Raw genomic sequence first — 231,124 nt, 5'->3', positions numbered from 1 at the left:
CACTCTCCCCACACAGTGAGCGACTCACTCTCCTCACACAGCGAGCGACTCACTCTCCTCACACAGCGAGCGACTCACTCTCCTCAGCTGGTGACTCACTCTCCTCACATAGCGAGCGACTCACTCTCCGCACACAGCGAGCGAGTCACTTTCCTCAGCTGGCGACTCACTCTCCTCGCACAGCGAGCGACTCACTTTTCTCACGCAGCGAGCGACTCACTTTCCTCAGCTGGCAACTCACTCTCCTCACACAGCGAGCGACTCACTCTCCTTACACAGCGAGCGACTCACTCCTCAGCGAGCGACTCACTCTCCTCACTCTCCTCACGCAGCAAGTGACTCACTTTCCTCAGCTGGCGACTCACTCTCCTCACGCAGCGAGCGACTCACTTTCCTCACACAGCAAGCGACTCACTTTCCTCAGCTGGCGACTCACTCTCCTCACACAGCGAGCGACTCACTCTCCTTACACAGCGAGCGACTCACTTTCCTCAGCTGGCGACTCACTCTCCTCACGCAGCGAGCGACTCACTCTCCTTACACAGCGAGCGACTCCCTTTCCTCACGCAGCGAGCGACTCACTTTTCTCAGCTGGCGATTCACTCTCCTCACGCAGCGAGCGACTCACTTTCCTCAACTGGCGACTCACTCTCCTCACACAGCGAGCAACTCACTCTCCTCACGCAGCAAGCGACTCACGGTACGGATCCACTTTTGCAACGCCTCCCCTCATTTGTATGTTGATGGGCGTTCCTCAAGTTTACCGTTATGGGTGTGGTTTTGAGCCAGCGGCTCATGATTCCCCCAGTCTCCATGTGCTCTACTTCTATTGGATAGTCGCATCACGTTCAACGGATAAATTTCCATAAAGATGGGCATCGGAAAGCATTCCGGGAAGGCGGCGCTTCATTTGGAAAAATGCTGCGCGTCAAAAAGCTGGCCGATGCCCATCTTTATGCAAATGAATTCCGTTGAACGCGATGCGACTATCCAATAGAAGTAGAGCAAATGGAGACGGGGGAAGTCTCTCGCAGGTCCTCTGTTCTAATACGCAACATTTCCCGCTTGGTCACTATAGGTCACTATAGGGCTTTTACAAATCAAATTGAACTCTGTATCAACGAAAATCTTTTTCTTTTCACTGGAGAGAAAACAGAATCTGCATCAGGAGGTGGCATTTAGATGTATAAAATGTAATATACAAATATGCAAAACAAGCATAAATACCTGGCTGTAAAGCTTTTGTGGATTTTACTAATGTAATTACATTGTAGACGCAATATTGACTGTTCTTGTTCTGTTTCAGCAGTGAAAATAGTTCCAAACAAAGATCACAGCAGAAGGCATCTCACAGCAACACACAACCCTGTTTTCATTTCTGATTGATTCAGTGTTTTGAATGAATCGGTTGAGTCAAAGATTCAATGACCCATTCATAAAGAAATGCCTCATTCTTGAATGAATCAGTCGTTTGAACAAATCGTTTGAATGAATGATTCATTGACTCGCTCATTAAGACGGTCGCCTGCCGCCACCTACTGGTTTAAGTGTTATGTTTAAAAGTATCATTCTTTCCAACATTTGTTATTTGTATATTAAAAAATATGTAAAACAATCTCATAACATTATTTAATGCAATTGTAATTTTTCAGTGTAAATTATTTAATTTGATCAGCCCTGGGTAACAGCGCTATAGTGTCTTATTAATTAAATGTATTGATCAAATTTAGGAATTTGAAATGAAAGATGAAGCATACATTTAATAAGATTAGGGAGGGAAATGCCCTTTAAAGGTGCAGATATGACTAAATATATATAAAAGCATATTGAACACTGATGAGAACATTGCTTCAGAAAAAATTATATTTGCAAGCCTTAGGCTATTATTATTATTTTTTCAGACAAGCAACTTTTTGGAAATTTGGAAATGACAAATTTGGAAATTCCGAAGGACAGGCACGTGAAAAGGCTTAATGTCGAGCCCTGGATCTAAATGCCACCTCTGATAAAGATTCTGTTTTCTCTCCAGAGAAAAATAAATAAAAAGAGTTCAATTTGATTTGTAAAAGCCCCGTAGTGACTTATTCTAATTGAATGTACTGATAAAATGTAAGAATTTGACATTAAAGATGACAGCCTAAGGTTAGGGGGAAATTGCCTTTATAATGGTAAAAAAAAAATGCAATGAGAATCCATTTAAGAGGGCATAAACAAATATGCTGATTTAAGTAGGCTACAGCTTACAGAACATTGATGGGAATATTGGTTTGAATAAATGACATTTACAGCACAACAATTTTAAACTTTACTGAATGTAGTTAGTTATTGCACAATCACAGTATTTTAAAAGGGTATAGGGATTTTATTATAATATTAGGTCAATGTACATGAGTGAGTCGCTCGCTGTGTGAGGAAAGTGAGTCGCTCACTGTGTGAGGAGAGTGAGTCGCTCGCTGAGTGAGGAGAGTGAGTCGCCAGCTGAGGAAAGTGAGTCGCTCGCAGCGTGAGGAGAGTGAGTCGCTCGCTGTGTGAGGAGAGTGAGTCGCTCACTCGCTCGCTGTGTGAGGAGAGTGAGCCGCCAGCTGAGGAAAGTGAGTCGCTCGCTGCGTGAGGAGAGTGAGTCGCCAGCTGAGGAAAGTGAGTCGCTCGCTGTGTGAGGAGAGTGAGCCGCCAGCTGAGGAAAGTGAGTTGCTCGCTGCGTGAGGAGAGTGAGTCGCTCACTCGCTCGCTGTGTGAGGAGAGTGAGCCGCCAGCTGAGGAAAGTGAGTCGCTCGCTGAGTGAGGAGAGTGAGCCGCCAGCTGAGGAAAGTGAGTCTCTCACTGTGTGAGGAGAGTGAGCCGCCAGCTTAGGAAAGTGAGTCGCTCACTGTGTGAGGAGAGTGAGTCTCTCGCTGCGTGAGGAGAGTGAGCCGCCAGCTGAGGAAAGTGAGTCGCTCACTGTGTGAGGAGAGTGAGCCGCCAGCTGAGGAAAGTGAGTCGCTCACTGTGTGAGGAGAGTGAGTCTCTCGCTGCGTGAGGAGAGTGAGCCGCCAGCTGAGGAAAGTGAGTCGCTCACTGTGTGAGGAGAGTGAGTCGCTCGCTGCGTGAGGAGAGTGAGCCGCCAGCTTAGGAAAGTGAGTCGCTCACTGTGTGAGGAGAGTGAGTCGCTCGCTGCGTGAGGAGAGTGAGTCGCTCACTCGCTCGCTGTGTGAGGAGTGAGCCGCCAGCTGAGGAGAGTGAGTCGCTCGCTGCGTGAGGAGAGTGAGTCGCTCACTCGCTCGCTGTGTGAGGAGTGAGCCGCCAGCTGAGGAAAGTGAGTCGCTCGCTGCGTGAGGAGAGTGAGTCGCCAGCTGAGGAAAGTGAGTCGCTCGCTGCGTGAGGAGAGTGAGTCGCTCACTCGCTCGCTGTGTGAGGAGTGAGTCGCCAGCTGAGGAAAGTGAGTCGCTCGCTGCGTGAGGAGAGTGAGTCGCTCACTCGCTCGCTGTGTGAGGAGTGAGCCGCCAGCTGAGGAAAGTGAGTCGCTCACTGTGTGAGGAGAGTGAGCCGCCAGCTGAGGAGAGTGAGTCGCTCACTGTGTGAGGAGAGTGAGTCGCTCGCTGCGTGAGGAGAGTGAGTCGCCAGCTGAGGAAAGTGAGTCGCTCGCAGCTGAGGAGAGTGAGTCTCTCGCTGCGTGAGGAGAGTGAGTCGCTTGCTGTGTGAGGAGAGTGAGCCGCCAGCTGAGGAAAGTGAGTCGCTCACTGTGTGAGGAGAGTGAGTCGCTCGCTGCGTGAGGAGAGTGAGTCGCCAGCTGAGGAGAGTGAGTCTCTCGCTGTGTGAAGAAAGTGAGTCGCCGGCTGAGGAAAGTGAGTCACTCGCTGTGTGAGGAGAGTGAGTCGCCAGCTGGGACAAGTCATTAGTCTTATTTTTGGACCTTCCGGCCCGTCATATATTATGGGAAGCATGGTGAATTGTGCTAATACTCATAGACTAAAAAAATAGGTTGTGCATGTAGTTTGTAAAATTGCACAAAATTACCAATATTATTATTTTGAATCTGGCAGCCGAAAAATCTGTTATTTAAAACCATGTGAAATCCCAAATGCATGATTGACGTAACTCCCAATTGCATGATTGATAATTTACTCACTCTCATTTTGCCCTGAATCTAAAGATGTTTCTTTCTGTCATGAAATACAAAAGCAGGAGAGAATCCCCTTAAAAGTAGTTACAGTGTGTGTGTGTAAAATAGTTTACATTGTTACATTTTTATGTGTACATTTTTACACTTTCTTTTCATCAAAGAATCTTAAAAAATGTATCAAAAATATTCCAACAAAAATATTAAGCAGAATAACTGTTTTAAACTGTGAAAATAATAAGAAATATCTCTTGAGCATCAAATTAACATATTAGAATAATTTATGAAGGATCATGTAAATAATGGCTGCTAAAAATGTTTTTGAAAATAAAAAAAGTTACCCCCTTCCTAAGATAGATATGTGTATGTATGTATGTATGTATGTATGTATGTATGTATGTATGTATATAAAGTTTAAATATTTACTTTTGCAAACAACACACACACAAAGTAAATAATCCAGCTTTATATATAGGCTATTATATAGCCTAGCCTATTTATATAAGTATTATCTGGACAATATTTACTTACTTTGTATTAAGGAGACAGTGTATCTTCTTCCATCCACTATTTATGTAAGCAAAAAACAAAAAAACAGAAACAGTTTCAGTTTACATGTTTGTTTATTAAGCATATTGTTACTAAGCAGCTTTACTGAGAATATTGCCATAAAACGATTTAGCAAAGCTAAAGGTGACTGGCAAGGTGAAAAGTATAAATTCTTACATAATCAACAGTAATAAATGTTCTGTGTTCCGCAGAAGAAAGAAACTCAGAGGTTTGGAATGACATAAGGGTGAAAAATGTTCATTTTGGGGTGAACTATTTCTTTAATTAACTTTAGATTCACTTTAATTCACAGATATATTTTTTGCAGAAAATGTGAGAATGAGGGTTAAGAAATGGAGAGGCAAAGTGAAGGGACAGATGGAGAAAGTAGAGGAGTGACAAGATATGTTATGCTAGAGGGAATGAAACGACAGAGTGAAAAGTAACAAGTCTCAGAACCCTCTCTTGTGGTAAAGTTTAAAAAGATCAAAGTAATGATCTTTCTAAAAGACCAGATGTCAGGAAAATAGATCCCAATTTATTCAAGGCAGCCAACGTCTTGAATACACCTTAAATTGCACCCCTCTTGGCCTGCCAGCCACGTAAGATAGAGCACATTAGAGAGGAGAAAATAGACCTATTTTGAGGACGGCGATACATACACAGTTTCTAATTTGTATAAAATGTTCTCATGGCGAGAACAAGAGATCAAGGTTTTCTCATTACAAAGACGTGACGTATAGAATAACAAATTTTCAGTGCTTTAATGTTTTACGCTTTCCACTTTCCATCTATCTCCATCTCTAAATATTTATCTAAACAACTGTAAAATCTTCTTGTCTAGATTATTCTCTTGACTCGGTTAATGATGATTACCAGTGCTGTTCATTACCATGAACTGATTGTGTGGCAGATAATGTGCAAAATTTTTATAGCTATAGAAAATTGCTTTTATTACTTTAAGCACACTACTTTTAACAGCTTTTCCCTCTCCCAAAAAAGAAAAAAGTGTAATATAAACACAAGAGCACCATGACATTCCAAGAGCTCCGATCAATACATCATGGCAGCATGTTTTTCCATTACTTTAACTCATTGTAATAATTTAACCAATTTCAACTTAATTTTGACTCATCTCGGCTGTACAAGTAATTTCAACTTTGATAATATTTTATAAATACATTTCACAATTTTGTTAAACTCAATTTCAAAATATATTAATTAAGTTGAAATTACTTGTATAGTTAAATTTTATTACTTAAAAAATGTAAGGCTGCAGCTGAACATACGTTTTTATTTTTCAGTGTGAGGGAATTTGACCCTGTGACCTCCGGCTCTGCTGACATCATCAGCCCCTGGCCCTGTTCGGGAGCTGTGAAGGGTCAAGAGACAGGTCAGCATGTTTAAATGTGTCAGATTCAGTGAGATCTTCTCTAAAAGGCTTTCCCCTGTTCCTATCTGACTGTTCAATATACAGCGGTCGGTAGTGTAACAGATCCGATGAGGGCACGATAGCCGCTGGAAAAGAAGAAAAACATGCGGAAAGTATTTCACAGAGGTCTGCACCAGCACATTTATTATTTACAACCCGCCGCTCGAGCGCAAATAATCCTCCTCACCCCTCACTAACGTGAAACTTTTTCAATGCATCGCCCTCTCAACAACAAACCGTCCCCGGATCAAACACGTCCACACACCCACACGCCAGCACAAATGCGGAAGGAGTCAGCGTGTTTGTGTCATTGTCTGCTGCTTAGGACAGGACTTCAAATGGTAAATGTCAGCAGAAGATCAAGGCGAGGAGGCCTTATGGGCGAAGCCTCAGTATTGTCACTGACAGCAGCTACAGGTAGACAGGTGGAGAGAGACAACATGCTCGTCAGAGACAGAGGACGGGAGATATCAGAAATTTTGCCTCCTGTTTTCTTGGCTGTAAGTCTGTGCTTTTTTGTGTTGTCAGAAGACTCTTGAAAATAACTGCCTTGGCTGATTTTCCCACTGTCATTGCTTCCCACAGTTGAGGGAATCGTTCACTCAAAAATGAAAATTCTGTTATCATTTACTATCCCTCACTTTGTTCCAAACCTGTTGAATTTCTTAAGTCCTAAGGTATTTTCGTGGGCAAAATCCAGTTATTTCAGTTGAAATCCATGCATTTGGTAATTTTGCATGAGGGCAAAAGAATTTCCTTTAGTAAATGTTAATTATTATTACTCAGTACTTCAATGTATAATTATAATTAGTATAATTTGCTGATGTGACTGCACCGTTAGTGATTTAAAGAAAGTCCAAGTGGTCCAATGTTGTTTTAGGCTCTTTTGACTTTCATTGTAATAATAAAAAAACAGTTGAAACGTTCTTCAAAATATTGTCTTTTGTGTTCATGCAGGTTTGGAACCTCATGAGGGTGAGTAAATGATAATGGATTGTGTATTTTTGGGTGAACTATCTATTTAAGTGCCGGATAACACTGACATACATTTTCTGTTCTGTTGTGATATGCAAGTTAGGATGTTTTTAAACTTGTCAGGCATAAAGGAGGTGATACTGAAGCTGAAGGACGACGTGGGTCAGAGACTCCATCACTTTTCTTTTCCTCTTTCTTAAAACAGTGCCCTTCAAAGCTCAACAGATACACAGACACACGTACACACACACACACACACACACACAGAGGAAGCCTTGGCAGCAACACCAAACATTCCCGCGTGGATAAATATGTCCATTTATGCTTTGACTGGCTCAGTTCTGCTTCTATGATAGAGGAGGGATAGTCTCTTTAATATTGGACTCACATAATGTTTCTGTTGTGCTGTCTTGCCTAAGAGAAATGATATAAATGTGGGGGGAAATGCAAAGAACTGCACTCACCCGATAGTCTATTACCATAATAAGGGAGTAATGATGTTGTAAATTGTGATGATTGCAAAATTATAGGATTTATTTTCTATTATACATCGGATTTCTGTAAGAGATAGTTGTCATGATTGTTGTGATAGGCTGCAGACTGCCGAGAGCGAGGGAGAGTGAGTACGTGATGAGGGATTTTAAAACAGTCGTTTTATTATGGGAGAGAGAGGGAAAGGGAGAGAGCGAGCGAGAGAGATGCGATAACAGCGTTTGCCCTGTTCATATTTGACTCAGTGCTTGTCATTGAACACCGACAGACTCACACAGCGCAGGAAGAAAGTCCACGCATTAAGATCGACATTACAAGGTAAAATATTCATTTTTTTTCTTGATCGCTCGGGATGAATTTAACACGAGCTATCAAAGCCAGAGCTTCTGTCTCCTTCATATTTTAGAGTCTATTTTTTGAATGTTGGGTTAAGGAATAAGCAGCCCAGTGCGCCGCACGAAAGATTTATTTGCAAATGTATTAATTTCAAATTAAGTATAGCCTACATGTATATATTTTTGTGTTAGTTCCCTAATTTATTATTTTGGCTTTAAAGCGTTGTGAATAAGAAGAAACACCATCGTATTGTGTTGTGTCCGCTTGCATTTTTTACTGTCCATCTAAAGTCCACTACGATTGTTTTTAACAATGTATAGATCATTCAACAAATAGTCAATACAAAAGTAGCCTACCGATGTTTCCCATTGACAATGTCCAAAAACTCCAGTAGACTACTCCTGACGGACTAACTGGGTGATGCATACATGCATGCTGTTCTTCCTATAGTATAAGTGGTGGTTTTGTGATATATGAGTTATTAAATACTGGACTCACTCTTGGGAAACGGACATTCCACATGACTGGGCGCGCGAAGGAATTGAAGCAGATGGCGCGCGCGCTTCTGTCTGTCACCGTTGAGGGACGGGGCAACAGCATACACGTTTACCGACACCCCGGTGCTCGCCGGGCACACATTAAACAGTTAGTCCTTTCCTAACGACGGCTTCACTGGTGACACTCATTTGAGTCCCTGATAATGTTTTTAGTCGCAAATTAAGTGAGTGTGGCTGCGCGTGAGCGAGCGCGCGGCGGCAAGGATGGATACGCTCTGCTGCTCGTGCCATGTGTTTACCCAAATACATTATTAGCGCGAATGCCATTTTAGTATTCCAGAATGCCCTTTTAGTATGCCAGACGTTTTTTTTTCTCTCCATGTTTTTTGTAATAATGATTAGCCTACAGTTGGCTGTAGATTTGCTGCCGCTTTCATTACCCATGGCCATGGGTTGCGTGAAGTAGCCGACATATGATGTTTTTGGGTTAAGTGCACTTAAAAGGTCTGACCTCCCCGATTCAATCTTAACCCCCGAAAAAAAGTCACAACATAAAACCTTTCGGGGGTTAAGATTGACAGCCACAAAAGTTAGAGTTAGTCAGAGGAACCTTCTAAATAAGTCGCGTTCGTTTGAGGAGGTTACCATAGCAACAGCAGGCTGGTCCATAACTTTTCGTTACGGTATGGTACGGTAAGGTACTTCGACAAAACATAAGTAACATAGGCTACCTCAAAAAGAAAAGAAAAAAAAAAGTAATCTCTTGACTAAAGTCATTTCATATTTTGCAGACTTTTGTTGTGATTACCTAATTATGTATCATCAGTATTGGTTGAGTGTTAGTCACCATGAAATCAAAATTGATCCGTATAAATTGCAGTATTTATTAAAAACTATTTATCCGTGCACATTATTATTATTAGGGGTTCAAGCATGAAATGCTGAAACCCTATTGTAATTGTAAGGATTTTTAGGGGTTCAAGCACGAAGTGCTGAAACCCTATTGTAATTGTACTGATTTTTATTAGGGGTTCAAGCATGAAATGCTGAAACCCTATTGTAATTGTACTGATTTTTATTATTATTATTATTCTTCTGCCGTAAAACGCATCGTGCAGCCCAAACCGTAAGTGCTAGAGACTTGAAACTTGGCCAGAAGGTAGTACAAAAATCGAGGAGAGGTTCAGAGAGTATGACCCCGATTGGCCCATAGGTGGCGCTATAGTGCCAAAAACCAAAAAAAATCACGGTTTTGCTTAAATCTCCTTAACCCTTTGTCACAGACTCAAGTGTCTTATATCACTGTAATCCTTGTCTCAAGACGGACAAAATGTATATCTTCAATTTCATTTCCGGTATGCAAATTTTTCCGCCATTTTGAATTTTGTCTAAAACCTACTTTTGCAAACTAGTAGAGGGTTTTTTTGGCCAATCGGAACCAAACCAGTGCAGAAATGTTCTCTGGAGTCTGATTATCAGTAATTATCGAAAAAAAGTTGAAATTTCGATCCACGGTTGCTAAGGGGCGTCAAAACGTTTGCAGGAGGCGGAGCCAGTTTACTAAAATGGTTATAACTCATGAACGAAATTAGATATTTTCACCAAACTCGGAACACATATGTATGAGTTCAATCTGGGGTCACAGTAAAAAAATCGCGACGATTGAACACTAGGTGGCGTTATAACATGAAAAAAACATGAAAAGGGCTATAACCACCTGACCGTTAGTCCAATTGACTTGAAAATTGGTATGCAGTCTCATGGTCCAGGGTGCCATGTATATCTATGATGACATTGGCGTATCTCGAAAAACATGGCCGCCATCAGCCAATGAAGTTGAGCACCTATTAGACAAGGTTAACGGAGGCCGATCGGAACAAAACTCGATGGGCATGTTCAACTCATGGCCCTAGAGGTATGTAAGATTTTTGAAAGAAATCGGCCACTAGTTGGCGCTAACGAGTTTTATGGCTCTGTAATCACGTGGTGTTAAACTTATTGTCACATTATGCATATCATTTGATAGATCTGCTCATGCTGAACAACTTTGCCTCAAGAACCACTACTGTCAATCAAACTGTTCATTAAATATTGGCAAACATGTTAAAAACCTACTTTTGCGAACTAGTCCCTGGTTTTTTGCCCGATCAGAACCAGACCAGTCTAGGGTAATTCTCTGGACTCTCTAGATCAATAATTATCGAAAAAAAGTTGAACTTTTGCATTTGGATGGCTGTAATAGGGTCATTTATAAAATGGGCGTGGCAAAATACACTAAAAAGCCTATAAATCCTAAATGAAAACTCAGAACTTCACAAAAATTGATGAGCATATGTGACATAACATGCTAAAGAAGCATGGACATTTTTATGGAGATCGGAGCATAGGTGGCGCTATAACTGTTAAAATGCTTTAAAGCCATATATTTCCTATGGTAAATTGCCTGTATTTGCTGTAAATGGTGTCTTCTATCTATTATCGTATAATGTTCATATCATAATGTTCAAAACCAGTGCAGCACAATTCTCTGAACTCTCTAGATCAATAATTATCAGAAAAAAAGTTTAACTTCTTCAAAAGGTGATTTTATATGAATATAATGACATATTAAGCCAATAAGTGGTATTTTACTGCCCCCTGCTGTCATTTCATCATACTACTCCCTAATATTGTTATAAAATTCATATTTAGACTTTATAAAATCATTATTTTAACATTTACAATCACATTTTGTCAAAACTCATCTATTGAGTATTACTATTGACAATTGTGTTACACTGAGATATGGAAATGGACGAAAGTAAGTGAATGAAATGAAACGAAAGTATAACGGCATTTAAGCCACGCCCCCGAATACAAATTCATTCATAACTCGAAAACGGAAAGTCGTTGCGCGCTCAAATTTTGATGGTGAGGACCTCTCCGGGCTCTTGATCGAAACGTGTCCTCGCGGGCCTCGGGAGCGCGCCCCCCGCGCATCGCCAGCCCGCGGGACCCCCGATTTTGAACGGCCATTACTCCCGACCCAGACCACCCCGAACATTGTGTAAGAGCTCGTTGGAAAGGGCACGTCCTTGGCTAGCTTCGATTCAAATGTGGTGTTATCTGCCCTGGGCATTCCAGAGATAATAGCTCGAATAGATATGCCTTATAACAGTCATAACTCCCAGCCCCAATCGCCCAAAAACACCCTGATGGTCTCATTCAACAGGGCTCCTCAAGCACTATCTATGCTCTGAGTTTCAGAATTTTTCGCCTTTTGGTTCCTGAGATATAAGTAAAAAAACAAATTCCCATTCATTCATTCAAACACCTCAACTGTAAAATGTAAGCTATAATACCACTGTTGTCCACTAGAGGGAGCAGCAGGATTACGCATGATCTTTTAATTCGCTTCAGTATTGGGAAATAAACAAATGCTTTAAGAAGCAATCTTTTTTATTATGATGTTTTTTTTATTATGATATTTGTATATATTTTATTTTTTTATTATGATTATGAACGGTTTGATTGACATTAGTGATTCTTGAGGCAAAGTTGTTCAAGATGAGGAGATGAAGATATTTTCACAATATCACATCATAAAAACATTGAAAACATATTTGTCTTTGTGTGTGTGTCTGTGTGTGTGTGTGTGTGTGGATGGATGTGTTTGTGTTTGTGTGTGTGTCTGTGTGTGTAAGCATGCTTAATGGAAATAACATGGAGAAACTGCTTTGTTTTACTGGTGGATAAAAAAGTCTTTCAAATGAAAGTGAGTCAATTAGTGGTCTTCTCCTGCCCTCTGCAGGACATTCTACTTAATAAAATATTTTCATCTGTGCTTTTGCATTAGTTTTTGGACTATATAAAATTACTTGCATGAAAATCACCTATTATAACACAGTCATGTTTTGTCAAAGTTTATCACTTCATTTTTACTGAGCTCTCAGTTTGAACAATTCTGCCTCTCAGTGATTAATTTGAAATCTGAAAATGGTGTTATACAGAGGAGATTTGCAATTATCATTTTGTTACCTATCTTTTATTTTAAATATCTACATCTACAAAAAAAATTGTGTGCATGCGTGTGTTCAAGCATGGTTAGTGTATTAAGTATTATTGTTTAAGTATTATTGTTTTCATTTACATTTTAACCACCAGAAGAAGAACACTCATTGGTTCATTCTGCTCACTAAAATATTATTTTTCATTTTTTTTCCATTTGAAATATTGTTTAAACTTAATAAAATCATTAAAATAACATTTCAAATCATATTTTGTCTGTTTATAAATCCCACAGACTCACATTGGCTGCAATACTAATGTTTTTGTAAAACACAGACCTGATAGTCTAATCTGTGTGTATTGTGCATATATTATTGATATTATTACTATTGCAAATCATGTTATTGTAACTCATATCTTAATAGAATATTATTTGTAATTTTAATTCTTTATTTCTTAATTGTTTTTTTATGATTACTACAGATATTATCACCAAAGATATCAACTACACCTTCACTTTTAGTATTGACACGCTGCACACACAGCACAATCACACACTCACTAATGCATTCAAATAAATGTAATCTTACTGTGCTACTTTATTTGTACATGATTAGAATGAACAGAAATCTAAGAATATTTTTCTTCTTTTGTTAAAGCCATTTCAGACTCCAAGTAAGCATTATATTACTAATCATCTATTTTACAGGTGCCATACAATTGAAAACTGTATTTATCTTGGCATAGTTGAATGATAAGAGTTCTGGACATGGAACTGACATACCGTGAGCCTCAAACACCATTGTTTCCTCCTTCATGTGTAAATCTCCTGTTTGCAAAAGACCGCTGAAAAATGAGTGAATCCCACCATAACACCGACTGTGACGTTGGAGTCAGGATCATTAATATTTATACCCCCCAAATTTGCATTTTCCAGTCCATGTTCTAGGCCAGGCAGTGTTAATGTGGACCTGCACAGCCGAATCATCAGAAGATCTGCAGGTATTGTGAAGAAGCAAGCAAGGACAATAGTGAAAATGGCAGATCATGGATATAAATGTTATGTCTGAGGCTGTGCTGTGGATTTGAGAACTTTTCATTCCCTTCCCACAAAACTGTCAACAGGCATGGTTGATGTTTACAACAGGATACCTCACCATTTTAATTCAAAGCTGTTAGTTTGCTCTTAACGGAGGCCGATCAGAACGAAACTCGATGGGCATGTTCGACTCGTGGCCCTAGAGGTCTGTAAGAATTTTGAAAAATCAGCCACTAGTTGATGCTAACAGGTTTTACGGCTATGTAATCATGTGATGCATATCATTTGATAGATCTCCTCATACTGAACAACTTTGCCTCAAGAACTACTGCTGTCAATCAATTTGTTCATTAAATACTTGCGATTATGTTAAAAACCTACTTTTGCGAACTAGTCCTAGGTTTTTCGCCCGATCGGAAATATACCAGTGCAGTACAATTCTCTGGAAGCTCTAGATTATTAATTATATAAAAAACTTTAACTTTATCCATTGGGTAGCCATAACAGGATCATTTAGAAAATGGGTATGGCAAAAAACACTCAAAAGCCTGTAAATCCTAAACAAAAACTCAGACAACTCACTAAACTGCCTTATGTGCTTAAAGACCCTAAATGCTTGAACCCCGCTAAATGCTGCTTGCAGCTTTAATTATTATTATTATTCTTCTGCCGTAAAACGCATCGTGCAGCCCAAACCGTAAGTGCTAGAGACTTGAAACTTGGCCAGAAGGTAGTACAAAAATCGAGGAGAGGTTCAGAGAGTATGACCCCGATTGGCCCATAGGTGGCGCTATAGTGCCAAAAACCAAAAAAAATCACGGTTTTGCTTAAATCTCCTTAACCCTTTGTCACAGACTCAAGTGTCTTATATCACTGTAATCCTTGTCTCAAGACGGACAAAATGTATATCTTCAATTTCATTTCCGGTATGCAAATTTTTCCACCATTTTGAATTTTGTCTAAAACCTACTTTTGCAAACTAGTAGAGGTTTTTTTTGGCCAATCGGAACCAAACCAGTGCAGAAATGTTCTCTGGAGTCTGATTATCAGTAATTATCGAAAAAAAGTTGAAATTTCGATCCACGGTTGCTAAGGGGCGTCAAAACGTTCGCAGGAGGCGGAGCCAGTTTACTAAAATGGTTATAACTCATGAACGAAATTAGATATTTTCACCAAACTCGGAACACATGTGTATGAGTTCAATCTGGGGTCACAGTAAAAAAATCGCGACGATTGAACACTAGGTGGCGTTATAACATGAAAAAAACATGAAAAGGGCTATAACCACCTGACCGTTAGTCCAATTGACTTGAAAATTGGTATGCAGTCTCATGGTTCAGGGTGCCATGTATATCTATGAGGACATTGGCGTATCTCGAAAAACATGGCCGCCATCGGCCAATGAAGTTGAGCACCTATTAGACAAGGTTAACGGAGGCCGATCGGAACAAAACTCGATGGGCATGTTCAACTCATGGCCCTAGAGGTATGTGAGATTTTTGAAAGAAATCGGCCACTAGTTGGCGCTAACGAGTTTTATGGCTCTGTAATCACGTGGTGTTAAACTTATTGTCACATTATGCATATCATTTGATAGATCTGCTCATGCTGAACAACTTTGCCTCAAGAACCACTACTGTCAATCAAACTGTTCATTAAATATTCGCAAACATGTTAAAAACCTACTTTTGCGAACTAGTCCCTGGTTTTTTGCCCGATCAGAACCAGACCAGTCTAGGGTAATTCTCTGGACTCTCTAGATCAATAATTATCGAAAAAAAGTTGAACTTTTGCATTTGGATGGCTGTAATAGGGTCATTTAGAAAATGGGCGTGGCAAAATACACTAAAAAGCCTATAAATCCTAAATGAAAACTCAGAACTTCACAAAAATTGATGAGCATATGTGTCAGAACATGCTAAAGAAGCATGGACATTTTTATGGAGATCGGAGCATAGGTGGCGCTATAACTGTTAAAACGCTTTAAAACCATATATTTCCTATGGTAAATTGCCTGTATTTGCTGTAAATGGTGTCTTCTATCATCATATAATGTTCATATCATAATGTTCAAAACCAGTGCAGCACAATTCTCTGAACTCTCTAGATCAATAATTATCAGAAAAAAAGTTTAACTTCTTCAAAAGGTGATTTTATATGAATATAATGACATATTAAGCCAATAAGTGGTATTTTACTGCCCCCTGCTGTCATTTCATCATACTACTCCCTAATATTGTTATAAAATTCATATTTAGACTTTATAAAATCATTATTTTAACATTTACAATCACATTTTGTCAAAACTCATCTATTGAGTATTACTATTGACAATTGTGTTACACTGAGATATGGAAATGGACGAAAGTAAATGAATGAAATGAAACGAAAGTAACGGCATTTAAGCCACGCCCCCGAATACAAATTCATTCATAACTCGAAAACGGAAAGTCGTTGCGCGCTCAAATTTTGATGGTGAGGACCTCTCTGGGCTCTTGATCGAAACGTGTCGTCGCGGGCCTCGGGAGCGCGCCCCCCGCGCATCGCGAATCCGCGGGACCCCCGATTTTGAACGGCCATTACTCCCGACCCAGACCACCCCGAACATTGTGTGAGAGCTCGTTGGAAAGGGCGCGTCCTTGGCTAGCTTCGATTCAAATGTGGTGTTATTTGCCCTGGGCATTCCAGAGATAATAGCCCGAACAGATATGCCTTATAACAATCATAACTCCCAGCCCCAATCGCCCAAAAACACGTTGATGGTCTCATTCAACAGGGCTCCTCAAGCACTATCTATGCTCTGAGTTTCAGAATTTTTCGCCTTTTGGTTCCTGAGATATAAGTAAAAAAAAACAAATTCCCATTCATTCATTCAAACACTTCAACTGTAAAATGTAAGCTATAATACCACTGTTGTCCACTAGAGGGAGCAGCAGGATTACGCATGATCTTTTAATTCGCTTCAGTATTGGGAAATAAACAAATGCTTTAAGAAGCAATCTTTTTTATTATGATGTTTTTTTTTTATTATGATATTTGTATATATTTTATTTTTTTATTATGATTATGAACGGTTTGATTGACATTAGTGATTCTTGAGGCAAAGTTGTTCAAGATGAGGAGATTAAGATATTTTCACAATATCACATCCTAAAAACATTGAAAACATATTTGTCTTTGTGTGTGTGTGTGTGTGTGTGTGTGTGTGTGTGTGTGTGTGTGTGTGTGTGTGGATGTGTTTGTGTGTGTGTCTGTGTGTGTAAGCATGCTAAATGGAAAGAACATGGAGAAACTGCTTTGTTTTACTGGTGGATAAAAAAAGTCTTTCAAATGAAAGTGAGTCAATTAGTGGTCTTCTACTGCCCTCTGCAGGACATTCTACTTAATAAAATATTTTCATCTGTGCTTTTGCATTAGTTTTTGGACTATATCAAATTACTTGCATGAAAATCACCTATTATAACACAGTCATGTTTTGTCAAAGTTTATCACTTCATTTTTACTGAGCTCTCAGTTTGAACAATTCTGCCTCTCAGTGATTAATTTGAAATCTGAAAATGGTGTTATACAGAGGAGATTTGCAATTATCATTTTGTTACCTATCTTTTATTTTAAATATCTCCATCTACAACAAAATGTGTGTGCATGTGTGTGTTCAAGCATGGTTAGTGTATTAAGTATTATTGTTTAAGTATTATTGTTTTCATTTACATTTTAACCACCAGAAGAAGAACACTCATTGGTTCATTCTGCTCACTAAAATATTATTTTTCATTTTTTTTTTCCATTTGAAATATTGTTTAAACTTAATAAAATCATTAAAATAACATTTCAAATCATATTTTGTCTGTTTATAAATCCCACAGACTCACATTGGCTGCAATACTAATGTTTTTGTAAAACACAGACCTGATAGTCTAATCTGTGTGTATTGTGCATATATTATTGATATTATTACTATTGCAAATCATGTTATTGTAACTCATATCTTAATAGAATATTATTTGTAATTTTAATTCTTTATTTCTTAATTGTTTTTTTATGATTACTACAGATATTATCACCAAAGATATCAACTAAACCTTCACTTTTAGTATTGACACGCTGCACACACAGCACAATCACACACTCACTAATGCATTCAAATAAATGTAATCTTACTGTGCTACTTTATTTGTACATGATTAGAATGAACAGAAATCTAAGAATATTTTTCTTCTTTTGTTAAAGCCATTTCAGACTCCAAGTAAGCATTATATTACTAATCATCTATTTTACAGGTGCCATACAATTGAAAACTGTATTTATCTTGGCATAGTTGAATGATAAGAGTTCTGGACATGGAACTGACATACCGTGAGCCTCAAACACCATTGTTTCCTCCTTCATGTGTAAATCTCCTGTTTGCAAAAGACAGCTGAAAAATGAGTGAATCCCACCATAACACCGACTGTGACGTTGGAGTCAGGATCATTAATATTTATACCCCCCAAATTTGCATTTTCCAGTCCATGTTCTAGGCCAGGCAGTGTTAATGTGGACCTGCACAGCCGAATCATCAGAAGATCTGCAGGTATTGTGAAGAAGCAAGCAAGGACAATAGTGAAAATGGCAGATCATGGATATAAATGTTATGTCTGAGGCTGTGCTGTGGATTTGAGAACTTTTCATTCCCTTCCCACAAAAGAGAACTGTCAACAGGCATGGTTGATGTTTACAACAGGATAAACTCACCATTTTAATTCAAAGCTGTTAGTTTGCTCTTAACGGAGGCCGATCGGAACGAAACTCGGTGGGCATGTTCGACTCGTGGTCCTAGAGGTCTGTAAGAATTTTGAAAAATCAGCCACTAGTTGACGCTAACAGGTTTTACGGCTATGTAATCACGTGATGCATATCATTTGATAGATCTCCTCATACTGAACAACTTTGCCTCAAGAACTACTGCTGTCAATCAATTTGTTCATTAAATACTTGCGATTATGTTAAAAACCTACTTTTGCGAACTAGTCCTAGGTTTTTCGCCCGATCGGAAATATACCAGTGCAGTACAATTCTCTGGAAGCTCTAGATTATTAATTATATAAAAAACTTTAACTTTACCCATTGGGTAGCCATAACAGGATCATTTAGAAAATGGGTATGGCAAAAAACACTCAAAAGCCTGTAAATCCTAAACAAAAACTCAGACAACTCACTAAACTGCCTTATGTGCTTAAAGACCCTAAATGCTTGAACCCCGCTAAATGCTGCTTGCAGCTTTAATTATTATTATTATTTTTCTTCTCCGCTAAAACGCATCGTGCAGCCCAAACCGTAAGGGCTAGAGACTTGAAACTTGGCCAGAAGGTAGTACAAAAATCGAGGAGAGGTTCAGAGAATATGACCCAGATTGGCCAATAGGTGGCGCTACAGCGCAAAAAACAAAAAAATTGCACATTTTTGCTTAAATCTCATTAACCGTTTGTCACAGACTCAAGTGTCTTATATCATTGGAATCCTTGGGTCAAGCCGAACAAAAAAGGCCTCAAGGATTTCATTTCCGGTATGCAAATTTTTCCGCCATTTTGGATTTTGTCCAAAACCTACTTTTGTGAACTAGTCCTAGGTTTTTCGCCCGATCGGAACCAAACCAGTGCAGAAATGTTGTCTGGAGTCTGATTATCAATAATTATCGAAAAAAAGTTGAAATTTCGATTCACGGTCACTAAGGGGCGCCAAAACGTTCGAAGAAGGCGGCGCCTATTTTACTAAAATGGCTATAACTCCAGAAGTAAATGAGGTATCTTCACCAAACTCGGTACACATGTGTAAGAGGTCAATCTGAGGTCACAGTAAAAAAAACGCGGCGATTGGCCACATGGTGGCGCTATAACATGACAAAAACATAAAACAGGCTATAACCACCTGACCGTTAGTCCGATTGACTTGAAAATTGGTATGCAGTGTCTTGGTCCAAGGTGCCATGTATATCTATGAGGACATTGGTGTATCTTGAAAAACATGGCCGCCATCGGCCAATGAAATTTGAGCACCTATTAGACAAGGTTAACGGAGTCCAATCGGAACGAAACTCGATGGGCATATTCGACTCATGGCCCTAAAGGTCTGTAAGAATTTTGAAAGAAATCGGCCACTAGTTGGCGCTAACGAGTTTAATGGCTCTGTAATCACGTGGTGTTACACTTATTGTCACAAAATGCATATCATTTGATAGACCTCCTCATCTTGAACAACTTTGCCTCAAGAACTATTGCTGTCAATCAAACAGTTCATTAAATATTCATGAATATGTTAAAAACCTACTTTTGCGAACTAGTCCCTGGTTTTTCGCCCGATCGGAACCAGACCAGTCTAGGACAATTCTCTGGACTCTCTAGATCAATAATTATCAAAAAAAAGTTGAACTTTTGCATTTGGATGGCTGTAATAGGGTAATTTATAAAATGGGCAGGGCAAAATAAATAAAAAAGCCTATAAATCCTAAATAAAAACTCTGAACTTCACAAAAATTGGTGAAGATATGTGAAATAACATCATTAATAAGCATGCCAAATTTTATGGAGATCCGACCAAAGGTGGCGCTATAACTGTTAAAAAGCTTTCAAACCATATATTTCTTATGGTAAATGGTCTTTTTCATCTATTATGTCAGTAGTTACATGCATGCTAAATAAATCTTAATAACTTTTGATGGTTTTATGCTTACAGGCCTTAAAGGCCTTAATTGCTTGAACCCCGATAAATGCTGCTTGCAGCTTTAATTATTATTATTATTATTATTTATTAATTTCAAGTGCCCTCAATCTTTTATCAAAATAACTTCCCCTCTTGCAACAACATCCCTTCTCTGATGATGTTTACTGGCTTAAGGGCAGGAAGAACTGTCACTCAGATTGCCTCAAACCACAATGATCGATCCAATCAATTCCCGATGGACAAAATGAAGTCATGTCCTAAATCTTGTTTGAGAAGCCATTTCTCTTGGATATACAGTATGCAACTATAGGGAAGAAAAGATGATCTCAACTTCTGTTTCATGGCGACTTTAAATGTGTAATGTGCTTGTATATAAAAGCACTTTTTATAAATAATCTATTCTCATAGTAATCCTACTTATAGTAAGTCCAATAAGTAATTCATGGTGGATTTTCCAACATTATGGCTTTACAATGTTTTAGCATCTTGACCAGCTGGACACTAAACTATTTACCCAAACAATGGAGTGAATTGTGGGCGGGACTAGCCTGTTAGTCCGACCACTGGGAAATGAAGGGAATGCATTTCTGTTTGTTGTCGCTAGAGGCAGAAAAGTCATACTTTACACATCTCTAAAGGAGCGGATGAATGTGGATATTTTCAGATGTGGGGAGATGGGTTTTTTTGCATTGCATTGTCTGGTTTTAAGTTATATTTTTTGGGATTGTTGTATAAATACGCACTTGAAGAGCAGAAAGGAAGCTTAAAGAAGGGCCAAAAAGAAGACAAATAACTATTGAGTCTCTGTACTCCAAATGTGTTTTTACATATCTTGTATTATGGGCTTATGATGTCCATATACACACCTTTCTTATTTTTTTCCATGTGGTCCTTTCTTGTACAGTAATTGTCTGTGTGTGCCTTGAAACAAAATGCATTTTTCTCCTTTGATGATTTTACTCTATCAAAGGGACCCAGATACAAATTGATTTTTGTTGTTGTTTTTATGTGAGTATATGCAGATTTTTTTTTGTGATGCACAAAATCCCTTTCAGCTTGGCTAAGCTTCAGCAAGGGGAGGTTCACTGTTACAAAATGGGCCAGGCAGGAGGCAGCTTGCAGTTCGGGTGAACACTCCTCTGATTTTATTTAACGCGACTCCAGCAATCTGTGTCAGCAATAAGCTTGTAATTGTTTACACACAAGGAGCTCTTGCATTTACCAAGGGAGAAATGGAGAAGAAGAGATGGTGTGAGGAGGAAATGTGAAAGGCATGTTGAAATAGACAAGACATTGGCTCAATGACTTATGTTGGACAAAGGCTTTCCTTGCAAGAGACGGCAATAGATAAATATGGGATTGTCACAGGGAAGACTGACTGACTCACAGCCTTAGGCATTACTTTAATTTACAATAGATGCAGCGATGAGCACATGCAAGGAGGAGAACAAAAAGAAGTGAGGAATGGTGAGTGTAAATGTGTTTATGTTGTAAGATCCAAACCTGAAATATTTGCTGTCATAATTAAAGAAAAGGGCCCATTATACAACCTCTACACACCCTTAGCAATTTGGAAAGCAAGTGTTTCTGTTTCCACAGAAAAAAAGGGAATTGTTCCTCTAAAGAGCTAACCATCTACAGCAGGCCACTTGAGTAAAATGAAGTCGACAAGCTTTATCAGATAAGAGGCCCTCAGAGACTAAGTTAAAGTGAGTATTAAAGCTAACATGGGGCTCTCTTTACCATCCTGAATCAGGTTAGTATCATGCGGATTGTCTCTTTGGATACTAACAGACTGCTGTGCATCTTTTTGACATGGCACTTAGTGTCAACAATGTTATAGCTATTTTTTTGTATTCATTAGTGGAACATAACAAGCTAACTAAACACAGAAACCTTTTAACGGATATTTTAAACCTTCTCTAAAAGAAACAGTGTCCCTCTGAAATTTGTTGGTGTGACCTCATTGGTTCACCATGAGAAAGAGTTCGGTGAAGTGAGCAAATGAGGTGATGCTTTCAATCTAGAGAGCTTGCTGTGATAAGTAAAAAGCTCATGTGCTGGTAGCAAGAATCTGCGTATTATTGTGATGCACTTCAAACTGTTTTATTATTTTGTCATTTTAATGTTTTTCTGAATATATTGTGGGAGCCAGAAGTGCTTTTCATGCCAAAGGCAGGAAGTGGTCTCCACTGATAGGCAGTAAGTGGGACTGTTGTATGCTGTTGAAGTGAAAAATAAAGTAGCGCTTTAAGAGCTATTGGCACTGAGAATGAATATTCTCCACTAGAAATTAAAATGAAACAATTTATTCCCATGGACCTAACCACACTGGGGAATGATATGTGTCTGTCTGTCCGTCCATCCATCCATCCATTCAAATGCCCAGTGGTGTAGCGGATTGGCACACAGGGAACGTCCTGCAAACATGTGGGGCGCCACGATAACGGACACCACCACCCCGGAACACGCTTTCTATCGAGGGAGATTCTCGAGTTTGACTGTGGAACAACTCCGGTGTCTGATCATGAAAGAATTTCTCTATCCCAAACCTTGGTCCTTGTTCCTTGTTCCCAGGTATCTTCTTAATGTTGCCAAATCCTGTTCAAGGCAAGTCATTCCACTCTGCTGCCATCTTGGCAACGACCCCAGGCAGCTATTTTTGATTATTGTGATTAATACAACTCCTGTCTGCTTGAATGGGGAAAGACTGAAATCTCCAAAATAGTTTGCGCCTCAGTAACATAAAATCAGCAATAAAATCTAGCAAAAATGGTATCATACATTTTATGTCTTTGCGCAAATATTGAGTGTTGTGGTTTCTCCCATTCATTTATCTACAAGTAGGCTCCAGCACTCCTCTGAGACCGACATAAGATATAGAAGATGAATGGATTTATCTTCAAGTGGTCCATCTCTTTCTCCTTACACTGTCTGCTATGTGGCCTAATCTTACAAGGGCTGAGAATGAGGATGATCTGGTTGATTGGTTAATGCCATTCTAGCAGTCAGACAAACATTTGAATGACAACTATAAATCCGACACTATGATTAGTGCCACTCTGTAATACAGCTCTCAAACATCAGCTGCTCTACCAAGCGAGAAGTATCATCTATTTTGATGGTGTATTATAATCCAATTGATTTCACAATCTCTTTGACACTAAGGCTACTCAAATCTTAAAGAAATATTCCAAGTTGAGTACAAGTTAATTACTTGTTAATACATTTGTGGTAAAGTTGATTACAAAAAAAAAAAAAAAAAAAAAACGACGTCCTTTGTTTCTTTAATTTCTTTTGCATAAATCGATATTATCTGGATACTTACAATGGTGAATAGGGCCTATTTTTGGAGTACTTAAAAGTAGAAATATGAAGTATATACTTTTATAAAAGCACTTACATGAACTATTCTGGTAACTCTGTATTGATTGTAAAGCTGTTTAATGTTTATGACATTGGATAGAATGTAGAAAACTGGATAGAATGTCATACAGAAGTATTCACACTAAAATCATCTAAAATCAACACTAATATTGTTTGTTTTGTTACTGTACTATTGAAACAGTGAGTATTTTAAAGTTTATTGATTGTCCCCATTCTCCTCTTTGCCAGTACCTCACTGTAACCCAGATTTGTGCTTCTTTTAAAGATGTGTAAATTAAGTATTGTAGTAATTAACATTATGACACGCTTACCCGGAATATTCCTTTAATCTGGAATATTGCTGAGTTTTCATGCAGAGAGATGTGGACATTACAGAATCTCCATCGGTAGGTGTCCAGATGTCTTGTATTGACAATATCTCTAATCTGCGTGTGATGTTTGCATTAGACTGAAGCCTCTCTCTATGAGTGTGTGAAAGTAAGATTGTTGTCTAGAAAAATGTGTGTGGTCATGAAAGAGACTAATGTGTCTCATGAAAGAGACTAAACCCAACCCCTAACACGAACGTCCAACAGGAATTGTGAAAATCCTATTGTAAATTTGCCTACTCTTCGAAGATAATTGGCTTATTTCTGTGTTAAATTGGTCTGTTCTACAGGATGTTGAGTGGGTTTAACACGCTCTCACTGCAGACACAGTATGTCAGTTTCTGTGGGACTCAGACTGGTATTACACGCAGAATTATTGTATGACAATGATGGACTGATAGCTGTGGAGGGCCTGAAGCAGAGGAAGAATGTGCGATGGCACATGGACTGGCATTCACTTTATCAGACAGACAGACAGATGTATTCCCCCTCACACACAGTAATGCCTTCCTCTCTGGAAGAGCACAAATCACCAGTGAGATGGCTGCCTGGCTGGCTTTGGCGAATTTTAAATGTGAAATGTCATTTTCAGTTGCCATTTTGGCTCATATACAAGGAAGGTTGAACTTCATCTTGTTTACTTGCTGTCAGTTGCTTGCTGTCCTCCTACAGAAACCCATGCCAGTCATGAACACAACCAAGTTACCACCAATTTACCTGGCCTTATTAGAAAGTAGAAAAGACAAAAAATGTCTGTTGCATTTTTCCCCGCTAGTTGAGATTGTATGCTAGCTACGGCTTGAGCATTTCAAGTCCAATGTTCTAAACAAAGCATATAATAACCTAGACAACCAGCCCTCTCCAGTGCCTGAAGTCCCAATTATGTCACAATTGACTCTGAGTCAAACTTCCAGTGACCCTGACAATCATCTTTCCTCACCTTGTGTTGAGTTTCAGATATCCGTCTCAAAATCTTTCCAATTTGCAGTCGAATGGAAATGTTGTCTCGCTATGTACCTTAATCATTATCTCCACATCAAACGAACAGAGCAGGCCTCAGTTTATGGCTTTGAAGATTTTTTTCTCATCAGTCTTGTGCCTCAAGGAGCCTCTAGATAAGTGTGTGTGTTCTCATGTACGCTTTAACCCTTTAAAGGAATATTTCAGTTCAATACTTAAGCTCAATTGACAGTACTTGTGGCATAATTTTGATTAACGCAGAAATTACTTTTCACACGCCCCCCTTTGGTTACAGTGAGTCACTTACAATGGAAGTAAATGGCACGCATATGTAAATGTTAAAATACATACTTTTTCAATAGTATAGCAACAAGACATTTAAAGGGTTAGTTAACCCAAAAATGAAAATTTCTCACCCTCATGTTGTTCCAACTCCGTAAGACTTTCGTTCATCTTCGGAACACAAATTAAGATATTTTTGATTAAATCTGAGAGCTGTCTCACTCCTCCATAGGCTTCTTTGTAATTGAAACTTGCTGGCCCAGAAAGTTAGTAAAGACAATGTTTAAAATAGTCCAAGTAACTACAGTGGCTCAACCATAAGTTTATCAAGCGACGAGAATACTTTTTGTGCGAAAAAACAAAACAAAAATGGCCAGCATCACACACTCATGACCAGCGTCGGCCAATAGTGAGCCTACGTTCTGACGCACAACCCAGAAGTGCTGCGCTGTTACGCTATGTGTACTCACTCAGAGGCCCACACAGAAGAAAATGAATAGTTGAATAAAGTCGTTATTTTAGGTTTTTTTGAGCCACTGTAGTCACTTGGACTATTGTAAACATTGTCTTTACTAACTTTTTGGGCCGACAAGTTTCGATTACAAAGAAGCCTATGAAGGAGTGAGACAGCTCTCAGATTTAATCCAAAATATCTTAATTTGTGTTCCGAAGAGGAACGAAAGTCTTACGGGGTTGGAACAACATGAGGGTGAGTAATTACTGACAAAATTTTCATTTTTGGGTGAAGATTTTGAATGAAATAAGTATTGCTAACCTTCTCAGTGCAAAGTTATATACAATTTTACTACTTTGTTACCATAATAATGTAACACCTAAAAGCCTAAAACAACCATAAAAATAATCAGTTCAACAGCTCAAACAATACAGGTTTTAACATAATAATTAATGTAATTGGTTTTATAAAATTATAAGCTTTGCATTCCTTAAAAAATTGGCCCCAATTTCTTTCATTGCAAGGGATGCAGCATAACCTTTTTTTAGAAAAAGAGGGTAAAGTCAAAATAATTTCCTGTGGTAATCAACATTACACCACAAATTCTGTCGACTGAGCTCAACTTGTACTGAACCTGGAATATTTCTTTCAATGCAGTGAAATCCAAATTAAAAAAAAGAGGCCTGAGCTCAGATAGTTAACATTAAGAGCCCTGAGGCACGCACAATGTATCGCATGTACACACTTACACTGGCAAATGACAGATGAGTTTGTCAGCAGTTGCAGCTGCTTGCAGGGATAGAATTAGACAGCAGCATTTATGAATGCAAGAGTTCCGTAAACAAAAGTAGAGAGGCGTCGTATTAAAATAAAACTTCTCAATGCAAAATTAATTTGGATGAAATAAATATGTACTGTTTGCTTGATTTCCACAGACAAGTTAAGGACAAGTAGGACAATTGTGAGATATTTATTTAGCAGATAAAGGAGCAATAAATTACACAGTAGATGCTGTAGAGTGTTGCGTGTTGAACCAACATCGTTCTTCGTCCAATCCTGCGCCTGAAGGGCCAAAATCCTACACAGTTTAGCTCCAACCAGCTTCAACACACTTGCCTGGAAGTTTCTACCAAAGCCACTTGAATGCAAGCCTCCAAGGTTAGCAAAAAAGCGTAACCTGCTAATGTAACATTTTAGTTTTTGCAAAACAAACAATTTTTGATATATAACGTGGGTTATTGGCGCTGACTAAAAACATTTTTTGAAATATATTTTTTCAAAAAATATATTTTAAATATCTAATAAATTTAAGCCTAACAAAACACTTTTTAAATATAACATCAGTCAAATGCAAAATTCAAAATCTACTCGCATTAGCACTTTAATTTAAAATGTCTTAAATGTCTGTACTGACTACTGTGATCTGTATAAATAATACACTGTAAAACATTTCTAACCCTCCCAAATCAAAAATTTCAAGTGACCGATAACATCTAAATTTTTCAATTGGCCCAAGTGAAATTCTGTAAATTTCAATTGGCCCAAGTGAAAATCTGTACATTTAATTTTATAATTTACAGAATTTCACTTGGGCCAATTGAAAAATTTAGATGTTATCGGTCACTTGAAATTTTTGATTTGGGAGGGTTAGAATTTTTTTACAGTGTAGTTTGGTACAAGATCAAAATGAATGATCTACATTTCTCTTGAAATCGTTCCTTAAGTGTTTTAGAATTCTCCACCGTTGCTTTTACTTACTGACGGTTATAAATACGGCGGCTGTGAGGATAAAAATGACGTGACTGAAACTGAAACAGATGAATGTGATGGGTACTTGGAGGGGCTGAAAAATAAAAGGGCTTGTTGGCATAATCTAGACAGGAAAGTTGTTGCAGAGGCGGAGTAACATTCTGATGAAAGATTATGAAAACATTCAGTTTTTAATAACATGCACTGAGGAACATGTATAAAGAAAATAAATACGGTTAATTTTGTTTTCATGTTGTCTTAAAGCAGGTGTATCACTACATTTAAGTAAAAAGCTGACAAAGATCATTTAGAAGCTCAAAGATCCAAGTCAGTGATTGTTAATTTTTTTTTCCAACATTAGTACAACAGAGTTTCTGTGCTATTATATGGTCTTCTGTTTGTCAATGTGTACAAAACCACAAATGCGTCACCCACGCTATTGTTTAACAGTGTTCAAGTACCAACAACCCCCCTCCTTAACCACTTTTTTTCAATTTGATGTAGAAAATGTGCCTTGTCAGTTCGTGTGTGTGTGTGTGAGGATTTATTCCTACAGCTCTGTTTACCAGTGTGAATGATTATCCTCGTTTGTTAAAGTATGACTCTGATTATGTGAATCTCCAGTGGAGAGAGAGAGAGACTGAGATTCTAATAACCAGAAGAGGAGTGTTGTGAACCTGGTTCATTGGAAGCATAATTAATGGAGTGCGGTTCAGTTGTCATGCGTGATATTTCAGCTCTGGATATACTTGAGGAACTCTTTTGATGAATAGGCAATTAGAGAGAGCCCCCCTATGTCTGCTGCCTGACTGATCTCCTTTTAACAGCATTTCTGTTTCTCTGATACAATGCAAAATGAATCATCAATACCTGGGTCCAGGGAACGCTGAGCCTGTGATTTTAATTGTAGTAGGGTGTCGCGAACTGCTGGTAAATTTATATATGTGTGTGTGTGTGTGTGTGTGTTTCTGGCCCTTGATTACATTTGCAGTGAATTATCTGAAGCCATCAATAAATATGCATTTCGAATTTTTATACCTGAATAATTCTTGGATCTGATTCAGTGTTGATGTCTCTAGGTTGCTGTGTTTAATGCTGATGCGTTATCGCTTGCCAAAGTTTAGCATAGTCTTAATTAGCATAGTATTTTTTTCTGATGCATTAATCCTGTCTCACAATCCAGTATTTTCATCCCCTTCAGATTGATTCTTATTAAAAAGGCTCATCACTCACTTCAATTAGAGAAGGGGGGTGGTGGGTTTGATTTTCAATGGCAGGCTTAAATCTTGTTTCTTGCTTCTTCTTTTTTTGAGGCCTTAATCGTAAAAGTGTTATATTATACATAATTGATGATCCTGCTTGGAAAAGAGGAACGCAATAAACAGCCGCCTCCTAAATGTTCAAAGGAGAAATCTGCTTGCGTTCCTCTTTATTGTGCGTTCCACTGAGACGGGGACTGATTCAAACAGAGAGGGGATAAAGTGAATGAGTTGTTTGAACTTTTGCGGAGAAACGAAAAAGCACTACACCGCTCAAGCCAGCCGGTCGAATAGCACACTCATGTAACGCACACATTTCTCAATCCGCCATGCTCAGTAATTCACTCAGTAATGCCATTTCAGTTTCCACAGACACTGAAGCTGATAGAATGATGAAGATGGCAGACTGAAGCTCAAAGGGCAATCCCATCAGGCTTTGCTGTTGCTGTGGTGATGGGGCCAGTGATAGGTGCTGGAAGGACTCACCAACAGTAATTGTAATTGTTTTATTGTGGTGAAGGTAGAAGAATTGAGAGGCTATTTTATTGTGTGGAGCATCTTGTCTTACAGAGGTGAAATACAGCAACTGCACAACACTGAAACGTTTTGTCTGAATCTGAGTTTAGTTGAGCCAAACCTGTCTGCTGCAGGACAGATCATAGAACAGGGGTTCCCAGACTTTAGGACACAAAAAAGAGGTTTAATCTATTTACTTTAAAGGTATAATCAAGTATGCCTACTTTCTTACTATAAGGCTTAAGCTATAGATAAGAGGATCATTTATAGATCCTATGTATTGAAATAAATATTCTTAGGATATAAAATCCAAAAGTAAAATAGATTCTAATAATGAAACATACTGTAGGATCTTTCTTGGTGTCACAGCAAGTAAGAACAGGCTAATTGATTGAAGTAATGATGCATTCACATGGAACTTGGAGTCGTGTTGATTCAGTAGCCCTTCTGAATGATTCATTAGTTCATTTATTAAAGGTTTCATCAGACTGATTCAAACCTGTAAGTACTAGTTTGTAAGACCAAATCATAAAATAAACAGCTGTTTGCTTGCGAATCCTTATGAGCTCCATTGCTTCAAGGGATAGTTTACCCAAAAAGGAAAATTCTGTCATAATTTACTCACCATCCTGTCATTCCAAACCTGTATGACATTCTTGCTTCTATAGAATACAAAATAAGATATTTTGATGATTATGTTGGTAAGAAAACAGTTTTGGTTTCCATTGACTTGCATAGTATTTTTTTGTCCACACCATGGAAGTAAATAGGAACCTTCACAGTTTACTTACCAACATTATTCAAAATATCTTCTTTTGTGTTGCACAGAAAAAGTCATACAGGTCTGGAATGCGGATGAGTAAATGATTACAGGATTTTTAGGGTTTACCATTCCTTTAAAAGCACTACAGGCACGGTGTCATGTGTGAAATATGTAAATATAAGGTATGCCCACCAATGAACTTGCTAATTGAATTTGAGAACTTACATTTTTCATATTTCGCACATGAATGCACCACAATTCTAACACTTTGCACGGCCCACAGTTTGAAAACCACTGGTATAAGAGACCCCATGCGGTTCTAACTAAATTTTGTTTGCAGTTTTTTTCCTTTGCAAGTTAAATGCACAATCACAGACTCAGAATCACAGATGATTCTCATTTATTTTTCATTTGCTTGCAAATGGCCTAGACTTCAAAGGTTTGATTGATCCATACCTGGTAGTTTGGCGTGGCAAATATTTTTGTGCCTTCGGATCACGTTTTTTATGATGGGTCATATAAGCGTGGAGCTCTGCAGTGACCTTAATCTGGGGGAGGTCTTGAATTTTGAGAGCTTCGTTGTCTTTTTCCACCACAGTCAATTTCCAGGAAGCTGAGTGTGAATGATCTTGTGCTTGTTGACTTAAAGATCTAGTAAATCGCAAAGCATTGCTTTCCTTAGTACATAGCTTTCTGAGTCTCCGCTATTTATATGCAACCAGAACATAATATCAGAATCAGAGAACACCAGCGGTTATGTACACAGTTGCGTACACAGAAAGCTCTGTCCAAATCACTCGAGGGTGAAATTTGCTCAGAAGTAATACATCACAGAGAGTTTCAATATCATTTCCATCAACTCTAATGCCACACAAACGCACGCTCATTGGAATTCTTTTCCCATTTGAGATCGGAAAACTCTTATCGATCTCATCAGTGCAATAAAAGCTGCTAAATGCAATGCGATACACATATTCTGCCACAAGCTACATGTTGAAAGGACTATATAAACATCTCCCTGTGGCCCAGGTATGTTTGAATAAACAGGCTTTCTAGAGAATGCCATTGACTCGTATGACAAATACATGGCCTAAAGTAGTGTACATTTGACAACTTCTTCTAATAAATGCGTTCTATCTCTATATGTATTCATAATGTGTATATATACTACTGGTCAAAAGATTGGAATAATTAAGACTATTTTTTAATGTAAAAAAAAGAAAAAAAGAAGCCTCTTATGCCCACCAAGGCTGCATTTATTTAATCAAAAATACAGTAAAAACAGTAATATTGTGAAATATTTTTACAATATAAAAGAACTGTTTTTTATTTGAATGTATTTTAAAATGTAATTTATTCCTGTGATGGCAAATCAGATTTTTCAGCAGTCATTACTTCATTGTTATGATCCTCATTCTAATATGCATTCAAATAAATGCATCCTTGGTGAAACTCTTAATTAATCCAAACCTTTCATCTGTATATATAATATAATATTTCATTATATATATATATTTAATTTTATAACTGCAACTAATAACTTCTAAATATTCTTTGTTACCTGGTTGACTGATGAAACCTTTCTGAGATTTCTGTCAGATTTGAACCCTTTTTGTATGCATTATGCATTAGTTGGGTCATGAATGTTCAGTGGGCATTTCATGGGCAATTGGGCATGCTGTGTCAGGCTGAGACTTACCATTTTTATTAATATTGACCACATTTAAATCTCTTACAAATATTTTTTAATATCAGGTCATTTTTATAACTATAAATATGCATGGTGTTGAGATAAATCATAGTGCTCCATAAAGTACCACTGTAATTTCCTTGACTGGCCAAATGCCCCCACTATAACAGAGTCAAGAGATCAACACACTTTAAGCATGTCATTTGGAAATCGACCATTTAGTTGCTCTCATATTTTAAGATCTGAAAGAATAACATCTTGCCTTCTGCTGTTTTCTTTTTTGCATGCAGCATAAAACTATGACTCTCGACCCTGAAAATGGACCCATGGCTATATGCTAAAGTTTAAGTGCTGAGGATTTGCCAATTGCTAAAAACAGACTTCAGGATTATTGTGCTGTAAACGTTTTTATTGCGAGTATAGGCAACGTTTGCAGAGACTTAAATCCAGAAATAAAACTCATCCCACGTGCGAATGAGTTAAAATCAGCTTTTACATTAGCATTCCAATTTTGGCACTAAGGTAATGCGAGTATTGTTGACTCTTGCTTGTGATGTTTCTCATTTGTAAGTCGCTTTAGGTAAAAAGCATCTGCTAAATGACTAGATGTAATTGCAAATGTGAGCAAACTGTAGAGCCTGCATTTGAACATTAAAGCTGCAGCCTGATTTGGTTAAAACTGCCTTTGGAGCAGTGTTAGTTTGAGCTGCAGTCCTGAAATAGAGAAATAGACCTGTCCTCCTGTCCAGTCAGACGTGAAATCACTAGACTCCTCTCTCCAGCTCCTGCCCGCCAATAACCAATATCCTAGTCAAAGCTGAGAGCCAAAACTTGACAAAAAACTTGACAACTCACATGACAAAGTTTTATGAGTAACACCTGCACATGTCCACGTGACATTCTGTGCGCAGATGTGGGTTGGTAGGTGTGTTCTGACAGATCTGGGTAAAGAGTCTTGCATTGCATTGTGTCCTGTCATCTGTCGTTTTCCACATGCTGGCTGCTGCATCTACAGCTGTACTGTTAAAAGCACGATGACACCAGGCCATGGCTGTCATCACCAGGAAAAGAGAGTGAATCAGAGCATGGAGAAAGAAAGGGAACAGAGATGGAAGTGAGGGAAGGAGAAAGAGCAGCTGAGATTTTATGACACATTGTTGGGGGAGTTTTGGTCAAGAGCCAGATGGTTGTGGCAATATAAGTGTGCGTAAGACAGCTGTTTGCGAACAGAGTTCTTGATCATGGTATATGTATGCTGTATACAAATATTAGGGCTGTCAATTGATTAAACATTTTGTGAATTACATATCGATATTAATTAAATTAATTGCATGCAATATAAATGTCTGATGAATGATTTTTGGGGAAAAGACTTTTGGTTGGGCTTATGTACATGTGGCATTTTATACTTATATTTTATTTTACATAAATTTTATAATTTAGTATATTCAATATTAAAAAAAAACCCCAATTAATTAAATTATTTAATTATTTAAATTAAATTAATTATTTTTGCAACATTTTACATGTTAGGCCTAATGAAATTAATTGCATATACATGATCTATTTTTGCAGAGTGATGTCAATGAAGATGCTGCAATGGGATTATGCAGCAATGGCATTTTATACTTGTATTTTCATTTTACATTAATGTTATATTTTTAAAACAACTCAAATTAAAGCAAATAAACTTGGTTATTTTTATAAATGTTGAAAATTGTTATTTTTAACGTGTTTTTTAAAAAGTAGCCTATATATCATTTTTTTTTTATTCTTAACATTGTTAAAAGAATTAATGACTAAATTATATTAATAAAAATGAATAATAATTCATATAAATAATATATAATTCATTATAATTAATAATTTAAGTTTTATGTTTAATTTAAAAATACTTTTTTATTAAATGAAAGTGTTAATTGACAGCTCTAATAATAAGTACGCATATTTTTTCCCTATTTAAACTGTATCTGGTATCCTTTCAGGGTCTGGCGGTCTATACGTGTAAACCCAGGATTGTTTTGAGGTTAGAAAGACATGTCTGATATTCCCATTCAAAGCTATTATCAAGCAGTGGGAGATTAAACAGTAACACCTCTTACCTCGTCTTTGTTCCCTTTCACTCTTTCCTTTTTAGTTACCGGTTTCTTTTTTTTTTTTTTTTGTCTCTTTCTTGGATTGTCACCAGCACTGCGTCTTCTTTCATAACTGGTCTCTGGACACTCATTCACATTCATCTTATTATCCGCATCATTTCTGAATAGTCTCAAAGCCTAACTTCCCTTTTTCTACGTAATACTCCTTTCAGTAGTTCAATACCGCTGCTCAAAGTAATTACCCAGGACATCTCCATCTCCATCTATCTTTTTCATCAGACTTCGGCATGGTGCTCTATCGTAACCTTTGATCTGCTGCCTAAACTTTGTCTGACGTTTCATCACAGCACTATCGAGTGGTTTATTTTCGTTTGCGTGACGGTTTGCACGAAAACTCACTCCAGGCCTGTGCTGCCAACACGTCTCGAGGCCAAAGAAAAGAGAAATAAAAGCTAATTTCTGCCTGATTCATCATATGAAGATTGCCCTGCATTTATTGATAATTACTTTTTTCCGTTTAAAAGGATGGCGTTAAAATGTCATTCGAGTAAACTCTGAGAAACGCAGCTGTCGCTGCAATTAACTTCTCGCTTTCCTTAATGAAAGGATTAATCCACTGGCAAATCTCTCGGGTCTTTACACACATCTATTCATTTCTCTGTCAGCAGCATAAAGCCGACCCGTGTGGTGAAAAATAGGACTATCTGTAGCCGGTGCCAAAAGCGGCATTCAGCTTCGCGGTTTGATGTCGCTTCAACTTTGCCCTCTTAGCTTTATGCCCATTGACTATTAACCATAGCCGCTCTGTCACAGCTTCCTGTCGATGTGTCTCTGCTTATCTGCCTCCTTAACACGCTGCTGCTTTCCCACACTTCAGCTCAGAGCTTCCTTCTTCGTCACAGCGGGACGTCTTCCTGCTCTTTGTCTCTAACCTTCAACAAACATAGAGCCAGACAAACACAAGTTCACGTATGAATGCTTTCTGTCGTGAGTAGTCTAAAGTTCACGTGTTCCGAGTTGCACGCACTTGATCAATTTCTAATGTCACTCGACGGAGAGCAAGAGGGGCCTCGGGCGATCGATCACCTCATTGATCTGGTTTTCTTTTCATCACGCTGTGACACACACACACACACACACACACACACACGCACACAGGTTAACCTGATAAATCAGACACTTGGCAAATGTCGATCAGTCATAGTTTTTTAGTTAATCCATTGATCAAAGCTCAAGACTTTATGGCTCTCATTACAGCAAAGCTGTTCTGCCTGTATCGGATAGCGTCTGTTGAGGTTCAATACTCTGAGACCGGAGTGATTCATTATAGACAGCGCTGTAACTCCAGAGATGTCTGCCGTACACGAGGGCCGGGGTTGAGGTAGGCTTTTCGGTGTCTGTCAGTAAATCATTTTCAGACTGGCATTCAGTATTGTTACTGAACAAACTTTGCAGGTTTTTGCCCTAGAGGGGATCGAACCAAATCTTTTATGCATTAAAATCCATTGTGTCCTAACTGTCATCATCACTGTCACCTTACCTGAAGAAGAGACACAACATTGTTGGAGATTTGGGCTTCTTTACAATTTTACCACAGAGATTGAATTTGGCATGTTATTTAGTGATTAAAATATATGCAAATGCTGGTATGCTGAAGCAGCAAATGACGTAAGAATGACACAACAAACTTACTGCTACAAGTCTTTCTTGTAGAACTAACGCATAAGCTTCCCTTTTCACCTGAGATTTGACATAAATTATGATAATTCAAGGACTCTGGTCATCATGACCGTCTCTGCGCCAATCAGACTCAATTTCCCCTCACTGCCACAGTTGATATCAGTAGATTTGCATTTCTCTGAAGCATTGCACGAGCCCTGAAGTCACAAACTAACCCTAACTAAATGTTGCAGATCATTAGAACCTAGTTGCTTATATCCATCACATACACTCAGAAGTGTGGTTGCTTGCTATATGGCATCACGGTGTTTTGATCCAGAACAGGTGGTGACAAATCTTGACACCTTGCGCATGCGAGTGCTTCTCCGATCATCTTTTATGCACCACTTTTCTCTAAAACAGAGTGTAGCAGCCTTATCTTCTCTCAGAGTGAACTCTTTAATGCATCTGCCAACTCATTCACTGGGCATCTCTCCACTTTTACTTAGGTTACAGGGTAGCTGTCTGTCCAGAAAGAATGGAACACTATTTCTGGAGCTTTTAGGTCACCGTCTCTAAATTGTGCAGGCTCGGGTGCCTTCTGTTTAGAGCACATCCCTGACTGCAGGATTTCTGGGTTGATACAGTTTAGCTCTTAGCCTGAACATGCTGATCTAAGCCTGATTTCTAGTAGCATCTCCCCTAAGGACTATAGGGAAGTTATTCATTTAAAGGGATGTTTCAAAACATCGATCAGTGTACTTTCTGGGACCTGAGGATGTGTACCTGGAGGGAACCCAGAGCCAGTGGAGATGTTCTCACTTACAACTGTCACCTCTGGTGCTTCTGACTCGAGAGTCGAGACAGAGTGAGATAGAAAAAATGCTTGTGTGTACATATTCTTCTACATGTCACCCATTCTTCTACATGTCACCCATACGTTACAGTCCAACTGGTTAAAGGAAAGTGCGCTCTACAAGATGTTGTTGCTTGATGTTTTAAGCAGAGATAATCATGCTTTTCTACTCAGTAGATCAGGGGTTTTGCAAGCTTGCCCCATCTTTTCCCATCCTGTAACCTACTCACGCCCCCCCGGGAGAGTGTCCGCACCCCCCAGGGGGGTGGGCCCCACCGGTTGAGAACCACTGCAGTAGATCATTAATTCTATGGCTTTTCATCACTAATCTCATGGCTGATAACTGGCAAAAAAAGTTAAAAGCATGTTTCTAACATTACTTTTTATCATTAATAATTTGTCAACAATATAAAAACACCAACAATAATAATACTAACAATAATAACAATTATTATTAAAATAACACATTATTGTTATTATTATTAAAATCACGGTCTAAATAACACTTTTTATCATAACTGATTTTGTCAACAACAACAACAACACTAATAATAAATATTATTTTATTATTATTATTATTATTAGAATCATGTTCCTAAAATTATTTTATGATAATTGAGATTGTCAACAATATATATTAATATGAATTATTATGAATATAAATACTATTAGAATAACACATTATTATAATTGTCATTAATAATAAAAACAATAATTATATTTATAAATACTATTATTAAATATTATTACTTTTACTATTAAAATTAATTTGTCAATATATAGTAATGAGAATTATTATTAAAATACTATTTAAGTAACACATCATTATTATGCACACTGTCCTATGTGAGTTTTTCTTGAGAAAGAATGTCAGGAACATAAAATGAGCACCAGCACAACTGCTTTAAAATATGTGCAGAATGACTTGTGTGTTTTACCTTTCTGTAACCACAGTTTGCATTTTTTATTTCTTTTTGCATTTAAAAAAAAACTGAAGTACAAGTTGAAATAATTTTCTATGGTAATTGACATTTATCACGACATGCTGAAAGCTGAACTTGTCTTGAACTTCATTTGTAGTGTCTTCATAACAGTTGCTGGAGCGTACTACTTGTACGACTACGCAAAGTTAGTTGATTGTGTAGCTAACTTCCCCTGTCCTCTACACTTGTCCGTGGCCTTCTCCTTCATTCAAACAACGTTCTTCTTTCTTCAGTCTCCCTCGAACTCTTTATCTGTCTGCCCTTGCTAAAGTCATACATCCCTTCACCCGATTTAATTTCAAATCAAGTTCGGTTTTATTGGCATGATGGGAAATGAACACAGTTAGCTAAGGGGAATGAAAGAGCATGATTTTACGCACGCTCGTAACTCCATGTTCTCTCTTTCTTTTTGGTCTCTCCGTGTCCCTTCCACACGTACACACACACACACATAGAAAACCTCATTCTCACGCCTGAATGATTTGCCTTCTTCGTTCTCTCTGCTCCGTTCCTTCTGTGTGGAAAAAAAAAGAGCTTGGCGCGGCTGCAGTAGATATAAACTAATGACCGCCTGATTAATTCATTAGCCTGACACCCTCCTTACTCTTTCATGTGGGCAAACCCATTTACCCATCACTACTTCAATCCAAAAGCAGGGCATTCTGGGAAAAAATAGCCCTCTCTCTATGAAATTGCTTGAAGAGTGCAGTTTTTTTCCCATTTGTTGAAGTTTTTCCTGTTAAAACAGGAAGTTAGGATGGGACCAATGGAAGGGCTCTTTTTTTAAACCATAAATAGTTTTCAACATAGGCTCATTGGACAAACACGCCTCTAACTACATTTTCTACACTACAATGTAACTACCTATTCAATTCACTGCAGTTTCCAGCTGAAAGGCAATACAACGCCAATTATGATTGCAGGGGCAGATTATTTACTAATAAAGACTCACGGTTCCTTGCACAATACTATGTTGTGACCTCAAAACATGCTTACCATACATTGATTTTGACATTTACATTACACAACTTGCTCCATATTTGTGGCTGTTCTAAGTATTGCACTTCCACTGCAGAATGCTCGGGGTATGATTCTCGAGAAACATGAGTCACGATAAAAGAAAGAGCTGAAAGATTTGGTGAAGCAAGCTAAAATGGCATGGTTGCTTCAGCAAATGCTTTGTTAACACTATCAGTTAGCTTTGGTGTACTGTAGATTGGTACGTTATTTTCAAATACAAAATAGCAATAACATTTTAGCTCCAGTCACTGGACATATTTTATTTCCAAACTGCCATGATACGTAATAAAACATTGCCAGATTCCCATTCAGTTGTTTTGGATAAAACTTAACATGTTTTTTGCACCACTCACTGGACATTTTACTTTGAAAGTGTGAGAAGCCATGTAAAATAATTTTGCAGAAATGCCGCCATGGGCACATTTTTCAAAGGCTCCTGGGTTGATAATCTTTATTAGGCTTTAATCAGGTCACAACTATGAATCTTCTGCTACTGTACTCCCCCAGAGTTAAGTCCTGCGTAATAATCAAGAAACTTTGCTGCCGTACCATGGGTCCAGCAGGCGTAATGATATGACGCAGCGCCTGAAAATAGTCCCCAGCTCGGTAACTCCCAATGTGACCGGGACTAAGTTTGTCTAACCTATTAGACCTATTTTCAGGCGCTGCGTCTGCGTAATATCATTACGCCTGCTGCACTCATGGTACGGCAGCAAAGTTTCTTGATTATTACGCAGGAATGAGAGTATAGTTCCTAGCCATATCAGCCTAGAAAATCACAACTTTACATTTTCCGTCGGTCTTAGTACACGATGTAACTACAGAAGAGTCAAGTTTTAAATAGGAAAAATATCGAAACTCTTTGGTAATTTTTTTTGAGAGAGATGCTAATGGTCTTGTCCGATTCAATGATCTATGCTAAGCTATGCTAAAAGTGGTACCGCCAGACCTGGAGATCGGCTGAATGGATTCGAAAACGGTAAAACTCAACTGTTTAACTCTGGGGGAGTTGTAAAATGAGCCTATTTCCAAAAAAAGTCGAGTATCCCTTTAAAACTGTTTACACAGAGGTATTCTTGATAGTAAACTTTTAGAAAAAAGTACCATCTTAATCCCCCCCCATGCGAGCCGGCTGCAGGTGAGGGAGGGACTTATTTTAGAGAGCCTTTGATTGGACAAAAAATGTGTAGTGCAGGATGAGTCATTCATATTTTTGGTCCATTTCACTGGATGTTTTTAATGCATTTATCTACAGAACATTTTATTTTGTTTGTTTTTCCAAAGTTTTTTTGCCTGCTACAGACTGTGCGATTTCAGCAATCCTATAAGATCATTACAAATCACACTGTATAAATTCTAATAAACTTGGGTACGACATGCATGTAGAGTGTTGATGACACATATGGAATCGTAGGCTACGACACAAGATACTATAGCAGAATAAAACATCATCAGTATGCGCTAGTGGTGAACAAATAGAGCGAGATGAATCACACTAGCAATGTGGCTGAAAAAAAGATGAGGAAGCGAAAGAGGCAATTGCTAGAGAAAAGAGGCAAATTTGACATGCAAATCTTGCAAATGGAGCTTGAGGTAAGTAGTTGAGTTTTATGTTACGTTGATCAATATTTCATGTTGTATTTTTATTGGCTAGTCAGTAGACGTAGGTCGTAGCAACACAGATGATCATGCTAAACTTCTGACACTGTCCGAAAATTATTGCAGGCAATCTTTGATCGCAAGACCGTGACAACGGCAGTCTTTGAACCTCTCACTATACAATGGACCACCGTTTAGAAGCCACGACCACAGAAATCTCCACGATTGATCATCTTTCATCTGGGACAGCTCAAAATTGTACAATGTGTACCAGGCATTAGAAGTACATAGTATTAGCATCAAAGCTAACAGACATAAGCTACAAAACACATTTTTTGTTTTTTGATGGGGCTTTTAAAGGGATACTCCACTTTTTTTTGGAAATAGGCTCATTTTACAACTCCCCCAGAGTTAAGTCCTGCGTAATAATCAAGAAACTTTGCTGCCGTACCATGGGTCCAGCAGGCGTAATGATATGACGCAGCGCCTGAAAATAGTCCCCAGCTCGGTAACTCCCAATGTGACCGGGACTAAGTTTGTCTAACCTATTAGACCTATTTTCAGGCGCTGCGTCTGCGTAATATCATTACGCCTGCTGTACTCATGGTACGGCAGCAAAGTTTCTTGATTATTACGCAGGAATGAGAGTATAGTTCCTAGCCATATCAGTCTAGAAAATCGCAACTTTACATTTTCCGTCGGTCTTAGTACACGATGTAACTACAGAAGAGTCAAGTTTTAAATAGGAAAAATATTGAAACTCTTTGGTAATTTTTTTTGAGAGAGATGCTAATGGTCTTGTCCGATTCAATGATCTATGCTAAGCTATGCTAAAAGTGGTACCGCCAGACCTGGAGATCGGCTGAATGGATTCGAAAACGGTAAGACTCAACTGTTTAACTCTGGGGGAGTTGTAAAATGAGCCTATTTCCAAAAAAAGTGGAGTATCCCTTTAAAACTATTTACACAGAGGTATTCTTGATAGTAAACTTTTAGAAAAAAGTACCATCTTAACCCCCCCCCCCCCCCCCCCCCCCATCTCTTCCCTTTCACGTTATGAATCTCGGTACGAATCTAATATCAAGGCTCATTATGATTTTGTGTTATTTATTTTCCAGCTGGGAAAGTTCGCTAAAGAAAGCTGGTTTCTCTGATAGTTCTAAAAAAAACATCCCTTGCTAATTTAATGAGCCTCATTTCACCTTCCCGCTGTGAGATGGAGGACCGTGATCTGATTGGCCATTTGGCTACCTGCTGACACATGATTGGTTGGAGGTATTAGCATGCGTGAGAGTGGCTTGGCTGTGTCGCCAGGGTCAGAAGTTGAGGGGTGAGAGAGTATACCAAATGTCGCTCAAGCTTCCGAACGGAAGGACGACACTACATGCAGGATGAGATGACGGAAATGCACCGCCTGCCCTAAAGACAGAGCGAAGGAGGAAAAAAAGAGGAGCTGAAGCATGCAGAGATTAAGACGGTCTGGAAGACACAGAGCGAGAAAGCAAGACCAAGAAAGAGCGGTTTAAAGAAAACACTAGGCTCAGCAAAGCAAAAACTCACCGAAAAGAGAGAACGGAAAAAGAAAAACGAAAGAATCCCTAGAGCTAGTCTTAGTCTGGAAGAAAGAGATAGAGTGCAGCAGATGGGTGAGAGTGATAGAGGGACAGATGGATAATTAGATAGATAGATGAATGCTGAGAGATGGCGATGCCGAGATCGAGATGAAAGTTAGTCCAGCGGGGGCTATGGTAGGGGGGATTGTTAAAGTGGGCTATAATGCTGTCTGTCAGTAAAAGGGACCTTGCATCTTTTAGCAGCCTGGGCCGGTTCTGTTCCTGCCACACATACCGGGCTATTTTTAATAGAATTAAGCTCGTCTCGTTATCAGTGGAGCGGCGAGCAAAGAGTGAGGAGAGATTGAAACAGCGATTTCCAATTTGAGATTGTGTCACACACATCTCCCTGCACTAAGATAACATCGGTGAATCAACCACCATCATCATCTCTCTCTCTCTTTCTCTCTCTCTCTCTCTCTCTCTCTCTCTCTCTCTCTCTCTCACATTGTAGCGCTCGCTCAATCTTTCGCTCTCTCTTTAACTTCCCCTGGCCTTAATTTGTTCCTCTTTCTAATCCCTCTCTTCTCTTCCTGGCTCGCTGCATTCGCAGTTGTACTTTCATAACTCTTTATAATTTATCATTTCCTTCGATTTCTCTCCCTCTCTCACCCCGTCAATCTTAAGGTGTAATTCAGCCGCCGACTGTCTCTGAAATCAAACCATTCGCGAATCAATCTGCCTGTATGTTCTTTTCTCATTTGCTGATCTGTGGCACTTTTCTTCCTTTCCCTTCCTACTCTCTACCGTTCTCTTTGTTCGTTTCCGTCGCCCTCACTTTCACTCGCTTCCCCTATTTATTTCCACCCCCTCCACCTCTTCCTCTCTCAGGCTCAGCTTTTCTTTATCCGTTTCTCTCGTAATTTCTTTGACTGAGCGCTTGTGAGTGTCAAGGCCCGACTGGTACCTCTCATCCTGACGTGCCTTGGTTTTCTGTGTAGAATAATGGCATGACCTTCCATTAATCCACTGTGAAGAATTTCAGAACATTGAGGCCTTGCCATGAGAGGCCTTTTAATAAGCGACGTCTTTGAGTGTTTTTTTCTCTGCGTAGCTTGGGTCTTGCTATAGACTGGCATTGCACTGTGGCAGAACCTGATTTCACCAAGTGCAACATGTTCCTGGATCAACATCTTTATTGATTCTGGAACAACATTCCAATCAACCAATCAGATTTGGTGGACAAGTTTAAAGTTTGTGACAGTGTTATTCACCTATCATTTCCATCTGATTTTAGGCATAAGTTATGGGTGTAGGGTTAGGTTTAGGGGTAGGGATATGGTTAGGATTACATTTTCGGACAGGAATGTTGTTCCAGGATTAACAAAATATGTTGACCCAGGAACGGGTATAACTTTGCCAAATCAGGATGGGCAAAACTGTGACAGGAATTGACAGAAGCTGTCACAGACTCGCTGGTCACAATTGAAATGTGATCAAAACTAAACTAAACTATGCCTATATAATACAACTTTCACATTTCAGAATAAGAGTCATCAAAGTGATAAAAACAACGAAATATAAGTATTGCAGCGAGTAAAATAGCAAAGAGACAAAAATAGTCTGATATTTTAGCTTCTTTAAAGCTGGTTATTACAATTTTTCGAATAATTTTAAATGTATTTTACATTTTTATGAAAACGTTTTAAATGTGTCTATTTTTATTTATTTTTCTACTCTATTTATGTAGTTTATAGTTATTTTTAGGGTCATGGAAATGTATTTTAGTTTAATTTCCATTTTCCCACATATGTTACTTATAAGTTAAATATTAAGGAGTGAAGGAGTTCACATGCATGGCTGGAGACTTTTTCTTCTTTTCCTTCCTTTTCGAGTCCAATTTCACTCCTCATGCATTTTTTAGTCTTGTACAGAAAATTGTATAAAGGAACAACTTGTATTTGTCTTCAACACTAACTTGTGGCATTTATCTTAAGACTGTAGCATGATCAAATGATCTTTAAGACGAGAAACATTAATATAGGTGTTTCCAAACTGATACTTTATTCTCCCTTTTCAAACAAATTGTCAACAGGCATGAAGCGACAGCAAACTTTCAATGTGACATACTATAAATAACAGCCTGTCAAAAAATATTTGATGTACTGCTAGTGGAGCGGGACTTTAAGTCAATAGATTTCACTATGGATGGAGCTAGTCAGCAAAAATAGAAACCAAGTGATGGACAGAATGTCTTGTCAAACATCACATGTTGCAGTCATGGCTTGTTAGGACATAGATGCGAAATGATTTATCACTTGTCACTTTATCAAGTCACGCTTTGTTAAAACATGCTGTAAAGCCTGATCCTGCCATCTCAGTATGTACGGAGCCGAGAGTCACACATATTAATACAGGGGGTGGCGTGGCCTTTTGGTTAAAGATCTTTGATTGTAACGTTTACCAGTTTGATCTCAAGAAATAAGCCATGACCCTTATCCCCTTTATGTATTCATTTATTTATGCAGTGTATTATTATTTTTAATTTTTTTTAGAATTTGTTTTGTGTTGTATTTGGTTTAATTGTCTATTTATTCTTTTTTAAAATTTTTTTATTACTTTACAATTTATTTTAGTTTTTGGTAGTTTTCACTTTACAAATGTTTAGTTTTATTTTATTATATTTTATTTTATTTTAGTACTTTTTTGTAGAATTTTCCAGTTTTAGTACACATTTTTGTATTGTAGTTTTAGTATTTTAAAACTACAATAAATAAATGCTGCCAGAGTTAAGGCACTAACTGATATAATGAAAAATATTTGTACACATTATTCACATTATATTCATTTGCAGAATTTTTTTTGTTAATTTTGGAGTATTTCGGGTTTTCGCAGCTATGTTATTCTTTTCTATAGTTTTTAGGTTTTCAGTAGTCAACAGTCCCAAAGCTTCTAGGTTTAGTGTTGTTCAGTGTAATGCATTGTGTAAAAGGAACGAAACCAGATACAGTTGTAGTTGTTCATTGTTGAGTTCCAGCATGTTAGTTTTGTGTGAACCACCTGCCTGAGGTAATTGCTGATCTATCCACACCAGCTGGGTGATGCTCCAGCAGAACACCCTCCAGCGGCCACGGCCTGGCCCTCGTGCCCAGCCAGCCAGTCATCGAGCCAGCCAGCCAGCCTGCCCGCCAGCCCGGGGGGGAGCTAAGGAAGGGTGAATAATATGCTGCACTAAGGCCCACCTAAGGGCTCTTTGGAAAAAGAGGAGAGGGAAGGCTAATCGGGCCTGGAGGTTTGGAGGAGCACGGCCAAATCTTTTAATCCACATGTGTATCGTGTCGAAACACACACTCTCTTAATTATGAGCACTAACTGTTTGCTAATAAGATATGTGCGTGCATGCTTAGGCACCATCAAAATCAGCATGATCAGAAGTTGGAAATTTTGCATAAACACGCAAACAAGTAAATACATGCATAGTGTAGTGGCACTCAGAGATGCGCTCACACGCGTGCAGTCTGTCAATTTCCCAGTTTCTGAGAATCATGAATATTCCAGCATCACGAGAGGTGCAAGAAATATTTAGGAGTCTAGGAAAGCTATGATTAATATTTTTCACTCACAGACAGCAGATGATGTTTCACTTGGCCTGCTTATAATCATTGCCCTGTGGAGTTGTCGTGAAGAGGTCCTCAGGGGACGATGCAGTGAGATCATATTTTCCCAGAGTCCCCAAAGGGGGCGCAGATCCCATCATGTCGTTTTTTTTGCAATGCAACCATTCTTAAATTCAAAATATACAGTATATTTAAAATACAATTCTATCATCAACCTCAAACCCTATATTAATCAGTGATTTATAAGCCTCAAAATGACAAAAAGCACCGTAATAGTATCATTGAAGCCGTCCATATAATTCATTAGAAATATTCTGATTCTTCCTAAGTCATATGATAGCATTGAGTGTGTGATGTTTTGTCACAAGACACACAAGAACCAATGATGTTAGGCATTAGTCTTTTTATAGTCCATATAATTTTGTTTATTCCAGAGTTCTGCGGACAGTAAGATTTTCAGTGAATAATGACATTAAGAGTGTTTTGCAGAGCTCAGCTCCGCTCTGGCCACTTGAAGCCTGGAGGATAACTCATCACTTCCGCTCACATCTATTTCCCCTACTTCAATGAACACACAGTCCTTTACATCCTACTTCACTCGCTTTCTTTCTGCTACATCTCCTTCCTTACTTCACTCCTTTGTCTCTCTCCTTCCCCCTTTCTTCTTATCCATCCTTCTCTTCCTCACTCCCTTCATCCATCTCTGTTGTGCAGAGCAGTTTAATCAGACTCAGGAATATCTAAAGCCTTTTCCCAATTAAAACGCCCCCTTCATTTAGAAATCTTGGCAGCACCAACTCCCTTTACTTACAAAAAGGTTTAATCCTCATGGCCTCAAAGGACCATAGGGGAAAGGGGAAAAGTTAAATGAAAAATGCTGCTTTTTTAGCTCCCTTCTTTTTTCCACTTTGAAAACCCAAGTGCCTCTGTGTATTTTTAACGCTAGATTCATTTCAATGCTGACAGCGAACTCTCCCGCACAAATCTACTCCATTACAGCAGAGGTTTCGGGGGTTGTGTGCGCGGGCTCAGGTTTATATTATACGTGCACAGCTGATGATGAAGAGTGAGTAGGTGTGCATGTGGGGCAGATAAATTGTTTTGTGTTTGCAGGGTGTGCTTGATAGGATCATGCAATTGGTTCTCTCTTTGGCACCAAAGAAAAAGGTTCATGTAGGTGGATGAATGTTTCAACTGTTTTCGTCCATAAAATGAAAGTCAGTGTGGCCCAAAACAACATTTGACCTTTATTGTATGGATATTTCTTCAAAATGTATTCTTTTGTGTTCCACAAAAGAAAAAAAGACAAAGAGTTTTGGAGTTCTATGATTTCTTTAGTCCTTCATTCTCTTGTCGGTGTGCTTCAAATTTAGTAGTCTAATGTATTAGGTAATCAAATAACGTAACACGCAGAGACCTTCTCATTTTCACTAATGACCTTGGTCTGGTTGAAAGCTCTGCTCTCAAATTACACACTTTCTCTCCCTTTCTTTTTTATAATTTAAGAGTTCCTGCAATTTCATGAATTCAAATTCCCACTCAATCAATCTACTTAACCACAAACTTCCTCACAGATAGGGATATGAAAGTAAACTAGCCTATTTTTATTCTCTGTGGCAAAAAACAAACCTGACAGCTACTTTGTGCATCTCTGCCAAAATGTTTTATCTTTCGGCACAGATTTAGGCACTCGGAAATTCCTTGGTATGCAAGACTAGTGCTTTGGATACCACTGGCCTTGAGGCAGTTGCGAGGCAGAGGGGACGTGTTAAACAATGGTAATTGAATGTAAATTGTGGTTAACTTCGGGCATTAACGCCTTAACGCCTGAGTCTGAGTTCCTCTGTTCCCTAAGAGCAGGTAAGAACACCACTTTTGCCAAGCCATGTGCCTCCAGCGCGAGGCCGAGGGTTCACACTCATGATGACTTCGGCTTTAGCCTTGAACTTCTTCGTTAACTCAGAGAGATTTAGAAATGTTATTACCGGGTGTCTGTAAAATCCAGTTTCTTGCTGTGAACACATGGTGTGAAAGCTTTTGCTTTTGTACAGATTAATCTCAGCAGCCCTGCTGGCCATCTGTCTATCAGACATTATAAAGGCTTCACTACAATTACAGAGCTCACCATGGTCTTGTAATGCAGAAATGTCCGAGACTGTCATATGAGACCAAATGGAATGGTGCAGAGTTGTGTGATTCCACTTGGAGCAAGGGGTGGGATTTCTTCTCAACAGGCGTAGAGAAACTTGCAGATGAGATCCAAGTTATTTAAGGGCCTAAGACAAACGAGACTGAACGACAGGACTAGCTATATTTTAACTATACAGACTATTTAAACTTATCAGAGACATCATCTGTGTACGGGAACATAACTGTTAGCAAATATAATCATACATAAATTCTGCAATCTACTACAATACGACAGTAGTTTATTGGTTTGAGCAATATTGGTTTACATATTACTCATGGACGAAAAATGTATAATTATGGATAAAAGTTTATGGATTGCCGGATGGATCTGAACTTGAAGTATTGAATATGTATATATAAAATGTAAAATATAATTAACATTAACTATATATATATATATATAAATGGGGTTAATGTATATATTTTTATATATATTTCAATGGGGTTTATTTCAATTCTAGTGGTGTTAATAGTGATAATATAATGTTAATTTGAGAATAGTATTTTTTTTCAATTAGTTTTATATATTGACCTTGATAGTGCTTGGTATCAGAAAAGAAAATTAGTACTGTTGCTCATCCCTAGTTACATTAATGAGCTGGAGTAGGAAATGAAAAACCTGGAGTGGAGCTAAACTGTGATTACAGCATTAAACATAGAGGTCAAGTGAGCAAATGTGTGGATTTGTGATGACAGGGTGAAAATATGACTAAAAGGAAGAGAGCTGGGATTGCCAGTGATGCAATAGGGGCCTCTTTGGCTTTCGTTCACGAGTGGCCGTTTCCCTCTTCTTAAGCTAGTTTCCACCAATTACATCCATGTCACTGTGCGTCCTCAATTCCAAATGTAACCGGAGCCTTCAGGGCAATTCTGTCTGTCACACCCTTATTCATCTCTGAATCTTTCTCTGTGCCTGTACTGCTTCTCCTCCATTTCCTCTGCCTCTATCGTCTAAGTCTTGTAAACATACACACACACAGAGCCCACGATGATGCACACAAACCAACACTCATACGCTAGCCCACCCTCATCTCGCTCTCCAGGACTCCAGGGTTTCCATTCATCTCTTCCCTCTCTCATTTATGACAGTTACGCTGTTTGGCTGTCCTTTCCTCACCCTCTCCCTCCATCTTTCCTCTAGTCTAGGGTGGCACTGCTATGGCTGATTGCTGAGATGGAGATAAGGGCTGGCACTATTGATGGCTCCTTGCATGACAGCAAAGACAGAGGTGCTCTATTATTAGTGAGGACAATAACAACAACAGTGGAAGGCGTAATTGAATGAAAAGTGCCCGCGGCTACGCGACCTGATGACAGGGACTGAGCGATCAGACGCATGCAAAACCAAACGCGGGTGTGAGGGGACAAGATCTGACCTTTTGGGGCGATGGTGGAAGGGCTCAGGAAAATAGGACGTTTATAATTAGTCTGGCTCATAAACTGAGTTAAAAAATGATCGGAGTGTGAAGGAGAGATGAAGCTTGAGTGGTTGACGAAATTGTTAGAATTGGTCTTTTTTTGAGTGAGATTTGAAAAGGAGACACCGTTGGGGGGAGGAGAATAGCAGAAAGTGTTAAATCAAAAGACAGATGGGATGGAATGGATGATTTATGATATCATCCATGGCCAGTTTTAATGCAACTATTAAAACTAACTGCACCTCAAACTGGTGGCACTGAGCTCTAAGCTATGCCAAATAGATTTATTATGTGCACAAAGTTTCTGAAACTGTCACTAGTTATCAGTGCATGTAAACAACAACATCTCACTGGGTTTCATTCTCTAACCATATGCACATTGGTGCATAAAACTGTTTGCAAATATTGTAATGCAGAAATCATAAATGTATTAATAAGTTTGCATATTTTTTTCTTAATTTCCGATGGAATATTGAGTCAACTCAAACCACATGTACTCTAAAACACTGTTGGCCTTGGAAATATTTAATGTGCTAATATTAATGAATTAATGTATTTGTGACAAAATAAAACAGTTATTATAGTTTGACCAGGGATAAGTTCTGTATAAAAATGCTGCAGAGTAAACAGTATAAATGGTATATTGGGAACCTTTTTAACTGATTCTCAGTTAATCAAATAATAATATTCCCAAACCGAAATATGGGTATAATAAAATATGAAATATAGCCTGCATACTTGATTTTGATTGGTGGACATCTATCGTAATAAAAAGTGCATCATATTGCCAGAAATCAATATGTGCACTGAGCAGATACGAGAAAAAGAGGGAGGAAAACAAGGTGTTGGTGAGACGACACAGTTGAAAGTAAAAGCTTTATGGAGGGGTCAGACTATTATGAGGAAGATGGAGATGTTAACAGAGTTTGTGGAAGAGGTCAGGTGACAAAGGAAAGGGGGCAGACTGATGAATATTGATGAGAATGTGATAATGTGTGTTGTTTAAGTGCTGTTGAGGAAAAAAAAAGAAGAGGCCTAGCCATTACTTTGGACCTTATACTGTTAGATGAAAGAATTATTTAAATGACGGTAAAAAAAGAAATTTCCTAGGCTTTTGGCAGGTTGGCACGTAGCATCTCTGTCATTAAATTATTCACAACCATGTTAAGGCGAGATGGCCTTCTCTCGCTCATTTTTATAACACCCATGTTCTCGGCTAAAATGCTTTTTTTATTAAAAGTTCCTCTTGCCTTGAGGAGATGGAAGAAATGAAGTGCATGCAAAGGAGGAGTAGGAGAAAGGATGAGTGAGTTTATGGCTTATTTGCCATTGCAATGGCTTGTGTGTCTTAAGGCGATGTCTGTTTGCTATCTGTACTTGCACTGATGGATCATGGGTATTGTAGTTTTGATGGATGAGTCCCATCATTTCTTTCTCAGGGTCATGGTGAAGGTCATGACTATTTGTCCAAATGCTGAACACCACTTACAGCCAGCACTCAAAGAATCTTCTTTTTCTAAAAAAAAGAAACCCTTCATTGGGCACTTCAAAGTCGTAACTTAATTTTTATAAAAACCTGGGCAAAATATTAAAGAGCGTCGGGATTAAAAGAAAACCTTTTCATGTTATTTCAACCAATCTTTAATCTTCAAAAGTGGAGAAATAAAAAAAATACAAAAATACAAAAAATGCAATTAAGTGAATAAAATGAGAGCATTTTATTCTTTGCCTTCCCTATGGTAAACATTCCGGTTTGGATCAATTAGCCACGAGTTAATGAGCAAAGAGGGGCCCGTCTCAATATCTTTCCATTGTTCGTTTGCATTTTTTAATTAATGGGTTTTTGAAGTAAAAAATCATAAAAGTTTTAATTGTTTTCTTGTTTTATATTTAGGAGGGGTAGATCAGAGTGTTAATTATAAAAATGGCTTTAAAGTGTGAGGGATTTAGAGTTTTAATTAGACAAATGTATTAGGACTAACATAACTGTTGGTTCACATGTGCCACAAACGTCCCTTCACTCCACTCACTTCCTCTTACCTCTCTTCATCTTTCTCCCCTTCCTGTCTGTTCTGTCATGTTATGTTGCGCATATAGTGGATGCAAGCATCGGATTAGCACGCGGGAGCTGAGGAATGGGAAGGGCGGAGGGTTCAGTCACTCACCAGGATTGCAGAGATTGAATTAGTGAGCTAGAAGCAGTGGAGTTTCATGAGACGTAAAGTATCGCCAGTCTTCTTTCTGCCTCCAGCGTTCTCTCTGCCTGCACCTCCTGTGGTTTCACCCCATCATTTCCCTCATAGATCTCTGTCTTTCCTTCTTCTCACTTTTCTTTTCTTCTCAGCCAAAAATGAAAATTCTGTCATCGTTTATGTACTCTCATGACTTTTTCTCCTATGTGGAACACAAAAAGAGTTATTTACAGCAAGATGTCAAGCTGCTCTTTACCATACATGCAAGATTTTCATGGCAAGGTTTTCTCAGAATAAAGCCTGTTTCTCATACGAAGCTACTTTTATAATGCTTTTGGGGTGCTTTTTGGCCTTTTTAAAGCATGAAAATAAATATTTATTTTTACACATTTTTCATTTTTTACACACATCTGTGATGTTTCTGCCACACTGCCTCAATCTCTTTCTATTCTCTCGTTTTCTTCCGGAGAAGCTTTTTTTTTGTGTGGCTGTGGTAAATTAGGCTGAAGTGATTAGCTCATTTTGATTACAGTGCTTTGCTTATTTTGTTGGCAGATGCCCTTAGCCATGGAGACGTTTTGTAGGTTACATCTTTACACGTGCCCTGCTTGCACAGCTGGGGATTTCACCAGAGAAATTCAGGTTAATTGCTCAGATCACAGATCTGCATCTCCAACATGAGCTTAATACCGACTTCTCTACTTACACCAGCCAGAATTATTATTTTTTTTGCTTGATTATATGTTTATATATTTTTCCACCTTGTTTAAAATATAATGAGTCTAAAACTGCTGTTTAACTGCTGTTAAATTCTCTGTGATTAATTATGTCTCTCAGTTATATTCTTAATGCTAATAGGGGTAATTTATAATGACCTCTCCCAGTCAAATGCAATAGATTATATAAAACGAGACTGGTGTTGTCACACTTTTTATCTCAGTGAATATTTCTCTCAATTTTGTGTTCGAACACACCTTTAAGGGGTAACCTACTTCACCACTGGCAAAATGGGCTTTCAATAAAACGGCTGCCTTGCCAATACAGTAGAAGGGTGGATTTTTTCTTTTCTTTTTTTTTCGTGCTATCTGACTAGAGAAAATAGAGAAAATAGGGAAAAAAGGCTGTTGTCTTCCCTTTTGCCAAATAGGTCGAGCTTCAACACCCATAATGCACAGGGCATGTTGCCGTCAGAGGCCATTTCCACCAGTATGCGATATCCTTACCAGAGTCAAAAATCCTACTTTGCTTTAGTAGCTAATACTCCTTAGCAAACTTTTAGTCATAATGGTTGACTAGTATTGTTCCCGGGTGCAAGAATTCAAAGAGTAAACGTTTTAGCGGGAGTGAATTACTTTCGTTTTCCATTGAAGGATCCAGCGCGTTGTATAGGTGGCAGCTAAAGGCTCGCTAAATGGAGAGAACGCTGCAACGGGAAATCATTGTAGTCAATATTTCAAACTGGATGACTACGAGCAAAGTGTTTTAGGCTAAACAGAGGGGAAAACTGAAAGAAACTGCCATTCTGTCTGTTCCACCCAACCCCCGAAGCAAAACGCCGTCTCATACAGGTAAGAAAACGGTTGCCATAGTGTTCCATTTTTACCATAATGCTGTTTAAAGAGTAGACAAAGTACGATACAATTTTCAGTGATAAACCTACCCTTGCAATAACTGTTCTATTAACCCCCTGTCGGTCCGATTGTCCATGAAAAATGCGGAAGTATAATAGTTTTCACAAAAAGGTCTGATGACTTTTGCTGACAAATAATCGTGAATTTCTTGGTCCATGTTTGGCGTAGTCAGACCGAGTCAAGCCGCCTTTCCAATTCCTTTCCAAAGGAGAGTAGTACGGGAGCTGCGTGGAGTTCTGATCATATTCCGAAATTTCGGATCCAATTTGAGCTTCGGATGAGTTGAAACGTAGTGTAACAGCGCAGCGCGTCTGGGTTGTACGTCACCACGTAGGCTCACTATTGGCCGACGCTGGTCATGTGTGTGATGCGTGTGACGTACAACACTGTTACGCTACGTGAATTCATTCAGACCCACACAGACGAAAATGAATTGTTGAATAAAGTCGTTATTTTTGTTGTTGTTTTTTTTGCGCAAAAAGTATTCTCGTCGCTTGATAAACTTATGGTTGAGCCACTGTAGTCACTTGGACTATTTTCACGATGTCTTTACTAACTTTCTGGGTTTGCAAGTTTCGATCCCATAGAAGCCTATGGAGGAGTGAGCCAGCTCTCAGATTCAATCAAAAATATCTTAATTTATGTTCCCGAAGATGAACGAAAGTCTTACGGGGTTGGAACAACATGAGGGACGGGTGAGTAATTATTGACAGAACTTTCATTTTTGGGTGAACTAACCCTTTCAGACTGACGGCAGAAGTTCAGCCAACGCTCCGTGATGTGCGTGACGTCTGAAAAATTAGGCTAAGGTACGGTCCAGGTAACAAGGAACATTAATACTACCGACATTAAAACAATATAAATCGGATTTTACAGTTTTTTTATATACAGTTCATTCAAAACACCTTTACCTTTTGTGACAACATGCCCCAAAAGAGGGTAAAATGCTTCACTGTAAAACCTAAAATAATTAATGGAACAGCAAAAAAATTGACATTTTTGAAAATAATTAAATATTTCAGTTGTTAATTCATATTCAAGACAGTGTGGATTTATTGTGTTCATTTGTTACTCAAAAGCTATAGCAAAATATAAATGTAGACCTATTGAAATTTAAGTTTGGAGGATGAAATTCACAAAAAAATTTATTCTCATTGAATTGGGGTTTGAACTCGGCTTTTGACGCCAACGGGCAAAACGAATGCTAGAAATTGTGTAATTGAACTTTTGTCACTTGATCCAGAGACAGTATTGAAGGGCCCCACACAGTCCATAATGTAAACCGCTCATAGACTCTCAGTAGCATTTAAAGTGGCAGTTCTTCTCCTAGGTACATCCTTACAGATCAACTCTTACAAGTATTTGGGAAGCAGACTCTCAACTTGCAGTACTCCCGATGCAATACGATGCAATATACTTCTCATATTTTTTTATTCTTGCCACATCTTTATTTTACGTCAGTAACAGAAGGATGTGTGTGTCTGTTCAAGGGGGAGCTTGAGGAGAGAAATTATTCCGAATTGTATTTCGTATAGCTGCTGGATTTCTTAGGTGAAGGGAAACGAGTTACGTTTAATCACCGGACCGCTGAAAATGGAAGGATCATGTAAGCGGCAAAGTAAATGAGGTGGCCTCACATTTTTCTCTCTCTTTCTTCTGCTAATGCTCTCTGTTTTCTTTGGAATGACAGGGAAAAGGGAGGATTACGTCTTATCGGCTGCCAGTCTCTCATCTCATCTCTCTATCTTATTTTTTTACTTCGCTTCGTCGCCTGCCACGTGCTTGCTCTCCTTATCTGTTTATCCTTAAACCTCTAATCTTCATCTTCTTTCTCCCGCTCATCGCATTAATGTTGTTTCTTGCTCCAATCTTGATTTCTTTTTATTTTGTCCGCTCTCTTACTTTCTCCTGCGCCGGTCTATACCTCTCATGACTCCCATCTCTCTGTCTTTGGCTTTCTCTATCTATTTCTCTGTCTGTTTCCATCTGTGTACCTGCTGCTGAGCACATTGTGTATTCATTCAGCATAGGCATTTGTAAAAGAAATGTCTGCGCACATCAAAGGTGCTGTCTGTCACCTCTGTACCTTCAATCCAGGCCACAGTGGTAAACTCAACAAAAATGTACAGAGAGAAGAAAGTACAGCGATATGATAGCGTTCCTGGGATATAGGCCAGGTTTGTTATTTATTGAAGTCCCTTTAGTGGGATTGTGAGGATTGGTTTGTCTAAAAAAAGGACGTGGAGCTTTTGAGTTCTCGTCATTCCTTTGTAGAAACAATGACGTTCGTCAGATTTCTAATTAAAGAGAGGGTAGCTTCAGCTTGGTTTTGTTTGTAAAGATTTGTCATTTTTCATTATTTGAACGTCTGTGCAATTCGTTGCAATTTTGGTGTCATTTGTAAAGTTTTGCAAGTATTGTGCAAGATGGTGTTCAGGAAGCAACTTCTAAACCTTCAAACTGTCGTGAGCAACACGTTTTAAAGCTATAATCTGTCAAGCTACTTCATAGTAGTTAAATAGTAGGTAGTTCAGGCTTCTAACAATTTTATTTTAAAATTAGTGCTGTCAAATCGATTAATCGCGATTCATCACATCTGAGTTCAAATTTGTTCACATATTATATGTGTATATTATTATATTTATAGCCTACTGTATGTCTGTGTGTGTGTACTGTATATACACATATTTATGCATATATACAGTACATGTATATGTACACAGACACCCACACACACATATAATAATATAATAATCATTTATAATATATAAATATAATAATATATTTCGCGAAATTAAATCGTGATTAATTGATTTGACAGCACTATTTAAAATCTATTCTATTTGACCATTTATACTTTAATCAATGCTTTGTTGTTTTCGATGCTGAGTTTTCTGTATGCATCACAATTCACAGTAAATACAAAAACAACGTACACTATATAAAAAAATAGTGCTGATAGTATTTAACTAAATATTCCTCCCATAAACTTGTGATTTTTATTGCCCGTCATTTCCAATCAAGCTGTAATTTTGTCAAAATATGCAGAGGTTGGAAAATATTGTTTAATTGTGTGTATTTAGAATACATTCAGTATATGAAATTAGCCATAGAAAAGATAAGTGCTGGCCATTTTATTCCAATAATGTTTTTTCAAATGCTTTTGAAAATACTTTTACCATAGAAAATTATTTTACCATATATTATTAGTGAAGTCATGTTTATTTATGAAGCGCTTTATACAATATAGATTGTTTCAAAGCAGCTTTACAGTAAAAAAACAGGGGGAAAACATCTGTGGGAAACAGTAAATTCAATTAACTTAATTCAAATTAATTATAAAAGCTGCTCTACAGAAGACCTCAATTCAATTGACTTATTCTGTGTTTTTAATAGTCAATTACAGTAAATTGATACAGTTTTCATTGTATTAAATGTTTTAAACACAATACACATTTAGAAATATGATTGAAACAACTGTTGGAAATGTTCACAATGTTTGTTTATTTATGAGTTCACAGGGTGAACCATAGTTGAAGAAACACCCTCATATGCCCTTGTATTGTGATTGACAGGATTAAATTAACATGCTTATTCAGAACTTTAGTGTGGGGGTAAGGACAAAGAGAGGTATAGTAAGAAAGAAGTGCAAGAAAGAAAGGTAGAAATAATGGATATGCAAGTTTCAAGGAGAGAAAGATCTCTGATCTGACTGAGAACCTGAAAAGGTGGAGAAAGAGTCAAGACCAAAGGAATAACGGTGCGAAAAATTACAAATGAGGGAGAGAGAGTAAAGTTAAATGGCGAGAGAGGTACAGAGCTGGCTGGAAGGGTGTGAGAGATTGATGAGAGAGAGTGAGAAACTAATTCTCACTTCACTCTGGGCTGGAAGATTAAGGAAGATTAGAGAGATAAAGCGAGGGCAGGAGAGATGGAGAGATAACTTTTACTGCATGCCATAGAGAGAGAGATCTTTGAATGGCTAATATGCCGAGAGAGGGAAAGATGGAATATATGGGTGATAAAGGGATGAAGGGATGGATCTAGAGAAGTAGAGAAAAGCTGACTCCAAAGACTCTTAATGGCAGCAGTGTACTAAAAAGAAGCGATACCCTGCTCGCTATAATGCCCTTATTGATATGCGCATGGAGAGAGAGGGGCCTAAAAACAAAGCTCTTATGTTGTCCATTCATAAGCTATAGCCATAAGCGTGCCGAATACCTGTCCAAGCGGGAGAGAGCACACACATTAAAATTAAAGGGGGATCCATCAAAAGGAACGGCAGAGTCAATCCATTATGCGGGATTATCGAGTAAGCTTCTCCTCGGTAATGGATGTGGCTTTATAAACAAGAAAAAGCGAAGGAAGGCTAAACAAAGCACAGGGATTTCAGAAAAATAGGACGTGATCTCTGTGCTCCCAAGATTGGGAATCTCCTCATCAAAGAGCGCTTAGTTGTGCAGTATGCAGTATATGTGCCATGCTCTAAATCTCTTATCTGCCGCTGCCCTTTGTGCTCGGGGATGACCTTGAGTGGTCAGAGATAGTCGCTCAAGGGGTGGGAGGAAATGAGAAAACGATGAGGAGGAGGAGGAGGAGGACACTGTCTGGACGTCTACGGCAGAGTTACTACCTCTTGCTGAAGCCGAGCCAGACTACACAAATTTGACTCTCTGAAAACGACCCTGAAATACAACCGAACACAAAGCGGCGCTAACTGAGGCTGCCGTGGTCTCGCTAAACTGAATTACTGTTGCAGAAGGTTGCGGGAAAGTATATCAGCATAACTTGCACAGAAGAGCGCGACATAAAAATGAATCTATCCTCCACAAAGCCCCATACAAGCGCTACTCGGCTCCCATATAGCCTTTTAAATCTCTATCAAAATAACTCAATAAAAACGCTACGCTAACCAAAGGAACAGAACTGTACTTTATTGAGTCGCATGCTCGGTTGTGCAAAAACGTGTAAGTTTGATGCGGAAAAACAACAACAACAAAAAAACAAGCCTTGCTTTGCACAATGTATTATATCTGTCCACAAATAAACTACTACTAAAGATGTAAAAGCATCCAAATAAAACCAGCAGGCTATTAGAATGACTCATAGTTCACTGCAAAGTATCAGCAGTAACACACAGCCCAGCCAAACCCGTCCTGAGGCTCAATACGCTGTAAAGTAATACATCAAAATATAACAATAAAGAGCAAGCCGGATCATTCAGCAAATTTACATCTGCGCAAACAAACCAAAGGAGCTTTTACCTTCAAAAGAGCTATTACTTAAATGGGAGATGATTGATTTTATCTGCTGTTTTGTTAATCAAAATCTTTTTTTAGATGTCTTCCCATTATGTTTCTTTCTCTGCTTTTATCCATCCAAAATGCTCATGTATTTGAATCTGCTCTCCTGGTCTTTTTACTGAAAAACTATTTTAAATCAGTATTTTTGTCTAATGCGAATATCTCTTTTGAACAAAATAAGTTTACTTGAGAAGTCAAACTACGTAAGATAATGAGAGTTTAATAATATACAGTACTGGTGATTTTAATAATTTTTTTCTTAACCTCTTCGACAATTGTTCATACTGCAAAAAAATGCTTTTCTTATTTTGTATTTTTGTCTTGTATCCAATTCAAATTAAAATAACATAAGATATTATGTTAACTAAATAAGTGAGTTTTTGCTTAAAACAAGCTAAGAAAGAAATATTATTTGCTTATAAATGAGCTTATTATTTGCTTATAAATGGTAATTCAAGATGATTTTTCTTACCCCATTGGCAGATAATTGAGCTTGTTTTAAGCAAAAACTCACTTCATTTAGATTTTTTTCCCACCCAGAAAACAAGACATAATTGACATTTTGTTGCTTATCTATTAAAAGCATCTTGATTAAAGATTTTTTTTTTTAGATATTTGAACAGGAAACAAGACAAAAATACTAAGTAAGAAAAGCATTATTATTATTATTATTTTTATTTTTTTTGCAGTGCACAAACAGTGAGCTTAATGCTCGAGGCAAGAGAAAACAATTTGCCGGTGGCAAAAAGTAATATTTTCTGAAAACAAGCCTTGTTATCTTATGCAATTTTGCATCTCAAGTACAGTACATTATTCTTGTTTTAAGGATGTTTAAGTAAAACAAGACAAAAATACTGATTAAGATAATGAATCTTTGCCGCGCTGCCTAACAGAAGAAGAATGTACCTCCTGAAAATGACCCATATACGGAAAATAACAAAACAGAAAATGCATTAGAGATTGGGGCAAAATCATTAGAATTACAAAAATAACTGTCAACAGCTTGCTAAAGCGCAAGAGGACCAGAGAGAATGAAAGTCACCCGTACAGGGAGATATGCTAATGAGGCAGGGCGCGCTGTGACTCCAACCAGGGGGATTAAAAAGAGAAAGCAGATGAGTTTTATAGACCTGCATGCTGCGGTTCTATGCTGCACTGTCTACCTATAGTGTTTTGTGGAGTATAGAGAGCACCACTGTAGCAATTGTGCATTTATGAATGTATAACCTAATCCTAGCTTCCTTTTGCTTGTCATATATCACTGCGTAGCTTGTGTAAGCTTTTGTGTTGGTACAAAGGACCATGTACATCAGCAATCACCAGTATGAGACATCATGAAGCTGCACTTTCCTTTTTAACGAGTCTAATTCTCTCTGTTACTGAGTGTATTACTCTGAAATTCCACGTCTTGCATAACATGACAGTTGAATGGAAGCTTTTAAAAGAACTAAAGAGGTGTTTCAGCTCTGACTTTTAGCTTGAACATCTGATGTGAAGACAGCACTGCAGATATTTAGCACTCCACTGTAGCTGACGCTGCAGGATTGTCAATACGCCAGTATGCTAACATTCCATTTCAGAAAGTGTTAGCATTACCCTAGAGGGGTGCGTGAGACTGATTTTGTTTTGACTCCGCTCCCGCGAGTTTCATTCCACACGCACCCGCTTCCAATTTCTTTACTCCGTGTCCATCCGTTCCGGACCTATAGTAATTTTCTTCCTACACGCTCCTGCATGGAACTTACCTAAACATTTTTTGGTTATATTTTTCCGCTGTTATCAGAAAGCTGTATATTCTTCTCAATAATGCTATAAAAACAGTATTAGCATATAATAATTTTTATTGAAACGCTTTTGTCTTCAAGCACCATAAACACAAAATGGCTCCCTCTCATATATTAAATAGCAAATTTGGTAGGTAAACATAGAAGTTGAATGTTAACAATATTCCTGGAAAAATGATGTATTTGAACAACCATCTGTAAACCATATGTTGTTCACTAATGATTTTATCACAAAACACTATTTTGGAAGGAGTGAGGATTTATTCATGAAATAAAATGAATAATGTTTAGAAATGTGTTATTAGAAATGTTGCTTTGGCATCAAACTGAAATGAAATAAGTTGAAGTTGAAACACTAAAAAAAAAAAAAAAAAAAAAATTACAAGCACAAAAATTACAAAAAAAAAAAAAAAAAAAAAGCAATATGAAAATACTAAAAATCACTGATGATTACTTCCGTGGACACTCTTGTGCGATTATCATTATTTCTTCCTCTATTTTTCTTCTTTTTAAACGCCTGCCCGCTCCAGCCGAAATCTGAACAACAAATATAATCATGCAACCTGCCACACACACTTGTGTGGTTTGTGGGGAAAGGGTGGGTTTAGCAATATAGAAACAAAAACGCCTCAGGCCTCACAAAACCCCAAAACAAACTTAAAGTCTTATTTTTTAGCACCCCACAACACTAGCATTCAGCTAGCACTGCTCTGAGCTTGTTAGCTTGATCAGTAGCCTACCTGCAGCCTTTACAGATCCCTAAAGCTTAGAACTAAGCAAGGGTAGTTTTAATGACAGAGCAAAAACCTGCTCTAGGCTACAGAACCCCTCACAAATAAAAGGTGATATAGTAAGAGAGCGTGTGATTCGGTTGTATTTGGGTTCACGTAAGATGTCAGTTCTGAGCATTGATAGCAAGGCTATCCAACAGACAGCTTGAACAAAGCCAATCGATCTGTGTTTGCTGAAGAAGTTCACTTTATTGTCATTCAGCTTGAGGATGTGCCCTGTGGAGATACTGTACTGGTTTTTTTTTTTTTTTTTTTTGCTCTTTTCATAGAAGCTTCAGAGACTAGATTGTAAGGCAACAATGGAAGCATTTGTTGTTAAATGAACTTGCGTAGCCTTGGGGTTAAAGATCTTGGCTGGTAATCAAAATGTTGTAGGTTGAAACCTCATAAGGATTGATCAATGGATCGTGCCCTTGAGCAAGACACTTTACCCCAAGTTGCACCACAGGGGACCTTCCATAATAAGCGTATTGTAAATTGCTCTGGATGAAACCATCAGCTTAATGACGAACGAGTAGTAATTAGTAAAATGAGCTATTAATTCTCTTTCAGGCTTTATGACAGGGGTCTTGTCTTTTTCTTAGGGACTGTATAGTGTTGTAAATGTTTAAATGTAGTGGTTAACCTGTCCTGAGGCTATTTGGATGTATTCATCTGCCTGTCCGGCTGAGCTTCTACAAGAATATTTACTGAAAGAAAGGGTTCTCAGAGAGTGGAATGAAATAAACAGAATGAAGGCACTTTAATCTGTTTAAGGAGTTTATGTTCTGTTTAGAGGTTGTGTCAAGTATTTTATAAGATACATGTGTGAGAGAGACTGCAGTCATTCATAGTTAATTAGGTGTGTCATTTTAACATGTTAATTGAGTGAGAATAAATATAAAAAATAAAATAAAATAATGTAATTAAAAATGATGAAAAATTTCTAAAACAATTAAATTTGAAGTACCATCTTCATGTTTTTGGAATGTTAACCACACATACAGAGAATGTTCAAAAGTTTAAAGACTGTACCTAAAAAGCATCTTAAACTAGCCTAAAATGGTTTGCTGGTTTAACTGGTCTTCAACTGACATGGTCAGAATGGTCTGTAGGATCGTTTTAGAGGGGGTTTGGCCAGTTTCCAGCTGGTCAGGCTGGGATTTCAGACAGATTAGCAGATTACCAGCTTTGCAAGGCTGGAAGACCAGCTTAAACCAGTCTAGTTTAGGTGTTTTCTTCTTTTTGCCTATTCCAACACATTCTCTAATTCATAACTATACATTTTTGTTTCTAAAAAAAATGGCATGTTTCAGTATGAATTACATCTAAGAAAGGAATATGAAATTGCCACCTCGTAAAATACTTAAATTTTCTCATGATATCAGGTTGTCTATTCAATGGATTCATCTACCGCAGTAATGTAGATAAAGTCTTTGAATTGTCTTCATTGGGTGGGTGTTTCTCAGCAAATATTAATATACCAATAATTGCACTGTATTCGATTAACCATATCATATAAATAATTCAGTTAAAATGTAATCAGTTAACATCATCTTGACATATTTGCCTTTTTGTTAACTTTGTGTAAGCAGATAGTGAATCCAAACTAAAGTGGAAAGTGGAAACATAGAGCTTTTGCTGAGTGGATAGAGGCAAAGATTGCAGACCATTCAGTAAAATGTCAGGCGCTGTTCTGAAGGGATCAGATAGCTTTTTGATGTCAAGAGCCACTGAGGCAGAAGAAGAAGAAAGACTCTTGATGGGCATCAGGTGTAATTTCAGCAAATGTTTCTGTACTTTCTGGCTCACCAGCAAATCCTTTCTGGCAACTCTCTGTCTGTGAAACACTGGCATACATGAGTCGCTAAAACCATTGACTGAGCAGAAGTTATCATTATAAGATGCAACTAGACAGTTTGAAAGTCCAGTGTATAATGCAGCATAAAAAATATAATCGTAACTCCTCGCAATTTATCTCGGTCGACTCTATTAGAATCTTTAAACCGTAAGACAAACACAGAGGCGAATGGAAACTTGTTTTGTGATCAGTAAATAAAACAGTTACTCGCCAGTTTACTGGAACTGCAACATAATACATTTGGAAAATCTCAATGTAAATGACACAAGCATTTCGAATCAATGACACAAATGATTGCTAAAAACTGCAAGCTCAGCTTTTTTCATAACTGTTTACCTTTTGAGATTTAAACGGATATGAACTTTGAATCTGTTATTTTATGCTAATAAGAAAGTGGTTAATTGAGGTTTTTAGGGGGGCCATTGTGAGGGTTTTGAGATTAATGGACGTGGGCTGGGGTTTGTTACATGACAAAACTTTTATAATAAAAATAATGCAAAATACCTGGCATTGACAAAAGGTTAATTTTAGACTGCAAACTCGTCAAATACCAAAAGGTCTCTTATCTTATATCTTGCTCTGTTTGCTAACCCCAATGCATCTCTTGTTGCTGTGTATGAATTATTAAAAGCTCAGTAATGTGTGTGAATACTGATTATGTTATTAACGAGGTGCTTATGACAGTGGGGTCAAAGTGAGGGCATGTTTATCATTTTCCCACTGTACTTTTAGCGCCATCAGCCATAATCAGATTACGGATGGCGAGATTTCTCCAGTTGGCTTGTGGTGTGGGAGGCAGATTGATTGTCTCTTATAGGCTGTTTTGTAACAGAGGGCTCAGAGATTGTTTATCTGTCTCACTCTTGTCCCGTTTCATCTGCCGATTGCTGAGTTTTCATTTCCTCTCCTCCGCTCGCCCTGACGGAAACGCTCATAGCGTGCCGAGGCCCTGTGCGGTTTTAAGCCCCTTTTTGTCTTTTGTGTTAAAATGATCCTTTTATATTAATCCTCCAGACGGGAACCACCCTGAATTGGACTTATCCTTGGCACTTATCGGAACGTGAAAACCATCTAGATTATGCTCCCTCTGTCCATTTCTGTCGACGATCATGTTTTTTTTTTTCACCCCTTCCAGCATGTTTCTCGAGTGTCCCGAGAGAGCCGACATTTTAAAAAAACACCGGTCCCCCGCAGACTGGCGTAGTCACAGCATACTGATCAGTGCTTTGACAATTTCACCTCAGGTAAAATACAAATGGAGGAGGATGGATTTTATCCATTTAGATGTAGATACATCCTCCTTTTGCAAATAGAATGCCTCATGCATTATCCCTCAGCGCTTTGGCAGATTTCCCCCGTTGCTCTCAGATCTCTTGTTTCACACTCAAGCTTTTGTGAGGGAGGAAAGACCGACTCTCTCAAAGTCATTTTTGTACTTTTGTGCCGCTGAAGGTCTCGCAGCAGGGAGCACCTGCAGCCACCATACACTATATTTGTAGGAGGAGCTGTTTTTTTCTCTTCAGTGGCAATAAAGAGGCTTTTTCTTTACTTTTTTTTCCCCATTTTGGTCCAGAAGGTTCTTCCCTGGAGCACTACAGCAGGAGAGGTAAAAAAAACACAAACAAAACAAAGCGAGCTTTATTTATTTCCCCTGCCATGTGTGGGATAATGTTTCCTAGAGTTAGAGTGCGCTGTGTATTTTTGATCTGAAATCCACTGCGGATTGTGCATTATGAAGAGTTAGTGTTATTTTCAAGAACACCATAAGCAGCCTTGCTGCCTACATATTAACTGAAATACAACTTCATAAGTGACTGATTTTGAGAGCTTTAATGTAGGTAGGTTGCAACTGTGCACATCATACAAATAGCACTCTGCAATTCCATTGTAAACATACATGGACCCTTTTCACATTTCCGGGTTTCTTCAAAGCGGAAGTTGTCATAGTTGGATAAACTTCTGTAGCGGTGAAAGAGAGACTACATTAAATATATATTTTTGTGTTCGCATTTGCTCAAATTAGGGTTAGGGTTGAGCTTTCTGCTCAAATAGCAAAAGAAAAACTTTCAAAATGAGGAAAAAAATAGAGAGAGATTGATAACAGCAGTCAAAAGAGAGAAAGATGTCAATTGTACCATCACCGCTGCTGTAGAAACACCCTCACAGCAGCGTTAACTAGATTTTTGTCATTTGATGCAAAGGTAATGTAATACAAAGTACAGGCCCGGTTTCACAGACATGTGAAATAAGGACGTTTAAGTAGCTTTTATAAACATGCCTTCGGCATGTGTGCGTCTTTAGACAAAACAATGGCATTGACATATTTTAAGAAATCTCACCATGTTCGGATTCATCAATCAGAATGAATTCATGCAACGTAGTGTATCCCTATTTCTTTATTTTTTTTTTTGTCCGTCATCTTGGGTTTGTTTTTTCTGAACTTCTCATATTGCATACTGGGATTTGGGAAGGATACATGTTGCTGTGATGTTGCTTACATTTTTTTAAAGAAGTGTAATTGTGTAAGTGTAATTAAAGGGATAAATGAAATTTTGTCATCATTTTTGGGTGAACTAACCCTTTAATTTGCCTGCTTTTTTAACAGCCCTCATTTTGAGAGCGTGCGTATTTCTTACACGCCCAAATAATGTTTTGGAACGGAGCGTATATGTTGCACAGTGTTTGACTGAATGTGTTTCTGGCTTTCTGGTTGAGAACAGTGTTTTTTTGGGTAGGTGTTATGTGTGTGAGTGAGAAATAAATAGCGAGCAAGGAGTACGGATGAGAATCGTAATTAAAATTTTCAGTCTCGTTAAGTTGGTGACAGCCTTCACTGCACCACGGGTTCCAGCGATCGATGAAAAAGATCTGCCTCCAATACTAACGAACCAAGGGATTCCGAAGCCCTGGGGAAAAGAAAAATTTATTAAAACTATTTATGGCCCCAATTAATCAGTTCAGTGAGATACTCTGATAGTCCAGGGGGCGTATGGATGCATGTCGCATGAAGTGAAAGTAAAGCCTCAAAGTGATCGGATGCTGTCACGTTCTGCTGTTCACACTCACACACACTCCAGCCTGAAGAGCGAGTGTTCCCGACACCTTCAGCCATACACTTTTGCCCTGCATTGATTTAGCATCAGAGACCACATAGTGACGGGGACATTATGCTCAGTCTGTCTCCCTTGCATATGCTGTTCGTGTCGAGCAAGAGTACACTCCCACCGCCACCGCAGATGTGACAGTGTCCATACGCTGGTTTACTCTACGCTCTCAGCATGTTGCCCTGGTGCCCATGACAATAGCGAAATCCAACCACCTGCATTTTACGCCCTTTGTGTGGGCAAGACCCATGAGCAATTATTGAACGGGAATAAGCATGGCATCATTTCACGTCCCCACCACTTTATGAAATAGCTTGCAACAGGGATGTTTAATACAATGGAAGCATGGTTGTTGCAAGGATAGTAGCAATTTTGCCTTTTAGACACAACTACATGCTTATGTATTGCACAATTACATTAAAAAAAAATACTACTTAAAACTTGATTGGCTTTAATGGAAATTTTTATTATGGAATTTACATACAGGTCATGCGGCAAAGCGGCATGATGAATCGCATACATTTTTTTTCATGCTACTTTCTTAATAATTAACTACACTGGTGGTTAAATGAACAGCACTAAAATAAATGTTAATGTGTCAGATATACAGTATATTGTAAATGGTTTATTAAAACAAAAACTAAATTTAGGGCAAATCAGAACCCCAAACCCATGTATTCAAAGCGAAAATGTTTCTATGGTTTTCATATAAATATATCACAAGTTTAAATTAAGCACTTGAATTGGTCAAATTTTTTTTAATTGAACATATATTCTATTTTAAATTATTTTAGCATAATCGTATTAATATTCATGAGCTGTCTCCATGACCATTCAGGTGCCATCATCTCATCCACTTTCCATACAAAATTCTGCCCATGGGCATGAGAGTGATTAACATTTAGCAGAGGTATTCGTTTGCTGAGTTTGCTTACTTCACTGCTTAATTCTTCTTCATTCTTCAAGTTGGCAACAGCTTTATTGATTTCTGCCCTAGAAAGGGCTCTTCGTAGCTTTTTGTAGCCTTAAGAAATTCCTCTTTTTTTGTCACTTGGCTCCATATGTGGAGCGTAGGCAGAGCAGCATCAAAACACCTAATGAAAAAACAAATATCCAGAAATATTGTAATGGATAACCTTTTTTTCTGCTGAAGTAAGACGTGTTACTTGTACGAGAACTATTCAGGCTTACTCAGGGCAGAATTTTGAAACACAAATGGGAGCCTTTTTTTTCCACAAAGTCCAGATTTGCACGTATATTTGTATACTGTAGATGGGTGAGTAAATAGGCTGAGCGAAATAAGCAAAGACAATTTGAGCTACTTATGATACTCTATGTGCATATTTTGGGGATTGGAGCATGAAAACTGTGTTATTAAGATACACCGATTTTAAATGTATTCAGCATGGTTACTTGTCATTTTTCAGACATTTTATTTAAAGAAACACTGTAATTGGAGGGACAGGCTGCCTGGAGCAGAGGCACTTAAACAAGCTGGTGTTGTTAAGAGCCTTAGTCAGGGGCAGAGCGAGGTTAAGTGTCTCACTCAGGAGCACAACAGTGCTAGAGCAAGAGTGCTGTCACAGAACCTGTCCAGTGGGACGCACCTTCCTTGAAATAAACCAGCGACCTTTGTGTTTGCAACCTGGATCTTTGTAGATCTTTCTAGACTGCTACTTTTTCCCCCACCTATGATTACATTAGGTAATCTGTTCGATGTCTGGAGCTAACTAGAATATGGCCTACCTAATGATATAGTTTAAAAAAGTTTTTTAACATTGACTTGCCAAACTGTACAAATGCACAGGTAGATACATATGCATAAATCCCCCATTATTTGCATACCCCGGGTCTTTAGTGACCCAGGACGTCATTCTCTACCCTCCTCATTAATTTTTTTTAAGTTAGACATCAACCAATTCATTATAAACAATATATAAAATAATAACAATAATAAATTATAAAATAATGCCTAGTTGTTTTCCCATTCATTTTTGTAAAAATGTAATAGGGTCGCTAACGACCCGAGGTGTGTATCAGTGTAAGTATATTTTTCCTGCACAACAATAATTGAATCTTTGAAGACTGAATAAGTGCAATTCACCTTTATTCCACAAGGTGGAAATATGACACACAATGATGAAGTGACGTTTCACTCATAGTTACTGCAGACAGAAAACAAAAGAATAGGAAGTATCATCATCAGCGAATCTCGAAATGGCTCAGTGATTTACTGCAGAGCAAGTACTGTCAAGTAACGCAATCAAATATTAGTGTCACTGTCACTTTATGGTGGATCTGGTGAAGAGCTGTCAGCGATGAAAATATTTGAAATTGATAGTTTTGAGAATATATTTGAGATCGCGAATATGTGCCAGATGCTGAATGTACTGGGAAATGAGCTCTGACGTGGACAGAGATGATGGTATAAAACATCTGCTCAAACTGAACCCTTCCAAGCTCCAAAAGGTAACAAAATATGCTTTATTTTATTGTTACTCTGATATCAGCAGAGTTTTATATTATCATGACAGGTAGAGATCCATCCGTGTTAGACACGAATATGTAATAATGATTGGCGATTATTACATATTCGTATAATGACTTTGCCCTTTTTTTCAGCGGCAAAGAAAAGTTGTTTTAGAGGAAGTTATTACGTTTAGGTTAAAGATCACAAATAAACTGTTTTGATTCTTTGAGATAATATATACAATTAGTGAAACACAACTCTGGATAAATTATTATTTTTTTGTTTTGTTTTGTTTACTACCTTTAAATGTTCAAATAATACACAGTTCTTTTACAGGTTGGCTCTCGTTCTTTATTTTATACAGTGCAAAATAAATGCATTTAATTCCATGTTTAAAGGCAGTTTGATTTCATAAAATGTAACATCTGTACTGTAACTAAAAAAAATAATATATATATATAAAGAAACAGCTGTTGTGTCTTATGAAAAATGACACACCAGACTTTTATTGCATTCAATACTTACATTATTTACCAACATCACTTCAAATATTCTTAGGCATATTCTACAGTCTATTGCCTAGAAAGTCGTCTCTACTGTCCATATCCAAATCTGCGCCCAAGCTGTGACCATCTAGCCATCAATAATAAGTCAGCCAGTGTGAAAAAAAGTTCCTATCTAATGAATCTAATCTAAAGAAACTGTCACTGCTGGCAAGAATGTTTCACTGCCTCTGCAATTTTTGCCTCACCATTGTTTTCAAGCTTGTTAAATTCAGAGCACAACAATCTATCAGCAGTTTCCTATCAACTCTATCTGCATGAATGATTTTTTTGGCACATATTCATCTGTTGTTCAAGCAAAAACAAATCCATTTTTGTATGAACCTTAACTGCCATATACAGTACCCTGCAAACAGCTGTTTAGTTTGTTCATTGTATAAATCTGCTGCTGGGCAGACTTGGATCCCGTTGTAGCATGTTAACGTGTTTTCATTTGTATAATCTATAAGAATCACCGGTAAGACTCTCAGCTTCAGTTTGATTTAGTTTAGGAATCAGTGCAGGTGCCAGACAGCCGTCAATCCCAATGTCAGTGCGGAGATTGGCTGATTGATCGAAGCGAGTCAAAGCGCAGAAGGTGAGAGAGGTTAAAGAACAATCATGATTGACGTGGAGGTAGCCGAAGAAAAGGAGAGAGAAGCAGAGGATAACATATTAAAACAATGCCGATAAATGGAAAGAGAGAGGCAGAGAGAGACAGGTGGTGAGTGGGAGGAGGTGACGAAAGAGAAAATATAACATGAATAGAAAAGCTTTTAGGAGATGGGAGGAATATTTGTTAAGGAATGAAGGCTTGTGTGAATAATCAGGAGGGAGCGGGAACCAGGAATTTTGGGGATCCTGTGAGGATACGCAGGACTCTGTTATACTTCAGTGGGCATGTTGACAAGACCAAGAGCGCCGCTACTTTACTTGCATGTCATAGCATTTACAGTGGACATGCATAACATTCAACGCATTACTCCGCAATTATGTGAATCACAGCTGGGCTTCTTACACTTGGTTAATGTAATCCTTGGTTATTTTATTCATGTTTCACACTGTTCAGGGTTGCCAGGTCTGCACAACAAAACCAGCCCAATTGCTAATCAAAACTAGCCTAATCTCAGCCAAAACTAGCATAATGGTGTTTCGAGGGTGGGGTGTCGCTTCAACCCACGGACTACAATAACAACCCACGGCAATAGTGTAAAAGTAGCCCAATTCCATGGAAAAAACGTGGACTTGGCAACAGTGCATACTTTATTCATGGTTATTAATTCATAGATTTCACACTGTGCGTTTGTTAATGCTGGGTTAAAGTTCTTATTTGCATATGCATGAGGTCATTAACATTGATTGGCAGGACATGACCTGTATTAATAACCGCTTGTCTATTTTTAGGAATGTCATCGTGTCTCTGCTCTGGTTGTCTTGTGTCTTCTGAAACATTCCTCAAAATAATAGTGTGTCTTTATCTATCCAGTTAAAGTTGTGATAAAACAGAAGGAGCGACAGAACTTTTCTTCTGAATTGTATAGTACAAAAGATCAAGTTATGACATTTTGATTAAAAATTATGAGGTCAAGAAGAAAATTAAACGAATGCATGAATGAATCATTCCCAATGAGAGCAATAACATGCATTTAAAAAATAGATTGGGTGGATTTTTATTTTATGCCGACTTGAACACATTTGTCGTAACTGTTTCCCTTAGATATGGGGGCATGGATATTTTCTGCAACTGTATGAAGCACATGCATATTTAAAGAGGCAAGTACTGAGGCTGGTTATGAATGGTTGTCTGTTGCTAAACAACTCCCCATGGCATTCTAGCATTACATTGTATGCATTTAGTGCAATATTTTGGGGTTATACTTGCAAAATCTGTGCTAAATCCCTTTTAAAAATCACAAGTGAAATGTTGATTAACCCAGGGTTAAAACTGGCCTTTACCTGGTGTTTAAAAAGACATTAACCCAGGGTTAAGTGTAGTTTAGAAGCCCTAGTGCATTCCTCCACAGGTAAATCTGTAATACTGTCTGTTTGCTCACTCTCTGCTTTTTTTTGGGCTATAAGAATGGCTGAAATCACCATTTTTGGGCTGAATGCACTTTCCAGGACTGTAATCACAACACACTGTTCTTGGGTGAAAGTAGTTCTGCAGTTATAGTCCACAGTTCTTTGTTTTGCAATTATATATCCTGCAGGGATAGCACATACTCTTTGCACATACACAACCCACCATGCAATGTTATGCAGTTTTACCATTACCATCATTCAACTTACTGTTCATTACTCTTCATAAACACAACTCACACTGCAGTGCCTCATTGTTCATGTCTATACAAATCAGACAGCCTCATTCAACATCAAACTTAAACTGTAAAATTGCACAGTTCCTAATGTATTGTGGTAGAAACCGCTTCGTTTCCAGGTAATTGCAAAAATCAACCTGTGAAATGATGCATCACCGACTGCATGCTTGAATGCTTGAGAAGACTGTCATTCATTTCACCAAAAATATACTCAAATGTTTGGTGTTATTTTTTTTTTATTTTTTTTTTTGAAGTTAAGCTGCATTCTCTGAAGGAAAATGGATGACCTCAGTAAGGACATGCTTGAATAGATTTTTATCAAAACCAATTTTAATGGGTATTTGTCTTGTTTGCTCAAAAAACAAACAAACACTTGAATTGGAAGGTCTTGAACAATAAGGGAAGGCTCAAAATGAGGTGCTGAATTTTAAAAATCCCTTCAGTTGATTGCATTAAAATGCACATAGGTCACCCAAAAATGATATAAAATAACTATCTGGTTCTCAACCTTTTCAACTCCAAGGCCCCTGATTGTCAAAGACAATATTTGAAGTCAAGGAGGCAGGAACCAGCGAACATTTAACGACTTTAATTAATAAACAAATACAAAAAGAAAGTTAAGACGGCAGCCCCTCACGGCCGACTGCTGCGCACACACATAATAAAACATAAACTAAACAACGTAAAGTCCAGGCCTGTCCTCTCTCGTCCTTCACTGTCATCGCGCCTCCTTTTATGCTTCCGTTCCTCCGTGAGAGATACGAGACCGGTGCGTCGCACAGGTGTCACTCATTATTAATCACGCCGTTCTTTCACGGCCCTCTGCCTCGTCCTGCTCGCCACAAGAAGCTATTTAAATATCTTGAACTAAGGCCAAATCCTGGCTTAATCTAAGCCCTGTTTGTAAAACCAGGCCTTACTGTAACAAAAAATGCTAATTTTAAACCTTTTTTATTTAAAGAAAGTGGGAGTGGCAGTATATTAAGATAAAATAATCAAATTCTAGAAGTTTCAATAACTGAATAATATTCAGGGTTTACACTTTTTACTACACTTTTTATGACTTTTCTAGTCATTTGTGATTACATGGTTTTACTCACAAATAGCAATTTCTATCCCCAAAGAGCTTTGACATAACTAGACAAATGTGTCCATTGGAACATTTTCCATAACTTTAAGATTAATAAGATTAAGATTCCTTTTATTGTCATTGCATGGTACTGTACACACTAGGGGTGTCGCAATATAACTGTACTGGCGATAACCGTAAGTGGGTGGCAGAGCAGTCTTGATGTAATTGAGGACCAGTCTTTCCAGGCGCTACATGATCACTGGTGTTAATGCCACTGTCCTATTATCATTTATAAGGTTTTATTCATTTCCATGACTTTTCCAGGTCTTAAAATCACACTTTTAAAATTCCTTCATACATCCAAGTTTTCAAAGACCATGAGATCCCTGGTCTGTCTGTTTGAGCTTATTTTCAAGCTTGTTTAGTCTTATTCTAAATCATTTTAAGACATCTTATAATTTGACCGAAGATATATCAAAGCACCTCTGATGTGAAAGGGATTGAACATATATAAAAGCCAATAAGAGCATCAATGATTTATGTACGTGTATGTCTGCTTTTTGTTTGTGTAGTTTTGCTTTTATTACACAGTAGACTCAGATATAAGATCCGGAGCACCACTGTGCGCTTCCGACCAGACCTGTCTCCGATAAGCGCAAATGAAATGCCATAACACAATTTTCCTATAAGTCTTCTGATGATGCCTTAGACATCTGGCAGTACAAGAAAATATCAGCCACCTTGGCTCATATTGAATTGTAATGATGATGCCGACGTTACTGTCTTGCGATTACTCATACGTAAATGGATCAGCCTGGCTGTGTGTTCTGCTACTTTGCCATGTCGTTCCACTTTTAATTAACATACCGCAATGATTAAAGTTTTAACTTAATTATCTTTATCTTTTCTCTCAGGGCATCCAACCCTCTGTGGGAAACTGAGTAAAACGTTTCACCGGCACCAAAACACAGAAGCTCTGCTAGATAGAGGGAGATACATAAAGTGAACACAACAGTGACTGACGTACACTCTCCAGAACTGGATGAAGGTGGTGTAATGGAGGAATAAGTGAAGGAGAGTGAGAAGAGAAAGACGAAAGAATGAAGACAACTGGAAAGCGAACACGTCTTTTCATCAGTTGTTGTTTAAATTAATACATCATAATAAGACAACATGATTGACAGAAGGCTGCTCCTATTGGTGTCCCTCTGTTTTGTAGGAGGAGCCTGTGTCAGTAAGATTGTTCGGAGAAGAGGGGTGAGCTCAATTCAGACCCAGCATACAGGAAATGGAGCAACTGACCAATGGGATGCAAGCTTGGAGAGGAATGGAAATACAATGACAAGACTCAAAGAACTGATTGCTCCTGAGGAAATTGAAGAGCAGATTACAGCTCACCAGAGCCATGGAGCTTCTCCCGTCTTCACCAAGGAAAACTTTGGGTTCAATGCCAAACCACCTGTACAAATAAATGAAGACTCAGGTCAAGCGGATTTTAAGGTACAAGCACCAATTGATGACTCTAGAGACATTTTAGAGTTAAAAAGGAGCAGAAATAACACAAGGAAAGGTGGAAGAGTTGAGAAATGGATCCCAAAGCACCACAGGACAACCTCTGGCATGCACTTCAATAGAACAAGATTCAAAATCCCTTCAAGATCCAGATTGAGTTCAAATTTTGCCATTCACACTACAGCTGGTACAAAGATAGTCACTCCAGATTCACCTCGAAAATTGAATCTCACTGGAAGCTTATTAAAACTAATATCTAAAGAAAATCTTGTACGGATTGTGAATTCACAGCTTCAGAGTGTTCCAGGTCTAAATATTCTAGGCAAAATGAGTCACAGCAGGAAAAGGGATCTGATCAACATGGATCACAGTCAGATGAAAAAACAAGACAGGACAGGCGCTCCTGAACTTTATAACGTGGATAACCAGACCGCGGAGCTACATTCAAGCACTTTTACAAATGCCAGTCTAAATTCGGATCAAACTGTTCACACTCTCTTTAAACAATTTAGTGGATTCAATATGGATCTAGGAGAGGAGGACAGAAAAACGGAGGTGAGAGGTGTTCCAGTCACTGCTTCATGGAAGTACAAACACTTCACGACTCACATAGCATCAACTCCCCAAAGTGAGATCATGCCCAGCACCGAGACGAATCCCTTCGCTGGTCAGAGAAATATGGGCATATCACACACTCCGTCTCAGATCGACTCAGGACTTCGGCCTGACATTTTCAGCTCATTGACTGAGAGGAGTCTTGATGTTGAAGAGGAATCGGATCAGAGCACTCTTATGCCATTAAGTGTCACTCAGAATCCATTGATTAAAATTTCAGAACCCATTGACAGCAGTCACATCCTAAAACTCCCACCAGATCCAGAATGGGGAAGGAAGGAAGTGGAGGAGAGCGGAGAGATGACTGTGGACTCTCACCTTGGCAGAGGTGGACAGGGCCTTGTTTTCCAAGAAATGGATGAGGATGAAGATGAGGGGCGGAATCAACAAAAAGGGGAAATCGCTCGATCTAGAAGGCGACGAAGCTGGATTTGGAACCAGTTCTTTGTCATTGAGGAGTATGCTGGTCCAGAACCAGTTCTCATTGGAAGGGTAAGAACCCATTATGATTCTATTAAAGGGATGGTTTAGTCAAAAATGTTAATTCTTAAAATTGAACTTACTCACTGCCACATCAATATAGGCATGTAGCAAAAGTTTGGGGTCAGTAAGAATTTTCTTATTTTTTCTTAATAGTCTCTTTATTTGATCAAAAATACTGTAAAAAACGTAATATTGTGAAATAATACAACATAAATAAAATGTAATTCATTCCTGTGATGGCAAAGCTAAATTTTCAGCAGCCATTGCTCCAGTCTTTAGTGTTACTTGATCATTCAGATATCGTTCTTATATGCTGATCTGTTGCTCAAGAAACATTTATTATCAGGAGTCTTTGGTGAATAGAAAGTTCAAAACAGCAGCTGTTATTTGAAATTGAAATCTTTTGTAACATTATACATGTCTTAACTGGCACTTTTGATCAATTTAATGCATCTTTGCTGAAAAAATATTAATTTATTTAAAAACATTTTAGCTGACCCCCAAATTTTGAGTGTTTGATAGTGTTTGACTTTATTTATTTTGTGAAACACCCCCATACAACGAAAGACTGAGGTCCAGTGTTGTTTTGGTCCCCATTGACAATCATTTTATGAACAAAACATTCTTCTGTAAATTATTGCTATCAACTTTTAATAGACATTATTTTGAATATATCTAAATAACCACTTATCCTAATTAAATAATGAGCTGATCAAATCAAATAAATCAAAGATCACTAACCAGTATGACCCTCAACACAGCGAACTGGAGAAAAAAAAGCTCACACACTGAGACTGAAAGACGTCTCCCACAGAACATCATGTCTGAACGTTTATCACACCAATGATCTAAATAGCATTAGACACATTATCCCGGTCTTTTTTTCTTGCTATCTTTGTCTGTTTGAATCCTGAGGATTGAGGAAGCCGAACTCTGCGGGTCACAGAATCATGTTTCAATCAGCCTCTTAATCAGCCGCTGATTCTGCTCTGCTAAAGCTACAGTATGTGTTGTGATGAACAATTGCTCTTCTCATCAGAATATCAAAAGCCTGGTGGTGGAGCATGAAAAGTTTACGTTACTGACCCAGTTTGGGGGTCAAAGTGGTGAACTGTGTGCATGACTTGTCAAATTTTAGACATACCTTAGACATACATTCTTAAAGGATTAGTTCACTTTAAAAAATTAATTTGCTGATAATTCACTCACACTGATGTCATCCAAGATATCCATGTCTTTCTTTCTTCAGTCGAAAAGAAATTAAGGTTTTTGAGGAAAACATTCCAAGATTTTTCTACACAAAATGGACTTCAATGGCAACCAACTATTCCAATGTTCAAAGAAGGTTCAAATGTCCGTCTCAATGCAGCTTCAAAGTCTCTACACGATCCCAGTCGAGAAATAAGGGTCTAATCTAGCGAATTGATCAGTCATAAAAAAAAAAGAAAAAAAAAGTACATACTTTTTAACCACAAATGCCCGTCTTGTACCATCTCTTAGATGCGCCACGTATTACGTCATCACATTGGAAAGGACACGAAAAAATACAAATAATAATAATAATAAATTAAAACAAAGATGTCGGACGATTTTGAAGTTGGAGGAGAAAATGAGATGAAATTTTTAGCCCTTCCCTACCTTTTTGAACCGGAGTACACAGACAAATAACTTGGATAGATGACGTGACACATGACCTTTCCAACGTGATGACGTGATGCGTGGCACATCTCAGAGATGGTACACGACGAGCATTTGTGGTTAAAAAGTATATATTTTTTTTTTGAAAATGACCGATCGTTTCGCTAGATAAGACCCTTATTTCTCGACTGGGATCGTGTAGAGACTTTGAAGCTGCATTGAGACGGACATTTGAACCTTCTTTGAAAATTGGTATAGTTGGTTGCAATTGAAGTCCATTCTGTGTAGAAAAATGGAATGCAAAAACCTTAATTTCTTTTCAACTGAAGAAGGAAAGACATGGATATCTTGGATGACAATTATCAGCAATAATTTTTTTTGAAAGTGAACTAATCCTTTAATCACGATCTTTAGAATAAATATTAAAGTATCAAAATGATTACATAATAAAAAATTATGAATTATGCAGTGTCAAAGAATTTCAAAATGTATTTATATTTCATATACAGTAGGAATTAATACAGAAACTGCTAAATTGTCCTGTTATCCAGTGAAAATATTTAAACATCTTCCTAGGTACATTTGCTTTTTTGTTTTAGATTATAAATTCAGGCAATTAAGCTTAATTTTTTTATTCTTTGAAGAATAATATAAAGATCTTTTATCTTTATTAGGTTTCATAATTTGGATTTTAGCTTTTAGGTTTTGAAAACGGAAAAAAAAAGAGAGAGAGAAAAAGATTTTGGTAACACTTTACAATAAGGTTCATTAGTTAACATTATACTACATTAGTTAGCATGAACTAATAATGAACTGCACTTATACAGCATTTATTCATCTTGGTTCATGTTAATTTCAACATTTACTAATACTTTATAAAAAATGTTGTTATAACATTAGTTAATGCACTGTGAACTAACATGAACAAACAATGAATAGCTTATTTTATCAACTAACATTAACAAAGATTAACAAATACAGTAACAAATGTATTGCTCATGGTAAGTTCATGTTAGTTAATACATTAACTAATGTTAACTAATGAACTTTATTGTAAAGTGTTACCAAGATTTTTGTAGTGCAACTTATTTTTGCCTCCCAAGTATTTAATTCCAAGCCTTCAGATGAAAAGATCTTTATGATGATGAGAAACATGCATTCAATCAGATGTGTCCAAAACTTTGACTGGCACTGTATATCTGACTCTCTCTCTCTCTCTCTCTCTCTCTCTCTCTCTCTCTCTCTCTCTCTCTCTCTCTCTCTCATTTCTCTCTTTCGTCTTTTTCCTCTTTTTCCTCTTCCTTTCTCCCTGAGCTGCAGTTTGAGTGGCTGGGGTAGGCGGTGGGGTAATACATTGAGTAAATGAATGATGATGATTCTGCGTGTCTGCCTGAGGCAGTCAGACGGCACTGTGGGATATAAAAAAAACCCTCTTGCATTCTCTTCTGGGACGTCTTCCTGTCTGTGTGATATCTCCTGCAGCATTTAATGGAACCCCCGGTGCTGTTAAAACCCAGCTTCAGAGCCAGACACATCCACCCAATAGTTTTAGACACATTTGATCACTGTTTAGAGTGGGTAAGAAGACAAGCATTGATCTTCATTAGGGCCTCGTGGACAGCAGAAAGAATAAGAGAGAGCGAAAGAAAGCAGCGGGAAGAAGGAATGGGGAATTATGAGACTGAAAATGCCTTAGGTGCTGTTGACCATTACTACAGATGGACAGTCCTGTATGTCATTAGAGCCAATATGGTGTGCTTAACAGGTGGCAATGCTGTCACTGATAGTTCCCTGCTCTCTGAGCATCCTTCACGGTACCTAACACTGCGGCTGAACCCGTTCAGAGCCTGAGCATGTGTTGTGTGTGTACGTACACACCTAATGCTCTTATGTGTCCTAATGCTCTTACGGATGTTTAATCTTGCTGCTTCGGCCCTATGCGGAGCCGCCTGCACCGCTGCCTGTCGAATCAACGGGGACGTGTTTTGCTGCGCCTTATAACTGAGATGATTATGATTTAATAAAGGGCTGAAGTGAACTATGTAGCCCCGCGGCAGACGTGCCAAGTGCCGCTGCGTACTCAATCTACAGTGTGATACTAAGCACAGATTCAGCATTTGGAGCGCGGGTTCATATACTCATTACGGCGTCTATAAATATAGCACTGGCCCATTATGCATTTTAACATATTTTATGGTAGGTAACATCAATTATACGCAATTATGGTTGCGTTAAATGATAATCAAATTGGGGGGTTGGCATAACAAGCATCCATATGTTTATGTCAGAGGACTCATTGCCAGTGAGCATATGCAGGGGCTTTATGATAACAATATATGCTCCTCTGTAACTCCGTAATGAATGCATTTCCTTCTTGATCTTAATGTATGGACATAAATTAGCACATCTTTTGCATTCAAAAGCAGTGGCAGGGTGTGATGCATTGGGAAAATAAATTTGCACTATGAACCTATCAGAACAGTGGTCTCATAAAGCCGTGGGTCTCCCTAGGCTGTTCCTAACAGGCATAATTTGGATGTACAAAATACATGTACAATGCACGAAGGTGCAAAGGATGTACAAAGTGGAATGATTGAGATTTGGTACTTGAAGTGTTTGCAAACACCATAATTCCTCTGTGGGGTTTTGTGTTTGTGGAAGTTGATTATGTCTCAGCCCTTTACCCTCCTCTGAATTTAGTTTGATTAGCTTTGATTCGAAATGTGGTGGTTTACAAATCAGATTCAAAATTCCACAGTTGTTTTGTCAGCAACTTGTTTGGCATCTATTTATCTGGTTTCTATCAGTCTGTCCGTCCATCCGTAATTCCGTCTGTCCGTCCATCTTTCGTTAAAATGGATTTAAAAATACTTTTTCATTTAAATTCTGAATGGGATAGATAGGTAGGTAGAGAAATAGGTAGTTAGATGTCGGTCTAGGTGGCAATACCAATTTTAAAGCATATATAAATCTGATTTTCCCCACTTCAAGCTCTGATAGAACTGAAATTACTGAAAAGTGAGGAGGTCTGGGAAGAGTTAGTTTTAGTGTAAGTTTACTTAAGTGTAAATGAACTACACAAGCAGCTGTAATGTTTTTATGTACAGTAATTCATCCAGCTGAATGAACTAATGAGACTAACAGAGAGCTAAAAATGAGAGGTAGCAGCCATTAGTCCTAAATAATTGTTTGTTGAATAATAACATATCCACTTAGGTCTTCAGAAATCTCCTCAGAGCACTAATAACTCTCTGTCCAGGAGAATCTCTAAACAGCATTTTGAGCTTTGATCTTTCAGTTTCTTCATTTCGAATTTCAAAATCCCCTCATGGCAAGTGCATCAAAACACCATAAAATGTGTTGCAAATGCTTTATGAAATCCATTAAAAAACACTCACAAACACTTGATTTCTGTAATTTCATGGCAGCTCTGCTATCTCCAGTCGGGTGGCTTTTGAAACCTTTTGCTCCAACAGTATCTTTGATATTTCAGATTCGGGTCTCACTGAGTGTAGATCTTAGTTTAGACTGGGGTTATCCACTACTTCTGTTTCATGCATTCAAAAGATCCTTGTTTTTGAGGAATTACATGGATCCTGATTTGTTTCATCAGAAGTGTTGAGGTTTTTGAAAGTGACCTTGTAGCAGACTGTGATGTTACCACCAGGCATCATTCATTGACTGACCGCAGGGTGTTGTACTCTTTTCCTGCCGCTGGCTGCCCCATCGCTTTTCTGCTACTATTTGTCTACCCATGAGTCTCCTCACCTGCTAGAAGCCAAACGTGGTGGGTGGGGGTATGGTGTTATATTAATAGCACCATGCAGCACAGGTCAGCTGAATAAAGTCAGTAAAAGCACATAATGACAGCAATCAAACAGACCCTTTGCTAGTTTATTGAAAAATTCTGTCCAAATATGAGACTTCTTAATCTGTCAAAGTCTCCTGTCTATTGAAAATCGGATCACCCAATAGTATCAATGATATTTAATTTATTGTATATTTTTTTTGTGCTGCCTTTGCAACGTTAAAGGCTATATAAGACATTAAATACAGTACAATGAAATGGGGTTCAAATGTTCACATTAAATCTCTGGAAAGGTAGTTTGGAAGTTTGTGTTACAGTATATGCATGTGATTTTGGAATCTTGGTTCCACCACTAAAGAAATGCATAAAAAAAGGTAATTCTGACTTTATTTCTCGAAATTAATTGTATTTCTCACAAGATTACTTTATATCACACAGTGTAAACAATGTAAAGTCATATAAATGTGACTTTATGTCTCACAACTGACTTTTTATATACCACAATATGACCTTTGTGACTTTGTATCTTCTCACGATTGCAACTTTATTTCTCAAAATGGTGAAACTGAAAACTCTCTAAACTGAAAATGTGTCAGTATATCACGGTCGTGAATTTATATCTCATAATATGACTTATCGCAATGTGGCTTTATAGTTTAAAATGTGACTTTATATCTGAAAATGTGCCATTATATCTCACAGTTATGAATTAATATATCATATTATGACTAACCACAAAGTGGCTTTACAGTACATCTAACTATGTGAGTTTATTTCCCAAGATTGGGAAGTTTTATGTCACAATAATTTTTTTATATCACGTACTATGACAATGTTTGAAAATGTGCCGTTATAGCTCACAGTTGAGAATTTATATCTTATATTATGACTTCTCTCAATGTGACTTTATATCGCATAATGTGAATTAATATCTGAAATAATATGAATTATCACAATGTGGCTTTATATCTCGCAATATGAGATTATATCTGAAAATGTGCCGTTATATCTCACAGCTGTGAATTTATATCTTATATTATGACTTCTCACATTGTGACTTAATATCTAAAAACGCTGTTGTTATTTCGCGCAGGTGTGAAATTATATCTCAAAATCTGACTTCTGGCAATCTGGCTTTATATCTCACAATTCGGTGTTTTTTTTTCTTTTCAAAATTTATTGCACAATTGCCAATTTAGTTTTTCCGCTGAAGTGAAAAATAGGCTTCACTTGTGAAGTGGGAAATTATCCGCAGTGGGTTGTGATGGTCCGGTGTCGGCCTTTGAGTCCCAGTCCATCCCTGGACTGAAGCAACCTGTTTGTCATGAATTAATGTTAAGCGTGTTTGTGTGTGTGATAGAGCGTGTTGATGCCCTTGTGTTCTTACCGTATGCTCCGGTGCTGGTGGGTCCTAAAGGCAACCTGTAATGTATTACGCCCTCCTTTCAAGCTGTTGCTTGGAGGAACAACACACTGCATCATCAACCAGCTGCCTGAACCCCTGCACACTTTCCGCAAGCTCCAGGGCCCCCGACTGTCATGAGGGATTCTCGCAGATTCTCTGCGAATCCACCTGCGCTGCTTTGCACAAAACACACCAAGATCTGAGACAATCTGTCGATAAAACCTATAACCGAATTCAACAGGAGCACGTTTGTGGCACAAAGCGCATTTTCGGGATGAAAAAGATGATGTTAGGATGCCACCGTGGAGCTCCAAGCTGGTGAAATTGAGTAACCTTGGAGCATGTGCAAATTTCGTGCTGTGTATGCGTTTGCAGCTCTGGCACACTGGGTTATTATATTTCTCATTTCTTGAGCACTCGGGGAGCATTTTGAATATGTTAGGTGTTGGCAGGGGTAGATGGTGGCTGTCACTGGCATTTTAATGGGGTAGGTCTCTTGGGGGGCCAAAATGGCGTAGCGTGCGTGATCTGGCCACACACACACAACCACACACATACACGGCTTGCCTCTTATTATTCCTAAAAGCATGGCCAACAAGCTGTTCTAAAACACTGCACATCCAAATAGAATTAAATATCACTACAAAGCAAGTGGGGGGGGGGGGGGGGGGGGGGGGGGGGGGGGGGGGGGGGGGGGAGTGAAAATGAGAATAAAGTGAGAATAAGACACAGAGGGTGAGCGACAGTAAAGAGAGCATGCAGGGGCAACAGTTACAGCACACACACGCTGCGAGAGAGATCATCAGTAATAATTGCGCAATGTCTCTTTCGGAACGGCTTTGTGTTTTCTTTCACTCTGTCTCTTGCAGTGAAAATTATTTAGCCTCCAGGCTGGAGCTCAGCAGGAGAGAGAGAGAGCAATTAGAGAGAGAAAGAGGAGCACACAGGTAAATGATAAAGGAAGATGCGGGAATGATGCTGAGATGCCGAGGTGAGCGATGGGGTGGGCGGCGGAGATGACGGATGGACAGAGAGATGGGCTAGGAATGAGAAAATGTCGGAATGTTAATGCCGCGGAGCAAATGAGCTGGAAATGCTCGCAAGAGGGGAAGAGAGGGTCAACGCGGAAAACACAAACAGTGGGGTCCAAAAGTCTGAGATCATTAGTGAAAATTATCAGCATAATAATAGTGAAAAGTTGCATTTTCAGAATGTCTCAGACTCTCAGTATTTGGTTTTGTCGACTCTTTTGTTTTAATGACAGCAGCATTCGAGCTGCACTAACGGCACACGTTCGTCAAACCTGATGATCATGTTCTCCAGTGTGATTTAAGAACAACTCAAAGAGCGTCTTGGACTTCACGAGTTCACACTTACATATAATTTGAGGGGGTAAGGCTTAATGCGTATTTGGCGTGCTGTCCGGAGGGAGGGCTCCGAGCTCGGAGTTCGGCCCGAACCTAGAGTACTCCCCCCGTATGTAAATGGTTAGGACTAGAAGCGTGGAGAAGGGGTGGTGGAGGGATGCTCCAAAACTGTCAATGGAATGAGGTGAGACTGCTGAGTATATATACACCTCCTACCATTGATTGCTGAGTGCTCTCCACTTGTGTTAATTATCTGAACGTGCTCCTCCCGAACCTTGTTAATAAAACATCATTTCAATGGAACCAAAAACTTCTGATTGTCTGTACAAATGAGTCGAACATGGTCAGTGTCACAAATGTAGGTAACATTTTAGAATACTATTCCATCATTGATGAATAACTACACAGGAACAAATGAGTAACGCAATATTAACACTCTAGTATATAAAATAATGTATAAAGAATATATAAAGAATGTTGTAACCAATGGCGGCACCCGTTGACTTCCGTAGTATTATTATTTTTTCCTATTCTAAAAAATGCTGGGTTGTTTCAACCCAAATTTGGGTCAACTATGGACAAACCCTAGCCTGGTAATACCAAACTCTGCTACTTCGCTTTGCTTCGTAGACAGAGTCTGGCATATCATAATTGAAAAGCGTTTTCTTTCTCGCGGGGGGCGCTTGTCTGAAGTTTAAAATCATTGGTTCCCGTAAGCCAATCACATAACGTTTGGTTATGGCGTGTTATGCGCATGCTCAGCCGCATCTAACTTCCACTGTAAACACATGTATGATGCGACAACAAAACCATCGAGCGGAATACCGGAGTGAACATGGCTGTGAACGACTTTTGCAGATTATGTGAAGTAAATCTACGCATCCACGGTCCAATCAGTGTCTACGTCACGGCTCTCAGCCCGCCCTCTGTTCGTTGATTGGCCCGGCTGTTTTCAGGCCGGAGAAAACAGAAAGCTATATGCTTTCTCAGACTGAATACAGAAGCGAAATGAAATTGAGCGGAAGTAGGAAGTCTGACGTAGTCAGGCTAGACAAACCCAGCCATTGGGTTAAATTCATAAATTACATTTTTAACCACATGTTTGGGTTTGTCCATATTCGACCCCCAATTTTGTGTTTAAACAACCCAGTATTTTTTAGAGTGTATGGAGTGTATTTAGTGTGCTACCGTCAACTGTCTGGTTACAAACATTCTTTAAAATATCTTCTTTTGTGTTCAACAGAAGAAAGAAACTCATACAGGTTTGGAACAACATGAGGGTGAGTAAGCGAAATGTTCATTTTGGGGTGAACTATTACTTTAACAAGTACAACAAATTAGTAAATAGTGCTTAGTCAAAAGTGGTAGTTCATTATAGCTAATCAATGATTTTGATTTTTTTCATACCTCCCAGAGGATCACTATACAGATTCATAATTAACATGAATAAGGCATAATGTATAATTAATTCTAAAGTGAAGATCATGGTAACCCACTATTAGGCCTGGTTTCACAGACAAGGCTTAGATTAAGCCAGGGCTTGGCCTTAGTTAAATTAGGACATTTAAGTAGCTTTATAAACATGCCTTAGAAGAAGAAAAAACATTACTGGTGTGCATCTTGAGATGAAAAAATGGCACTGACATATTTTAAGATATGTCTGTACAAGTTACTTTTTTAGCTCAAACATGCATTTTAGTCTGGGACTAGGCTTAAGCCTTGTCTGTGAAACCGGGCATATATGACTCAAGTATAACCAAATCCTTCAGAAGGAAGTACTATTTATTTGGATCAGTATTCTAAATTGAAAAAAAATATATATATATATGTGAACAAAAACTGTTCAACAAAAGAATATTTTTCATAATATCTTCTTTGTGTTCTGCAAATAAGAGAAAGTAATTCAGGTTTGGAATGGCATGAAGGTGAGACAGGGTACATGATAGAATATTTATTTTTTACTTTTCCTTTAAATTAGATTTTAAACCCCTGATTTTCAGTGTATCTTCTGACTTTTGACCCCACTGTATATGCAAGCTCATGACCTTGGAATCCAGTGAGAGGGATTCTTGCAAAATTATTTATTTTTCAGAAAAAAGGCACAGTGATAAAGCACAGCAAACAAGGAGAGAGTAGGATGCAAGAGAGAAGGAGGGCTAAGAAAGAACGAATGAGAGCGTGGTTAAATACCATTTTATTATAAACCCCTGTGGAGAAGAAATTCAAACGTGTTTCTGTTCTGAGAGTGGGAGAAGTAGAGGAGAGGGGGAAGGGGGAGGATCTAGAGAGTCTTTTATAAGTGAAATTCAAAGAGAACATGTCTAAGCCATTCTCTTCTCTCCTCTCTCTTTATTCTATTCACTGCCTCTCCCCGTGTATCTTTCAAATCAAGATAATGCCACACACAAGCGTTTTTTTGTGCTTTTTTCTTCCTTTACCCACACTTTCATCACATGTAAATGTGAACTTATTTTAATTTCTCTAACAAATGGTGCTATCGCATGGCATTCTGCTATTTTCTGATTCCAGAGTAATTTTGACTGTTATTCTCTCGCACAACAGAGACACAGCCTGCGTAACATGATGCAATAACTTGACAAGCGATAAAAGTGATCTTTTGCATGTAGGTCTTTGTAGAGTTTTTCCTTTAGTCATGACTGCAGTGAGCAACAGGACATTTTGATGATTGCTTTATTTCTATCTCTGTAGGGTTGTGCTTTGTAGCCCCACCCACTGTGAAATCTCATTGGTCCAAAATTCCATTTAAAAGTTTGGGGTCAGTGAGATTTAAAAAAAAATTTTTTATTATTATTATTTTTGGACTGAAATTAATACTTTTATTCAAAATGAATGCATTAAATTTATCAAAAGTGACAGTAACGACTATTATAATTTTACTAAATATATCTATTACAAATATAATGCTGTTCTTTTGAATTTTCTGTGCATCAGAATAGTGATAAAAAAAATCACAATTCCCTCAAAAGTAATCAGCACAACCTTTTTTCAACATTGAGAATAATTCGAAATGTTTCTTGACCAACAAATTGGCATATTAGAATGATTTCTGAAGTATCATGTGACACTGAAGACTAATGACTGCAAATGCATCCTTGGTGAGCATATAAGAGACTTCTTTTAAAAACATAAAAAATCGTACCAGCCACAAATGTTTGAACGATAGTGTAACTGTTAAACATCAAATGTTTTCCGACTGACTTATTATTGGATCACTAAGTGTAATCTGACTAATTTTGTGAACCAAATGAATTATGTGACACGAAATGCAATATCTCAAAACAAAATGAAGTTACACTTTACTGCATTTAATCATGCACAGAAACACAAAAGCCAGTTGCTTTTCATCAAATGTAAAATCCGCTATTCATTTTTAGACACAAAATTCTGAACCAGTCATTTCATGCATGGAATTTACATAAGTTCATTCCGTTTGCACACATAAGTGAATTACATTTTTTATCAACATTTTTGAATAACAGAAAACACCTTTTGCAGACTAAACGAAAGGGTTCCATTGACAAAATGCAACTGGCTTTTGTCGTTATGTGTATGAAACACATTATGGTGTAACAGCATTTTATCATGAAATACTGCATTTTGTGTGATGCAATTCATACGTTGCATGAAATTAGTCAGGTTACACTTGGTGCCCCATAGTGATTGTGTCACATTGGACAGCAGTTTTGAATTCAGCTCGGACAGACAAATGACTTGTTGTATTGCTCTTGTTTAGGATATGGTGTGAGTAGTTTATATTTCATCTACTGTGACAGTCTAGATCAGTCTTTCCCAACCTTTTTCTAACAAAAGAAAACTTTTTTTTTCCCACACAAATAATATGCTTCACAAGCCCCTATGCATCTGTGAACAGTTAATATAAATGGACCAATTTACCTGCTATTTCATATTGCGCCTTCAATTTTAATGATTGGCATATGAATATCACTGCACATTTTCAATGTGTTGCGTGCCTTTCTTTTGATTGCACCTATTTCATTGAATGCTGAGAATTTTGTCTCAAGAAACAAGGTTTTTTGTCTTCATCTGGTATTTACCCATGGCTTTTTAATTAAAAGCTCAAAAGGTCTCAATTACTTTAAACGTTGAGCTTTTTTTTCAACTAGCCTAATTCAGCTAGTTTTATCTCATATTTATATTTTATTTTATTTCAGGATTATTTCGCCATTAAAAACACTGGGCATTATGAATGGCCCTAAAGTTTTCACTCTGTGTTTATTTTCTGTCTGTGGGGCAAATTATTTTATTTATTTATTATTCATTTATTATTGGTTATGGTTCAGAGTAAAATCATAATAATTTCCCTCAAAGTCAGGTTGGAAAACCCTGGTAAGGGCAAGTTTCAACAGTGAAGAAATGATATAAGGTTCTCACATGCCTGGCTTGTATAAAGGCTTTAGAGTTAGTTCGCTGTCAGTGATTTGCAGCTGGAGGACTGTAAGGCTTTGCTCATGCTCAGACAGGGGACGGTCATGCAGAGGGTTAACTCATGATTATGCATAGTCCAGTGTGAATACAGTGCATGACCTTGAGCTAATATTTATTCTGAATCCTGGCCATCCGCTCTACTTAACCATGCCCACTGAGAGAGAGAGAGAGAGAGAGAGAGAGAGATGAAGATGAAGAGACATTATTGAATAGGGTGAAGCTTTAGGGGAGGGGAATTGACCTGTGCCCTAGACTGTTAAAACATGAAAATGCAAGGGTGCAGATTCATGCAGGTATGAATGAAACCATGTTTATTTTTCAGATGGGCATTCTAACTGCCTGTGAACTGCAAAGGCACTTCATCAATATTATAGTGTGAAGCCAGAGGCTACAGTCAGAACAGGTCTTTGAACAGCTTGAGCTGCAAAATTATATTAGAGCTGTCAATCAATTTAAAATTTTAACCAAATTAATATATGATTAATTTGATTAAATTTCTTTCATATGTGCTGAGAAAATGCAGGTATATCAAAGACATTATTCCATTCAATAGTGCATGTGTCTGAGCAACAACACAATAGTGGCATTCCTGAATGAATCAGCATTTTGAGCAAATCAATTGAGAGAATGATTCGAAGACTCGCTTGTTTTGTTCATGAATGAATCAGGCTGAATTTAGAATTGCATACTAGAATACTTCTCTTGCTATTTCTACAATATAATTATAATTGTATAGCATAAATAGTAAGAAATAGTATGCAATTTTGAATACAGCCACAGTGTTTTTGAATAAACAAGTTGATTCAGTGACTCACTCTGTCAATCATTTCACTTCTGAATTAATCAATGTTTATAGAACGAATCGCTTGAGTGAGTGATTCAGTTACTTTATCATAAAGGTTTTGTTCCCAAATGAATCAGTGTTTTTGAACGAATTGTTTGCATGAATGATTGAATTCATAGTCACTTGTCTTTGCCGAAAGATTCACTGAAAAATTGTCACCACATATTTATTTATTCATTCAGAGCTAAGATTAGGGTAATATTTTAAATAAATAAAAATGACATTTGAATATATTTTCTATATAAATGTTACAAATATTATATTTAAAATATATACTCAATAATATAATTTATATTGAAATCTATGCCATATGTAATCATGGAATTTGCTCATTTCATGTTCCTCATAAACAACATAGTGATGCATTGCATCCCTTCTCCCTCAAGAGACGTTAGATGCATATTCCAGACCACTGCAAATTGTGATCCCTGTTCCCGGCAAACCCCTTGAAGAGTTACTTCAAAGAGTTTTCTCATTTACAGGGAATAAGGCATAGAGATGACCACTTTTAAAAGGACTGCACCCTAATGGTTAATAAACGCACTTAACATTTCTCCAGGGAGACTAACGCTTGCTATTTTTGAACTGCATGGCACGTTTTATGCAAAGTGTTCTGGAAAAGCACCAAGGTAGTATTGTACTTTTATTCATACAGCCTACTCAAAGTCATACTCAGAACAATTAAAAAGAAGAAGCTCTGTCTTTTGCTAGTTAGGTTTTGGCACAGGGTTGCTCGTCTTGGCACTGTCAGACAGTGGCATAGAAGTGAGCAAACTGCCCTTTAAATGCGCAAAAGAGATTTGCATCAACATTGGTGCCCTTTTCCTGCCTACATGCTCCCCTGTTGAAAATATTAAAGTAAATAAAGCTAAAATATATGGTGTCAGCCTCAAAGCCAACCCATTAAAGTTAAACACTATTCATAAAAACAACCATGCGCTCTTTCTTCATATTTCAGCTGATTATGCTAATAACCACTGGTATTTGCATAAACTTGTGCCAAATAAAGATGGTTTTGATTTTGATCATAAATGATGCATGAAGGAGGCTGAACAACAGCAGAAAATTGGAAAAATACTTGCTGATGATGTAAAGCAACTACTCATGTGACCGCCAAACGTGGGCATTTGAGTGATGGACGTTGTCGGGTGTTTGGCCAAGCTGAGTCAGATGGCATTACATCAGTTTCGACTCAGCCTGACAAAAACAGCACAGACAAAAACAACCATTCTCAGACTCTCAGCACCAGCAAATAATCTCAGCACCCCTACTAACTTGCTTGGGGCATTAGTGAAAGAGTGTGGGTGAAACCAGGGTGCAGTGTGACTCCAGTGACCTGTAACCGCGGCTCAACTCAACTTGTGAAATCAACTACAATACATCATTCTCACCTAGTTCTAGCAGTGCTTACACGACTGTTTCAAATCAGATTGAGCAGAACCGAATAATAGAAGAAACTGTTCTGGAGTTCACATGCAGCGCTGCACTTCAGGAGTCTGGCACTTTGGTGTTACTGTGTCAGACTACGCCAGGGTAAACAGCTTTAATAATGCGGTCAGTGCGCCTGGGCTGGCAGGGCTGATGTTAATTATGTGTCAGTGGATAGATAAGGGCCCCACAGTCGTGGACTCTCAGCTGGGCCCCCGGGCTGCAGGTGCGGAGCCGCCTGGCAGAGGAGATCCAGTGAGGGATGCGGAATAGGTTCTTGCTGGGGGCCAGACAGATGGAAGGTCAGTCTGGGTGAGAAGACACAGTCACGCCTGCTCTTAGTCATTCAGCAGGGCCAAGAGTGGAGAGTTAACCAAGCAAGGTCATCCCGATTTGGAATTCTCCCACATTGCACCTGCAAGAGAGACCTGTCACTTCGCCAGATCAGAAATAACATAGATGTGTAATAGATTGTCTGGTTCTGTCATTTGCTCTGGTTTGCAAGATATGCCTTCAAGCCGTTAAGTGGAAGTAGTTATTGAAAGCAGATCTTTCAATATTGACATGATTTCTGGCAGCCTTTTTCTTCATGGGCAGCGGCATATCTATGTTTTTTAAATTCGTTCTTTCGCTCATTCTATTTAAATACATATTTTTTAATATATACATACATATATATACAGTATATACATACACACACACTTTTTAGATTACCTATGCTAAATTAACTTGTTAAATTGACATTATCATTGCTTAATCATTTGGAATATTATTAAAATATGGGAAAAATATTGATTATGTTTAGGATCAACAAACAGCATTGTGAAACATTGACTTATTGCTCTAGATGATCTATAACTATAATATATATATACATTTTATTTTTATTAACATCGTTCTTGTTTATTGATTAATTGAATTAATTATAAATAATAATAATATTAATAAATTACAATAAACTATATATATATATATATATATATATTTATTATATAGTTTATTTTATTATATAAAAATCATATATATACTTTATAATAAACATTTGTTTAATTTACATATAAAATTGATCAACGTGGCTAGTGAGTCATGTGAGGCTGGGTTCCTCTGAGGAGAAGCGTGTGAGCTTCATCTTCCTCACTCAGACGTGAAGGAGCCGAGGATTCTCTACCATCAGCCTTAAAGCCTTTGATAAGATTCCCTGGTCGCAAAGGGGGATTGAAACTCATAACACGCTGAGATCTGTGTGTATCGGAGTGTGTGTTTCTATAATGGTTATGTGTGTAGATGGCCTCTCGGTATCCAGGCCACCGCATTGCTGTTTAGAGCAGTCAAAACCCATTTCACATGATGGCTGAAGTGCCATTTTCTCAAACACTGTTTCTCCCAACTCACGGGGCGCTAAATAAATCTGCCCAGGAAAACACATTCATTAGGTTAATGCACAGATGCGAAATACATTTTTTTCCCTACTCCCAATGTTTTATGATTTATTGTGCTGCAGGAATGTGAAATTGAGTATACCCGAATAAGTTATTTAAGTGATTTAGAGGTTGACACTGAATATTTTTTCCCACAGTTCATGATTTATGGTTATTGCAAAAATATGAAATTGACTATATGAGTATAAGAACATTACTTTATAATATAAGTAATTTAGTTGATTTAGAGGACTAATGATAATGCCCATGTATACAAAGGAAGCTGAGAATATGTCCTTGAAACAGGATGTCTGGCAGGAATTGACATGGCTAATTTGAATGCATATTATGGTCAACTGGGTGTCAGTGCATAAATTATACCTTTCGGATGTGGTTTCATGTATAATTTAGTTGCTTTTTAAGATGTCTTGTTTTTGAATTAACAGCCTCTCTGATAAATCCTTTATTAAGGTGTCAGCCCACTTCATCTGTGTAGATATTATACCTCATTTAGTTCCAATATTCAAATCACAGTAGGGCCAATAATGGTGCGACTGTTTAAATTCATGCCTGTTTTTTCACTAATGTGGTCAGGCATCTGCTTGGAAGTGTGTGTGTGTGGTTTTGCATCATGCTGTGTGTCTGTCCTTGAGTCTGTGTGAGTGTTTGTTTTGAGTCATGTCACTACGTCTGTGTTATTGGATGTGTAAATCACAAGGAGTGTTGGCTGAGGTCACGTCGATCAGGTCAATGCCAGGGACAAAAGGACACGCTCCTCTCGTTCTCTGTGACTACACAGAGGGGTTTCTCCGTGTCTTTCATCATCCCGCCATCTCCAGCCTTAACGATAGCGGCAGCTTCATTAAGGGCCTCGTTAAGTCTTGTCGTTAAGGCCTGTCGTTAAGGCGGGTCATTAAGGCCCTTCGTTAAGAACCCCGGGCTTGGAATGGCAAACTGCTGGCAGGCTTGACTGACCAAGAGCTCAAGGCAGAATTAATGGATGGAATCAGGAATTCCAAAACCATAACACAGCAACAGCTTCGTAGCTGCCCGCTCTCCCTAGCAACGACACTAGACACCTGGACTGGCTGCCACGTATATCCCTCGGCTGGTTACCAACTGAAGCTGAGGTACTAACACCTGGTATTAACATCCGTTTCAGCGAACCAATAACAAGAGACCAGGACTAAAAAACAAGTGTGGGCTCCAAAACGTTTTGCAGCTTAGAAAGAAGATTACATTTGCATCAAAAACATCCATTCTGTGCATATGTACCAGCCTCATCTCATAAATTTGATTGTAACACTTATGTATATTTTTGTGGATTTGGATATATTCTGGAAAGTGTAATATGGACATACTGACAGCATCTAAAATACAAAAAAAAAAAAACTAATGAGCATTGAGCATCATGTTTGCAGTTGGATTTCATTTTTATGCTGTAATCAATAATGTGCTGACTCATTGTACCTTTTTTTTCACCTGCAAACTTGTAGTATCACTCTGATGTGGTAAGTAATGTATGTCGTTTTGAGACCCTCCCCTAAAAATGTGATCACAACACAAGTGGCCACCCAAAATGGTTTTAATACCAGGTGTAAACAGGTACTAAACCAAAGTCTTGACTGTTCATGATAATTGAAAGAGTGCTTTTTTAAAAGAGTTTGGATGCAACTCCTGCGCCCTGGTCAATTTGGCTACTCTCCATCATGGCTTCCTAATCATCCACATATAATTGGCTACTTCACACTGTCTCCTCTCCATTGATAACTGGTGTAGCATCATCCAGGTGGATGCTGATTGTGGAGACCCCTCTAACCATGCTATAAAATGCTTTGAGCAGTAGTATTGGAAAGTACAGAAAAGGTTTTTTTTTTTTTTTTTTGTGATTGGCCTGTGGAAAACATAACTAATATTTACTAATTATTGTAATAAACATCTAAATGTATTAATAAAATAATGTATTATTTTTATTATACAGTTGTAATCAAAATTGCAAATTAGGTTTATTGGTCTAATCTACAGACTTTCAGCTGTTTGCAATGAACAAATCAAACAAAAGTAATTGAAATAATTCAACATAACAAATGTTTCAAGTGGTTTCCCCAAATTCAAGCCCTTCATGACAAGCATCTTTAGTACTTAGTAGAACACCCTTTTACTGTTATGACCTGCTGCAAATGAGATGTATAACCACACCAGCTTCTGGCAGAGTTTCCGAGGAATCTTAACCATGAGCGATGGCCTCTAGTTCAGTAATATTCTTGAGTTTGCTTGCTGCAACAGCCTTCTTCAAATCCCACCAGATATTTTCTATGGGGTTCAAGTCAGGTGACTGATGGCCACTGTAGAATCTTCCAGGACTTCTTCTGTAACCAAGCCATGGTGGAATTTGAGGTATGCTTAGGATCATTGTCCTGTTGGAAGTTTCACTGACAGCATGACGTTTTCTCCTAGGATTTACTGATACTTCAATGAATTCATCTTGCCTTCCACATGCTGCAGGTTTCCAGTGCCAGAGGATGCAAAGCAGCTGCAGAGCCGAGCCCCACCATGCTTAACTCTAGACATTGTGTTCTTTTCAGCATATGCTTCATTCTTCTTCCTCCAGACATACCGCTGATTAATAGGGCCAAAAGGTTCTAGTTTTGTTTCATCGTTCCACACAACAGAATACCAAAACTTCTGTGGATTATTTATATGATTTTGAGCAAATTGGAGCTGACTTTTCTTGTGCTTTTAGGTCAGTAATTGTGTACGTGTTGGAGTTCTGCCATGAAAACCACATGATTTTAGTATGCGCCTTACTGTTCAGGCTGAAACCTCAGTACCTGTTGCCACCAAGTCTTGCTGCAGGTCTTTTGCAGTCACTCGAGCCGTTGATAGCTTCCTTTTTCTGCCCCATCCAGGTAGTGTAACCATTGTTCCTTTAAAGGGGACCTATTATGCCCCTTTTCACAAGATGTAAAATAAGTCTCTGATGTCCCCAGAGTGTGTATGTGAAGTTTAAGCTCAAAATACCCAACAGATCATTTTTTACAATATGTTTAAATCGTCACTTTTTGGGCCTGAGAAAAACGCACCATTTTAGTGTGTCCCCTTTAAATGCAAATAAGCTGCTGCTGCACGGCACAGGGGGCGGAGCCTCACGAGCTCGCGCTCAGTGTCAGAACAATCTCATCTCACGGAAAGATGATAATATCAAAACAGAAACTCATAGTAACGGTGTTCATTCCGACCCGGAGTCGGACAATAATGCTTACAGAGTCAGATAATATGTGCTGTATGGAGATGGAACAGGCATAGTTTAGTTTAATTACGGTTATAACCTATTTGTGATTGCTTGTATCCACTATTAATACAAGCCTGCTGTAAGACCCCATCCGAATGATGGCCAAAAATATACTGATGAGTTTAATAAAGTTTATTGTACATAACACAAAAGATGAAACATCAGTTTTACCCCAGAAAATCACTGTAAGAGCTGAGTAAACACAGTATAAGAAGTGCGTAAGTACATAAACAAAATTCGGTAGAGTTGAGGGAGCATTTTCTTCGAATACAAAATGAATCCATCTCGTCTTCAGCGGCTGGCTCAGATTTCGGGAGTAAATAGAGAGAGCTATGTGGATTAATACATCCAGCCACACAACACCGCTTGGGAGACATTCTCCTCAGTGCAGAAATGGCGGATGTGGACAACTCGCTGTGAACTCAATCAGGGCGGGTCTATGTTAAAACGGCAGTGTCTGTCAACAGTGACGTCACTAAAGCCGCATTCTGAAAACAGGTCGTTGGGAGACACTGCTTATTATTTATGGGGATTAATAAAAAAGGAGTGGGTGGATTTTTATCACTGTAGGGTGGTTGTGTACACACACTGGCAACACATATTTATGTCCAAACACCATGCAAAAGTGAATTTTGCATAATAGGTCCCCTTTAACTTTGAACTTGTGAACTATGCTTCCAGTGGTGTCTGAAGGAACATTTAGTTCCAGCACACCTGGTGCAACTAATGAAGCCCTTGATTAGTTGCATCAGGTGTGCTTGAGACAACACCTGTTTTGCATATTTGTGCTATTGTGAGGGATTCTATTCAGGGGGTTGAATAATTTTGAGACTGCAGAAGTCATTAAAAGTAGCATTTTCAGTTGAATTTGGGGAAACTACTTGAAACATTTGTTGGGTTGACCTATTTCAATTACTTTTGTTTGATTTGTTCATTGCAAACAGCTGAAAGTCTGTAAGTTTTGCCAATAAACCTGATTTGCAATGGGGGTTGAATCATTTTGATTACAAGTGGATATGCTGGATGATGTACAGTTTTGCAGACTAGTACAATTTTATTCTGTCTAAAACTTTTACATGACATTTTAAAAAGAAAAATTACTGCTTTAGACTGATTGAAGTTGAACTTTTAAACTACATCTGAACATACTGAGGAATGCTTCCTGATACAGCTAGCTGAGTAGGAACGCCTACTACCAACCAACAGTACAGAGACCTGGAGACCTCAATGTGAACACCCCTCGACATTGAAAAAAATGTTTTTATCGCTTGCCAACTTGTTGCATTATGCCTGGATATTGCACACAAAAAAATGTGTGTATCACTGAGCAGAATGTTTTTCTTAGAGTTTTTCTCATGACTGCCCACAGAGTTTCAGGGCATTCTTTGGGGATTTAACATCTATGCAACCACATGTTTAGTCTCAAAATTCAGTCTGCAAAAACAATGAATATTCTGATTCCAAAAAAAATCTCCATTTTGATTCCATTGAGGGAACATACTCAGCTCTTTCCACACTCGAATGCCTGCAAACATAGGACACGCTCCCATTTGTCTTCCAAACTTGCTGTGTGGCACTTTTTGTAGAAGTTGTGCTGTTATGTGGTCTTTTTAAGCGGCCGTATTCTGGCCACGTAGAAGCGATAATGAGGATGAATGCTGATGCTTTCCCCACACTCTTCTTTCTGAGCGTCACGCGCTCCCTTTGCAGCCCAGGCTTTGCTCACTGCATGAAGGCTCCTTAGCCATGAACTGCTGCTGATCCGGTAACCAGACTCCACCCGCAATCAATGCCTCGAGTACGAGTGCTTCACGCAAGGCTGTGTGATCATTACCGCCCATCTGTACTGTCTGCGGATGAGCCCCCGATGTCTTCGCCCATCACAGTGGCGTCAATATTTCAAGATTAATCATCTATTCGACTGCTTTTGCTTTATTAAAATGTCTGTTTTTATAAAGTCTGTAGTGTTTTGACCTCAGCATACTATATATTTGTTCTTCTGAACACTTCAGTCTCTTGTAATCTTTCTGTCTCATCTTTTCCCTCTCTTTTTCTCCTCATCAGCTTCACACTGACATGGACAGAGGTGATGGACGCACTAAGTACGTGCTGCGGGGTGAGGGGGCGGGGTCTGTATTCGTGATTGACGAGAAGACGGGCAACATCCACGTAACCAAGCCCTTGGATCGGGAGGAGAAGGACGAATACCGTCTGATTGCCACGGCAACAGACAGTCAGACAGAGCGTGCCCTGGAGCCCTCCTCCCAGTTCATCATTAGAGTGCAAGATATCAACGACAACCCACCTGTCTTCGAGGACGGACCCTACAGCGCCACAGTACCCGAGATGGCGAACATAGGTAGCGGAAGACAGCATATGCTCATCCCTGCTAGCATGTTTTTTTCTCTGTGAATGTCAATGATTTTTGAATAATGCAGGATTCACGCTGTCCCAAAAATCATCCGATGAAAAGCTGAGGAAACGCTCTCTATAATTTGCGCCGTTTAAATGTTAATGACGCTCATTTGGTGAAATAACCTCTCGCTTTTATCGATTTTACGTCCGTTTGAGTCAGGCTCAAAATATTACCCCTCGACAGTCGTGGTTGTTTTGTTTTGCCTCAAATAGGTTTAATTAATTTCAAAGCATCCCTTCCGTAAACAAGAAATATTCTGCGCTGCATCTGAATGCTTGAACCCTTGCTGGGGTAAATGAAACCCGAGCGCCATTCAAATCTATATTCTAGCAGTGTGAATGCGTTATCAGTCTAAATTGTAACTTGTTTCTTCAGTTCCGCTCAAATTGAATATGAATAGATTTCTCTGAGCCGGTACATGTTGCGTCAACCCGGCAGTCATGTCTGTTTTTTGATCTGCCTATCTGATTGTTCGTTTACAGTGACAATCTCTCTTTGCTTTCTTTCTCCTACCTTATTCCATTTGCCGCTTCTTAACTACCTGTGAAAGATCTCTAATCAGACGGCTCCCTCCCCTCAACCCACAAGCTCTCTTGGTGACACTGTCAGGCCTTTGATGTCTGAAAACAGCAACAGCTGCTCCCACAAATCCCTTCGTCCCTCTGAGCTTGTCAGCCGTTGCCCCATGGGAAACGTAGTTCTCTTTCCATTGTACATATACATGTTCTTTTCAAACCACTTCGGTCCTTCGCATGAAGCTCTTTGATTTATTTGGTTGGAAAAAAGTCCATATCTGTCAGGAACGCAGGAGAGATTTGAGACGTGAGGGAGTTATGGGAACGGGAGGGTGGCCGCAGAAACAGGCATAGAGATTGAGAGAGGGAGCAAATGGGGAATTGGAGAAGGAGATGAAGAGAAATGAAGTGAGACAGTCAGAGGCGCGAATGAAAGAAGGTGTGCGGCTGGGGAGAAGAGAAAGTGAATACTGTATTTGTCACACTGCAGCAGGGGGAGAGAGGAGAGGAGAGAGGGAGAGAATCTGTCAGTCTTTATACGGCTCTCTCCATTTAATGTGCTTGTCCTGTTATGACCTGTGTTCATATGTGCTGTATTGATCATATCTTATTGTCTTTCTCCCTGAAACTATTCCTCAGGGACCTCCATTATCCAGGTGACGGCTTCAGATGCAGATGATCCCACATATGGGAACAGCGCACGGCTGGTGTACACTCTAGTTCAGGGGCAGTCGCACTTCTCAATGGACCCTCAGACAGGTGGGTTTTTCCCCCCAGGAACAGATTTTTCTTCTATCATGCCCTTTAACAAAGTCTTGATTTTTGTTTTTGGGGTGTACTAGAAAATGCTTTCATGATTGATTGTTCAAAAAACACATTATTTTTCACATATTCTACATTATTACAGCACCTCACTCCCCAGTCTATGGAAGTAAAATAATGTCAAATGTTTTTGAAATAAAAAAGCCTGTTGAATTGCACTACTTGGAAAAAAATAGGCATTGTATTAACCATGCTTGCCTTTTAATGCATTGTATTTTTAGGGCTTGCATTTTTATGGGCTGAAATTCAATATGGTTGAATATTTAAGCTGTGAATATTTAAATTAAAAACATTTCAAACACATTTTCATTATTAAAAATTCAATAATCCATATTCACCTTTCATATTTCACTTCCAAAATATTCAAACTGTTTAAAAATACAACCTATAATATTCAACAGGCAATTTTCGGTCCATTTTATTTCGCTTTGCAAATTCGCTTCCACAAATTCAGTGGTTCAAATTCGACAGTAAATTCAACATTGACATCCAGGAACTGCTGGAAAACCAGTAGATTGCTGAGCATATACTCTCCATCTGCTGTTATTCAAACTCACCAGCAGGTGGTGCAAAAGGGCGTGTTGTTGACGAAGACCAGCAACAGTTAGAACAAGTAATTCAATGCCTATTTTTTTCAAGTAGTGCAATTCAACAGGCTTTTTTATTTCAAAAACATTTGACATTATTTTACTTCCATACCAGTCTGGCTCGAACGCAACATTTTCCTAAGGGGCGGTGAACAGCTTTACAAAAGCGAGAGCTTACAAAAGCTACAGTTAACACTATATCAACACTAATGTTGGCTAGCAGGCGAGCAGAGGCAAAGCTTTGCCCATTGTTTAAATCGTAGCAACTACATAAAACTTATAATTGGAACTGTTAATAGAAAACGCAACTACAAATAATAAGACATACTTACCAGTTTGTCCCTACAAACAGATCCCAACAACAGATTGTCCCTACAAAGTGGGAACTGCTCCATTTCAGGAGAAGCTTTTGTGCGTAGCTTGCATTCTACTCTCTTAGGTTCTGGAAGCTGTTCTCCGTAAAATGGGCAGCACACAGATACAGTAAATGTTGGGGTTATAATGTTCAGGAACAGTGTTTAAAACAAATTTTAACCACTCTTAAGGTCATCAGCCTTAGGAAGGTCAAACAAATGAGTTTTGGTAACGGGGAAAAAAAAAACAGCGTCTCTTTGACACAGCAACAACACTGTCTTCTCTAATGCAGCTCATTAGAGAAGACATGCAGCTCATTTGCGTATTCCGTGGGCGGGGATTATTTAAATGAGTAACATTGCGACTTCCCAAAACCCGAAACAATCGCGTTGTAGTCCAAACGAGTCGTTCACTGTAGTTCTTGGAAAGTGAATTCTGTTAATTAAACTATCTCCCTTTGGAGTGGACTTTGAGCTTTGTAACCTTGCAGATCTATTTTATGCTACTTCTTATGCTACGCCACGGACAGCACCCGGTAACTTCGCACGTAAGAAGGTATATCTTAAGCAGCTTCCTAAGGTATGGTTCGGGGAACACACTTAGGAACAAAAACAACTTTGGTAAGATATATCTTTCGAGTCTTCTTAGCGCGCTAAGAGTGAGCATTATCGGGGAACCGGGCCCAAGCCGTTAAACTCAAGTCTTCTGAAGAGACACGGTTGCTTTATGTTGTACAGATTTAATTTGGGCATTTATTCACATATAAACATTGATCAATGGACATAGAGCACATCAAATAAGTAATTGATGGGGTGAATATTCCTATTAAACTATGAAAATCCATAAAATAGACTAAAGTGTCAGCGAAAAACATGCTTGACATGAAATTTGTGAAGATCAATTATCATCTGTAAAAATCCATTTTCACAATTGAGCATCATTTTGATTACAAGCAGTAAATTATGCACAAAGTGATTATATTATTTCACTCTGTATTTAGCAATGCATAAAATTCTAGCTATGAAATTAGCCTTAGCAAGACAAAGGAGTTGGACATTGTTTTCCAGAAATGTTTAAAATGTTGTTGCCTGCCGAAAGGGTCAACATCACTCGTCAACCAGTTTCCCTATCATAGTATTGCTTGTGACCAGAAAGGTCATGCTGTCCACCTGCTATGCCAACATCAAACCAGCACTAACAACCATAAACCAGGTATGTTTTCAGAAGGGTATAGCGCAGACATGGTGGCATTTAACTATTAACCAGCTGCGGTGTTCATGCTGCCAGAATGAGTTTCAATCTGGCTTGCATCTTTTTCTCATCTTGTTTTTCCCATCATTTCCCATCTTCTCTCTTCTGTACTGTCAATAAAAGTGGGAAAAATAAAGGTCTCTGACTGCAGAGTATGCAATAACAACACAATAACAGTAGATACCACTAACATGAGGAGATCTAAAAAATTTATATGAGAAACTGTTTGAAGAACCGCTTCAAGTGTTTGGCTAATCGTTTGTCCATAGAGAACAAGTTCTTAATCAGATTCTCACCGCCCTTCATCCTTGAGGGACAAGTGAAGTCACTAAGCCTCAAGTGAAGTCACTAAAATCAGTGAAAAATACAATAAAATGCTTTTGTAGAATAGAGAGTCTTCAGTTTCATGTTATACTCTCTTTAGGCTGGTCTCAGTCCCTAATCAGCCATCAGCACCACGCTCTCTACCTTCAAAGTCCTGATCAGTTCCCCTTCTCTCTGTCATCCCTTCATCTCTCTGGTTCTTTCCTCCTTCCTCTATTCCTGGTTCTTTCCTCCTTCTCTTCAATGCTCGTTAATCCAGATTGACTTGGCAGAAATGTATTCATACCAGCTGAGCTGCTGCACTTCTAACAAATGCTGCAAACACTAACTCAAATCACACTTCTGAGGGTTGTGGGAAAAAAGAGAAATGCTTCAAAGTGGGCCGTCACCACGGGTTTGTGAATAGTTAAATTCTGTCATCATTTAAGTCAAGTCAAGTCAAGTCAAAATGTATTTATATAGCACAATTTATACAGGCAAGCTGACCAATGTGCTTCACATAGCAGCATAAAATTACACAACAGACAAAACAGACAAAATTAAAATACAAATGACAGATTATTAAAAGCAATTGAATAAAAGCAGGTTTTCAGATGTGACTTGAAGACTGACAGGTCAGATGCAGATCTAACATGAAAAGGCAAGCTATTCCATGATGGCAAAGGCGCGATGACCTCTGTGTTTTAACCTGTACCGTGGGATAGATAAAAGTTTCTGTGTCCCTGACCTAAGACCTCTGGAGGGAATGTATTGCACTAATCAGACAGATAGAGGGGAGCTAGGTTATTTAGGCACTTATAGACAAATAAGAGAATTTTAAAATCAACCCTAAAACGAACCGACAGCCAGTGAAGTGATGCTAAAATCGGTGTAATGTGTTCACGTTTGCGGATGCCTTTTAAAAGTCTCGCTGCTGCATTTTGGACTATCTGAAGACTTGCTAAAGTAGTGGAGTTTATTCCGTAGTATAAAGAATTACAATAGTCTAGTCGAGATGATAAGAATGCATGAATCACCCATTCAAAGGCTTGGGGACAAAGAAAAGGCTTAACTTTGGTCAGCAGACGAAGATGGAAAAAACACGATCTGACAACAGAATTTACTTGCTTATCTAGTTTCAGGACACTATCTAACGAAACACCAAGATTTTTCACACAGGTGTTCACTGACGAAGAAAGTGTATATACTTGAGGATGGTGGCTTAAACTACTTTTAGAAGGGCCAAAGAGTTTTAGTTCAGTTTTGTTTTCATTTCATTTTAAAAAGTTTGCAGACATCCACTTCTTCATTTCATCTAGGCACGCCAGCAGGGGCTCAAGTTAATTTTTTCCTCCCCGTTTAATAGGAACGTAGATCTGAATGTCATCTGCGTAACAATGAAACGACACGTCATATTTCATAAAAATGGATCCCAAAGGGAGCATATACAGGGAAAACATCGTAGGGGCCAAAATCGAGCCCTGAGGGACACCCCATCGAAGGTGAGCAGCAGAGGACACAGAAGAGCCCAAACTTTTTTGATCTTTCAAATAAGAACTAAACCAATTTAGTACTGTTCCTTCAGCACCACATCATTTTCGAGTCTAGACAAAAGAATATCATGGTCCACCATGTCAAAAGCAGAGCCAAGATCTAAAAACATTAAAATACTAGAATTTCCAGCATCTGTTGTCAGATAGATGTCATAATTGCAACCTTCAGTAGTGCTGATTCAGTACTGTGGAGGGCTCGAAATCCGGATTGAAACTTCTCATATATAGAATGAAGGTTTAAATAGGAGTGTAGTTGGTTTGATACAACTTTTTCAAAAATGTTTGCAATAAAAGGCAGGTTAGAGATAGGCCTGTAATTTGAGGCTTTTTGTAATAAAAAAAACAGCAGGATCGAGATCTGGTTTCTTGATTGATGGAACTACCAAAGCATGTTTGAGGTCAGCTGGAAAAATCCCTAAACTAAGAGATTTATTAACAGCGGAGAGTAAGCTTGGCCCTAGCGTATCAAAAAGTTGTATAAAGCTACGAGGTGGAATAATGTCCAATGAACAGACTGTAGGCCTGAGATGGGCAATAATTTCTTGTAGAGATGAAATAGAAATAGGCTACTCACCTTCATGTCATTCCAAACCTGTATGCTGTTATATTTTCAGTGGAATACAAAGTAAAATGTTTTTAAGAATCTTTGCGTAGCTCTTGCCATACAATGCCAATTCAGTTACCAAGCAGGACAAAATGGACATAAATCACCATAAAAGCATCATAAAAAGTAGTCCATATGACTTACTCGTGCGTCATATTCCAAGTCTTCTGAAGTCATATGATAGTTTTGCAAGTCATTATTCACTGATGCCACCAAAGCTCACATCTAGCCTGCATCTCCAGATTAAATGATTCTGACATTTTTAACTGATGATAAATTGTCCCTTTGGCTTATATACAGCATTTAGTGAGTAATTTTAAATTGGCTTTCTTTTTTGGGAACAAATTATGTTTTTCGCTTGATTGGCTGAGGAAACATTCGTGCAATCTGTCGACTTAAATGTCAGTCTGTTTCTCCCGTAAAGATATTGTATGACATCATGCCAAATGGGATACTTTTATGGCTTTTTTTTGTGTGTTGCTTACTGCCATTATATACACAACCATTCAAAAGTTTGAGGTCACTGAGATATTTTTTTCTTTAATGTAATTAATATTTTAATACAGCAAGGAAGCATTAAATTGATCACAAGTGACAGTACAGACAGACTGTTCTTTTGAACTTTCTATTCAGTTTTCACAAAATTATTAAGCAGCACGGCTGCTTTTTAAACTTGTATAATAATCAATTTTAATAAGCGACAAATCAGCATATTTTCTGAAGGATCATGTGAAACTAAAGTAATGGCTGCTGAAAGTTCAGCTTTGCCATGACAGGAATAAATTATTTTAAGTTGTAGTAATATTTCACAACATTGCTTTTTTACTGTATTTTAAATGCAGTCTTGGTGAGCATAAGAGACTTTCAATAACAAAATCGTACCGCCCCCAAAGTTTTAAATGTAGGTGAAACATTTAACACCGGAAAATTAGTTTGAAACCGAACAAACGGTGTTCTTTATACAACTTTTTGATACGCTAGGGCCAAGCTTACTCACCATTGTTAATAAATCTCTTAGATGGTAGGTGCATAAAGAGTCTTAAAAATATCACCGGTGTTCTACAGAATAAAATGACAGAATGCGGGTTCGCAATGGCATGAAGGTGAGTAAATGATGACAGAATTTCTGTGTGAACTTTTCTTTTAAATGGCAAGCTTACTGGCCTCTGCGCTCTGCCTCTGTACCTGTCAGAGGGTCTGGTTTGTGACCCAGAGGCTGGTGAGAGGCTTTTATTCAGGGTTACAGGGGGGCTGTAGTCATTTGAAAAATCACTCCTGCTTCTTTGTGCTGTAGAGTGGAATTGGCTGAAGTGAAGTGAGCACAGGGTGATTCTACACGCAGTGGGGACTGTGTGGCCCATCTCTATGTGTGAGCGTAAGGGTTGGGAACAGAATGATGGGTATTTGTGTGTATGACAGGCTAGAAAAAATGAGGTGAGAGAAGGAGCGAGAGAGTGAAAGATGAATTTTACTGCACGCACGGATCCATTGTGCGAATGTTTGTGTAGCAGTCGGTGTATTGTGTCTCTGTCTATGTGGATAATGGACTTCCTTCGTGTTTTGATTCCATTTGGCCGTCTAATGAAACCTAATTAATTTTGTTGACATTTGTGGACCCCACACTGATATGAATGAGAGGGCTTTTTCTCCTGTAGTTTTGTGAATGCTAATCAAGGATATTAACCTAATTCTGTCGTGTATGCATTGCATGGCATTCTTTTTTACTCATTAGCGGGAATTAGCATTCTGAGCCGTAGCACTGTGAAAGGTCTCCTCCTATATGCAGTATAGTGTGTATCCATACAGTAGTTAAACTTCCTTGTGATATTTGAATAAACCTCCATTGTAGACTGTTGTCCGATGGTAGGAGTCTCACACGGGTGACCTTGTCCACTGGGACGTGTTTCTACAAGCTTACGGTCTGAGAACACATGGAAGTTATTTGATTCAAGGAGATGATTGAATTTGTGATGTGCTTCTCTCTTTGTCTCTTTTTCTCCCTCAGGCATCCTGCGTACTGCAGTTCCTGATCTGGATCGAGAAGCACAGGATCTGTATCTGGTGGTCCTGCAAGCTAAAGACATGGGCGGACATCTTGGTGGCCTGTCAGGAACGACTACAATTACTGTACGATTGACGGACGTCAACGACAACCCTCCACGCTTCGTACAAAGTGAGTAACTTTCCTTATCTTACATCAAGTCTACATCTATGTCCCTTACAGAAGTTTACCATGGTACCAATAGTGTCTGTCAAATTACCATAGTGGCTACAATAAAAGTCATCTTTGAAAAAAAGACACTCTTTGAAGTATATCTCATGTAGAATCATTTGTATTCCTAAAACCCACATGAGAATTAGCTTTTTTTTCCTTCATGGGTTCCCACAGGAATTTTCAGGGAGTTTAAAGTAAATTAAAACTTTTTTTACACACAATCATACACAGATTTTGAAGTGATGTGCTTTAACAGCCAGAGTTAATAATGTTGCTATATAAGGACTAAAATGGTTGTCTGATTCATCATGCAAATGAACTTATTCTTGAGGTAGTTGTGCTACTTTCACTACCATTCAAAAGTTTGGGGTCAGTCAATTTGTTTTCTTTTAAATCATTTAAAAGAAATGATACTTTCATTCTGCAAGGACACATTCAATTGAAAAGTGACAGACATTGTTTTATTCATAAATCAAAAACTGCCATTCTAAAAACACATTTGAATTTCCAGAGGAAACAAATGGCAAATTATAACATACTTTCATGATAACTCTTAATAATCAAGATGGTCTTACGCCATAGATTTTCTGTATTAAACTTCTATAGGTTTTTTTTTTTTTCTATTACAGTTTCATATAGTTTTAGGGATTGGTTTTCAGAGTTAGGTTTTGGTCATATGTTTTTGTGTGAATTCTTACAATTTCACCAATTCCTACAGCTTCTAATAAAACAGGATTGGCAAGTTAACATTATAAGTTGGCCTTCAACTTAACGCCCTATAAAGCTTGGCATTAGCCACCATGTCATCAAAAACAGAAGTTGACATACTCTTTCAAGCACATTGCATCTTAAAATTGAACAGTACTTTGGGAATTTTGTCGATACTATTGTTGATGGTAAATTTAAATATATCATAGTATGCTTTAGATGTTAATGCATGTGTTCCAAACATGTTGAGCTGTGGCGCTCATCATGTAGTTTAAATCATATCGCTGCCCCATTTTCTCATCCCCTTCCTGTTGTTTCCATCAATAAGAGTGGCAAAATCCCAAAACATTGGATTTGTGTTATTTTGTTTTCCTAAATGGTCTTGAGAATTGATTGTGTGTACAACCTGGTGCACATAAACCAGCCATTTCTATAAACGGGAGACAGGAGATCTAGAGTTACAGGTTGGTTATAGACAGAGCCTTATCTAGTGCACATCGCCAGCTGTTTAACTGTGCCTACATAAGGGCCGTAACACTATCAAACGCAGGCACCCCCCCCAGTTCTGCTCAATTACGTACCAGCCCTTTATTAGTATGGTCATAGAAGGGTCCTTTCTCTCCCGACGTCAGCTCTGCCCTTCTCTTTCTCATGTTTTTTTACCGGGGTGAGCCAGGGTGAGATTATCTGAAGACTGAAGAGAGAGAGTGTGTGGGGAAAATATATCAAAGTCTCACCCAGGTAGACGTTCAGGTTCATTGGGCAAGGTTGGGTAAATCTCCTCGTACTTGGAAGCCGATTTAGAAATCTCTCCGGGAATTCACTTCAGATAAAAGCAAACAAATTACAGGCGTTTTGGGAGCTGTTTTGACCATTGCAATTACGTTTGAAAAATGTTGCGGGGAGGCCGATGCATTCCTCGGTATAATAGATGCAGACTCAGGTGCAGGGGGATTTGAGCTGGTTTCTATAGTTTTAACAGCCTTGAATCGTGTTGGGCAGCCGAGAGGAGCAGAGGAGTGCACTCTGCCCGTGATGGATGGCTGGGTAGATTGTTTGACGGATGACTACATAGGTACGCCTGTTAAGATCAGTGTCTTTTTTTATGAGGCGACGAGATAAGAAGCAACGATACAGAGAAGGTTTCATCATAAATATTACTAATTTATTTCCCCTGAGTCTTTGCTGGTTACAGAACAAAAGAGAAGGAGAGGGGAAAAGAAGATTGAGGGAAGACGAAAAAAGATAGCAAAAGAAGAGAGGTTAAGAGAGTTCTTAAAGAGAGTTTAAGAATAGAGAACCTAAATGATAATCACCGTAATTTGTCCACGGAGAGAGTGAGAATGCAAAAACAACAAAAAAAGGGCTGACAGGGAGACGGAGATGGGAAGGAGAGGAGAGGTGATGGTGATGGTGACACAAGAAAAAGGACAGCTTAACTCTGCTCCGAGAATGGAATCAATTTTATTTATGGGAGTGTGTGTCTGCCTGTATGTGTGTGTCTGTGCGCCCACTCACACCTTTAAATCATCTATTACGTATCCTGTCTACACTGGAAGCATCAAAGCTGCACGCCAGCAATGTTGAAAATACTAGCTGTGAGCTAAACTTAAAGCTGCAGTCAGTAGTTTTTCCTCTTTGTCGCCATGTCCGTTCGAAATCTGCAATTGCAGTTATTCGCAGAATTATCCATTTCACGTCAAATCGTGCAAATTATACTTTATCAAATTGTTAATGTTAACAACATCAGCATTGCGTGACTACATTTAATGCCCTTCCGATATTTCTCCTTGTTTTCGCATGGGCCCGGTTGCGGTCTCTTTTTTTCTGCGTTTTACATCGCAGTCTTTTGCGTTTTACATCGGGTGAATCTCCAGTTGTCACTGGTGATTGAGCCTTTCTGGATCCGCCATCAAATTGATAAGTTTAATTATATCAAGTGCTGTGAGAAAAGGCTATAAATCTCCACCTCCAACATCCTCACACGCAATAAAACCCACTTGCCGAGACTCCTTCTTTATGTGTACAGATGTGACGTAATGACGCAAAGACATGCTTGAATTTCCCGCGGAAATCCACTAGTACCACTGGAATTATTGCAAGCTTACCATTTTGAATCGAGCTAAGGCAAGCAGATAGTTTTGAACACTGGCTGGTTATGTACTTAAAAGTTAAAAGTTACGGACTTTAGGCAACAGTGAAGTTATTAAAAAAATTATATTTAGCAAGGATGGTGCAAGAACCCTATTGGAATTGTTCAGTTTATTATTTTGTGTTTGTCTTAAAAGAAGGATAATATTTTAATTAATATTTTTAAATATTAATACATATACATATACATACATATATATATTTAATTAAAATAATTTATTTAATTTGTATTTTCCTTTTTAAATGAAATAAGTTCAATTAATTAAAAAAGTTTATTTAAATATAATATTAATAATTTCAAATGTATTTAATGTCATCTTTTTTACTTAAACTTAAGACATACAGTTTATTCTGAGTAATCCTTTGCATGCACTGGCTCTAGAATTGGCACAATTGTCCAAATATAGGGTGCAGCTATCAAAGGAACCAGGACTGATTTAATTGTGCTTTTTCGTGTTTTTTGTATTACAATTTTCAAATATACAGTCATGCTCAAAAGTTTACATACACCCTGCAGAATCTGCAAAATGTTAATTATTTTAACAAAATAAGATCATACGAAATGCTTGTTATTTTTTATTTAGTTCTGTGCTGAATAAGATATTGTACATACAATATGTTTACATATAGTCCACATATAATCCATCCATTAAAATTTTTTATAAAAATAGCTGAATTTATAAAAATGATCCTGTTCAAAATTTTGTACCCTTGATTCTTAATACTCTGTGTTGTTACCTGGATGATCCACAACGTTTTACTTGTTTTGTGATGGTTGTTCTTCAGTCCTGTGTTTGTCCTGAGTTAAACTGCACAATGTTCTTCAGAAAAATCCTTAAGGTCCTGCACATTCTTTAGTTTTCCAGCATCTTTTGCATATTTGAACCCTTTCCAGCAGTGACTGACTTTTGAACAGGATGAAGATTTCCAAATGTTTTTTATTTTGTTTAAATATAAAAAATGTCATTTAGTACTGCCCTTTGAAAGCGACAGAAGATACTTACATGTTTCCCAAAAGACAAATTAAGTACAATTTACCTTGATCTTCAAATTCAAATTTTTGTTATCTCCTGGCTCTTAATGCATGGCATTCCCTGTGGAGCTTCAGTGAATTTTTGCAATACATTTTTGTAATAGTTGTGTTTGAGTCCCTCAGTTGTCCTCTGTATGATTTTGAGATTCATCTTTTCACACTGTCACTGCTGGAAAAGGTTCAAGTATGCAAAAGATGCTGGAAAACTGAAGAATTTGCAGGACCTGAAGGATTCTTCTTAAGAACATTGGGGAGTTTAACTGCTCAGGACAAACAAGGGACTCAAGAACAACCATCACAAAAAAAACTAAACAAAAAACAGTCATGGATCAAACAGTATTAAGAATAAGGGTATGTAAACTTTTAAACAGGGTCATTTTTATAAATGCATAAATGCAATTTTTGGTCTATATATAAACAACTTTTATGTAAAATATCTTATTCAGGACAGTACTAAATTAAAAATAACACGTGTTTTGTATGATCCCTCTTATTTTGTGTAAATTAACATTTTGCATGTTCTGCAAGGTGTATGTAAACTTTTGAGCACGTCTGTAAATTTGTAGTCTGTTTACAGATTAAGTTTGTTAATGTATATTATTTTCATATGAACAGGAAAAACAGGACTGCATAGCTCTGCATTGCGTCAAAAATAGAAAAGGCAGTTCTTCAACTTAGCGAATGATACAACTGACGCTGTCATTGTTTATAATGGGAGTGATTATGTTTTGTCGCTCGTGTCCAGTGTAGACACTGTGTTATTCCATGTGTCTTTCCTCTCTCCCTCCCTCCCTCTCTCTCTCTCTCTCTCTCCATCTCTCACACATGCCATTTACACACTCACTGACTGACTCATGAGAGGAGACTCGTGCGTGCCTCTGTGTCGCACGCACATACACATTCATGTCACATACACGCGTTCGACAGTTCATCAGTCTGAGGGAGGAAAGAGGACGCCTGGAGATGGAGAAACTCGGAGGTGACAGGTTTTGTCATCAACCCTTAAGGGCTAATTGTCATTCTGCACCCTTTGCTCTTGCTCTTTGGCTTTCTGTGCGTCTCCTTGATATGTGAATTTCTTTTTTCGACCCTCTTCAGCCCTCCTCACCCTTCTGCCCTCAGCTGGCTTTGCATTTAAAGGCTCTTCAGTGGTCAGTGGTGCACACAGACAATAAAACACTGTTCATCAAAACACTTACTGTGTGCTCTCAGCGGATCATAAAGCCCGTTTATTTACACTCTCATCAAAGCATAAAGCCCATTTAGCCTTCTAGATTTGCATTATGGAATCATGCAGTGTCAAGTTCAACAGGCGATTAGGCCTGATGCATATGTTCTCTTGAGTATAATGGCAATAAAACGCCACAGTTTGGATGTAACTAAGATGCACCCGGAAAACTCATCTCAGCCTCCTCTGGAATCCATTTTAAAAGTAAAGGAAGCGTAAAATGTAAATAATTAGTTGCCTGGCATCTCACCAATGTGTCTGATGTTGTCTGTGGCGAGAGCAAAGAGGTTTAATGCGAGACCAAAAACCCCAAAAGCGCATCCCTAGTGACTTTTCCCAATAAATTCACGTGTGGGAGTGCTTTAAGCGCTTTCTCTTTTGGTAGTCGGGTATGGGCTTTCGGGGTCCTGAACGCTCAATTAAAATGAAAGTAGCTTTACAATTAATTGTATTCAGTGGGTCCTCCCTCTGTCAGCAAACCTCTCCGGCTATAAGTATTTGCGGGTCTCCCGTTCCAATCCCATAAGGTTATATTTCTGTGTTTTCGCCATGCATGGCGATAAAGACGTGAAAGCGTGTCTGAATCTGTAAAGATGCGTCCCTAGGGTGACTTCTCCAAGCGTGAAGGAGGGATGAAGGAAGGAAGGGATGAGAGGAGCACTAATAGTCTCATCTTGGCCATACCAGCCCGCTGTAATCACAGAAGTCCGAGTCGTTTTCATCTCACGCTGTGCTCAAAAACACTGCAGAAGATGTGCTTTTTTCTGGTACGCCAGCGAGCTTGCGGCTCCTTATCTGTGACGCGTGGCCTGGTCTTTGTCCATTTCCTCTAGTCATTTTGCCGGAGAGGAGCTCAGCCATGTGTTCTGATCGGATAATTTGTTGACTGATTCGGCTGATTGGGTTTGGTATGAATAAGGCAAGCAGGCAAAGCGCTTCTGACTTAGTGACTGCCTGTGGGGTCTCCTCGGGGGGCTATAGACAGCAGTGGGGCATGAAAACGTCCCTGAAATCGCTCCGTCGTATCACAACGCCCAATTAGAGCTGGGATTGGATGGTCCACGGTTCCACATGAGGCACTGGTAGCACCGTGGCCAATTTTGGTGATGACTGCATCTTTGCGGCTACCCGCTTACACGTTATGTGCAGGTCTGAGTAAAGTGCATTTGAGGTGAAACGTCAAAGGCATCCGAGACTGACTGCACACTGTTTTATTGTCATTAATGAGAGAAAAATATAGTAGAGTAGCACTGCAAAGCCTTTTTGAGGTTTCAATCACTAGCAATACGACAGATCAAAAAGACTTATCCAGTCTTTTCTCAAGAGGCCAAATTATCTCCAAAAGAACCTTTACTTTTTACGTGCGCAACACTAAGCTTTCTACATCATTAGTTCTCAGCTGGTTTTGCTACAGGAATCAAAAGCATTATTTTATTCTGTTTTCTGTAGACTAGTCGGAAATCACAATTATTTTATTCTTTTAACAGTTTTATCTCTTCATGTAGCCTATATACTGTACATCTGACTGTACTTTAATGGTGGGTAGAAAGGAAGTTTCAACTTAATTTTCCAAACTTAAAAACAAACATTTCAATATTTCATTTATTTATTTATTATTTTTGTTATTATTAAAGCATTTGTATATATTCTATTCGATTTTTTTTTTATTCTTATTTTCCATTTAATATTTATTTCTAATCATTTTATATTTATTATTAATCATTTTTATAAAAGTGTAAAGGGTCTTTATAAATTAAAAAAGCACTGATGGGAGTGGAAAGTTCTGCGCATGATTTACTGATGACGTGCAAATTAAAGAACACAGACACAGCCGGATCATTTCCATAATGACCAACGCAATCTACCAGAGCAGTGCAAATTAGCATCTGGTTTAAAACATGTCTTTTAGAAGGCCGTTAAAGAATGGCACAGATACCAGTAAAACTGTGTGTCTTTAGTAAGTCCAGACAGTAGTCTTTTTAAAGGAGAACTCGGTAACTCTAGCGAACTCTACTCACTTCTTCGCTGATTTTCCCTTTTGTTGTCGCATGTTTTCCCCACGAGCTCCCCCTACAGCTGTGGTGGGCGTATATTTCACAACACGGTCGTAAAAAACTCACTTGCGGCGGCCTCCTCCCCCTCTCTACCGCTGCTCATGTGCGTTTGTTTTGATCGGAGCAAGCCAACTGTATCGTGTGGAGCTATGTCTACCGAGGTGGGTAATCTGGTAATACATCATACATGCGTGTTTGTTTATGTCGAATTGCCGTAAAGCAATTTGTGTTTTGCGCTCGTTCTCATTCTCGTTCTCGCTTCTCACGAGACTTCCAATTTCTATCTTGCCGGGACGGTAGTCCCCAAGTTGCAAGGTTGGTTTTCCGCCTGGGAACGCTGGGGGGAGCGGGGAAAGTCACCAATATCACCAGAACAGGTTGTTTAACCATCCAAATGATTTCTAGACAGTTTTATTACGTTAAAAAAGTTACCAAGTTCTCCTTTAAAAGCCAAAAGAGTCAAAAAAGAGTTGCATTGGCGCAAGCTGTTAGTAAATCTGGCCATAAAACTTTAACAAAGTTATTTTTATTATAACATCAACAAAAGGATATGAGAAGCATTTTTAAAATGTTGAAAAGCCTATTCATTTTTCTGTCTTAATTGTGCATGTTTATTCAGTGATTTGCATTTTAGCATTGCTCTTTTGATAAGAAAAATCCACCGCTGTAGATATTCCAGCAACAGAAGAAGTTCTTGAATCTGACACGAGAGTGACAATATGCTGTTATTTCCTAACTTCCGAGCAGGTGTACAGTGACATGAGCTGTAGGGAAACTTTTTAGTGTTGGTCCATTGTGTGAGTTTTTGAGGAATAACCTCAGAGCCAAACGTCAGCGATGGAATCAATCAGGAGGTTGGCCGTTGTTCTATCGGCGACAGTGAGAGTGGAGTGTGGGAAAAATGGTCAACGATTTCGCTTTTCTTGTCATCCACCCTGGCAGTGTGCCTTCACGCAGAATAATAGGAGTTAGAGCCATTCTTCTTGCATGGAGGCAGAGAACGAGCGATGTGGAGTGGTCGGTGGGGGTAGGTAAGAGGGAAGTGATTTCCATGCTAATGGGAATGTTCCCGGCAGGGCTTTCTGTCTGCGCCTATGTCTCTATGATGAATGCAGCCGTCGGACTGCCAGCGCGACGGGGGTCTCGCACCAAACCACGAACTCGCAACTTCCTCTCTCTCGCATCAATGCTGAAAAGAAAGTGAAGTGGGCGCTTGAGAGTGTGGACTCTGAGCTCTGGCTGCATAAACTAGTCAATTCCTGGCTTATTACTTTGAAATTTCTCTTCTTCTGGACACTGGCCCATGCATTGATGTCTTTTATTATTTAACACGCCATATGATGGTGAGTAATTGGAGAAACAATGCTATGGGCAAGGTCTTTTAGATTACAGGCACGCACGTTGAATCACAGGACCGATTTAGTTATACAGCACAGTGTGCCAGGGCTCTTTGAGGGCATTGTTGATAGAGGTCAGTACGGTGATCTAATTCCAGCGGTTAGTACTGAAATATTGCAGCATGGAGTGAGTTTTAGTTTAACCTGGGTATTTTAAACGATGCCTTGACCACGTCAGATGACCTGAGGTGTCCTGGGAGAGCCAGACGCAGCCTGACAATATACACCAGGAGGCCTGGGCACAATTGTCGCGGTTATTAAAGTGGAATTACGGAGGGAGGGATTTGATATTAAAGTTATTTTGAGCTGAGGGTGTGGATGTGTTTTGATTACCCCACAGCCCCAGTGGTCTTTCTGAGAGAAATAGAGTGAGAGTCCTCTGGAGGTATTAACACCCCGAAGCAACCACACAGCACTGATTTAACCACCTGTATTTCTCCTCAGAAACAGTGCAGCCCTGACATAAACACAATCTCTGTCCTTTCTCCTTCTCATCTACTTTCCCCCCATTCTCCTTCTCAGGCAATATCGGCCATCATTCCCAGTCTTTTTTCTCTTTTCCATCACTTTTCTCTTCTCCCAAGAAACTTGTTGGCCATATATATACCACAAAAATATATAATATATACCACATCTATCTATCTATCTATCTATCTATCTATCTATCTATCTATCTATCTATCTATCTATCTATCTATCCATCCGTCTGTTGATTGATCAATCGTAAAATAGTAAAATAACGCCATAATGTAAAATAACTGTTTTCTATTTTAATATTTTTTTAAAATGTAATTTATTCCTGTGATGGTAAAGCTGACTTCAGTCATTACTCAAGCCTTCAGTGTCACATGATCCTTCAGAAATCATTATAATATGATTTACTGCTCAAGAAACAATTCTTATTATTATCTATGTTGAAAACAATTATGCTGCTTAATTATTTTCTAGGAACCGTGATAGATTTTTTGGGGGATTCTTAGATAAATAGAAAGTTCAAAAGAACATTTGAAATATAAATCTTTTGTTACATTATAAATGCCTTTACTGTAATTTTTGATGTGTCAATTTTGATGATTTTTAATGTGTCCTTGCTAAATAAAAGGTTTTTTTTTTTTTTTTTTCGTACTGTCCAAATTTTTTTTTAAATGTAATATAAACAAATGTAAATATAAAAATGTAATATTAAAATGTCCAATGCATATTATCACCTGGCAGTTAATAGTAAACCAGCATCTACCAAGCCACCGTTTTTTTGTTTTTGCACTGTAAAAAAAAGGAAGTATAATCAACTTGGATGTTTAAGTCATTTCAAATTAAATTACATTAAACAAAGAAAAGTTTTGAAAGTTGAAAACTTTTTTTTTTTTTTATTGCTTAACTTATTTTAAAGCATTGTAAAAACATATGTTGTCATAACTTATTGATTATATAATTTTTACAGTTTGCTGGGTAAAATACATGTTTTTAAGCAGTCTGCTCTCTCTAAAAACCATTGTTATCTACACTGTAGCGTGTAGATTATCCTATGTAAACTAAACTGGGTTTCAGGGATATAGCAAGGGAAGTTTAGACCGAGCATGTACGCTTCTCTCTTACCCTGTGATTGTGAGCCATCCAGTGTTAATTACGGTGATCTAGACAAGTCTGGCCCAGTCTGGTGCATGCTGTGTAAATGGAGGTTTCAAGCCAAGTCATCCTTATTTAGCGCAGATTAAACTCCATGGCAGAATGGCAGAAAATAGTGATTTAAATAATATTGGAGGAGTTCGATAATAGAAATAATTCCAATAATTGTCTTCTCTAATTAAGCTCCACATCATTGAAGAGTGTAATTAAAATAGTAGTAGTTCATATTAGCCTCCTTTTAATCCTTTTTCATTTTCTTTGCCTGCTTATTTTTGCTCTATTTATTAATATTTCATCTAAAGTTCAGCGCTTTCTGCTTCAATTGACGGCTTAATCATTGCCCACAGACAGACACGTCTCCCGCCCCCCTCCGTACCTCAACTTTCTCCATCCCTCAGTCTCATGCACAACAGCACATATACTCATGGAAGACAGATGCACATCCACGCACAAGCGCTTGGCCTCACATCATCTCTCTTGTGTCCATCCTCACCTTTCCTCTTTCTTTAGCTCACCTCCTCTGACTTCTCTTTCCCTCCCGTTAGCTTTTGCACCCCTGTGTTCTCAGTCCTTTCATTCTGAGGAACAGTATACAGTAACTGTCCGTCTCCCACGCATCTCTCTCTTTGAGTCCTCGCTCACTGCCGCCAGACCAATTTCTTAATCTCTGCCTCTCGTTCTCACTTTCAGTGTTCCACCAGTTAGTCTTTTGATGTATTCATATACAGTTAGCTAACTCCCCCTGTGCCGAATCCTTGCTGTGCTGAATCTATCCTTTTGGCACAAGTGAGCAGTGTTAACCCTCGCAATCCCATGCTGTGCGCTCATTCACGGGAGGTGAGCTAAATCATAATCTGCATAATCATATAATCTCAGTGGGTCTTTACTGATTGTCTTTACTCTTTTGATGAACAGCGCCTTATATCCATCATGCTATTTATTACACATATACACATTCATTAGAATATATGGCTACTTTTGAATAGCCTATTTTTAATTTCTTTTCCACAGTTTATAGATCCCTTTATATGTGCATAGAGCCTCTGTTTTTGCACTTTCCAGAATAAAAGCTGTTCCAAAAAAACAAACCTGTTGGAATCCACGCTTACGAGTTGGTTGACCAATATATCATCATGGCTAATAAATTGGTTTATATTTGTCTTTTTTTCTTTTCTTTTTTTTAATTGGACTTTTGAGTTAGGGTGATTAGTGTCGGAAACACTTTTAATTGGACTTTTATAGTATCTCTCTCTCTCTCTCTCTCTCTCTCGCTCTCTTTTATTATTATTTATTTTTATAAATTGGTTAATATTTGGGGGGGGGGATTTATTTTTTTATTTAATTTTTTGGGCTGATTAGTGATGGAAACTATATTTTGACATCTAAAGTTTTTTTATCAAGTTAAAAATTATGAATTTTCAAATTAATTATCTAACTTATTTTTGTATTATGTATAAATATTTTTAAATATAAAATATGAAGTTTTGCACTTATATTGTACATGTGTTATTTACTAGATTTAAATTACATTGTCTGATATATTTCAGCTTTATATCGGCCTTTGATTATATAAGAAAAATTTTTTCGCCATTTCTCATGGTCCCTCGTTATTACCTTATGGGAGGATCCAGATGGTGTAACTATGACATCTATCAGTAGAGTTGATCTGCAGAACGGTAAAGGGACAGGGCAACTGATGCTGAGGCGGGATGCTTTGGGACAATTCTCTCCACATCCTTTATTTTACACCCTGCCTCCATAAGTGCCACAGTGATGGACGTCTTAAAAGGATGCAGATTTTATTCAATCTAATTTTCAACCAGCGCTTGAGCTTTAGCCAGCTAGACACTTTTTTAATGACTCTTCCATCTCAGAGGTCTCATTTCTACGGCAACATAAAGCCTCATCCATAGATAAGACCTCTTATTTTCTCTTTTCCTTCTCTCTCTCACTCTCTCTTAACTTTACTTTCTTTTTGTCTCCCGCCTGTTCTCTCTTCTAGCATTTCCTTTAGATTTCTATTCAGCTCTGTAATCGCTACATCTTTGAATCAAGCTGTTTTGCCCTCATTTACAAACAACAACAGTCCTCTGTATCTATTCATCCATCGAAAACTCTTTGTACCATTTTAAATAGGTTTCTTTTCAAAATCCATTTTTTGCTTGCCCACATGTAGTCTTGCCCACACTGAGTCTCACACATCTCGCTCATTGGACCTGAGGTAATTGTCCATGTTATTTACTGAGCTGAACCTGCATTAATCCACAGACCTGCTAATTAACTCCATCTGCCTATCATTGAAAAGCTCTAAATACTCTCCTCTTAATCTCCCATTGGGCGCTGACTCATACCAGCCAATCCCTTCTCTGTCCCTGGGAAGCCCAGCCCCATTAGAGTGGCTTTTAATGAATTAAAAGAATAAAACTAGCAGGCTCTCTCATTGCAGAGGTGAGGCCGAGAGTAAAGGTGGTGCTTTTGAAGTGAGATCGAGCAGGCGCTGCGGTGGCACTTCGCTTGTCCCTTCTGAACACAATTACAGTGACCCAGTGGGGAGTGCTATCTCGAAGTCACAGAACATTGATCTCGTCCCTTCATGGTGTTTGATTGGCCGACTAAAGCTGCTTCGGAAAAAGATGAGCATCCGTTTGCTTCCCTGCTCTTCTTCTGTCCTGATTTGTGATTTACGAGGTGACAGGTGGCTGTCATTGTGTATTTGCTTGTTTGAAGTGAGTTTGGCATGGAAAAAGACAAACGATTTTGTTTCATAACCTTTTTGGCAAAAGGGAATCTACAGCTTTTTTATCTATTTTCTCTAGACATGCTTATAGCACCGATTTAAAATCACCTTTCTACTACATAGACAGACAAATTTATTAAAAGCCCATCTCACCAGAGGTTTATGCTGCACGATTATTGTATCTATGATAACATTTCTGTCTAAATGTACATGGCAAAAATCAACCTTTTACATTTCAGTCCAATCGAGTCGCACTGAAAGATTATTCTGTGACAACTTTTTTTCTTTTTACATGCATCTAGGAATTAATTTTTTTAAATGATTTTCTATTGTAGTTAAAAATAAAATAAAAATGTAATAAAAATGAAATCAAATAAAATATTTCCAGTGTATATACATTTTGTATGAATTTTTACAATTTTGTTTGTATCTTAGTATTTCCCTCCAACATTTTTTAAACAATAAATAAGTTTTATTATAAATTTAAGTGGAAACTTATAAAAGTGGCTAATTTTGTATTATATACACCAAAGTTCAAAAGTTTGGGAGCTAGCCAAAAAACAAAACAAAAACATTTTAAATAGATCAAAATTACCAGTAAAGTAAATGCTGTTTTTAAAACGTATTCTGTATTCATCAAGGAATCCTGAGAAAAATTCCCATTTCCACAAAAATATTAAGCACACAACTGTTTTCAACATTGATAATGATATGAAATGTTTTTTGAGCACCAAATCAGCATATTAGAATGATTTCTGAAGGATTATGTGACAATTCAGCTTTGCCATCATAGTAATAAACTATAATATATAACTATATGCACGACTTTGAGCATTCAATTATGTGTGTTTGACTTCCTGTTGTGCCAAATCCTTCAATCCTAATGCGAACAGCTCTCCTCGATTTTGCCTCAAGTGTGCCGAATCGCAGACGACATCTTCTGAGTGGAAATTCGTGCGTTTGCTTGACAGAAGTGACAGAGCGTTTTGAAGTCCGAGCAATGACACGGTGGCCACTCTGTAGACGAATCCTCACACACTTGTTGTATCGTAGACTTTTTCCCCATCAGCCACCTCTCCCTCATCGAAGAACAGCAGGACATCAACTACATGTCGGTCTGTGCTGAAATTCAAAGCCCTTCAAATGCAGAACTGATGCACACTACTGAGGGAGTGATTTGAAAGGCTGGTGTTATATTTCTGCACATTTAGGTGGAGTTGGTTGATATACGGAGATGATTATTTGCTTTGACTTTCATCACAGGCTGTTGTTTTGTTGTTTCACGGATACAAGGTGTCTAATGGAGATGTACTGCGTAATGTCCTGGGTTCTGACGTTTGGAACTAATGTTCACTATATATACAACTCTGATGAAGGCAGATATCATGTTTTAGACCATCATTCTTCTTTATCCTTCCTTCCTTCTTGACTTTTCTCAGTATATAAATGTCACAATAAAATCCTATCATTGTTTTAAAACATTCTGTCTTTATGTTTGAAATGTTGCTTGTTGTCTGCGGCAGTGTGAAATAGGTTGTGTTTTTTTTGTTTTTTTTTACATTTAGTAAATTTTCGTCATGTGATATTCATTATTTTTGTCAGATTTGACATTGTTCTCTTTTCTGACTGCTGTAATAAATCTCAACACTATCATAAACAGTATATATCTTTTTTTCTTTTGCTATTGGATCAAATGGAAATACAAAAATTGTATTTGCTGTCATCTCCCGTTCACCGCAATTATGTTTTCCCAACTATGACTTCCGAAGCTAGCCAAAATAATAATAATAATAAAAATATAAATTTAAATAGATCAGAATTAACAGTAAAGTAAATGCTGATTTTTAAAACATATTCTGTATTCATCTAATGAATGAAACAAATGAAACCGTATTGTAAAGTGTTACCAAATGAATTATCATCATGATGTGCATTTTTGTCATCATTGACGAAAAATCTTCGCTAAAAACCATTTTTGCGCAGTCAATCAATAACCAAAGTCAACTCAAAAGGATAAACTCGTAATTGAAATATAGTGAAATATGAGATGCTTCAGTTTAAAGCTTTTCGTAAATCAAATTGATATGATGTATGAGGATGCTAAATGATTGTCCATGTCTCACTTCTCATCCCGTCTTTTTGTCCAAATCTTTTTCTTATCTCAGGTTCCTGGCTGTTCTCTGTGTCAGAGTTGGCCGTGCCAGGGGCGGAGGTAGGTCGGATCTCAGCAACAGATGCTGACTTGGGAGACAATGCCAAGCTGGAGTACACCATCCTGGACGGAGAGTCAGGGGACACCTTTAACATCACCGGAGCCAACCAAGAGGCCGTGATCATTCTGAACAAGGTGGGAAGAATGTCCACAGGACATATGGGAAAGGGAGAAAACCTTGCTGAAAAGCCCATCTGAAGCCAGTATGAATTTCCAGTTTTTTGCTGATTTGGTGCTGTTTTTTTTGGGTTTTTTTAGGCAATATCCCAAAATTCACATAGAAAATATGTTGGACACAAACTCGGCTGCTGGCTGTCAGCTAAATATGGCTACAGTAGTGAAGGTTGTCGACCAGCATGGTCTTTCTGTTTGAGGCAGGCTGAACAAGAAAGTCTTGCTGGTTAAGCTAGTTAAGAAGCCTGGTGGGAACTGCAGCACAATAGTGTTGACCTGCATCCAAAACACAGTGCATTCTGGTAACCATCGCTGGTCTTTTCAGCAGGGAAGAGTGTGTGTGTATGTGTGTGTGTGGGCATGGGTTCATAGAAGGTGGGTAGAGATCAGAAGACGCCTCATAGAGCAGATGATGCTCCGGTGTAGGAGGGGCAGGTTACTCATTCTGCCAGGTGTCGTGAGAAAATCTGCTCCAGTGGAAGAAAAAAACCTCAATAAAAGGCCAAAATGAGAGTCGTTGCTGTATAGGCGATGTGAGTCAATGTTGAATCAGCCCCATCGCAGTCTGTGTTGCCTCTCGCATTCGTGTGTGTGCGCGAGACACCGATCAGAGAAAAGAGTGTGATTTACGCTGACATGCCGTGTGGTGCATGCCACACGCGGGAGCCCCATGAGACTGCACTCGTTCACTGATAAAGATTCTGAGTGGCACTGTTCGCCTGAGGGCATCTTCGCATCACCTGAAACAGCACATGATACATTAGTAAATTGAAGGAATAGTTTGCTCAGAAATTAAAATTCTGACATTGTTTACTCGCCCTCATGTCATTCCAGACACACATGCTGTATTTTCTCTCTCCATAGAACTCAAAAGTAGACGTTTTTTTAGAAGCTCTTGTCATACAATGACAGTTCACAGTCACCAGGGACTATCAAGCTCCAAACAGGACAAAAAAACAAAAAACAAAAAACCAACACAAACCATAAAGGTATGCATTAAATCATTATATTCCAAAACTATGTTAGGCAAGTCTTATTCCTTGATAATCTTGGTGCCAGGCTCTAAATATCTGCCTGTGTTCTGGCTGAATGTGAGGTTAAACACTTCTGAGTTGGATTATTTATAAGAAAGCTGTCGCTCCTCGTAGATGGATGTTGCTTCCCTCATACAGTACGTGCACAAATAGTCAAAACATGCCAAACACTATTTCCAACACATTTAACATGCAGTACATTATAGCTATACTATGTTACACTTACTATAATGCATTATAATGTACATAAATTATACATTTGCTTTATTTGTTATTTAAGTAACAACATTTTTTAATCGGAATATAGAAGATTATGAGTTAAATTCTGTCTGTTCTTCACACTTCTGTTCAGAAGACTTGGAAACGAGTTGTTTGGACTACATATCTTTTTTTTTTTTTTTTTGTCTTTGTTTTTAACAGTTGTGTTAAGATTCTTTATGTGTTTTTGACTGCAAATATAGCTGCTTACAGGAACAACATGAACCTAAGTAAAATATGACAGAATCAAACTGTCCCTTTAATGGATCAACAGGCTCATTTTACACACAAAATAATCTCAACTAATCAGGTTTTGCAGTGATATGTTGCCTATTACAGTTAAAATGCTTGAAGCGCCATTTCCAAGCTGCTGGGTGGCCAGGTGATTGTGTGTATGCTCTGTTCAGATCTGGATCTGTGATCAGACACTGGGAAAAGCTAGCACAGTTTTATTGATGCCAATCCAGGTTCCTGGATTCATTTGTGTGTACCTTAGGTTGACTTATGGGGGTTTGCCTCTGTGACAGTCCTGGCAGGTGTGGGGAAGTCAGTGTTAAAAAAAGGCTTTGGCTGCAGGTGAGCCTGGGAGGGATTTTAGGCCAGGGATGTGTTACTGCGATAAGGGAAAACTGGAAAGAGGAAAGCGACAGAAAGGAGCAGTGAGATAAAACGAGTGGCCAGAGAGAGGAGACAGTATATAGAGAGATACAGAGACGTGGAAGTAAGACACACACTAGGGCAGACAGTATTAAAGATAAAAATGTAAAGTTAGAATTTGCAGTGCAGTACCTTCCTCAACTGGAGCCATTCCTTACCGTTCTAAGAACCGCTCGGCCCGGCGGTGGAAAAGCGGCTAAAGTTGCTAGGCATAGATGTTATGTGAAGTCTTGCACATTCAGTTTCTTTTTTTTTTTTGATAGGATGGTTATTTTATTTTAAAGCCGCACATAGAGTAACTAACTGAACATTTAAAGACTGTGTCTCTTTAAACTAAGTGCAAATGGACCCTTTTCACATTTTCTGGTTTGGGATACAGAATAGTATCCACCTTATTTTTCAGGTAAGAACGGGCGCGACCATTTGTAATTTGAATGTGTCTGGCTTCCGGTGTCATTCGCTTCCAGTTATTTTTAGCCGTACAGAACAGCTTGTTATGCTGCTTGATATTGCAAACTGGTATTTATTACCATATATTATTTTAATGTAGTGTCTTAATTATAAACATGCTGGTTTTTAGTGCAGACAGTTTTAAAGTTTACTGCACTCTGTTATTTCCTTATAGCGCCTAATAAATCGGAAATCTCGCACATTCACAGAAAACATCTTACTTGCATGTTGAAAAATAAGGTCCATATAGGTGATAAAGGAGCAAATACTATTTTTGTAAATTTAAAAGTAATGTGTTTCTTTAGTTACTTGAAAAAAGTAATCTTATTACGTAACTTACTTGTAATACGTTAGCCCCCCAACCCCCCACCCCCATGATACTAAAATGAAACACTGAGAACTCCAATAAAGGGATAGTTCCAAAACCTCATGTTCCAACACCTGTATCCATTTCTCTCCAATGAGCTGGGAACAAAATAACATTGGAGCCCATTGACTTCCATTGTATGGACAAAAACACTGATTCATTTATCTTCTTTTATGTTCTGCAGAAGAAAGAAAGGGTGAGTAACTTATGACAGAATAAAAAATTTTGGGTGAAGTTTTCCTGTAAATCATGTGAACTTTGAAAGAACCACCTTGAAGGAATAAAGAGTTAATCTGGGAAAGAAAGAGGGAATGCTTCAGTCTTCTAATGCTTAGTGAAGGAGGAAATGAAAAAGGGGAATTATGGGTAAACAAATGAACTCCTCCCATGTCTCTCCTTGAATTTCTACTTCATCCTCCACTGCACTGATGCTTTATTCGCCCAATCATATTTTCTAAAATTGCTGCTGTGTAACAGTTCTCTAATATTCCTGTCAAAACCACACAGAGACGGTTCCATTGTCCATTAGGGCTCGGAATTCTGGCCAGGGCTCCCGACTGCGCTGCAAGACGAAATGATGGAGATGAAGAACAAGACAAAGACAGAGAAAGAGAACAATGAGTGAGGATATGCAGGTGGGAGTATCTGAAGACAAAGATTAAAGAGGTTAAAAGGGATTTAGCCAGAGAACCCACGCGCAACTAATAGAAAACATGAAAGATACCACTCTAATAGAATTAGAATAAACAAAGCGTAAAATTAGCACTAAGCTCCCCTTTGGTTTCCGGCCCATTAAACAAAAATAAAAAAACCTGCTGAACATTATTTGTCGTGTTTGTGTTTGTGTTTACAGGACCCCGCTCTAGTTTGGCCACCTGCCTATCTCATTCACAACAGCCGAACGTCATGCCTGCCTCTTGTTTATTTCGCTCCATATCAGAAAGGCTGAAGTTGAAGATTTCTTTGAGAGAGAGAGAGATAGTGAAAAGAAAAGAAAAGAAAGCAGCACACAGAGAGGAAGAGCTCGCCCCAGGGAGGAAAGTGTTTCCAATAGGAGCAATTTCTGTCATCACAATGCCCGCCATGACCTCTCAGGAACCCACAGAGCTTAGAGCGTGGTTGCTTTTTGCTTAGAGGAGATACACGTACCATACAAACATACACGTACATGCGCATATAATACATCCGTTGATGTATAGATGACCATATGCAGCATGGACGCTTAAAGGCATAGTTCAACACAAAATTAAACTTCTGTCATCATTTACTCACCCTCACGTTGTTCCTCTCAAACCTGTTTGACTTTCTTTTGTCCATGAAACAGGAAGATATTTTGATGAATGTCTAAGCTACTCTTTTTAATCAAAAATGAATGAGCTCTAGGGTCGTTATGCTCCAAAAATGACAGACAGACATAAAAGCAGTCACTGAATTCTTTCAAATCTTCTGAAGTCATACGTTAACTGTCCTAACTGAAGTTTAAATGGAAAAAAACCCCTCTTGTAGCTCTAAAACCACTTTGCACTTTCAATTCAAATATCGTTTGACGTCATTGACGACTGTAGCCTGGCTCCGCCCTCCTGCGTACTTCCGCTCAATTTTATTTCCCTTCAGTACTACGTCTGGGATTGTGGTGTATTCTTTGGTTTTCTCCGATCATTTTTTTGGCGGTCCAATCAGCGAACAGAAGGAGTGGCTGAGAACGATGACGGTGAGGTCGTGCGCTGGTTTGAGTTGTAGGGTTACGTCACGACCAAAGGTTAGCGATTGGTTATGGCAGATCCAGAGTGACTCTGGGCAGATCCAATAGTTTTAAAATTCAACAGAGTACCCGCCTACAAGGAAGTTAACGCTTGTCAATGGAGAGAGGCCAGACTCTCTGTACAAATGAAATGTACGAGAGTCTGGTAGAACCAGGCTATGATGGCTGTCGCTTAATGTGCAAAAATCAATGATGTCAAATATCATCTGGACTGGAGCATTTTGATTGTACTTATTATCATTATTTAGTTCAAGTCTGCAGTCATATTCGTATAAAAAAAGAATAGCTTGGACATTTCAGGCATATCTTCATCTGCATTCAGAAGTTACAAAGGAAGAAAGGAAGTCATACGCATTTGGAAAGACAAGTATATTCCTCATAACCAGCCAGATCAACCTGCTAAGCTGATCTTTTTGACCGAGACAGTTACAAAACCTTTCTTTATTTCACACATTCAGACCATCCTCATTTACACATGACCTTTCCACCCTCTCTGTTAATTCTGCCCTGAATTACAAACCATGTTATGACAATAAATGGAGCACATTATAAAAATGAAAGGTACTGAAGAAAGAAGCTTCTTGCAGATAAGAGAAGAGACCTTTGATGTGCGGATAAAGAGGACAAAGCCTAAGGCTTGGTGTGTGAATGGGTCAGTCAGGGCCCTTTTTGGTAAGCTAGGTCATGCCTGCCTGTCTGAGGAGAAACTGTTTCCATGTAAAGCTGCACTGCGACCTCTCTCTCTCTCGCTCTCTCTTTCCCTCCCTCCCTCGCTCGCTCGCTCACTCATCTCCACGGTGTGCAGGCAATGCTGGGTTTCTCTCTGCAGATTTTTCCCTCGCTTCCTCTCCCTCCCCTGGGGGATGTTAGTTATGTGCTGTGGTCATTTCTGCGCTTCAAAAACCGTGTGGAGCACGGCTAGAAATTCATTGATTCTCAAACAGTGCAAAAACTCTTTGTCCTTGAGAAAACATGCCTTGAGTTGAGGATTAAGGAAAGGAACAAAGTGTAAATCTGTAGGTTTCAGTTTTGAGGAGTTGAGTCCACTCTATGTGTCTGGATATGAGTTTAGTGAGTATTTAAAGGTTCAGTTCTTCAAATCATTCACCTTTAAGTTTTTCCAAACCCCATTTGACTTTTCTTCCATGGAACACAAAAGGAGAAAATTTTGAATAATTTACTGGTCAATCCCTTTTGCATGCAATTACAATGAATGGGAGATGTGAAAGCTTGAATAATGGCACAAAATCAGCATAAAAGTATCATAAAAGTAGCCCATGCCATTTGTGTGTTACATTCCAAGTGTTCTGGTAGCTTTGCATAACAAGTAGATCGACATTTAAATAATTATTCACTCCTCACTACAATCTTCCACTCCAGAAAGCTTGACCACACTGACCAGATAATTAGTGAGTTGAACTAGCGAATCGGCCCAATTCGTGAATGAATCATCCAGGCCCGTTTTGTGAACTGGATCCGATCAACTGATTCACTGAAAAGTTTGTATTCTGACAATTTAAGTCAAATCAAATGTACTGTATTTGTATAGCGCTTTTCACAATACACAGCTTAATAGAAAGCCATATCCTACTATTATCTTTGAATTGCTTTAACATAGCGTTGGTATATTAATTTTCTTCTGAATTTATATTTAGCTTTATTGTGTTCATTTAATCGGACAACGCTACATTTCTCATTAATGACAAAAATTTCGGTCTGTTTCTCCAAAAAAAATATAGCATATGCTTCAGAAGAGACGGAAGAAGTCGTATGGAGCACTTTTGTTGTACTTTTAGGCGCTTTATTTGTGATCATTTTGGAACTTAACAGGCCCTGTTCGCATTCACCAAAATCACATTGGCTTTTACAGTGCCCACTTAGGACTTTCTTCAGAATAAATTACATTTTGTGTATTCCACCGAAGAATGTCTTAAGTCATATACAGCTTGGAACGGCACGAGTGGGAGTAAATGATGACAGAATTTTAATCTTTGGGTGAACTATTCGTTTAACACTTTGTCCTCGCGCTGGCATTACACAGCATTATTCACTGTTCTTAGACTAATCAACACAAAGTGAATTTTCAGAGTCATAATTATCCAGACAGAATGGCGCGTGTGTGTTTGTGTGGGCTGGTGGGTGGCATGCTCTGATTAAGCGTATGCAGATTGCTGGAAGTCTGTGTTTATGCGTTTGAGTTTGTGTGTGAGAGAGCTGCATTAGCTACACGGGGCTTTAATGGAAGAGGTCTGTGTACGTTTGAATATTTAATATGCCGGCAATAGATCCACATCTGTGATCTCTTGTGGCAGTGTTGTTCAACCTGTCCTTAAAGTAACTCTGTGTGTGACTAATGTTAAAGTAGCATTAACCACCTTTTTTGTAACAAGTTCGATACAGCTTTCCAACAGTGCCACCTAGTGCTACAACATGATTTGAGAGGTTTGAACAGAGTGATTGACATTGTCTTGCTGTTGCAAATGAATAGGAAGCTGTGATGCTATGAATTAAACATAGATCAGTGGACATGGACTTCCTGTTAATTTTTTATGCAGAATTGAAGATTGCAGGTTCAAATCTTGTATTATATTTACATTCATGGATTTGACAACTTATTATTATTATTATACATTAATTATACATTTATTTATAGGCACCTTACATGACACTCAATGACACCTTACAAACACAATAAAACAATCAACATTAAACAACAAATAATCATTATTTCTGCCTGGACAGACTGGATTAAAGCATTATGCAGTGCATGCATCACTTAAGCTCAATATTATATCTGGACATTTGTACCCTGAGAATCAAACTCATGACCTCTGGGTTGTTAATGCCGTTGTCTGCCAGTTGAATTTTAGAAACATCTGGGGATGCTGCAAATCTGTCCTCCCTCTGTAATTTATTTCCATATATTCTCAATTTAACTGTGGAGCTAATCCAGAGTCATCAACCTGTGGTGCTGTCCGGATTATCTGTGTTTGTTTTCTCTCAGAGTGGAAATATTGTGTTAATCTTCCGAGAGAGAGAGCGAGAGAGAGAGAGAGAGAGAGAGAGAGAGAGAAAGAGATTGTGATTGAGGGTGTGAAGAAGGACTGTGGCAAACAGGAGAAGGAATTATAGTGAGAAGGAAGAGAATTGGAAATATGGAATTTTTTAACCAGGAATTTTGAATAAGACCTGGTTTGCAAGGTTTAAGAACATAAGCAATGAATGAGAGAGCGAGTGAAGAGAAGCAGAACATTTTTAGATTGTAGTGTGTGAATTGAAAGGATAATCTGGGCTTAACGTCCCAGAGTCTTTTAAAACACAAGGGAGACCGCGAGAGCAGCTGTGAATCAGGTGTCAGGCAGACAACCTGATTCAAGACTGCCTGTCGACTTTCAATGCATGGACATGCGCACGTACGCAAACACGCAAAAGACGTGCAGAGGACGAGTATTTCAAGCACAGAGCCAACATGTGTATGCACAGAAAGAGAAACAGGGAGACAAAATATCAACCTGGAGGGTTTCACCGTGAGATACGGCCTCACCCACAAGTATAGTGACGGCATTCTTTACTGTTTGTATCAGGGTGAAATGGTATGGAGACAGAGTGATAGTTTTCTTTTGTTGTTGAGCAATTTAGCCCTCTCTCAGCCTTTTTTCTCTTGGGGATTTAATGTACAATTTTGTGTTGTAGTGCTTTGGGTATAATAAATAAAATGTATTATTATTGTTGTTGATGTTTTTTGCAGCACTATAGTTATGAGAGGTGCATTTTATTATTAGAGAGGTACATTATTATTTTTATTATCCGTCATTAAATATTTCTTGATGTGATGCAGTTAGCACTGATGGTTTAAATAATTAATTCATTTGATTCTATTTACAGCCATACTTTTACCTTCAGGGTTTCTTTGTTTACTATATACCAGTGCGTACATTACCATATGTTTTTTTATACATTAATACTTTTATTCAGTAAGGATGCATTAAAGGGATAGTTCACTTTGAAATTAATTTTTGATATGTTTTAGCTTACCTCAAGGGCATCCAAGATGTAGGTGTCTTTGTTTCCGCAGTAGTTTCAATTTTGATATTTTTAGGTCAAACCGTTCTTGTCTGTCAGTCATATAATGCAGGTCTGTGGTCACTGTCTCAAAACACAAGCACAAAGTCCAAATTAAAACAATTCCCCATCGTCCAAATGAAACAATTCCCCATCATAAGTACACATTGATGGCCTAAGACACGAAACGAGCGGTTTGTGTGAGAAAACGAACAGTATTTATATAGTTTTTAGCTCTTGAAAACAGCACACGTCCAAATGGTCTGACGGCGCGGGCGAGTATAGATGTATACATAGATGTCGCCTTGGCTACTGCAGTTCATTGGAACGAAACCGTAGCAGAGCGACATCTAGTGTATATATCTATGCGGGTATAGATGTATACACTAGATGTCGCCTTCACTACTGCAGTTCATTGGAACTAAACCGTAGCCAAGGCGACATCTATGTATATATCTATACCCGCCCGCGCCGTCAGATCATTTGGACGTGTGCTGTTTTCAAGAGATAACAACGATATAAATACTGTTCGTTTTCTCACACAAACCGCTCGTTTCCTGTCTTAGGCCATCAATGTGTACGTATGATGGGGAATTGTTTCATTTGGACATGGGGAATTGTTTTAATTTGGACTCTGTGCTTGTGTTTTGAGACAGTGACCATAGACCTGCATTATATGACTGACAGACAAGAACGGTTTGACCTAAAAATATCAAAATTGAAACTACTGCGGAAACAAAGACACCTACATCTTGGATGCCCTTGAGGTAAGCTAAAACATATCAAAAATTAATTTCAAAGTGAACTATCCCTTTAAATTGATCTAAAGTGACTATTTATCAGAGGTATAAATCACTTTTTTATATATATATTAAATTAGTAAACAGTTATTTAAAATTGTAATAATATTTGTTATTATTACTGTTATTTTTTATTTATTTTTTATCAATTAAATGCAGCCTTGGGGAACATAAAATACCTATTTTAAAATACCTTTTTTTTTTTTTTTTTTTTTTTTTTTCACATCTCTCCAAAGATCAAATACTTGAAAAGTTATATGATCTGCCATATGGTATTATGGAATATAGTGTAATGCAGTATAGCTGAATAGTGGACCATATAGAGAGCCTAATTAATTTCTTATAATTGCTATTTCACTAGAGAGCCATTTAACATCAAAACTGGAAAGTGGAACAAGAGAGAGAGGAGGAGATTCCACCCTCAATCTTATAAATAAACAAATAGATACAAATAATTATAGTACCATAGCATAAAACTAGCATAAACCAGCCTGTGAATTCTATTCAGTCAGGTTTATTATAAACAGGCGTGAGTGAGACACGAGTGTGTATTCTCAGACCGCCGCTCACTAGGAAGGGTGTTGTGCGTGTGATGGAGTGATGGGAGAGGAAAGGAGAGAAGGAGGGAGGGAGAGTGAGTGATTGAGTATGTGAGAGAGGAAGGGATGGGGTGATGAGTGTGTGCTCACAGTGTAAGTGACATCTCTCCTCCTCAGACAGATTGTCTCTCTCGGCCTCTAATGGGATCCTGTTAGGAATCTTTTCTCTCCATTTATCCCTCCTCTACTCTCTTGGCTTGACTCTCCGTCTCTTTTTTTTTTTTTTGTCTCTTTCGCTCTTTCTCACCTTCATTTATGTTTTTATTTTTCATGTTTATATTTCAATATTGGTGTCCTTCAACTGTCCCCTACCCTTTTAATCTTTAATCTTTCTTGATTCAGGTTATAGATTCATAGCAGAATGTGTTATGGACCTAATGGTGCCTTCCATTTAAAAGTTTGGGGTTGGTAAGGTTTTTTCAAATGAATGAAGTCTTGTTATGCTCACCAAGGCTACCTTTTTTTTTGATAAAAATGTAGTAAAAATAGACACATTATTACAATTTAAATATGTGAATATATTCCTGTGATCAAAGCTGAATTTTCATCATCATTACTTCAGTATTCAGTGTCACACGATCCTTCAGAAATCTTTCTAATATGCTGATTTGGTGCTCAAGAAACATTTCTTATTATTATCAGTGTTGAAAAAAATTGTGCTGCTTAATATTTTTGTGGAAACCGTGAAACTTGGAGATTATTTGATGAAAATACAGTTCAAAAGAACAGCATTTCTTTGAAATAGATTTGTTTCTTGTAACATAAATGTCTTTACTGTCTCTTTTGATCAATTTAATGCATCCTTTAATGCATCCTACAATTATTATTATTATTATTTGAAAAAAAAAATCTTTCTGACCCTAAGTTTTTGAGACATTTCAGATAGTTGTGTGCTTCCAACTTTGTGGCAACAGTTTGGAGTGAGCCACAAAGCCACACTTTTTTGGATGAACCTTACTAACTTGCACAAAGCCCAGACCTGAACCCAGCTGAACACCTTTGAGATGAATTGAAACGCAGACTGTGTGCCATACATCAGTGCCTGAGCTTACTGGCAATGGGAGAAAATGCCTCTGCAGACATGGTACATCTAGTGAAAAGCCTTCACAAAAGCTGTTTTAGAAGAAATGTGAGAGATTCTGAAATGTCTGAGACTCATTACTTGGTAACTTGGCCTGGGTCTCAAAACTAGCCACATTTTTAAGGCCTCTAAATAATCAAAATGATCAAAACTTGTACATAATCTACTACATGTCTTCTGCCATCTGATTGACTGTTTATACTTTTTTTAACATGTAAATTCCTTTTTGTATAATTCTAAAAATGTCCACATTTTGACCGTGGTACATGTGTATTTTTCGCTGTGAAATATTTATTTCAATTAAACACACGAATAATTTCTATATTGCAGCTTAGGTTTACTTGATTAACAATCCATCTTTTTTTGTTGTTTGTTTGAAATATCCTGTTTAAACGTGAGTATCAAACATGATCAGGCTTTTTAGGAATGTTTATTTGTACATCTCTCAATTGTCGTTGTATTATCATTGCTCCCAAAATAAAAGAACTTTGATCATAAAACTAGGCATTTAAATGTCATCTTACTAAGACATATTATTGGGAGATACTGTATAATATTGGGAGTGACAAACTGATTTATATTACAAGGGATCAGTAATCACCTGACCTTTTGGCCATATAAATATCAACAACTTCACCAAATTGCATATGTTTGTGTTTTTGAGCTTGATATTTTCTCATATATCATACGATATATATAAAAAATAAAAATAAAAAAAGCCTGGTGTATCAAATATGATACTCATCAAAAAATGTGTCTAAATGTTCAAAATCTTGTCCCATTAAAAATTACTATTATTTCATGTCAGGCTTTACAGTGTAAAGGGAGCATATATTCACCCCCATGCCGTTCCAAATCGGTATTCCTTTCTTTTTTTTTCTAATTCTTTGATTTCAGTGATCTTCAGCTGAGGTAATTATCACCTCTATGAATGACTTCTTGAGGTCTCTTGACCATAAACCAAGACTATTTGCTATTTGCATAAACCATGACTAGTTTTGAACCAAGATACCAAGTGATGAGTCTCAGACCATGTTTATGAGAGTCCTCAAGATCAAGAGTCCAACTCTGGTGAGACAGAAAGTGGCAGACACTTGAAGTGTCCATTGTGACCTCGTGTCCTTCAGTCAGCTCAGTTTAATTCAGCTCATTTCAGTCTGTCCTTCAGCCAGAAACCGAGGCCAAACACATTGTGTGCCCCACTGACTTCTTCCAAACTCAACTTGGTCTTGCATTAAGAAGAGAGTGGGAAAGTGTGTATGAGTGTGTGTGTGTGTGTGTGTGTTATAGCGATGAGCAGATGAATGTAGAACATACATGACACAAATGAGAGTCATAATGAGCCAGTTGTTTCTGACTTCCTTCAGCCCCTGTCCAGCTACTCCTGCCAAAATCAGCCCATTACCCATTCCTGGTGTGCCAGCTTCCCACACAACCCTCCCAGTGCCAGATTCAGATTCAGATCCCAAGACTCGTCACAATACAAAAAATGCTGCCTGGACCTTGCTAAGGCATTAGCATGGCCATCCTCAATCAAGAGACTGTGATAAAAAAAAAAAAAAAAAAGTATTTGAATGTCAAATAATGCTGTTTTTGAAATACCATACAGTGGCTTGTTGTTCAAAAGCAAAGTCATTGTCAGTATGACGTTGATGTTTACATGCCCTGGTCCTGGATTATTGTAAGAAGCAACTCGACAACACTATCTTGCGGTGTAGACAGCTTTATTGATAGTAGTCAGATCGATCTACTTTTATTTACTGCTCATTCCAAGTTTCAATTGGATGTCAAAGATCCATCGGCACCACATTTTCAACAGCATTGTATTTTTTACAGCCACCCAGCAAACTGGCTTGTTTATTATTTACTATCACATCAGCGTCTGGTAGCCAATGTAATTTAACAGCCTTTCCAGGTCAGTTTTGCTCTCATAGAAACATATACGAAAACAAGCAACAACATCACTAAAAGCATATCAATTTGAATAGGTATTATCATAGCAGATGGGTTTCTTTCTTACTTCACTCTGAAAACAGTTTATCATGCCAAGTTATGGCGTTTTATATAATCAAGTTATATAAAAGTTTATAGCCATTTAAAGGGTTCACCCAAAAGGAAAAATTCTGTCATCATTTACTCGCCCTCATGTCGTTCCAAACCCGTAAGACTTTCATTCATCTTCGGAACACAAATGAAGATATTTCTGTCAGGACCACTACCGTCAAATACGATTGACAATTAGCATACAGTTTGGATTGGCGGTATGGTTCCGTTCTGGGCGAGAACTCCCTGCGCATCCATGCAGCCTAGCATGGATAAGAGCAGGGAGAGCAGCAATGACCCCACTTGGGATAAACAGAACAGAACCAACATGAAAGTTTGCAAATATATTTAATTCAAAATTTTAAAGTACAACATATTTCGAGAATTTATTCTGATTCAAGGGGAATCAGAATGCCAAATCCTGACTGGGCGAGAGGAGGAGCTGGGGATGGAGGAGGGTAATTAGCTTCTGAGAAACGCGATAGCTGCTGATAATACTGAAGGAGCTTATATATGTATACGGTGATAGGCGTCATATTCCTATAGGTAGATGTGGATCAGCTGAGGGTCAGCTGATGCGAGCTTGACTAACGTGACCTGCCAGAACTAACGCTAAGCTTGATTTTTAATGAAATCTGAGAGATTTCTGTCCCTCCATTGACAGTCCACGCAACAATTTTCATTCACATATAAACATAAAAGCCTAAATTAAATCTGTTCCTCATATAAAGCGATTGTGTCCGTCAAAGTGGTAGTTGCTTAGACTGTCAATGGATGGATAGAAATCTCTCAGATTTCATTAAAAAGATCTTCATTTGTGCTCCCAAGATAAACGAAAGTCTTACGTGTTTGGAAGGACATGAGGATAATTAATGACAGAATTAAAATGGTTGGGTTTCATTTTATATATATAGTTTATACATTATTAAATGAATATATTTGATATAATATAATAATTATTGTTAGTCATTGCTTTGTTGTTGGCATAAAACAATCATTCTTAAGATATATAAAACTAAAAAAATATATATTTCAAAACAGTTCTAGTAAATATGTGTTATTTATATTACTATTTATTAATTCGTTTTATTTTTAGGTTTTTAGGTTTCTTTTTTTTGTAATTATGGTATTTAGTATACAGTATTTATAATATGTGCATTTAAAAAAAAAAATATTTAGCTTTATTTTTATTTCAGTTGTAAAAATTTGAGTACATCAGCATTTCATATTTTCTACGTTTTTTTATTTTGTTTTTCATCTAATATTTAAATGTTATTTCAGTTAACAAAAACAACAATTTTAATAGTTTTAGTTAACAATAACCAGACTGCTGTTTCTGCCCCCTACTAGTTTGTGCAGATGCCCAATAGACCCATTTAATAATCCATTAGTGATTAGTTAGCGTGTGCTATGTTGAGCTCATGTGGGCAGTATGAGCAATGCAGTCTTGTCATAAGGTTTATGTTCATATTGATGTTTTTGTTTGATCTACAGGCGGTGGACTATGAGAGCCGTAGCTCCTATTCTTTCTCAGTGGAGGTTCTGAATCCCATCATTGACCCTCGATTCCTGCGGCGTGGGCCTTTTAAAGACCGTGCCTCGATCAGAGTGGCCGTGCTTGATGCCGATGAGCCCCCTCGCTTCTCACGGGCACGTTACCGAATGGATGTGTCTGAGAACTGCCCAGCGGCGTGTACAGTGGGGCGGATCAGTGCCGTGGACCCAGATACGGGGCTCACAAACAACATCAGGTACACTGTAAAAAAAGATTTTTCGATAGTGTTTACTTATTATTGGAGTACATTTGACAAGAAATTCTATTTCAGTTATTTTACCTCAAAATTTCACGTTTAATTCAGTGTTACTTGCCATTTCCTTGTAATTATTTGTGAAATTTACTAGCAAATTCTGAGAGAAAATTGTTTCTATAGCAAATTATTTTCATTGAACAGCAGTGCTTCTCAACCTTTTGGATTACTAGGCCCCTCATTGTCTACGAAAATATTCAAAGGCCCAATGACTTTGCTAATTGTTGTTTTAGGATTTTAAAGTTTTTTTTTTAAATATTTGTACTCACCATTTCTTCCCTCAATATTAAAATGTTGGCATAATTAAAAAAATTATATTCATTACAAAATTGCCCACAGAGTTTTTAAGATTTTATTAATTTACATGACTTTTCCAAGTACAAATCACTCTAAATGAAGCAACCTCATATATCAAGGGTTTTAAAGACTGTGGGAATCTTGGTTCTTCAGAAATGAAAAAAAGAAAGAAAAAAAACAGCTGTTGAAGAAGTATCTTGACCTTTAGTTATCTTAGCTTATTTTAATGTCATTTTAAGTCATCTTGAGCCCCCCTTGGCCCAGGACCCCTGGTTGTGAACCACTGGTGTACAAGCTACATTTGATCAATACACTGAACGTGCAGGTGAAAGTATTTATCAATACTTTATAAGTTCTGAATAAAATGGCACTATGCACCATCTAGGATGAAAATATTCGCTAAGCTCATTGCAGTGTATTTCCCACAAAAGATACAATTGCAACCTTAAAATTTGGCTCTAATGAGGAATCTAAAAAGGCATCATAATTTTGCTGCCTGTTGTTTGGAACAGCCTTCCTATCAGGAACATGCCTGGAATACCTAAAGCAGATGTCCGTGTAGGCAGCTCATTAGGGTTTGGAACAGAGCCATTATGTCATTAATTATTGTTGTATGCTATTCTGTTTTCTATGTAAAAACACTTCAAAACATTATCACAGAAATAAAGGTATTCATGCTGCAAGGCACATTTGCTTGCCTCCACATGGAAAAGGCCAATGATCAAGATCCATCCCAGTGAACTACAGTTATTTCAACAGTGCCTAGTTAGGGATCTGAGGATTCTTACTTTGCTAATTACGGCTCTTTTGTTTCCCGCCGCTGGGCTTAAAACAGCTCCTGAATGACAGATTTTCTGATTGACTGGAGCTTTATGCATCTGCTCACCTGCTCATGCCACACATTTCTCCTTCTCCATTTGTCTTCTATCTCCCTCAGGTTCTCTATCGATCCTCAGTCTGACCCAGAAGCTCTGTTCCGGATCACTCCAGACACTGGGCTCATCACTACAGTGACTGAGCTGGACAGAGAGCACGAGCAGTGGCATAATATCACCATTATTGCCACACAGAGAGGTACACACACACAGTCACAGTGACAGGGAAGTATTTAGCTACAAATAAAAGTAGCTAACTGTTGTTAGTTATCTAGTTGTATAGTTATATAATGAATATAATTGGATAAATATCCATATATAAATATACATTTATATCACTTAATCAGAGCTCAGAAGTTTCTGAATCTGTAAATAAAAGAATCTTGTTTAGGTTGACAGTATTACACTTGAACATAGTTTAATACAAAAAAGAGAATATAGCTCAATATAACTAGAATATTGCTAAATATTTCTAAAACAAAAAACATGCAGTGACTTCTGCACAGCCAAATTATTTTTGTGTTATTTATGTACTTTTGATTATAGTATGCATTAATATTTTTAATTAGCTTAGATTTTTATATTGTCATTTTTATTTTAGTTTTTTAGTAATTGTAAGTGTTTTTGTCATTTTTATTGGTTTTTCAATATTTCTGTTTATTATTATTTTGAATTAGCCTTTATTTTAATAGTTTGTCATTTTTATTTCTATTTACTTTTATTTCATTTTTATTTCAGTTAGTTGCCAAGGCCCAATACAACATTTATAATTTTCTAGTTTTTTAAGTTCAAGTTTTTCCATCCGATATTAATGTTTTATTTTATTTCCGCTTCATTTCAATAAATGAAAACATTTTAGTTAACACTGCTGCATAGAGGCAAGGATCAGTGATTTCTTTCTTTTTGAATTGGCTTGTTGAAACGCTTCACTGATTCATGTGTATGTGCAGAAATCACTGCCTCTTTTTATAGAGAATTATTTAGTTATATTCAAGTATTTTTTTAAATACCTTTCAAGTTTAATTCATTAAAATTACTACATTTGAAAGAGAATGCAGTTCAGGAGAGCACATTAGATTAGTGCCTCACTTTGCTCGGCTGTAAGCTATGTGCGCAATATAATTTGACATTAAAAACAATGATTTGCCATGATGAACCGCTACATATTTTAAAAGTAGATTGTTACTGTAAAAGCTGCACTATTTTGAAAACAGCTGAGCTACAGTCACACTACTGGAGAATGTTAGCCAGAGCCAGCCCGAGGCATAAGCGAACTAAGCGGCTGCTTAGGGCCCCCTTTTTTTTTTTTTACTCAAATTTTTTTTACAATTTTTTTTTATTTTATATTAATTAATTTAAACAAGTGACATGAATGAATTAATGGCTAATTCAAGACAAGAAAATTCTGATTTCATGATCAATATACCTGCCTACAACTGCTGCTGTGTCTGCCAGTGTTTGAGTCATGCGCATAACCTCGCGTGCATAGACAATTCGTGCGCAAAGTCACGGTAATGTTAAGCCATGTCACAAAAATTTGATTTGATCAATGATTGATGATTGACATTTAAATCAATGATTTATCCTTTAAATTTAATAATATTCAGAACAGAACAAGAATAAAAAAAAAAAAAACTATAAACAAGCCAAAACGAAATAATTTAAAGCGAAAGTGAAAGTAAGCGGCGTAGGGCTCACGTATCTCTCTCATTAGAATGTATTTGGATGGTAAACTATTCTTTATTGTAGCCTTTGTATTTAACTCACGTTCCAATATAGACGGAAAAAAATCATCCTCTTCACACGCGCAAAAAAGTGCTTGGAAACATCGCAGTGGAGCGGAGCTTACGCTGAATGGTACGAATTGTATTAGCCTACTGACTATTTAAACAGAGCAGCGTAATTTTTATATGTTAGGTTGACTATTTTATTATTATATTTTATTACGGCTATAATGAACAGGCTGCGATGTCAAGATTACAATGCTGGACTGTTGTGTGTGTGTGTGTGTGTGTGTGTGTGTGTGTGTGTGTGTGTGTGTGTGAGGCGCGGGCGCGATCGAACAGTGGAAACAAAAACATACTCTGTCATGTTCATACAAGACATCATTCAAACTGCAAAGTGTTGCAAAACGTTGGAGGATATTTTGCAAATAATTTATTTAATGTGTTTTGTGATAGTTTGTTTTCAGAAGTTTCAAAGAGTTAGTAAAAGAGTAAAGAAAAAGTTACAACTTTTTATTTAAGTAGGCTTATCTATTTTTTATTAAGTATTTATTTTGTATTAATACATAACCTCATTGTAGTAATTTATAATGTAACATTATAGTGTGACATTTGTGTCAATAATCGTCAAACAGGTGACTCCGCGTGGTGGGAGGGGGCCCCCAAATCAAATTTTGCTTAGGGCCCCCAAAAGGCTCGGGCCGGCACTGATGTTAGCAGTGTTTTTTATAGTTCATAACTTCCCAAGCTACTGAAAGCTATTTGTTCGTCATGACAAGCCATTCATCTAGAATATGAAAAGTAACTGCTGAAATCCTATTTTATTTATATAGCACCTTTCCAAACAAACCGATGCCGTTGAAAGTGCTTTACAGACAAGACCAAGCAATAGACCCAGATATATATTACAACAATACCATTAAAAAAGTTAGAAGGTATAAAATAGAAAATCAATAGTAATAAAATAAAAATGGTATGAATGATTATTAATGTACTGCAAATAAGCAATTACTAAAATCATAAAAATTGAGGGTTCAGAGTTATAGGACAATACAAGAAAGCCAGACTAAAATGCTGTATTTTTCCCCCCAAAAAATGTATAGATTAATTTCTGTATCAAATGAAATATACATTTATTTATACTTAACATTTCTTCTATCTTGGATGCATTTTTAAAGGCCCACTGAAGTGCCTTGAAATGCACAGTATTATTCAATGTGTTGACGTAATTTCCACAGAAACAGGAAGACAGGGCGGGACATATCGAACAGCTCCCCCCCCCCCCCCCCCCCCCCCCCTTTTTAAATAGCCAATAGCGGTTAGTTTAGATTACAGCCTGGTCAGAGCTGTTGAGCTCAGTAAAGCTGCAGTTTCCTCCTAATCTCTTACTGTTTCTCCGATACATCTGATCTGCGCATATGATCTGCTCTGTGCTATCGTGTCTCTGGACCCGAGCAGACTGTGTGTGCGCTCTGTTGCGGTTCGCGTGAAGCTAACGTATATTTACACCGTCTGAATAATTCCCTTTCCCCTATATAGTGCACTATGTGCCATCCACCATGTAGAAAATAGTAAATGTGTGAACAAGTAAACAATTTTAGCTGCAGCTTCAGCGTCTATTTGAGGGCGGGGCGCTGTAGTTTCGCTGTAGTTGATTGGACAGAAAATCTGATTAGAAGCTGAAGTGCAGAGTGATGTCATCAAAATCAGTTATCCGAAAGTTTTGAATGCTTATATCTTCTAAATGTGAATTTTATCATTGGTTTTGGAGCACATAGATGGAGCTTATAGATAACAGTAAGACTAACATGTTCATACTAAAATCCAAAAAACGTAATTTTTGATTTCATGGGGACTTTAATGTGTTTTTCAGAGTTTGCCGCAATGCATTATGAAGTTGCATTGTCTGCAAAGGATACATGTGATGCTGCTACCTTTTGCAATACAATGCCTTAAAATACTGCCTCCGTAGGCAGCACAATACTGTTTGGAAAAGAGCACGAGTGTGTAAAAATTGTCGACATTCAGCATATGATTTCTCAAAGTGTGAGTGGATGCGCACATGGAAATGTGTGATAAACTTTAAAAGAGAATAATTTACCTTCAGAAGCCGAGGCTCATGGCGAGCACACTTCAAGTAGTTACTCAAGATGTGTCATGCGTGTGTATTTTTGGTGACTTGCTTTCTCTGCTCTCTCAATTACCTCAGATAACCCCAGCCAGGTGTCCAGAGTGGTGGTTGCCATAGAAACGCTGGATTTAAATGACAATGCTCCAGAGCTAGAGAGACAGTACAACACAGCCATGTGTGACTCCGCCTCCACTGGACAGGTGAGAGCCACATGTTATAATGGGTGCGAGGAAGGTCGTATTTGTTCGAAGTGCTCTAATGAGAGTCCTTTTGTTAAGCTCTGTAATTAGGTAATTGTCACAGATGTTTTATGGGTAATTAATTACCTTTTCTCAAGACTTCAGGCCTTTAGACTCAGTGACTCGCACTCTTTGTGTTCATATAGATTTGGTGGTGCATGAAAGTTTTTGTTAGTTTTTTTGATACGCTCTCATTTTTTGTGCACATCTGTGAGTGTGTCCATTTATACAGCCTGCACGCTGATTGATTAGTTCTGCCGTTACCCTGCAGCTGAATCACTGCTGTTCCCATTTAGTGGATGCTTCAAGCTTTCTCATCTCCTCTCTGTAGATATACATTATAATCTGCTCATCTTTTGGTCTGTTGGCTTTCATCCATTTTGCCTCTCCTTCATTTTCGAGTGCCTGTCTTTCCATGATATTGTCCCTTTTTTTCCCTTTTCGCCTGACTCATGTTTTTTCTTCAATTCTTAATTGGATGTTGTGCATCTGTTAAGTTGTCATAGCTTGTGTCCTTTCTCCTGTCTTCATCATTCTGCTGTCTTCGCAGCTTGCTTGATTTCACCAAGTAGGACAAGTAGTTCCTTGATCAACGTTATTATCAACTTTGTTGGTCCTAGAACAACATTTAATGTGCTTACATGCAAGTTTGATATCTCGGTGTAAAATGTTTTAATGTGATGTAGGTACTTTTGTGCAATCGCAAGGTAATAAAACTAAGAACACATATCTGGTATTTTAATGTTTTCTGTGATGCTTCATCAGACATTGTTTTTTGAAATGTTTTTCTCGTAAAACTTTTGTCTTTATTATTATTAGTAATAATAATTTTCCTTTAGGGACAATAAAATCTATTTAATCAATTTCCTGAATTTATTTATAATCTAAACTAACAATCAGTCTTTCCTCGTTCATGGTTGATGACCACTACACTATCTTCACTATACAGTCTGTAAGATTTTTGAAATGTTTTTGAAAGAAGCCTCTCCAATGCTGCATTTATTTTATTAGTACAATACAGTAAAAAACAGTTAACTTGTGAAATATTATTACAATTCTATTTTAATATATTGTGAAATGTAATTTATTCCTGTAATGGCAAAGCTGAACTCTGACTGAGATAGAAAAGATCCCTTTGTCAATGTATCTTGTTAGGGAACTGTGTAATTTACTTTGGATAAAAGCCTTTACTAAATGTCTGCTTGCTTATTCAACTGGAAGCTTGCATAACGCCCTACCTCAAGTCACATTATGAGGAGGAAAGTTTGGTGACAGGCTCAGAAAACTACTAACGTGACGACAGATCACAGAGAAATGCTCCATTTTCATGGCTCAGCACAACCGCCTAACCCACAGCTCTGATCTGCATCACACGGCTCATTTTTGTTTGAACTTTTTCCCTAATGTGTGTGGGGAGCACTGCAAAAAGAGGCCCATCGAGTGAATATTTCTTGTTTAAGTGGATCTCTGGAGTCGGTGTCTCATTTTTAGAGCACATGCTAAAGTGTGTCTATGTTTGGGTGTTCCCCAAGGCTCGCTACTCGGTCAGAGTTAATTATTGTTTGACTGCATAGTGTGGGCTAATCAGTCTCAAGTCACCCATTTGCAAAGGTGCTGGCGAGGTTAATGCTGATATCTGAGATTAAAATGTGCATCAGGTTGTTGTTTTTTATTTTTATAATCTCTCCTCTCTCTCATTAATCTTTCGCTCTCTTCTCCTTTCTCTCCTTTCTCCCTTTTGGCTCTGCCCCTTATATTGTTTCTCTCTCTCCATCTTTCTCCTATCTCATTTTCTCAGGTGGTGCAGGTGTTGCGGGCGATTGATAGAGACGAGGGAGGAAATGACAGCACCGTCCATTTCAACATCCCTCCGGACTCCAACGCTGCCCTAAACTTCAGCGTCAGGGAGAGTGGAGGTCTGCAGTTTCTTCCACAATTTGTTTCTCCCATCCAGCCGTGTGCATCGGCGTCTCTCTTGATCCGTTAGTCTGTGTCTGCAACCACATTGTGTGGCTGCTTTGTGCCCTGCTCCTTTGTTTTCCCCATTGTTTGCTTTTGCTTCTCTGCCACATCTATCTTCTCCCGGCACACACAGACGAAATGTGCTCTGGCATTTATGCTGCATTTGGACTCACTGGTCTGTACAAATGTTATACGAGCAGCAATGGAATTAAACTGCACTCGATTGAGTTCAATTAAATTAAAGTTCCATCGAGCTCAATTTGATCTAAAAGCCCCCCCTTTTCCTATGTATCTCCATTTCTCTGCTATTATTCTCATTTTCTAGGCCCCACTGCTAGCTTGGTGTTGGCGTCACCTTTGCAGACACTGTCTCGCTCTACATCTTCCTCCCTCACACTCTACGTCCCGCTGGTTCTGAGGGACGGGGTCTCCGGTTTGACCAGCACTGGGACAGTCACGGTGTCCGTATGTCCCTGTCTGAGAGGAGGAGCCCGGGCCGGAGAGAAAGAGAAGCAAAGTGAGGCAGAGTGGGACAGGGAGACAGTTTGTTTGCCCCAGCACTCCTCCTTGCCCTCCCCTGGACTCAGCACTGCCGCCCTGCTGGCCATTTTAGCCTGTGTGGCCACTCTTTTGGGTAAGTTTAGTGTTAGCTTCCGTAGGGATCATGTACAGTCAGATGGTCATTATCACAAAATAAACAAGGTCATCAGGACCAAGACGCAAAGCAGATTTTAGTTGAAAGTATTTTATCATTTTATCTATATCAGTATTGTTATTGTTAACTAAAACTAAAATCTAATTAAAACTAAAAAATAATTCAAATAATTTTCAAAATAAAATATAAATATTAGATGGAAAAGCCTGCCTTGGCAACTAACTGAAATAAAAAAAAGTTTTTAGTTGAAGTACTAAAATTGCTAAAACGAAAATTGGAATATATATATATATATATATATATATATATATATATATATATATATATATATATATATATATATATAAACGTTATATGCATATACATAACGTATCATGAACAGGTCAGGGCTGAAAGGCATTTTGCGTTGTGCCTGCAACCCCTTCAGCGGTGTCTAGCACTAGCCTCGAGTACCTTATTGCTTTAATAAAACGGTTACCACACAATACAAATATTAAAGCCAAAAAATATGTATCAATGCAACTTTCATGAAGTAAAATCACTAAAAGCCTTCCTTCCGCTAAAAAAAATAGTCCCTGACCATAAACAGCAACATAAGTTACATTATTTCGCCATTAGATGGCGGCAAAGTCTTTATGAGTGAGTCAAGTCAGTAGAGAATACTTTTATATTGAAAGGACTGAAACTTGTAAACACGGTCCACGGAGAAGCAAGACGCAGCTGACAAATGACTAGCGTGTCAAGGCATAGGATAACACCTTAACTGTTAAAAGGACAAGTTATCGCTGCGTACTATCGTAACCTCAGTTCCCTGAGAGGCGGGAACGACTTCCTTCTCCATTTTCACTGAAATCTTATAGGCTAACGCCAGCTGGAGACAGCTGGCCAATTGACGCGAAACATGCAAATGCTGACCAGTCCGCGAGCAGTATAAATAGCATGGGCGCGACAATTATGTCAGAATCAAGACTGAACGATAGCACAGCTGATCAAACGGCGAGCACGGCGGCTGACATAATGTCTCGTTCCCGCCTCTCAGGGAACCGAGGTTACGATAGTAACCGGAGACGTTCCCTTTCAAGGCGGTCACTTCGACATTACGTCATACTGACCTATATGGGAACTGTATAGAATCCCGCCGTGAGCGCAGTGAAGATAAGCCCTGAACGGGGTCAAGCTACACTCCCACAAGAGACAACAGTTCTAAGCCAGCAACGCCGCTAGGAGCACTCGAAACTGATAGGCGAAACTTGACCAAGAAACGTCTGCTCCGACCTTACCAAAGTTGCATATCCAATGCAATGAAGCGAAGGCTGCACTGGACAGGGCAGCACAACACCATAAGCACTCGAGCACAAGAGTTAACACAGTGTCGACGGCATTAGCGGTGACAGCTGCATAACATTATAGTCATAACACAGAGTTAGCAGCAATGGTAACTCTGCATAATGCAGACTACTGCACAGCTGGTGGTAACAGTTTTATGAGTACATTAATAAAACTCACCGAACCCACAATGCTATAGGCGGTGCATCAAACTTGAAACCCTGGCAAACGTGTTCAGAGAAGACAGCCAGCATACCTAAATCCCGTAGGCATTAAGCCAACATTGAAAAGCGTCAAATTCAGTGAGAAAGTCTCTGTATAAAACAGCACGTCCCTAGTACCATCCACCAAGCACACAAACAGCTGGTCAGACTGCTGCCTAGTGATCCACGTACATCCCCAAATCCCTACAGGGGCAACAGCACTCTGAGCATCGGCATCATGCGAGGCTGATGGCTCAGCAGATAAGGCGGGCAGGGATCAACCTGTGCTCTGAACGGTGTAAGTGACTTCGAAACGTAGCTTGGTATCGGACGGAGAGTGACGCTGCAGTCACCAGGTCCGAGACAATGCAACATCATTCACTTAGAATGAGCGTAGGTCTCCAAAGTGCTTCGCTGGGGCGAGAGCAGGTGGTAAGGCCATCTCAGGGAGAGCTCCTTCTCAGCACTTGTTAGTGTGAAGTGTCTTGCTCAACTAGGGACCCAGCAGTGGACACACAAGAAGGTTCCACAGCTTGGGGCTGGGGTGCCAATCGTGCCGATCGCCTGTATAGAAGCAGGACCTTCCTGAGGGGGATTGTGATGGGGGAGCCCCATAACTCTCTCAGGTCCGTGAACCGAGGATGATAGGCCAGGAAGGGGGTCACGAGGAAACTGACACTCCCTTGTAGAACATAGCCGATGTTCTATAGCCGATGTACAGAAATGCAAATCAACACATAACCGAATGTACATAAACACAGTGCCAGTGGCCATAACGACAACAACTGTGAATATACGCAGTTAGATAATAGCCCCATAATAGCATAGCACAGCTACAACTGTGAGTATACGAGTTAGCACAGAATAGCCATGTTCTGCCATATGCACAGGCAACATAACAGCGTAGCACATGCACGTAACAGCATCGGTCGCTGTAGCGCCAACTTAATATACGCAGTTAGCTCAGTATAGGCACTGAAGGATACGGGGCAACACCGCAGCATGAACACATCCATGTGCAAATAAATGCAGCGCAGGTCGCCGTATCGACAGAGACTGTGAATATGCACAGTTCAACTGGGATAGCTAGTTGCACTAAAAGATACAGGGCAACATGACAGCATAACACAAGTGCGTAAAGAATAGCGCATCCATGTATGTACATAAACGCAGTGTAAGTCGCCGTAGCGACAGAAACTGTGTAGAGACAGAAACTGAGATGCACAGTTAGATTAGGATGGCTAGCTGCACTGAAGGAAACGGGGCAGCATTACAGCATAACACATCCGTGTACGTACATACATCCAGAAACTGTGAATATGCAAGGTTAGATTAGGATAGCTAGTTTTGCACTGAAGGAAACAGGGCAACAAAATAGCAAAAACACGTCCTTGTACGTACATAAGTGCAGTGTAGTCGCCGTAGCGACAGAACTGTGAATATGCACAGTTAGATAGGATAGCTGGTTGTTGCACTGAAGGATAGAGGGCAACATAACAGCATAACACATCAGTGTGCACATTTTAAACATCTGTGTGTATAATGCAGCGCAAGTCGCCGAAGCAACCGAAACTGCATTTCAAACACAATGATCAGTTACGTTGAAGGGCAACATAACAGCATAACGCTTCAGTGTGTACACAGATGCAGCGCAAGTCGCCGTAGCGACAAACTGTGACTATGCACAGTTAGATAGGATAGCTAGGTGCACTGAAGGATACAGGGCAACGTGATAGCATAGTTACATTATTGTGTACAAAAACACAGTGTCAGAGGCATCACACAACAACTGTGAATACACAGTAATCAGAGTAGCCAGTTGCACTGAAGGATACAGCGCAATATATAGCGGCGTAATCATAATACATATCAGTGCGTAGTGTGTACACAGCGTCAGTTGCATCACACAACAACTGTGAATACGTAGTAATCAGAATAGCCATTTGCACTGAAGGATACAGGGCAATGTACAACGGCATAAATCATAACACATACAGTGTGTAGAGTGTACATAAACACAGCGTCAGTTGCATCGCACGACAACTGTGAATACGTAGTAGTCAGAATAGCCATTTGCACTGAAGGATACAGGGCAATATACAACGGCAAAATTCATAACACATATCAGTGTGTAGTGTGTACATAAACACAGCGTCAGTTGCATCGCACAACAACTGTGAATACGCACTGCGTAGTAATCAGAATAACCATTTGCACTGAAGGATACAGGGCAATATACAACGGCAAAAATCATGCACATAACAGTGTGTAGTGTGTACGTAACACAGCGTAAGTTGCATCGCACAATAACTGTGAATACGTACTGCGTAGTAATCAGAATAGCCATTTGCACTGAAAAATACAGGGCAATATATAATGGCATAAATGGAATAAATCCTGTTGTGCATCGCACAACAACTGTGAATACGTAGTAATCAGAATAGCCAGTTGCACTGAAGGATAGGGCAATATCGTGCCAATAAGCATAACACACACATATCAGTGTACATAGACACAGCGTCAGTGGCATCGCACAACAACTGTGAATACATAGTTGAATCAGAATAGCCAGTTGCACTGAAGGATACAGGGCAATTTATAGCGGCATAAATCATGAACACATATCAGTGTGCGGTGTGTACGTAAACACAGCGTCATTTGCATCGCACAACAACTGTGAATACGTGGTAATCAGAATAGCCATTTGCACTGAAGGAAACAGGGCAATAACGGCACAAATCATAGAACATATCAGAGTGTGCAGTGTGTACATAAACAGCGTCAGTGGCGTAGCGACAACAACTGTGAATACGTAGTTAAATCAGTATGGCAAGTTGCACTGAAGGATACAGGGCAGCCTGACAACATAAGCTGTAAGCACATCAATATGTAATGTTACATAGGCCCAGCGTCAACAGCATAAGCGGTAACGACTGCGCAACCCCGTAGTCAAGACTGACTAGAAGGGGGGTATCACTGAATTGCGGCTGTGCACTTTCCATTGTCAGAGTGGGGCGTCTAGAGGCAAGCCAGGGAAGGACCCACGTCTGGCGCGGCACTCTCCATGGCCCGTGTTGCCACATTCCCGGTCCTGCCCTCTGCCAACAGTGAAGATCTGGTTCATTCGGATTCGGAGCCGATTTGGCGGGCTGGACTTAGCGGAATTTAGGCGGGACGAGGTTCCGACGAAGAGAGACATCGAGGAAGGCTGGACCGTAATAGAGACTCATAGCATCCGCACTTACGCGCCTTTTAGACACTTAGCCATGGCCTTTCCCTCGTCTCTCTAGACGCGTGTCTTGCCACCATAGGATGTCGTGGAAGACGGAGTCTTTCTTGAAGTAGCCTGGCTGAGAAACCGGGCTAAAGTATCCTTTTCAACGGAGCCTATCGCGTCGAGTCCTTCTAGCGAGCCCGCGAAAAGGACCGGAGTGGCGACGGGCAGCATCAACTCGTCTTTGGGCGGGAGAGGGCCCACCAGCGGCCTGCTGGCGGAAGTGGGCCTCATCCCCGCTGATGCCCGGGTTTATTCCCCTGAGGGCGCGCACTGGCAGTCCGGCACATGCCTGTCGTCCGTGAGTGCGGCCTCGGTTGATCCTTGTTAGGGTAGAGCGAGTCAATAGGACCCGCACATATCTGGCATGTAGCAGCCATCGGATGCGGGGAGGAAACATGGTGAGTAACCTCTATTGCAACTTCCACGATGACTTCAGATAAGACTTCTAGCGTGAAGAAAGAGATTCTGACGTAATTGTCGCGCCCATGCTATTTATACTGCCCGTGGACCGGTCAGCATTTGCATGTTTCGCGTCAATTGGCCAGCTGTCTCCAGCTGGCGTTAGCCTATAAACTTCAATAAACAATATATGAGAACATTATGTTAAAGTTGCTAAGAGTGGTTGCTAGGGGTGATTTGTAGTGATACATAGAAGCGGTCATATCACCAATCAGAATCAGAGACTGGAACTAACCGTTATATATATATATATATATATATATATATATATATATATATACATATATATATATATATATATATATATATATATATATATATATAACGGTTAGTTCCAGTCTCTGATTTTGATTGGTCAATAACTGTGTTTTATTCACGATAAACCACGGCTATGACCGCCGTATATATATATATATATGGGTCATTGACGAATAAGGTTTTTAAAAGTGTAAAAAAATAGAATGGAGATATAACTATATTTGAAACCATTTTGTAGTTTACCTAGGTGTTAACAATAAGATTTTGTGGTTTGTACAATCAATTAACTCAACAATCAGTTTTTTGTCATTTTTTACAAGATGGAAAAAATTTGTGACCAAAAAAGTCATTCGGTTTAACCACTGATTTGAAAGTTAAAAACTGATTTAACATTGATGCTGAGATAGTATATAGTGTGTACCACAGAAGAAATATTAAATCAAATTATCACTGATCTCATAAATGTAATCATTTATTGGACTACTCTAAACACTCCAACATATTCAAGTAAAACATTGCACAGGGAAAGGAGAAAAGGGGAAATGTAAAAAAATAGCCTTGTCTGCTTTATATTTGTATTATTGTAGTTCCTTTAGTTATTAAAAACAATATTATTCCATTTAAATATTTACTATATCGGTTTTACCGAATGACCTTTTGACACTTCAAAATCTTTAAAATACCTTTATATGTAGTAAAATATAATTAAAACCTTTTGGATTCAGTAAAAGAGATCAAGTTGTACTACCTTACATACTTTGGATGTTATATATTTGTTTTTTTCATTATTATTAAGGCCTTTGGACAAAAAAATGACCCGTCACGTCATTGACCCATATGGGTCAATGACGTGACGGGTCATTTTTTTGTTTTGCACACTGTTGTGGACTATTTTTCCATTTTTCTTAGCGTAAGTTCTAAGATACTAATATATATATATATATATATATATATATATATATATATATATATATATATATATATATTAGTATCTTAGAGCTTACGCTAAGAAAAATGGAAAAATAGTCCACAACAGTGTGCAAAACAATAGGTCTAGCAACAAGATAAACACTGTCTGTGACAATATTATAGTAATATAGTAATAATATTGAAGTCCTCTGAGGTAATTGTCAACACTGTCAATATCTTTGTATGAAACGATAGATTGTGAGTGATATGGAAAGGTGCAGTGTGATATGAAAGATGTGAAAGCAGCGCCAAATTCAGTCACCCGGATGAGTGCTCTGATAAACAGCATTGTCATGGACGACTGTGAATATTAGGAAATATCAGACCACTGGATGCAGTGACTGACCAATCAGAATCAAGTATTTCCCAGAGCTGTGTAATAAAAGTAATTATGGGGCGTCAGCCTGTGTAAGTGTTAGTCTTTCTGTAGCACCCTGCAATTTTATTGCAAAAATTTGTCACCCAGCACATACACACATGTCTTCCATTTTTATAAATGGAATCATAAAACACTCACTCTTTTTCTCTTCATCTCTCACTGTTTTCTTTCCCTCTGTCTTTCCTCTCTCTCTCTCTAGCTGTCAGTGCTTTGTCTCTGTCTCTGCGCAGGCAGAAAAGGGATTCGCTTTCGCCTTTAGAGGAGGATGATGTAAGAGAGAACATCATCACGTATGATGATGAAGGAGGAGGTGAGGCCGACACGGCTGCATTCGACATCACAGCACTGCAGAGCGCCCCACATAACGCACGCAGGGGGTACCGTACCCTGGACAGCAGGAACATGTGAGTGCGGCTACATCTGTTACATCAACTCACTCCTCCTCTTCATAAAACACTTCCTGAAAACGAAAATTCTGGCAACATTCACTCACTCTTATGTAATTTCAAGTCTGTATGTTTTGTTTTCCTTCCCATGGAACATTAAAGGAGATGTTTAGCGGAATGTCCTGACTGCTCTGTTCCATAACGTTTGAAAGTGTATTAAAGGGATAGTTCACCCAAAAATGAAAATTCTGTAATTTCTCACCCTCAAGTTGTTTCAAACTTTTTTTGAATTTAGTTTTTCTGCTGAACACAAAAGAAGATATTTTGAAGAATATGGATAAGAAGTTGTTGGGCCCTCATTGACTTGCATAGTATGGGGAAAAAATATTATGAAAGTCAACTGTTTTGTTACCAACATTCTTCAAAATATTTTCTTTTGTGTTCAGCAGATGGAAGAAATTCATACAGGTTTGGAACAACATGAGGATGAGCAAATGATGACTGAATCTTCATTTTTGGGTGAACTATTATTTTGTTTTGGTGAACTATTATTATTATTTTGGTAAAGTATTAAAAATTGCAGTTACATTTTTTTTCTTCAAATCATGCATTGCTACTATTAATTCTGCCTCCAAATCACCTCCATCTTATTTGTAGCCACTGTTTTAATTCATCATGGCCCTTTTTATTTAAATGCTTCTTTAGGTTATAAGAATTTCATTGTCTATGATGAATGAGGTTTCAGTTTCAGTTCTATTTCACAATAGTTATATTTTAAAGAACTACAGAATCAGTTTTAAGCTGAAGTCAAAGGTAAAATGCTAAATGAAAGAGTGTTTTTGTAGTGTTTGTGTAATGATGAATGTGGGGGGATTGTTTTGTCAATTTGATTCTGCGAATTTTTTTTTTATATTGTGTGATTTTCATATTTATGTACTGTACATTGTTTGTTTTTTGTGTGAACGCATGATAAAACTCATTGAAACAAAATTTCCCCATGGGCATTATAAAAGTCAACAACAACGGCACGCAGCAAACAAAAGCAGAAGAAGACAAGTTATACAATCTCAAACACCTACTGATACACCTGGCTTTATCGCAATTATCACCTCTCTTGAGGTTGCACACATAAAATTAGCAGATGTGCGAGTGTGTAAGCATGAATGCGATTTGAAAGCTGCATGGTGGAAGATTTTAGGTGAATAACAACCTTTATAATTCGGTCTGTTCCTTATATAAAGCTATTGTGTGGCTTCAGACGACTTGGAATATCCTGCTCAAGTCGTATGGACCACTGGTGCTGCCAGTTCTTTTTTAATTTTCTTTAACATTATCTTAGTATTTTATCTTATTATTTATTTGGCAGGCTGAATAAAACTTCCATTCATAAAATATTCTGTGTTCCCTCAGACGTTATTCACAACACTGTCAGGAGAAGGCTCGCGCGTATAGCAGCTGGGCTCAGGCTGGAGCGAATGACCCGGGGCAGTACAACAGTCAAGGACCCCCTCTATATGGGCGGATTTGCTACAGCAGCCACACTCTCCCAGTCCTGCGTCGCTCACAGGGCCCCTATGAGCCCGGCTTATCCGAGCTGGCTTACCGCTTTCCTGGGAATCAACCAGACCACTCTCTGGTCATTCAAAACCAGGCGGCTATGGTTGGCCCTCTGGAGCCCGGGGCCATTTATGTGCCAGCATCAGAGGCCGGTCACGGCTCTAAAGAAGGGACAGCATCTCAGGATGGAGCTACCACATCTGAGGGAGGAACGCCAAGGAAAAATGACTCAAAGGATGATGCCAGCAGTGATGCCCAGCAGAGTCAGAGTCAAAGCCAGGATCTAGACTGGGTAAAGCAACATACTTAATTATTTAAGTAAGAAGTCCAGAATCACCATGTTCAAATTAATCACAAAGCTGCTTTAATAACCAATATTTGGGGTAAAACCCGAATGTAGTACATTGAATTTATTCACTTCATTCTCCAGAGGTCTTTAAATAATGCATTATTGTTTAATAATTGATGGACTTTTAAACAAACAGTAATACAGACAAGACAATATGAAAACCACTCAATGCTTAAGGCTGGATAAGTTAAACAGCTTTAGCAAACACAACGCCTAAGAAAAAATAAACTGTATGGCTAATTTTAATTCATAGACACACTTCTCAGTCACACTCCGGCAGCATCGAATCAGTATTAATGTAATATGTCTAATAAACATTCACTGAACCGGAGACTTGGAAACAACTGTGAAATTAATATTAATATTTATTTCATAATGTGTGTTGCTCTGAGACAGTTGTTAGCCACAGATTCAGTTACAACTGAAAGGCGTGAATTCAAAAATATTGAAAGCAGCGTGCATTATTTTGTATACCGTTGCACATCTTAAGAGCCCAACCACTGAATTTAAATGTCTGATTTTACACATATACACATTTATCCAGTGAAACGCAAAATGTAGAAATATTTTCCCACTGAAAAAGTCTTACTTTAGTTTTATCAAAGTGAGGACACGTCCCATGTGTGGAAATATGTTGTTTTGCACATCCCTAGTTAGCTAGAAGATTAGTTTTCGCTTGTTCTTTGTTGTAGGTGCCAAACAGGTTGATGATGAAAGATGTGTTTTCACAAGTTGTCTCTCACTGTCTCTCTGTCTCCCCATCCTCATCTCACAGTGCAGTGTTAGCTCTTTTTAGAGCTCAATTAACCTGTATCAGCTATTGTCAACCATTTCTCTTTCTCCATCTGTCTAACTTTGTCACTTCCTTCCTCTACTCGCTAATAACTTACTGTCTCACTTCACTGTTATCACTGTTTCTCTTTTTTTCACCTGCTCATTGTGTCTGAATTATCTCTCTACTTTCTCTTCCCTCTCTCCTCACACGTCCCTCTGTTGAATAACAGAAGAATAAACTCATTCTTACCTCCCGCTCTAACCCTCCTGCTCCTCCCCGTCCCATACAGGTTCAGCCAGACACAGCCCCCCGCGAACGAGAGCTGGTATTGACCCGTTCCGGTTCGGTTGCTGGGCCGGGCACCACCGGAGGGTGGATGTGCGACTCCTCCACACTCCCCCGTGCTGGACGGCACTCCTCGAGGGGCAGTCTTTCCCTAAGTAGGAGCGGCGCAGGGCCTGCCGAGTCCAACCACCCTGGGGTGGTTGAGGCTGTTAACGGAAGCGCAGAAATGCAATCGGTCAGTGGCAATTATGCCACCATCCTGCAGGGGGAGCAGCAGAGGGACTACTCGGGGACTCTGGGACGGGGCGGGCTGGAGATGGGCAGCGGATTTGTGGTGGGCAGGCCCGAGAGAGAGGCCAGCATTCCACTGAGCACCGGGATGTATCCGGAGGGTGGCGGGTTCATAGGTGACTGGCACGAACGGATGGGCATAACCGGGTACCCGCTGGGCAGGAGGGATATGACACCCCAGCTGCTTCCGTACCCTGGCCAAGGCCGGGGAGCATTTGGGGGCATCCTGGGTTATGGCGGAGCGTGGCCCTCAGCACCTGAGGCGTCTGGAAGAGGGGCGCCCATCGGAGGTGCTCACTCTCTCGCCCTGAGGGTCGGCGAGTTCCTGCGTCTGCGCCTGGCACAGGTGACCTTTGACCCCTCGCAGCCTCCGTACGACTCGGTGCAGGTGTACGGGCTGGAGGGCACAGGCTCGCGCGCCGGGTCCCTCAGTTCCCTGGACAGCGAAGGCAGCAAAGACGCCGAGAAGGAGGTGTGGGGAGCAGGTCTGGAAGATTGGGGCCCACAATTCCAGAAATTAGCCCAGCTTTTTAGGGAAAAGGAGAAGGAGAATGAAGAAGATAAGGAAAGAGATGTAGAGGCCCACAGAAAGCACAAGGACAGGGAATGGAAAGAAAATGAGGAGCAGTCTGGAGACGAGGAGCAGGCGAATGTCTGAGAGAAAGAGAGCGAGAAGGAGAGGGGTTGGGTGGGACAGTGATTAAAAGGCAACAAGAGCTGGAATAATGAAAAGTGAAGGGTACGGAGGGAGAGACTAAGAGGTAAGGTAATAAGGGAAGACAAGGAAAAATGAACTGAAAGAGCAGAGGCAGTGGAGAGAGTGATTGATGCAATTTGAAGCAATAAGTGCTGAAAAGCTGACGTGTGAGCACAGTCAAAGCCGTGTTTCTTTAGCCAGCATTTAACATTCCTGAAGTGTGTTTGGCAGTGAGCGAAAAGCAAAGTTCACTGTATACCAGATCACATTTAATTACAACAGAGAAAGTCAGAGATTTGAACTCGGATTTTTGTGTCAGTGAGCAAGACAATGGCACCACGGGGGAATGAGAAACGCAAGGCCGGAACGACAGATGAAAAGTTACTGCAACACACGAGGGAGTAGAAAAATAAATGTTTGTACAGAAATTGTTAATACATTCACAAAAGCAAGAGAACTGAATTATTCAAAAGAAAGCACTGAATATTACAGTAAAGTCCTGAATAAGTGTCTGCATAAAGATTCTCTGTGTTTACACATACACACAAAAACAAACACACATCAATTTTAAACCCTGCATGGGAATTCTGCTTTGCGGATGTCTCATTGTCAGGGTTCAAAATGACTTACATTTTTGCCAAGAACAGATTGTATACAAAGTTGCTCAAGAAAAAAAAAAAAAAGACGCAGTTGAAATGTAGTGATGTTAAAATTGTGCAGAACAAAAAAACTGCACAAACCATTACTTGTCAAAAAAAAAATCCCACATTTAAAAAGTGAAGGTGAATTATGAGAGCTGACAGGTCTGCTTCAGCTAGAATGCACTTTTATACATGATGTTCAAATAGATTACAAATGGTGTTGTTGTTTTTTTATTGGAGAAAAAAAAAACATGAAAAAAATGTTCTGTGTAAATGCATTTAAATGTAAATATCACTGAATGCCATTGTGAAAAGTAACAACAGTACTGTAGTCTTCAACAACAAAAAATAATAGAATAATAAAATGAAAACTGGAGAATATTTTATATATATATATTTATATATATATATATATATATATAATGCCACATCGAAATCCACTGGATATAACTGGAAGACACTGAATTGACTGAAGCAGATTAAACCCAACCATTCACAGTACGATGTCGGATTCGGATGTGTCGCTCTTCCCAAACTGAATTTTTTTTTTTTTTTTATTGAATGCGAAAGGTTCAAATAAATGTATCTGAGGTCCTTTTTCTGGGTTGAGCACACACTCTGCAATGATATCCCGATTAATTACACTGTTTTTGGCCACGAGGACTCACTGTGACTGGACTGAACCAGAACCACTGTATCACTGCACAACCATGCGCACCAATACCAGGGGGCTTTATGCAGTTCAAACCCACACCTTGTTAAACAACCCAAATATCATGCTCTGTCATGTATGATAAGTACAATTACAGAATGACTGAATAGAGCTGATTTGACCTGGACTACACTGGATGCAAGCGGTGCGACATTACAAGCAAAAAGTAATGTCTTTTATAATCACTGATACTGTCTACACTGGATGTGGCGGGAGTTTACAGATGGACACCAACTGTAAACTGACGGCCTGTTAAATTTCTGACGTACTCCACGCGCTTGTGCTACTTCCGATCGCAGTGCAAATGGATTCGTAACTTTTGCTTCGTCCAGTGTAGACAGCCTCAAACTGTTGTGACCTGGTGTAAGTTTAAAGAATTGAATGCGTCCCATTTCATTCCATATTTTTCAGGTAGATTAGGTCAACTGTAAATTGGGTGTGGAGTTACTGCATTCATCCTGGTTTCTGCCTTCATATTGGACTGCATTGTTGTGGCCCCAAGTGGTCCCTGTTGGTACTGAGATCTCACGATGGCTTGTATTAATAATGTATTTATTCTGTTGTATTTTTTCCTTTTCTTTTTTGTAAATTTGAATAAAGACAGTATGTTTTGAGGTGATGTGTGCGCGACCTGATGTGTATATGCTCTTTTTTTTTTCTTTCTTTTTTTTAAGGAACTCTTGACTTTTGAGTCTTGCCTGTGTTCTACAGTAGTCTTTGTTTGCCTCTGCTGAGTAAATGAAGTGCTGGCTTTGGAGATGTCCGTAGAGGCCCTTCAAACAGGGACAGAGTTGGCAGGGAGTAAACACAATGTCTAGTCCACTTACTCCCATGCTACGTGACAGACTTAAACTCCGAGGTCAATAATGGGAACTGAGAGTTCAGGTTGCACTTAAGACAGACAAAAGTTAACCGCAAGGTTCTCCTTGAAAATTGCTCCATTTGAAGTCTGGGTTACGTAAAAAGTGCGAGATTTATTAGTGTGCCTGACATGCCTTGTAAAATAGAAAGCCATGGAAAATAAAGGTTGTTTCAGACCACCGCACCCGCAGCTTATCCTACACTTCAATCCTGCAATATGTGTTTGAACTAGCGTATGTGCTGGCAAAAAAAACAAGCCACGGCCACCTTTTTGAATCGAGGCTAGTTAATTATTCATTAGCTCCAGCGCATATCCTGTTAGATTAAATTTGGTTTAATTACATTTGCAAAGCTTGATGTAGGAAATGGCAGACTAGAATGAGAGAGACAAAGAGAGAGTGTGATTGCTTCAAAATTCACTTAGAGCACAAGAGGGATTCAAAATGATTTGAGGAAAGTGAGATTATAAATGCAAGCTCTGTCCTTGAGTTACATAACGAATTGATGCGCAGGATATTATGCAATGTACTGTATATCTAAATAGGCAGGGTGTGAGAACCTATCACACATGCACATACAGAAAATGTATTAAGAGTTTTTAGATGAAACTACTAAACATTTTCTCAGATATCTTATGCAAACAAATATTCTGGGCATGTTTCATGAAGCAGAGTGATACCACAGATGGGTTATTTCTAAAAGTAGTGGCAGAAGATTTAGTTTTTCATAGTCAGGAAAGCATTTATCACAGAACACATGGAGCACAGAAGTACACGAATAAGAACAAAAATAACTTGCTATTAATACATTCATTCTCTGCAAAACGTCATCATTAAAGATGAATTTGGTGTCCTGCACAAATCAGAATGAACCTTTAGATCATTAGCGTGCAGCTCAACCACAAGACATCTGGAATAGAGGTATCTGAACCTAAAGTGTTTCTCAGTTTTGAATTTTCTGCTTCCTCAGGAACAGCAAGGTGAAAATGCCCACCAACCTTGATAATTAAACCACTAAATATCTGGCCCACTGAGGCAGTGGGTGAAAGGGACTGGCTGGCGGTACATGCCATATTTATCTCTGCATTACTGCCAACTGCCTTGTATTATAGGCCTATATTTACAAGGGTAGTAAAACATTTTGGTGACTGATGAACAGTGAACAGTCCTAAAAGAGGAAACTGCTTAATGAACACCTAATTATGACTTGATATAAATGCAAACAAGATTTTATGTTAGGTTTAGGGGATAGAAGATTTCCATAGGTCTGAAAAAAATAAAAATTGTGAGTGCCCTTTAGTTTGGGGACAAAATTGGTGCAATAAATCTGAAAAAAACTCCTTTTGGGGATACTCAACAACGTTTTATAAAGAACATTTTATAAAGTCTTTATAAAAAATGCCATTTTATGTTAGTCTATAGCAATTAAGCAATATTTACGACCAAGAATGGTGTTCTTCTGAATATCATTCAGTGTTGTAAAAAAATAAAATAAAAATCATTCAGTGTTGTATATTATGGGTGAGCCACTGAATCATTTAATCAACCGATTCGTTCATATCAGTGATTCATTTAGGAACGAATGAATTACACAGCCACTTGTTTCTTTACACTGCTGAATTCGGACTCGCGTACTAGCATACTATTTCTGCCACAGAAAGATATGCTAAAATGTATGTGTTTCTGAATGAGTGAATTATTTAGTCAACCGGTTCATTCAGTCAAAACGGATTCAGGAATGAAACAAGTGGCGAGCGAGCGACGAGCGAGTCATTGAATCTTTACTAAACCGATTAATTCGTAAACAAACAAAACTGTGGCTGCGTCTGAAATCGCATACTCTCTTGAGTAAGTACTTATTTTCAATAAGTAATCACTTAACAACCGCTAAAAAAGCACATTCTATATAGAATGAATGTGTGTCAACATTCGTAATGTCATTATATCATGTGACCTACCAGCGTCAGTTGTGTCGCTTCACTGCCATTCACAAATTCTCTCCCGTGGCCTCATGGGATGCCACACCTCAGAATCTCGCTTGAAGAAGTAGATCATCCAGGTACTTGCCTTCTCTTTTATGAGTCTATCATTTATTCAACCGATTCGTTCAACAACAATTGCAGTGTTTGAAATAAATCGCCCCCCTCATTAAGTACTCCCTGTTACTCCACTAATATAGGGGAGAGCGGGGCACAACCTAATGCTTTTTGACTTTCTCAGTTTGTGTAAATCTACTTAGGGTTCAGAGTATTTTTTTTTTTCCCACATTAATTTTACACATGTCTAGTACAATTATGTGGTTTTGTTTTATTAATACAGTGCATATTTTTTTCTTGATATACCCCAAAAGAATGGAAGTAAAATGTTACAACATGCCCCATAGTTGGGGTACATTGTAACATGTGAGGGACACATTGTAACATACAGCTTAACATGCTATCTGATCTAATAAAAAATATATATACAAGACAAACTAAAATATTTTCTGAATAAAATACAATTATTAGCTTTTTTTTCATATAAAATAATGGTATTTTTTTAAAATATTTTTTGAGTTTGACAACGAACACACCGGAAAACACAGCTATACAACATAGTTCAAAACATAATAATAATGAATCATTTCTGAACATTGACTCTAAGTCTTTATTCACCTTTTTCTCATGTTTTCTCAATAGAATTCATAAAAGTATAGAATAGAATAGCATAGTTCTAATAGGGCTCATTGTAATGCAGTGTTACAACATGCCCTGCCTGCACAACTGGGATTTAAACCCTGCTAGTGTCTTCTGCTAGTTAGCGAAGCATTAAAGAACGCTCTCAACTGTTAAATAACATATTGGAGATTAAAATAATATCAGATTTGTGTCATTTAAAATAAACACCAGAAACAGAGATGAAAAATTAATATAAGTAAGAAATTTACTTTTGCTATGTTTAAATAAATGGTCAGTGATATCTTCCAAAGATTTCAGAATTTTGGCACAATTTTTTCTCTATATAGCCTAGCGTTGATATGGCAACTAGTAAATACGCTAAGTTTTGTCATGCTAGCATGTATGGAAGTATTTAAAACAAGGGTGTTACTGTTACAACTAGCCCTGCGTTAGGTTGAGCCGCGCTCTCCCCAGTCCACTTGGAGAAATTAATGAAAACGAGTGAGTGTGAATTTGGACACTGAGAGCGCTGGAAGGGTTGCCACTTTGTGTTTACTTTTTTAATAATCATTTGAAACTTAACTATGTATAAACTTTAATTAAACAATTAATTAAGCGCGTGACCCTCACAGTGCATTATGGGTAGCCTATTAGATAAGTGTAGATCAGTTGTAGGTTACACTTAACTACAAATAGCTGTTCCCTCAAATGCCCAATTTAAGGGTATAGGGGGCGATTTCGGACACAGCTCCGTGATTCATTCAGAAACGAGACAGCAACGTTCGATATGGCTTTGGAACGAGCTAGTTTTGTTACACAATTTTACCTTCATTTTGAGTTATAAAAGCAACATCACATACGCAAGGATAGTAGCCTACTGAGTAGGCTATGAGTCATATTTTGTGTGGTTGTGCTCTTAATAGCTTTCCTGGCTTCCCTGTGTGTGTGCTGTAGGCCTACATAGCCTAGTCTTGAAGATGAACTGGCAGATTGTGTTGTGTGCTATGTGTTCAGGTTTGAAGTGGTAAATTAAATCTTCGTTAACGATCTTAATTAGTGTTCGATCACCCAAACAGTAAGCTGACAAAAAAAATCCATAGGAGCAGTAAGGGTCTCTGGGTTATAACAGAAGACATGATGCACGTGATGTTCATACATTGACCGCATTTAAGTTGAATAATAATAATAATAATAGTCCTCCTCCAAAACCTTTGGCAACAATTATGTCAAGACAAATCGTAATTATCTAGACTAGAGGAAAAGCCAAGAAAAATTCCTTGGGGATTTTGCAAACAAGATGGTGCTGCCATCTAATGGACACAATAGGAATAAACAGTCCAAGATGTTTTGATGCTTCTGCTGCTGCTGTGCATTTCATACAGGTTTAGAACGACATGAGGATAGTAGAATACTTATTATATTACTGAGTGACAATCTAAAGCAGTTTCAGACTTTGTTTATTTGAATAAATATATAATAGTTAAACTATTAGACCATATGGATTTAAATCTGATTAAATGTGAATGACCAATCAGCCAAGACTTGAATACCAAAAACCAGCCAGGCATTCCAATTCGTCAGCTCCTCAGTTGCACAAAATGGTGCCCCCTTGGTAGTTTGTGTCCTACACAGGCTGCATACTCTGCGTATAGGGAACGGCGGTATTGTGTTACAGAGTATTCTATAGGGCTACAGTTTATAGACAATAATATTTTATTTTGACCATTTAAATATATCATCATTCATAATTGTATTGCTGAAGTACACTGTCTGTACTTTGTTTCACCTTTTGAGTCTGGTGGTTTTTTTCATGTAACTATTTTAAGGAGAGGACTTGGGAATTCATAATGGGTAATGTAGAGGACCATTATAGTAGTTCCTTGTCAGACAGTCAAAAAAATGCTACTAAACTTTTTGATTGTTTGACACCGAAATTTTTTAGATGATGTGTTTATGTCATTTACTTGCCTGGCAGGGGTGAATCAGGCATGCTTAGAAATTCTTTTAATACCAGACAGAGAGGTTTTTTATTATTATTATAATTTTTTTTTATTTTTTTTTTTATAAAAAGCATTTCTGTAAGGCCACCAACACACAAAAAAGGATTTTTCTGGAAAAAAAATGTGTGTGCAACACATAAAGATAAATATGTGTGGAAAAGCTCAGTTGGTCTTCAAACAATCCCCAGTTCCTTGCTGTCTTGGATGCAGTTAGTGTTGTAGACCCCAATATCACAGTGATGTGGTCAACTGACGGCTTTCCAGGGATTACACAGAGCTCAGTCTTTGCGAGGTTGAGCTGTAGATGACACTCCATCCAGGCAGAGATGTCTGAAAGGCAGTCAGAGATATGTTTTATAACATCTTTCTTTCTTTTTTGGAGACACAAAATTAGTACTTAGTTAAAATTGCATATATTTACTGTACATTTCTCACTATAGGCTATTAACAGTACAAGCAACTTGCACATGCTCACTTGGGTGTATACTGCTTGGGAAAAATAGTTTATTAATTAGGATTATAATCATAATAATATTAAGAGACCTCCACACAAACATTGGGCAACAATTATGGTAAGACATAAGAATTATTCAGAAGAAAAATCTTTGTTGATTTGCTTAGATGGTGCTGCCATCTTATGGACACAATAAGAACAAACAGTCTAAGATGCTGCTGCCGCTCTCTTGTGGTCAATCAGGTTTGAAACTGCATCAGGGTGAGTAAATGTTGACAGAATTAGTTTTTAATTTTTAGGTGAGCTGTTTAATTATTTAATAGTAGGAGACGTGGTGTTATTAAAATACAAAGCAGGGCATAGTGGGATTCAGAAGTAATTTTAACTAAAAAATGTATTTGCATGAATAATGAATAGGTTAAAAGATTAGACTTCATATGGGTTTAAAATCAGATTAAATGTTAAGGTGAATTTCAAGGTTTTAATATTAAGTGATCCATTGTCCAACAGTTCTTAAAAATTCTCATCAAGAATGCAGGAGAATAGTTGTGAAGGAAAATCAATCTCACATGATCAACCTTATAAACTGTCACGTTCTGTCTTACTGCAGTTTCTTTATCAAGGACTTTTAGTTTGCTTCTCTTTGTTTTCCTGTTTCCTGTGTTCCCGCTTGTTTAGTTGTCATAATTACTCATTATATGATTAATTAGAGCACACCTGTTTTGTATTGTGTTCATTCACCCTATGTATTTAAGCCCTGCAGTTCGTTCATTGTCTGGTTTTGTTTGTGTGTGACATGATGTTGCTTTGTTTTTTCAGTTGTTGTTGCATTAAAAAGCTAATGCTACTATTTACTTTAACCTTCCTAGCTTTAGTAATTAAAAATAATTTCTAGGGTCAATGACAATGGTTAGAGACACTGGTTATGGTTAGAGAGTCAGACTGGTAGGTCGCAGGTTTCCATTCTCAATACTGGCAATCACTGAGGTGCCCTTGAGCAAGGCACCTAACCCCCAGTCGCTCCCTGGGCGCTACAGCAAAATGGCTGCCCACTGCTCCGTGTGTGTGTGTGTGTTCACTACTCACTTCTCCTAATGTGTGTGCACTAACTTGAATGGGTTACATGCAGAGTACAAATTCCGATATCTGGTTACTTGGCCTTCGCATGTCACTTTCACTTCCACTTATTCAGGGTTATCTAAAATCTAGTCTTGTTCCCCATGCTGATTAAGTACAGGATGTCCCACACAAAGCCTAATATTCCATTGGTAGGCAGCAGCATGAAAAAGCTTCTGCATTTTTTATATAGCATTGAAATGTTTACCAGAAGCATTTGATTTGATTGCAAGCTCTTTGAGACTCCCCAAATGTCACAGAATATTCTGTATATGTATTCTGGTGTAATAAGCTGGAGTCATAAATGCATAGAATTCTTCTATACCATGTGTACTTTCAGTTTCAGCTGGGGGTTGTCAAGAAGACTTCAAAAACATAATTCATACCCTAGATGAGGATCATTACAGAAATAGTTCATTTCAACAAGTGAACAGAGCCTTTACGTTTGGAAAACCCCCAATGCTGTGGTAGCTTCTAATGTCTGTGTGACTCATACGTGACTTATGCAGTTTCTCTACATGTTGCTATGCAAAAGAATTCTGCACACAAATTCCACTCTATTCTTGTAAACACAGATCTATACTGAAACATACAGGGCCATTCATGGTAGGAAGTTTTTTTTTAATTAAAATATAGCAATAAAAAAGAGCAACAGCAACCAAATAAAAAAGTATGTCCAAATTTCCATTTGATTCGATTTTTCCAAAAATGTTTCTACTTTTTGACAATAATAAATCAATTGATATATAATAAATAAAATAAATGAATATGTTAATAATAATGACAAAAAAAACAATGACAACAATAGCACTATAGTTGTTTGAGAAACAAGTGGAAATGCAAATTTATTTTCATCTTTGTTTTGCATGTATGTACGATTCTCACTTAGAAACCCACTAAACTGCAGTGCTTATCAGGAAAAATGTTATTGAAGAAATGACGACAGAGACATGCAAAAAAAGTTTTTGAGTCTCAAAGTCTGATTATTCCACTTCTGCTTAAAAAAGTTCTTAAAATAGACTTAAAGCATATGATGACATACATACATACATACAAGTAAACAGCTGTAGGCCTCTTTATATTTTTATATTTTATGATGGAATGATTGATTGATTGATTCAGTCATTCATTCAAATAAGGTTTTTCCAGATAAACAGTTTGGCAAACCTCAGTGGAAAAACATATTTACTGTTCACATTATTGACTTTTTTTGGTGCCAGTCAGATTAAGGAAAGCTGACAAAAGTTTTAGTAGTTAGTTTGGAATAATCTGTAGAACCGTGATTCGGCGTGGATCATAAATACAGTCCTCTTCTAATCCACAGGATACCATTCCACAGTTTGGCGGGACCCACGCAGTGTCATAACCATGTTGATGCCAGGTTTTCTGTAAGGGATGACCCTGATAATCAATCTTCTTCACTTTTCCCACTCGAACAATCAGTTTAAGAATGGCCAGCTGTTCTCCTCTAGCATTCCCAGGGTAACGAGAAGCTTTCTCTTGACTCCGGCTTAAGTAAACTCCATAACCGAGCATGCCATCAGAAGAGGGTCTGAATCCTTCCCTTCGGATCCTCTGTGCGTTTGCCATCGTAGTGCCGTGGTACATGATGTATTTTCTCCGTCCAGGATACCTCTGTATTCCAGTGCCATAACCATTGTCCCCCATGGCAGTAACCAAAGCAATCTGAAACGTTTTCATTTATTTGATAATTAGTGAATAACCAAAGACATTATCATTATATACATTATATAGACGTCAAAAATATGCAAAGTTATGATGAATGGACCTTGAACACTACACAAATGATGCTGTGCAACTTTCTTTCTACATCAAATTTAGTTTAGTTAAATTCTTTTTTTTTTTTTACTTACATGCTCAGGAGTCTTTTGGTGCCAAACAGTCTCTAGAAAAGACTAAAACTTTATAGAACTTTGGTTTCAATTTTATTTTGTATTTTGGGTGGAGCCAAAGGGGAGAAACGAGATCGGCGAGAAGTGTGTAGTCGCCTACTCTTACTTAGACCATATTTCTTATCAATGCAATTCAGTTTCTTGCCTGAACGCTCTGTGTGTATGTAATCACTAAACAAACAATGCTACACTAACTCCAGAGGTTTTTTAGATTCAGTCTTTTAACAAAAGAAGTCAAAACCGTAGTTCTACCAGAAAGACTCGGGAGAATTATTTCAATAGGTGACATAGTAATTGAGTCTTCCCGGCAGAACTTATGCTAAAGCTTCCATTTTCTCAACATGCTGTGTTAAAGGAATCAGTAAGACGTGTATAAATTCCAGTTAACACCTGTACTAAAACCTTCAAGGCACAAGTTACCTCCAAGGTATGTAAGTATGTAATACAAGATTGAGTCCTTAAATGCAAACTAAAACCAGACTGAGAAGAGATTGTCTCTTCGTTTTTTTTATTCTTGCTGACAAGGCAGGATGCATAGAATTGATATGACACACATCCAAGAAACTTCCAGTTGACAACTATGCAGGGGAGACCAATAAATTTTTTATTGTTAAAGTATATTCAAAATGTTGTTAAGTCATGACTGGAGTTATTTTGGCACAGGAAATAAAGTCATAAAGCAAGTGATGGTGACCTCTGGTGTTGATCAGATGAAACTGATGCTAGAAGGTATCAATGACTAACAACTATTTAGAAAGTCAAGAATGAACACTTTAAAGGGTTAGTTCACCAAGAAATGATGTTATTACAAACGCGTAAGGTATTCTTTCATCTTTAGAACACAATCTTTTTAGTGAAATCTGAGAGCTTTGTATCGCTCCATTGACAGCCTACGCAACTACCACTTTCAAGCCCCAGAAAGGATAGTAAAGGCATCATTAAAGTAATCCATGTGACTCCAGATGTTTAACCTCAATTTTATGAAGTGACACGAGTGATGCTTTGTTTGTGCAACCCCCCCCCCCCCCCCCCCCCACACACAATTTATCACTTTATTCACAAAATATTAATGTCCACTGCAAATTATGAATATTGTTTAAAATAAATGTATTTTGTATAATAAACCCATTATTGTTAAAACTGCCAATAATTGCTTATGCGTAATGTAAATAAAAACAATGCAGGTGTACATCTACAAATTGTGTAAAAATAAAACAAAAGGTAAGTAAAAATGTTCTGTTTAATATAAAACCAAAAATAAACAAACTAAATCATTAATCAGAATGTGTGTTTTTGAGTGAATTCATTTATTATTGAAGTGTTCATTATTTTTCACAGAATCTACCAGAATCTGGGGTTTTGAATGACTTCCAGCACTGTGATTTGGCTTGGATCATGCACACAGTTCTCCTCTAGGCCACTGTTCACCATGCCACAGTTAGGAGGAACCCACGCTGTGTCATATCCATGTTCATACCAGGTCTTCTGTAAAGGATGACCCTGGTAGTCGATCTTCTTCACCTTGCCCACTCTCACGCTGAGTCTGAGAACAGCAAGCATCTCACCATTTGAATGCAGAGGGTAACGGGAGGCTTTTTCAAAGCATCTGGTGACATAGACTCCAGGACCCAGCATCCCATCAGAGGAAGGAGAGAAGCCCTCGCTCATGATCCTCATCGCATTCCACATTGTAGTGCCATGATACATTATGTAGGATTGTTTGTCACTATGCCAATTTGGTTGAATGTCAACAAAGAAACACCCAGGGCACACACAACAAGAACAAGAAGAGCTCACAAACACAGATGTCCGAAACATCTTGCTGTAGTCCCACGACAGTACAGACGTCTGGTGAACAAACCTTCAGATAAATGTTGCAATACATTAGTTATTTTTGTGGTTTGCTTAAAGCAGGGTTGTCCAAACTCTTCAATACTCTCAAAATAAAAATTCCGTCATCATTCAATTACATCCATGTCATTTCAAACATGTATTTCTTTATTTGCTTTTCTTTTTACTGTACAACACAAATGAGTATATTTAGATTTTTTACTGTTTTTGTCTAAAACATGCTATTATACGAACAAAAAACATGAGACATTTTTGCAAATAAATTTCCAAAGTATTGTTTCACAGATGACGGGAAGTCATTTTTTAAGCGGCACAAGGATGATATTTGGAGTATTACAGTATGTGCTCTAAACTTATCTCCACTTTTTTTCCTTTAGGTTGCAATTATCCTGTTTTGTGTACATATAAAATAGAATAAGTTTATATCAAATAATAGAATAGTAGTTTATAGAAGAAGCTTAGAGAGAGAGAGAGAGAGAGAGTGATAGATGCCCCTTTTTCACATTTGAGCCCCTGTCCCTGAGAAACTCTTTAGCACATCCCACATTGTATTGATTTTAATAACTTGTATTTGAAGTGTGCACCAATACAAGTATCGGATTGGGACTCGATATTGGCAGATACTCAATATTCAATGACACAAATAGGATCGAGGGCACAAAAAAGTTGATTGGGACATCACGAAAATACTATATATATATATAATATTACACACTGTAAAAAATTTCTAACCCTCCCAAATCAAAAATTTCAAGTGACCGATAACATCTAAATTTTTCAATTGGCCCAAGTGAAATTCTGTAAATTATAAAATTAAATTTACAGATTTTCACTTGGGCCAATTGAAATTTACTGAATTTCACTTGGGCCAATTGAAAAATTTAGATGTTATCGGTCACTTGAAATTTTTGATTTGGGAGGGTTAGAAATTTTTTACAGTGCAGTACATGCTCTTAAAATTATATATATGCTGTTGGTATTATGTACTGTATATATATACTATTTTATATTTCTTATTTTCTCTTATTTTTCTTATAAGGTATTAGTGAACCAATTCTCTTTGATATTCTACAAGAACACAATTTACAGTTACAATAATAATGCAGATTTAAGCACAACAAAACAACCAACCTACCTCCACGGCGGTGCAGCAGAAGTTGAACAATTTTACAGATAGTTTCACTTTTATTCTACAACGTCACAGTATGACCAGAACTATAAACTGAGAAGTTCTGAAGTACAAATCTTGGAAACAGAAATAAAAAACTACAATATAGGTGGGAATTACATTTTATTTAGCTGACTTGTTTGTTTATTTATTTGATGTACAGTATTTCACTGTTGTAGGCCTATGTGTGTGGTGAGAAACTAAGACTTTCCTTATAGGCTTATCTTATCAACTCAGCTATTTTAAACACAAGGAAGTGATTCGTCAAGTAACTTTACAGTAAATATGTGACGGAACAGGTGTCAGTCATTACGTAATCCATTATTGCTCTAAGCCACCATATGATATGTTGATAAATAACTTGAACTTTTCTAACTTAATTATTTTGCCATTCTTTATAGAAGATGATTTAAATATAGTAGAGTGGCCCAGAAAGTATTTAGGAGAACCAGACTTAAAATGCATGAATGTTAGATAACAAAATCAAAAAGCAAGTGTCATCTGCAAAATAAATTATGCTTTACTGAACTTTATTGTTATAAGACATTTTTGCAATGATTTTTAACCAGATGTCAAATTGATTTTTGTTCTAGGTGTCTGACTACAGGGGTTTCACATTCCCAGTAGGATTGATGTAGGATGACAAAACTGAAAAACTATAGCTTTCGCTGTGATGAATGAAAACACGTTGGATTGATAAATCCAAGAACCTCTGATTATACAACACTGCTTCAGCCAATCATCAACAAATTCACCAATGTAAGTCAAAAGAAAAAAGAACCATTAATGAACCTTGCACTGACTTACAACAGACCATATGAGCAAATCCGTTTATGGAATTGAGCAGAAACAGAGATGTGAGACATGATAAGGCATAGCAAATGAAACTAAACATAAAAGAACAGTGATAAAAGATAAAGGATGGAAATGAAGGCAGCAGACATATGACAGAAGAACAGTGCATAATAAATAAATATGAGAGAAATTATTTGACTAGGAATTACTAACACTAATTTACAGTTTTAAGTTTTTACTCAAGTACTAATAATTGATGATGTAATGATGTTTAATTTGTGTTTGTTCATTTGAAGTTAGCTCTTACAATTTCAGTTATTTTTTTCTCTTTGGACAAAACACTTAACAAAACAGCATTTGTGACTCATTTGTGACATTTACTCTGTCAGAACTTGCACAGCAATATCTGGCTACATGTTGTAAAGCCTCTGGTACAGTGGTAAAACCACTATAGGCTATGATGAAGGAATTTGTTACAATTCAGAGAGACATGTGCCTGGAGTCAAAGTCAGAGTAAATAAGATCCAGCAAAAAAAAATCCAATTCCATGATCCAAGAAAAAACGCTGACAGGACAAACAATGACAACGAAGACTGCTTAGGATTGCAGTGACACACAGACAAGGCTTTGCAAAGATAGTGAAGAATAGACATACTCAGCAGCGTTTTTAACCACCATACAAATCATGCAAATGTGTCAGGCCCCCTGCTGGCCATAAATCCCCCACACCCCGGAACACACAGGTGCTGATCAGGTGAAAACCTAATTTATTATCATTTAACAACAAAATATCTCCTCATTTTGCTTATTGTTTTTCTGCATTTCATGGCATATTTCCATTTAATTCACAGATGTAGTGTGTAGGACAACATTGCCTGCTGTAAACAATAACATTACGAGAAATTAGATGAATTCTCATCTCATTACTCAGCGATTTCAAGCAGCAGTTATTTCTTGATGACGCATTCAAGAGTCATATTTGATTTTACAACCTTATTCTTAAATATGCTGCTCTTAGTCATGGGATTCTGCATGCCAGAAGATAAATGAATGGAGTAAAATATGTGTAACTGCATGTTCGTATTGGGGATATACATTTTTATTTGAATGAACCAAAATTGCTACAAGTGTACGCCAAAAAGACGTACTGTGTATGAAAAGCGGGGACAGATAGGGTGCTTCTCAATTGGAAGGCTGCACCCAAGTGAGGCTGAGTGTCCTTTAGTCCTTCAGAGGCTTTTAGACTAGATTCCTCCTTAGAAAATGCTAGAATGAGACGGTCTAGTAAGTGCGCATGGCTACGTCACACATGTTCCCGTCCCGTCCCCTCGATCACAACATGACCATACCATATTAATTTTGGAAAAATACTTTGTATTAAAAATCTTTATATTAACTGGCTTTCTACTAATGCAATGCAATGATTGACAACCGTCTGTGGTCTCCCAGTCGCAGTTTAGTGTTAAGTGATTAATTCACACCAAAACAAAAGATAACATGTATGCCTTCTTCTCCGAAAACATTATTTTTGTCAGACATTTCATAATGAACTCAGACAAGCTCAGTGCCAACTCGTTTTCTTTTTTGTGAATTGGAATGTGTGCAAAGGATTGTGGGTCTGAAAGGATTGAAGGACATGAAGGATACACTTGATGCATCCTTCAAAATTAGCTGAATGAAGGACACGAAACGAAGGCTGCCTTACAAGGATCCTTACAAGGCCTTTGACAACACTTGTTGACGTGCAATCTTCCGTTTGAGAAGTACCAATTTACTAGCATTTGTTTTGTCAGTTCACTAGAATGCAAGCTGTGCGCAAGAACTTTACGCCTTCCATTGTCTCCCACCAATTATGACAACGTAACATTAAGGAAAGCCTTAAAAATAGCTAATTCCAGCACTGGATCAGCACTCATTTCACTACAATGAAATGACAACTTTGCTCGCTAACTTGAGATGCTCCCTTTGTATTAGCTATATTCTTTCCCGCAAACTGTTTCAAGTTGAAGGGACAAAACCGCCTTAGCAACAGTTGGCACATGTCCCACACGACCAGCCGTAGATGCCCACGACATAACCTTATAGCTGCATTTAATACTGTTTGAAAAAAATGCAGTGTGAATTATACACTGATCTAAAGGATTATTAGGAACACCATACTAATACTGTGTTTGACCCCCTTTCACCTTCAGAACTGCCTTAATTCTACGTGGCATTGATTCAACAAGGTGCTGAAAGCATTCTTTAGAAATGTTGGCCCATATTGATAGGATAGCATCTTGCAGTTGATGGAGATTTGTGGGATGCACATCCAGGGCACGAAGCTCCCGTTCCACCACATCCCAAAGATGCTCTATTGGGTTGAGATCTGGTGACTGTGGGGGCCATTTTAGTACAGTGAACTCATTGTCATGTTCAAGAAACCAATTTGAAATGATTCAAGCTTTGTGACATGGTGCATTGTCCTGTTGGAAGTAGCCATCAGAGGATGGGTTCATGGTGGTCATAAAGGGATGGACATGGTCAGAAACAATGCTCAGGTAGGCCGTGGCATTTAAACGATGCACAATTGGCACTAAGGGGCCTAAAGTGTGCCAAGAAAACATCCCCCACACCATTACACCACCACCACCAGCCTGCACAGTGGTAACAAGGCATGATGGATCCATGTTCTCATTCTGTTTACGCCAAATTCTGACTCTACCATCTGAATGTCTCAACAGAAATCGAGACTCATCAGACCAGGCAACATTTTTCCAGTCTTCAACTGTCCAATTTTGGTGAGCTCGTGCAAATTGTAGCCTCTTTTTCCTATTTGCAGTGGAGATGAGTGGTACCCGGTGGGGTCTTCTGCTGTTGTAGCCCATCCGCCTCAAGGTTGTGCGTGTTGTGGCTTCACAAATGCTTTGCTGCATACCTCGGTTGTAACGAGTGGTTATTTCAGTCAAAGTTGCTCTTCTATCAGCTTGAATCAGTCGGCCCATTCTCCTCTGACCTCTAGCATCAACAAGGCATTTTCGCCCACAGGACTGCCGCATACTGGATGTTTTTCCCTTTTCACACCATTCTTTGTAAACCCTAGAAATGATTGTGCGTGAAAATCCCAGTAACTGAGCAGATTGTGAAATACTCAGACCGGCCCGTCTGGCACCAACAACCATGCCACGCTCAAAATTGCTTAAATCACCTTTCTTTCCTATTCTTACATTCAGTTTGGAGTTCAGGAGATTGTCTTGACCAGAACCACACCCCTAAATGCATTGAAGCAACTGCCATGTGATTGGTTGATTAGATAATTGCATTAATGAGAAATTTAACAGGTGTTCCTAATAATCCTTTAGGTGAGTGTATAGTTTACTGCAGTATACATCTATGTTAGTATTTGATTTTTGCACACAGCTCATGAGTAGTCATACATACTGACATTAATATATCTGTCTGTTTGCAACACAGAATTATTGTTTGAAGTACTGTAATCCAATATTGTTTGCTCCAAGGGTTCAACCAAAGCAAACTCAACTTTACATAAACAAATACATTTACATATTCCTAAAACTACTGATTATAAAACTGAAGCTCATATTAATATTGTCTTGTTGCTTTCATGCCCTGAGCATGGGGGAAAATGTTGTTCTTTTGAACTTAATATTTATAATAATGTTAAGAAATTATTCTTGAGCACCAAATTGGCATTGGATATATTTCTGAAGGAATGGATTATGTAACACTGAATACATTAGTACAGTAGAGTTGTTGCTTTCTCTGTTTGATTAGATTTATTTATTGTGAAAGAACATAGCTTGGCTTCTTTCAGTGGTTTTGTCAATAGCAGTCCTCTGAGTCACTGCCCTTTCTCCGGGGCTGAAACCACACCCTTGTCCTTAATATTTTAATTCTGCATTGCCAGTGCCATAATCATACTTCCACAGAAACGAAACTCAGTCAAGTACTGCCAGTGCCAGCACATCCACAATCATGGAGGACACAGCTCCAGCTCTTCATTCAAGTGGATCCACAGATGTGGAGTGTAATGCGTGCGTCGGAAGGAAGCGCAAAGCTGAACAGACCTGTCTGGAGTGTGTGGAATCATACTGTGATATTCATCTTGATTTGCATAACACTTTGCACGGAAAGAGGCACAGACTGGTGGAGCCGAATGCAACGTTGCAGGAGAACATCTGCCCTGATCATGGCAGGATGCTGGAGATGTTCTGCCACACAGACCAGCGCTGCATCTGTCACCTGTGCATTACTGATAAACACAAAGGTCATAATGTCATCGCAATGGAAGTGGAGGTGGCCAATAAACAGGTCAGAAGTGTGATTTAAAAATGCAGAATGTCATTCTTAAAAGTCTGAGCCAGGTGTTTAGTGATGGGCTGGTGTTGGTTTTGTAATGTAACTAGAGATTGATGTGGGCGCTGTAATATATTTTTGTGATAGGTGTTTCAGAGTCAGTGCCCCTCACAAAAAGGCAAAAAGGCACCTTTCCGAAAAAAAAAGAAGAAGCAAACCCCCCCCTCCCCCCCCACACACACACACACACACACACACACACATACACATTAAGTCACACCCAAAATGGCAGGCAGTTAAGTAAACTCAATAGGGATTTTGATTTTTAACAATAACTAAGCATTTAAAGACTGCGAGTCAATGTGAGTTCCGAGTTTGTTGATCGATGGTATATGCTTTTGTTGAAACGCAATATTTCAACATAATTTAATAATCATGTTTAAATGGAATTCATGGAGAAAACTACACTACCCATGATGCTGTACAGAAAATTCCACCTATTAAAAAGTCAACAATGAGTCAATATATATGCATGTGTGTGTGTAGCTATATATATTGCAATGAACTTAAAAAAATGTGTTTCTGTAGATATAATCAACAACATTAAATGAATAGTTTTAATATTTCTCCTTTCTTTCATTTTTTATTTGATTATGTTGTTTGCAATGCTTAATGGGATTGCAGTGCTTTTTTGCTTCAAATAAAAGTTTGATGTTGTGATGCACATCATAGCTGGTTGACTAATAAAATTTTTACGAAAAAAAAAAAAAAATTCCCTATGGGAAACATTAATGGAAAAAACACTTCCGTCACCAACGCCACTGGAAAAAGTAATGCGTTCTATATTTGAACGAATTCACATGAAAATTTGAATGTGTAAATATACATTTGAATTATTGATTAAAAAAATACATTAAAAACAAATTCTATCAATATTTAAAACAGTTTAACTGTTTTCTGTATGTATTTAATTCCCCTGATGGCAAAGTTGAATATTCAGCAGATTTCTCTATATTTGGCCCAGCAGTCGTTTGGGGGCTCGCCAGTATATTCTATTCCTCTAATACATAAAATAAGTAAGCTTGACCAGAGTTCTTGTGGGGAGAAGAATTGCAACTGTGTAGCACAGTTCTTCAGCAGCGATGTTAGCGTCGGCCTTCAAAGAATCTTAACCCTCTTTATACATGAAGACAAATGGGCTACAAACAATAGTAAACTGTTAGGGGACCTCCCACAGGAGATTGATCTACTCTGCAATTTTCTCTGAGAAATGCTGTTTCTTTGTCATTTGTTAGCGATTCATTGCAGTAATTGAGAATGCATTATTAGTGTGAAGAGATACATGCGCTAAATTCCAGGATGTGTTTCTGACAGTTGATTGCATCTTAGGCACAGTCACAATGTAAATTAATCTGACTAAAGATGACTGAAAATACACGTAATCTTTTAAGCACTTGACTGATAATGCCAAAATGGCCAAATGCCAGCCTATTACCAGTGGTTAACACACATGCTCAACACGTTGCTTATGTGGGTGGAATGAATTTGAGTCTGGCCCATGTTCTTTTTCTGCACTATCAGTGCCAATAAAAGAGATAAAAAGGCTTAAAAACACTAGCATTTGTTCAACTGAATTTTAATTGCAATTATGTTTTTTTTAAAGGTTAAGTTGGGGGAGTTGCAGAAGCAGAACATTGACATAATTGAAGCAAAGGAGAAAGATGTGCAAGAGCTGAGACAAGCTGTTGTAATTTTCAGGGTTAGAGGGCATTTAACTTTGCTTTAAACCTGTAACCATCTTCATTTTTATGGTATGGTATGGTATTGCGTGTGTAGCTAATTTTAAGACATCCATTGATCCCTCTTCACTATTAGGCTTCAGCAAATAAGGCACTGGAGAAGAATGAGAGAGAGTTTACTGAGCTGATCCAGTTTTTGAAGGACAATCAAACCAAAGTGACAGAGCTGATCCAAGGTCAGAAACAGACTGCAGTGAAGCAAGCGGAGGGATTCATAAAGACTCTACTCCAGGAGATCAGTCATATGAAGACCTCAGATGCTGATCTACAACAGCTGCAGCTGCTCTCTCATACAGACAATAATGTTCGATTTCTTGAGGTACATTAACAGGAGATGGCTGTGAAACAGATGTAGAAGTGGATTCTTGTCGGATTGCCTTGTAAAATTATCAGCTACAGTCAAGTGCATTTAAAGTATTGTGTACTCTCTACAGAGCGCTGCGTCTCTGCCCTCACTGACCGAGTATACAAAACCATTCATCTTCCACGTGCATCCATACAACTCTTTTGAGCGTGACTCCATGGCAGTTAATGAACTGACAAAAAAGCTAAACATGACCAGCAAGTTGAGTTTACTCACAATTTCTAAAAAAGGTTAGTAGAAGTTATTTAAATATATATTTTATGGTTATAATATGTCTTCAATTCATCTTAACTATGTTTCTTTGCAGTGAAAAACACTAGAATCGTAACATCCCCACCACCAAAGACTCGAGAGGAGTTTCTACAGTGTAAGTTTCCATACAGAACTGACCGCACATAAAATCTTTTATGCTATAATTTGGCAATTGCATGAGTTATGCTTACTGTATGATGGTTGTACTAATATTGCATCTTTTCATCTGTTCACCTCAGATGCATCAAAGCTCACTTTTAATACCAACACTGCACATGAAAGTCTCGTCTTGAGAAAAGATGACAGAGAGGTGATAGCCTCACACCTGATCCAGGACTATCCTGAACAGGCTCAGAGGTTTAACTCCAGGGCACAGATCCTGTGCAATGAACGTCTCAGAGGGTCCCCCAAATACTGGGAGGTGGAGTTTGGCGGGGGCACCTGGGTCTGCATTGCTGTGTCCTACCAAGGGATCCGTAGGAAAGGCAAGCAGCGTACTCTGTTTGGGAGAAACTCGCACTCATGGGGAATACGTTGTTACGGGTCCTGGATTGAATTTTGGCAGGACAATAAGAAAATATTTTCGAAGATTAAATCTCGTGGCTACAAAATAGGAGTGTATTTGGACTACAGGGCTGGAATCTTGGCATTTTACGATGTTTCCGACAACATGAGTCTCATTTATAAGCACCAAACTGTTTTTAGAGAGCCAGTTTATCCTGGGTTCGGACTGGCTGGGAAAGGTTCCTATGTGAGACTTTGCGATCCAGTGAAAAATGAGACTAAAATGCCCCTTTCTTCTCCATTTAAGTTTGGCAGTTTGTAAGTTTTAGTGTTTAGCCTACACATGAAGCTCTCATGAAATGTATATTATTCTCAAACAATGATGAACAAATGATTTGTAAACATTCTTTAGGATTCAGAGGAAGAATGCCTTTTTTGCATGTAGGCACTTGGTGGCAGCACTAGATAAGTTTTAAATGCAATCTTTTTTTTTTTTTTTGATCAGCATCTGTAATAGGGACAACATAAGTTTAGTCAAGAATGACTGAGGATATCAAAGCAGTGTGTTTTGAGTGAAAAAAAGTTTTGTTTCTGTATGAATCATGGCATGATTATTGAATATATTTGATTTTATATAGCTACTATTTTATAAACTATTGCAACATGTATCTCTACTTTTTTAAACACAGGGCAAACCTCTGGTTCGAGATCCACTGTCCTGCAGAGTTTAGCTCCAACCCTACCTGTAGCTTTATAGTAATCCTGAAGACCTTGATCAGCTTGTTCAGGTGTGTCTGTTTAGGGTTGTAGCTAAACAATGTTAGAACTGGGCTACTTTTATACTGTTGCCGCGGCTAGTCCGTGGGTTGAGGTTACCCCAACTGAATTTTCCTTCGCGTTTTTCGCATACAGAGTCAGACGTCAACGTAATCAAAACAATCCCTGTTCACACGGATCCAAGAAAACGGTTAAATGGTTCCTATTATGCCCTTTTACTGCCTTGATTTTGTTTTTGGGGTGTACAAGAATATGTGTTTTTTTGTTTTTGTTTTTTTGTATAAAAAAATTACATTATTACAGCACCTCTCTCCACAGTCTGGCTCACACACGCTGATGAAATGTACTGTGATTGGTTAGCTGGCCCAGTGTGTTGTGATTGGCAGCGCTTGGCACGTGTTCGGAAAAAGTCAAGTACCTCCATAACTGCGAGTTCTTCTCTAGTATAAATATTGAAGATGGTCTCAATTTCAAACCAATTGGAGCACGATTCAGACCCTGACAATGTTAACGAGCAAGAGGATCGTGCAGAACGTATTTCATGCACAAACTTTGCAGGCATGCTTCGCTTTACGTTTCAGAGTGGTATGCTTTTTGTAATTTTATTATACATTATAGATACGATGTTATCCACCATTTAATCGTGATATTTTTCGGAAAACTATGGTAATACAAACAATGATCAAAATCCATGGTTAATTTTCCTAAGGGGCTATTAACCATCTTACAAAAGCTACAAAAAACAAGCAGTTCTCCATAAAATGTGCAGCGCATAGATAAATATTGGGGTTTTAATGTTCAGGAACTGTGTTTAAAATAAGTTTTAACCACTCTAAATTCGTCAGCCTTAAAAAGGTAAAATAAATTAGTTTTGGAAATGTTGTGGAAAAAACAGTGTGTCTTCGTCCTCTTTTTTTGTAAGACTTAATAAGATCCAGAAAATATTGTTGTTGTCCAAACGAGCCGTTCGTTGTAGTTCTAGAAAAGGGGATTCTGTTAAATAAAATATCTCCCTTTGAGCTTTGTAACCTTGCAGATCTTTTTTTATGCTCAAACCGCAACATTACACCGCAACTAAAGTTGAAAAAGTGGAAAAGCATAATAGGACCCCTTTAAAAATGCTGCATTATGCATGCCAGGACAGTAGTTGGTGAGGTCACTTCGTTAAGAAAAACTATGCGCCTATAGACTGAACACTTAAAGGGATAGTTCACCCAAAAATGAAAATTACCCCATGATTTACTCACCCTCAAGCCATCCTAGGTGTAAATGACATTCTTCTTTCAAACAAATACAATCGGAGTATATTAAAAAATGTCCTGGCTAATCCAAGCTTTATAATGGGAGTGAATGGCTGGTGAAAATTTGAAGCCCAAAAAAGTGCATCCATCCATTATAAAAAATACTCCACACTGTTCCAGGGGGTTAATAAAGGTGTTCTGAAGCGAAGCAATGGGTTTTTGTAAGTATAAATACCCATATTTATAACTTTACAATCTAAAATTACTAGCTTCCTCTAGACAACCGTAGGCATACTACGCATGTCGACTTGCGCCACAAGAGTAACCCATGACCCGTGACATCGTATGACTTACGATGTTGGAGTATCGTAAGCTTAGACGCCTCTCACGGTTTAAACAAATAGGGCTGCGCAATAAACTGAAGCTACTCTTCTATTATATAGAAATCCTACAACATTTCTCTTCAAAATTTTTAATTTGCGACCAGTGTTTTGTTTTGCTCTCCTCTGCACTTCTGCGTTCCTCATTATGTTGTGTGTCGGGTCAGGGGTTAGTCTTCTTCCACCATAAATCAATGCATACGACCATCTGTTGGAAGCCAGTGATTATATTTTATAAAGGTTTGCCATATTCTACAAAATTCATTTTCTTCGGCAAATTTTCACCAGCCATTCACTCCCATTATAAAGCTTGGAGCATTTTTTTATATAACTCTGATTGTATTCGAAAGAAGAATGTCATATAAACCTGGGATGGTTTCAGAGTAAATCATGGGCTAATTTTCATTTTTGGGTTTCAATTTCCCTTTAATATGCATGCACATGACATGAAGTCATCGTTTTCACAAATTCACATTTTTGTAGTTTACACGGAGACAGTAACTATTGTTGTCAAAAACTTTGCGTTTTCAGGCCCCTAAAACACTGTTGTCATGTAGGCCTAAACGAATGGCCAAAATGCATGCAACATTTTTCGTTTTAGTTTTTCGTTTTAGTACGGTTGTGTAAATGGCCCCTAATCCTTCAACCACATTCACTTACTCCATCCTATTCCTATCACTGTGCTTACATCCTTTCCTTCTTTATGCATTAGTCCATCCCTCCTGTAATGTTCCCCTCAGGGTGCACTCTTCCACTGTCCCAACAAATAGACGTACTTGGTCTCTTTTTCTCCCTTAAACCAAGCAACTAAAAATACTCACACACACTTGCAGCATCTCATTGAGTAGATATGAGGCCTGGAGGGTTGGTACCAGGGACAACACTAAACCCAGTCGCCTCCTGCCCTTCCCCCTGCAACCCACCCTTCCAAACACAGAATCAGCCTAGGGGTAAGTGTAGGGCAGACACGGTTTCAACAGAGCAAGCAATGCCAGAGCAACAGAGAAGCAAATAAATAGTGTGAAGAGGAATGGATAGGCACTAATAGAGAACATCATAGAGAGAGAGTGTGTGCCATGGTCCTCAGGGAGCCCGCTTATAGTTCTGTCCAATCACAGACATTATTTGCTGCCTGTATTATCCTTTTATGAGTGACGGGGATTTTAAAATACTCTATTATGAAAGAAACCATTTCTCTCACTGCCAAGGACACTGACACTAGTCTCTTTAAATAGCCTACCCATTTTTAAACTCTGAGTTACAATATAGACTAAAAACACTAGTCACAAACCCTGCCCAGATATTACCCTGCAAGCTGATTCTAAGGTCTGTCACTCTTACAGCTAACAAGGTGAATGACTCTCTTGAAGCTGTTAGAGAGTAAGTTGTTTTCTTTCTCGTGTTAATGTATTTCCCATTGAAATGGGAAGTTTGGGCAGGATATATTAAATGGCTTGACATTGTTTTTTGTTGTTGTTGTTGTTATTGTTTTAATTAGCCTTATAGGTTGCAGTTGCTAGTCACTTGCAGGGGGCCTTAGGGAAGGGACTTACTCATTCTAGATGGCAATTGATAGGACAACAATTTGTATAGTGCAGGATGAGTCATCAATATTTTTGGACAGAGAAAGACTGTACATTTTAAATACGTTCAGTATATCTGCTCACCTTGTGAAAAAGTACACTTTAGCATACTTTTAAAAAGATAATAATACACTTTAAAAGATTTAAAGCAGATCAAAGTGTGCTTAAGCGTGACTGCAAAAATGCAAGTAATGATTTAAATGTATTTGTTTGAAATTACACATTTGTAATGATGAAGTTACTGTTTAGTAGCCTATATTTAAAATATATTAACTTAAAATGTAATACCAAATAACACACTACAGTTAAAATAATAATCAAGTACACATTTTAGTATTGGTCACACCTTCAGAATAAGAGTACTTTAAAGCATGAGAAAGCCGTGATTTAAGGTGTACTTTAAAGTAAAACTTTTATTACAAAGTGCACTTTAAAAAAGGATGCAATTGTGTTAAACAGTCATGGAAGTGAAATACAGTTTAAAAAAAAAAGTACACTACAAGTGCACATTCGATAGATTTAAGTGCACTTCTTCACAGGGCATGGGATCTATCTATCTATCTATCTATCTATCTATCTATCTATCTATCTATCTATCTATCTATCTATCTATCTATCTATCATGCATCATGTATCTATCTAGCATGTCCGTAAATTAGTCAAAAAGATTAAAGGACTTAATGTTCTCATTCATTCAGACACAAAACCTTGCGTTTGCATTATTAATTAATTGCTTTACATAGGATAGATATATGCACACTTGTGAGTGAACTCCTCTCTCATGCCCCCTCCTCCTCCTCCTCCTCCTCCCCCCGTCGCTGGCTCTCTTCAGTATTATATGTTTATAGGCATTGGCTGAGAGAGAGAGAGAGCATTATAGCTGCTCCTGCTTGATAAGGAAAAGGAAGAGGAAAGGGGCGCTGGACGTCATGGCATCCAAAGACACCGTCGCGATTGCTTTTCTCACCGTGAGTCGGGAAATGACAGGTGATTAAACCCTATAGCTTTTTTTCCTCTTCCTATCCGACATTCGACACGCGCACCATGGGATTTGGTAAGCGCGTCCCCGCTCGCGGCCGGTGCTTTGTTTTTTAGTGGTTTGAAATCCTCAGAGCGGGGAATGTTTTATAAGGTGCCACATTTGTGGAGATGTAATGATTTCTAATACAGATTGAATGTGATTAACGGCAGAATCATTCATTGCGCGTGTGAGCATGTGTGCTTGTCGCTGTAATGACGGTCACTTCGTGTCTATCTTCAAAAGGCTAAATTTGTGCAAATCGATCAGTTGGTTTTTTGCATACAGTGTGTTGCGTTTGCCTGCAGTGTTTGCGCGCGTGTATAGGTAGTTGTGTGTGTGTGCGCGCGCGCGCTGTTCTCCCTTTGATGTGTCTCTGAGTCTGATATGAGTTACTTTCAGTCCTTTACACATTTGCGGATCGCTGCTGACGCAAGTTCACAGATAGGCTCATACTCTTCAGTCACATTCATGATGTGTGTCTTTAGGGCTGATTGAACACAATCATAGAGGCCGTCATCTTTGCGCACGGTGATGCGTCCTCCTCACACTGACACACACATTGACACACTGAGCACACACTAGCAGTTTGACATTTGGAGCGCTCTCACTGTTAATTACCTTCACACATTATTATCTTCCTTTGGTAATTAATCCCTATTACTAACCCAGTATTTACTGTCCTGCTCCCAGCCATGCTCTTCAATTTCCATTTAGTGCACTTGATTTTTTTTTTTTTTTTTTTTTAGAAATGTGAACTTAACTGCTTTACCTTACAAAATAATTTGACCATAATCATAAAAAAAATCAAGATATTTTATCATATGGTATATGAGACAACACATACTTTTACTGTAAATTATTTTTTTTAAATGTATTATTTAATTTTTTGTTGAAATAAAGAGTATGAATTGCCTTTTATATATGCATTGTATTGCCATATATTATTTCCATTTAACGAGGCAATACATATGACAATACAAGGGTTGACAATTTAAATCACATAATATAGAACCAAATTTTGGGGATCGGTAGTCTATACCACAAGGGACCTTAGTCCCCATTGCCACGAACTCTGAGAGATGTTCTCATTTGTCGATTGCTCTGGGTATTATTTTTCCTTATAGAAAAGCTAAAAATTAAAAATGCTGACCAGTCACAGCACCTAAAATTTACATTTTCCGTTATGCATGCTGTAGGGTAAATTCAGGTAAACTGGGCCACTTGTAGACAACAATCATGTTAATGTTAATAAGTGACCACGCTATTTTAATTTTAACCTAAAGTCTTATGTGTTAAAAAGTAAAATTACAATAGAGCAAATAGAGTAAATAAGGAGCATTAACAAATAAAATAAAGCGATAGAATCATAAATAAATGTACAGGATAATGTACAGTCACCTGGTGCCTGGAACTACTTTAGATTTGCGTTTCCCCTAAAATCGTTGCACAGCTTAGAACGTTCGCAAACCAATCAGATTCAAGCATTCAACAGCCCCATAGTATAACACAAAATAATCCTCCAGCAAAGTGATCCAGACCCCAACGTAAAGCTTATTTCGTGGCTACCTGCTAATATAAATGGATGTAGATTATTGATTTGAGCTGAAATTATTGGATTATGTGAGAAGAAAGAGACATGATATGAGAGACATGAAACTGGCATGTAGGACAAATATACAGTTAAGTCAATTTATAATAAATATTTGACTGCAAAATTATGTGACTGACCAATCAGAAACTAGTTTTTTTGAATGGCATGCATGTAATAAGCTAAAATAAACAATGAAGAGTAAAATTATGTCATTGAAAAAAAGAAAAGAAAAATCTAAATGGTAACATTAATTAATCATAAAAAATTAGATTAGATGTGACAAGAATTGTTAGCCAAAGTTTTGAAATAGGAGAATAGTGGGCAAGATAGATCGCCTATACAATATGAAGGACAGTGATTGAAGACGTACTGTGCTGCTTGAACACAGCAGTCTTTCTCTCTCTCTCTCTCTCTCTCCATTTTTCCCCCCTTTTCATCTCCTGCTTCTCTCTTTTTTCACCCACATTTACATATCCATACCCCATTTACCCATTTATTTATCCCCCTGTGACTCACTGTAGTGGAAACATGTGCTCTAGTTTGTCCCTTTGCTGTTCTTAGTGTCAGTCATAAAGCCCAGGATTCCGTGATTGGGTCTTACACAGATTAAAGTTGATTGCGACTGCATTAACTGTTTCTCTCACTCTGATCCTTCTCTCCCTCTCTCTCTTTTCTCTGTTATTCATTCTTCCTTTTTCTTCCTTCTCTGAGTATTTCCTTTAGTGTAAAAGGCATATTCCAGGAATTAGATCCCAGGTCTAATTTGTGTGAGGCCAGATAAACTTTGTGACTTTCTATTTTATTTTCTGCTTTTGCTTTGAAGGTCATCTTGAGGTGCTTTTTATTTGTGTGTTGCTTTTTGATATGTACTTCATGCATGTAGAAAAACCACCTACACAAGTGGACAGTGTGTAAAAATAAAGCATATGGGTGTAATGCAGTCATTTTCTAACCCTGCGTGCAGTGAAATTACGTCTAAGATATAGCTAGAGTGCTTCTGTGGCTGTTAATGCATCTCCTGTTTATTTTGCAGAGAGCATCAGACGAGTTATCGACAAGACATCAATCAAGTTGGTGATAGCTATCAAAGTAGAGAACAAGAGTGGCAAATCAGAAGATCGGATTCTGGTAAGGCACTAATCTATAATACTATCGTGTACGTCCAGTACAGGTACAGTTCACTCGAATTGAAATTGAAACCCTCATGTTGTTCCAAATCTGGGTGACTTTCTTTTGTGAAATTCAAAAGGAGAAATTCTTTATTTCATAAAATTACAATGAATGGGAACTCATTAAACAATGCCAAAGCAAAGCACCACATATTATTCTTACAACTCACCATAGTCTAGATCTTCTGAAGCCTTAATGTAAGACCTTTTAAGAAATTGAAGTCATTCAGTGATGATCTTCCCCAATAGTTCGCTGTTAATTGATGTGACTGGATCATTGAGTCAGTGAGTTGAACTAAATAACTGATTTTGATTCATGAATGAATCATTCAGACCATTCTGGTGCTTATTAATGCTTGAAAGCTTCCATCCTTGTTCAGAAACATTGTTTTTAAAAAGAAAGAAAGTCAAACATGTTTGGAACAACATGAGGGTAAATAAATTATGTCTGAATTTTCATTTCTTTGGGTGAACTATAACATTTAAAAAAAAACATCAGCTTTGGGCACGCTGTGCCTTTATTTTGTGTCTCTATTATGCAGCAGTAACAAAAACAATGAGCCTAAGACTTTAACCTTTCCTCCTCTGTAATGGTGTGTGCAGTGTTTACTGCCTGCTGGTTGGGTTGTTTTCGCCAAGTCCATTTGGAGAATGGGCAATGGAATCAGTGATAAAAGCAATGTAAGTGTGATGGTGCGCACACACACAAACAGAAATTGTTGGAGACCAGACCCCTGCTGTGCAGTGAGCATTACCGTGGCCATTGAGTCTTGTGTGGGTCGGAGGGACCGACCGACTCTGGAGGGAGTGTGTGCGAGATGAAGGATGATGAGAGCAGAGGTGGCATACGAATGCCAGTGTGTGTGTGTGTGATAGTCACTTCAAGACCATTGAAAGCAGCTGGAGACTTAAAATGCCAGGGTTTGGAGCCACAAAAGCTAAATTAATCATCCAGATCGGTTTCAAACACACACACAGAGTGAAAAAGGTGATGTAGGTGAGGAATCAAACTCATTTCCTGCTGAGTGTCGACAGATTGATGTTGACACAAACCCTGAGAGATCTTCCTTTCTTTTTTAAAGGGGGTACTTCTTTCGAACCTGTTTGACTTACTTTCTTCTATGGAACACAAAAGGAAATCTTTAGCAGATTGTCCCGGCTGCTCTTTTTTCCGTTTATAAGAAGTGAATGTAGACCACGCTGTAAACCTGAACAGTAAAATTAACCAAGTGAAATGTTTATTTCACTTGAATATTACTGAAAGTTCATTGTAATTTATAGAAAAAAAGTTGACATTGTTACTCTAAAATTGATGCAACTGATTACTTCAAATACTTAGTGTTTATAGTGCACGGCACGAATAAATGAAAAAAACGATAAATTTATTTTTTGGGGAAATATCTTTTTAACCTCACCCCTCCTGCCAGTTAGCCTTTGTTTCTCTTCCTCTTTCTGACTCTGTCCATTTATATTAACATCTTCTACACCCCTCCCCCCTCCGCTGTGTCTTAGACGGCTCTGTTTTTTCTTTCTCTGTCATCGTTCTGTTCCTCACATTACATTCTTTACTTAGGCTCGCTCCTCTGTTCTGTCAGATTGATGTCAAGTGTGTATTTTCAGTAGTTTAATGTGCTTATGATTGTGGATGGTTAGAAATTGTGCTCAAAGAGCATAGCAAATTTAAATGTAGGTCCAACACTATGACAAGAGCTTGCAGGCACACTAAAACACACTTAGACACACACACACACACACACACACACACACACACACACACTGTGTGATCCTCACTTGTGGTCTGTCACTCGCTGCTCCTTTACCCCAAGGGTTTTGTGTGTGTGGTGGTTTGCCAACTGTACCAGACTACAAACACACTCTCATCTGCACATTCATCCACACACACACACACACACACACACACACACACACACACACACACACACACACACACACACACAGATATCTGGCCCCGATACAGCTGTATAGAGTGCTCAGCAAGACATCAGCTCAAGCCTTGGGGCACAGCTTTAAAAAATATGACTCAAACACACTTTTTCTCATACACGTTCACTTACAGATCACACAGCTTAATGTGAGCACACACATTCAGTATATATTTTGTGGAACCCACATTGCTGCCTCCACAGTAGAGAGATAGTGTGATGTTGGAAGAGGGGATGGGCTTGGTGAACAGGAACAGGGAGAGACTCACAAGAGGGGGCAATGGAGAGAGAGAGAGAGAGAGAGAGAGAGAGAGAGAGAGAGAGAGAGAGAGAGAGAGAGAGAGAGAGAGAGAGAGAGAGAGAGAGGGAGTGCGAACGGCAGAGGAGATCGGTTGTTTTGAAGCCCCAAATGTCGCCTTTTCTTCCCCTTCAATTATTTATCCCTGTCTGTCGCTTCAGTTTTTCCTCATGTGGAATAAAAGGCCAATTAAAGGCTGCGATCGCCACAGTGAGTGACGTGAAGACTTCCTCAGATCGAGGCTGTCCGCACCACCACGCTGACTGCTCGCCCGTACTCATGCAGAACGCTTTCTAGCTGACATGACTGACTTTAGTGGCATGTCTAAGTTCAGATGCAGTGATTTTATTTGGATATTTCTTAAAAGATTTTGTTTTGCTTTTTAAGTGTATGACTGTTACTGGGTAGTTGACATTGCTGGTAGCGTCCTGCAGTGTGACATGCAATTCGTCTAAAACTACTTAACACTTAACTACTAACAATTTTAATTCTTATATAATTATTATATGTGCAGTTTTATGACCTAATTTTAATAAGATTTTAATTATACTCACACTGCAGGACTAATTGCAAAAAGATTATTAAAAATGGAAAAACAACTTAAGTCACAGCACCTTAATATTAAGAACATTTTAATGCCATGGTAAAAAATGATAATAATTGAGAATAAAGTTTCAAAATTAATTTCAGATTAGGGCTTTTATGAGGAAAAGGGCATAACATTTTGAGAATTAAGTCACAATAAAACATTAGAAGAATGTCCACTTTGGTGTCACTTTCCTTACAGCATCAATCTCAAAATGCTACAAATTTGTTTTCCGTAATACATAAAAATAATATTTTCCCTAAAATCTTGAAAATAAAACGTGTGTCTATTATTGGTTAACTAACTAACCTATTACATATGATTCATGATCTTTATTAAAGAAATATTCTGGGTGAAACTTTATCAACAGCATATTGACAGAAACGCACTTACAGTGGAAGTCCATGGGACAGCCGTTGTTTGTTTTTATAATTGCATAACTGTCAAAATGTTGTTTACCGCTGCTATTGCTATATAGTAGCTCAACTTGTATTTAACCCAAAATAATCCTTAAATGTGCTGATCAGTTCATATTAGATCTTTAAATATAAAACCTTAACAAGGATTATGGGTGTACCGCTAGGGAAAAGAGCTTTCTCTCCTCTAAGAAGCATCTTAGAGTTGCACAATTGCTGCATTATGATAGTAGACGCAGGGTTTAAGACGGGTAATGTGATACGAGGTGCTTAAGTAGAAGTCTGCGGTGCAGGGATAACCTGTGATGTTGAGAGGTAGTGACTATGGAGGATCTGACTGCAGTCTGGCCGGATGTGATGCAAGAGACAAAACCGATCCACAACAAAAGAGGTAGAGTAAGAGACATCATAGAGTAGATATGGTGTGTGATACGTATCCCTTTTGGTTTGAGTTTATCTGTAGAGCTGAGGGTAAGCCTTTGTTGAAGAACTAAGATGATAGCCAAAAGATTGTAGGTTCAAACTCCAGAAAGGTCGATGACCGTTGTACCCTTGAGCTACAATAAATAGCTCAAGGGTATTGACCTACAATAAATACCCTTTATTCTATTTGTATGCAAATACAATCAATATTTGTAATTGAAATCGAAATTGTATTTATCGATATCTTTGTCTTATTTTCCAAAATACCTGAAATTATATTATAAAAAGATAAATGTTCGTGAGAAGAAAAATTAAGTCATTGAGTGGATTCCATTCGAAAGTGTGCATTATTATGTCCTACTCATTCTGAAAGACAGCACTTGAAGTGAGCACTCAGAAGATAAAGGTATTACTGTTTTTATAGGCCCTATGTCTCAACATTTTAATTTGAATTCTGAACACTGCCTTGAAATTCAGGCTTATAGCTGCATGGATCTTTACCAGTACCAGTGTGATGCATATTAGAACCTAACTGTATGAAAAACAGAATGGGGGAACAGAATCTAATGATGAAAACAATTATTTAGGTTTATGCTTAACACAAAAACTGTAAAATTATTTGAAATGATTAAAATTATTATTAATTCCTGTTTTTCTAAAAAAAAATTTATGAAGACTTCTTTTGTAAGTCTTATTATCTTCTACTACTTTGTATCTCAAGTAAATTTATCTTACTTTAAGGATGTTTCTATATGTTCTTGGAAAACCAGACCAGAAAAAATATCCAATAGATAAATTGACTTATGCATAAGATATTATGGCTTGTTTTCTTAGACTTATCTTTTGAAAAGAAGTGTATTTTGTCTTTCTTCACTGGCTGATTTTTTCGCTTGTTTTTAACTTCACCCCTCCTCTCTGTCGTTCTCTTTCATTCTCTCTTTTCTTTCCTCTCTTGTTCTCTCACTCTAGGCTTTAGTTGCAGAGCTGCTTTGATTCTGAGACTTTTAATCATCAGTGAATCTGGAGCACAGCATTTCAGCCCTGATCTGTCCTATCTTCTATCCTCTCTGCTCACTCGTTATTCCTCTCATCTCTTCGCCTCTTAAGTTCAGCAGAGTTAAGATGCGGACCTGCCGCGGGAGTAAATCCACGCTCTTCCTCTCCTCTGCAATGGCTGACAGCAGAAATGGGTCCGTCTTAGGCAATGACACCTGCGTGCAGTGTGATGTGTCTGAGAAGAGATGTACAGAGGCATGTTTGGAGCAATCTGCTGCTCTTTTCTAGTCTCCTGGGCACAGCGCTGACGTGTCCCCAACACCCTTTGAATTATGGGTCGTGTTTGAAGTGTCAAGCCAGATCCCCGACATCGTATGATTAATATAAACCATCTCCCTTCTGCACACACAAACCTCTCCTCCCTCCTTCACACACACACACACACATCCTCATATCTCTCATTCTTTGAAGTCGGTACTGAGAGGTGGTGGATGATTTTTAGGGCAAGTGTTGAACCAGTCTGATCTCCTCAGGCTCGAATGGTCCATGAAAGCCACGGACTGAAGTCGCCCCGTCTACCTTCCACAGTTGGCCTGTCTGCTATGACAGGATGAAAGTGTTTTTTGCTCTTTTACGAGTGGATGCGGTGGGTGGCCGTCTCACTCAAAGCGGCTGACCTCTGACCTACTCGCAGGACGTTGTTACAGATAAACCCAACCTCGCTTGGCCCAGTCTTGTTCAAAAATGCTTGCTCAACAGGGCTTGGATCCAATAATGAATGCTAATGTTGATATCAGTATACGCTGGATACCGTATTCTGTCTGCGCTCGACAGCAGGGTGAGTAATGTGAGTCGTAGCTTAACTGCTGCATTCATTACCATGCGATCAGCCACGGTCCCCACCCATGCAATGTGTTAGGTAGTCTTTGATGTATTCCAATCTTTCCTTAATTGGGGGATCCCCGCTCTTCCATCCATCCATGCAAACTCGGTCAAGTCCAAACACCCCAGCGGGCTTTAATAATTAATGTGGCTGTTTACGTGCCGATCTTTTGTGTCTGCTCCCTTTGATAGTAAAGTCTTTGATGAGTAGACGACGCTTTCTGGTTCCTGAACTGACTTTTCCTTCCTCTATCTGTTTCTCTTGCGTCATCTATCTTTCTCAAGGAGGGTTTTTATATAACGAAGTTTTCCTGACCGGTTATTGAGTTTTGTGGTGGGGTGCACTCTCTAAAATGTCATCTCTCGATCAATGGTTGTGTCACTCTGTTAACTCTGACAAAGTATCGGGAACTTTCTTTACTCAAAACACCCAAACTTCAACATCCAACCCCAGCCGCCATCAAACCTTATACGAATACCCGCCATCAAAGCCTATACAGAGTCTTTATTAAGGAGAAATCTGGGATCTCCATCTCTGGTTCTTCTTCTTGGTGGGGTGCCATTAGTAACACATCGGAGGGAGACCTTGAAGAATCGAAAGCGACAGGGCAGAAAAAGAATAGATGAATGAAGGAGGGTGAAGAAAACAGGGGGCCTAGGATGAGGTTCTGCATTGAATCAGAGGAAGTTGGAAATTTTTGAGATAAAATGAAGGGAGAATTGAAGTATATACATTGTAGATCAAACAAAGAACATCCCGGGAAGAGTAGAAGAATGTTGCAGAGGACAAAAAGGGAAGATGGAGAATGGTTGATGTTTAGATCACTGAATCTCTGCCTTTTTGACTCGTTGGCCCACCACTGTCCATAACACACACACACACACACACACACACACACACACACACCGTATTATGATATAGGTAAATTAACTGACCAATTAATTTTGTGATTCCAGAAATTTTAACAACTCAATAGAAAAAGAAAATGTCAGTTTACATCTTGATTGTATGTTTTTTATTAGAATTTTGATTGAGCAAGTTTGTTTTAATATACTAATCTTAATGTTAATTATTTTAATAATAATATATTAATTGAATTAATTCTAAGTTATGCTGTGGCCCCTAGTGGCACTCGGACCCCTGGTTGAGAATCACTGGTTTAGATGATGGGGAAGGGAGGGACTGGTGTGAGAGGTGTCACAAAAGCCTAAATGAAGTGTGTTAATAAGGAATTTAAATTATGAATGAGATTAAGTGGTTTCTCCAGACCTGATCGTACTGTTTCAGGCACACGCACACACTTGTTCCCTTTCTTAAAATATAGTACAATCCCTCTTTTTATGTTTCTGTAATCCTCAGACATCACACAAATCCTTATTCCGTCCTCTCTGCGCCTACTTATCTGTCTGTAACACTGTTCGCCTCACTTCATAACACATGTGAAATCCATAAACAACAGCACCCATAGAAGCCCCCAGTCTCCATAATTTTGTTATAAAACTGAATCGTTATTAAAAATAAATTATTAAAATGCTTTAAGAAATGTATTAACCCTGTAAAGCCTGAAATATGAAATAATAGTAAGAAAAATCACATTTGGAATGGTTTATTAAATCTTTAGACAATTTGTCTGTGTGTATTCACATTTGATAAATCAGACTTTTATGGTTGGTATAGTATGATATAGGAGAATATGGAGCTCATACTCAAAGAGAGAGAGAAAAACCCCCATTTTTATTTAGAGGCCCAAAATCCAGTTTGGTGCAGTTGCTTATATTTTATATTTTAACATGGTTTAAAAAAAGGTGGCATGTAAATGCATCATGTAAACCTAAATTTCTTCAGTCCAGAAAGTGTTCATCTCGAAATATAACTAACAATATAAAAGTTATACTTGGGTTTACTTTGAAAATCAGTAAAAATTTCACAGCAAAAAGACAAGTGTACCACATCCTGAAGGAGGGAATGTTTTTAGAATAATATTAAAAGGCCTTTTACTTGCTATAAACTATCAATGATAGCAGATGTGTATTAGATTGTGTTCAACAGGTATTTTAAGCAAAGTTCTGATCATGTTGATTCAGAGGCCTTCGAAATTTGCGTATCAAATAAGATAAAGTACGCTTTATAGGATAATTTGTGTTGCGTAATGCACACATTAAACAAATAAGAGCCCCATTGTACTGTAGCGTTATCTTTGTGAGTAAAGTGTTCAGTAGGCAAAATGGTTAAACAACTTCATGACTTGGATTCAGTTGAACAGGTTGTTCTCCAGGGAAACCTAAACCATTATTTCTTTGAACAGTCTTGCACTTTGCACTTAATCTTGCCCTATTAATTGTGCTTTCAACCTCTCTTTTGTCTCTCAGGCTTTGGCAACATGGCGGCTGTACCTCATGGCCCCCAAGATACCAACCAAGGTACGGTAGGCAATTACGCACCACCTGTCTGCTCCATCTAAAAGCACTGCAGTAATCTGATTTAGAATGAGTAATGTAGCAAGATGCTCATTTTCCCCTCAGGTGGAACAAACGTTCAACTTCCTGGAGATTCGGGCAATGAACACCCACCCGGATAATCAGGTAGAAAAATCATTTACAGGGCTCCTGTGTTTTAGCTATTGTTGCCATATTTTTTTTCTCCCACTACTTCTCTCAAATGTTTTGCTTCACTAAAGCATGTTCTTTCCTTCACAGGTTGTCATAGAAACAGACAAGTCCACATATTCCCTGAGGCTGCAGTCTAATGACCACCTGGATCAGCTGATTAACCACATCAACTTTGCGCTCTCTCGGATCTTCAACAATTCCATCTACACGTAAGTATCCTAAGAAACCCACAGGTTTGCTGTGGTCCCACATAGCCAGACTTTGACTGCAACTGCGAAACGTTCCACATTCCAAGAACCGCCCACTCGAACATAAAGCGACCAATCACAGTTTGCTTTGTTTTATTACTAGTGTTTTTTCATTATAGACTTACATCCAAAAGTTAGTGCTTATATTATATAATATCATATTATATTTGTATATATATACTGTACATATATAATATAATATGGATGTGTTGTGGATGTGGAATATGGAATAATGGATGTGCATAACATATTTCAAACATAAGTACCTCGTGGCGTAAAAACAAAGAAAAATGTAATAAATGTAAATAAATAATATATATTAACTTTATAAAGTCCTGCCAAAAGTTGTTACATTATTTTTTAAACATTGCAAAGTGAAATAAATACAGTAGTTCTTACGGATATCTAGCAATCTACTACTATCCTGGAAAATTCTGTTAATATTTCATTTCATATCACCATTAAAACACAGGCGGAGTGATTAAAAAAAAGAAAGAAACCTATGTGCCCTTACTCTCGTAAACTGCGTAAAACCAGCCAATTAGAATAAAGCTTGCCAGATCGAGCGGTCAGCGAACACGATGTCTGAGGCTGAGACTAACCCCGATGACCGATCTGTATTTGCTCACACCATTCAAGCAGAGATGCAAATCTGATTTCTGTTGCCTATGCACTGTATCTTAGTGCTAATGTAGTTTTTTTTTGTAGAATCCATAATGCTGCCTATAGAAGTCAGTATCTGCTAGAGCAGCAGGGGTGTGAGGCACTGCTGAGCAGATAATTGAGAGATTTTCTCATATTCAGACAGTAGGAGATTAGTGCAATGCATAAAAGCACTCTTTTCTGTCTTAGTATTCAACTCTCTCGCTCTCTTTCCTGTTTCAGCTCTTTGGCCAGGTGTTCACATGCTGGGTCGGAATAACTGAGATTCTGATGCATTGCGAATCCCTCTCTCCCCCTCCCTCTTCTTTTTCAGCCCCTCCATCTTTCACGCAGATGGAGATGTTACTGACGGAAATCGGAAATTTTCTCCAAGTTCTGAGAGTTCAGTGGAGACGCAAAGAGCATGTGGTGAGAGAAATATAAGTACATATAGTTCATGCATCCACACACAAGCTCATACATATTTTGATTATACACCAGATTTTAATCTCTCTAATCTCTTTTTCTTCCCCTCTCACCACTGCTGTTTTCTCAAAGAATATTTTGAATATTTTGCTCTTAATTTATGCCATCTACTTGGTTTTTGTGCTCTTTGCTTTTCATGACAAATTATATAACAATATTTGTTTTGCCACAGCCGCTGCAGCTGTAGACAGTGAAGGACAGAATTAAAACGGTGCCAGATACATAAATTAAGAAAAAAAATAATACAAAAGGTCAAAATTGAGAAGTAAAATAAAATCATTATACGGAGCAGTTGTAGTGGGTAACTGGGTATACGAAAGACTATGCAAATTACTCCGTGCCCTTCATACGGTGACAGGGAGAGATGCAGAGTGCAGCCAGTACACAGAACACAGTCCTTATGTTTGACTTATATAGACTTAAATGAGAAACAAAAAGGGTTTCACAGTCTTGATGCCATAGGAGAACACTTTCAAGCTCTTTTTTGAAATATTGCTAATATCTCCCTACATATATTGTTCAAATATATGTCATAGTGTCCCTGTAAACAGAAGAAAGACTACCTGTTTGGTAGAACAATGGAAAACTGGGAGTGTAGTGTCACTAGTGGCACAAAATCGCTTAGAGGAGTTCCACAAATAACTTTTTGTTCTTCAGAAATACATTTATGTATTTATTTATTCATTTATTGGTGCTTTAAATAATCCTGAGATGTGTCAAATAACTGCATAGCTAGCACAAGAACAGTGTTATTTGTGTAATTATAAACATTTTTAATTTGCTTTTATTTTAATATTTAAATTTTTGTTTAAAGGTGTCATGAATTGAGAAATCAAATTGTCCATGCTCTTTTGACATATAAGAATTGTACGATAAAAATATCCTGTAAGTTTCAGAACTCAAAACTTCCTCGTTAGTCCAAAAACAGCTTTTATTGAAACTAAGCTCTTTGTCACATTATTACGTCATAGTGCGAAGAAAGACCGCCTCTGCAGAAGATCAACTCCTATTTCTACATAAATCAAGCGTAGCGTTAGTTCTGGCAGGTCACGTTAGTCAAGCTCGCATCAGCTGACCCTCAGCTGATCCACATCTACCTATAGCAGTGGTTCCCAATTCCAGTCCTCGTGACCCACTGCTCTGCACATTTTGTAGGTCTCTTTTATCTGACACACTCAGTTCAGTTCATGGAGTCTCTCCTAATGAGCTGATGATCTGGTTCAGGTGTGTTAAATAAGGGAGACATTCAAAATGTGCAGAGCAGTGGGTCACGAGGACTGGAATTGGGAACCACTGACCTATAGGAATACACCGTATACATATATAAGCTCCTTCAGTATTATGATCAGCAGCTATGACGTTTATAGCTCCTCCTCTTGCCCAGTCTGGATTTGGCATTCTGATTCCCCTTGAATCAGAATAAATTCTCGAATTATGTTGTAGCCTACTTTTTATATTTGCAAACTTCCATGTTGGTTCTGTTCTGTTTACCCCAAGGGGGGTTATTGCTGCTCTCCCTGCTCTTATCCATGCTAGGTTGCATGGATGCGCAGGGAGTTCTCGCCCAGAACGGAACCATACCGCCAATCCAAACTGTATGCTAATTGTCAGTCGTATCTGAGGATTACAAGAAAGACGTTCTAAAAGTGCCAAATTGTGGAAACAAACTGTCTTTGCTTTACCATCCATGTGATTCTAACATTAAGAAAGCATGGATGAAATTAATTTCTTTACGAAGTTCCAGTCAGATCACGTCAGTTAGACACTGTTGGTATGACTGTCAGTTAGGCTACGTTCACACTGCAGGCTGAAACGACCCAATTCCGATTTTTTTGCCCCTATGCGACCTGTATCTGATCTTTTCATGACAGTCTGAACGACACAGATCCGATCTTTTCAAATGCGACCCAGGCCACTTGGATATGTGGTCCAAAATCCGATAAGTATCCGATCTTTTGAAATGCGACTTCAGTCTGAACGGCCAGGTCGCATGTATCCGACCCGCACGTCATTGATACGCGATAAACATCATAAGTCTGCGTTGAAGTAGTCGTCGGTTTGAAAACGGACTGCATATTCGACGAGCTGAGGTAAATCTGCCGAACGGGTCAACCTCGACGAGCCCGTTAATTAAAAAAATAAATAAAAGCCCACGGCCACCATCATTATATATCCAATGTGAATAAGAGTAGACTAACGAACGTTATGTTAACTTATTTGTGCTGATATTAGATAGGTCAGCGGCTGCTGTCTGGCTCTTGTGTTACGGTCGCTGCGCGCGCTCTTGTGTTGTGTGTGTGTGTGTGTGTGAGTGAATCACAGTTAGTTGAAGTTTAGCTACTTCCGCAAACAACAAGTGGTGACGTCGTTGACCGTTGAGTACTCTTTTGCGCATGCGGGTCACTTCTGGGTCATTTTACGTTCACACAGGAGATCACAAAAGGTCGCATTTAATTGGAAATGTGAACGGCCTGGCAAAAAAATCGCATTTTTTCAAAAAATCGGAATTGAGCATTAAGCCCTGCAGTGTGAACGTAGCCTTAGACACTGTTCGCTTCTTTACAGCCAATTTGTTTTTTAAACAAGACACAGTTCGACGCAGGCTTTTCAGAGACACTGAAAATAAAAGATGATGCAATGACAACTACAGTACATTGGAAACAACAGTAATACTGCATCATCACTTTATCTGATGCAGATTGCCTTTGCTCCGGCATTTATGGGGTTAATGCGTTCAGGATAGAAAATAGTTTATTACTTCTAAATTAGGATGATTTTTTTAATTTATTTTTTATGTAAAAATGTTAATAACATTATACCCCAGACAACCCCTTTAAGACTGAGTAATTTGGTTTTGCTTTTATCATTTGTATTAGTTTATGTTTCAATTTAGTTTTAATTCATTTGTTTCTGTTGGTTGCCAAAATAACATTTCTCATTTTAATGCAAGTTTGTTTTCATATAATATTTATATTTTATTTAAATAGCATAAGTGTTAGTTAGCAATAACAACTCTGCTCGATAATCCTTTGCTGCGAAAAATAGTTTGATAAAATGAGAGTACTTTGCCTTCGGTGCTCTAAAAACCATTAAATCTTTATTTGTACAAATACATGTAGGGCAGTTTTTCATTTTTAGGCATTTTTTTTCCTTTCTCCCATTTCAGGGGGCTTTTCTGAGACCTATGCAGCTCTGTGCGATTACAATGGTATCACCTGTAAAGAGGAAGTGCAATGGGTAAGAGCTTACTTTGACCACAAAAACATCCTCAGCGCTTATAGCTGTGCCATTTTCTGCATGTGTCACTGCTGTTATTGCACTCTAAATATGTTTACTTCCTCTTTTTGGGTTTCTCTGCTTTCCTCTGTCTCTTTTGCTCTTTCAGGATGTGGATACCATCTATCATTCACAGGACAACAGGGAGTTTAACCTGTTGGACTTCAGTCACCTGGAAAGCGGGTAGCGAGAGCACACAAATTTACATCTCATCTTAATATTCATGTTCTGTATCTGCAACCTCTAATTGCTTGCCTTTACTTTCATTGCCATCTCTACATCCCACAGAGCGGAGGTTTAAAAGCTTCTTCATTTTGGAAGGATTAGTCTAATGATAACTCTATGCTTCGTTAATCGCTTCGTATTGATAGGGATTTGAATGATAATTGACACAGGAATGCTGATGTCAGCCAGTGCTTTGAATATGTGCTGAATTGAAACAGTAATAATACATTTAGACTCTTTCCTGTGGCGTCTCTGCTGACTTCCTGCCCGGTGGGAGTCATGCTGTTTCTTTTTACATCCGTCCAATCGGTGTCAGGTTCCTTCACTGATTCCAGATCAGATTCTGTATTTTCTGCTGATGTTGGGTCTGTGTTTGCAGGCTGAAGGCTGGTCCACAACTCTCTTCCTGTTGAAACAGGATTACAAATATATATGACCTGTGAAAACGAACGTCATCTCTGTACTTTCACCTACACGACCATGCCGGCCTTTAACACATAAAAAAGGAAATGCACTTAATATATTTATACTCTGACTCTGAGAAATGATACGGTTCGTTGAGCACTTTGCTCAAGGGCAGTTCCGGTTATCTGCTGAAAAAGATTTTTTTTCAGCAGTCGTATGATGAAACTCTAATGGGAGTGCAGCCACTTAAAGATCATTTTTGCATTTTAAAAAGAGCTTTTGCCTGACAAGAGTGCTTGTCATTTCAGATATACAGTTTAGTGAGTGTCTTTCAGACGATTGGTGTAATTTAGCAAAGGCTTTGGCTCCGTCATTGACCACATTTGCATGCTCTGTTACAAATGCATGATGTAAACTTTTGAACAAAATTGCCATAAGTTGATGAAGCCAATATACCGGTTTCTAGACATCTGAATAAGAAAGCTACCATATTCTTTTATTAATCTAAACTTTCTGTCATGTAAAAACCTTTTTGGTTATGTTCTGTGGATATCTGCACATGTCCAAGTGAAAGTTGTTATGACTGCTAGAAGTAAAAGCGGTTGTAAAAAAGTAAAGCTTTCAGAGAAAACGTTTTGGACTGAGAAGACCAAAAGAAAAAAATTTCCTTCCAAAAACAATCTATATGCTTACAGCGGATGGGTCACATGACCTACATATTGAAATTTAAAGCGCATTTGTATGCTGGTGTCAAGAACATGATTGAGGATAAATACTGTGCAGATTATATATATATATATTTATTACATGGCTTGGTTGAATTCTAATGTAGAATAGACCGCTGCTAAGTATAACCAGAGACAATTTATATAAGAGACATGCCACTTCCTCAATCCTCAATACAACTATATAAGGAAAACCCGTAACGGCAAAGATGGCGGTTGTATGCACATGTCCCGCCCCTCCCGCCAATCATCTGCTTTTAACAGTCAAGCCGGGAAACATTTAAGCCTATCGTCTGGTTCCACTGACGCATGCGCACAGTTAAGGTTTTGCGACAGCTACCAAGGTAGTTAAACCATTTTATATCGACCACAAATATGTTACCTTACATTCTAAGTAAAATACACAAAATATGTCTTATTTGATCGGTGAGTAATGTAGATGAACTGCTACGCTTGTGACAGGGCGCATATTTAACTGAAAGAACAAGCAGAGAGAGAGAGAGCCCCGGTTGCGCGCGCGCGCACTCTCTCTCTCTCTTCGGAGCCAGGCGAAAGTGTAAACAAGACTTCACCGTCTCCAAATTAAGCGCTGTTTTGCTCTCTCTCCCGCACGCATATTAATCAAAATAAAACGACATGATGGTAAAAGGTTGGAAGACCAAAGTTTCATGTTGGAGCATTCGGAGATTTATTTTCCCTGAATTACCGCTGGAATTGTGCTAAAATACGTTGCCTGATCTTCTCTGAAATGCGTTCCGCACATTCAGCTGACATAAAATTACTCTCTAAATAAACGAAAAAACCTATCCAGTGATGTTATGTTTTCTGTGTTGACACTAACCTTGTGGGATGTCCATGTCCTAACTGCTGGGATAATCACACAACCATATGACACGTCCAATTCGCGAACTAATGACTCCTTTGAACCGATTCATTTTAATGAATAGTTAAAACAACTGATCTATACAATACATTGTTATTACTGATAAAGTGCAAACCTGCTTATATTTAAATAATGGAGAACAATATTGACATTGAATATTGCCATATAAATTGTCTCTGATATTGCACAACACCGGCATTCTGGATAGAGACGTAAATGAAGTTGGTGTCGTGAACCCTTGCGCATGCGTAGTAAAAGTATAACCTGTGGGGAAAAAGGTGTTTTAAACCTTATTTTGGGGCAAAGTCATCAAACTTTTTCAGCGATTTTTATTATATTTTACTGCTGTTTCTATACATGCAGTTTTTATGTCCCGGTGACCAGTGAAAGTGCAGTTCTGACTCTCTGCCCATTCATTTAGATAGGAGCCTGGTCTTGTTAGTCCGAAATAGCTGCCCGGAGGCGTTGCCAAGATGGCGGCCGAGTGGCACGACTTGCCTAAAAGGACTTTGGTATAACACACCGTTGCCATGAAAAACAGAGCGTTGCTATGGACGCAGGATTCTAACCGTAGAGACGGAACGGACTATTTTCTTTAGCGGAAGCAATACAATCGTTTTTAAATCAGTAAACTCCTTTTTAAATCAATATTTTGTGTCAGATTATTGATTTATTTGGTAGGTAGCCATGTAATAAGCGGGATAATGTAGAGCGAGGCGGTTGTTATAGCGAATTCAACCCTTTCAGGCTGATTCAAGCCTGTCGGGGTTGTATTCGCTATAACAACCGCCTCGCTCTACATTATCCCTTACATATGTATGTGTGTGTGTGTACTGTAGATAGAATAAAGGTTAAACCAGCCATGTTGAAAAATCCATTTTAAAGTGATAGCTGTGTTTTGAAGCATGTCATTAATAGCTGGTGCAAGGTTATTAGTTGGATCCCCAGCCTCCAAAAACCAGCTTGGCCACATTAAACTTCCAACAAACCAGCTGGTAGCTGGTTTGCTGCTGATCCAAGATAGTCTACCTATATAGACAACAGTAACCATATCCCAAAACACATCTGCCATCTTCAGATGGATTTTCTTACTAGTAAAATATGGTCCTTCGTCAGAAAACGATGTGCATGTAAATGTGGTCAATGACATATTTCCATTAAAAGAAGAGTGGAGTTTATTTGCATTGCCTTAAGAGTTGAACATCAAATATTTGCAAAAAGAAGTATATTTTAGACACAAACTCAACATATAAGCCTTTATACTGCAGGGCATTTCAACTGCCATTCCTTTATTTCTTGCTGTTTCACCAGCCGGGACACTTAAACTACCATCTAGATGCCGCATCTGTCTTGAAGATGTTATGTCATTGATTTTTAAGCATTTGTTCCATTAGAACATCTAAAGGGAGAGAGATGAACGGGTGAGGTAGAGAAACTCTCATTTAGAAAGAGAGAACAGCTGAGTACACACTGCCTACAGCCTCACTACAGCGTCTAAACAGAGGAATGACGAAGCTGCAAATGAGAACACCGCCATCAGCCGTCCTCAACAGGAGAAACCCCTATGCATTTCTTTCCCTCACCGCCTTTTTCTTCGCTCTCCATATTGAGTGCAGTATGTCCGCTCTGTCTACCGGGTAAAAAGGTTTTAGGCTCAGGGCCAATATTAAAAGCTGTATCACAGACACATTGCACTGAGTAATTCACTGACCTGGCATCAGTTTTCCCATCGATCCACACTGTCCTCTTCCCTTCCTCTCCTGGCTTTCCTCTCAGGGAGCGTTTATTGCTGAATCTATCATTTTTCTTGAATAATAACATCTCTATTTTTGTCTTGAGGAGAGCATGCAATCTTATGAGGGGTTGCATGAGTAAAGTGAGAACGCCTCTGTTTGATGCAGCTCCTCACTAAGACAATCTGTTTTGATTTTTCTCTTCTGTGTCTCTTTTCGTCACAGGGACCTTGCGGTGATTGTGGCGGCCATGGCGTATAACTCATGGTTCACCAAACTTTATTGCAAAGACTTGCGCATTGTAAATATCCTTTTATAACCATTTCAATCTTTACTATGTCCAAGTCTTTTGTTTTTCTGTTTTTGTTTGTTTCACGTACAAAAACGTACCGTGGTATTATTATTAGGGTTATCATCTCTACATGCGGTTTTGGACACTAATTTGATGGTAATACGATCATATTCTTTTGAAATACCATGTTAATACTATGGTATATGAAAATGGTATTCATTCAGTCTGAAACTGAAGTCTGTGACAATGTGCATGAAGTCATTATGGTGAGTCTTCTTGAAGAATTCAATTCTAGTGATTTTCTCCTTTTCCCCCTCTCTCTTTTTCTCTCTCACACACACACACACATAGAGTTCAGAGGTCGTAGAACAGATTCTGCACTCTGTCAGTAAATCCAGCAGTCTGGAGGAGCTCACGCTGGAAAACGCGGGCCTTAAAGCGTGAGTTATAAATCTCTCTATTGCTCTCTGTGTTATTCATCACTCCGACCACTTTACTCTCTTTTCATCTAAAAGTTAGTTTCTTGTTCTGTCACTGTCATTTTTTTTCCCCTTTATGCCGTTCCCAGTCTTATTCCCCTGCCGCATTTTTGCTTCTGTATTTCATCTCTGTCCCAGAGTGCGGAGCTTTGTATTGCAGTTCCGTTTCTACTGACTTTCTTTCTGTCATTTAGAGATTTCCCACAGAAAATGGCCACTGCCCTGTCAGAAAACCCAGCATCAGTCATACACTCCATTAACTTGGCCCACAATACACTGGACAACCAAGGTACATGCATCAAAGTCTCTCTGGTTCTACTATCCCTCTCTCTCCCCACCTCTCTGTCTATTTACCTGCTTTTGTCTGTTTTTACACTTTCTGTATCAGCATGTACGTCTGCTATTTCTGTCTCTGAGTGGGTGTATTTTGTTCTTTCTTGTCTCTGTTTTGCTGGCTGATTGTGCTGTATCTGTAGCTGATTTGAAAATGGCATCTATTAGATTTGTATGTGTGCTGTGTTTTTTCTAATGTGCTTGTTTTTGTGTCATTTTGTTATGTACTGTACAGTGTTTAGTGGAGCAACTACTAGTAATGCTACCATCTTAAATACATGTATTAATAGCTTGACAATGGAAGTACATTCGAGTTGGCCAATAGTGCCGTATAAAGTGAACTTCACAGTAAATATATTTTACTTTTATTATAAATAATTTAAGATTTTATTCAAGATTTTATAAATGATTTAAAATAAATAAATGAATTGCGTATTTTAAAAGGCTACTTCCCCTTTAAGTAGCTATAGTTCAATTAGCTTCTTTTTGTGAGTAGCTTGTGTTTTTCACTAACAGTAGCTTCTCCAACACTGGTACGTCCTCTATATGTGTCAGGGTCAGAGTTTCAGCCTGCCATCATGCCTGACACATGTCATTGCCTATCACATCACAAGTGTGCGTGTGTGAACGTAACTACAACAATGTCAGTGTTTGCCTGAAGGTGCATGATAATACGCTGTGTGTAAATTGGACTGTGACTGATCCAATGTGTTTGTGGATGTTTGTTTTCCCATAGGAGTTTCTAACCTCATCCAGCAAGTGTGTCGGCTCAGTAAAGGCCTGCGTCTACTTAACCTCTCCAAGACGTCGCTCTCTTCAAAGGGTGTGTTCAGAAGTAATCTGTCTCTAGAGGTGTAACGCCCTCTGCTGGTTAAGTCTATAACAACTATTGCTCAATTACAATTCACTGATATTGAATAGAAGCATGTAAGAAAGTTAATGTGAGATTACATTTATGTCCAGTTAGCCTTTGCTGTAGATGCCATAACTACATTAACTTTCTGTCTGTCTGTCTATCTACTGTCCGTTATATTATATTAATTAATAATAATTCAAATGTATAATAATTATATATATATATACTGTATATATATATATATATATATATATATATATATATATATATATATATATATATATATATATAATACAATTAAAATATAGTCATTACTTTTTATAATAATATTTTTCCCAAAATTACACACCTCTGAACTTGATGCACACCCAAATCAGACATGAAAAATGATCTCAAACTTAGCACAAAACAATAATTTGTCAAATCACAGTCTGGACACATGGTCTACAGAAGATCTGCAATCTCTATGTTACATTTCAGGCTGTCAAAATGATGTTTTCTCACTCTACTGATCTAGAATCAACTTCCTATTCTCTCTTAAATCAGTAAGATTATCGATGGATTAGTTGCATCTGACTTCAGAGCTTCAGATTCATGACCAAAGAGCTTGTCTTCTCTTGGAGAGCCCAGACTCAATTACCAGCATCCTTGGCTGCTCCAAGGGTCTGCTAAACCTCTGGTTTTCTCTTTCAATCAATACAGTTTTAAACCAAGTGGATAGATGGAAAGCCTTCCAGCACACGCCATGAATCAAAATCCACTCGAAATAGCTCCCATCATTAATCTTTATTAATAATCTGTTTTGTGACGACTTCATTGCAGAAGTTTTAACTTTGAATATAGAAGTAAGATGAACTCGTGCCATCAGAGAATACAGCTCATTTCAAATTGAGATGTTTCGTTTCAGCATCTGCCACATCCGGTTAGGATTTATTGTGAACTTTAAAGTGAAATCATATCAGCAGTAAAACAGAATTTACAGATCAAAATATGAACTACAGCAGGTGTGAAAAGCAAAACTGAAAACTACTGGATCATGAAAGGTTGCAGTGGTTAACATTTTGATGAGTAAATTCCTGCTTTCAGAGAGCGCAGTGGGATGTTTTTGTTACTCCCTGGTGAGGAAGCGTACTGGCTGAGTTCACTGGCAAACTGCCACCTAACAGAGTTAGGAGAGCTGTCTTTTTGTCTCATAGTACAAAAGGCAATCACTAGCATTTTCTTCTTTAGAAACTAAATGAAAATCCACCCTGCTTACAGAACATTCTGTGCATGTCGTTGTGGTTTGGTGGTCATGTACAGTGGAGTCCAAAAGTCTGAGACAACATTGAGAATCTGGGATTCAAAATCTAATTTAAATCTGGAAATACACAGAAAGGTTTAGGATTTGATCAAATGTAAACAAAGTCTCTAATCAAATATGTATATTTGTGAACAGACAGATGTCTTCCATTAAAGCTCAAGATGCTTGTTTTATCATTCTTAAATCACGCTGGAGAACATAATTATCAGGTTTAAAACAAACTCATTAAAGCAAATGCTACAATTTAATTGAATATGTAATGAAAAAATGTGTTTTATTTAAAACATGCAAATTAGAAGCATTTTTTTTCTTGTGAACTTTAGATTTGCTCTATGATTCAGCCTTTCCTTGTCTTTTTTTCCCAGGTGTCACGTCTCTTTCGCAGGCCCTGTGCTCCAGTGATGACTACTCCAACTCTCTCCTTCATCTGGACCTGAGTAAGAACCCAGGGATTCTGTCTGGAGAAGATGCAACGGTTAGAAATTGTTTTATCTCACTTTTACTTCTAGTGTTGTTAAAGAGGCCATATTATGCCCTTTTACAAAGTCTTGATTTTGTTTTTGGGTTGTAGTAGAATAGGTTATCATGCTTGAATGTTAAAAAAAAACTCATTATTTTTCACATATTTTACATTGTTTCAGCACCTCTCTTCCTAGTCTGTCAGTAACGCTCTGTTGAGTTCCTTTCTCTATGAAGCCTCTCTGTCCAAGAGGCGCAATGTGCTCTGATTGGTCGGCTGGAACAGTGTGTTGTGATTGGTTAACCACTTTGAGCAAGTTTAGGAAATGTCACGACCCTTACCACAACCGCGAGTTTCACACTACCAGTTTCACATCGCTACAGCACACTACTAACACAGCTCATTATACAGTATATACACACACACAAACACACACACACACACACACACACACACACACTTACTTCCTGCCCAAAAACAGTCACTGTTTGAATTTAAATAGGCAAATGCTCAAGTCAATGATTGGATCATTATTGCAGTAATTAATATGTTTCTAGCATGTGATATGTTTGGCAACAGTTCTCCTAACCCTATTTGATGGAGTGTGTAGATTTTCATTTAATTTCTCATGGGCATATATACGTATAATATATAATGTTAATGTTCCATTAAAGTCCTCACAATGTTTTCCTGCTTTTGATTTCTTTGTGAGGACACACACACGAATGCTGAAAATAACTTGCACGTATACAGAGGCAGGTACACGATACACACATACCCACACCACTATTAACAGCCTCAATACTTCCTCCTCATTGTAGAATCTGTACCTGTTCCTGGCACAGCCGAACTGCCTGGTGCATTTGGACCTGTCAGGCACTGACTGTACCGTAGACTCTGTGAGTTGACAGTGTGCATCATCCTTCTGAATTCGTTATTGCCAAATTGCTTTTTACACACCATGATTTATGTCATTGCACCCAGGATCGAGACAACAATTTATCTCTGATTTCGTATTGATATTTCTGTCATATTTAATGGTCCTAAATTACAGAATTATTCAAATTTTCATCATTCTTTTGCTGCCACTCTCCTTCCCTCTCTTTTTTTCTCTGTTTTTTTACATTCTCTTTCTATTTCCTCTTAGCTATTTGGAGCTCTGCTGCGGGGCTGTTGTGCCGATCTCTCCTACTTGAACCTGTCCAAAAACTCCTTTTCTCACAGGTGAGCTAAACTGCCTCCCACCAGCTCTCGCACGATAATCTGTCACTTTTGAATCCGTTTCACAGGTGAGTTGAACCTCCCTGCCTCAACCACGCATGTCATCACGAGTCAGTTTGACTCATCTCAGTCGGTCCCTCAGAAAACACTTCCTACTACTTCCATGAATTTAACCAAAAGTAGAATCCTGCTGGAAACGAAGGTAACCCAGCTTAAAGGGTTAGTTCACCCAAAAATTCTGTCATTAATTGCTCACCCTCATGTGGTTCCAAACCTGTAAGACCTTTGATCATCTTCAGAACACAAATTAAGATATTTCTGATGAAATCCGAGAGTTTCTGACCCCACATAGACTGCAACATAATCACCACTTTCAAGGCCCAGAAAGGTAGTAAAGACATTGTTATAATAGTCCGTGTGACTACAGAGGTTCAACCTTAATGTTATGAAGCAACGAGAATACTTTTTGTGCGCAAAAAAAAAAAAAAAAAACTTTATTCAATGAATTCTTCTTTTCTGTGTCAGTCTAGCTGGATTTAACTACCATCAGAAGCTGGTTGTAAAGAGGTTTCTCAGCAGGGAAAAGTGCCTGTAATAATACATTATGAGTTAAACTGGGACATGAGCGATCAGATAGAGCTGATGGACCTACATGTTGCACAGATGGTAATACAGCTACTGTAACAGCATCAGATGAAAAATGTGTCTCCAAAAGTGAGCCAAATCATTAAAACCTGCTTTGGAAAAACGGCTCATAAATTAAGCAAATAATGTTTTGTTTTTTTTATTCTACCAATACTCTATCATTAGCTTTGTGATAGAAGCCTATGGCATGGCAAGCAAACATGCATGTGCCTGCACGTGAGAAGCTGTAGGCTGAGGCGATACAGAAATGCAATGATCTATCTTCCTGCCTCACTCCCTCTGAACCCGAACAGCAATTCCATCTCCCCTCTCGGCACGTTAACGGCATTATGAGAAACTCTGAAAAATGAGGCTAATTTTAGCTGAACTTATTGTTCAAATTGGAAGGTTTCTTCATCCTTTGCACCTTCTTAATTGGGTTTGAATTTGCAGAGGGATGAGTTGAAATAAGGATTGAAATACTAGCTTACTACATACCGAATACTGTGCAATATTGTTTAGTAGTAATATTTGTTGACACATTATGCCGAAATATGTTTCAAACAGCAGCACAGTACTGTATGTTGCATTGTCACATGACCACATAATGACACAGAGGAACAATCTCGTTGGAATCACTTTGAGAAAGATTTTTTCCAGCTGATGAATGATAAAAAACATTAACAGCCAATCAAAATCCAGACCTTGAGCATTTAAAGTGGCAGACGGCATAACGCTTAAAATAGTCCGAACATTTATTATGCGTTGGTGTGAATGCTAGTACTGACATCATTATATTTATCTTATAGTAATCGTGTGAACAGGCCTTCATTCTATTTTTGACAAATGTAGTAGGTCGTTGCACATTGTGCTCAGCATGCAGCAATAATAATAGTATTCTAGTATGCTTTTGCAAACATAGCCTCTTTTCCTAGTGCTAATTTCATCCTCTCACAAACTCCCACCTCGACTCCCACACTTGTGAGTGAGCACTCAGAAACGTGCACATCCAAACACAGAACCACTGCACACATGGGCATCTCCATATGAGGTGTGTGGGCACATGTGTATGAGTAAATCTGGTTACGCTAGTGCCATGTGAAGGCAGCAATGTAAATCTGTTTGAGCTGATAAGACAGAGAGCTCATGAATATTAAATGGGAATGTTCCCTTAACACTCTCTGCTCTTGTTAACAAGTTTACACCTCATATTCTTCCCTCTCTCTCTTTCTCTCTCTTAAATGATAATGTCACTGTCAAACACAGAAATGCTATCATAAACTGTCATGTTTTTAGACCCCCCCTCTTATCCCTCACTGACTGCCTCTCTCTCTTTTTCTCATTTTCCCTGTCTAGTTCTGTCTCACCTAAAAAAAAAAAATTTTGTCCAATGTTTAATGACATAAACTAAGACAGCTTGTTAAAATGTTGAATGTTGTTAAAATGTATAACACATAATAGATATACAAACAACGCTTTTTCTAATAAGCCAGAGGGTATAGGGTTTTGTGAAGCATGGTATGATGTATTATGGATAAAAGTCTCCCCTTCTTTTCTGTCACGCTTTTAGGAAAGTGAGAGAGACACTTCCCTCCTTCCGTCAGTTCTTCAGTTCAGCGTTCAGCCTCACTCACATCAGTCTGGCGTCTATGAAGATGCCTCCCGACGTGCTGAGGTGAGCCCGGTCGGCGTTTTGCCTTTTCATGCTGCGGTTAACACTGGCTTAGCTAGTTTAATCTGATTTAGTTGGTTTCCCAGCCTGACCAACTCTGAAGCCCAAAACCTCTCTAAAGCCAACAAACCAGATTTTCACATTCTGAGAGACAAGCCTACCACATTAGGCTGGTTTAAGATGTTTTAAGCTGGGTGACTTTTATGGAACATGATAACCCATGTCACATTAACCCAGGATTTGCATATTGTAAATCATGCTATCCTGAACTGAACCCGATTAATTATCAAAAAAATTCAGGTGCTGGATATTAAAGGGATAGTTCACCCAAAAATGTATATTCTGTCATTATTTACATCATTATTTACCTCATATTGTTTCAAAGTGACTTTCTTTCTTCTGCTGAACACAAAATAAGGTATTTTGAAGAATGTTTTGGTGACCATTGACTTCCATTGTATGAAAAAAAGTTTGTAAGTGATGACAGAATTTTCATTTTTGGGGGAACTATCCCTTTAAGCACAAAAATAATTAGTTTTCTATTTAAATATATTTCAAATTTTTATTTATTGCTGTGATGGCAAAGCTGAATTTTCAGCATCATTCCTCCAGTATTTATTGTCACATGATCTTACAATAATCATTCTAATATACAGATTTGGTGCTTAAGAAGCATTTCATATTATTATTATTATCAGTGTTGAAAACAGTTGCATGTCCTAACTTTTCAATGGGATTATTTATAATATTTGACTTTTACTATTAATAAACATCTCAATCCTTCGATGGAGGCTCATAATAAATAACAGTTAAATCTGTTGTTATTATTACCTAAAAGAGAACCATTTTTTTTTTCTCCGTCTGGATGTATTCATTAAAGGGTTAACCATTTTTAGTGTGAAAAGCCCACTTGAAGAACTTTCTGGCGATTCATTTCTAGGATTAGAGCTCTTCACCCATAACTGAGGTCAGAATCAAGATGTTCACGCAGCTGCTATTTTGGGAAAGCCAGAATGTTTTCAAATGAAGCATTTCAAACAGGGTCATACTACCTCCCTGCTCACAAACACAAACCGAGCGCAAGACAGTCTGTCACACCCAGCTGAGCACCTGATTTTAGCTCTCGTTCTGTCAACACCACCGGCCCACACCAGAGGAGTCGAACTAATCTCTAAGCTCTTTTCCCCTTAATCCTTTAAGACTTGCGTAACGCTTTGACAGTGTCCATATAGACCTTTTCTGATTTGATTTATTATGGAGATCAGCCATGGAAGCTCATAATAGAATGCTAAGTCTCTTCAATGAGGCATGTAATGCTGTCAGTAATGACGATGTCCATGTGTTTGTTCACAGGGCTCTGTTCCTTGGGCTTTCATCCAATCCTCACATCACTGACCTACACCTGGACATTAGCAGCTGTGAGGTACCCCATCCCCCCGTTGTGTCCCTAAATCTGGATTGAGCTCTATAAATGCCTGTCCTTCTCTCTGTTGGCTGTAGATCCTTCAGTCTGTGGTCACTTTACTGTGTGTACAGATATGTTGGCTACTGAATTAGTCACACAGAAAGTCTTTCAAGGTTTCTTTTGAGAATGCAATGTGTGTTTATCTCTGTGGGGCCTTATTTTGCCCTCATGCAATTGTTTTATTTGTTCTCAGAAATCAAATCATAAACTATTTTAACGTTACCGTAAATCTCAGTATACTGTGGATTATGTGCTGCTAGTTGTCACACTATAGCAGTATATTTTGTATTTTGGCTTTAGGCCAGGGATTTTATATTTAATTCAATTTATTAATTGCAATTTTTGTTGACCAAATCAATTGTTTAACTTACCCCATATAGTGTTATATCTAAAAAGGTCAACCTGTATATATATATTTTTTATAACGTATAATTTCTTTTCCTGCATAATAATGGTTTAAGTGTTTAGTAGCTTTTGCTGTAACTTTTTCAGTTGCCAATATGGCTTGTATGACAATGAACTGAAATAATTCTTGATGTAACTCTTGATGTAAGTTCTGGTAGTAATATTATTTTGTAAAAGTAAGAAATAATAAATTCTATATAACCCTAAATAAGTCCAAAACGTCTGCTCTATCCATTATGCACTGCAAAAATTGACAAATGTGCAGAGCTATTTCTAATGGATGAGTCATTCCGGACCAACTTTATTTTTTTGACAAAAATGCTTGGACTTTTTTAGAATAGCAAAACAATACAATATGTTCCTGCACAGAAATTGACCTTCGAAAAAGTCTTCCTAAAATATATCCACTGGAGTAAAAGATGACAACCACCCCTAGTCTCAACATAACAAACTATTCCAACACTGATTTGAAATGCTGTTAAAAAATGAAAAGGCAGTAAATTTGACCTCGGTGTTGATAGCAACATGCTCTTTCAGTTGAGTTATTGAAAATATCTAAGTGCATACTAGTATAAATTATACATGTTTGAGCCTCTGAGCGTTCTCTCTCTCTCTCTATCAACCCGTGTTCCCGTCTTTCTCTATCTCTTTCTCATTCTCTCCGTTTGTCTGCCTCTCAGCTCAGGTCTGCTGGAGCGGGAATAATACAGGACCTTTTCCCCAGAGTCTCCTGCATCAGCACACTGGACATCTCAGACAACGGTGAGACATCTAACTGCATAAATGAAAGGAAGCTTTTGTCTGCTCCCACCGACCTTCAGCCCATCTCTTTCCCCTCAGTTGCATTTGCTTCAGGCACTGTTGACTCTGCCTGTTCATTTTCGTGTTCATTTCAGGGCTGGATGCTGATCTCCTCTGTGTCATTCCTGCCTTCTCCAGACACCCGTCCCTCAAACACCTGATGCTGGGCAAGAACTTTAACATCAAGGGCAGGTACATATTCCCGGACTGAGAGTATACATTTATTTGTCTGGCAGATGCATGTATCCAAAGTGAGTACAAATGTACAAGTGAGTACAAATGGTACTAGCTGCCTGCCTGTAGCAGTTAGAAGATAAGCGCCTAAAGGTTCAATACAGCTTAAGCTCTATCAGCAACATCTGTGGCATGCTGTCGATTACCAAACAACTAGAAATGTGTTTACAACTGTGCACTTACAATGGAAGCCTTGCAGGCAAGTGGGAAATGTGGAACTCATATTTTGTCAAAGCACTTACATGAATCCTACAGTAAAAAATGTCATTTGAGCTGTCTAAATGGTCTAAATTGTCATTTTGAAAAGGAACGAGTTCTCTAGGTTGGTGAAAATATGTTTTTAACAATATAAAACTTTCAAGACAGACCTACAATGAGCTCTGAGGTTATTAATGGATGGTAAATGTTTCTATTGAAGCCATCAGTCAGTGTAATTACAACATTAAAAAAAAAATCATATTTAATAGACAAATTCCAGGTAAAGAACTACACTACCTGTAACCCTGGGAAGAAAGATCTACCAATCAGAGAGTTGCAGCAAACAAATCAGCTTAGCAGTGACCAGCCACTACTATGAAGCATTTTATATGATGTGAATAATAGCCTGTCTTGCTATACACACTCAAGCTTCTTGTATGTTTGTGTATCATTTTTATATATGTAAATGTAACTGTCACGGAGGTTGCTGTATGAAGCACACAATGCAGGAGAATATAACAAAAACATGTAAAACAACCACGTAAACCATGGCAATGAACAGAGGAAACTAAGGGTTTAAATACACAGACAATCAACAGAACATGTGAGGAACTAATGAGGAACTATGGAAACTAATAATCTAACAGAACTCATGCAACCCAGAACAGGGAAGAGAATGAAAATCAAAACAGAACTAGAACGTAACGTAACATTGTGTCATGGATTCCACAAAGAAAAAAAAGAGTTGCAGAACTGTTTTCAACATTGATGATAATAAGAAATGCATATTAGAATGATTTCTGAAGGATCATGTGAGTCGTGACACTAAAGACTGGAGTAATGATGCTGAAAATTCAGCTTTGCCGTCACAGGAATAAATTACATTTTAAAATATGAAGACTTCAGATGGACTTCAGTCCGTCTGACATTTTTCTTTTAAATTAGTATTTTTTTTATCAGGCTCCTATGTTTACATTCAGTAATTTCACTTTAAGTGCATTAAAAGGTTATTGTTCAGTTATACAGTAGAAATGCATTATTTTCTAAAATGTCACTGATAAGAGTTAGTTCTTGATGAGGGTAATTTCATTCAGTAATCACTGATTACCCAAAAAGGGCATAAATTTGCTATTACTTACTGATGTACTCATTGGTCCTGCATTACATCCTGTATAGTTACCTTTTAATGATGACCATTATTATAAAGTGTTACCAATATTTTTCGAAACATTAAAAAAATATATTTTTTATACTTATAACAAATGGCTCTAAATCAATGTGCATTGCTTTATAGTATTGTAGTTCCACCCCTCACAAAAAATGGGGCACAGTCTTAAAAGCATTATTGCAAGGGTCAAATGTTTGTTTTCACAGATTGATGGATTATTCAAAATGACGTTCTTTGATAATCAACATCTTGACACAGTAGATATAGAGCGTAAGTACCATACACAGATTAACAGATATAACAGATATCCACTCTGAGAAGGGCAGATGAGGTAAAGCAGGTTAGAAAAGTCTGTGAAACCATCTGCAATCTCAAACTGAATGTGGGCACACAGTAGGAGGCTCTCAGGGAGGCAGAGGAGGGACTGGGGGGGGAGGTGTGTGAAGTGTTATTAATCTTGGGGTTGATGGAGTTTAGGTGTGTGTGTGTGTTTATGCATAAGCCCTGATGTTTCCTGTGTTTGCAGGGTTCTGGATGAGGTTCTGCAGAAACTAGTGCATCTCGTGCAGGAGGAAGAGTGTGTGAGTGTTTCACAAGCATATACACATGGACATAATTCTGTTTCCTGTACGCACCTTACACTCTTTCTGCTTTCAAACACACATGCAGAGTACAAAAGCTTTCTAATGGTCTGCTGTATTACAGCACTAGTGATTCATCCATCCTTCCTTCACTCTCTCTCTCTCTCTCTCTCTCTCATTCTTTCTTTATAATCTCTCTCCTTCAGGGCACGTAGCCATCTATCACTGCAGATATTGCCTAGCTTGATCAATTATTAAGCACTGTTTGTACAGATCACAGAAATTGCAAACTCACACACACACACATGCTCTCTTCTCTCTATCTCTTTCTGGTTACTCTTCTTTCTTGACAGGCCCTGCAGAGCTTGTCTCTGGCTGACTCCAGGCTGCGTTCGAGGGGCACGGTGCTCGTGAACGCTCTCGGCAGCAACGCCTGCCTGAAGAAAGTGGATTTGAGTGGGAACGGACTTGATGACACAGGAGCGAGGATGCTCAGTAAAGCCCTGCAGATCAACACCACGCTCAGGTAGTCATAAGGAGGAGAACAGGGTTACAGTACTATGAATTATAAAAGAATTATACACTGTCTCAGCTGCGCAAAGAAATTATACATTATAGTAATAACTAAAAACCGGTTGACTGAGAGGCAAACTATTCATTTTAATTTAAATGTCAAGGACTAGGGGCCAGATTTACTGTCAGCTTGCATCAGTTCAAAAAACTACTGTCAGAATTTACTTAATGCATGCAGTGAAAAATTAGCACAGGCGTGGACGGGGTTATTTTTGCCAGTGACCTTATTGCATATGCATTCGTAGGAGTTTCCCTATCAGATGCAAAATTTGTGGGAGGGGAGTATTTAAAAGAATCATGCGAGGTGGTTTGCGCTAGTCAATTCACTGGTGTTTGCGCCATTATTTACCACCCAAAAAAGTAGATTGCATTGGTCATTATGAAAATGATCCGGTTGTGTCTGTGTTTTTCAATTTGCGCGTCGTCAGTAGATCAGAGATCAGAACTTTCCACTCCCATCTGCGCTTTTATGGGATTGCGCTCTCACGCTAATTTGCCCTGTTTAGTAAATCTGGCCCTAGACCTTCTAATGATACATCCTTTTTCATAGAAAGCTTTGTAGATTTCAGCAAAATTATGATTGCTGCATCTTCTTCCCATTGCGTTTTTTCCCCCTTTATTAAATTTTTTGTTTAATGACTGGAAGTTGGAAAATTAATCATTTTGACAATGACCCTAATTATTTTCTGTTTAACACATTTTACCATACTTAAAACCAAGTCCAGCAGATTTTTCCTCAAAATCAGAGCAGAAAATGATCAAAAGTCATGAAGATTCTATTCAAGTGTACTTATTAATAATTAATAATGCATAATAGTCTAGTACTGTAAAAACTGTTTAAGATTGTCATGGTTTGTTTCTTTCTTGTAGAAGTGTGACGTGGGATCGGAATAACACAAGTGCAACAGGTTTCCAAGATGTGGCTCGAGCCTTAGAACAGTATGACACACACTCACACACACACTCACCCATGTGAGAACTGACTCACTCATCCCTCTGCAAACTTATTCACAGCATGCTGTTACTGGGAAAGAAATAAGAACTTCAGTCCATGCCTACATGAATGTGTTTATTATTGCACAGTCTTTCATCACCTCTCCGACCTGCCTGTGATGCATTGTTCTGGAAACACCTCTCTTCCCTGGAGATCGACACAACTATTATTTAATGTAGAAAAACTTTTTTAGCAGACTTGAATTGCATTCAGGAGACTGTAATCATCGTGAGAATGTTGTTCCCAGTACAGAATGCTTTGAAATCTGTTGCAAGAAACATAGTACTCTGTTAAAAGTTAAAAAGAGAGCAAAAAAAAAAAAACCCAACTTGTTTCTTTAGACGCATTTTCTATCTTGCTGGAGCTGATTCATCTCTTGTGTTGCCATGTTTGGGGAAAACTTTAATCATTTTTGCTCTCTCCTCAGTAACTTCACGCTGCAGTACATGCCCATCCCACTCAGTGATGTCACACAGGCATACCGTAGCGCCCCTGACAGGACAGAACAGGCACTAACCAAGGTAAGAGTTTTTATTTTAAAGAAGCTATGGTAACAAATTAGTTTGGGAACCAATTCTCCCTTTTAACTAGTTGCTTATTAGCTTGCATATTACTTGCATATTGGCTGTTAATAGAACATATTATTGCCTTGATGCATGGTCATATTCTACATCCCTTAAAGGACCCCTATTATGGATTTTTGAAAATTACCTTTCATGTAACATGTTTCATGTTCGTGTAACATAGCTCTAAGTGAATGAAAACATCCTGCAAAGTTTTAAATCTGAAAGTGCAACGTATATAAAGTTACTGTCTTTCAAAAGTAAGAGTTGACTCTGAGTCAATGAAATGAATCGTTTTTCAAACGTTTCCGTTTCGTTGTGACGTCAAGACGAAACATTAGCATATTGCCCGCCCACTAATTGCACGTGCAGACACCAGTGAAAACTTGAACCTCAAACCTGCAGCTGATTCCTGTGGATACTGGACAGCATCATGTCGAGAAGACGCTGTGCTCTACAATGACAGCAAAGCCAGTTTTTTCACTGCCCAAGGACGAGCATGTGAAGAATCAGTGGTTAAAATTCATCTTTGTCACGATATCACAGCAGTATAATCCTAAACTTTTGCTGTGTTCCCTTTATTTTTACTGAGGACTGCTTCTAGTTCAATGCAGGATTCGCAAACCGCTTGCTCTTGAAAAATGGAGTTCAAAATACTTAGTTTTGAGTTTTATATTGTGTAGGTCTCCTGCTAACTGACTAACTCACATTATTACTGTCTAACTGAAATACTTTTGCTAATCAGCTATGGCCCACTCTTACCTAAAACTGTGTCTATTAATGCAGATTGTCTGTCGTTCTCACTACTTTGAGGAAAGATTAAGCATGGAGCAAGATTTGTTTTACCAACGTTTATGTTACATCAGTCATTCACGCTAGAGCTCGGCTAATGTATACATTGCATACATGCACTGTTATTGATACAGTTTCCACGTGTTAACCGCAATATATTAGAAAAATACTCGGTAAATAAATCAATACAAGTAAAATAATCTGTTTGTTGATGGATATGCACTTGTTAATGCTGATGGTGAGGAATTACTCAAACTAAGTAACGTTAGCGTATCACTGAGAAACGTCCTGCTCGAGATGTCCTTGTGATGGAGGTTCGGGTTGAATGAATAGTTCTTCCAATGTTTCATCATCGGACTCGCGCTCACATTGATATGGTAAAATCGACGTCATTGTTCGTTACTTAGTTTCCGGTGTAGGAAGCCTCAGGACAGCTGACGTTGTTATGGCAATGGGTGTTTTTGTTTTTGACGCGCGCGCTGTAAACCAATCACAACAGACTGAGCTGTCTGGCCAATGAAAATGTGGTGATGTGCAAATGTATATTATGAGGAAATGAAACAGTTTTTTGACCTTTGATGCATGTAAACCTGTTGTAGGAGACTCCAAAACAACATTAGGAAACTTTAAAATAGCATAATAGGGGCACTTTAATCCTACCCAATACCTAAACTTAACCACTATAACAACTACTTTACTAACTATTGATAAGCAGTAAACTAGGAGTTTATTGAAGCAAACGTTGTAACTAATAGTTAATATGAGTTCACCACACTAAAGTATGACTGAAGTGGTATACATTTTTTTGATTCCAGGTATAATTATAGTCAAGTCATAATTGAATGTGTAACATGTGTAACAACATGTGTTATGATTGGCCAGTTTTTTAGGTGAAGTGAACACATTGTGTATTTGCTATAGAGTGCAGGATATGTGCTGCTGCTCAACCCTTAAATTACAGCCTCTTGGCAAAACCTGGAAATCAAAAAATCAAACCACGGCAATGACTTACAAGTAGCCCGACTTGGAATCACTGACTGGAGAGACTGTTGACTCCTCAATTGTAGAGGAGATAGAGCCTTTTCGGTGGTGGGACCTAGGTTGTGGAACAGGTTGCTGCTCCCTCCCTATCACTTTTTAAATCTCTCTTTTAGCTTTTAAATGACGTTGATGGTCTTATTTATTACGTGTTACTTAGTTTTCTGTTGTGTTTATCTGACTTGTACAGCACTTTGGTCAATCCTCAGACTGTTTTTAAATGTGCTTTATAAATAAAAGAACTAGAACTAGAACTAGACTGGTTAATTTGCTCTTATTGCACAGCTCTCTGGAATACTTGATTCTGATTGGTCAATCAGGGCAATTAGCAGGCAAATGATGCATAAATAATAAATTCAGACACACTTTTTTTTTTTTTACATTTGGTCCCCAAAATCATGAATATTTGGTTGCATTCTTGGATCTCATAGTAGATGGGACTAATTCATAAAAAAAAAATGTTTTTGCATCATGTGACTGTTTTGTCCAGCTGTTTTGAGATTAACAGTCCCAAGGTGGTCGAAATGTTTATGCACGATTAATGAGCCCAGAGATGTAAAACTTCTACAAGGTCAGTGCTGAGAGAGGGACACCGCAGACGATACATTTATCTTTCATTAATTCGCAGCATAATTACAATCATTTCCACATGACTGCATGGCTTATCTGAGCATCAATGTTCTTTTATTTGACATTAATGAGTATTCTCTCCCTTACTCTGTCTGTCTCTCTCAGATCCAGCGGGCTTTGTTAAGGAATAACCAGACTCAGCGTTTCTCTCAGAAACAGGCTCTTCGGTTGCATCAGGGCCTGGTCACTAGTACTGCAGAACAGGTACAGACCACCGCCTCATTGTCTCTCTTATTCTTCACCACTGCAGATCTGACTCACTCACATCACTCTTCTAGTATGTGATCATGTTGATGATGGTGATAATGAGGCAGTTCATTTTTAAAATGTATTTATTAATTTATTTATTTTGTAGAAGCAGACTTGCGTAATGATCTCATTTAAATTCTCAGTTAGCACTTTAAATGCTGAAATTCAGCCTTATCACAAGAATAATTTACTTTTAAAATATATTAAAACAGAAAACAGTTATTTTAATAATATTTCACAGTATAACTATTTTGATTGTATTTTTGATCAAATAAATGTAGCCCTAGTATAAGAGATTTCTTAAAAAAAAAAAATAATAATTTGGTAGAGTATACCTGGAGAGAGGAGAGGAGATCATTTGCATTCCCATTCAGGTCAGCCTGAGAATGGATTGCTTATATTGGTCTCTCTCTTCCCAATAAACTGGGATAGGAGAAAGGTTTTTACCATACATTTTGTGTGTGTGTGTCTGTAAGTCTTTTACTTGCTAATGTGAACTTTGTATTGTTAGATCAAACTCACACAGCAATCTCTCTATCCTATCTCTGTTGTTCTCCTTTTCTTTTCATCTCTGTCTCTGTCTTTCTCTCCTCCTGCTGTCCCAGGTGATGGAGCGTCTGTGCGTTCGCGTGCAGCAGCAGGTGTGTGTGTTGAGAGGAACAGGTGAATGGGAAGAGCTACAGGCTGCCAGACAGGTCCTCAAGGAGGCCAGGAACTCTCGAGCTGTGAGTGTGTTTGTGTATTTACCTGTCAAAAGTTTGGACACCCACTGTCACATGCTTCAGTCATCAAAACTATGTAACAAAATAAATATAAGTGTAATAATTACATTTGTTAATGAACAGCATTTATTAATGTAGGTAAAGATCATTTATAAATTATACTACTATACATTCATTGTTAATTCATGATCTTTCAGACTACATTCTCTAATGTTAATTTATACAACTTGAAATGTTAAAATGAATTAGCATATGTTGAAAGCAGCACTTTTAATTTAATAAATGTTGTAAAAGAACTGTTCATTGCATTAATTAAAGTGAACAAATTGAACTATATTGTAAAGTGTAACATTTTTAGGCACATTTATATTTGTCTACAAAACTAATTTAGCGTCTAAGCATTTAGGCTTTGAAGTAAAAGGTTTTTAAGATCATGAGAGACAAATTCAGTCAAGTATGTCTACATTTTTGACTCGAAGATTAAATTCCATAAATTATATATTACTTCAATTGCTTGGACATTTTAGTAATGTGGATTTTTTTTCTGTAATCACATTAATGCTGATATTTGCTTAACGTCATTTAATCTAGTAGTAGATTTTATTTATGTGCTGTGTTACATCCAGATATTCAGGTTATTGATTTCATGTGTTCTCTGTTTATTAATTTAAGAAACTTCCACTACCATTGCTTTTATGAGCAAACATTAAAAATGAAAGACATCACCTGCATGACACGTGCATGTCACGTGTAACAGAAGCGGTGAGTGAGAGATCATGACTGGTATGTGAATTATGTCTGCACTGTCCTCTAGCTGTACCCCTCGCTGTGTGAACTGGCCCACGTGCTGTCAGTGGACGGGCCGGTGAGACAGAGGCTGGACTCTCTGGCAGGAGAACTTGCCAAAGCAGCTGATAAAGAACTACAGGTGATGATTGTATCTCTCGCTCATCCTTCATCCTGATTTATTTCTGCTTTCTAGTTCTATTGGACTTGAAAGGCATGATGGGTGATTGATGGTGGATTTGTGCAGGTCATTGTGGACTCCATGGTGTCTCTGTGCCGGGAGCTGTGTCCGCTTTCTTGTGCCGCAGCAGAGTGTCTCTCTCCTCCCCTCTCCTCCATCTCAGAGCGCGTTTCTATCCCTCGTTCATCCATCCGCACCGCTCTGATGGAGAGAGCAGCTCAGGACATCAACAGAGCTCTGGAGTAAGAAACGAGGGTGTTGAGTGGTGGATGTCTCTCAGTTTAACACCTTGAGAATTATGTCAAAGTCCTTTTGAAGTCAGTTCGCTCAGCGCCCATCTTTATAACACGCCTGGGCTGCAGCTTTCAAAACAGCTGTCTACTTGAATGGGGAATGACAGAAATATCCCAAACTGTTACACTCATGGGTGCATCCAGATTTTTGTTCAGTCAAACGCTCACTCATCAATCGAAATCATGAAATCTTTAATGGATGGACGAAACCTACTTTTCTATAGCCACTGTGTTCACAGTTGGAATTCCCAGCATGGTTTTAACATGATCTAACATGTATTTTTGTGTCTCCATCTCTCTCACTCTTAGGGAGGTGAAACTGTCTGTCGTCTCATATCTCACCAACTCCATAGTGGACCAGATCCTTCAGGAACTTTATGCCACACACAAAACCCTGGTAACTACAAACCAATTTCTCTCTCCATTCGTCTGTTCATTCTGAGCATGTGCACACGCATCGCTCTTCCTCACGCATCTGTTCGTCATCACAGCTCCGGCAGATTTCACAGATGAGACGGCTGGAAGACGGGGGAACGGCCAGGCGCGCACACAGACACGCTGACATACTGGATGCTGTGGAGGATGACTTTGGCATCAGCATAGTGAGTGTGTTACGTGAATCACTCACAACTGACTCATCTGTGTGTTTGGTGGTATTTACAGTATCTGTCATCTCTTGTAACTCAGCTGCCTCATCATCTGCTCAGTTTGCAATGTTCTCACTCACTTCTGTCGTTCTGCACCCAGGACACAATCGCCATTAAGAAACGCAGCTCCAGGACCAGACGCATTCGTCCCGTGTCCAACAGACTCAGTGAGTCACACAAACACACACACACACACACACACACACACACACACACACGTTATGTAGGATGAAACCATTCATTTTTTAGTTAACACTCATTCAGTGCTTTCAAGTCATGTATACTTTATACATTTTTCAGTTTAAACCCATTCATTGTTTATATCATATTTATAATATTTATATAACATTTATTAGGCCTGTCAATTTATGATGTTAACATTTAAAAATAGCACTGATAAATAAATATAACTTTTAAAGCTTATACAACTTTTTAAAGACACTTTTTGCCATTCACTGCTTTTTGTCTGCCACAATGTCTTCATTTGAGTGCTTTTCTCTACAAAAATGTATATGATTATTTGCGAATGATTTGATTAGTTCATTAATACATTTGCATATCATCTAATTAATTTGATGTGATTCACTGTCCTCTAGGTCTAGGTGACGACCCTAACTCCTCACCTTTAGTGTCCACTCCTCAGACGTCTGCTCCTCTTTCACGCTCTGCATCATGGGAAGGTCTGTCCACCCTGCCCACACAGGGTTCACCTCTGCGTCATGTGACCCACGTCAGACCGCGGCCACCACGAAAGCACAGAGCCGCACATGCTCCTTTTGAGACAGTAAGAACCAATGCCATTGCCAGTATTACCACACCAATACTACTTTTCATATATCTTCATATAGCATGTTTATTGCTAAAATAAGGTAAATGTCATAAAATTACTTAACACTGCACTCCGATCATTTCAGGCTTTGCCTCCTATTGTGTCGTTGCCCTATAGTTTGATATTAGCCACATATTCATCTTTTTTTTTTTTTTTGTGATCAATATTGTCTTCAATTCAGTTTGATGGATACACTTGGCAACCAGTCATATACCGGGGCCTTGGTGTATTGCGGGAGAACACGATCACATCAAACTGAATTCTGAATTTCACCTGTAATTAAATCTGTTGCAGACAGTCTAGATTTGCACCTCCAGAGGCATTCCTTATCATGTTGTCGTTGAATTGCTTGTATCCCCTGCAGTCTTCTTGTAACTTCTATTATTCCGCTGACTAGCAAAGTAATCAGTTCTGGATTCTTAAAGAGAAAAAAAAAACATACTGCAGTTAAGTATGATTTGCAGTAAATTAAGTCAAAATCACGCTGGTTTATGTATTCTACAGGAGATATTCTTCAAAAATACGCTAAATTTTAATTAAAATAGGTTAACCAACAACCATTCAAGATGTTAACGAGGAGGAGGGGGTGATTTTAATCACGTTCTCTTGTTAACGTGATTTTTCTCAGAAATCTGACTAAACGTAAGCACAGATATTTTCTGCATGGTCTCCAGAATTACAGCATCAAGCATTAAAGGCTCTCTTCTTTTCAATCACTTCTGATTGTCTCTGTTTTGCCTGTTGATCAAATTAATGCACTGACATAATATAGAGGAACAAATCCAGATGGTGAGACACAGCACTATGACAGCATCATCATCTAACACAAATTTAGAGAGATGATCTACTCCAGCCTCAGTCCTCAAAAGCAGACATCATTATCATTATTTCTCTTGTCGTCCTGTAGCACTGCTCGGAGAATGGTGGGGTATCTCTATTGGATGATGGACTGCCTGACTTCTACACCAAGAGAGTTTTACCAGACAGGTGCTTCAGCACTGAACACTTCTGTGTAGTAATGAAGTCTAACAATGAAGGTTTTAAAGGTTGAAGTAATGTGGGCATGCATAAATGTGGACGTTATCTTATCTCTGACACCCTGACTTTCTGCCTCGTAGTCAGCTGTCATCCCACCATCACGCTCAGGCTCTGAGGAGGAAGAAACGACGTAGTGTGCTGTCAATCTTTTCAGGATTCAGGAAGAACCGAAACTCTACCATATCATATCAGGAGCCAGACCCTACAGGAAGGAGCGGGGCCTGTGGGGAGGAATGTCGCACTAAGTGAGTCATTCATAATTTAATACAGTAGTGGCCAAAAGTGATGTCCGGAAGGGATATTTGCCCTACAAGTTTGATTAAACCATCAAAATATAAATATTTAGTTATATTTTATATAGAAGTAAAACACTAAACTTGGTTAAGGTATTTATCTGATCAAATTATTTAGCAAAAAGGGCTACTATTGCAGCAAAATAAAATGCATAGGAAAAAAAATATCAACATTGACTACAGCATAATCAGTTATGAATATTTTAATTGTTATCACAAAGAAAACAATTGACACACAAGCACAACTACAGTGAGGAAAATAAGTATTTGAACACCCTGCTATTTTGCAAGTTCTCCCACTTAGAAATCATGGAGGGGTCTGAAATTGTCATCGTAGGTGCATGTCCACTGTGAGAGACATAATCTAAAAATAAAAATCCAGAAATCACAATGTATGATTTTTTTACTATTTATTTGTATGATACAGCTACAAATAAGTATTTGAACACCTGAGAAAATCAATGTTAATATTTGGTACAGTAGCCTTTGTTTGCAATTACAGAGGTCAAACGTTTCCTGTAGTTTTTCACCAGGTTTGCACACACTGCAGGAGGGATTTTGGCCCACTCCTCCACACAGATCTTCTCTAGATCAGTCAGGTTTCTGGGCTGTCGCTGAGAAACACAGAGTTTGAGCTCCCTCCAAAGATTCTCTATTGGGTTTAGGTCTGGAGACTGGCTAGGCCACGCCAGAACCTTGATATGCTTCTTACAGAGCCACTCCTTGGTTATCCTGGCTGTGTGCTTCGGGTCATTGTCATGTTGGAAGACCCAGCCTCGACCCATCTTCAATGCTCTAACTGAGGGAAGGAGGTTGTTCCCCAAAATCTCGCAATACATGGCCCCGGTCATCCTCTCCTTAATACAGTGCAGTCGCCCTGTCCCATGTGCAGAAAAACACCCCCAAAGCATGATGGACATTTTAAAGGCAGACTAACAGGTCTTTGAGGGTCAGAATTCTAGCTGATAGACAGGTGTTCAAATACTTATTTGCAGCTGTATCATACAAATAAATAGTTAAAAAATCATATATTGTGATTTCTGGATTTTTTTTTCTAGATTATGTCTCTCACAGTGGACATGCACCTACGATGACAATTTCAGACCCCTCCATGATTTCCAAGTGGGAGAACTTGCAAAATAGCAGGGTGTTCAAATACTTATTTTCCTCACTGTATGCACTATGCTTACAAAATATGAATAAAGATGATTTAAAATTGAAAAATGTAATTTATTATGCTGATAAATATTTTTGTGTGAAAACCATGATACATTTTTTTCTAGCATTCTTTGATGAATAGAAAGTTCAAAAGAATAGCATTTATTTGAAACAGAAATCTTTAGTAACATTATAAATGTTTTACTGTAACTTTTGATTAATTTAATATGCCCTTGCTGAATAAAAGTACTGAAACCCAAACTTTTAAATGGTAGTTGTAAATGAAATAATACATTATAAAGTCGTTGTTTTACATTAATAAATCAGACAACATAAGTCAAACTCTTAATCTTGGTTGTTTTTTGCTTTTTCAGTATTGCCACTGAGAATGTGTACTCCATGATTCAACACCAAAAGGATCGTGGGAGGTTAGACCCAGGCATTGAAAGCACCAATGGGAGGTTGGCTGGGCCGGGTGTTCAGAGGACCCCTCAGCTGTCGGGACGGCCCGTGCAGGGTATACCCCTGCCAGGAATGATGGGAATTAGCCCCTCCTGCTTCTCACAGAGACAGGTAGTCCACCACATGTCATCATTTAAATTCCTGTTCAGTTCTTAAAACTGGGTTGAATTTGAAGGAAGTAAAATGTAATTAAAATAAAATAAATGCATTTAATTCTTTTGACTATTTCCAGAAACATCAGATTATATTAATAATATTTGAAAGGCTATCAGAGATGTGTATTTAATTTATACACACTATGAATTTTACCACAGTCTCTCACACTCTTATCTTTCTGTTTCCTGCAGTCGCCTGATTACAGTGAGGTGTTCGGCTCATCTGAAGAGATTGGATACGGAGACCCTGAGATGGACCGACATTCAGATATTGTTGCTAAAGGGCACACTCCATCTCTTGACAGACAGACAGAAACAGGAAGACAGGAATTACATTCAGACAGCCAGAAAAAGGTAGACAATATAATGGACCCTCAGCTGCTGGAAACCAGAAAAAGACCAGAGCCACCGCCTCAGAACGCCAAGCCAAGCCTGGCTAAGACACGCCAGCGCCATCTGGAGGAGAGCTCTGGTATATGTTATTATATATATATAATAATATATCTGCATATTTAGTCTTTTATTTGAAAAGTCAATTTATGTAAACTAGTTTTAATAAGCATATTACACTATTTAACTCTCTGTAGAGTTAATATGCAATAGTATGAGCATGGTCATTATTTTTCTGTCCCTAGATAAATCTACTGAAGATTCTGGAGAATTGAGGGAGAAGGATGAGGAAAAGGAGAACTGGAGATGTGGAGAAGACCAAAAAGAACCAGAAGGACAGACTCCACCTATCCCCGAAAAGGTGTTTGGATCATAGTATCGTGAAACATCTTTGATTCATAATGTCAGTGATTGTTGAGTGGGAGTGTGTCTTTTATGTGTCATTAAAACAGCTTTTGATTATATCTTTCCTTTCAGCCATGTTATTATTCACCTCACACGTCTCCCATTGGCTCCACGCCAAATGACGTGGCCAATGAGAATCAGCCACCAGCTCCTCCGCCCACCTCTGCTAAGCCTGTGTTTCACTCTGCTTCAGTAGATTCTGCTTTACTTCAAGGTAATTCATTCAGAGACAGCAGTTACGTCAAAATGTCATACTGGTAGTTGAACTTTCCATAAGCTAAAGTTACATTTTGGTTCACAAGCAAAGGACTCCTTTATATGATGATCCCTAGTGAGGGACTTTTTTCCTAAAATATAAAGATATATATTTTCCTGTATACAATTATAGATTGTACATTTAAACTTTGTGAAATAATTAAATGTGATATTATAAAGACCTTATTATTAATTATAAAAAATAATTGTTTAAAAATCTAATAATTCACTTTTACTTTATTGCAAAACTTCATAAAAAGTATATATTATATATGTAAAATATTTATTTTTTATTAAGTTAACAGCGTATCTGAGATCAACACTTTAAAACAGTTTTTAGAAAGCAGAATATAATGGTAATATCAAATTTGATGAATGTGAATGTAAAAAATTATTATATAAATATTTTACTAATATCTTAAATGCATATTTTTATTAGTGTATAAATTGTAAATATCAAATTAATATTTTAAGGACTTTTACAGCTCTAAAAATAGATTTTGTAAAAAAAAAAAAAAAAAAAACCCTGATGTAGAGAATGTATTATGTTTTTGTTTTTTTCAGGTGATGAAGTCAAAAGCAGCCCTGTAGGTCCCATGAAACCACATCGAAACAGGAAAGCGAACTCATGTGACACAGGTACACTCTTCACATCCCTTTTGAGCATGCGACAAGGGTCCGCGTTCAATATCTACTGGTCTATAGGGCGGTCAAATAAAAATTTGAATTTCGAATATTCGTCGAATAAAAAATAGAAATAAAAAAACTACACTACTCTTTGGTGTGTCAAGAGGCACGCGAGACATGATGATGACGTAACTGACTGGTACGTGCGGCTGCGTTGTTAATTTGAAAAAGGGTGGAAAAGGGCATCCTGCTGACGAAAACCCTCTCAGTTGGTGGCAAAAATCGTGCAACGACATACTTGACCATACCTGGCACATCGGTCAGACCTGAGTGTGTGTTTTCATCAGCTGGAAACATTGTCAACAAAAAGCGCTCGGCACTCGCTGCAGATCAAGTTGACCGTCTGGTGTTTTTGACCAACAATATGTAGATGTGTAGTAAATAGAAGTGGATTGTTTCTGAATAGCAGTTTGCTATTTTGTGTTCATGTAGTTCATTACGCTGTCTGTTGAAGTATTTTCTCTCTGGTTACTGATGCATTTACAGTTTTATGCACTATTGTAACCTAATTTTCCTTGCATGCACATTAAGGAAATTATATTTTATTAAAGAACAATTGTTTTAAAAGTTAATGTACTTTAAAAAGTGAATTTCATTTCAATAAAAGATGCGATGCTTGATTTGCTTTATATTCGCTTACTGCGCTCACTTGCACCCTCTTGTGTGCATAGGAGACAATACAGTACTTTTTTCCCTCTCACATTAAAGGAGCTGTATGTAAGAAATGTATTTCAATTAATCATAAAATGGCCCTGATATGTCACTAGACATTAAGAAATCATGTTCATTTCAAATACTTATATCACTGACAACAGTAGTCCGGCCAGGATATTGTCATTTAAAAAGTGAAGTTGCAGCCCTCAACTGATGTTGATGTTGTCATCTTGTGTTTTGGCCTGAAGCGCCACCCTCCACCTATCTACCAATCACGAAGTCAGTAGTGTTTCGGCATCGGGGTTGCCAGCTCTGCTCTAGTTACCACAGCTACGTAGCAGCCTACGTTCCTGCTGGATCCTGCAGCCTATCTGGCAACCTCGAGTCAGGGGGGGGGGGGAGGTGGGGGGATACACCACTCTACAGTAATTTGAAAGTGATTGCAGTACCAGTTTGGGCCACAATCTTACATACGGCTCCTTTAAGTATTGCCTTCAGAATTCGAATATAATTGGAATTTTGCGAATAATTAAGAAAGAAATTCGAATTTAGCTTTTCAGCCATTTTGACAGCCCTACTGCTCCAGCATGCTTTCATACATCAGCTTCGCATCAGCCTGATCCTCACGTCGTGCCTATCCCTCCCTGTGTGTGTGCCCCCTGTATTTACTCCTTTAGGAATGGAGCAGGATACCCGCTGTGATCTGGAGAGATCCTCAGATCGCAAACCCCCTGTGAAAAAACCTAGACTCCCTCCGAAACGAAATAAATCTTTGGATTTCCCCGGTACTGTGTTGTTTTGTGTGTATATGTACTTCTTGGAAGCGAGAAGCAGTTTTATTGTCTAGTCTGACTGGAAACTGCTTCAGTAATTAGAGGAAATCTTTCCTGTTACATGTGAATGTATCGTGAGCGTGCGAGTGTGCACCTGTCCGTGTTTGTGTGTCCACAGACAGATGGTTCTGAACTGACCTTTAACTAAGCCAGATTAGTAAACAGGTAACGTAAGTAGGCCATCATTCATTGCTCTCTCTCTCTCTCTCTCTATTCCTCTGTTTACCTCTGCAGGTCATCAGAGTTTGGAGCCAAGCAACGCTGAAGCATCATGACAACCATTTGAACCAAAGCCCTGTGAAAACAGAGGGTCATTGTGATGCTGAGAGGAGAGAGAGGGAGAAATATGATCAGTAGATGGATTTGCACCTTGATGAATTCATAAAGACTCTCTCAGACAATTTTACACTCACATATTCAGCATATTCTTGCTTACTCAAGTGAATTGTTTTGCTCCCGCTTTTACTTAACCATCATTCTTAACCTTCTGCACTTAACAACTATTCCTTTATTTCTCTCTCTGTCTCTCTCCCAGTCTTTTGACAATCTTTGACATAAAGGAACATTTTTATCTATTTATCTTTAAAACCATAGAATGATATTTTGTAAAGTATAATATATAAACAGAACCAATATTTGCACTAATCATCGCTTGATTTCTCGTTTGGTTTGGTGGATGTACCTCCCCTTCATGTCCGACATTACCCATGTGAAGTTTTGTAGTGTGCGACTAACTTATTCTTATCATTTTCCGTCTACTCGATCAATATCATAGCAGTATTACTGTTGTCTTAATCAGGCATTGTTTATGCAACTGGATAATGTTTAAGAATTTGCCGGCCCTAAATGAACTTTATTTTCTACTAAATGTAATTGAATGAATAAAAAACTGAATATCACATGTGCTGTTGTTCTTTTTACTGTACTCTGTGACTAGCCTTTTCCAGACAGATAATAACACCATGGTACATTGTTATACCATGGTACCAAATGATACCCATATTCCATATTTACACAAGATAGCCTACTTCAAAGATTTCATGGTACATAAATGTCCAAAAACATGGTATTAACAGGGTAACGTATCAAAAACACCAAATACAACTAGATTTGCATGGAACTTCAAAGAATATCATGATACTTTTTAAAAGTTTGAGGTCAGTAAGTTTTTATTAATGTTTTAGAAAAAGGTTCATGCTCATCAAGGCTGCATTTACATCACAAAAACGATTCATAGAAATGAATAGAAAGTTACATTAACATTATCTAAAATAGAAATATTTTCTGACGATGTAAAAGTCTTTACTGTTTCTTTCAGTAACATACATAAATGTATTTCTAAACAATTCTTACTCACCACATGGTAGCCTACTTAACTATACTGGTAGGCCTACTCCAAAGAAAAGCATGCATTACCGCGTGGTGCAGTTCAAAAAACATGGTTTAACCATATAGCCTACGTGTCAAAAACATGGTAGGCCTTCAAACATAGTAACATGACACATTGTAATACGTACCATTTAAATTTGAAACGTAAATGCGGAAACCAACTAAAATAACCAAGGGCAGACTGTCATTGCCTTGTAGGAGAATTTAAGAAAAATATTATTAACAGTATATGGATCAGTTACTAGCACGGTTGAATTGTTTGCCATTTCAAAGACGATTTCAGTCAAGTAGGTTTGATAAGTGGATACCAGATGCCATTTCTCATAACGTGTCTCTTGTTTCCTTTAAATGACACAGGAGGGCAGTAGAGGCCCAAAGCCAAGCAAACATCCTTGCTATGGAAGAACAATTTTCAAACAGAGATTAAGGAATTTATCGCCTGTGACTGCTGCTTAAGTGTCTGTGAATAACCGCCTCTAAGGAGAATTATCTATTTATTGCATTTTATCACTTCATGAGGCTTTTTATTCCACCAAATTACCTCTTTGAAGCTAAATTGAAAGTTAGAAATCACTATCAGTAACAATTATGAGAAGGTATGAATATTTTTAGCTTTCTGGAATACTTGATTCTGATTAGTAAGTCATTCTGAGTTCAAATATTTTAGCATAATGAGCTCTAAACTGTATATTTGACCGTTGTCCTTGGCAACCACTCCCCTACAGTGTGCTTGTTAATATTCTCATATGGTCTCGCATTATCAAATATTTTCAACTAAGGTGATTATTTCTTGTGCATTTGTTAACCAAATTGGTAAAAAGCTTTATATTGAGCAGGATTTACACCTGGTCAGTCATGATCTCGATCTTTAGTATAGATATTTCAAGATTAATTTGACTGATCCAAAAGAAAATGACACAATAATAAAACTTTCAATCCACCTAAAGCAAACTTGATCCGAGGCAGCTCTACTTCATGCTCAGGAGACTTACCGGAGTTATATATTTTACGTATCAACTTTTAGATGGAAAGTTTCAGCCTTATGAAATCTAAGCACAGACAGAGAGTGAGATATCGTTTAGATCTCTACAAATCTACAGGCGACACATGAGGTTTCAAGGATCATTATGAAAAGAAAATTCTGAGTAGCAGGAACTTGTGCAGAAGTTTCCATTTGCTGTCTAGGAGAAATCATGGAGAGATCTTATTTGTGATTTTATTTCTTGAAGGCAAGTAGTTTACAAATTACACTTTTATCCAATAGTCCACTTTAGACATTCTGCTAGCTACAAGTATAGGCCTAATACAACTACATGTCAACTAACTCTCATTAGAGTATTAGTAGACAGTTATGTTAGTATAATTAGTTGACATGTAGTTGCAAAGTTACTTATAGTCAGTAGAATGTCTGTTGAGGGAGCATTACAATAAAGTGTTAGCAGAAATCAAGCAGACAGCCTACTAATACTTTAATGACTGGTAGTTGACATGTAGTTGCAAAGTTACTTATGGTTAGAATGTTTGGATTATCGTTGTATCGATTAATAATACCTTTTTTTATATGACTCAGAAAATATTTAGATTTTGTGGCATTATGGATTGGTTCTAGGTACTACATTTACAATGAAAAGCCAGAGTTGCTTAAACATTTTTGCTCCATTATCTAGAATATGCATGAAAATGACAGTGTAGTGTACATTATGCACAGATTGGAAAAACTCCCAATAGTAAATTTCCAACAAATAATGCACAACATCTGTCACAGCGTCACACACACACATATTCACACCTGTTCAGATTGCAATGGGAAAACATCACATATCAAAGGAGCAATTTGTCTTATGTTTAAAATGTAAAAGCCAGAATTATAAGTCATTACATTATTATGTCTTACATGCATTAGCCAAAACACGCATGCTCACACAATCACGGAAAGTCACAGAGGATTGTAAGAATATACATAAATCATTTCATTAATGGCTTCTCTAACACACACACCTACACCCACCCACCCACACACACACACCAGCATCAGTGGGGGAGGCTGTAAATGAAGTGACATGATGTTAAAGGCAGCTGCATAAATTATGGGAACAAAGGGCTGTGAGTAGACCAATATACACATTTATTTTCTGTTAATCACATTCATTAAAGCAAGGATTACACAACACACGCTTATTTAGCCCCCATCCTTTACAAAAAAAAAGTACTGTTAGCAAGCGCATTTATATGAACTTTAAAAGTTAGATATCAGGCGGACTACAAAACAATAATGGCCAATTGCGAAGTTGTCGGATTATTTAATTTGTCTAATATTCTAATACACATATTTGGACCAGTGTTGTTATTGTTAAAACTAAAACTATTAAAACTACAAATTTCTTTAATTTAAATAAAGACGAAAATAAAATATAAATATTCTGTAACACTTTAGTTTAGGGTCCAATTCCCTAGTTGCTTATATGCATATTACTATGATATTGGCTGTTTATTAGTACTCATAAAGCACATATTAATGCCTTATTCTGCATGACCATATTCTACATCCCTCAATTCTACCCAATACCTAAATTTAACGTCTACCTTACTAACTATTAATAAGCTATAATTAGGAGTTTATTGAGGCAAATAGTTAGTTAATAGTGAGAATTGGACCCTAAACTAAAGTGTGACCAAGTATTCAATGAAAAAACGAACTTAAGCACATTACAAATTACCAAAACTTAAATTAAAAATAAAATGAAAACCTAAAAATAAAAGCGAATTCAAAATATTAATAAATAGCCTATACTACTAAATAAATACTAATAGTACCTAAATAATATCTGAATAAAATAAATGCACTGATTTGGAAAGATAAATCAGACAAAAAGAAAGTTTATAATTTATAAATTATTTTTAAATGTATAGGCCTACATTAAAAAATATATAATGCTATAGCTCTAATATAACTGTAAATGTAAACGTACTTAAAAATATCAGATGGCAATATCATGTAGGCGCACTGTGATTCATATGATATTTTATAATACCATGGAGAGTTATATAACATATATAATATATAGACATATAACTGTAGTAAACGTTAACTATAGTTATCATGTTACTCTGAAGTACTTAAAAGAATAGCAAACCAAACACCATAGTACTGTTTTGTAAGAGCAAGATACACAAGCATCTAAATCACAAATCTTATCTTTCTCGTAACTTTCACACACTCTGACACACACTCAAGTGGTTCAAGTTGAACAGTGAAAAAAATGAGTAACTCAAGCAGATGGCTGCAATCACAAGA

The 231,124-nt window shown here is 38.3% G+C and overlaps 3 protein-coding genes across 7 annotated transcripts; all 3 read left to right on the top strand.

Annotated features, from left to right (window-relative positions):
- Positions 1 to 7,719: 7,719 nt before the first annotated feature.
- On the top strand, positions 7,720 to 155,772 carry cdh24b (cadherin 24, type 2b). 3 transcript variants are annotated; one of them, XM_084410550.1, is made up of 14 exons: positions 7,720 to 7,862; positions 72,483 to 74,187; positions 95,910 to 96,204; positions 97,416 to 97,535; positions 104,256 to 104,423; positions 119,565 to 119,746; positions 134,393 to 134,649; positions 135,941 to 136,077; positions 139,812 to 139,933; positions 141,771 to 141,888; positions 142,260 to 142,568; positions 149,660 to 149,864; positions 151,257 to 151,695; positions 152,817 to 155,772. In XM_084410550.1, exons 2-14 carry the CDS (start codon positions 72,742 to 72,744, stop codon positions 153,759 to 153,761), a joined length of 4,743 nt encoding a protein of 1,580 aa, XP_084266676.1. In that variant the 5' UTR covers positions 7,720 to 7,862; positions 72,483 to 72,741; the 3' UTR covers positions 153,762 to 155,772. The 3 variants fall into 3 exon arrangements, with proteins under 3 accessions (XP_084266676.1, XP_084266675.1, XP_084266677.1); XM_084410549.1 differs by having other exon boundaries at positions 152,757 to 155,772; XM_084410551.1 differs by lacking the exon at positions 152,817 to 155,772 and adding an exon at positions 152,528 to 152,788.
- Positions 155,773 to 171,942: 16,170 nt separating this feature from the next.
- On the top strand, positions 171,943 to 175,504 carry LOC311291488 (tripartite motif-containing protein 16; the record flags this gene model as incomplete). Its single annotated transcript, XM_084410523.1, has 6 exons — positions 171,943 to 172,278; positions 173,927 to 174,022; positions 174,139 to 174,381; positions 174,497 to 174,656; positions 174,734 to 174,793; positions 174,918 to 175,504. 6 exons carry the CDS (start codon positions 171,943 to 171,945, stop codon positions 175,502 to 175,504), a joined length of 1,482 nt encoding a protein of 493 aa, XP_084266649.1.
- A 4,405-nt stretch (positions 175,505 to 179,909) lies between these two features.
- On the top strand, positions 179,910 to 227,339 carry carmil3 (capping protein regulator and myosin 1 linker 3). 3 transcript variants are annotated; one of them, XM_084410553.1, is made up of 40 exons: positions 179,910 to 180,150; positions 182,809 to 182,903; positions 190,859 to 190,909; positions 191,012 to 191,071; positions 191,186 to 191,307; positions 192,323 to 192,417; positions 195,641 to 195,711; positions 195,860 to 195,933; positions 199,947 to 200,022; positions 200,365 to 200,453; positions 200,687 to 200,781; positions 201,562 to 201,648; positions 203,350 to 203,459; positions 204,266 to 204,343; positions 204,592 to 204,668; positions 206,860 to 206,964; positions 208,315 to 208,384; positions 209,512 to 209,593; positions 209,728 to 209,824; positions 211,759 to 211,813; positions 212,167 to 212,339; positions 213,257 to 213,325; positions 213,808 to 213,901; positions 216,509 to 216,607; positions 217,258 to 217,377; positions 218,189 to 218,302; positions 218,408 to 218,583; positions 218,944 to 219,031; positions 219,126 to 219,236; positions 219,382 to 219,448; positions 219,878 to 220,065; positions 221,018 to 221,097; positions 221,229 to 221,393; positions 222,974 to 223,172; positions 223,409 to 223,688; positions 223,852 to 223,967; positions 224,084 to 224,225; positions 224,831 to 224,905; positions 226,285 to 226,392; positions 226,675 to 227,339. In XM_084410553.1, the coding sequence occupies exons 1-40, from the start codon at positions 180,093 to 180,095 to the stop codon at positions 226,713 to 226,715; spliced, it is 4,152 nt and encodes a 1,383-aa protein (XP_084266679.1). In that variant the 5' UTR covers positions 179,910 to 180,092; the 3' UTR covers positions 226,716 to 227,339. The 3 variants fall into 3 exon arrangements, with proteins under 3 accessions (XP_084266679.1, XP_084266680.1, XP_084266678.1); XM_084410554.1 differs by lacking the exon at positions 226,285 to 226,392; XM_084410552.1 differs by having other exon boundaries at positions 226,285 to 227,339.
- The last annotated feature ends 3,785 nt before the right edge of the window (positions 227,340 to 231,124 follow it).

The sequence above is a fragment of the Rutilus rutilus genome (genome assembly GCF_951802725.1).
Source record: "Rutilus rutilus genome assembly, chromosome: 6".
In the NCBI taxonomy this organism is placed as follows: Eukaryota; Metazoa; Chordata; class Actinopteri; order Cypriniformes; family Leuciscidae; genus Rutilus; species Rutilus rutilus.
The sequence above is the reverse complement of the archived record's forward strand: the minus strand, read 5'-3'. Positions and strand labels throughout refer to the sequence as shown.

Bases quoted from the DNA above. Each gene is read 5' to 3' on its own strand.
- cdh24b (XM_084410549.1), top strand. From the start codon at position 72,742: ATGATTGACAGAAGGCTGCTCCTATTGGTGTCCCTCTGTTTTGTAGGA. The intron at 104,424-119,564 runs GTGAGTAACTTT...TTCTTATCTCAG, and splicing joins CCCTCCACGCTTCGTACAAA to GTTCCTGGCTGTTCTCTGTG. The intron at 141,889-142,259 runs GTCTGCAGTTTC...CTCATTTTCTAG, and splicing joins CAGCGTCAGGGAGAGTGGAG to GCCCCACTGCTAGCTTGGTG.
- carmil3 (XM_084410552.1), top strand. From the start codon at position 180,093: ATGGCATCCAAAGACACCGTCGCGATTGCTTTTCTCACCGTGAGTCGG. The intron at 211,814-212,166 runs GTGAGTGTTTCA...CTTTCTTGACAG, and splicing joins TCGTGCAGGAGGAAGAGTGT to GCCCTGCAGAGCTTGTCTCT. The intron at 217,378-218,188 runs GTGAGTGTGTTT...ACTGTCCTCTAG, and splicing joins AGGCCAGGAACTCTCGAGCT to CTGTACCCCTCGCTGTGTGA.